Genomic DNA, 243,793 nt, shown 5'->3' with positions numbered 1-243,793 from the left:
AGTGTCTTTCATAACTCCCGCATTCACTAGACACTACTTTCTCGATCCTTCCTTACATTGTCAACATTCGTAATATAATTTTCCCGTTTCCTGTGTACACGACTCGCATTTCTTGCACTGGCACATGAAGCAGTTACGACAAATTGTCTCTCTCAATTCTCACTATCATACCACAATCCCCTTCATTCTGGGCATTGCATACACTACATCGTAATACAATAGATCCTTCATGTTAAACTCGCCCACTATTTTCCTTGTAAACATAGTTGCCATGTATTAAAAACGGTTTTAAAGCAATATCCCGTATTAAAATTCACACATACACAGAGAAAAAAGTTGCACTAACTCAGACCTGCCTGAAATCGTTCCTGCTTTTACCTTGATTTTGTGTAGTATCGAACAGAAAAACTGGATGTATCTAGTATCGACTGATAGTTCGATAGTTTCATAGTTCTTAACGTGTCTGACTGAAATTTTATTCCATCTTTTTGAACTGAATACTGCTGGTCAGACTATCAATTGTTCAGCTATCTCAAAGACAATGTCCCAGTCATAATAGGATTAGCTGCTACAGCAATGGCTAACACCTTCCCCTCTCCCAACTGCTGCCACTGGGAGGTACAAAGGACACAAGAAACAACCCTAATTCAATGGAAGCGTCACTTCTAGGAACAAGCAGGAAAACTGTAAGTATAATTTCTTAAACTTTGCATCTTAGAAAGCGTAGCAGTTCAATAGGAAAGCTATAACACACAGCTTTAAGTAACATTTAAGATGGCGGCACGGGACGAATTAGAGTTCGAAAAAGTCCTAGATCTGCTGCGTAATTGCCAAAGCGGCAATCTAAGAAATGATTTAAAAAAGGACATACTAACTTCAGTGAGCGAACTAACGAAGGTATTTAATAAAATGAAAAATGGAACTAAAGTATCGATAGAACAAAGATTACTACAAACAACCGGGGGCAGGCTAACTTAGCTCAGCCTACTCAACTATACTCGCAAGTCGTTAAAAACAACGCTAAAAACAAAGACGAATCCGAAAACAATCCTTGATATAAATTAATAGTAAAACCGATAGCCCAACTAAACAGCGAAAAAAACCAAAATCTTATAAAAGAAAAAATAGACCCAAGAAAAATAAAAATCGGAATCACAAAAATGAAAAGTATTAATAACGGAGGAGTGTTAATTGAATCCAAAGAAAAGATTGATATAGACGCTACATTGATTGCTACATTGATTGCTACATTATATAGACGCTATGATTGCTACATTGACGAAATATCTAAGGAATGCAAAGGCACATTAGTAGCAAGTCCCAGTAAGAAACATCTTCCAGAGCTGATAATATATGATATTCCTAGTGAAATTGATACGAATTCTTCATCGGTGACACAAAGATGATACAGAAATTTACCATGACAAATAAAAACGAACAAAAGAAACCTGATTATAGAAGTCGATCCAACGGTGAGGACCAAACTGCTGAACACCGATGTTAAAATGCTATGGAGAATTTGCCATTGTGCAGACTACATAAGCGTTCTGAGATGCTTTAAATGCAATAAATTTCACCATCGTACACGAGACTGCAGGGGAAAAACTACCTGTGCATTCTGCTCTACCTGTCCACTCGCTAAACTTATGCTCTAAAGAATATAAGTTTAGCGAGTGTCCACGAAATAACTCCGACATGAATTGCATAAATTGCCAAAATCACAAGCATGCCAAAACCAAAAACGACTGCAAACATATGCCATTAAGCAAAGACTGCCCGACATACAACTACTACAGAAAGTTCAAAATTCAAAACATGATTATGGAAAGCAATAATAAAGCTTGAAACAGCACTACTTCTCTGGCATGTCTTCAAATAAATCTACAACGCTTTATCAAGGCTGTCAATAACTTAACAGAACTAATAAATAGGGGGAAAAAATATAGAACTGGCATTAATACAAGAACTCTACAACATCAACAACAAAATATGCAGCTTTCCGAGTAATTATAAAATATTTTCCAAAGGATCTGAAAGAAAGCTGCAATACTGGTGGTCAACCCTGAAGTCGAGGCAATATTAATTTCTCAACACAACAACGAGGACTCGTTACTTATTGAAATTACGTACAGAGGAATTTAAACTTTTGCTGCAAGTATGTATCTAAACTATCACACTGACATAAAATACGATTGAGAAAAAATGGGCAACATCGTGGATTTTACCATCAACCACAGCCTAATTATGGGAATAGATAGCAACGCCCATTCGGTTTTATGGTTTAACAAAAGCAGAAACAATAGAGGTAAAAATTTGGAAGGGTTCATAGCATCGAACTCCCTACACACTACAAGGAAGCAGCTTCTTTGATCTGACACTGGCAAACAACGCTATTTTATCCCGGGTTTTTGAATGGAAATGCGACGAAGAGGAAAGCTGTTCTGATCATCGCATATGAAGTTTTAATATCAGTAACAAAAATATAAACGGAATAAACAACACAAACCATCGCATTAACATCAGGTACTTCACCAATAAAACCAATCGAGATATTTGCTAAATTATTAAAAAACGAATTTTCATGCCTAATCTCAGAACATCACTTTAATGGGATCAGCACAGCTCAGCTTAGACAGTATAGCCATCTGGGCATCAGAACAAGCCGATATAGACTTCCTTATGTGCTTTCATCAGGTCTGAAAAAATCCAGCAACCAAACATCGAAGAAAGAAAATGAGTACCTTGGTGAAACGCCGAATTAACAGTCCTAAGAAAACGTGTTAACGCATTCAGACGATTATATCAAAGAACATACAATAACCAAGATTTAAGAGAGAGCTGAAGACCGAACTACTACTATAAAGCCAAATACAGCTATCAGTCCAAAATTGCAAATGCAAAAACAGAATCATGGAAAAAATTCTGTATTGTTTCAACCGTATCGAATCCTTGGAATTGCATATATAAATTAGCAGCAAGCAAGAATAAGACATTTATATTATCAACTCTCAAGAAAACAGATGGCAACTACACTAAAAACTTAGAGAAACTGCAGCTATTATGATCAACAAGTTTATTGCCGATGAGATGAATCAGCAGACGAAGAAATCCACAAAACCTACAGACAAAGAATGAAAACACATAGATACTCCTAACGACGACTTGTTTACGACTAAAGAAATCGAGTCAGTATTGAGATCAATGGATCCAAGTAAAACTCCTAGAGAGGACGGAATAACCAGCGATATACTACTAAGAGCGTTTGTCGAATTCCCCGAATTCATAACAACAGTTTACAACGAATGCCTAAAAAGAGGGCGATTTCCATTCAAATGGAAACGTTCTAAAATTATACCCATGATAAAACCAGGAAAAGAAATATCCGACGAAATTAGCAAATACAAGCAAATCAGGCTCATAAAGGTTGCTGGTAAGCTGCTAGAAAAACTTCTGATAAACCGAATAATGCACTATGTCTACTCAAGAAACCTATTTAAGCAGCAATCAATACGCATTTCGAAATTTAGCACAGCAGACGCACTTATGGAGATAAGAGTTCACAGAAGACAGTTTACAGCAAAAAAAAAAAAAAAAGACTTACTACTGATCTCACTCGACATACAAGGCGCTTTCGATGCTGCGTGGTGGCCAGCAATAATCAATCAATTAAGAGATTTAAAATGTCCAAAAAACTTACTCGAGCTTACAAAAAATTATTTTACAGACAAAAGAGCAACCATGCTATTAAAAACCACAGCTCTAACGAAAGAAGTCAAATGAGTTGCTCTCAAGGCTCCTGCTGTGGACCAGGTTTCTGGAACATCCAGTACGACTCGCTATTAAGACTTCCTTTCACTAGTGAAACAAAAGTCATAGCTTTCGCCAATGATGCGATGATAATGATCCGGGGAAGCGACGGTTTACAACTAGAATTAATGGCAAACGAAGAACTTTAAAATTGTAGAGTGGGCACGCGAGAAGAACGTTACATCCAATAGCAGCAAGTCTAAAGTGCTTCATATCTCATGTAAAAATTCAAAACAACCTGCTACAGTCTTCCTAAACGGAGACGTTCGGTAGCCAGTGATCTAAAATACCCAGGGGTAATAATAGATGATAGATTTACTTTCAACAAGCACATCTCATATGCTGCCGAATAAAGCTTACAAATTGTAAACCTTCTAGCAATGTCGGCAAGCATTACGTGGGGATTAGGCCAACGAACGCTAAAAACAATATATAGCGGAACTATACTACCAGTAATATCTTATGCTGCACCTGCCTGGAAACATTCACTAAAATCAAAGAAAAATCGACAAAAGCCAAATAGAGTTCAACGCCTTATATCCATATGTGTAATTAAAGGGTACAGGACAATATCTTTCGAGGCACCTTGTGTTATTGCAGCTCTAACACCGATCTGCCTGAAAATAGAAGAATTATCTCTAATATACGAAGTTACTTCCGGAAGATATAACGAAAATTCTAACATTAATCCAAATTGTGACGAACGTCCGCTTCACTACAGCAAGTGGCCTCACCCAGTAAAGAAAACAAATATGAAGGAGAAGGAAAGCTCTGAAAGTGACGAATTCCATATATATACACACACTGACGGAAGCAAAACTGGAGGGAATGTTGGCTGTTCTTTCGTTGCATATAATAGGCAGTCCATTATACAAGAACGCTGCTCTAGACTGCTTCCTCTCTGTTCCAACAACCAAGCAGAACAACTTGCTGTAGTTCATTCACTTATATATATCTCCAGGAATTAGAAGTAAACACCTCTCATCAAAAGACGGCAACAATTTACAGTGACAAGAGAAGCACTATAGACGGCCTAAAAAACCAGAATAACCATATAGCTTTAATAGAACAGACAAGAAAGCTGGTATGGAATCTCACTCTATCGGGATGGGAAATCAAGTTCTGCTGGATGAACGCACATACTGGGGTTGCAGGAATCGAGAGAGCGGATCAATTGGCTAAAGAAGCGGCTAGAAACAAGTTACCAAAAGTACTCGAAATCTTTTATAAAACACTTGCAGAAGCCTAGATTTTTGGGAAGAAGAATGGAAAACATCAAAAAACGGATCATCAACAAAAGAATTTTTTCCTAGCATCAAAAGCAGACTCCGGCTGAAACAACACGCCATTTCTTCAGGTTTAACCACGCTACTAACGGCACATGGAAAACTAAGACACTACTTACATAGATTCCATATCCTGGAATCACCATCATGTATTTGTAGTTCATAACTTCAACAGATTGTTGACCACATACTTTACGACTGTCACTACTGGACTTCATACGGATGCCCCTAATGCAACACGTCATTGCTTCTGAAGACAAGTGGAATAAGGGCTAAAAACCGGTCTCACCTATTCCCTATATGGGAATAAAAAGGCGTTAGCGGAAGTCGGAATATGCACATATAGATGTAAAAATGTAAATATGAATATTATTACAAAATTGTAAATGTGAATGCTGATACAAAATTGGAAATGTAAATATGAATATTGACACACGCACGCACATTTTTTGAATGGTAGTTTTGTTGTATCCATTACATATCAGATTGTTTTTAATTTCATTCAGTCATTTAACAAAAAGGAATCAAAAGAGCAGATTGCATGAGCGTATGTATAACACTCTTGATAATGCCCATTTTTTTGTGATGAATCATGTATAGTATGATAGTATAGTATCAAAGAGTTATTTTTCTAGATGTTTCGTAAAATAATCTGTAAAGTTGTGCTATCTCACCAGCCTTAGGAGATTATTTTATGGAACATCTAGAACTCTTTGTTACTATATTCCCGCAGCCTCGTATATGGTTACGTTTTGTTGATTTATTCACAATCTGATCCCACACTGATTCAGATTTTATTTATTTATTTAGCATATAACATATTACACATCATAAAGTACATAAAATTTATGACAAAGAATAAAAAATTACAAGTTAACATCTAGATTACAAATAAAATCAATTGATTCTTTGTATAAGATGTCACACTGATTACATCTCATCCCCACGATCTCAGTTTGGGGAAACTGCATTGTCCCATTTCTGATAAGCGTCGGCCCATCTACCGTTCTGATCTACCATCTACCATTCTATCCTGTTCTGATTCTATTGAGGGATGACCAGATTCTATGCGGTAATTCAAAACCACAGTGATTCCTCCCTGGTTTTGAATTACATGGCATGGTATGGCACTGTGTTGCTGATTCTTCAAACCATCTTGCTGACCAGGCATCATTCATGCAAAAATTGTTTGCCAGAAGCACCTCTGCAGTTCTTACTGGAGGTTTTCTTGAACGAAGTCTGTTGATATTAAGGTCTTCAAGGTCAGAGTGGTTAGGAAGCTGTTGTTTGGACATGATCTTCTTGTATTCTTGAAGAAGTGCATTTGATCAGCGTAGGTTTGGTGGTGCGATATGGCTCAGAATTGAGAGCCAAAAAAAAAAGATATGAGTTGATTTAATCGTACTTGAGATCAGACGCACGATGTTATTCATTTGTGCATCTATAAGTTTCGCATAGGCATTATTCATTCAAACTGGAATGCAGTATTCTGCGGCAGTGTAGACAAGGCCAAGGGCTGAGTACCTCGTGTTAGCGGTAGCATCCCAAGAGGTGCCGCAGAGTTTTTATTATATTATTTCCCGTTTTCAGTTTTTCAGCTGTTTTAGATTAGGTGAGTTTTGTAAGACAACGTCTGTCAAAGATGATTCCAAGGTATTTAGGTAAGATCAAGAACTGCTTATATGCAAGAAGGTTATGCTCAAGATTTTTCGAGTAAAAAACTTCGAGTATGCTGATGACTGGTCTGTTCACCAATTTGTTGTTATGGTGAAAGCATGAGGTTTCTCGTTTGGTTACACTATGCTTGAGTATCCATTTGTGAAAATATTTTCCAAGGGAGTGCACATCGGTAGTCAGGATTTCTTCCGTCATTTCGACAGATTTATATCTAGCTGCTATAGCCCAGTCATCAGCATACTCGAAGTTTTGGAAGTGTGTATTGGACATATCGCTACACATAAGAAGAATAATAGCGATCCTTGTGGCAGGCAATTATTTAGTTTCTTTTGCTTGCTGGTAGAATTTCCCATTAAACTTGGAATGTTTTGATGTTTTCTATAAGGCCAGTAGTGATTCGACAGGGAATTTCACAAAGTTTGCAGATTAGTCCTTGCCTCCAGACTGTGTTGTATGCAGCAGTGAGGTCTATGAACACCATCAGTAGCGCACTCAGAGTTTAATCTGGAGGGGGAGGGGGGGTTGGTAGACGATTTGAGAATATACACTACGCATCGCATATGACCTATGACTGAGTATCTGCAATGATCACTAATTCATAAGTAGTATAGAAATAAAAGACACGACAGAACATAAATTTAAAAAAAAATTAATTTTAATTAGGAAAAGAACTTTGGAAAATTTTCTAGTGTTTTCCTTTTTCTTTGGGAGGGGTCAAGGCCCCTTGTCTCCCCCCCTCTGGGTGCGCCACTGAACACCACAGATTTTTTTTTTTTCTGCTTTTTTCTGCTGGAAGCCTGCCTCTATGTATGAAGTAAGAGAGAGAGGACTTGATCCAAGCAGCTCCGTTTAAGTCAAAAGCCAGGTTTTTCATGGGGGAATCTTCTCGAGTAGTGCAGGAGGCGCTCTAGTAACTTGTAGCTTGTGCTTAACAAGGCAATGGGTCGATAATTTTGTGGAAGGTGGTTTGATCTCCCAGGCTTTAGAATGACGATTATTTTAGTTCGTTTGTTCGGGTCTGTAGGATGTCAGTGAAAAATTGTGCCAGCCATCGTTTGGCATACTTTCTGGAGTGCACTAAGAACTGATTCAGAATTACTTTAGTTCCTAGAGAAAATAAACTCCTTGTACTTCTGTATATCATGGTCACTATTAAAAGCGAGTCTAGAAAGGTCATGTTGAATTTTTAGTTTATCTTAAGCCAAGCTTTACTGGCAGATACATTCAGTTATGTTCTTACCATTATTCATTTCTCTCTCTCTCTCTCTCTCTCTCTCTCTCTCTCTCTCTCACACACACACACACGCACACACAGGGTATTATTGAGAGAGTCATACAATCCACTTCTGATCCCCCTTTTGTTAGATGGAGATGGACTGAATAAAATTAAAAACAATCTGAGATATGTAAAGGATATAACAAAATTACTGTCTTCCTTTCTACCATCCAAGGGATGCATTACCACTTCTTTCCTTACCAGATGCATCAAGCACAGACTTTGCCATTCTCTGTTGATTAAAATTGAAGAACATCAAGATTATATTACATTTTTGGAATCTGACAAGTCTGGCCTTGCTTTTCATGCTATTGACACTAGGCACGGAATTCTTTGGAACTAGACTGAACTTCTTCGTTCTAGCAAGTTCAAATTCGCCCATCTTTTCCTAGAAACTCTATGAAATCACCCAAACCGATCAGAATGCATGTTGATATCAGAGTTTTGGGAAGTGATCACTATTAACTGTTCAAAAAAAAAAAACCAAAATTCTGCTAATGCCTTTTTGCTCTTGTATAGGGAGCAGGCGAGGCAGTTTTAGCTCTATCTAACTTTCAGAGACTGAGTGGGCAGTTCAATCTCCACTGGTAGCCAATCATAGATAGCTGTCCTAACACTATCACTAATTAATCGATACACAGTGAAGAAGGTGGCTAACAAGTGCCGCCATCTCGTGGTCCTTAACCCTAATACGGTGTTTCTCAACCTTTTTTGGATCGTGCCCACCTCAACGTCTCAAAGATTTTGATGCCCCCCCCCCTAGCATAATAGTCAACCAAGTTCTGAAAGAGCATAATATGAATAGGTACTTCAAATTAAAAAGGAACATAGGTAAAACTGCTTTTAATTTGACTTTCTTCAATGAATATAAATTTTATATTACACTTTGTATATTATAAACATAAATCGAACTCAACGCGGGAAAATAAAATCCAAGTTAATGTGATCCTTGAGCTTGATGTCTGCTGCAAAGAGTTTTTATTTGAGGTACTAATTTAGTCAATTTCACTCTCAAATCCCCACGATTTGTGATATCCAGACGATTTCTTTTTTTCAGTAACAAATCATTTACATCACTAAAGCCACATTCAACTAAATATGATGACGGGAAGGGCAACAGTAATTTTCTTGCAAAACTAGTTGAATTTGGATATTTCATTTCTGTCTCATCACAGAGCCACGCCATTGTTCCTTTTATGCTGAATAAAGTTCTAATAGACTCATCATTTCTGAGAGTTCTTCTTGATACTGCATGGCCACAACAGTTAGGTCCACTAGCATTTGCTGAGTTATCCAAGATGGAAAATAAATTTCTTTTAAATCAGAAAATCTGTCATTTAAATCACAGGCCATTTTGCTTAGGTGATCAAATAACAAGCACAGCAGTATCAGTTATCTCACACTTATTTAGCCAATAAAATTGGTCAGATTTTTTGGCTGAAACATTATTTTGACATAATTGCAGAAATGCAATGAAGCCCAATATTTTGGCGCCTTTGCATCAACAAGGGTCTTATTTGCTCCTTGTAGTTGCTTATTTAACATATTCAGTTTTTCAAAGATATCTGTCAAATAACTCACAAATGCACGACCATCAACTGTTTGTAAGAGTTTCATTTCAAATTTGTCATTCAAAAACTCACTAAAAATATCAAATAGTTCCATGAATCTTCTCAAGCAATTCCCTTGTGACAGCCACCTCACCTCGGTGTGAAGCAGTAGTCTTACATGGTCAGCAGTTTTATCCTCGCAAAATTGTTTGAAGAGATGCTCACATTTGGCATTAGCTTTGATAGTGTTGATACATTTTATAACTGAATTCAATATCTCATTTAGAACAGGTGAAAGTTTTTCGAAAACTAAATTTTTCTGTGAATAACACAATGCATAAGCAACATTTCAGGATTGTCATCCTTCATTAATTTTAAACATCCACGTTTCTTGCCCATCATAACAGGCATACCATCTGTAGTACAAGATATAATATTTTTCGTTGATATTTGAGCTTCATCTAAATAATTTTTGAGTTTATTGTACATATATATATATATATATATATATATATATATATATCAATGGCAGTAGTGGTGGTTTTTTTCAATGCTTCACAGAACAATATCTCCAGTAAATTCACCATTGTCAATATATCTTACATAGGCAATCAATACAGCCTCACTGTCTCTTACAGTTGATTCATCCAACTGTAATGAGTCCTTGATCTCAATTTTTCAATAAGTTGTGTTTCCACATCTTTAGCCATCTCATCTATTCTTTTGCTAACAGAAGAATAGATGAGATGGCTAAAGATGTGGAAAATTTATGTGTAAATAAACTTTCCACATCAAAAAAGGGAGATAAAGTTTGTGTCCCCTAAACTTTAGAGTTGACTTGGGAGTGTTCTATTAACACTCCCAAGTCTCTGGCTTCATCAGTTTCATTGAGTACAGTTCCACCAATGTGGTATACAACTGGTAATCTTTTCATCCCAAAATGCATAACCTTACACTTTGCAACATTAAACTGACATCCATTCTCTTTTGCCCAGACTGCAAATCTATCGAAGTCATCCTGCAAAATTTTAACATCATCTGTATTAACTATTGCTATACCCAACTTTGCATCATCGGGAAATAACTGAACAGTTCCTATCAGATCCTTTCCTATATTGTTAATGACCAAATCAAACAGTGGCATCCACTAGTCACAGGCCTTCTTTTGGATTTACTCCTGAATAAACTACTCTCTGATATCTCTCCATCAACTCCCCTCCTATCCATCTCACCAACCTTATATCCATCCTGATGTGTTGCAGTTTACTGATTAGAATTCCATGTGGTATCCTGTCAAAGGCCTTTGCAAAGTCTAGCAGTATCACTGTAAAGACATTACCTTTATCCAGCTCAGCTGGATAAAGGTAATGTCAGCTGTCACTGTATTATAAAATGTGAGCAAGTTACCGAGACATGACCTACCCTTCAGAAAGCCATGCTGCCCCCCCCCCCATAATTTCCATCTATTTATTCCTGTATTGACCAACCCTCTTGACCAACTTCTCCAATACTTTGACAACAACTCCTGATCAGTCGGTAATTTGCTACATCAGTCTTGCAGCCTCCTTTATGCAATGGAACTATTTTCCCCTCTTTCCATCCCTTTGTGACTAACCCAGAGCTGAGACTTAAATTAAACAATATGGTCAAGGGCACTGACAATTCCCTTGCCACTTCACGTAAAACTCAAGCTGGTATACCATCCAATCCCACTCTGAATTCACATTAAGGTTCTTGTAATATACTATGCATCTCCATTTCATTTACCTCAGTTTCCGTATAAGCCTTTGACTCTCTCATTCCTGCAATATCACCACCTGGATGATATACTCTTGCAAAGTGTTCACTTAGTAATTCTACTATTTTGAGTGATTCAGTTACCTCCCTACCATTGGTATTCCATAAAATCATTCTGCCATATACATTGTTCTTTCTTTTACTTGCAGCATATCGAAACAACTGTTTGTGATTTTCTTTAGCCTGTATTACTAGCTTCCTTTCATAAACTGCTTTTACCTTTCTTACCACAAAAGCAAATTATGAAGTTAAATCATCTGCTTTTGCCTTTTTTACCACACTAGTTACACTTCTGTCTTTGTGCCTGCAGGTCACCTTGCTCCTTAAATTCCCTCCACAATTGTTTCTTTTTCTGCAGCTTGATGATATTCATCCTTTTAACTCCCACTTGATTTATTATCCTGATTCTAGGTATGCTGTCACTATTATCTGCTTCAAACACTCCTTTACCACTTCCCATGGACTATCAACATCCAGCTCTTGCAGTTTTACATCAAGGCACTGATCCAAGCAATCTCTTAAGCTTGTTATATTTACCAGCCCTGTAATTCCACATATACCACGTCTTAATGTAATTCCACATATACCATGGCCAAATGTGTGAAAATTACACACATTTGGCCACCTCCCCAAGTCAGGACTATATGATCACTCTCACCAATTGGTAGCAACGTGGTCATATTTGTTATAGGCAAATTCTCAGATGCAATTATTATATCTAGCATGCGGTCTCAGGTAATTATACCTTAGGAACTGCATAAAATTCATTTCCTTCCACCCATGTATCCTCTCCTCCTCCTAATCTCTGTTCCCATAGTTGAAATTCCCCATAATAATTACCTGTCCTACACTCGAGTCTATTTGCCGATGCATACTATCTCCATCATCTTTTCCATCCCCTGGTCTATAGCAGCATCCAGCTGTATATTTTGTTCTGCTAATTGTGAATTGTTGCTGAGCGAAATCTATTCCCTGAGTGAGTTATGAATGCAGACACATTGAATAAAGTATGGTTTGATGAGCTTTGTATGTGATAGTATGTATCTCCTGTAATGAGTATAGCTCCATGGAAGTCTGATTTTTTTTTTAACTAGTTAAAAATTTATTCTTAGTATTTACATATACATGAGCACAAATGTGCATTTAGTTACATATACAGGGTGTTCGGGATAAATTTGACATATTTATAATTAATTATATTTTTCCGTAAGTTACATTTATTAACACACACTTCTCTTCATTTAAAAGTTTGGACCCTTCTTCATTCATATACAAGATGTCAGAAAGGATGGATAGCTGGAACCCACCTGAATCATGGAAGAGAATAACTTGTATCATGATGATTCGTGCCCGCCATCAAAATAAGGATATTACGACTGCTGCCCAATGCTCCCTGAATACAGTAAAAACAATCAGGCATGAACTAGAGACTTGCAATGGTGACTACGAGGATGTAGCAAGAAGAAAGATCCCTAGCAGACGATCTGATTGCGTTCGTACAGCAGAATTCCTCGCAAATCTGCAGGAACAGGTGTTGAAGAACCCTGGCATTGGAATTCGGGCTTTGTTCGTGGAGTTGCTAACTGTAGTCAAGCCCTGGATAACAAGGGTAGCCAATGGTAGGCCGTATGTATGGCAGCAGGATTCGGCCCCTTGCCACACCTCTGGGAAAAGTCAAAAATGGTTGTCTGAAAATTTCTACGACTTCACCAGTCCAAATGTTTGGCCTCCAAACTCCCCAGACCTTAACCCCATGGATTATTTTGTATGGGGCGCAGTTGAAAAAGACACCAATCGCACTTCCAGTAATACAAAAGCCCAGTTAATGGATAAAATTAAAACAGTTTTTGCGGCCCTTCCCAGGGAGACTGTAGCATCAGCTTGTTCGAGGTTCCGAAGCAGAATTGAAGCTGTGATCGATGCTAATGGTGGTTATTTTGAGTAAATCTTGTTGATAGTATTGTAATTAACTCTGCCTGTAATGTTTTTTTGTCAATTCATTAAATTTAATAGATACAAAGAAGATTTTCTTTTTCCTTACGAAACTGTCAAATTTATCCCGAACACCCTGTATATCTATGTGCATTTAGTTACATATATATCTATGTGCATTTAGTTACATATATATCTATGTGCATTTACATTACATATATATCTATGTGCATTTAGTTACATATATATCTATGTGCATTTAGTTACATATATATCTATGTGCATTTAGTTACATATATATCTATGTGCATTTACATTACATATATATCTATGTGCATTTACATTACATATATATCTATGTGCATTTACATTACATATATATCTATGTGCATTTACATTACATATACAGGGTGTTCGGGATAAATTTGACAGTTTCGTAAGGAAAAAGAAAATCTTCTTTGTATCTATTAAATTTAATGAATTGACAAAAAAACATTACAGGCAGAGTTAATTACAATACTATCAACAAGATTTACTCAAAATAACCACCATTAGCATCGATCACAGCTTCAATTCTGCTTCGGAACCTCGAACAAGCTGATGCTACAGTCTCCCTGGGAAGGGCCGCAAAAACTGTTTTAATTTTATCCATTAACTGGGCTTTTGTATTACTGGAAGTGCGATTGGTGTCTTTTTCAACTGCGCCCCATACAAAATAATCCATGGGGTTAAGGTCTGGGGAGTTTGGAGGCCAAACATTTGGACTGGTGAAGTCGTAGAAATTTTCAGACAACCATTTTTGACTTTTCCCAGAGGTGTGGCAAGGGGCCGAATCCTGCTGCCATACATACGGCCTACCATTGGCTACCCTTGTTATCCAGGGCTTGACTACAGTTAGCAACTCCACGAACAAAGCCCGAATTCCAATGCCAGGGTTCTTCAACACCTGTTCCTGCAGATTTGCGAGGAATTCTGCTGTACGAACGCAATCAGATCGTCTGCTAGGGATCTTTCTTCTTGCTACATCCTCGTAGTCACCATTACAAGTCTCTAGTTCATGCCTGATTGTTTTTACTGTATTCAGGGAGCATTGGGCAGCAGTCGTAATATCCTTATTTTGATGGCGGGCACGAATCATCATGATACAAGTTATTCTCTTCCATGATTCAGGTGGGTTCCAGCTATCCATCCTTTCTGACATCTTGTATATGAATGAAGAAGGGTCCAAACTTTTAAATGAAGAGAAGTGTGTGTTAATACATGTAACTTACGGAAAAATATAATTAATTATAAATATGTCAAATTTATCCCGAACACCCTGTATATCTATGTGCATTTACATTACATATACATTTCATATATGTATACATATATGAAATATTCATATATGCATAGTAAGTACAATAATCTTAGCAGCATACTGAGAAAAAAAGTCTTCCCCTTGTTACACAAACCACCCCTTTTTGTTCTAGATATTTATCAGAACCTTTCAGCCCCTCCCCTCATATTTTGTCCACATCTTTTGAACCCAACGTTTGGTTTATATGAAGATGTTTTAGGTACCATTCAAGTATATAATTAGATTACTGCTAATTTTTTTTTATTAGATACTCTTTAGATAATATGCTTAATACTATTAGTAATTATTGTTATCATGTATACGAAGTACTGATATATGTATAACTAGTGTATTATAATTATTACATTTCTGATACATTTATTGTACACATTGCTGATGGCATTCTTTTTTTAAATATATGTCATTATAATAATAATAGTAGTAGTAGCAGCAGTATAATCTTTCAAAGTCAATGTTTGCTTATATGTTTTAGATACCATTAGAGTACTAGTATTTTTTTTTTTTTAAGTTTATTTTACTACTACTAATAATGATAATGAAGCTTTCAACAGTATAAAATTAGTATTTTAATTATAATAGTGAAAAAAAATAAAAACACTGATTGTAAAGCTTATCAAAGATATTTATACAAATAATAAATGTGTAATTAGGTATTACAATAATGAACAAAAAAAAATGAAAATGAAAAGTGTTTCTGTGTCGTTAGAAAGTGTATTATATTTAATATGAAATCACATTCTTGCTTTAATCTTTTACTCAAGCATGTAAAGTATCTTCACAACTCGTCTACTTGTATATAGAGGCTGATGACTTCACACCAGTTGCCTCAATATTCCATAATGCAAAAATATTAGGAAGAATCATTATCAGGCCAGTTTTGACAACTTCATAAGTAATGGTAATGGGCATCCTTAAAAAAACTAGGTGGTCTTTCAGATCATTCTAACCTTTATGAGAGATTGAGACCTGAAGAATCATTCCAACTTATGGCTCTCAATCACTCCAGGATATTCAGTTTTGGTTCTTCCTGACAACACCTGCTAAACCCTAAGCTGCACTCAGTGACGAGCAAAAATCCACAGCTGAGAACACCAGCGTCCACAAGCAGCTAGCAAGAGTTGCTCATCTTCTTGGGCAAGCGCAACTGTAGAAGCTATGCTATAAGCAAGCAAGCATCCAATGAGATGCAGTGATCAAGACTACTTCAGTAGGAAACCACTTTGTAAGTAATGGGGGTCTCCTTTAAAAATTAGGTGATCCCTCAGATTATTCTAACCTCATTGAGTGACCTGACGGTTCATTCTAACTCATCACTCTTGATCACTCTGGGATACTCAGTGGTGGTCCCACCAGACAACATTTGTAAAAGCCTCAGCTACACCCAGTGACAAGCAAAAACCTACTGCTGAGCGAAGCACTACCCTCTTGAAGCAGCCAGTGAGAATTGCTCATCTCCTAAAGTAAGCACCACTGAAGCACACTGAGCAATGTTAAAGTGATCTGAAGGATCACCTAGTTTTTGGAGAATACTTCATTATCTACAAAATGGTTTTGAACACAGCCTTCCACTAGATGCTTCTAATAAAGTGAAAGGCAGTGATCAAGACCACTTTGTACATAATGAGGTCTCCCAAAACTAGGTAATCACGTTAACCTTAACTCATTTTCAATCACTGTAGGATATTCATTTGTAGCTCCACCAGACCACAGCTGCAAAAGCCTTGATTCCACCCAATGACAGGCCAAAAAAAAAAAAAAAAATCAATTAATTAATAGTCAGCGAAACACTAGCCTATGCAAGCGTTTCAGGCAAATGAAATTTCTGCATGTTTAAAGAAAACAACATGGATCAATATGAATTTCGATACTGAAAAATACAAGTATAAAAGTATATATATATATAAAAAGATCATGTAGAAAGTGTTTTTTCACTTGGTTAAACTATAAATTATAGATGCCATGAAATTATATTCTTTGTTTCATTCTTTATTATTATTATTATTATTATTATTATTAACCAAGACCTCATGGAGTCAAAGACTCATCTAGGAGGTCTTTTTATCTCACACACATCTCATCATACCGCGTCTTAAACACATTCAAACTCCTTGCAGACACCACACTCTCAGGCAAGGCATTCCAATCACTCACAACTCTGCACGAAAAAAACCTGCCTCTCGCTCCCCTACTCACACCCTCTTTATACAGTTTCCAGGGATGACCTCTGGTTCTCCTCTGATCTCCCACTTTTCTCTGTAGAACTTCTCCACCATTGATCCTATAACAACCGCTTACCAACTTGTAGGTCTCTATCATATCTACCCTCTTCCTTCTCTCCGCTAGACTCTGCAAATTACATCTTTTCAATCTTTCCTCATACTCGACATTCCAGAGGTCAGAAACTATCTTAGTCAGTCGCCTTGGGACGCTTTCCAACATCTCTTCATCCTTCTGAAAACTAGGTGACCAAATCTGGGCACAATAGTCCATGTGTGGCCTAATCAAAGCCTTATACAATGGAACAAGAATCTCCCTACTTCTACACGTCAGTGTCCTCCGCATCATTCCCAGAAGTCTTTGTGTTGTCTTCACAATTTTGGCGATGTGTCCCCTAAATTTTACATCCTTATCCACTATCACCCCCAGATCTCTTATTTCCTCTACTTCCAACAATATATTCTCACCAAGCATAAATTCTGCATCCAATCTTTGTTTTCCAAATTTTAAAATCTTACATTTTGCAACATTGAACTCACATCCCCATTTACTTGCCCAATCACTCAATTTATTCAAGTCTTCTTGCAAGGCCACAACATCTTCACTACTCTTTATGGTTCGTCCCAACTTTGCATCATCTGCAAACAACTGAATATCTCCATCCAAATTTTCGAAAATATCATTAATATACAAGTTAAATAGTAATGGCACTAAAACAGATCCCTGAGGCACTCCACTAGTGACTTTCCTTTTCCTGGATATTGCACCCCCATACACAACTTGTTGATACCTATCAGATAGCCAGTCTCCAATCCAATGCACTAATCTAATATCCAACCCCATCTGCTCTAGTTTGACTGTCAACTTATCATGAGGTACTCTATCAAAAGCCTTTGCAAAATCTAAGTATATTACCATGTATCCCTCTCCTCTGTCCAAGGAAGCAGTCACTTTATTGTAATAAGTAAGTAGATTACTAAAACACGACCTCCCTTTAGCAAATCCATGCTGTCCATCAAAGATTATACCATTGTTGTCAACCCAACTCTGGATCCTAGTTCTCACAAGCTTCTCCAACAACTTAACCACAACACCTGACACACAGATAGGCCTATAGTTTGATGCTTGAGTTCGATCACCTCCTTTATCCAAATGTTAGAAACCAAAGTTGTAGTATCTTCAAGACTGGACTCCTTGTACATAGAGGCTAATGACTTCACATCAATTGGTTTATTATATCATAATGCAAATTACACCCTTTTGGATGTGTATAATACTATGCATTATGAGAAGGGCCACTAGCCAGACTGGTTTAGACCGTTATTGGGGTCTCATCAGTGGGAGCCAAACCCAGAAGAGATACCAAGGTTGAAGTAATGCAGAAGTCGTATATTTTCCATATACATATTGCCAAAAGATGTCACACCTTATAAAAGTCAAAACCAGTTTGGGTAGTGACCCTTCCCACAATGGAATGCATTATACATGTCTGTAAGGATATTTGCCTTTCCATTATGAGATACTATTATGGAATACTAAGGTAATTTATGTGAAGTTATTAGCCTCAATATATACAAGTAGCCCAGTCATGAAGATATTTCCCTCCCATAGGAAATTTGTGGGAAAAACAATTTGATAAGATCAGAAATGTAGAAATATATAAAATGTGTGTCTTACAAATAGTAAACAAATATGAGAAGAAGTAATGGCGAATACATGTCAACAGACTACAAAAAGAAAGAATAATTAGATGAATAGAAAAATGGAAACCAAGTACCAGAAGACCACTGTTGGTTGATGAAAGTGGTGAAAAGATGAATTGCAATAAACACTGTCACAAGTCTATGACCTAAAGCAGGAAATGAAAAACAAGAAGAACTACCGTGCATCTTGGCGTGTATGGAGAGGTAGCCCCTTAGTATCAATGTCAGCCGCTGATCTTGCGGTCAGGATGTTGGGCTCTGGTCCTCACATACACTCAACTCTCACTTATGGCTCTTAGAAGTTGGTAGTGCACACCAGCGGCCATACCCCGGTAAACCGTTTTGGCTGGCAGACTAAACTAAGTGAGGGTATCAGCAATATAGAATGCTGTAAATAGGGAATGTCACCCCCTTATGTGCATGAAGTCTGGAATGGCCAAGATGGCAGAAGAATCAACACTGACTGATCAATGGCATCAAGGGCATGACAGCAAGATGTGCGGCACATCGAGGGCACACTCTTGACATCTAAGGGACTTGTGGCCAGCTGTTGTGGAAGAGATCGGAGCCTCACCACGTATTTATCCATTGTCAACCATGAAACGCACCATGTCACAATATAAAGTTAGAGATGTGGTTGAGACCCCTGCAACCATCAGCTCTTATAGCTACAGGGAAGAAGAGCTTGAAACTGGGAATTTTAAGACAAGAACTACTAAGGTAGTGTATGAAGATAATATCCTAAACCCTCCAGGGAGGATATTCTCAGATATCCCTTGTCTGAAAACCAGGAGCAATCTCTTGAAAATAGTAACATGAAACGTCAGAACACTCTGAGGCAGGCAAATTAGATAACCTACTCCAGGAATTAGAAGTGATGAAGGCCGATATTGCAGGTATCAGTGAAGTGAGGTGGACAGATACAGGCATAATAAGAAGAAAAAATCGCACTATAATCTACTCTGGCAGTGACTTACACCTTAATGGAGTAGCACTTGTTCTAAGTAATAGAATTGCAAAATCTCTACAGGGATATTGGCCCATAAATGACAGAATCATAAAAGCCAAAATAACTGCACAACCATTCAACCTGTATATTATCCAAGCATATCCACCAACCCAAGATCACCCAGACGAAGAGGTGGAACAATTTTATGAAGACATCCAAACTGCAATCGCCAGTGCTAAGTCAGATGATGTTATTATGCTGATGGGCAACCTAAATGCAAAAGTGGGCTCAGAAAAAATCTCATTTTGCATGGGAAACCAAGGGCTTGGAATCAGAAATGAAAGAGGTGAAAGATTAATTCAATTCTGTGAAACCAATGACCTAATAATTGCCAACACACTGTTTAAACATCCTCCAAGAAGACTATATACCTGGAAAAGCCCTGGGAACATCTATAGAAACCAAATTGACTATATAATAATAAGCAAAAGATTTCGAAATGCAATAACACAAACAAAAACATATCCTGGAGCAGACATAGGATCGGACCACAACCCACTGATTGCAAAAATCAAAATAACACTTAAGATACCAAGCCAACCATTCATAAGAGAAACTTATAATTCAGACTCACTTAACAACCAAGAAGTTGGGAATGGAAGGAAGGTAAGATAGTGCCATTGCATAAGGGTGGTAACAGACTGGAAGTGTCTAATTATAGGCCAGTCTGTGTGTCATCAGTAGTTGTTAAGATCTTGGAGAAAGTAGTGAGGGACCGTATACAGCATTGGGCAGATGAGGGTAATGTTATCTGTGAGAATCAACATGGATTTGTGAAAGGATGCTCTTGTTTTAGCAATATGCTAGCCTTTTATAATAAAGTTACAAGAACATTAGATGAGGGAAAGGCATATACTGGCATTTTCTTAGACTTATCGAAGGCATTTGACAGGGTACCACATGATAAGCTGATATTTAAGTTGCAGCACATGGGTCTGGATGTCAGATTGGTCAACTGGATTCAGGATTGGCTGTCTGATAGGTATCAGAGAGTTGTGTATGGTGGAGCAGTTTCCAGGAGGCAGAGGGTTACAAGTGGGGTCCCACAGGGCTCAGTACTAGGACCTATATTGTTTAACCTTTATATCAATGACATAGCCAGTGGATTGCAGGGGGTTATTCAGTTGTTTGCGGATGATGCGAAGCTGGGAAGGATTATTAGTAATAGTGCAGATGTGGTAGCCCTGCAAGAGGATTTAAATAAGCTAGATAGATGGGCATATGAATGGGGGGTGTCAGTTTAATGCAGCAAAATGTAAGGTCTTGAGGTTTGGGAAACATCGATGGGATGCTGCATACTCTATGGGAGGAGTTATACTTGAGGAAGTAGGGGAGACAAGAGATCTGGGGGTTGATGATTGATAGAAACCTGAAGTTTAGGGGACATATTGCAAAGGTAGTGACGGTAACACAGAGGATTGCTGCTATTATGAGAAGGACACTGACCTGCAGAGATAAGAGGGTTATCATTCCGTTGTATAAGTCTCTGATCAGACCACACTTGGACTATTGTTCTCAGATTTGGTCCCCAGGATTTGAAGGGGATAAATTAACTGTGGAAAGGATACAAAGACTGATGACAATGATGGTTTCAGGACTGTACAAGGATAGTTATGAGGATCGGCTGAGAGAATGTGGACTGCAGAGTTTGGTGGATAGAAGGAGAGGTGATATGATTGAGACTTTTAAACTGTTGAGAGGTGCTTACAGGGTTGACACTGGGGAGTTCTTTCGCTTGGTTGAACAGCGGGAAGGAGTGATGACAAGAGGCCATCCCTGGAAGTTACGAAAGGAAACTGTGAGCAAGAGGGTAAGGAGTGGTTTCTTTGTGTGGAGGGTGGTTGAGCCGTGGAATGCATTGCCTGATGGAGTGGTGGGAGCGAGAACGGTCAGTGAGTTTAAAGAGTGGTATGATAGACTTTGTGATTTTCGGGGGGGGGGAGCCTCCCCTCGATGAGTCTTGACAGACTTTGTCTTAGGAAGGACCTCCCTCGTTGAGTCTTTTGACTCCTTGGAGGCATGAATAATAATAATAATAATAAAAGTTAAAGACTGCTTTAAAATCCCTTAACAAGTCTGTCACCACAACTCACACAGAGAATAGAATGGCAATTGATGAAATTAACATGAACTGGCAAACATTCAAGAATAGCATCAATGATGCAGCCAAAAATACACTCCCACAATTAAAAAGGAAAAGGAATAAACCTTGGATGAATGAAAAAATACTGACGTTGATGGAACAAATAAAAAAGTTAAAGAACAAACCTGAATATAAAAGCATGAATAAAGAAATAAAAAAAGAATGCAGGAAAGCCAAAGAGGAATGGATTAAATATAAATGTATAGATATAGAAAACCTTGATAGAAAACACAGAAGCAGAGAAATGCATGAAAAGATCAGAGAAATGACAAGCAGGACAAATACTGCAAACCATACAAGTGTCATTAGAGACTCAAGAGACCATATTCTAATGGATAAAAAAGAAATCATGGAAAGATGGATTGAATACACAAGGAAATTATATGAACAACAAAGAAATGATATTCCTGAACAGACTGATTTAGAAGGACCATCCATTTTACTCTGTAAAGTTGAAAATGCCATCAGAAAACTAAAACCACATAAAGCTGCATGAATTAACATCTTGGCAGAATGGTTGAGGGCTCTTGATGAAGGAGGACTGAAATTTCTAACAAAATTATGCAGTAAAATATACGAGACTGGATTTCTACCCAAAGATATTAATCATCAAATTTCGTTCCAATTCCCAAAAAAAAACAAAAGCTACAAGATGTGAAGAGTTCAGGACAATCAGCCTCATCAGTCAAGCATCAAAAGTCCTCCTATACATTATTCTTGAAAGAAATAAAAGAAAAATAAACGTAGAAATAAATGATACAAAAAGTGGCTTCTAGGAAAATGTAGGTACAGGGGAAGGTATTTTCAACATCAGAACCATCATAGAAAGATATCTAGAAAAACAAAAAGATGTGTACCTCTGCTTCATTGATTGCAAAAAGGCATTCGAAAATGTCCAACATGAACAATTAATTGAAATCCTTTCAAAAATAGGCATGGATGGAAAAGACTGCATCTTTGAGAATAAATAGAGAGACCTCAGAAGAATTCCCAGTTCAGAAAGGTGTGAGACAAGGCTATGTCTTTTCTCCGATTCTCTTTAACCTATACACAGAAGAAATATTTAATAAAATTAGTAACCTCAAAGGAATTACTGTAGGGGGGCAGAAATATTAATAACCTAAGATATGCAGATGACATGGTTCTTCTAGCTGAAAACAAATATGACCTCAAAACTCTTATAGATGAAACCCTCAAGTATAGCGAACAGTATGACCTCAGCTTCAACTTTAAAAAGACAAAAATCATAATAATTTCAAGAGAAAAGAAAATACCAAAAATATGCATCGATATAAAAGGAAATAAATTAGAACAGGTGCAAAAATACATATACCTTGGACACTTGATCACAGAGAATGGCAGGACAGAAGATGAAATTAGAGAAAAGATTGAAATCGCAAGGTCAACTTTCAACAGTATGAAAAATATACTACCATCTAGAGAATTAAATCTGAAAAGAAGACTAAGAATCTCCAAATGCTACATATGGTCTACATTATTATATGGAGTAGAGGCATGGACACTCTCCAATCTGAGTATGAAAAAACTGGAAGCCTTTGAAATGTGGATGCTGCGAAGAATTATGAGAATATCATGGAAAGACAAAAGGACAAATTAAGAGGTACTAGAGATGGCAGGCGTAAACAGGAGCCTGATGAAAGAAATTAAAAAGAGAAAAGTCAGATATTTTGGACATATTCTGAGACATAACTGCCTACAAAGGACACTTCTCAAAGGAACTGTTGAGTGAAAGAGAGGAAGACAAAGACTGGAGTGGATGAAAAATATAGACGACCGGACCTATCTCTAATATGAGGAATGCCGCAGAGAGGCACAGAATAGGACATGGTGGAGACACATGGAAATCAATCTCCTGGAGGGAGAAGACACCTTACAGGAGACACTATAACTTCATACATTTAGGAGTCTGGGTATTAATCTGATACTTGAACTTCTAGAAACCTGAATATTGGGAACATATGCACTGTGATATACACAAACTTATATAATTTTTTCTTCTCAGGTAATGTAACTGGATTTAGTAAGCTGTTATAAACGCATGAATATAACTTTTACAGGCTTTAATACTCAAAAACGGATCAGAATCACTGGAAAGATGGATGAACCCTCCAGTTCCTATATTTGTGGAAGTTTATTTATTTAATGTAACAAATCCTCATGAGGTTACAGAAGGAAAAATACCCAAACTTCAAGAAGTAGGACCATGTGTTTATAGGTATGTTTAATAATGTTAAAATTTATTACATTTTGGCAGTTGAAATTACTAATTCACAAATAGATCGGAATCATTATTGCTACTTTATTGTGAAAGTGAAAAAATTCCAGTTTTACTGTTACTTTCAATAATTATGAAAAATATGACTTAAAATATTGGTATATGTACTTGTTTTTATCATCAATAAAAGAAAGGATTGCATTTTTTATGTGAATATTACCTCCCCCCCCCAAAAAAAAAGATTATAAACCCATAGTACATTAGCACTGTGATACTAATGGTGCTACTATGGTGCTGCTATAGGTAATTTTGTTTATTTTACTTTATTTTAATTTTTCTATTTTTTATTTATTTTTTACATAATCCAAAAATCCTGCTTTAGAGACCAATCATGGAACTTTTTAAAGCCTCAGGCCTCGAATAAGTTGGGTGATGTAGTGATAATGGTCTCACACCAGGTGATTAATCAAACCTAAAGAACATCACAAACATCCATGCCAAGGATGGAATTCAAACCACCTGCCAGTTGGTTGGAGAGCAGATATGCTAACCACTTAGCCAACTAGAAGTTAAAGATGCCAAGAAATTATATTATTATTATTATTATTATTATTATTATTACCCCAAGACCTCATGGAGTCAAAGACTCATCTGGGAGGTCCTTTTATCACACACACATCTCATCATACTGTGTCTTAAACACACTCAAACTCCTTGCAAATACCACACTCTCAGGCAAGGCATTCCAATCATTCACAACTCTGCACGAAAAAAAACCTGCCTCTCACTCCCCTACTCACACCCTCTTTATACAGTTTCCAGGGATGACCTCTGGTTCTCCCCTGATCTCCCACTATTCTCTGTAGAACTTCTCCAGTATTGATCCTATAACAACCACTTACCAACTTATAGGACTCTATCATATCTCTACACTTCCTCCTGTCCACCAGACTCTGTAAATTATCTTCTCAATCTTTCCTCATACTCGACATTCCAGAGATCAGAAACTACCTTAGTCAGTCACCTTTCGTCCTTTCCAACATCTCTTCATCCTTCTGAAAACCCGTTGACCAAATCTGGGCACAATAGTCCATGTGTGGCCTAATCAAAGCCTTATACAATGGAACAAGAATCTCCCTACTTCTACACGTCAGTGTCATCCGCATCATTCCCAGAAGTCTTTGTGTTGTCTTCACAATTTTGGCGATGTGTCCGCTAAATTTTACATCCTTATCCACTATCACCCCAGATTTCCTCTACTTCCAACAATATATTCTCATCAAGCATAAATTCTGCATCCCATCTTTGTTTTCCAAATTTTAAAATCTTACATTTTGCAACATTGAACTCGCATCCCCATTTGCGTGCCCAGTCACTCTATTTATTCAAGTTTTCTTGCAAGGCCACAACATCTTCACTACTCTTTATTGTTTGTCCCAACTTTGCATCATCTGCAAATAACTGAATATTTCCATCCAAATCTTCACCAATATCATTAATATACAAGTTAAACAGTAATGGCCCGAAAACAGACCCCCTGAGGCACTCCACTAGTGACATTCCTTTACCTGGATATCGCACCCCCATCCCCAACTTGTTGTACCTATCAGATAGCCAGTCTCCAATCCAATGCACTAATCTAATATCCAACTCCATCTGCTCTAGGTTGACTGTCAACTTATCAAAAGCCTTTGCGAAATCCAAGTATATTACTGTGTATCCTTCTCCTCTATCCAAGGAAGCAGTCACTTGATTGTAATAAGTAAGTAGATTACTAAAACATGACCTCCCTTTAGCAAATCGATGCTGTCCATCAAAGATTATACCATTGTTATCAACCCAACTCTGGATCCTAGTTCTCACAAGCTTCTCCAACAACTTAACCACAACACCTGACACACAGATAAGCCTATAGTTTGATGCTTGAGTTCTATCACCTCCTTTATGAAGTGGCACAATCTTGCCTCCTTCCACTCCTTGGTCAAATTCCTAAGTGCAAGACTTGTATTAAAAAAAAATGTGAATGCAGATGTCAATCCCTGGCACATTCCATCAGAATACACGGTGATATATTATAAAGTCCCACAGCCTTATTTACATCTAGTTTACTCAACTCCCCCAAACACCTCTTGCTCACTTACAGTTAGTCTCTCCTCCCCATTATCAACTGCTCTGAAATCTCTCGAAGTCACATTCACAAGATTGAAAGATCTTTATGAACTGCTCATTAAGTATCTCCACCATACATTCTACAACAGCTGTCTTTATACCATTTTCTCCAATCAATGTCATCCTTCCATAATCATTTTTCTTTTGCTGGCTACATATCAAAAGAACTCAATAGGATTCTTTTTGGCTTCATTAGCTAACTGCTGTTCATAGCTCTCTTTAGCTACTCTCACCAACCAAGTCACCCTTCTTGACTGGTCTTTGTAGACCTCATGAAATTGGTTATTCCTACTTCTCTTATGTTGCCTCCACAATACCCTTTTTCTCTGTATCGCATGCGTAATCTCTTTATTCATCCATCTCACACCTATCTTATTTAACCTTCTCACCCTTGGAATACATTGCATCTACTAGATAGTTTTTGAAAATCCCCCAAGCTGCATTGATCTCTTTTCCAGCTAACTCCTCATTCCACGCTACACCTGCAATGCAAGCTTTCTCCTGAGCTGTTCATAATCCCCCCCCCCTTGTAGTTCCACATATACCCTTTTCTTACAGGGGTCCTCGCACTGCTGGCAACCTCTCAGGTAATCACCTCATGGTCACTCTTACCAATTGGTGGATGATTTGACACCTCATTTATAATTACATCCTCTGATGAGATGACCAAATCCAAGACCCTTAATCCTCATGAGCCCTCTTTTACATACTCTCTGAGGTAGTTATCCCTCAAAATCTCAAGAAACTCATTTTCTTTACTTCCAGTTGCTATCTCATCATTCCAGTGTATATTGCCATAATTAAAATCACCCATAATGATCACCCTTTTCTTATTTGATGGCTAATTTGAGTATACATTTCACTATCACCACCATCCACATTACCTGGTCTATAACAACATCCCATCAAGTATTTGATTCCATTGACCTCTATCTCACACAATACTTCCTGAAAACCATTGGCACTATTTCCGTATTGCATGTCTACTTTGTATGGACATAACTCTTTCTTTATCATCAATAGCACTCTCCCTCCCTTTTTACCCCTTCTATCCTCGCAAAACACATCATACCCTTCTATGTCTATTCCTGTCAGGATGTCATCCTCTTCCAACCATGTCTCTCTTATATTCTTGGTTTCATCCTTTATCCAAGTGTAAGCATACAAAGTTTGTTTTTGAAATAACTTCACGACTGGGCTACTTGTATGTAGAGGCTAATAACTTCACATCAGTTGCTATAGTATCACATAATGTAAGGCACACAGCCTTGCAGACATGTATAATGCTATGCATTTGCAGAAGGATTGCTACCCAGACCAGTTTTGATCTTTATTGAAGTAAAAATTCAACATTGGAACATTTACCATCCACTCTGATGGCACATTCTATTTATTTACTATGCGCCATGCAAAATAATCTGCTTTTTGCTTCCATACTCACTGACCTTATACAGGAATGAATACTTGTTCATCGGCCACCAATTAACCTGTGCACCTTATATCTATCTGATATGATATGCTTTTCTCTCCTAGTCTCAATTTAATAATCTCTTCTCCTCCTACCTGACAAGATCTGCAGAGCACATTTCCTTAATCTCTTTTTGTACTTGCTCACTATTCTGGATCAGGAATGGTGAGTAGGTACAAAAATACCTCTGTACTCTCTCTCTTTCTTTTTGATGTTTCCATATCACTCACGTATCCAGCTGTTGCTTAATTAGCACCTTATACAACTGTCACCTTCTTATCCCTATTTGACAATGTCCTTCAATTATAGTTATGGCAGCAATTTTGTGGATAACCATTATAACGTACAAGGGCAGTAGCAGACTGGAAGTGTCTAATTATAGGCCTGTTTGTGTGTCATCAGTAGTTAAGGTCTTGGAGAAATTAGTGAGGGACTATATACAGTGTTGGGTAGATGAGGGTAATGTTATCTGTGAGAATCAACATGGATTTGTTAAGGGGCGCTCTTGCTTCAGTAATATGATTGTCTATTATAATAAAGTGACAAGAGCAGTCGATGAGGGAAAGGCATATACTGTCATTTTTTTGGATTTTGCTTAGGCGTTTGACAGGGTGACACATGATAAGCTGATATTTAAGTTGCAGCATGTAGATTTAAATGTCAGGTTACTCAAATGAATTCAGGATTGGTTGACTGATAGGTATCAGAGAGTTGTGTATGATGGAGCAATATCAAGGAAGCAGAAGGTTACAAGTGGGGTTCCACAGGGCTCAGTACTGGGACCTGTATTGTTCAATCTTTATATCAATGATATTGTCACTGGATTGCAAGGGGACACTCAGTTATTTGCAGATGATGTGAAGTTGGGAAGGGTTATCAGTAATAGTGCAGATCTGGCAGCCCTGCGAGAGGATTTGAATAAACTAGACAGATGGACAAATAAATGGGGATCTCGGTTCAATGCAGCAAAATGTAAAGTCTTGAGGTTTGGGATCCATCGATGGGAGGATGCGTACTCGATTGGAGGAGATAGGGGAGACAAGAGATCTGGGGATGATGATTGATAGAAAACTGAAATTCAGGGAGCATATTGCAAAGATGGTGAGGGTAACTTAGAGGATTGCTGCAATAGTGAGAAGGACACTGACCTGCAGAGATAAAAAGAGTTATTATTCCGTTGTATAAGGCCCTGATCAGACCACACTTAAACTATTGTCCTCAGATTTGGTCCCCAGGATTTGAAGGGGATAAACTGACTGTGGAAAGGGTACAGAGGCAGATATCAAAGATGGTATCAGGACTGTACAATATGAGTTTTGAGGATCAACTGAGGGAATGTGGACTGCAGAGTTTGGTGGATAGAAGAAGGAGAGGTGTGATGATCAAGACTTTTAAACTGTTGAGAGGCAGTTACGGGGTAGACATTGGAGAGTTCCTTCACTTGGTGGAATGGTGGGAAGGAGCGATGACAAGGGTCATCCCTGGAAGTTACAAAAGGAGGCCGTGCGCAAGAGGGTGAGGAGTGGTTTCTTTGCATGGAGGGTGGTTGAACCTTGGAATGCATTGCCTGAGAGAGTGGTTTTAGTGGGAACGGTCAATGGGTTCAAGGAGTGGTATGATAAACTTTGTAATTCCTGAAAATGACCTCCCATGATGAGTATTTTGACTCCATGGAGGCCTGGATAATAATAATAATAATTTTACAGTGTGTCCTCTGAATGTAAGCTCTCTGTCCATCAGTATCTCCAGATCTCTTACCTCCTCTGCCTTCTAGGATGATGTTCCTTTAGTACAATACACCTTGTTCCATCTTCTCTGAACAGACTGCATAATTTGACATTTAACAGTATTAAACTGAATCCTCATTCAGCTTCTCAAACCTCCTGTAATAACAACAACAACAACACATCAAAGTATTGTGACAATATCCTTCCCAGTTTAACAACATAGCAAACGACTGAGTATCTGCACTCTCAAATCTTGAATATATGCCAGTCCATGAAATGTCTTGAAAATGTCAAGCTCAACAGCACAGATTTCTCAAACCTTTTCATGGCATGTGTCCAAAACTGTGTAATAGAGGCGAGATCCGTAAATCTTTAGTAGCAAATCCCCATTAGTTGTTATTGATTAGCTGGCAGTTCTTCAGGTGATGAAGAAGTTAATCATTGATGATTTTCCATTACTTTAGAACTTAGACTCATCTTTGTCCATTTTTTTTTTTAATAGACTGAATATGAATTTGCTTCAATGATATGGGATGAATGCAAGCCATGCAGAGATGATAAAGGATGCATATTATATTTTAAATGTAAGTTTGGGAACAGATCTTTTAAGTACATTTGAGGGGTAGGATTGGATACTATTAGGACCAGAAGCCTTTATGGTATCCAGTTTGTTAATAATTCTTCTGATATTTTTCTGACAGAGATCTACAGTAGGCAAGATGTGTTGTTCTAGGTATACCTGAAGGTGATTTGTCTTGGTCATCTGTACAAGAATTGGAAAAGAATGATGCCAGGAAGTCATCTTTGTTTTTAGGTGTTGTTTTCCATTGGATTAGGGAGATTTGAGAGTACAGATATTATGTCCAGTGGCTTTTGCAAGGGACCACAAAGCACAGCTGCTATTCATGCAGAAGGAAAGTTTTCTGCATTTAACTTTTTCAGAGTCAGACTTAGACTTGTTAAAAGTTCTTTTGCATTTAACAAAGATGGTGATTTGTTAAATGAAACTGAGAACAAGGATGGTGATTTTGTCTCAAGCCATATGGGATATTTTATTTTTATTTTGTTATTTTTTTTCATGAACTACTTTGGCACTCTTCTTGGAAAACCATGATTTGGATATTGGGTGAGAATTTTGAATGGAGTACAGAATGAGGGCCCACCCTCATTCCAACATAGATAATTTCTGTAATGTGATCATGGAAAGTATCTGAAAGTGGAAAGGAAACAATTGGGCATTGTAATTCCAAAATTACACAAAGGAAATGGCTGAGGGAAGAGCATTTCAGTAGAGATGAAACTTGTATAAGATTATGATTGTCTGAGTTGCTGAGAGGAGGGTGACCTCAACCTTTGTTGTGGAGTTACTGAGCGCATACTTTGCAAAAGCATATCATCCAGGTCGTGACATTGAAAAAATGAAGGAACCATTAGTTTATATGGGAAAAGTGATGAATGAAGTGGAGGTGACTAGTCTATTACAGAACCTTAATGTGAACACATCTGTGGATTGGATGGTATACCGGCACGGGTCTTGTGTGAAGTGGCTAAGGAATTATCAGTGCCCTTGACCATGTTGTTTAATCTGAGTCTCAGGTCTGGTTTAGTCCCGAAGGTGTGGAAAGAGGGGAAAATAGTTTCACTGCATAAAGGAGGATCCAAGACTGCGGTTGAAAATTACCGACCGATTAGCATATCAGGAGTCGTTGTCAAGGTCTTGGAGAAAGTAGTCAAGGGAAAAATACAGGAATGGATTGATGAAAATGAGATACTGTACAGGGGACAGCATGGCTTTGTGAAGGGTAGATCATGCTTCAGTAACTTGCTCAAGTTTTATAACAAGGTGACGGCTGAACTGGATAAGGGAAATGGGTTTACAGTGATACTGCTGGACCTGGCAAAGGCGTTTGACAGGATACCACATGGAATACTAATCCGTAAACTACAACACATGGGAATGAGTAGAGTCCAAAAGACGGCCTGTGACAAGTGGTGTGCCGCAGGATTCTGTTCTTGGACCACTGCTGTTTAATCTGTTCATTAACGATATAGGGAAGGATCTAAGTGGAACAATTCATTTGTTCGCTGATGATGCAAAGTTGGGTAGGGCAATAGTGAATGAAGAAGATGTCAAAGTCTTGTAGGATGACTTAGATAGATTGGAGTTCTGGGCTAAGGAGAATGGATGTCAATTTAATGTGACAAAATGTAAGGTTATGCATTTTGGGGTGAAAAGATTAGCAGCAGTATACCACATTGGTGGAACTGTACTCCAAGAGATTGATGAGGCCAGGGACTCAGGAGTGTTGGTGGATAGGGAGATGAAGTTTAGAGGGCACATTGCAAAAGTAGCTAAATCAGCTCATCAACTCACTTGGTTGTTGAAAAATACCTTGACGAGCAGAGACAAGCAAGTTATTGTACCTCTGTACCGAGCTGATAAGACCTCATCTCCACTACTGTGCCCAGATTTGGTCTCGGTTCCTTCTTGATGGGGAGGAGGTGGAGAGGATCCAGAGGCGAGTGACTAAGATGATAACAGGTCTATGGAATGAACCATATGAGAACAGGTTGAAGATTTGTGGGTTGCAGAAACTAGTTGATAGGCGGAAAAGGGGAGATATGATTGAGACATTCAAATTGCTAAAGGGATTCTATAGGATTAATTCAGAGGATATTTTTGAGATCAGGACTGGTGGTGGGAGAACTAGGGGACACCTATGGAAGCTGGGCAAGAGTGTGGTTAGTAGGGGTGTTAGAGCTGGGTTCTTTACTTTTAGAGTGGTAAACGAGTGGAATAAGCTGCCAGAGTCTGTTGTGGGTGCTATGACGGTGAACGAGTTCAAGGCAAGGTATGATAGATACTGTAAGAATGTAATCGCACAGTTGTGTGGACATGATGTTTAGGGCCTCCCTCGATGAGTTTAAGGACTCCTGGAGTCGCCCGAAATAATAATAATAAACATTGTACCTGGCAGAATAATGGTTATTTGCCCAGTCCTATTCCATCAAGTTTGTTATCATGAGAGTTGATTGTATTACAGGACTGCCTAGTCACTTAACTCTCATGATAACAAACTCGATGGAACCTCAGGAATAGTTTGTTTGTTCTGGTAGATAGTTTGCTAATCAAGGCCTATTAAGCCTTGGCTAGAGAATTTTTAATAATTTGTGATAGTTCATGAGTTTGGTATAATGGTGTTTATTACAATGAAAGTTTATTGCATTCTACTATATCTGCTCCTGTTATTCAACTCAGTTATAATTTATCATAAAATTATTATTATTAGTAGTAGTATTGGTAATAATGATAATATAGTACATGCGGTAATTAAATATCCAGTAAGATTCCTGTTAAGAAATTTTGTGAGACTAGATATTTTTTGAATGACAGCCTACGTAATTCATTGATAATATATCTTAAAAGCAAGAAAGATTATATATACTCATTAATTTTTTATTATTGAAATGCAAAAGCAGCATTGGATAAAATGATGTGATTTGATCTTGTATAGGGAAAAAAGAATTAAAGAAATACTGGCATGGAATGAGAACAAAAATACTCTGGAATATAAAATAAAAAAACTTTATGTTTTTGATGAAGAGAGGTCTAATATCAAAGAAAATGATACTGTCTATACATTAAATGTGCCCCTTGCAGTAAGTATCACATAACGTTTTAGCTACCGTATAGGTGGCATTGCTTTTAAACCAAAAAAATATTTTAACCCATTTTCCTGTTTTTTTTTTAGCAGAATCATTCAAGGGCTACAGAATAATTCTGTTTCTGTTAAAAACAGAAATAAATTTCTATGAAAAATGATGACAAGAATTGAAAATGAAAGGATTAATAGTAATGTAGATTGTAAAAAAAAAAAAAAAAAAAAATCTCACAGCATTATTAATGTATATGTGCAGTCTTTGTTGAATAAGAAAAAGAATTAGGAAGTAATATTTATTAATTTAATCTTACAGCAGCATGATTCATTATGAAACCGTTCACTATGCAAAGATCTTGATTTTAAAGTAATCATAAACAAGAAATCATACAACAAATGAGAGATTTTAAATGTTTAAGAAAATACATTCTATTCAGGTATGAAAATATTTGGAAAATGAAAAAAACGAGTTTTCTTAAATTAAATGGAATTTTATATCGCTATTTCATTAGCTATAATTTATTAGATGTTTTCAGAAATTCTACAGAAAACTTTTAATAACTAACAAATTCCATTCACGAAAGGCTGTAAAGCTATAATATATTAGTACCATTGAATGGCTAGTTAGATCTGAGAACCCTGATGTAGAGACCAAACATGATACTTTTTTTTTATTTCAAACTACTTCAGACATCCAATGAAAGTGGTTGTTTCATACCTGACATTGAAAATCATAAGGACATTCACCACCATCCATGCTAGAATAGGATTTGAATCTGCATCTTATGGTTGGAAAATAGAGTTCTGTCTGCATGGTCAAGCAGGCCTTAGGATTACCTCTAAATACTTTACTAAATTTGTCAGTGAAACATGTAGATAAGGCAATTAGAGAAGAACTGTTGGCAGAATAACATTTTTCAGGTCATTGTCTAGATTATTATTATTCAGGCCTCCATGGAGTCAAAAGACTCATTGTGGTAGCCCCCCCCCCCCCCCTCTCTAAGAAACACAAAGTCTATCATACCACTCCTTAACACGGTCGCTGCCAACTACGAGTATACTCGTAGTGGGGAAACCTGCTTCACAAGCCAGCTATGAGTATACTTGTATGACGCTTACCGCCGGGAACGAGATTATTGTAGTGACCTTGAAGAAGTGAAAGTGCTTGGCTTGTGGGGCTAGCATCAAAACTGTGTATTCTCATAGACCGTATATGCTCTGTACAAGCCAACTACGAGTATACTCGTAGGACGTTTACCTCCGGTAACGAGATTATCGTACTGACCTTGAAGAAGTAAAACTGCTCGGCGTAGGGGAACAGACCATGCCAAAGTAGCGTGGCAGCGAACGTGTTAAACTCATTGACTGTTCTCACTCTCACCACTCCATCAGGCAATGCATTCCATGTTTCAACCATCCTCCATGCAAAGAAACCACTCCTCACCCTCTTGCTCACAGTTTCCTTTCATAACTTCCAGGGATGGCGCCTCTTGTCATCACTCCTTCCTGCTGTTCAATCAAGCAAAAGAACTCCCTAGTGTCAACCCTGTAACCACCTCTCAACAGTTTAAAAGTCTCGATCATATCACCTCTCCTTCTTTTATCCACCGAACTCTGCAGTCCACATTCCCTCAGCCGATCCTCATAACTATCATTGTACAGTCCTGAAACCATTTTTGTTATCCGCTGTTAGATCTTGAATGGGGGACTCTTTCAACAAAAGAGTCACTCATACAGGATCTAACAGGAAGCACAACACTAAATAAGAACATACTTGTGCTCCTAGCACTCAAGCTCATTTTATCAGAAAACATGTCATGTTTAACATAGAAAGGGTAAAATAGAAAACGAGATAATAAGTCTCAGATTTGAATCTGTCATCTGAAATGATGCTATTGAAATAATATGTTTGGATTATGTATAATATTTTCAACATTTGTATTAAAACTGTGTCCTATGCAAGAAAGTAAATGTACTGCCAACAAAAGTTCAAAGGTTGCGAGCTAACCACCATCGGTGACGTAATGCCAGAAGCTATATTATTCGTAGAAGGCGATCGGGGCACGCGTTCCCCGAAAGGAGCAGACACCGTAAGACAGCAGAGTGACATCACCTAGTCGGGACGAATAGGGAGGATCTGGTGAATAAGTTTCCGGCATGGATATAGGGCACTTAAAAGGGGGATAAATACGATTACACAGGTCTGGTATCCCCCCGTTTTTTCTGTTCCTGTTTCCCTTGTGCAGACCAGCGAAAACAATATCAACTCTCCTGTGGCTAACTATCAGGTTTCTATCAATCATCAACCCCAGATCTCTTGTCTCCCCTACTTCCTCCAGTATAACTCCTCCTATAGAGTATGCAGTGTCCCATCGATGTTTTCCAAACCTCAGGACCTTACATTTTGCTGCATTAAACCCTCCCTCCCCCATTCATTTGCCCATCTAATCTAGCTTATTCAAATACCTTTGCAGGGCTGCCGCATTTGCACTATTACTCATAATCCTTCCCAGCTTTGCATCATCTGCAAACAACTGAATATTCCCTTGCAATCCACTGTCAATGTCATTGATATAAAGGTTAAACAGTATAAGTCCAAGTACTGGTCCCTGTGGGATCCCACTTGTAACCCTCTGCTTCCTTAAAACTGCCTCACCATACACAACTCTCTGATATATATCGGACAGCCAATCCTGAATCCAGTTGACCAATCTGACATCCAGACCCATGTGCTGCAACTGGATTATCAGCTTATCATGTGGCACCCTGTAAAATGCCTTCGATAAGTCTAAGAAAATGGCAGTATATGCCTTTCCCTCATCTAAAGCTCTTGTAACTTTATTATAAAAGGCTAGCATATTGCTAAAACAAGAGCACCCCTTCACAAATCCATGTTGACTCTCACAGATAACATTACCCTCATCTCCCCAATGCTGTATACGGTCCTTCACTACTTTCTCAAAGATCTTACTAACTACTGATGACACACAAACTGGCCTATAATTAGACACTTCCAGTCTGCTACCGCCCTTGTGTAATGGCACTATCTTACCTTCCTTCCATTCCATGGGCACCTTTCCCGCAGCAAGACTTTCATTGAAAAGCCAGGTCAAAGGCACTGTTTAGTTCCTTAGCACATTCTCTCAAAACTTGTGGTGAAATACCATCCAGTCCCACAGCTTTACTGACATCCAGAGTACTCAGTATTTAAAACACACTCTCCTCCTGTACCTCTAAACCTCGAACCTGCACCTATCCCTCTAGCATTAAAACTGACTCCTCTAGGATGAAATACTTCAATAAAGTGTTTATTGAACATTTCCACTATGTCCTCTGCATAGGTCACTGTATTCCCATTTTTATCCCACAATATCATTCTTCGACAGTCATTTCTCTTCCTACTGGCCACATATCTAAAAAAATTCCCTAGGATTTTCTTTGGATCTTAGGGTCAATCTCCTCTCATATCAGTTTTGTCTTCCTTACCATACTAGTCACTCTTCTGTCCTGTGTCTTATACTCTTTATGCATCTTCTCTTCACCTGTCTCCTTATATCTCTTCCATAGCCTCTTTTTCGCATGCAATTCCTGTTTAATATTGTTTGTCTCCACTTTACTCCAAATTGTATCCTCTTCTTCACTCGAGGTATACAACTTACCATTGCTGCTAACAAATATTCTTTCACAATTTCACAATTTCCCGTCTTCTCGGTAACCAAAATACGCAATATCGCAACAACAACTAACTTCAAAAACCAGCCACTGAAGTACACTCGTATTCCAGAGAAACAATTTAGCATCAAAAACGGACTATTCACCGATTAAAAATCACATTCTTCAGCACAGCTCAAATTCACATGTTAAAGATCAGATTGAAAAAAATGGAATAGTGATATTTACAGATAAACTAGAAATAAATATTATTAATTAAGGTAAATAAAATGTTAATCAAAGTTTTTTAAGGAACCACTTCGTTGAAGAAAATAAGCACAACCAGTAATAACCTTCTCTCAGTGAGACAAAAGCATTCTAAACACTGTGCTTATAAAATTCGCAATTTTTATTATAAGTGCAAAATCATTTTTTCACTGGGTGGCACGCTAGCCACTTAGTGAAAGGGGTGAAAGTTGCTGTTGAAAAGATCAGTTTTATTTTTGTAGTATAGTAGCGATTGGGATTTGAGTTTTTGTGTAACTTATTTTTTATAGCTTAGCATAACTGAGTAATTGTGGAGATTTGTGTGTTTGAAACACGGTTTTATTCTCTATATTTTAAGCTTGTAGTGAATGACGACAAATCATTTGTGCCAATAAAATGGCGGTACAAACCAGATCAGGAAATCAGGCAGCTGAAAAATCAAACATAATTAATCAGAAGCAATGGCATGAGTGAATGATTGTGTAAATCATGAAACAGAAGCAAGCAGAACTACAGAAGTGAATGAAAGTATAGCTGAAAAAATGAAAGTGAATGGCACTATGGAAGCAAAGTAAAATTGGAATGAGGAACTGAAATAAACAAATGATAAACTAACAGTTAGTGTAATTGCAAGGAAACAGGATTTGAAAAATAAGTTGATCAGAATGAGAAGTGAGATATAAAATATGAATAGTGAGATTCTCATTTCACTTCACATATCTTTCAAAATGGATGAGTACAAAAGGTTAGAACAAAGGAAAGCAGAGAAAGAAAGGTGACTAATGACTCAAGAATAGTGATGTATGGAGATTCCGTTATTAGAGATGCAGTGAATAAGAAATTTCACAAGGTGTGTTTTCCAGGATAATTGATGATAAGTGATAATTGAAGTAGGATAATTAATGCATTAGATAAGAGAAGTAGATGAGCAAGCAAGCTGGTGGTGATTATTGGAACATAGCATGTAAGAATAGATGTCTGTGGATTGCTGAGGAAAGTGAAAGATAACAGTGTGGTTGGAAGGGTGGTCAGCATAGCCTAGATATGATAAAGTTGAGACAAAGAGCAGGGAATCATGAATGATTTGGCAGAGCTGTGTGAGGAGAAGAGAGTAGAGTGGAGTTTGTGAATGTGTGTGTGTGTGTGTGTGTGTGATGCATTTGAAGGAAAGATGGAAATGTGCAAAAGTAACGGGTTGCATTTGAATGGATTTGCTGTGAGTCAGTCAGTCATAGAGACTATTGCTGCAAGGAAGAATGAGGGATGGTAGCAAGAAAGCAGAAGAAATAAGATGTGAAGCTAGGGATCAGGAGAGAGACAGAGAGAGGAACTGATGAAACTGAAGTTATTGTAAATGAGAATAACAGTACTGTGAGTGATAATGATAGAAAAAGAATGCAAGATGAACAGGAAAATGGTGTGTGTGGGGGGTCAGGGTGGACAGGAAGTCATAGCATAAGGGAAAGAGTGGATGTTGGAGGTAGGTAGTGATGAATGTTTGGGAATTGGATAGCTTGGGATGTAGTTGAGTCTGAAGAGACAGAGAGGTTAAGTGGGAATGGTTAGGTGTGGGGAAATCACTACCTACAAATGGCATTGTCAGGACCAGTTAACACCTAAAAGCGAATTGCAGTGTTTATTTACAAATGCCAGGAGCATCACAAATAAGGGAGATGAAATGGTTTAGTTGAATGAGTTTACTTGCCCAGAAATTGTTGGAATAAGCGACACGGTTGAATAAGGATGATATTATTATTTTTATTATTATTAACAGAGACCTCCAGGAAGTCAGGGATTCATCGAGGGAGGCCACATACTACACACACACACACCAGCTGTCATACTTGTTCTTGAATTCATTTACACTGCTTACACACACAACATCCAATGACAATCTATTCCAATCACGTACCACCCTGAGAGAAAAATCTAGCCCTTAGCTGCTTCTTAGCAGTATTCATTGTCAGCTTCCAATGATGTCCTCTTGTCCTTTCCATAGGTCCCCTCTTCATGTCCTTTCAGAAATTTGTGTCTCAATCATATCACCTCCCTCTTTCTCCTGTTTGTTAGTGTCTGCAGTCTACAAATTCTCAATCTGTCTTCGTATCAGTATTCCACAATCTGATATAATTTTTTAGACTCTCCTTTGCACTCTCTCCACTGTATCATAATCACAATGAAATCACATGTAAGGCCTTACATGTAAACATTTGCTTCAACATTGCAATTATCTTTTGAGTTGTATTTGCAATCTTTGCCACATGGCCCCAGAACTTCAACTTCCTATCTACTAACACTCCAAGATCCCTAGCCTGATCAGGTTCTTCTAGAATAATCTCACCAATATAATACGACATTGGATATCTAATCATGCCAAAGTGCATGACTTTGCAAGTACTGGCATTGAACTGACATCCATTTTCCCATGCCCACAATTCCAGCCTATTCAAATCATTTTGCAAGTACTGCATATCAGCAGCATTCCTAATTACTCTACTTATCTTTGCATCATCAGCAAATAGCTGTATGTCGACATCACATCCTTCCCAATATCATTAATGTATAGATTGAATAACAGTGGACCAAGGACTGATCCTTGTGGTACACCACTAGTTACCTTAAATCACGCAGACTCGCATCCCTCATATACCACTTTTTGATATCTGTCAGCCAGCCATCCTCTTATCTAGGCTAATATTCTATAATCCACACCCATATTCTCCAGTTTATGCAATGGTCTTCCATGCTGTATTCTGTCAAAAGCCTTAGCAAAATCCAAAAGTATCATGGTATATCCATTCTCATTGTCTAGTTCAATGGTAACATTGTTATAGCATGTGAGCAAGTTGCTAAAACTTGACCTTCCCATAGTAAACCCATATTGTTCATTGCAAAGTACAGCTTTACTGTCAACCCATTTCTGAATGAGAGCCCTAAATGTGATCATGGTAAGTATCTGAAACTGGAAAGCAAAAAACTTGCCATTGTAATTCCAAAATTACACAAAGGAAATTCTAATTTTTCTAAAATCTTCACCACCACTCCTGAGATACTAATTGGTTGACAGTTGAATACACAACTGTCAACCTTGCACAACCCTTGTGCAATGGAATTACCATACATTCTTTCCATTCCTGCAGAATATTCCCTGTTCTGAGACTCATATTAACCATTCTGGTCAAAGGAATGGCCAGTTCAGCTGAACACTCTTTTAGCACACGTGATGATATCCCATCAGTCCCTATTGCCGAATTCTTATTCAGTTTGTGCAACAGCACTAATACTTCATCCTCATACACCTGTGTTTCTTCATCCAGTGAAGAGGTAGTAGTGAGCTCAATGTTGCGTACACCAGGTTGATAGCTTTTAACAAACTGGGCACTCATTAGCTGAACAACCTTTTCTGCATCTGTAACCCTCACGCCATCTGGATTTATAAGAGTTATTTTTTCATATCATTCTTTCTTTTACTTGCAGCATATTGATAGAATTCTTGTGGGTTGTCTTTAGCATGCAGAGCAGTTTCTTTTCATACTCAGACTTGCTTTCCATACAACAGGTGTGACTATTCTAGCATGTTGCTTATAGCATTCATAATGGACGTCATTCTTATGACCATGGTATTCCACATTGTCCTTTTCTTATGAATCCCTTGCTTAATATTATTACACATCCATTTGACTCCTACCCTATTTAGTCTTCAAACTCTCGGGACACATTCTGATATTCCATCATTTATGTTTTGTTTACATGCTTCCTATGCATTGTTAATATTCTTTCCATCCAGCAGCTGATCCCATTCCACTGAACTCAGTATACTCCTTAGTTGGTCATAATTTCCTGCATTGTAGTTCAGCATGTAACCTATTCTGAGCAGAACGTTCATAAACTTAATCACTTCCCAAGTGAGTACCGCATGATCACTGTCACTAATCGGAGGCAGAATAGTTATGTTTTTAACTGAACCCCCCCTCTGACACTATAATCACATTTAACACTCTTTGACCTCATGTTCCTTCTGTCACATGCTGCTTGAGGAAGTTGTCTCGCACCAGCTCAATAAATACATTTTCATTCTTATCATGAGATTCTACTGCTACCCAATCATTATTTGGATAATGGTGGTGGCTCTAAAACTGCGGTATTGAATTACAGACCAATCACCATCTCAGGAGTAGTGGTAAAAGTATTGGAAAAGTTGGTTAAAGACAAAATTCAAGAATGGGTGGATCAGGATATGATACTCTATAGAGGCCAACATGGTTTTGTTAAAGGTAGATCCTGCCTTAGCAATCTATTAACTATTCATAATAGAATAACATCTGAGTTGGACAAAGGAACTGGCTACACAGTGGTACTTCTGGATTTTGCTAAGGCTTTTGACAGGATACCCCATAGAACACTGTTATGCAAATTGGAGCAGATGGGAATGGATATTAAATTGGTGATATGGATAGGAGAATGGCTCAGGGAGAGATACCATAAGGTGGTGTATGGAGGAGCCGAGTCCAGAATGAGGCAGGTGACCAGTGGTGTGCCTCAGGGCTCTGTGCTTGGGCCAATGTTGTTTAATTTGTATATAAATGATATAGGAAACGGCTTAAAGGGAGATATTCAGTTGTTTGCTGATGATGCAAAGTTGTGTAGTGCAATAAAAAATCAAGCTGATGTTGAAAGTTTGCAGGAGGATTTAAATAAGCTGGTAAAATGGGCAAAAGAAAATGGATGTCAGTTCAATGTGGAAAAGTGTAAAGTCCTGCATTTTGGGATTAAAAGATTACCAGCTGTGTACTACATCGATGGAAAGGTACTCCAAGAGATTGATGAGGCTAGGGACTTAGGGGTATTGGTAGATAGGGAGATGAAGTTCAGAGGACACATTGCTAAGGTGTCCAAGATTGCACATAGGATTACTTGGTTGTTGAGGAACACACTGACATCCAGAGATAAAGAGGTTATTATTCCCCTTTATAAAGCATTGATACTTCCACATTTGGATTACTGTGCTCAGGTCTGGTCACCTGGATTCCTTGGAGATGAGGAGGCTGTGGAGAGGGTTCAGAGAAGAGTGACCAAGTTGGTGAGTGATATAAAAAATGCTCCCTACATTGATAGATTGAGAGCTTGTGGATTGCAGAGATTGGTTGATAGGCGAAGAAGAGGGGATATGATAGAAACATTCAAATTACTAAAAGGTTTTTATAGGATTGATGCAGGGGAAATGTTTCAGCCGTGTGAAAGTGATGGAAGAACAAGAGGTCATCTCTGGAAATTAAAGAAGAGTGTGGTTAACAAAGGTGTCAGAAAAAGGTTTTTTGCCTGGAGGGTGGTGAATGAGTGGAATTCATTGCCTGACTTAGTTGTGAGCTCTTCGTCTGTAAATGAATTCAAGAAGAGATATGACAGATATTGTTTTGCTAGTTTGGGTCTCCCGCGATGAGTCTACTGACTCCATGGAGATACCCGTAATAATAATAAAGTCTCCCATTCTGAATACTCTTTTCGTGCTCATCTTTTCTATGTGATGCATTTCTTCATCACTAGCAACTAATTCACCAGGTCTGTAACAACACTACACTATGTAATTGATGTTGTTAGATTCAACCTCACACCAGATGGCTTCAAACTCACTGCCACATGAAATATTGTTAGTAGCAGTAGTAGTGGTAGTAGTACTACTACTACTACAATCATAGGTCTCAAATGAACTGGATTCAAGTCATCTGATATCATTAGCAGAAAACCCCTCCTCTCTATCCTTCCTAAAAATACTGTACCTTTGACTTGATACCAGTTAGTAGGTTTGATTCTGATATCCAGGTTTCACTAATACCTACAAACTGAGGTAGCAACATTATTGACTAAGGCAACAAACTCTACCACTTTGTTTCTGATACTCCTAGCATTCATGTATAGACATAATAATCTACTTGTTTGTTCTCTTGTATAGTCTTGTCTGTAGTCTGTCCGACACAGTTGGACAACTTGCAGATCTCTATTCTTCTCTAATGCCTTATACATGTTGACATCTTTACACACGTTTGATGGGTCCAAAAAAGACGAACACAAAGATGAAATCGTTCTCTCCTCATCAGCATTTCCATGGCAAAGCCCATTCTCATCATTAACAAGGTTATATAACATTGTTGCTCTCACATTCACATCATTCCTTTTATAATTTAGTTTCTCTGTCTCTCTGTTTTAGGTCTCATATTAGTTTTTATGGACTCCTGATACCAAATGCATTCAGGTGTAGGCCGTCCCTCTTATACAAACTCAATCTTCCTTCAAACTGAACTACACATCCAAAAATTCATATCCATTTCTTCTGCACATCAAATCATTTGCCATCATATCCCTTCTTCTTAATTCATTATCATAGTGAGGTAAGATACTGATGATTTTCACTTTCTCACTTTTCACTCTCGCCTTTTCCAGCAACACTTTCATGAATTTATTGCCAGTTGTTAGTACCTAATACAACTACAATTTCGCTTACTTTTCTTTTCTGTTTTTGAATTGCTTCCTTTATATTCTTCATTTTTGCTATTTTGGAGATTAGTTCATTTTCATTAACTTCCTTCATATCTCTAATAACCTTGTTAGCAGGGCTAATCTTCTTGTTCTTCTCCGCGGTGCTTTTTTTTAGCATTACATTTCTTGCCCTTTTTTGGCACCATTTTAAACTTATATTATTTATTCAAATATCTTATTATTATTACTATTATTATTATGGGCAACTCCAAGGAATCCTTAGACTCATTGAGGGAGGCCCTAACATCATGTTTATAATAAGTTTAGTTTAATCCTTTATCCAAGTGAAAGCAAACAAAGTTTGCACCTGAAAATATCTTCAGGACTGAGGTAAGGTGGTACATCCCTTGGCAACTCGTAGCAAAGGTGGGGTGGACCAAGCTCTCATCACTCCTTGTCTCAGTATCTCCCATAATGCAAAGCACATCTGCTTACAGACATGTATACTGCTGCTATGCATTAAGGGAAGGGCCACTACCCAGACCGGTTTCGACCTTTATTGAGGTCTCGTCAGTGGGAGGCAGACCAAGAGTGGTGATACTAAGGCAGAAGCAATGGAGAGTTCATATTTACCTATACGAATTGTCAACCGGTGTACCACTTTATTATTAAATTACTCTGGATTTAGAGAAAGATCATCATCATCATCTTGCGTATCAAGGATTTAGGCCTAGTATGGCCTGTTCCGGCCTTAGAAGTCATTGTTGAATCGTTTAAGAGGACGTCCTGGTTTTCTTTTTCCTAATGGCTTGTACTTTAAGGCTTGTTTTGGTAATCTTTCTGTTTTCATTCTTTGAATGTGTTCCATCCATCTATGTTTATATTTTTTAATTTTTTCAATTACTGGTTCTTGGTTTTAGTTCTTTCATAATATCTTCGTTTCTTTTGTGATCAAATAGGGTATACTTTGCAGTTTTTCTCATAAACTTCATTTCTGCTGTTGTTAATCTTTGTTTGTCTTTTTGTTTTATTGTCCAGATTTCGCTTCCATACATTAAGACTGGTAGGGCTAATGTATTGTATACTTTTAGCCTGGTTTGTTTTTGAACTAGGTTTGGTTTAAATATAGAGTTAATTACTCCTGTTATTTTTAAATATTTTGCAATTTTTATATTTATATCTTTTTCATTTTCATAAGTGATCATACATCCTAGGTAGTTAAATGAATTCACCTGTTCTAAGATCTTGTTATCTAATACTATTTTAGTTCTTGCTGGATCTTGTCCTTTAAAGGCCATAGTTTTTGATTTTTTCGTTGATATTATCATACCATAATCTTTGGATGTCTCATTTAGATTTAAAATAGCTTTCTGTAAGTTATCTTCAGAATTTGTAATTATTATTTGGTCGTCTGCAAAGAGGAGAGTGTTTAAGTTAACTGTAGGTGAAAGTTTAATTCCTTCATGTAAATTTTTACTCCATTTTATTATTATTTCATTTAAGTAGATATTAAAAAGAGTTGCTGAGAGGGGACATCCCTGTCAGATCCCTTGGTTTATCTCTCTTGTATATGATAGCTTGATTTAATCTTTTTTGTATTTGATTATTTTCATATATACTTGTGACAGCTTTTAGGATATTATTTGGTATTTGTCTTTCTTTTAATATGTTTTAGAGAAAGATGTTGGAAGTTTATTTTGCACTTGGTTAGACTATAATAAGTTTAGTTTAATCCTTTATCCAAGTGTAAGCAAACAAAGTTTGCGCCTGAAAATATCTTCAGGACTGAGGTAAACTTCCAACTAAACATCATGTCAAGAACAACTATTCAACATCCAAACAGTATCTATCATACTTTGCCTTGAACTCATTCACAGTCATGGCACCCACAACAGACTCTGGAGCTTTTTCCACTCATTCACCATTCTCCCAGTAAAAAACCTAGTTCTTGACACCCTTGCTAACCACACTCTTGCCTAGTTTCCATGGATGGCCCCTAGTCCTCCCACCACCAGTCCTGTTCTCAAAAATATCCTCTGAATTAATCTTATAGAGACACTTCAGTAATTTGAATGTCTCAATCATATCACCCCTTTTCTGCCAATCAACCAATTTCTGCAATCCACAAATCTTCAACCTGTTCTCATAAGGTTCATTCCATAGACCTGCTATCATTCTTGGTCACTCGCCTCTGGATCCTCTTCACCTCCTCCCCATCAAGAAGAAACCCTGGCTCCCAGATCTGGGCACAGTAGTCAAGTGGGGTTTTATCAAGGCTCGATACAGAGGAACAATAACTTGCTTGTGTCTGCTTGTCAAAGTATTCTTCAGTAACCAAGTGATTTGATAAGCTGATTTAGCCACTTTTGCAATGTGCCCCCCCCAAAACTTCAACTCCCTATCCACCAAATCCCCAGAGTGCAGTTCCACCAATGTGTTATACTGCTGCTAATTTTTTCAGCCCAAAATGCATAACCTTACACTTTGTCACATTAAATTGAGATCCATTCTCCTTAGCCCAGTCCTCCAATCTATCCAAATCATCTTGAAAAATTTTGACATCATGTGTATTCACTATTGATCTACCCAACTTTGCATCATCAGCAAACAGATGAACGGTTCCTCTGAGATCCTTTCTTATATCGTTAATGAACAAATTAAATAGTAGTGGTCCAAGAACAGAACCCTGCGGCAGACCACTAGTCACAAGCTGTCTTTTGGACTCTACTCCTGAATAAACTACTCTCTGATATCTCTCCATCAATCACCCTCTTATCCAATCTCACCAACCCTATATCCATCCCCATATGCTGCAGTTTACTGATTAGAATTCCATGTGGTATCCTGCCAAAGCCTTAGCAAGGTCCAGCAGTATCACTGTAAACCCATTACCCTTATCCAGTTCAGCCGTCACTGTGTTATAAAACGTGAGCAAGTTACTGAGGCATGATCTACCCTTCACAAAACCATGCTCTCCCCCATACAGTATCCCATTTTCATCTATCCATTCCTGTATTTTTTCTTGACCACTTTCCCCAAAACCTTGACAACGACTCCTGATATGCTGATCAGTCGGTAATTTGCAACAGCAGTCTTGGAACCTCCTTTATGCAGTGGAACTATTTTCTCCTCTTCCCCTTGAGACTAAACCAGACCCGAGACTCAAATTAAACAAAATGGTCAAGGGCACTGACAATTCTTTAGCTGCTTCACGTAAGACCTGAGCTGTTATACCATCCAATCCCACAGATGTTTTCACATTAAGGTTTTGTAATATACTATCCACCTCCATTTCATTCACCTCAATTCCCATATAAGCTATTGGTTCCTTTATTCCTGCAATATCACCACCTGGATGGTATACTCTTGCAAAGTGCTCGCTCAGTAATTCCACTATATCAACTGATTCAGTTACCTCCCTACCATCGGCATTCCTTAAAATCATTCTGCCATACATTTTTTCTTTTACTTGCAGCATATCGAAAAAACTGTTTGGGATTCTCTACTTGCGTGGCTAATTTCCATTCATAATCCACTTTTTCTTTTCTTACCGCACTCTTACCCTTCTGGCCTGTGCTTTATACTGTTCGTGTGCCTGCAGGTCACCTTTCTCCTTAAATTCCCTCCACAGTTGTTTCTTTTTTTGCAGCTGAAGCTTAATGGTGTTATTCATCCATTTAACCTCTACTTGATTTACTATCTGGACTCTAGGTATACAGTCAGCCATTATCTCCTTCAAACGCTCCTTTACTGCTTCCCATGCACTATCAACCTCCAACCCTTGCAGTTTTACATACCATGGCAGTGAACCAAGTAATCTCCTAAGCTTGTCATACTTACTAGCCTGGTAATTCCACATGTATTCTGTTTTAATTGAAAATTCCATGCATTTAGCCACCTCCCAGGTCAAGACCTTATGATACTCTCATAAATTGGTGGCAACGTGGTCATTTTCAATACAGTTAAATTCTCAGATGCAATTACTGGGTCAAGCACTCTTGAACTCCTAGTATATTCTATTACATGCTATCTCAAGTAGTTATCCCTTAATAACTGCATAAAATCCAATTCCTTCCTCCCATATATCCTCTCCTCCTTCCAATCAATGTTACCATAGTTAAAATCCCCCCATAATAATTACCCTCCTTCCACTCATTTCTTCTATTTGCTTATGCATACTATCTCCACTATCTATTCCATCACCTGATCTATAGCATCACCCTAACTGTATATTTTGTTCTGATAGTCTCAATCTCATACCAAATAGCCTCAAATGTGCTCTTTACACTATCCTGCAGTTCAAGTTCTATTCTCCTTGGCTGCAGTTCATCAGCTATCATCAATAACACTCCTCCCTCCATTTTTTCCCTCTCTGTCCCTCCTGAACACACTATACCCTTCACATTCTGTCCCACTAGCTATATCATCTTCTGTCAGCCATGTCTCACTAATGCCAATAATCTGTGGCCAGGAAAAGCCAACCAAGGCCAAAAATTCTTCCTTCTTGTTCCTAATACTCCTGGCATTAGTATACATGAAGTGCAGAAGCTCTTTAGTCCCACCCCTATCTTGATGCCTTATATCTTAATAAAAATGTGATTAAATTCACTAAAAAAACTACACTAGTATACTATAAAATACTAATTTTCTAAGGGAAAAACACAGGGTGTAGTCCTAAAAGAAATAGTGCCAGGGCTCTGCCGTGGAAACAAAAATCCAGAGCATGAAGAGCAGCATTATTATTATTATTGTGACGGTTGAGAGGTGGTTACAGGGTTGACACTGGGAATTTCTTTTGCTTGGTTGAACAGCAGGAAGGAATGATGACAAGAGGCCATCCCTGGAAGTTACGAAAGGAAACTGTGAGAAAGAGGGTGAGGAGTGATTTCTTTGCACGGAGGGTGGTTGAACCATGGAATGCATTGCCTGATGGAGTGGTGAGAGCGAAAATGGTCAATGAGTTCAAGGAGTCGTATGATAGACTTTGTGTTTCTTAGGGGGGGTACCTCCCACGTTGAGTCTTTTGACTCCATGGAGGCCTGAATAATAATAATAATAATATAGCAGAGTGGTGGGCATGGTTCTGAAGGAGAAGAAGGCTTGTGGTATGCCCTACAAGATGAGAGAGATTGAGTGGTTAAGGCCATGCCCAACTGGGTGGGATAATCTGGCAAAAAAATAACAGTGGGCAAAGGATTACCCTAAACACATCGTTAATCCAAGAACCCAGACAGTACCACACATAAACAAAAATTATTATCATTATTATTATGCAAAATTACGCCATTCCATTATGTAATTCTTTCATTGTTTTCAATGGAATAATTTTAATCATCCAGCAGCATACATTGATGGTCATTTAGGTGTTACCTCAATTAAACGTTTTTAAAATTATAAATAATACACTATTAACATTTAGGCCTACCATCTAAAAATAATTTCCAAATTTTTCTGCTCTCGTCTTTCTTCTCTGCTACATGTCCCAATTGTCCATCAGAAACGTTCTTCAGCTGAGCGGTGATGCACTAGCCATGACATAAGGAAGCGCATTCCATGTGGAAAGTGGTGGTTCATTAAGCTTGATGAACATCACATCAGAAACGTTTTTCATTAAGATTTTGTGCGTAACTTTGTAATTATAATGTTCATAGCGCTAATTCCTCATTCACACTCAGCCATGCTGTATGGTATAGTTGTAACTGCATTTGACCAAAGTAATGGGCATCTTCTTCCCTACTTCTTCCAGCATTGAAATATTCTCGAAATCCATTTAAAATGGATCGCACATATTCAAGGTGGAATCTTGTGCACATTCTTCTAATATTTTCTTCACCATATCATAAGTTTTCTTTTTCATCTTCAGGCCATCTCTCAGGATTTAAAATTTCAAAGTCAGCCAACATTTGGTTATAACTTTCAGTTTCATGATCGCCATCTTTACTTTTTTGATGTGATGCAACAGTGGTAAAGCAACGTCTTTCAAGATTATTAATAATGCTTGTAAGGAACTGAAGTCTATCAATACTTATTATTCTTTCATTATTTGTCAAAGAGATCCCAAGATAATTCATGCTCTCTGATGCTTTCTTGGCTTCTGTTTCCTTTTCTCCTAGCTTTTCCTTCAGTGATACTATACATACTGAATTATTCTTTTGATCAATTTGTCTGCACAACTCACGGTGCAAGTTCTCCCTTCAAGCTGCAGAGACAAGTTTTTCAGTTCTTCCAAAACATCATGCATTAATGCTAAGTCCTTCAGGAACTCAATAGACTCCATGCGTTTATGTAGCCCAGTGAATTTCTTTCATTGACTGTTCGTTTAGAATCAGAAGCTGTTTCTTTGAAATAAGCAATTAATGTTATATATGCATTCCATACTGCTGACACAGATCTGAAACTGCTAGCAACCCAACGACAATCTAGGACTCTTCCAATTTTAGTTAATTGGAAACTCAAGCTTGAGGCTATTGTTTGCAAGTCTGTCATAATTTTTGGTGATTGACTAAATAAGGTATAAATAGTGTCAATGAAACTTCTGAAATGATTATGGCATTCATGTCAGCAATACAGTCAAGAACAGCCAACTCCAAACAATGATTAAGACAGTGCCAAATAATAAATTGTTTTTATTACCAAATAATAAAATTTGTTTCAGCATTTTGATTTGCAAGAGTAATTAAGTCAAGAAATATAATTTCATCTTTGCCATGTATGAAAGTTTTAATATAGATTAAAGCAGATTGCTTGCCTTAATGTTGTTGACAACATCTATTAAAATGGAAATTTTATGATCAGCACCTGTAAGTTCTGATGTCAGTCTCTTTTTAAATTCTGATGCAATATGTTTGATTATTTTTTCGGCTGCACTATAACGTGAATAAAGAGTTATCCCACCATCAACATATTGCTGATGCACTGTGATGCACTATTACACTTTTCTTCTTAAAATAATTTCTCCAACACTATAGTCAGGACATAGTTTCACAGAGCACACTATACGTTTTAACTTGTCAGGTCCATTGAACTTGTTAGGGGTGTATGGATGACAAATGACTAACTGCGATGTAGCATTGGGTGTGTGTGGGGGGTGCAGTATTGTCAGTTTTCTTTGGTTTTGAAACTTGACACCGAACATAAATGCAGATCATTGCCTTGTTTTCTGAAATGAAAATGACAAGTGCGACAAGCTGCTATTTTTTGACCAAAAGCTGGAAATGCTTTATAAGTCTCATTATTATAATTATTATAATTTATTATAATGAATTTAAAAATTTTGATAGTTTTAAAAAAAGTACCAGGTGCACTAAATTCACCGACCAACCACAATGTATCCTCGAACCAAAATATAAAATACAAAATATCCTCAAATCAATATTGTTGGAGGTGATGGAAATAATTGGAGTGCTGATGGATAAGGATCTAAAATTTAGAGGACATATTGCAAAATTGTTAGGACAGCAAAATGAATTCTGGCAGTGATGCAGAGGATACTGATTTGTATAAGTAAGGAGATTCTGGTTCTATTGTAGAAGGCTCTGATTAGATCTCATATGGAATGTTGTGCCAGATTTGATCACTTGGTTTTCAAAAGGATGAGGAGATGTTGGAAAGGAAGAACTGAAAAACTACAGTATGAGCAATCAGTCCAAGAACAACCCAAGAGTGTTTTTCAGATATGTTGTAAGTAGAAGGAAAAATTATTATGGTAAGATCATGTTAATGGATGAAAATGGTAGAATAGTAACTACCAGAAAATATTGTTGAGGTATTCAGTTAACAATTTATAAATGTGTTTCTTCCCTCATCAAGGTGAAATCATGAAAATCTCAATTGTAGAGGACATAGGAGAGGATGGCTTAATTGTGAGTGAGCATTTCATATGCACAGGTGTATGAGGAAATAAATAAGCTTGATGTCAATAAGTTGCTGGGATTTGATGACATATTACCATGTCTCTTAAGGTAATGCTCCAACGAAATGACAGTAGCATTGACATGTCAATGCTATATGACATCTAAGAGAGTGGAAAGAAAATAAAATTGTTTCACTGTATAGGTGAAAGGCTGTGGCTACAAATTATAGGCTAATCTGTATATCTGGAGTGGTGGTTAAGGTACTGGAGAAATTAGCTAGAACTAGGATACAGAAATCAGTTAATAAGTGCAGTATTCTCTGTGGTTGTCAGCATGAATTTGTTAAAGAGAGAGCGAGATCGTGTTTTACTGACTTTTACTCATTTATCACTTGTAACATAACAAGTGATAAATGTCTTGGACAAGGGAGATGTATATACAGTATACTTAGATTTTGCAAAAGCTTTTGATAGACTGCCACACGACAAGCTGGTAAATAAATTGAAACAGATTGGATTGGATAATGGACTTTTGAGGTGGATCAGTGACTGGTTGTTGGATAGGTATCAGAAAGTTCTATATGGGGGTACAGTTGTCCTGAAGGAGGAGAGTTATTAGTCATGTGCTATAGGGGTCTGTATTGGAGCCATTGGAAATATTATTATTATTATTACGGGTGACTCCAGGGAGTCCTTAGACTCATCGAGGGAGGTCCTAAACATCATGTCCACACAACTATACGCTGATATAAGATCTGATAATGTTGGAGTCTTGACAGATAAATTAATTTGGGGGAAAACTGTTGATCAGGAGTTAGTAATGATGTAACTTTTCATGCAGTACTATTATATCCTGTACACCTCCTAATGGTACATACATATCAAGAATTTGATGAATGGAAGCACTTATGATATTACAGAAATTCAAATATGGCCATAGGATTAGATGTCATGTCAGCCCACATATTATAATAATGAGCAAAAAGTACTGGCATTGCCTCTGGCCAGGCTATTTTATTGAAGCCTCAGCTTTATTAAAGTCCTAAGGGAGTGGAAGGAGGGCAAAATAGCCCAACTGCACAAAGGTTCCAAGAATGGTAAGTTATAGACTAATCAGTATTTCGGTAGTAGTGGTGGTGGTGATAACTGGAAAAAGAAGAGACAAAATTCAGAACCAAGTGGATAACAATGATGCTATACTCAAGATGCTATATACAAGTTGTTCAATTTGTATATTTATGATATTGGGATGGGCTTAACTGGTGTTATGCAGCTGTTTGCAGATGATTCAAAACTGGGGAGAGCAAGACAGAGTCAAGCAGATGGTATGGCCTTACAGGAGGGCTTGAATAGATTGTATGAGTGGGCAGGTAAGTAAAACTTCATTTCACCGTTGCAAAGTGTAAGGTTTTGAAATTTGGTAAGCAACACTGGGATGCAAAGTATACACTTGGTGGAGAAATTTTAAAGGAGGCATAGGAGATGAGAGATTTGGGTGTGGTGGTGGTGGATAAGGACCTGAAATTCAAGTGCCATTTTGCATAAGTTGTGAAGTTATCACATTGGATAATGGGAGTGATTCAGAAGACCTTGACGTGCATAAATAGAGGTTATGATTCAATCGTACAAGGCTTGGATCGGATCTCGTTTAGATTATTGTGCACAGATTTAGTCACCATGTTTTCATGCTGATGAAGATTATTATTATTATTCAGGCCTCCATGGAGTCAAAAGACTCATCGTGGGAGGTCCCCCCCCCCAAGAAACACAAAGTCTATCATACCACTCCATAAACTCATTGACCGTACTCACTCCCACCACTCCATCAAGCAATGCATTCCACGGTTCAACCACCCTCCACGCAAAGAAACCACTCCTCACCCTCTTGCTCACAGTTTCCTTTCGTAACTTCCAGGGATGGCCTCTTGTCATCACTCCTTCCTGCTATTCAACCAAGCGAAAGAACTCCCGGGTGTCAACCCTGTAACCACCTCTCAACAGTTTAAAAGTCTTAATCATATCACCTCTCCTATCCACCAAACTCTGCAGTCCACATGCCCTCAGTCGATCCTCATAACTATCCTTGTACAGTCCTGAAACCATCTTTGTCATCCGTCTTTGTATCCTTTCCACAGTTAATTTATCCCTTTCAAATCCTGGGGACCAAATTTGAGAATAATAGTCCAAGTGTGGTCTGATCACAGACTTATACAACGGAATGATAACCCTCTTATCTCTGCAGGTCAGTGTCCTTCTCATAATTGCAGCAATCCTCTGTGTTACCTTCACCACCTTTGCAATATGTCCCCTAAACTTCAGGTTTCTATCAATCATCAACCCCCAGATCTTTTGTCTCCCCTACTTCCTCCAGTATAACTCCTCCCATAGAGTATGCAGCATCCCATCGATGGTTCCCTAACCTCAAGACCTTACATTTTGCTGCATTAAACTGACACCCCCCATTCATATGCCCATCTATCTAGCTTATTTAAATCCTCTTGCAGGGCTACCACATCTGCACTATTACTAATAATCCTTCCCAGCTTCGCATTATCCGCAAACAACTGAATATCTCCTTGCAATCCACTGACAATGTCATTGATATAAAGGTTAAACAATATAGTTCCTAGTACTGGGCCCTGTGGGACCCCACTTGTAACCCTCTGCCTCCTTGAAACTGCTCCACCATACACAACTCTCTGATGCCTATCAGACAGCCAATCCTGAATCCAGTTGACCAATCTGACATCCAAACTCATGTGTTGCAACTAAAATATCAGCTTATCATGTGGCATCCTGTCAAATGCCTTCGATAAGTCTAAGAAAATTGCAGTATATGCCTTTCCCTCATCTAATGTTCTTATAACTTTATTATAAAAGGTTAGCATATTGCTAAAACAAGAGCGCTCTTTCACAAATCCATGTTGACTCTCACAGATAACATTACTCTCATCTGCCCAATGCTGTATACGGTCCCTCACTACTTTCTCCAAGATTTTAACAACTACTGATGACACACAGACTGGCCTATAATTAGACACTTCCAGTCTGTTACCACCCTTATGCAATGGCACTATCTTACCTTCCTTCCATTCCCTGGGCACCTTTGCCGAAGCCAGACTTTCATTGAAAAGCCAGGTTAAAGGCACTATCAGTTCCCTAGCACATTCTCTCCAAACTCGTGGTGAAATACCATCCAGTCCCACAGCTTTACTGACATCCAGAGTACTCACTATCTGAAACACTCTCCTCCTGTACCTCTAAACCTCGAACCAGCCCTATCCCTCTAGCATTAAAACTGACTCCTCTAGGATGAAATACTCCAATAAAGTGTTCATTGAACAATTCCACTATGTCCTCTGCATCAGTCACTCTATTCCCATTTTTATCCCACAATATCATTCTTCCTCAGTCATTTCCCCTCCTACTGGCCACATAGCTAAAAAATTCCCTAGGATTTTCTTTGGATCTTAGGGCCAATCTCCTCTCATATTCCAGTTTTGCTTTCCTTACCACACTAGTCACTCTTCTGGCCTGTGTCTTATATTCTTCATGCATCTTCTCTTTACCTGTCTCCTTATATCTCTTCCATAGCCTCTTTTTCGCATGCAATTCCTGTTTAATATTCTTTGTCATCCACTTTACTCCAAATTGTGTTCTCTTCTTCACTCGTAGTATACAACTTACCATTGCTGCTAACAAATATTCTTTCGCAATTTCCCATGCATTAATGATATCCTGGCCTTCCAATTCCTCTCTCCATGAAACTTCCCCAAGTTGACTTCTTAGACCATTATAATCACCTGCATTATAATTCCACATAAGTTCCCGTCTCTTTGATACTCCTGCATGTCTATTCATTTTTCAAGTCAAAACCATGTGGTCACTCTCTCCAACTGGTGGGAGAGATGTCAAATCAGTTATTATCGACTCTTCTGATGCTATAACCAAATCCAAAACTCTTGAACCTCTTGTTCCCTCTGTTACATGTTGCCTAAGACATCTAGAAATTCCATTCCCCTATTGCTACATGCATCTTCCTCTCTCCAATTTATACTATTGTAGTTAAAATCTCACATAACAATCATTCTCCTTGCACCTGCCAAACTTAGCTGTCTAAACATCTCCTGGTCCCCATCCTCTGTGCTCCTGGGTCTGTAGCAACACCCCACTAAATATCCTGTCTTGCCTACCTCTACCCAGTGGCGCACCCAGAGGGGGGACAAGGGGCCCGAGAACCCCCCAAAGAAAAGGAAGAAACCCTAGAAAAATTTCCAAAAATCTTTCCTAATTAAAATTCATTTTTTTAAATTTATGTTGTGTTGTGTCTTCTATTTCTATACTACTTATGAATTAGCGATCACTGCAGATACTCAGTCATAGGTCGTATGCAATGTGTAGTGTGTATTTGCAAATCGTCTTACCAACCCCCCCAGGTTAAATCCTGAGTGTCCGGCCCCCTCCAAGATTAAATCCTGAGTGCGCCACTGCCTCTACCTCACACCATACGCTCTCAAAATCATTTGTCTCACTTCCTTCCAAAAGCTTCTACTCTTAGAGGACATAGGTCATCACTTATCATAAGCAGTATACGTTGGTTAGAGGTTTTTACCAGGTTAATGTGGAAGAGATTTTTCTTAGAATGGGCAGAGAACTTGAGACAACCCTGGAAGCTGTATAAGAAGTAGAACTGTGGAGCAGGGGAGTGAGGAGCTGGCTTTTTGCATGGAAAATGATGGGTAATTGGAATTATCCATCAAAGGAAGTTTTGATGAATTTTGTGTATGATAATGGGTCCTCCCATGATAAATCACTTTTTTCTGTGGAAGTCTGATGATGATAATAATATGAAAAAATTCTGGCTTTTAGCACATTGCTTTCCTTTACCTGAAATACAGTGTAATTGCAAATTTGGTTATTGCAACTTTTTTTTTTTTTTTTTTTGAAACAGAATCCTTGCAAAAAATTATAATTTTGTTTTTTAATTTATGAAAGTTAACTGCTTAATTAAGTAACCAAATTAATTTATAAACAGTTATAATTAGTTTATTAATCTTACAAGTAATTAATTAATTAAAATTAAAATCAATCAATGAAAATAAAGTGATTGTTTTAATTTTTTTATGATATGAGTGTCCCAAACACAAGAGGCTGCAAACAACCATATAGCCGATCAGTGCCATGTGTAATCAAGAGAAAAGTAATCTGTTGATATTCTTTTTAAAGAAGTGGTATCTGCTGTGGTTTTTGGAAAATACATTGTAGATAAGCCCGTTCTACAGAACTGAGGTAGATGGAATGAAACACAAATGGGAGTAGCAGATTTAGGGACTCAGCTGTTCAAGTGTAAAGGGATGGTAGCAGCTGTTGTTTGTGTTATTGTAAGTATAGCAGAAAAATGGGTGACCTGATGAATGCCAGTTCTGCTCAGCAGCACCCATGGAAACACAATGAAGAAATTGTTTATAAGACATATAGATTTGATGAGAGAGAGAAATCACTGATCAGCTGATCTGCCCGTTTCTAAACAGCATAAAGAATTTTTAGAGAGCTCCTAGATGCACCACCAAAAATGAGAGAATTATTCCTGGGTGGATTTGTGATCTATATAGAGCTAGTAGCTGGAGGGATGTAAAGTAATTTCTTCAACAGTTTGAAAAAGTAATGTAATGAAAACAGAATATTTTTGATATACAGGTATATCTACCTATCCTTATGCAGATATGCATAATCTGCATAAGATAAGCTTATTAGGATTATGCTTTTATTCTAATACAGAATAGGACAAATTATGAGATACAATTTTAAACTTTATATCTTACAATTTTGTTTCATTTTGTTTTGTTTTTTTTTAGGCTCTGATAACATGTACTTTTCCTCCAATATATTAATAATCTTATTATTACTATTATTATTATTGTTTATATGGGAATATTAACCATTAACACAATCAGTACAGTAACGAGGGTATGAAGCTCCTGTGGCAAGTGTCTAACTTGCGCCCCCTAACCCAAAAATGACAAAAAGTTTGAAAAATTTAATGTAACAAGTTAAATTTTACTAAATGCAATATGTTAAATGCTTACTATTAATCCCATCAAAATGAGTTGCAGTGTGTTGCAGAATTTGTGCATCTAAAGCGGCTTATTGCTGAAATTTAAAAATACAATGTAAAATAGCAGACTTTTATATCTATTTATTTATTTTTATTTTTTACGTTTTATGCCTCAAAACCTAGTTGAGCCCGTGGCAGGTGCCTCTTTTTCCATGCCCTCGTTACGGCACTGAACACAATACCTGTCATATATCTCCATAAACTTGTTCACTGTTGGGGTGCTCACAACCACCTCTGGCAATCCATTCCACTCATTCTCCACTCTTCCAGTAAAGAACTTAGTCCACATTCCACACACCCTTACTAACCACACTCTTAGGCAATTTCCAAGTGTGACACCTGTTTTTTCCCCCTTCTCCCTATGTATTGAAAATTTTTTCCGTGTCAATCTTATAGTATTCCTTTAGTAATTTGTAAGTTTCTATAATATCCTCTCTCCTCTGCCTGTCAGCTAAACTCTGCAACCTACAATCCTCAATCTGTTCCTCATATGGAACATTCCACAGACCTGTCACCAGCTTGGTTGCTCATCTCTGAATCCTTTCCACCACCTCCTGGTCTCCAAGTAATGCATAATAAGTTTAGTTTAATCCTTTATCCAAGTGTGAGCAAACAAAGTTTGCGCCTGACAGTATCTTCAGGACTGGGGTAAGGTAGTGCAACACCAGGCAACTTGTTGCAAAGGTGGAGAACTCTCATTACTTCTATCTCAGTATCTCCCATAATGCAAAGCACATCTTCTTGTGGATATGTGTAATGCTATGCATTAAAGCAAGGGCCACTACCCATACCGGTTTCGACCTTTATTGAAGTCTCGTCAGTGGGAGCCAGGCCCAGTAGTTGAGATACAAAGGCAGAAGCAATTAGAAGTCATCCTAACCTATAGGCGTTGCCAAAGGGTGTGCAACTATTATTAAATTACTCCGGATTCAGAGAAAGACGTTGAGAGTTTATTTTTCGCTTGGTTAGACTATAATAAGTTTAGTTTAATCCTTTATCCAAGTGTGAGCAAACAAAATTTGCGCCTGAAAGTATCTTCAGGACTGGGGTAAGGTAGTGCAATACAAGGCAACTCGTTGCAAAGGTGGAGAAAGCTCTCATTACTCCTATCTCAGTATCTCCCATAATGCAAAGCACATCTCCTTGCTGATATGTGTAATGCTATGCATTAAGGCAAAGTTAGGATCACCTTTCATTGCTTCTGCCTTTGTATCTCAACTACTGGGCCTGGCTCCCACTGATGAGACCTCAATAAAGGTCGAAACCAGTATGGGTAGTGGCCCTTGCCTTAATGCATAGCATTACACATATCCGCAAGGAGATGTGGTTTGCATTATGGAAGATACTGAGATAGGATAAGGAGAGCTTTCTCCGCCTTTGCAACGAGTTGCCTGGTGTTGCACTACCTTACCGCAGTCCTGAAGATACTTTCAGGCGCAAACTTTGTTTGCTCACACTTGGATAGAGGATTAAACTAAACTTATTATAGTCTAACCAAGTGAAAAATACTCTCTCTCCAAGTAATGCAGATGACCAAATCTGTGCACAGTAGTTAACATTTAGCCAAATCATAGCCTTATAAAGTGTGATAATAATCTCCCTATCTTTACTTGTCAGTGTTTTCTTCAGAATCCAAGTAACCTTATGAGCTATTTTGCCAACTCTTGTAATATACCCTCTGATTTTCAAATTTCTATCCACCATCACCCCCAGATCCCTAGCCTCATCAGTTTCCTTTAAACTAATATCATCAATATGATATGAAGTGTGTAATCTTTTCATCTCAAAGTGCATTAACTTACATTTTACAACATTCAATTAACAACCATTGTCCTTTGCCCACACTGTCAATTTAAGTAAATCATCTTAAAGATACCTACATCATCTTTATCAACTATTGCCCTCCCTAGTTTTGCATCAACACAAACAACTGAATGTCCCCCCCCCCCCTTCAAATCTTTTGCTATATCATTAATATACAAATCAAAGAGTAGTGGTCCTAGTACAGAGCCATGGGACACTCCACTAGTCACCCTCATTCACCAGGATTCCATTCCACCCTCTTATGTCTGTTTATCAGCCCCCCCCCCATCAACGCAATTAGCCTCATATTCATTCCCATTTGCTCCAACTTATGTAATGTAATAGTTTTCCATCGACATAAACATGTCTCTGCTGTCACCTTATTACAGAATGTGAATACATTACTGAGGCAGGATCTACCTTTTACAAAGCCATGCTGTCTCCTATAAAGTATAAAGTGTCTCATATTTTTATCCACCCATTTCTGAATTTTACTTTTAACCAACTTTTCCAATACTTTAGCCCCCTGGGAAACTTCACTCAGCTCTTTGCAATCATTCTGCACTCATACTTATCCATCCCAGGGATGGCTAGACATATGCTTGCGTGCTTCCCCCAGTACCCCCCCCCCAACCATTTAAGTGCAGTCTATCAGGCATATACAGGTCCTTACATCCATCAAATTCACTCCACACATTTATAAACTGCACACCATTCCTTCTGCACAATCTTCTCATTGACAATCATAACCTTTCTTCTCAATTCTGTCCTATCATACTAAAGCAGCAGACTCACAATCTTTACTTTCTCACTCTTCATTTTTTTCTTCTTCTAACAACTCTTTCATATCTTCTCTTATTGCATATTTCTCACCTTTCAAATCATTTGTGCCTGTGCCTGTCAAAACAATTATTTGTTAACTTCTTTCTTTTGCAACTTAAAGCTTCACTAACATCCATTCTTCACATCTGGAAAACATGCTTTCATCCCTTTCTCATTAATTATATGTACCTCTTATTATCCAATCTCCATACAATACTATCTCTTTTCTCCCAGCTTCTTGTACTTTTATGCTTTTCCCCTTCACTCTTTCTTTCATTCTATCTTTCTGTTCCACTTGGCAATCGTTTCTCTCAAGCTCACATTTTGCCCTGTGAAGGAGTTTGCATAAGTATGCAGTTTCTTTCTTACTGACATCTCATCATCCATATTATTACTTTCAACTACTGCCTTCAACCTCTCATTTGTGTTTTGTGCACTATCATTCACTACTTCCACTACATTCTCCATAATACTTTGACAATTCTACCTTATATCCATAATATCCACTTCATTCTTTCGCTCCCAACATGACTCACTTTTCTTAGACTCACTTGCAAAACATTTCTAACAAATATTTTCTTCATTCTCGCTCTCATAACACAAACCATTCACTTTCAGTATTTGAGAGTGAATATACCTGAGTATGTGTTTAATGTATAACAAATACATTAAACACATACTCAGGGCTGCATTTATACTTTTGGAGGCCCGAGGCGCAACATCATTATGAGCCCTCAAAAAAAAGCATATTTTTTTTTAGTTTATTGAAAATAAAAGTCAACATTTCCATAATAACTCATTTTAATAACACAATACAACATTGGTATACATATATTTGCATTTTAAAAAAAAGTATTAAAATAAATCAGTTCAAATTTAAATAAAAAATGAATAACTAAAAGTTTTTTTTTTACCTGGCATTGGTTTTAGCAAATATATCTATATGTTATCATAATTAATCGAGTCCATTACATCTGATTCAATGCATAATGACGACAGGTCACTTGTTTTATTTTGGTGCAAGTTGCTTCTTAAATAATTTTTTATTTGTTTCAACACTGAAAATGAGTATTCAGTACTTGAATTTGAAATAGGCATCGTCATCAAAATATTTTTAAAATTGTTTCTACGTTCAGAAAAGTAGACCTTAGCCCATCGTTTATAAATTTGTACATATTTTTAATTGAAGAATTTTCTTCCTTTATCATTATTAAAAATTGCTGAACTTCCTCAGTAAATTTTTCTGAATCGATATCGGTCCCATAAGTTTGTAAAATTTTATTAATACTAGTCTTGTACTTTATATCTTTCTTCGAAAAAATGTCAAACATATCTAATATGTTGAAATAGCTTTTTGTTCTTTCATTAATTTCCAAAATTAACTTATTGCAATGACATTAAAAGTGTTCACAGCGAAATTTTCTTTCCCATGCAATATAATCTCATTGTTAGATGGTGAAACTTTGTCACACATTTTTTTTTCATTTTTTTAACTCTTATCTTTTCATCTTTAAATTTTGTCTCATCTGTTAATAAATTTGCTTCTTCATTTACAGCAGCAAAACTATTTCTTATATCTAAATTAAAACCAACTAAAGACTGTAACAAATTATTAGCTAAAAACAAATCCATATAAAATAAAAATAAACAATTACTTTAAATGCTAAAAAAAAAATTTATGCCAGGAGAAGCCAGAGGTAAATGTCAGTCCAAAGAGTAAGAGTAGGTGAGCTGCTGAGACCCCATTTTTGAGGGGAGGAAGGCAACACTCCATTTTAATATCATTAAAAGTGACTAAATTATCTTTGCTCTGTTAAAAGGTAACATGGTAATCAGTGTTTAAGCCACTGGTCTTAGGGTATATAATAGAACAGAGCCCTAAGCCATTCCTGCAGTAGTGGAGAAGCTTGAAGAGATACAGCCATTCACCATGACATAAAGCAAACGACCATAGAGCAAAGCTGGCTACCCAAATACAGTAGATGCCAGGAAGACTGAAGAATGGAAATTTACTGAGCAGGTTGAAATGCTAGGCACAATGAAATGCTCTAGAAGCGTAAAGAGCAACAGCATGTTTCTCCAAGCCTTTCATGGTACGTGTCCAGTGGTAGGTGATGTAGGCTAAGAGATCAGCAATGAATTTAGTGTGTCAGAATCTATGCTTGTGAAAGTCAAATCTATAGGCACTGCTAGGTAGTGCAGAAGTGACCATTGATGATTTCTTTTTTGGAATAGATTGGATGAATGCTCTGCTTGCTTCAAGCATTGGGATAGATGCCAACTGAGTATATAAAATATTGTAGTGATAATATAGAACAAGTGTTAATTCTAGAGCACAACATTTGAATACAATTGGAGAGATGCCTTCAAAACTGAAAGACATCTCTCATATTTATTTAGTATTCTTCTTATGTTTATTCTGTCAAAAAACTACAATGGTATGATGGAGGTGATTTGTCTTGGTCATCTGTGTAAGAATTGGAAGAGAAGAATGAAGCCAGTAGGTCAGCTTTATCTTTAGGTGTAAAAGTAATCTAGATGGCATCTATAGTAATGCCAGCCAGAAAAGAGAGAAAGAGATGGGAGCATAGAAGTTGCATTTGGCTTTACAAGAGACCAGAAGACTTGATCTCTGGGCACAGGAAGTGAGGTTCTGATGTTGACTTGTATGAATACAATAGTGGTATTATCACAAATTGATATCATTCTTTGATCTGAAAATAACATCCAAGGTCTAACCAGCAGAACCTTTTCAAATCTGCTGTACATTACAAGCTTTTTCTCATCTTGCTCTCCTTTTGTAGGAATAATGATCTTCAAATTTGGGATCTTATGTAAAAGTAATGTTATTATGCAACTATGCATTGTACAAGGGTGGTCTGAAAGTTCTCAGCCTAACAATGAAAAAACGAATTTATAATTTCAAAATTCTTTTAATTTTTCAACATAATCTCTTGCAATTTACAGACAAAAAATGCTAGCTGTGGTGGTGGAGGTGGCCAGTAGATGGCATTGATGGAGATGATTCATAGTAGAGGTTCGGTGTAGTGGTTGAGACAGTTGTAGGTGTCCTCCCACAATGCGTCTTCGGACTCCTTGGAGGTATCAGGAATAATAATAATAAAATACAAAAATAGAAACAGTAGTATCTTGGTTTTGTTAAAATAAAGGAGTAACAGTAAAATAAGAAATAAATTAATTGAAAAATATATTCTGACTGACTGCGACAACTACTTTAACCATATAATTAGGCATATACACTTGTATACTGCTTTACAAATATTAGCCATATAATGGTAATTAAACTATCAGTTAAATTACCATTATTTGGAATTTCCTTTGCTGTTCTACGATATTTGATCCTTTTTTTGGTGCACAATTTATTTATTGTGTCCCCTTCACAAAAATAAAAACGAATTTCACATGTAAACAATAAATATTCATATTAAAAAAATCTTGGCAATATTAAACCAGCAACATTGTAAGTCATTTCAACGTTGAAGTCATTATATAAATAAATGACTAACTTATATCGATGGATTATAAATAATTATACAACTTCTATGATACTTTATATTTAATATTAAATTTTCTAAATAGTTTAAAATCTTTTAATGTAATTCTAAATATATATACAGTGGTATCTCGCTAATCCGGCCCTCTTTAGTCCGAACCCTCCAGTAATCCGAACTGCAATTTAATAATTATTATTAACTGTTATTATTTATTTTATTATTATTAAAGTACAGTATTTTTTTTCCATTATGTCGATTCTACGGTCTTACTGTAGATTACAGGTAGAACCGAAAGTGAATTCGAAATCAAATCAGATGCTGAAATTATAAATATGACACTACAGAATGAATTAGAAGATAATGATGATGACGATAAAGAACTCGAAGAAAAAAAAATAAAATATGAAGAGGCAGTTGACAGTTTCCACAATTTCATCTAATGCAGCTCTGAGAAGAAGCATTCGAAAAACGTTTAGCGTCTAAGAAGCAAAAGAAAATCGGTGACTTTTTTAAAAAGAAATAAAAAAACTTTTTTTTGTGTGTTGTGTACAAGAAAGTGATATTTTTACGCAAATTAAGTTATGTACTGAACTATGCAATTTTAATAAATCGGAATCCTCAACAATACAGTACATACGAATTAAATTTTTTACTAAAATAAACTTGTGTACTGCATTTTTTTTATGTTTTAAATTACAGTACAGTAGATTTTTTTCTATCAGTTACTTCATTTATTTACAGAAGTAAATTGATGTACCATTAGAATCTGATTATTTTTGTCTTAAATGCTAGTTATTGTTGTCTCTTAGGGGAAATTTGCTAATCCGAACGAGCACGGTTTTTATTAGTTCGGATTAGCGAGATACCACTGTATATATATATATATATATATATATATATATTATTTACACTTTTAAATATTTCATGTAATTGAATCATAATTAATTTAAAGAAAGATGTAATTAAAATCTTTCTGTGAAAGATTTCAATTGCAGTATTGATTGTTGATTTTGAGAACGTTGATTTTGTTTGACAAGCATCGTAGTTTACAAACTCCATGCAAAGGTGGAGCAAGCTCCGTCACTAACTTTAATATTCTCTCATAATGTAAAACCCAGCTCCTAAGAGATGTATATATATTGTTTTATATTATGAGAGGAGGTCACTACCCAGACCGGTTTCAACCTTTTTTGAGGTCTCATCAGTGAGTAGGTAGACCTGGAAATCAAGGTTTTTAAGTGAACACGAACTTGCATACCTCTACTATTGAATTGCCGAAGTGGTGCATTCCTATATTGTTAATTACTAAGATAATAAGCCGAAAGGCTATTTTACCGGCGAATTCGTTAATTGAAAGGGAGATGGTAAATCCTGTTTCATTTTATAGCCATATAAAATAAAACGGGATTAAAATCCATATATATATCTTTTTTATAAAAAGATATATCTTTATAGCGTTCATAATTAAAAGGACTATAATAATAATAATAATAATAATAGATTTCTACAGATGTCTCATCTTGTTTTGGTATTATCAAAATTATCAAGTTATTCTGAAGCATTAAGAATTTTGCTATTTTATTATTATGCCGCTAATATTTCTTCAAATGCAGCACTTTTTGCAACAAAACTGGCAAGTTATGTTGAATATATCTGTTTGCAAATATACTCAAAATCCCTTTGACCTAATATTTAAAAATAGAATGCTGATGTAACTTCATCAGCATTCTGTGTGTTAAAATGCAATTATTCCCCCACCCCTTACCACGGTTAACGGATTATTGTTTTTACGTGCCCTGTATTACTTGGAATTTCCTTTACTGTCCTGTGATATTTGACCCTTTTTTGCTGCACAATTTATTTATTGTGTCTCTTCCCAAAATAAAAACGAATTTCACATGTGCGAAAATAAATTATCAAAATGTTTGTTTGCACTGGAAATACTATGTCAAATATTTATATTTTTAAATAACATTTATTGAAATAAATATGACATTTTTCCTTCCTTCCTTGCAAAATAAGATCATATGGGTTGCACGTTTCAATTTTAGGAAGGATTTTTTTTTTTATGAACAACAAATGATGTTAAACTGCATTACTCAGGGTTTCTGATTGTGAGTGACTGATGACTGATGTGGCATGATGGATATCAGTCCCATGGACTCCGATCCCTTCGTCGCTATGAAATAATCTTGTATTAAAGATTAGCGAGCACCCGGCTCACCCTGTTTAGGGCTGTATGGAGGCACCTGAACCGATAAGCAGAGCTGCTTTCGAGCGCTTATGTTTCCACCTGTCTTGTTCGTCATAGTTAGATGACTCTTGAATGAGTTGATTTGGATGAACAGCTGCTTTGGCAAAATAAGCAGCAGCACTGTTATGGAGGAACATGGGAATATCAGGAATATCGGCATCACGGTGTAAGAGAGCATTTCTGACAAACCACGGAGCGTTAAAAATCATATGGAGGCATTTGTTTTGAATAACTTGTAGCTTTTTGATGTTGGTGAGGGAAGTGTGACCCCATGCCAGTGATCCGTAAGTTAACGATGGTCTGATAATTGTTTTATAGATCCGTAGTTTGTTTTCAGTGCTGACTTGACTTCTTCGATTGAGGAGAGAATAGAGTTGCACAATTGCAGAGTTTGGTTTTTTTGCATGCATAAACTATGTGGGAGTTAAAGTTTAAATGATTATCAAGTTGAATGCCTAGATATTTGGTGCTAGTTCTCCATGGGATAGCTATGTTAAAAAGTTTAACTTCTCCAAAATGAGATGCTTGTCTTCTTGTGAAGAGAATGGCAGTGCTTTTATCAGCATTTACAGATATTCTCCATTTTCTGAACCAGTCCTCCAAATTTATTGCTGCAGGTTGTAAGCGCTGTGTAGCTATATGTGGCCTGAGAGATCTGCTAAGAATTGCCATATCATCCACACTAGCTATAGTGGTTAGTGATGTGCTAGGAACATCAGAAACAAAGATGTTAAAAAGCAGCGGTGAGAGCAGCGAGCCTTGAGGGACGCCAGCAGTGATTTTTTTCAATGAGGATCGAATTCCACGCAACTTGATCTGGATTTTACGGTCTTGTAGAAAGGAGTCAATAATTTTAGTAAGGTAAAGAGGTATGTTGGCTGAAATTAATTTATCGATGAGACCTTTGTGCCACACCTTATCAAATGCTTTTGCAACATCTAAAAAGATAGCTCCTGTGTGCTGTTTCCAGTTAAAGCCTGTAGTGATGAATTCAGTCAGTCTGTGAATTTGCTGTGTAGTGCTATGTCCGGTACGAAAACCAAATTGTTCTTTAGGAATTATGTTATCACAGTGACAGCAAAAACCTGACTCTCGAAATTTTCCTGATTGTGATTCTTTTTAATATCAAAGATTTATATCCAGTGGTATTTTATCAGAGAACTCTTTGCCTTTGTCTTTTGCTTAAAACTGCAACAGTATAGTTCGCCCACCATTTATAGGTCTCTGCTTGGCGTCTTGCCAACAATAGTCGATTCATGCTGAAGGGGAGAAAGAAATGAAGGACATACGAATTGGTTTCCAACATGCGAAATCACATGCTTTATAGTAAAATTTTCAAACTGTTATACAAACAACATAGTAACTACAATAATCATAAAAGAGAAGTTAATTTTCCACCGTGTAATAATAAGCAACTCATCCCACAATACGGACTGATTACCCTATTATCAGAATGGATTCTCCTTTTTTCTGACATGCGCAGAAGTGTCGAAGGATCTTTAATTGGTGGGTGAACTATACAATTACTTTGGAAAAATAACGAATTCAAACAAAAAGAAAGTGCACATATGTTATCTAGCAGTATTTTTTCTCTCTCTCTTTCTCTCTCTGTGTGTGTGGTGATAAATTTGGGGGGGGGGATGGAGTTAGCCATTAAAGGCGAATTAATTCTGTTATGAAAATTTTGGAAATAAAATTTCATTTTGACGAATGCACCTTTACATGTTTTGAAAGATAAACTGAAGGAAAAATATCGCAACTTCAAAACTGCTGCATAATATCGAAATTAGCTGAAAATATGTACATAACAGTTGACTTCATAACTGCCGTTTATTTCGATTTGTTGTGAGTGAGTAGGGGGAAACCAAGAAAGTTGAAATGCAAAAACCTACAGATTACGTTATAAAAATTATGCATCAGATGATATAATTCAAGATTTCCGTATGATTCTCTATAAAGCAAAATTTAAAAGTGCGAACCTTCGCGCAATCTGTGAACTAGTAACCTTCAAACTAAGATTATGAATAAAAAATAAAACTTAATTTGGAACAGATGGAGGCTGTATTCATTTTTAGATTCGGATTTTCATGAATTTATAAAATAATTGTTTGACAAAAATAATTCTCTTCAATGAAGTTCTGGGAGAATTTTAAAATGTATTGGCGATTAAAATGATTAGCATAAAAATTGAAAGTGACATTGATCTTTCAAAGTGATACAATATGAAGTGAAGAAAGTATGAAAGGATTTCTTATTTTGCGCTGGCATTAAAAACCATAATTATACGATAAAAGCAAGCAGCAAAAAATGAATATAACTGGTAGGTATTTGGTCTGAAATAACTTGGATTCTGGTTACTGAGCAAACGGCAAGCAACTGTGTTTCTTGCTGTAGGCAACTGAACTTAGCTACTACGTACGCCAAGTAATCTAGTTAAGTGTTCTTTTCAGCATGAAGGATTATTGCCCCTTCTAATGGACATGACAGTCAAATTGCACTTATCCATGTTCTTTCAACAGGTGGACAGAATATTATCCAGGTTTGCTGGACGTGTATATACTATTATTATTATTATTATCCAAGCCTCCATGGAGTCAAAAGACTCATTGCGGGAGGATTCAACATTCTGCATATAAGTTCAAAAGAATATTTTAAATTGAAAAATAAAATAAAATAAGCGATATTTAGCATGCAGCACATGTGTCACTCAGTACTATTCAATTTTTTTTTCAGATTATTCCTGCAGTCATAAACAGAAGAAATATTCCTTCAAAGCAAGCAGTTAAACTATGCTTCCTTCAAAGTTTGAAAACACAAGACTTAATTGTAGAATATACAATCAAATATTTAATATTTCATGGGAAATCAGATGAAATAAAACCAGCTGATGACTTTTTCTGCCTTTTAGTTACTTCTTATATTAAAAGAAAATTGTCAAAACTGAAATTTCTGGTAAGTTTGAATTTATGTAATAATGTAGATATTGTTTCATCATTTCAATTTCATTATTATTATTACATGACATTTCCTAGGAGTCCAAAGACTCATTGAGGGAGGGCACCTACTTTACAACTCTCTGCCTCCATCACTCAATCCACCAACTACAGTTTTATTTATTTATTCGTATGGAGTTTCCTCCCTTTTTCTCCCTCGTCCCTATTGGGGCTCAACTTGCCCCAATAGGGGGCTCATGGGGGGGTTAAGTATTTATAGCTCTAGATCCGTGTGCGTGTTCATGGGGCTGGTTTGCTCACTTGCGGGATGAAAAACGCCAGATAAACTGGTGGAAAAAACCCTACTGCCCACACCCAAGACCAGCTAACTTGGCTATGGCTGAGGAAGATCCTCAAATTCCTCATATCTTCAACAGGAATCGAACCTGGGACACTCCTTCCCCAGTCATATGGTTGCGAAGTGCACAGCCACTAGGCTAACCATGCGGACACCAACTACAGTAAACCACAGTTACCACTACACCAGTCCCACCTAATGGCCACCTGCACCCTAGTATTTTCACAAACATCCATGGCAGGATTCAAACCTGCAGCCTTTTGCCTGGAGAGCAGATATGCTAACCACTTGGCCAACCAGTCCAACATTTCATATACCAATTTCATAGACAAACTGTATAGCGTGATTATGCAAACTAAGGTGGGGGAAGGCAAATACAAGCAGATATATACACTAATGAATTGGCATATTATGGCATGTTGAGTAATGGCTACTCACAATGCTGTTAAATCAGTTGTGTTTTGTGTGGAGTGATTTGTATTTGTCAGCAGTAACGTTTCGGTCTGCTTATATTTTATTGTTATTTAAAGGTTATTGTATAACTTTATTCTTAATGGTAAATAAGAATACAGATGTATTCATACTATTTCTCCGTCCTCAATCCAGTCTCGTCTAATTTCATTTTTGCCTTCCTCAGGATCTTTTTCCAGTCATCCTGCTGACAGCAGACTTTTGCTAATCTTTCTTTCCCATTCTGTTTAGGTGATCGTACTACTTTAAATTATCTCTATTCACACGGTCTAATGTTAATAATGTGAACTTCTTTTCTAATATCATTTTTAATATTATTCTGTCATTGATGCCATCTGTTTACCCTTCTAAATTTATCATAAAAATATGCAAGTTCTGAGAGAATTTAGAAAAATTTACTTATATTCATGGAATTTTCATGGAATAACAGGGACATTCCATGAAAATTTATTCAGCTGATTTCCCATCATACTAGCTTTGCTTAGTCTATTATCAATTTTCATATTTAATTTGCTGTTTTCATTAAAAACCGTTCCTGGGTAGCCGAGATATTTTACTTCCTTTATTGGTTTAGACTTTTTTTTTATCGTGCTGTTTTTTATTATTATTATTATTATTTGACACCTCCAGGGAGTCCAAAGACTCATCAGGGGAGGGCCTACTCTACAACTCTCCGTCCCCACCACTCACCTTCATCCACCTGCCATCCACCAACCACATCATCTATACCAATGCCATCTACTGTCCACCACCACTAGTATTTTCACAGACAATCAGAAACATCCATGGCAGGATTTGAACCTGCAGCCTTCTGGCTGCAGAGTGGATACACCAACTACCTCGTAAACCAGGCCTTTTTATATACAAAAAAAAAAAAAAAAAAAAACCAGCACCAATTTTACAACATTGTATTTTTAATGTGTGCTGTTTTTTTTTTTTCCTTTGTAAAACAAAAGATATACTTGAATTTGGCAAAGATAAAATTTAAATTAACAGTGAAAAATGCAACTTACTCAAATCTTGATAAAATTCATTTTCTTCATATGGAGAAAATATAATTTTTGACAAGTCAAAGTTAAAATATTAAATTATGTTTTCATTTCTTCATTGTAGATAAATGATACTTTTGAGGATAGGTATTCAGTGCATACTGGACTTACAGACATAAGTCGTTTGAATAGTATTAATTCTTGGAATGGTCAAGAGTAAGTACATATAAAAGTTATTTTGTTATAATAATATTAAAACTTGAAATAAAAAAGATATTCTGAGCTTATAAAAACCTGCTGCTTGATCAGAATAAATCAATAGCTCTAAAATATGCTACAGTGAAAAGAGTGATATTATTATTTAGCATTAGATCTCCATGAAGTCAAAGGACTCATTGACAGGAGATCCCCACTGTCACACACAGAGATCATTAAACCATGCCTTAAACTCATTAACTGTTTCCCCACTCACCACAGTCTCAAGCAATGCATTCCACTTGCAAAACCGCACTCCATGCAGAGAATCTATTCCTTCCTCCCACCCTTGCTCACATACTCTCCTTATATAGCTCTCAGAGATAACCTCTTGTTCTACCATGTCTCACTCCATTTTACGAAAAATTTCCTCTGCATTATTCTGGTAACAACTGTAAACCACCTTATATGTCTCAATCATATCCCCCCCCCCCCTCTGCCATTATTTACAAGACTCTCTCTTTATCCTACATTCCAGAGGTCTAGTATCTCCTTAGTCAATCTTCTACCAAGAGATTCTCATTCCCTTGAAAATCAGTTGATCAAATTTATGTACAATAGTCCATATGTAGTATGATGAGGACCTTAGACAATGGAACCATAATCTCTTGGATTCTACATATCAGAGTTCTGTCATTGTTGCCATAATCTATTATGATGTCCTCTTTAAAACTTTGGTTGTGACCCCTAAATTGCAGGCAGGTGCCCCTGCCCACTACCAATTCCAGATCTCTCATCTCCTCTGCTGTCTTCAGAATTTCCTCACTAATTGTGTACTTGCATTCCATCCTTGTATACCAAATTTCAGAACTTTATACTTTGCATCATTGATCTGGCAGCTTCACTTATACAGTCTAGTCAGATCCTCTTGTAAGCTAAATTTCAACACAATTCTGTCGTCAGCAACAAGAGAGAGAGAGAGAGAGGGGGGGGGGTTCTCTTGTGTAAATCCTAATCCTTTAATATACTTTCAGTACCATGAAAAAGAGAGCAAAATAAATTAATTCCAAACTAAACAAACAGAAAACACATGAAGCACCAAAGCTGGAGACTGAAAATTTCTGCTTAGCCAAGCAGATGTCTTCAGGAAAATTTTCTGGATCACTTATTCCTTAAGAATTTCAGAACTTTATACTTTGCATCATTGATCTGGCAGCTTCACTTATATATTCTATTCAGATCCTCTTGTAAGCCCACAACATCTTTTCTTCTCCTTATGGTTCTCAAACTTTGCAATGCCTGCAAACAGCTTAGATCTAAAGACAAACTTGTGCCTGTCTGATATCATTTACATACAAGTTCAATAGTAATGGTCAAAACAGATTCTTGCAGCATACTTTCCCATACATAACTTGCTGAAACCTGTCTGACATCCAATCACATGTCCAACTCACAAATCTATTATTTAATCCCATCAATTCTAATTTAGTTCCACTTTAAATATGTAAGGTTTTACAATGGAATATTCTTTTAATCTGGCCATGCATACTATGCATTCTTGTAATGAAGGCAAATTAACTCGAAGCCATTTACATAGCTGTTGTAATATTGAGCTGATTTTTTTTATCGAATATTACATTTAATTATCTTCTAAAATTATTATTATTATTATTATCATTTAGTAACCTCCATGGAGTCAACAGCCTCATCGTGGGAGACCCACTCAACCAGCAACATGTCTATCATAATAAGCTTTGAAGTTATTTACACTACCTGCACTCACAACGCACACAGGCAATGCATTCTACTCATCAACAACTCTCCATGTAAAAAAATCTACTCCTCACACCCTTCTTCGCTATATCTTTATACAACTTACAGGGATGACCTTTCATGCTTCCCATCTTAACATCTGCTCTTTTTATAATTTCTTCTGTATTAATCTGAGAGATTCCTTAACTAACATGAAAGTCTTTGTCATGTTTGACACACATTTACTTTGCTACTGCTGATGTCTATCATACATATAGATTGGGCTTAGATGTTGAGTGTTATTCATAACAGTGATTCATAGTATAAACAAAACCAAGAGAAAAAAAGATAATTAATTTATTGAACTTGCCAATATGTTGCTGATTTTTCTGACCAGTATCATCTGAGCACAGATTATAACTATGTTAAGCCCATAGCACTCAACTAGTTGTTGAAACAATTCAGATTGTTACTGGATAAGAACTAGTGGCCTAGAGGTCTGCCATATTTTTTCCAGTTGTGGATTCCTGTATGAAGGAATCCACAACCTACTACTACACACTACTTTTTTCCATCTCAAGCTACCTATACTCATGTCTAAACAAGACTGATATTAGCCTTGGTCAAGATTCACTTTGATGTTAAATAAACCCAAAGGACTATATGTTTACCTTTTTATTAGCACATTTTATTATTATTATTATTACCTAAGACCCCATAGAATCAAAGACTCATCTAGGAGGTCCTTTTATCATACACACAGCTCATCATACTGTGTCTTAAACACTCAAATTCTCTGCAGACACCACACTCTCAGGCAAGGCATTCCAATCATTCACAACTCTGCATGCAAAAAAAAACCTTCTCACTCTCCTGCTCACATCCTCTTTATACAGTTTCCAGAGATGACCTCTGGTTCTCCCCTGATCTCCCACTGTTTTCTGTAGAACGTCTCCAACACTGATCGTATAACAACCCCTTGCTAACTTGTAGTTCTGTATCATATTTTCCCTCTTCCTCCTATCCACTAGACTCTGCAAATTGCACCTTCTCAATCTTTCCTCATATTCAACATTCCAGAGGTCAGAAATTACCTTAGTCAGTCGCCTCTGGACCCTTTTCCAACATCTCTTTGCCCTTTTGAAAACCAGGTGACCAAATTTGGGCACAGTAGTCCATGTGTGGCCTCAAAGCCTTATACAATGGAACAAGAATCTCCCTACTTCTACAAGTTAGTGTCCTTCGCATCATTCCCAGAAGTCTTTGTGTTGTCTTCCCAATTTTGGCAATGTATCCTCTAAATTTCAGATCCTTATCAACTATCACATGGGGCTTGCGACTTGCAGGCATGGACATGGCTAACCTAGAGTCCCAGAGTTAAGTATGATCTATTTCAAAGCTTTTAGTCATACTTTTCTCTAACTCTTCCACTTCCTGCTTCTACCCTCATACTAACATTCTTCCTAATGAGGATTCGTTACTTAAAACTGTCTGTCTGTCTCTTCTTATTTACTAACCCCAGGAGGAGGTCCTCCATTCTCCCTGAAGCTATTAGAGTACTCGAGTGCTAGGGGTGTTTCCTCCTCTTTCAACTAACAACTAATAGTTATAGTAGTGGGCAGCAGCGCAACTTATATTAACCTCCTGTAGCATACATGTTACAATACTGCAATGTGGAAGGCAAGGGGAAACCACCACATTACATTCCCAAGTAAAAGCAGCAATGGAAGTTAAAAATGAAATCAAGATTGGTGATGGAGCCTTCACTGAAGGAGTCATGCCCGGCAGGAGAAGTAACCAGGCTTCTCAGGTCGACAGCCAACGAAATCCTGGTACTTCTTCAAAAATGAAGACAAGAAATAAGCTGAATATTGGAACATGGAATGCAAGAACACTGCTAGAACCAGGTAAAAAAGAAATGGAAAGACTTGAAATAGACATTCTGGGCATTAGTGAGACGAGATGGGAGGGACAGGGTGATTTCTGGAGTGGAGAATTTCGGATAATATATTCAGGACAAAAGAAGGGGAGTCAGGTGTTGCAATAATGCTTCATAAAAAAAAAAAGTTGGAAAGTTAATCACTACAATAATTAACTATAGTGACAGAATCATGGCGATAAGCATTCAAAATGAACCAGTAAGCCTCAATATTATAATGGTCTACATGCCAACATCACAACATAGCAATGAAGAAATAGAAGAAATCTGGAGCAGCTTTAAAGACAGAGACAATACAATAATAATGGGAGATTGGAATGCTATAGTGGGAGAAGAGAGCAATGATAATGTTTCAGGAAGATTTGGTCTTGGACGTAGGAATGAAAGAGGAAAGCAATTAATAGAATTTTGTACACAAAAACAGTTAGTTATAGCAAATACACTATTTCAAGTTCCAAAAAGAAGAAGATACACATGGAAAGCACCTGGGGATTCAAATAGATATCAAATAGATTATATATTGGTCAAGAAAAGATACAGAAACCAAATAAAAAATTGCAAAAGCTATCCAAGTGCTGACATTAGTAGTGACCTTGTCTTAATGAAAACAGAACTGAAACATAGGAAACAAATCAATAAGATGGAACCTTGAAAAATTAAAGAGTAAAGAAGTAAAGAGAGGATACCAAGAGGCAACTGATCATAACATTCCAGAAAACATAAACAGTCAGAATAATATTGAAAACCAATGGAATATGATTAAAGAGTTAATTACAAATTTATCAAATCAATTATTGAAAAATGCAGAAAAAGAAAAAAGAAAACATTGGATAACAGATGAAATACTTGGCCTTATGGATGAAAGAAGAAAATATAAAAATGCTGTTAAAGAAGATGTGGCCAAATACAAATATCTTAAAAATCAAATTACAAGAAAATGTAGACAAGCCAAAAAAGAATACCTGGAAGAACAGTGTAATAACATAGATGAATTATTTAAAAAAGAAAACATAGAGAAAGTCTATAAAGAAATTAACAAACTAACTTTCAAATTTAATAAGAACAGCAAAAATAATGCCATCAAAGATGAAAATGGAAAATTACTAATAGAATCTGAGGATATATTAATGGAATGGAAGAATTATCTTGAAAATCTCTATAATGGCAACAAGCTTGATGCTGATATCAGCATAGAAAATCAAAATGAAGATGATCTAGGACCCACAATAATGCGAGAAGAATTTGATAAAGCACTGTCCGAAATGAGTAAGGGAAAAAGTCCAGGTGTAGACAATATTCCTATAGAACTGCTACAAAATCTATGTGATGAGACAGAAACCTTACTCTATCAATTAATAGCTCAAACCTATGATAGAGGAGAAATACCAAAGAAGTTTATGAAATCAACCATAATACCAATACCAAAAAAGAATAATGCAAACAAATGCAGCCAATTTAGAACAATAGCTTTAATCCCACATGTTAGCAAAATTCTGCTAAAAATTATTCAAAATAGAATTTATTCAAAAATAGATTGTCTATTGGATGAAGACCAATTTGGATTCAGAAAAAATAAAGGAACAAGAGAGGCAATACTCTGTTTAAGAACAATAATAGAGAGAAGATTAGACCTTAGTCAGAATACTTACATTTGCTTCCTTGATTTAGAGAAAGCGTTTGATGAAGTAAACCAGCAAATACTCCTAAATTGTCTAACTAATATCGGCATAGATTTGAGGGATAGGAAAATAATTTATTAAATTTACAAAAATCAAAATGGACAGATTAAAATCAATGATAAGGAGAAAATAATAAATATAAGGAGTGGAGTAAGACAAGGATGTATACTTTCACCACTTTTATTTAATTTATATATTGAAAAGGCCATTCAGGAAACTAAAGATAAAATAAATAGTGGCATAAAGATAAATGGTGAGCAAGTCATGTGTATAAGATTTGCTGATGACATAGCCCTTGTAGCAGAAAACAGAAGAACGTTAAAAACAATGCTAGAATTACTAAATAATAACCTTGAAAAATATAAAATGAAAATCAACACAGATAAGACTAAAATCATTGTTACAGGCAAAATTCCTATCAATATAGAGCATATAGACATCAGCGGCGAACAAATAAAACAAGTGAAAAGCTTTAAATATTTAGGAAACCTAATAACAGAAGATGGCAGAACAAGAGAAGACATAAGATCAAGAATAAACAATGCAAAAGCCCAATTCTCTAAGATGAAAAGCATTTTAACAGGAAAACTCAACCTACAATTGAAAAAAAAAATTAGTAAAGACATTGATATGGAGCATTGCACTGTATGGATGTGAAACCGGGATTCTAGGCAGAGAAGATGTAAGAAGATTGGAGGCTTTTGAAATGTGGTGCTGGCGCCACATGAACAAAATAAAATGGACAGAAAAAAAATCAAACCAACAAGTCCTGAGAGAGATAAATGAAACAAGAACTCTAATTAAATCAATCAAAATTAGAAGGGATAGGTGGTTTGGACATATACTTCGACATGATGGATTTGTGAAAAGAATAACTGAAGGCAAAATAGAGGAGAAAAGAAGAAGAGGCAGACCAAGGAAAAGCTTTCTTGACCAAGTCAAAGACAGTATGGGTTTGAGGAGTTACCAGGAGGTTAAGAAGAAAGCCAATGACAGAGCAGAATGGAGGAAATTGCTGCTGAGCTACCAGTCCCAAGACTGATGCAACTGATGAAGAAGAAGAATCAACTATCACCGCAAGATCTCTTATTTCCTCCACCTCCAACAGTATATCCCCATCAAGCATAAATTCTACATCCCATCTTTGTTTCCCAAATTTTAAAACTTTACATTTTGCAACATTGAACTCTCCTCCCCATTCCCAATCACTCAAGTCAATGTCTATTCAAGCCTATGAGATTCTTGATAAGAATCTCATAGGCTTCCTTAAATTTACATTCATACCGTGTTTTGGTGTGATGTAGACAACAGGTGCTTTTCCAGACCAGCTTGACCATAGTTATTATATTTAATGTGTCATTTATGTTCCTTTTTTCTGATTGGAAATTGCTATCAGGAAAAAAAAAAAAAGGAACATAAACGACACATTAAATATAATAACTATGGTCAAGCTGGTCTTTCTGATCATGCCCTGAACACTTTACATAGAATTGACTGGAAAAGCATGCCCACCTGTTGTTTACATCAGGTGGACATGGTATGGATGTAAATTTAAGGAGGCCTATGAGATTCTTATCAATCACCCTAATCTTAACAATAACGATGGTCTAAAAATCCCAAATGTATGGAAGGCACATATTCTATTCTACCCACTTACCCTTTCTCCCTAAGAGTTAATTATAAATAGGACCATGGGTAATCTAGGATCCTAAATCTAATACAACAATTGTCATGTTAAATTAGGACATCATTTTTACTGTAACAAAACTATCTATATGAGAGAACGTTTCTCTGATGTTGTCTGAAATAGAATATAGCTTGATGTAGTTAATTTATTTTATTTCATTTATTTATTATAATTTTATTTTATTTTCACTAGAGGTCAGGCCAGTAGAATAACCGTTGATCAAATTATTGTCTCTTCAGCACACTATATGATATGTAATTTAGCTTGTCTCTGTATATATATATGTGTATACTCCAGATGATGACCTTAATATGAAGGTCAAAAAGTCGGGAAATTAAAATAATTATTTATAACATGGTTGTAGAGTCCATAATTTGTGTAAAGTAAATACTACTTCATCCCAAGAAATGTCAGTGATAAATAAAGATTCTGCACCGATATACTACAATTAATGTTTATTGTAATGAATTTTTATTCAATGCTATTTAGATCAGATTTTGACAGAATCCATTTAGAAATTTAGAGCTTGATACCCAGATCACTAATGGATAAATAAACATGACCTTCAATGAAGTTCACTTTATAATCTAGAGGACATATAAAAATGGAATTAAGTTTTTCTTAACTAAAGTTTATTTCATATGGTTCATCAAGAATTATATTGGTTTCAATGAACATTTATTAAGGTCATGCTAAACAGTTATGAATTCATAGTCATTACGAAGATTAATAAGTATGTTTATTTTCAGGAAGCTCTCATTTTGGAACGGTGATTACTGCAATAGTATTAATGGAACAGGTTAGTTGGAAAAATTATTTTAATAAATATTTTAGTTAGTAAACCCACACACACACACACTTGCACATGCACTCCTGCAGGGCATCTCAGAATTAGGTTGCAATTTTAAACAATCATATTGCCACAGCTAGAAGTATGAAACAAATTAATGTGCATGAGATGACAATAAAAGTTTTCTGTTTGCAAAGCAAGTTCTCCTGTTGATATATATATATAACACTGAAAATGGTCGCATTGTCTCAATGGCAAATTTCCTAGGAAGTGAACATGCGACATGTATGTTATAGTTTAATAAAAAGAAGTCTGAAATGATCATTGAGCATAATCAGTTTTCACAGCAGTATGGAGAAGTATTTCTGTTACTGGAAGTTTTTCCCCACTTGGTTAGACTATAATAAATTTAGTTTAATCCTTTATCCAAGTGTAAGCAAACAAAGTTTGCACCTGAAGTATCTTCAGGACTGAGGCAACTTGTGGTAAAGGTGGACCAAGAACTCATCACTACTTGTCTTAGTATCTCCTGTAACACAAAGTACATCTCCTTGCAGACATGTATAATGCTATGTATTAAGGGAAGGGCACTACCCACACCGGTTTCGACCTTTATTGAGGTCTCGTCAGTGGGAGCCAGAACCCCAGAGGTGGTGATACTAAGGTGGAAACAATGGAAAAGTCATATTTACCTGTACGAGTTGCCAAAAGGTGTCTCCCACTGATGAGACTGAGTCCCGCTGACGTGACCTCAGTGGGGTCGAAACTGGTTGGAAGCTTCATGGGCTACAGCATTGTCATGCTGTAGCCCATGAAGTTTACTGCGCCACAGCTGTTGCTGTTACCCCTCAGATGACATATGAGCGGCTCTACTCAGTAATGGGGTGAGCCTGCCACATGGTAGAGCCAATGCTGAGAGTTCTTCTCAGTGGCAAGGTGAGCCTGTTACTGAGGGGTACAATGCTGAGTTTTTGAAGTTTGACCTACGTGTGTAGAGGCTTAAGTGCTGTGAGGACATCATGTTGGAGGCTTAATGGATATTTTTACAACACTTAAAAAGAATTAAAATAGACTTTAATGCTTCCTATATTTCGTCCTAGTCACTAGGACATCTACGGGGATTACAAAAAATTAATGTAACATATGCACAAATAACAAACAATACTAAGCCCAACCACGTGGGTGACACTAAAGTCCTATCTAGGTAGAGCGCCCTCTAAGGGCAGTAGTAGATGGCCTGGAATGTAAGGTGGGAACTTTGGTGATGAGTGTTTCCCAAATCTTCGGAAGCTTAATGCACCCATATTTATTGAGATTTGGTTGGTTTTTGAGAGCTGCTGCTGCTTCTAAGAAAAGTCTCTCTTTCTTGAATTTGCTGTGGTGGAGCATGGTGGTTTTCTTCCATGATACTCTGTGGGTGGTGTCCAAAACATGGTCAGCCAAGCCTGAATGGCCATAGTTGTGTTTGAAGATGTAAGACTTGTGTTCCTCTAGACAGATGGATGCTGATCTGCCTGTCTGTCCAAAGTACGCCAGCTTACAGGAACAGGGTACTTTGTAAACTCCAGGCAGAGAGAGAGGAGGGAGTTGATCTTTCGTAGAATGGATAAGGGTAGCCAGTTTGCGGTGGGGCTTGTATGCTGTGTGTAGATTGTATTGTTTTAGTATCTTGGCTATTTTTTCAGATGTGCCACGGATGTAGGGTATGGTGATGGCATTTTTAAAATCTTGTTGACGAGAAGGAAGGGGAATGGGGGAGGAGTTGATTATTTTTTTGATACTGTGATCGCTGTAGCCATTGGAGAGGAAAGTGCTGTGTATGTGGTTAAGCTCATTAGTGAGGGCGGTTCCACTGGAACAAAGATTGTGGGCTCTCTTGGTAAGAGTTTTAATAATGCCATATTGTTGAGAGGGGTGGTGGTGGGAGAGTTTGTGAATGTATCTGCCTGTGTGTGTGGGTTTTCTGTATACGGTGAAGGTAAGTGTATCATTAGGCAGGCGTGTGACTAAGGTGTCTAGGAAGGGTAAACAATTGTTCTTTTCCTTTTCCATAGTGAACTGGATTTTTGGATGTAGACTATTGAGATGACTGAGGAAGGAGTCTAACGTGTCTGGGCCATGAGGCCAAATAGAGAACACGTGTTCTCTATTTGGCCTCATGGCCCAGATATACACTATTGTTTGTTATTTGTGCATATGTTACATTAATTTTTTTGTAATCCCCGTAGATGTCCTAGTGACTAGGACGAAATATAGGAAGCATTAAAGTCTATTTTAATTCTTTTTAAGTGTTGTAAAAATATCCATTAAGCCTCCAACATGAAGTTTGACCTGTACTTGAACATTCAATAAAAAGCGAAACCGGTCTGGGTAGTGGCCCTTCCCTTAATGGATAGCATTATATTTGTCCACAAGGAGATGTGCTTTGCATTATGGGAAATATTAAGACAAGTAGTGATGAGAGCTTGGTCCACCTTTACCACAAGTTGCCTCACTCCTGAAGTTACTTCATGCGCAAACTTTGTTTTCTTACACTTGGATAAAGGATTAAACTAAATTTATTATTTCTGTTACATTTGATACAAAATTGGCATGCATTGCAACATATGGCTCTGCAATGCATTGGAAGCCAGGACAAAGACAACTGTATGCTTCAGAGTGACAGCAGAACGTCTGGACATCGAAACTATGAGCCAGTCATGTCAAAACTTGACATTTGACACTATGAAAACAATTAATGCTCAAGCTATATGAATTCTACTTTCTGTGGGCCGATAGAGTGCAGCAGGACAGTATGACCATGTAATCAGATGCCTCAGTATTTAGAAGGGGGAGATGACTTCACTAATGCATACAGGCAAATCAGCCTTGAAAATGCACACAATTTACCGGCAAAAAATATTAGTGGTGGTGGTGGTGGTAGATATTAGATTGCATTGTGTGTAGATGATGGTAGTAGTAGTTCTATGTAGATGGTGGATTAAATGGTGGAGATAGAGTTGTAGAGTGTCCTCTCTTGATAAGTCATTGGACTCCTTGTAGGTGTTATGTAATAATAATGACTTCACTACCTGAACTCTCATCAATAAGGCCAGGATGCATTTTGTTGGCAAAGAGAATGAACACAATTTTCAGATATGGGAACAAGAAAATCCACGTGTTTACATGCAACACAAACAAAGGAGCATAATATCTCCAGGCTCTTACATCATCCACCAAAACCTCCACATCTTCCCACGAAAAACCAGTTGTTTATGAGATTCATTGCTCTTGTGTCATTTTCTATGTATGTATTTTATGTATTCAAGATTTCCATCTTGAATACATAAAAGATGTTGAAAAAAAGAAGACAGCATAAATCAAGTTTGGAATTCCATAAAGCTAACATAAGCCATCAAGTAGTTTGGCAACAAACAAAAATGTGATCATAATTGATTTACAACAAATTTCATGGAAGCCTTTGAAATGCTAGGATCCCCACACAATGTAACAAAAATCAAGGCTTAATTTTACACAAAGTGTGGTCTACTTTCATTAAAAATCTAACTACTGCAGACCTAGGACATGATATGCGTGATGCTTCAGAATGTGACAGCAACAACTAATATTGTTCCAACATGTATGCAGTAATTAATTTAATATTTTTGTATTCTGGTTACTTATTTGTATGTACCAGTTATAATTTTCAGATAACATCTAATATGGCCAGTTAATTGTTTCTAGTCTGTTTCTTTCTTTTTTTGTGTGTATAACTTATGATGACACTCCTGACAATGTAAGTCTGATGGCTTTGAAACTTGTAGGGGTATATTGTATATTTTATTAAACTCATTATTTATCTAGAAACATGCGGTCTCAATACCAGAAGCTTTCTACAAAATAAATATATATAAAGCTAAATTTATATAAATATGATATTACTTATTGGTAGTTATTAGTGAATTTCTCTAATTAATTTTGTTTTTTTCTCAAGATGGAAGTCAGATGTCTCCAGATAATGACAAGAATAGATATCTCTATGTCTTCGTTCGTTCCATTTGCAGGTGAATCATTGTTTTATTTATGCAAAACAAATTTTGTTAATTAGCTCTCTTTCAAAGTTTTGCTTTAATCATGAATCTTTCAGTCATATAGACAAATGTATTTCTTGGTATGCACTTGTTTACATCTCATGTTTTAGTGCATATCTGCAAGACAGCAGATATCCTAGACTGCTTCTAAATGGAAATATATTGCTATAAAGCATTTTCTAAGCATTATTATTATGAAGTTCCTGACTTCCAGGGAGTCAGGAACTCATCATAGAGGCCACAGATAGGATTATACTGATGTACTACTTGCACCAGCTATTATAACTGTTCTTGAATCCATTCACATTACTTGTACACACACAACATCCAATGGCAATCCATTCCAACCATGCCCCACTCTATGGGAGAAAAATCTAGCTCCCAGTCCCTTGTTGATGGCATTCATTCTCAACTTCTAAGGATGCCCTCTGGTCCTTTTCCCACTCTCCATAAAATGAAAAATTCCATCTACTAATATCCTTTATAATCCTTTCAGAAGTTTATAACTCTCAATCATATCATGCCTCTTTCTCCTGTTGTAAGTGTCTGCAGTCTACAAATTCTCAATCTGTCTTCAGTAATGCACATTCCTATATCATTTTTAATCTCTCCTTTTCACTCCCTCTCTCTTCAAAACCCAAGTTTTCAGGTGAAAACCCCCCTATCTCCATATGAGACCAGCTAACTCACCTTTCGTCGAAAGAGACCAGATAAAGGTTCCTCACATCACTGACAGGAATCGAACCAAGGTATTTCTGACTAAAAGGCTTTATCTATAACAAGTGAGCTATGGAGGATCAATCATACATCTATGGATGTTAAATGTGACATTTTGCAGCATTGAACTGGCATCCCTACTCCTGAGCTCATTCACTTAGTCTATTCAAGTATTCTTGTAACACAACATCTGCTCTACTCCTCATAATTCATCCTATCTTTGCATCATCTGCAAACAACTGAATATCTTCATCCAAATCTTCGCCGATATCATTAACATACATGTTAAACAGCAATGGCCTAAAATGGATCCCTGAGGCACATCACTAGGGAATTTCCTCTTCTGGGATATTGGTCTACCCTACACAACTTGTTGATACCTACACTTAATGAACAAAATATTAGAAATACCTATCTAATAGTGTGTCGGTCCTCCTCTAGCATGAATAACATCACGTACTCTCCGAGGTATTGACTCCACCAGATCTTGGAGAGTTGCTGGAGGTTATTCCAACTATGCCTGTTGCAGCATTGTCGATGGATTCACCTTAGATGTCAGTCCTGGATATACAAAAATACCAACTTTTTGTATATGTATTATTAATATATTTATTTTTTATAATAAGGTTTCTTGCACTTACACTTCATAGTTCCTTAGCTACCTTTAATTTCTCCTCACATTAAAATTCCACAGAGATCACCATCAAATATAGTGGGTCAGATACAGTTGTATTAATATCATGTAAATTTAAAGAACTGGTATGGAAGGGGTTTACGGAAATTGTAACACTGTACACTGGACAAAGAAAGGTGGAAGAAAATAGTGAAGAAGGTATTGAACACCAACGGGCAATGTGCCCATGATTCGTGATGATGATGATAAAATTTAGAGGCACAGTGATTTCCATATCCTTCTCAGTAATCTATTAACTTCTGTGTTGCTTTTAATTCCTTTTACATTATGGTCCCTGACCTTCACCTTCCCCTATACCATTGCTATAGGATTCTTGGCATCGTTACTTTCTTGGGACTGTCTTATCAGTATAATATGCCACTAGAATCTCTTCAATCCAAAATTCACATTTAGTTAGTTCCATTGCACTCGTATCCATTATCATTTGACCTTATTACTGGTCTATTCAAATCTTCTTACATGAAATCTGTATAAAAATTGCTCTTTATCATCCTGTCCAACATCCTCCCTTTCCTCAATGCATTTACACCACTCTGAAGTCCATATTTCCTTAGTCAATCCATATTCAGTGTCCTAGAGTATCCTGACAATTATCTTAGTTTCACATCACTGAACCCTGATGTTTCTTCATTCCTCACATAATCCAGGTGACCCATCTGAGAAAAACTGTCTATATGTGTCCTTGTAAATAGAAAGAATGACTGTTATTATTATTATCCAAGACCCCCATGGAGTCAAAGACTCATTAGGAGGGCCTTCTATCAAACACAGCTCATCATACTGCACTTTAAACATACTCAAATTCTCTGCAGACACCACACTCTCAGGCAAGGCATTCCTATCATTCACAACTCTGCATTGAAAAACACCTGCTTCTCACACCCTCTTTATACAGTTTCCAGGGATGACCTCTGGTTCTCCCCTAATCTCCCACCATTTTCTGTAGAATCTCTCCAGCATTGATCCTATAACAACCCATTAATAGCTTGTAGGACTCTATCATAACTCCCCACTTCCTCCTGTCCAACAGACTCTGCAAGTTGTATCTTCTCAATCTTTCCTCATACTCGACATTCTGGAGGTTAGAAACTACCTTAGTCAGTCGCCTTTGGACCCTTTCCAACATCTCTTCATCCTTCTGAAAACCAGGTGACCAAATCTGGGCACAGTAGTCCATGTGTGGCCTAATCAAAGCCTTATACAATGGAACAAGAGAATCTACCTACTTCTACAAATCAGTGTCCTTTGCATCATTCCCAGATGCCTTTGTGTTGTCTTCACAATTTTGGCAATATGTCCCCTAAATTTCAGATCCTTATCCACTATTACCCCCTACCCCAGAGCTCTTATTTCCTCCACCTCTGACAATATATCCTCACCAAGCATAAATTCTGCATCCCATTTTTGTTTCCCAAATTTTAAAACCTCGCATTTTGCACCATTGTACTTGCATCCCCATTCCCATGCCCAATCACTGAATTTATTCAAGTCTTCTTGTAAGACTACGACACCTTCCCTACTGTTCATAGTTTGTCCCACCTTTGCATCATCTGCAAACATCTGAATATCTCCATCCAAATCTTCAGCAATATAATTAATATCCAAGTTAAACAGTAGTGTCCCTAAAACAGACTCCTGAGGCACACCACCATGACTTTCCTTTTCCTGGATATTGCTCCCCCATACACAACTTGCTGATACTTATCAGATAGCTAGTCTCCAATCCAAAGCACTAATCTAATATTCAATCCCATCCACTCTAGTTTGACTATCAACTTATCATGCGGTAATCTATCAAAAGCCTTTGTGAAATCTAAGTATTTTACTGTGTATCCCTCTCCTCTGTCCAAGGAAGCAGTCACCTTATTGTAATAAGTAAGTAGATTAAAACATGACCTCCCTTTAGTAAATCCATGCTGTCCATCAAAGATAACACCATTGTTGTCAACCTAATTCTGGATCCTAGTTCTCACAAACTTCTCCAACAATTTAACCCCAACACCTGACACATAAGATAGGCCTATAATTTGATGCTTGATTTCTATCATCTCCCTTATGAAGCAACACAATCTTGCCTTCCTTCCACTCCTTAGGAACTTGACCCAGTGCAAGACTCGTATTAAAAAAATATCTCAAGGTAGGTGTCAACTCCCTGGCACATTCCTCCAGAATACGTGGTGATATATTATCAAGTCCCACAGCCTTATTTACATCTAGTTTGCTTAGCTCCCCATACACCTCTTGCTCACTTACAGTCAGTCTGTCTTCCACATTATCAACTGCTTTCAATCTCTCCATGAAATCATATTCACAAGAATGAAAGACCTTTATGAACTGCCCATTAAGTATCTCCACTATATTTTCCACAACAGTTGTATTTATACCATATTCTCCAATCAATGCCTACCTTCCATAATCATTCTTTCTTTTGCTGGCTACATATCAAAATAACTCCTTAGGATTTTTTTTGGCTTCATTAGCTAACTGCTGTTCATACCTCTCTTTAGCTACCCTCACCAACCAATTCACCCTCCTTGCCTGGTCTTTGTAGACCTCATGGAATTGGTTATAATCCACTTCTCTTATGCTGCCTCCACAATGCCCTCTTTCTCTGTATCGCATGCTTATCTATTTATTCATCCATTTCACACCTACCTTATTTAACCTTCTCACCTTTGGAATACACTTAGACAATGCATCTACTAGATAGTTTTTGAAAATCCCCCAAGCTGCATTGATCTCTTTTCCAGCCAACTCCTCATTCCATGCTACACCCACAAGCTGTCTCCTGAGCTCTTCATAATCGCCCCCCCCCCTTGTAGTTCCACTTATACCATTTTCTTACAGGTCCTCACACTGCTGGCAACCGCTCAGGTAATCACCTCATGGTCACTTTCACCAATTGGTGGGTGATTTGATGCTTCATTTATAATTACATCCTCTGATGAGATGACCAAATCCAAGACCCTTAATCCTTGTGTGCCCTCTGTTACATACTATCTGTGGTAGTTAGCCCTCAAAAACTCAAGAAACTCATTTTCTTTACTTCCATCCTTATGTTGATCATATCTGTAGATCAATATTTCATACTATTATATCAGTTTAGCGTAATTTTATCAGTTTATGTTAATTCTTAAATTTTTATTTCCTTGTGAAAATCTTGTGTGCTGTCCACAATTTTAATTTTTGGTATGTTTATTTAGATCTGTATATCTAGAATACAAACATGATACAAAAGTAGAAGATATTCCAGCTTATCATTTTATTGTTCCGGAGAAAGTATTTGCTGATCCCAGCAGAGAGCCAAGTAATGCATGCTTTTGTCCCAAGAATAATAATAATAATAGTGATTGTTCAACAAGTAGTGGGTTACTGAATTTGTCATCATGTTATTCTGGTAAGTTTCATAACCTGTGTACATTGACTAGGATCTGTACATCCATGTAAATAATGATTTACATGGATACAAAATTTTGATTGTATATTGAAGGTGATTATTATTACAGCAATTAGCAATTACCTATTACATATATTACATGCTATTGAGAAGAGTGAAAAATAACAGTGTACTGCCGGGTATGACGATGATGAGTTGTGATGGAGACCAAAATCATGAATGGTATGCTAGCAGAGCTGTGTGAGGAGAAGGGAGTGCAGTTTGTGGATGTAGGGCATGTGTTTGAGGGAAGAATGAAATCATGCAGGTGTGATAGGTTACTTTTGAATAACTGTGGAGTGAGTGTACTGGAGAAAGTGTTGCTGGATGGAAGTACAGGGTGCGATGCATGCAAGAGATCAGAAGAAAGAGATGAAGGGAAAAATCAGGAGAGTGGTATTGAAGAGACAGAAGTGCTTGGCAGTGAAAACAATAGTTGTGTGAGAGATGAAGAGAGAATGGGAATGCAAGAGGAACAGGGGGAGCTCAGGTGGACAAGGTCACATGGCATAGGGAGATTGGATGTTGAAAGTGAAAGTGTGGGTGGGGGAAATTGAAACTGAGCAGATATATGTGGTAAGAGGTGATAAAGGTGATTGGGCAGTGTGGTGGAGAAATTACAACCAACAATGGCTTGGATAGAACTTGCTATAGATCTAAAAATGAACTGCTGTGTTTGTTTATAAATGCTAGAAGTATCAGAAATAAGGGGAGAAAAATGGTTTTAGGGATTGAGTTCATTCACCCCAAAATCATTGGAATAAGTGAAACATGGTTGCATGAAGATGATATCATAATGGGAATAGAAATGGAAAGATAGAATATTTTTTGCAAGGATAGAAAGGACAAGAAAGGAGGGGGGGGGTGCTGCTAATGATAACAGGAGAATTATGTCTACCTAAGGTAGACATGAAAGAGGGGAAATAGTGGCAATGGTTATGAGGCAGTATGATGTAACATGGAGGTTGAGAGGAAGACATATTTAGTTGGATGTTGCTTGGGAATATGGAGGGTGGCAATGAAGAAACATATAAACAACTTGGATTAGTGAACAAATGAAGGGTAATTATTAAGGGTGATTTTAATTATGGCAGTATAGATTGGAATGAAGAGATAGCATTCGAAAATAAGGAAAACGAATTTCTAGAATTCTTGAGATAACTATCTCAAGCAGCATGTAAAAGAGGGCATGTGAGGATCGAGATTTCTAGATTTGATAATTTCATTAGAGGATGTAATTGTGATATGGGATTTCATACTTTCCTCCAGTTGGTGATCATGAAGTAATCACCTGTATTATGGCTAGTCATATGCAGACTTTTGTGAGGAAAGGATATATGTGTAATTATAAGGCTGGTGATTATTACAAGCTTAGGAGACAGCTTGGAGCTATAATGTGGAACAAAGAGTTGAGCGGTAAGGAAATAAATGCCACATAGGAACTGACAAAGAAATACATAACAGCATTAATGTAAATGTATTCTGAAGGCAAAAAAGCTGAATAAGGTAGATGTAAAATGGATGAATGTGGAGCTTAAGCATGAAATCTGGAAAAAGAAGGTATTTTGGAGGACGTACAAGATGAATAATGGTAATAATCAGTTACATGAAGCATATAAAGTACAAGCCAGGAGAGTGACTCAGTAAGGAAAACAAAAGTAGAGTATGAGCAGAAATTGCCAAATCAGTCAAAGAAAAACACTAAAGAGTTTTTTAGATATGTGATAAGTAGGAGGAAGAATGATCATGGTAATATGATGTTAATGGATGAAAGTGGTAGAATAGTAACTGTTGCAGAATACATTGTTGAGATATTCAGTGATCAATTTATAAGGGCATTTCATCCTGATCAGGGTGGAATCTTGTAGAACTTAAGTGTAGAGGACATAGGAGAAGATGGCTTAATTGTGAGTATTTGAGGAAATAAATAAACTTGATATCAATTAGGTGATAGGATTTGATGACATATCACCATGCATCTTGAGGGCAGTAGCATTGGCATGCCTGTTTAATAAAAGTCTTGCACCAGCACAGGTTCCAAGGTGTAAGGAGGGTAAAATTGTTCCGCTGCATAAAGCGTTGATAAGGCTGTAGTGTCGAACTATAGGCCATCTGTATATCTGGAGTTGTAGTTAAGGTACTGGAGAGATTGGTGAGAAGTAGGATATAGACTTGGGTTGATAACAGCAGTATTCTCTGTGGTTATCAGCATGGGTTTGTTAAGGGGAGATCATGTTTCACTAATTTACTTATGTACTATAACAAGGTGACAAATTCTTGGACAGGGGAGATTCATATACAGTGGTGTACTTGAATTTTGCAAAAGCTTTTGATAGATCGCCACACAACAAGCTGGTCAATAAATTGAAACAGATGGGATTGGATAACAGACTTCTGAGTTGGATCAGTGACTGGCTGTAAGATAGGTATCAGAAAGTTGTATATGGGGGTGGTATCCTGAAAGAGAAATGTCAGTGGTATACCTCAGGGATCAGTTTTGGGACCATTGTTGTTCAATTTGTATGTTAATGATATTTGGATGGGTTTAACTAGTGATATGCAGCTGTTTGCATGTTATGCAAAACTGGGGGATAACAATGCAGAGTCAAGCAGATGTTATGTCCATACAAGAGGACTTGTGGGTAGGTAAGTGGAACTATGGGTTCAATGTTGCAAAGTGTAAAGTTTTGAGATTTGGTAAGCAACAATAGGATGCAAAGTATACGCTTGGTGGGGAAACTTAAAAGGAAGTAGAGTAGAAGACAGATCTAGGAGTGATGGTAGACAAAGACCTGAAATTCAGGGGCCACATTGCAGAAGTTGTGAAGACATCGCATCTGATAATGGCAATGATGTGAAGAGGAATCTTACATGTAGAAATAAAGAAGTTATGAATGTATTGTATAAGGCATTGATCAGGCCTCATATGGATTATTGTACAGATTTGGTTGCTGGGTTTTCATGGTGATGAGGATAGGTTACAAAGGGTCCAGAGAAGATTCACAAAGGTGGTCAGTGGTCTTTGGAATGTGGATTATGAGGATAGATTGAGAGAATGTACATAAATTGCATGACCTTGTGAATAGGAGGAAGGGGGGGGTATGATTGAGACATATAAGATGGTCAGGGGTTGTTATCAGTTTGACATGGAAGAAATTTTTCATAGAATGGGAGAGGGGGATAGAACAAGAGGCCACTGCTGGAAACTGTATAAGGAGGGTGTGAGCAAAGGAGTGAGGAGAAGGTTCTTTGCATGGAGAGTGGTTGGTGAGTGGAATGCATTGCCTGAGTGTTGTGATTGCAGACACATTGAATCAGTTTAAGGCACTGTTAGATGAGCATTGTATGCAATAGTGTATACCTCCTATGATGAGTCTGACTCCATGGAGGTCAGATGTTAATAATAATAATAATCCAATAATAATAATAATAATAAAAAAAGCGGCCTGGTTGGCTGAATGGTTAGTGTATCCGCTCTCCAGCCAAAAGGCTGCGGGTTCGAATCCCGCCATGGGCATCGATGTTTGTGATTGTCTGTGAAAACACTAGTGGTGGTAGTCAGCGGTAGATGGGATTAGTGTTAGATGATGAAGGTTGGTGAAGTAGTGAGACAAAGAGTTGTAGAGTTGATGCCCTCCCTCGATGAGTCTTTGGACTCCCCGGAGCTGTGATATAATAATAATAACCTTCATGCAGTTGGCTTATTCACTGTGGGAGGTCCACTTTATCCATAATATTGAACCAGAAACTCATTTATGCAACCACCATGTACAGTGCATTTTACTCGCCCACTGCCTCTCTATATGAAACATCTGATCCTCACACATCACATTACCACACCTTCACTTAAACTTCCAGGAAATGGACTTTTTTCATCCCTTCACACCTTCCACTCTTTTTACAGTTCCTTCTGTATTAATCTGGTAAAATTTCCTCACTAACTTAAACATGTATATTTCATTTGGCCTGGTTGGCTGAGTCATTAGCATATCTGATCTCTGACCAACAGGCAGAATGTTTGAATCCCATTATGGGGTTGGATGCTTGTGATTGTCCTTGGTTGGGAAATGAATTTCATCATCCAGTGTAAGGCTACTACTCTACTTGTTGGAGGTCTGAAACGGTCTTGAAAAAGTTCTATTTTTGGTTTTTAGGAGCAAGATTTCTTGACCTTTTGATAAAAAAAGAATGATTATGGAAGGATGACATCAATTGGAGAAAATGATACAAGAACAATTGCTGCTGAGGATATGGTTGAGATACTTACTGAGCAGCTCATAAAGGTCTTTCATTGTTGTGAATGTGACATCATGGACAGTTTCAGAGCAGTTGATGATGAGGAGGAGGGACTATACGTGAGCAAGAAGTATATGGGGAATCAAGCAGACTTGGTATCACTAAGGCTGTGGGATTCGATAATAGATCACCATGTATTTCGAAGGAATGTGCCAGGGAGTTGGCATCTGCCTTGACATATTTGTTTTATGAGTCCTACACTAAGTCAAGTCCAAAGGAGTGGAAAGAAGGAAAGAATGTGCCATTTCATAAGGGAGGTGGTAGAACTCAAGCATCAAATTATAGGCCTATCTGTGTGTCATGTATTGTGGTTAAAGGGAGCTCGTGCTTAATCTACTTATTACAATATGGATTTTGCAAAGGCTTTTGATAGATGACCACATGATAAGTTGATAGTCAAACTAGAGTAGATGAGGTTGGATATTAGATTAGTGCATTGGATCAGAGATTGGCTATCTGATAGGTACCAGCAAGTTGTGTATGGGGGAGCAATATCCCAGAAGAGGAATATCACTAGTGTGCACAGATTTGGTCACCTGGTTTTCAAAAGGATGAAGAGATGTTGGAAAGTGTTCAGAGGGACTGATTAAGGTAGTTTCTAATCTCTGGAATGTCGAATATAAAGAAAGGTTGAGATGATGCAGTCTACAGAGTCTAGTAGATAGGAGGAAGAGGGATGATATCATAGAGACCTACAAGTTAATAAGGGGTTGTTATAGGATAAATGGCAAAGAGGTTTCTTCATACAGTGGTGGGAGATCAGTAAAGAACAAGATATCATCTTTGGATGGTTTATAATGAGGTTGTGAGCAAGTGTGTCACAGGCTTTTTTGCATGCAGAATTGTGAATGCTTGGAATGCCTTGTCTGAAGGTGTGGTGTCTGCAGAGAATTTGAGTGTGTTTAATGCATGGTATGATGATCTGTGTGTATTACAAAAGGACCTCCTAGATGAGTCTTTGACTCCATGGGGGGGGGGGTCTTAGGGTAATAATAATCTTTCTCCTGTCCTTCTACAACCTGCTTTTCAATTTATCTCTGATCTTTAGACATGACAACACTTTATGGTGATTCTGTTCACATTCAACAGTTGCTCCAAATGTCCAATATCAAGTCTATTGAAATGCAATTCATCACCTTAAATCCATTCCAACATACCTTCAATTTCACTACATATATTCACAAACCATATCATCTGCTTTACACATCAGCCATTTTGTCATTCATTATCTCTGCTCACCTTGTCAGCTCATCATTATATCATTGTTTATTCTTCTTTGCCACTAAGAAGTTCCTCTAATCCTTTTCCACATTCATTTTTTCATCATCCAAGTTTTTTGTACTTGCAACTACCACTAATTCCATTGCTTCCTTTTCCTTCCTTCCATGCAGATCCACAGTTATTTGTCTCAATCCCCACATGTTATTCGCCATACCTGTAATGATTGAATCCCCATCTAATGTCCAATGATCATTGAGTCTTCATTTTCTTCAACTCTTGCCTAAGACTAAGGTAATATCTTTGGGTGATGATTAAATTTGCCCATATAGAGGGTTATGATCCTCTATAGAGGACAGTATGGTTTTGTTTTGGTTAACTCTTGTTTTAACAGTCTGCTTTTTGAGATACAGAGTTAGAGAAGTGGATTGGATATTATTATTATCAGAACTGCATGGAATTAAGACTCACTCTGAAAGATTCTCATTGTCACTCTCACACACACACACACACACACACACACACACACACACACACACACACACACACATGCAAAGATCACTGAACTGAACCATGTCTTAAAGCCATTCACTGTTTCCATACTCAACATTCTCAGGGCATTGCAATTCCAATCACAATCCATTCTCCCTGCAAAGAACCTGCCTGTATCCCATACTTATGGCCTCTTTATACAGTATCTGGGAATATCTTCTTGTTCTACCCTAATCTTCTTCTATTCCATGAAAAATTTCTCTCTCTCATTAATCTGGTAACAACCCCTTACCAACTTATATAACTTATACAACTTATATAAAGTTAATCATATTTCCCCACTTCCTATTCACTAGACTCTACAAATGACACACTCCACACATCAAAAACCACCTTAGTCAATCACTGTACACTCTTTCTAATATATCCTTATTATTATTATTATTATTATTATTATTATTATTATTATTATTAAACAAGACCTCATGGAGTCAAAGACTCATCTAGGAGGTCCTTTTATCTCACACACATCTCATCATACCATGTCTTAAACACATTCAAACTCCTTGCAGACACTATGCTCTCAGGCAAGGCATTCCAATCACTCACAACTCTGCACGAAAAAAACCTGCCTCTCACTCCCCTACTCACACCCTCTTTATACAGTTTCCAGGGATGACCTCTGGTTCTCCCCTGATCTCCCACTATTCTCTGTAGAACTTCTCCACCATTGATCCTATAACAACCCCTTACCAACTTGTAGGTCTCTATCATATCTCCCCTCTTCCTTCTCTCCACTAGACTCTGCAAATTACATCTTTTCAATCTTTCCTCATACTCAACATTCCAGAGGTCAGAAACTACCTTGGTCAGTTGCCTTTGGACCCTTTCCACCATCTCTTCATCCTTCTGAAAACCAGGTGACCAAATCTGGGAACAATAGTCCATGTGTGGCCTAATCAAAGCCTTATACAATGGAACAAGAATCTCCCTACTTCTACACGTCACTGTCCACTGCATCATTCCCGGAAGTCTTTGTGTTGTCTTCACAATTTTGGCGATGTGTCCCCTAAATTTTAGATCTTTATCCACTATCACCTCCAGATCTCTTATTTCCTCTACTTCCAACAATATATTCTCACCAAGCATAAATTCTGCATCCCATCTTTGTTTTCCAAATTTTAAAACCTTACATTTTGCAACATTGAACTCACATCCCCATTTGCTTGCCCAATCACTCAATTTATTCAAGTCTTCTTGCAAGGCCACAACATCTTCACTACTCTTTATGGTTCGTCCCAACTTTGCATCATCTGCAAACAACTGAATATCTCCATCCAAATCTTTGCCAATATCATTAATATACAAGTTAAATAGTAATGGACCTAAAACAGACCCCTGAGGCACTCCACTAGTGACTTTCCTTTTCTTGGATATTGCACCCCCATACACAACTTGTTCATACCTATCAGATAGCCAGTCTCCAATCCAATGCACTAATCTAATATCCAACCCCATCTGCTCTAGTTTGACTGTCAACTTATCATGAGGTACTCTATCAAAAGCTTTTGCAAAAACCAAGTATATTACTGTGTATCCTTGTCCTCTCTGTCCAAGGAAGCAGTCACTTTATTGTAAGAAGTAAGTAGATTACTAAAACATGACCTCCCTTTAGCAAATCCAGGCTGTCCATCAAAGATAATACCATTGTTATCAACCCAATTCTGGATCCTAGTTCTCACAAGCTTCTCCAACAACTTAACCACTACACCTGATACACAGATAGGCCTATAGTTTGATGCTTGAGTTCAATCACCTCCTTTATGACGTGGCACAATCTTGCCTTCCTTCCACTCCTTAGGAACTTGATAGAGTGCAAGACATATTAAAAAAATATGTCAAGGCAGGTGTCAACTCCCTGGCACATTCTTTCAGAATACGTGGTGATATATTATCACGTCCCACAGCCTTATTAACATCTAGTTTACTCAACTTCCCATACAACTGTTGCTCACCTACAGTCAGTCTCTCCTCCCCCATCATCAACAGCTCCCAATTCATCCATGAAGTCACATTCACAAGATTGAAAGATCTTTATGAACTGCTCATTAAGTATCTCCACTACACATTCTGCAACAGCCGTCTTTATGCCATTTCCTCCAATCAATGTCATCCTTCCATAATCATTCTTTCTTTAGCTGGCTACATATCGAAAGTACTCCCTAGGATACTTTTTGGATTCATTAGCTAACTGCTGTTCATATCTCTCTTTAGCTACTCTCACCAACCAAGTCACCCTCCTTGCCTGGTCTTTGTAGACCTCATGAAATTGGTTACTTCCACTTCTCTTATGCTGCCTCCACAATGCCCTTTTTCTCTATATTGCATGCTTAATCTCTTTATTCATCCATCTCACACCTACCTTATTTAACCTTCTCACCCATGGTATACATTTAGACGTTGCATCTACTAAATAGTTTTTGAAAATCCCCCAAGCTGCATTGATCTCTTTTCCAGCTAACTCCTCATTCCATGCTATACCCGCAAGCTGTCTCCTGAGCTCTTCATAATCACCCCCCCTTGTAGTTCCACATATACCCTTTTTTCACAGGGGGTCCTTGCACTGCTGGCAACCACCCAGGTAATCACTTCATGGTCACTCTCACCAATTGTTGGATGATTTGACACCTCATTTATAATTACATCCTCTGATGAGATGACCAAATCCAAGACCCTTAATCCTCGTGTGCCCTCTGTTACATACTGCCTGAGGTAGTTATCCCTCAAAAACTCAAGAAACTCATTTTTTTTTCCGGTTGCTATCTCTTCATTCCAGTCTATATTGCCATAATTAAAATCACCCATAATGATCACCCTTTTCTTATTTGCTTGGCTTATTTGACTATACATTTCACTATCACCACCATCCACATTACCAGGTCTATAATGACATCCCACCAAGCATTTTATTCTATTCATTTCTATCTCACCCCATACTGCCTCAAAACAACTGGCCCTATTTCCCTCTTGCATCTTTACCTTGTATGGACATAACTCTTTCTCTATCATCAACAGCACCCCCCCTCCCTTTTTACCCCTTTTATCCTCACGAAACACATCATACCTTTACTTCTCTATTCCTCTCAGGATGTCGTCCTCATCTAACCATGTCTCACTTATTCCGACAATCTCTGGGTGCACAGACGCAATTAGTGCAACTATTTCATCCACCTTGTTTCTTATACTTCTAGCATTGGTATACAAACACAACTCATTTCTGGATCTACAGCTAGTTCCACTGAAACCACTCACTCGATGTGATCTCTCAATGCTGGACTGGGGCTATTTCCCTTTCTGCTTCTTCATTTTAGAACCCTTTGCAATTCCATCTGTTTCCTCTTGATCCCCTGGTCATCCCATTACTTTCCTGCCTACACATGCTCTCACCTCCTCTTGGAGCATCCACCTTTCTCACGCTGTGTACCCCTGTCCACCCTGAGCCTCCCCGTTTCCCTGCTCCTCTTGCACACCCATTCGCTCATTTTCTATTCTCATACCACTCACTTCCCCATTCATTTCCACTTCTTCAACCTCTTCTGTCTTACTCTCCTGCTCTTCCACATCACTCCCCTCTCGATCTGATTCATTCTCTCTATTCACTTCTCTACTTTCCAGCAGCAGTCTCTCCAAGCGACTCACAACATAACCACTCAAATGCAGTCCATCGCTCCCATACAGCTCACTTCGTCCCTCAAACTCATTCCACACATTAACAAACTGTACTTCCTTCTCCTCACACATTTCAGCCAGGATATCATTCATAATCCTTGCTCTCCGCCTCATTTCACCACAGTCATACCTAGGCAACACACTGACTGCCCTTCCTGTCACACTATTCTCTTTTATCTTTCCAAGCAGTCTCCTGACATTCATTTTGACATGCTCTTTGTTCTCTCTCAAATCATTTGTACCAATTAATACAATTAACTCTTTTGCTCGTTCCCGCCTCATATTCAATGCCTCAATCACTCTACTCATTTTACCGCCTGGAAAACATACCTTGTGCATTTCATCCTCTAGCACATCTTTAATAATGGAGTCACCATACAACACCACTCGCTCGTCTTTCGTTAACTCTTTCATGCCATCATGATTTATTTTAATAGTTTCGACCTGAATTCTCTTAATTTCATTCCACATCCATTTCATTTCTTGCTTCATCCAATCCAATTCACCTTCCGAACCTCGCGACACATTCTTTCTATCATTGAATCTTTCTAACTTTCTCACTCTCGACCCACTCTTCTCACTTTCCCTCTCATTCATTCTTCTCTGTTTCCGTACTTTCGGTCCAACATACGTCCAACTTTCACTATCATTCTTCTCACTTTAACTCTCATTTATCTTTCTTTGTTTCCGTACTTTCGGACTAACATGCATCCAACTTTCTCTATCATTCTTCTCACTTTTACTGTCATTCATCTTTCTTTGGTTCAGTACTTTCGTTCCAACATGCGTCCAACTTTTGCCATCATTCATTCTTTTTTCATATCATTTATTCTTGTGATTTCTGCATCACGCCATTTCTACTTTCATTTGTTCTCTCAATGTCGTTTCTTTCCGCCTCACTTTCGTCCCTTTTAACATCCGTTACGGTTGTCAAATCACTCTTTTTCTTTTTTCCTGATTTTTTAACATTTTTTCGCCTCTCTTTCAAACGTGCACTCGCGACACAATCGGTACTAGCACTTTCTGTCATCAATTTCATATTCGCATTCATCAGTTCCTCGTTCAGGTCACACTTTGCACACACCCTTCTTCCATCCGCACTAAACATCCACAAATCATTTACGTAATCAAAGGAATACATATAACAGACCTCACACTTAACGAAACGACTGAAATCTAAATTAAAATCATGGAATGACAATGCCGCCGCCATTTTTTTTTTTTTTTCTCTGCAGGTTACTAGGTCTAATAATAACGATTTTGTAATTTAGTTTAGGGAAAAAAAAATCCCACACTAATAATATCGGTAGCGTACAACGTTTACAGCCGCTCTTACTTAAACAATTACGCATATATACTTAATTATTCCTAGTAAAACTTATCTGAATCAGGAGCTCTTCAAATCGCGTCTGCAGCGCTTGGCCCACTAGCACCCTCTATTCAAAGAACTATATCTATAGAACTATATCTGTTCCAGAACTGTGCACAATAATTTATATGTAACCTGATTAAGATCTTATGCATTGGAACCATATCCTCCTTACTTTTGAATGTTAAGATTCTTTTCATAATCTGATGTGATGACCACCACTACCACTTCCAGATTTCTCATCTCCTATTCCTCCTTCAAAATTTCTCCACCAGTTGTATACTGTGCATCCCATCTTGCTGGCCAAATTTCAGAACCTTACACTTTGGAACATTAAACTAATAGCTCCACTTACTTCTCCATTCAGTTGTTCAAGTTCTCCTATAAGACCACAACATCTGTTTGAATCCTCGGTGTTCTACCTATTGGTGTACCATCCAGTTAAATATCCCAGAGGTCATTAATATATAAGATAAACAATAATGGTCCAAAACAGACCTCTGTATACACCATTAGTGACTTTCCTCTTTCAAGATACCCCCCCTGCACGCCCACACACACGCGTGCACACACACACATAACATGTTGATATATAACAGTCAGTCACCTGTTCAGATCACTAATCTTGTATCTAACTTCATTTGTTCTAATTTAGTTATAACTTGCTATGTGGCAGTCTGTCAAAGGCTTTGCGAAATCTAAACATGCCACTGTATATGCATCTCCCTGGTCTAGTGCACTTAGCACCTTGTTGTATTATATAAGTAAACTAGCATAACATCACAACATGATCTCTCTTTAGCAACCCATGCATCATCACAGAGAACAATCACTGCTGTTATCAAACCATTTCTGCATCTTAGCTCTCACCAACCTCTCCAATGCCTTAACCACAACTCCAGATTAACAGATTGGTCTATAGTTTGAAGCTTTGGTATTATCACCAACCCTGGGAAGTGGAACAGTTTTACCTCTTACCACTCCCTTGATATCTCTTCATTTATCTATTTTACAGCTACATTATTTAGCCTTTTGATCTTTGAATACATTCAGACACCACTGCTGTTCTTGATAGTCTGATATATACCATGATATTACTGGACTTTTCATTTGACAGAATACCTCATGGTATTTTGTCAAATAGTTATACAAATTTAAACAGATGGTGTTGCAAAATAGGCTTATATTTCAAAAGTGAGTGCCTATTAGGTGATGAGAATGTAGCAAATGTTAGTAAAGCAGACAGTACTGATGGCAGGATGAAAAATGATTATATTAATGTCGAACATACGGACAAGAAAATAGAGGAGAAAGAAATGGACATTAATAAAGAAATAGCACACTTGAATGTTGTCCTTCACAGGACAAAGCACAAATTGAAAAATTGCAGAAACAGAAAGAGCTTAGCAGGGCTGAGAAGAGATAGAAGCAGGCAATACAAAGTAGTAATAAAGACCAAGCAAACAAAAAAGAAAAACAAGTTAAGGAGAAAATTATTTAGGAACTCAATGATCAGGGGAGTTCTTAATGAAAGTATGGCAAAATTGTGTTTCCCTGGTGCAAAAATTCATGATATTAGTCAATCCAGATGCAAAAAGGTAAGTTGAGGAAGTTATTATCTTGGTTGGCACAAATCATTTGAGAGCAAGAAATATTCTGAGGGAGGATGTAAAGCAGTTGTTAGAAGAAGCAAAACTGAAGAGTGAGAAGGTGAAGATTGTAAGTCGACTACCCCAGTATGATAGAGGCAAATGGAGGAGCAAGAGGGCATTGCTAGCTAATGAATCTAAATGTAGGTTGTGCTGAAAGAATGATGTAGGATTTGTGGATCTGTGGTCTGTATTTGACGGAAAGAAGAATTTGTACAAAGCTAATGGACTGCACTAAATGGTTTTGATGTTAGATGTATATATAGAGAGAGCTTTGTTCACCAAGCATGCTGAAGTGCAAATTCAAGGAAACTTAAGCAATTAGGGTGGAATCAGGTGAGTTTGTGTGAAGTTACCCATGAGGCAAGTGAGTGCAAGAATGACCAAGTGCAGAATCTGGTCTTTCAAGCAAAATTATTGAATACAATAGTCAATTCAGGAAGTAAAGGTGGGTGGAGGCCTAAAGGGATGCTGCAGTTTCTATATACCAATGCAAGAAGTATCAGGAACAAGAGGGGAAAAGTTTTTGGCATTGGTTAGTGCAACCTCACCAAAAGTTATAGACATTACTAAGACTTGGAGAACAGCAGATGATGTAGTTGCAGGAATAGAATGTGTATGCCTTCAAGTTATTCACTTTTTCTGCACTCACCACATTCTTAGACATCATATTCCACCACCTACCACTTCACATGCAAAAAGATTGATCACAGAAGCCTCCCCCCCCCATTTTGATATGTTAAGCTCAATGGCCTGTCACAGCCAAGTAACTGTAGAAACCTAATTTATGCTGTAATGGGACAGTTGATCACATGTGCATAATCTGTTGTTTCTTGTCAAAGTGTGCATTTTTGATTTATTTGTCTGTTTTGCAAGACATAATAAAAAAAATCAAGTCTCTATTCAGAAAAATCCTACCAACTCTATATATGAGACTGGCTGACTCATCCTCAGTTGAAAGTCTCTTAGGAAGGTTTTTTACATAGGAGGCAGGATTCAAACCCAGATCTTTTCAATCCAGGCATTGTTGATACTGACTGAGCTACAGAGGCTCTATGATAAATACAGTAACTCTATAGCATTATAGCATAAAGAAAAAATAATAAAGTATCATGAGCTATGAAACACATACTTGGAAATGCTTTATGTCAAGATATTTCAAACAGCACTATATAAGTTCAGTACATAAATCCACAGAGCCTTTGTAGCTCAGTCAGTATATCTGAAGTCCTTTGGTGAGAAAGACCTGAGTTCAATTGCTGTCTATGATATGAGGAACCTTTATCTGGTTTCTTTCCACTGAAGGTGAGTTAACTGGTCTTATATGGAGGTGGAGGGTTTTTTTCTCCCAGTAACTTGAGTTTTTCATCCCTCAAAACAGGCAAACCGGTCCCGTGAACACACACACACACACAGCTACAGTCATAAAATATACTTACGGCAAGGAAGGTAACAGGAAACCACCTTGCTCATAATCATTTCCTGGTTTGTAGCATATGCTTTTCCAACAGCCACAAGGTTGAAGGGAAATTACAAAAATACATAAATCCACAAACATTGCTAGATGTTGACTGTTATGAATAAACAACTGAGGGATCAACTGATGTCTCTAATATCCATTGACAGTTAGCAGGTGAACCAGTGAATAGTTGTCCATGATCCATTTATGGATCATGCTGTTGATCTTAAAATCTGGAAGAGATGGATCAAGACTGCATAATACAATGGCTTATAGTTTGTTAGCTAATAATAATAATATTATTATTATTATTATGTGATCCCTCTAGAGAGTCCAAAGACTCATCGAGAGAGGACACTTACTCTACAGCTCTTTGTCTCCACCACTCAATCCATCAACCACAACGAACCGCAATTACCATCATCATCATCATCTACCGCCCACCACCACTAGTATTTTCACAGACAATCGCAAACATCCATGCCCACAGCAGGATTCAAACCCACAGCTGAACCTGCTAATTTTCTATACATTAGCAGATGATACTTGAAAAAGAGTTACATTTTGTATAATAATTTTTTCATGAGTATAGAATAATGTCTAATGTTGCGCTAAACAGAAAGTATTCAATAATATATTTCAATATAACTATCAAATTCTTGAAACAACACTTGTTTTAATTTTTATTTATTAATAGGTGCTCCTTTATTTGCATCTGCACCACACTTTTATAATGGTCATAAAAAATATGTGAATGGAGTACACAAACTTGAGCCCAATGCAGAAAAGCATCAGTCTTATATTAATGTAGAGCCTGTAAGTAGAACTTTTTAAATTTAATTTTGAACTGTACATATACTGCACTATATTTATCTAAGTATCACATGCTTTTTTTAACAAGAATATCAAAAATCTTAGTGTACATTAAGCTTATTCAGGTTTAATGCACTTATGCTTTTTATTAATTAATTTATTTATTTTTCCATCAGCATTGGCATACTGTTCTGAAACAATAGCATATTGGTGCTTATAGTGAAAAGATTTTAGAAGAATGTAAATGACATCACAACTTTTGAGTATATGAATCAAAATCAACTATTTAAAGCTATAAAAAGAAATGATATTCTGAAATCATTGATGTGAAGCAAATTTAAAAAGAACAAGAGTAGAATAGAGTTCATGATTAAATTACTTAAACCTATAATAAATTTAGTTAATCCTTTATCCAAGTGTAAGCAAACAAAGTTTGCATCTGAAGTATCTTCAGGACTGAGGCAACTCATGGTAAAGGTGGACCAAGCTCTCATCACTCCTTATCTTCATATCTCCCATAATGCAAAGCACATCTCCTTGTGGACATGTATAATGCTATGCATTAAGGGAAGGGCCACTACCCAGATAAGGAGTGATGAGAGCTTAGTCCACCTTTACCACGAGTTGCCTCAGTCCTCAAGATACTTCAGGTGCAAACTTTGTTTGCTTACACTTGGATAAAGGATTAAACTAAATTTATTATAGTCTAACCAAGTGGAAAAAAATTCCAACATCTTTCTCTAAATCCAGAGTAATTTAATAATAAGGTGAGACACCTTTTGGCAACTCGTATAGGTAAATATGACTTCTCCATTGCTTCCAGCTTAGCTATCACCACCTCTGGGTCTGGCTCCCACTGACAAGACCTCAATAAAGGTTAAAACTGGTCTGGGTAGTGGCTCTTCCCTTAATGCATAGCATTATACATGTCTGCAAGGAGATGTGCTTTGCATTATGGGAGATACTAACATAAGGGGTGATGAGAGCTTGGTCCACCTTTACCACCAGTTGCCTCAGTCCTGAAGATACTTCAGTTTCAAACTTTGTTTGCTTACACTTGGATAAAGGATTAAACTAAATTTATTATAGTCTAACCAAGTGGGAAAAAACTTCCAGCTCAAACCTATAAACTTACTTGTGAATATAAAGTGGAAGGAAAATAAGATAAGATTATACTGCTTCATAACAGAGGTGACAGAACTCAAGCTTTAAATTATAGGCCAACCTGTGTGCCAGGTGTTGTGGTTAAAGTGTTGGAGAGGTAAGTAACAGGATCCAGAAATGAATTAACAATGGATCTCTTTGACGGATAGCATGGATTTACTTAAGGAAGATTGTGTTTTAGTAATCTTCTTATTAAAATAAGGTGACAGGGTGCATTGGACATGGGAGATGGATATACACTGATATGCTTACATTTTACACTGGCTTTGGATTGATTGCCACAGGATAAGTTGATAGTTAAACTAGAACAGATGGGGTTGGATATTACATTAGTGCACTGGTTTGGAGATTGGCTCTCTAATGGGTATCAGCAAGAGGAAATTCACTAGTGGTGTGCCTCAAGGATCTGTTTTAGGGCCATTGCTTTTTAATTTATATCTTAATAATATTGGAGAAGGCTTAAATGGGTTCATTCAATTGTTTGCAGATGATGCAAAGTTGGGAAGAACTTTGAAAAGTAAAGTAAATGTGGCTTTACAAGAGAATTTGAATAGAATGAGTGAATGGGCATGTACAGGAGTGGGATTGGTGGTTCAATGTTGCAAAATGTAAGGTTTCACAATTTGGAAACCACAAAGATGGGATGTAGAGTATACATTTGGAGGGAATGGAGGAAATTAGAGATTTGGATGGGATGGTGGTTAGGAATCTAAAATTTAGAGGATACATTGCTAAAACTGTGAAGATAACACAATGAATTTTGGTAACGAAGTAGAGAACACTGATTTGTAGCATTAAGGAGATTATGGTTCCATTGTATAAGCTTTGATTAGATTGCATATGGACTACTGTGCACAGATTTGATCACCGGGTTTTCAAAACAATGAAGAGGTATCGAAAAGGGTTTAGAGGTGATTGACTAAGATGGTTTCTGGTCTCTGGAATGTTGAGTATGAAAAAAGGTTGAGAAGATGCAGTTTCCAGAGTCTCTTGGATAGGAGGAGAGGCGATATGATAGGAACATATGAGTTAGTGGGGGGGGGGTGTTCTTATCAAATTCATGTTGAAGATGTTTTTCATAGAATGTTAGGCCAGAGGAAGAGAACAAGAGGCCATTCCTGGAAGCTGTATAAGGAGGGTGTGATCAAAGGTGTGAGAAGCATGTTTTTTGTATGAAGAGTGGTGAATTATTGGATTTCAGACTCATTGTTGGACATCCCACAATGAGTCATTGACTCCATGGAGGTCTGGGAATTATCATTCCCAGACCTCCATGATATATATATAATGATAATGATATATTTACTAAGAGGAGGAGAGACAATACGATAGGGACATATGAGTTGGTGATGGGGGTTCTTATCAAATTAATGTTGAAGATGTTTTTCATAGAATGTTGGGACAGAGGAAGAGAACAAGAGATCATTCCTGGAAGCGCACCTCTCCGACACTTCGAGTTCCTTAGTACTGAATGAGAGTTTTTGCTCTCTTAAGGTTTCTGTCTAATCTCTGAGGAAAACCAACCTGTTCGAAACAGCTGTCAGGCCAGTGAACCCTTATCAAATTGACCAATAAAAGGATGCAGTTTAATATGGTCCACACTAGGGCAACTCGTAAATGTCGGTGAGTGTATTCCCATAAGCTCGCTGGTCAAATTTCATACGAAACTTTCATAGTTTCTACATTTGGCTTTGAAATAATGCTGGATTTAATATCCACTTGATTTATATAATAATGATATAGTTTAAAGTTTAATATGCAGAATTTTCAATTAATTTTCATGACATCTTAAATGTACATAGACAAATAGCTCAAAAGATAGAACAAGCACTAAAATATAATAAATAGAGCAATTAATTAACAATGGATGATATCACATAGTAGTTAGCAATGTAGAACAGACTGGTCTTTACTATTATTTACTAATTATAATATAAATTATAATTTGTATTATAATTTACTATTATTAAAAGAGTCTATTAGAGAGCTACTACTACAAAAAAAAGTTTAAAAGTTTTAATCGCAATTAGATATCTAACTTCTGGCTCTCTAACCAACAGACAGTAGATTCAGATCTCACCATAGGTATAGATATATCAAGTGAATTTCTTTAGGTGGCAGATGAACTTTCTCATCCAGTGTGAGATCATAATTCTGCTAATTAGAGGCTTGGAAAGTTCCATGTTTGGTAGAGCATGGTTCCTAGATTTTCTAATCCTTAGCCAGCTCATACTTACTAATACTATAATGTAGTAATCGTATACTACCATTTGTGGCTGGGACCTACTTAAAAACAGTACAATAACAACATTAATAACAACAAAAACACATGTAATGTTAATAATGATGTTGATATTTCGGTAAATGATTTGAGATAACCAGTTAAAATACAATTTGTGTAGCAAACTTCATACCTATAGTGTCTCTGCATTAGGAAATCATGAATCAAAACTCCAACTATGTAATTCGGAGGTGGTGGTGTGACTGTATGGTTCTGATTTTCCTGGTTTGGCCTCAGATTTCTCTTGTGGTGCCATGATCACTGAACTCTGAGCAAGACAATTTTCTCTTTCAGCAAGACAATGTACCATATCATAAGGCTGCTACTGAAACTGTGTGGTTTGTGGATATTAGTGTGACGATGCTGGACTGGCCTCCACAGAGTCCTGATCCCAACAGAATTGAGATCAGGAACGTATCCCTTTAGGATTGCTGCAGTCGTTGCAGTGAAAGGAGGTCCTGCATCTTATTAAGGTAGGTGCCATGGCTGTTTGTTCCTCACATTATGGAATTCGTTGACTTCTTTCTAAGCAGAATGTGTGTGCGTGTGTGTGTGTGCGCGCGCGCACGCGCATATATACACAGCCTCACATTGATTGAAAACTGATTAGCAATTTCCTAGTAGGTGTGAATATGATTTTTAGAAAGTTTGGCTCCTTGGGTCCCTTACAATGAATTCTCATGACTTCATTGAAGTCCAATAATAATAATACAAAACAAAAAGCACTAATAAAAGGTGAAAATATGAATTCTTTGATAGTTGTAACTTTTTGAAGTATTCATTATTAAGGTAAATTTGTCAAGATGTATGTAAGTTTCATGTATTATTAATTACTTTATTTGAACTTCTTGTCATTGGTGTAGCTAGAGCTTTTGCCAGGCCAGTCCCTGAGTTTGCTGCCCCTCTCAATACACACCAAAAATACTACAAAAAGTCAAAATGGCATGTAGGGAAATAAATTAAAAAATATGTTTATTTTTGAAGTAAAACTTTAGCTCAGTGGATGTGGCATTTGCACACCACAGCGCTTAACTGCACGAAGGAAGACTTTGTTTCGAATTTAGTCGTCGAAGGGAAGGAAGTTTTTCTAAGCCTTTTTTTGACCAGTTCCCGAGTTAGTCGATCTCTGGCCCGGGCAAGCGGGTTTTTTCTCATGGAAACTCGGGGATTTTCGTCCCGTGAACTCAAGAAAATCGACTGTAGAACCCACATTATTTCGGACATTAAATATATTGTGTTAGAGTTAGGGACCACGAGATGGACGCACTTGTTGAGTCGTCTCTCTTCACTGCGTGCCGTTTAGTTAGTGATAGCCTTGGACCAGCTATCTCTGATTGGCTGCAGTGGAGATTCAACTGCCCACTCAGTCTCCAAAAAGTTAGATAGGGCTAAACGGCCTCGCCTACTCCCTATACGGGAATAAAAAGGCGTTAGCTGATTTTTTTTTTTTTAGCTGAACTTTAATTTCAACATTCTAAAATGTTATTTTTCTTGCTTTTCTGTTAGCAAAATCGTCGATGACATTGTCGAAGTCTATTTCATAGTAATGTAGGTAATTCTTAATCAATTTTATTTATAAAAACTCCTCTCACAACTAGAAACACTTACAGCAATTGTGAGGAAAATTCGCTGTAGTATTAGAATAGTTGGAACTGAGTTCTCAAGACTGTATTTTAGAATTAACTGCAAAAGTTCAAAAATGTTCAAGGTGCTGCCTGGGGCGGACCCCCCCTCCCCTCTAGCTACGCCACTATTTCTTGTGAAGAAGTTTCAGTAACAGAAAATTTGTTTACCTTATTTGGTTCTAAATTTGGAATAATGTTATCCTTTCTTTAATGAGTTTTAATGAAAATAAAGATTTCTAAATTTTTATTCTTTAGAGATATAGATTATTATTACATTATACTGTAAGTAGCATACTTTTTAGTTGACAGGTAGTGTGATGAGTGCTTCACATAAACTGCAGATTAACATTTACCTACAACCTATTAGTGATGTTGGGTAAGTAGATTTGTGTATATAATGATTTCTATATGACATTTTAATAATGTTTGTATTCTGTTCAAAATATATATATGCACATAATACTGTGTTACAAAAATTATATAAGCCCTCCATATTTTCTTAAATACTGCATACTACCAGTGGTAAACCAAATGTCACCACAAGCTGCAGTCAGTACTTCTTATTATTCCTTCCCTCCTCTTTTACCTTGAGGTGTCCAGGATTTTTCTTCATTTAACCGCTACTGTATTGAGGATAATGTGGTTATCCCTATGCCTCCTGCTGTGTCTTATGTCTGTAGATGTGTGTGTGTTCATGGGCCAGTTTGCCTGTTCTGGAGGATGAAAAACCAGAGTTTCCAGGTGGAAAAAAAAAAAAAAACCTACCTTTGTATGAAAGTTTATTTTTCACTTGGTTAGAGTATAATAAATTTAGTTTAATCCTTTATCCAAGTGTGAGCAAACAAAGTTTGCGCCTGAAAGTATCTTCAGGACTGGGGTAAGGTGGTACAACACCAGGTCAACTCGTTGCAAAGGTGGAGCAAGCTACCGACACTCCTGTCTCAGTATCCCCTATAGTGCAAAACACATCTCCTTGTGGATATGTCCAATGTTATGCATTAAGGGAAGGGCCACTCCCCAGACTAGTTTCGACCTTTATTGAGGTCTCTTCAGTGGGAGCCAGGCCCAAGCTGGCTCCCACTGAAGAGACCTCAATAAAGGTCGAAACTAGTCTGGGGAGTGGCCCTTCCCTTAATGCATAACATTGGACATATCCACAAGGAGATGTGTTTTGCACTATAGGGGATACTGAGACAGGAGTGTCGGTAGCTTGCTCCACCTTTGCAACGAGTTGCCTGGTGTTGTACCACCTTACCCCAGTCCTGAAGATACTTTCAGGCGCAAACTTTGTTTGCTCACACTTGGATAAAGGATTAAGCTAAATTTATTATACTCTAACCAAGTGAAAAATAAACTTTCAACATCTTTCTCTAAATCCAGAGTAACTTATTAAAAAAGGGTGGCACACCATTTGGCAACTCCGATAGGTAGAGATGACCTGCGAATGCTTCTGCCTGGTATCTCAGCTTGGGCCTGGCTCCCACTGAAGAGACCTCAATAAAGGTCGAAACTAGTCTGGGGAGTGGCCCTTCCCTTAATGCGTAACATTAGACATATCTGCAAGGAGATGTGTTTTGCATTATAGGAGATACTGAGACAGGAGTGTTGGTAGCTTGCTCTACCTTTGCAACGAGTTGTCCTGTTGTTGTACCACCTTACCCCAGTCCTGAAGATACTTTCAGGCGCAAACTTTGTTTGCTCACACTTGGATAAAGGATTAAACTAAATTTATTATCCTACATTTGTATGAGAATGGCTAACTCACCTTTTGTCAAAAGAGACCAGATAAAGGTCTCTTTTGATTCCCGTGTCACTGATGGTAATCAGACTAAGTTCTTTCTGACCAAAGGGCTTCGTCTATACTGACTTAGCTACAGAGGCTCTGCAGTCAATACTACACATGCTAAAAGCTTAGTTGTATAAGTAATGGGCATGAGGCATGATTTTAGAGTTTCCAGTGTGCTATTATCATAAGCATCATGAAAGTACTTAATGGTATAAACAGCACCAAAGAATGAAGAATTCCCAGATGAGTCTGACTCCATGAGATCTTGTGGTGGTAATAATAATTAATTTATTTATTAATCTTGCTAATATTTCACTGGTTTTCTAATCAGCATCATCAAAGGACAATTGTAATTTGTGCTCAATAAGAATGTTATGTAAAAAACTTGAACTGCACTCAATTAGAAACAGCAGTCAATCTGAATGTCATAGAAACAATTCAGATTGTAACTGAAAAGGACCTAACAATGCCCTAACAAAGTGTCCTCTAGGGGATGGATAATAGCAACATTAATTTGGAGAAGTTCATGCTAAATGTGGTCTTAGAACAGCTATTTCTCCAGATCTTTAGCAAATTAATACAGCCATCTTTGTTGAAGTTAAGGGAGTGCTTCATATCTGATGCTGATTCTAAAACTGGTTAGTAAATTTCACACAGGATTAAATCTTAGATTTAATCCTGTGTGAAGGAATATCCAGAGCATGGTCTGCCATTGTCTGATTGTGGTTGTAGTTCTGTGTTCTTCAAAGCAGATAATAATAATAAAAATAAGAAAATAATAATAATAATAATTATTATTATTATCATCATACAGATATCTCAGAAGAGATATCTTCTGAGATATCTGTATGAGTAAGAAGACGCATTACAGTAGACTTGTTATTTGTGATACTTATCATATCTCTCCTTAAACTCATTTACTGACAAAGCATTCACAACCATCTCTGGCAACCCATTTCACCCATTCACCATCCTCTGAGCAAAAAATCTAGCTTAAACACCCTTGCAAACCACGCTCTTACACAGTTTTCAGGGATATGACTCGATCCCTTGTTCTCTCTCATCCTGCCATGTACTGACAAAAGTTTTCAGTGTCAATCCTATAAACCCCTTCAATAACTTATACAAGGGTGGTCTGAAAAGTTCTCAGCCTAACAATGAAAAAGCAAATTTATAATTTCAAATTTATATTTTTATTTTTCAACATAATCTCCTTTAAGACTATTACATTTATTCCAGCGATGCTCCAGCACTATTATCCCGTCCCTGTAGTGGTACTCGGTAAGATCTGCAAAATACTCCTCTACAGCTGCAATCATCTCTTGATTCAAAGAAAACTGACCAGTGAGGAAGAGATAGAAGTCATAGGGAGCCAAATCTGGGGAATATGGTGGATGTTCCAACAATTCTTTGTGCAGATCCCTTAATTTTCCCATTGCCAAAACACCTTTGTGGGTAGTGCATTGTTCTGATGAAAGATGATTTTTTTCTTCTTCAAACCAGGTCTTTTCTCATGAATTTTTTCATCTAGTCTAGTTTAAAGATCAGAATAATATTTCCCGGTTATTGTTTTACCCTTTTCAAGATAATTAATAAATAAAATGCCTTTAGCATCCCAAAACACTAATGCCATGACCTTTCCTGCTGATGGAACTGACTTTGTCTTCTTTGGCGCTGAACAACTGGCTTCTGTCCACTGTTTTGACTGCTGTTTGGATTCTGGTGTATAATGGCGAATCCAAGTCTCATCCATAGTAACAAATCGACATGCAAAATCAGTTTTATTTTTGTTAAAACGCTCCAAGCACTGTTCAGAGATTTTCATGCGAGTGCGTTTTTGATCTGCTGTGAGCAAGCCTTTCACCCATTTTTGTAATTCTTCATACAAAATATATTCTACACATTCTTTTGAAATGCCTATAGTCTCAACGATTTCATGCACTTTGACTTGCCGGTCACCCGGCAAGTCAAAGTGCGTGAAATCGTTGAGATTTCACGCACTTTGATCATGCACTATCATGCACTTGATCAATGATTTCTGGTGTTTTACACTTTTTGGGTGTCCTTCAAGTAGATCATCTTCAAGGCTGGTATGGCCTGTTTAAACTCGGCAGCCCATTTCTTAATTGTCGAAAATGAAGAAGAGTGTCCTTAAGCTTTTATGAACTTCGAATGAATTTCTTTTGACATTAAACCTTCTTTTACAAAGAATTTTATAATCGCACAGTACTCAATTTTATCCATTTCATGGGATACAGACAACACTTTTGCTTCAGACAGCTGTATAAAACAAACTACTTGATAGAATGACTTGTAATTTAACATGAATGCTTATGACAGATGTACTAACTTAGAAAAAAAAAATCTTGCCAATTATGTTGCCATCCATGATCAAGGCTGAGAACTTTTCAGACCACCCTCGTATGCTTCTATCATGTATCATCTTTTTCACTTATCAGCTAGTTTTTGAAACCCAGTTCCTGGTGACCAGATATGCATGCAGTAGTCTACATGTAACCTTATTAAAATCTTATAAAGGGGAACAATAACCTCCCTATCCCTGCTTGTCAGTGTGTTCTTTAACATCCATGTAATCTCACATGCTGTTTTGGTCACTTTGCAATGTGTCCTCTAAACTTCAACTCCCTGTCCACATTTACCCTCAAGTTTCAGGCCTTACCAATTTCCTGCAGTTCAGTTCCATCAGTATAGTACATAGTTTGTAATCCCGTCTTCCCAAATTCGTTACACTTGGCCATGTTAAACTGGCAGCTATTTACCTTTGCCCACACTACCAGTCTATTTAAGTCATCCTGTAGGATCTCTGCATCACCTTCATTGACTATTGCTCCTCATAGTTTTATATTACCAGCAAATAACTGAGTATTTCCCATCAGATTCCTTTATCATTGGCATACAAATTAAACAACAGAGGACTAAGTACTGAGTCCTGCAATACGCCACTAGTCACCCTGCCATCTCCAGTACTCAACTTCTACATAACCATTCTTTGATATCTGTCCATCAGCCATCCTCTAATCCAAATCACCAGATTCATATCCATCCCCATTTGCTCCAGTTTATGCAGTAGAATTCCTTATTGATTTCTATCAAATAACTTTGCATTGTCCAACAGTAGCACAGATATTGCTGGACTTTGCAAAAACATTTCACAACTTTCCATCTCCATTGTTAATTTATTATAAAAAGTAAGCTAATTACTAAGGCTAGACCTACCCTTCACAAAACCATGTTGTCCCTTATGACGTATAATAATCCTATCCACATAGTCTTGAATTCTGTCTTTTACCAATTACTCCAATACTTTAACCACAGTTCCAGAGAGCTTCTTTCTACTCCATTGGCACCTGCCTGTACTGAGGCTTAAATTAAACAGCTTGATCAGAGGAGGTGCTAACTGTGCTAATTCTCTTGAACATTTTAATAACATATAGGCCAGTTGCCATCCTTACTCTATGGCAGTGTTTGCATTAAGGTTCTGCAATATACTAAGTAACTCTATTTCTTCCATCGCTAGTCTTATCAGTCAGTGACACATTGCAGTATCACAACCAAGATGGTAATTACACCTTTGCAAAATGATCACTTAGTAACTCAACTGTTTGATTTGCTTCTGTTACTTTCCTACCATCTACACTTTTTAAAGTCATCCTTCCATAGTTATTTTTCCTTTTACTTGCCACATAGTAAAAGAACTGCTTAGGATTTCTTTTGGACTCATCATGTAAGGGCATCCTTGAATGCCCTTACATCCTTTCCCCAACCTCCATAAAATGAAAAATTCCATCTACTGAAATGCTGTATGAACCTTTCAGAGGTTTGTAAGTCTCAATCATATCACCCTCTTTCTCCTGTTTGCTAGTGTCTGCAGATTATCAGTCTGTCTTCATAATCAGTATTCCACAATCCTTGTATGATTTTTAACACTCTCCTTTGTACTCTTTCACTGTAGCAGAATCACCACAGAAACCAGACCTGCACAGTGGTCTAAGTAAGGTTTTATTAAGGCTTTGTGAAAAGGCAAAATTACTTCCTTATCTTTATATGTCAAAGTTTGTTTCAGCATTGCAGTTATCGTCTTAGTTGTATTTGCAATCTTTGCTATATAGTGCTTGAACTTCAACTACTAAAACTCCAAGATCCCTAACCCAATAATCAGTTTCTTCTAGCTTAATCCCACCATGTGACATTGGATATCTAATCACACCAAAGTGCATAACTTTATTAACTAACATTGAACTGGCAGCCATTTTCACATGCTCACAATTCAGCCTATTCAAATCATTCTGTAAGTACTGCATAGTAGCTGCACCCCTATCTTTGCATCTTCAGCAAATTGTTGTATATCATATGTCAAATCCTTCCCAATGTTATTAATGTATAGATTGAATAACAATGGACCACGGACTGATCCTTGTGCCACACCAGTGGTTACCTTAAATCTTGCAGACTCACATCTCCCACATACCATGTTTTGATATCTGTCAGTTAGTTATCCTCTTATCTATGCCAATATTTTATAATCCAATTCCAAAATTCTCATTTTATGCAACAGTTTTCCATGCTGTATTCTGTGAAAAAAGCCTTAGCAAAATCCAAAAGTATCATGGTGTATCCATCCCCCCCTTGTCTAATTCAATGGTAACATTATTACAGAATGTGAAAAATTGCCCAAACATGACCTTTCCTTAGTAAATCCATTTTCATTGTAAAATGTAATTTCTCTGTCAACCCATTTCTGTCTGTGAGCCATAACCAACTTTCCAAAAATCTTTACTACCACCGCAAACATAATGATAAGTCAGTAGTTGGATATATCAGTCTTTGCACCACCTTTGTGCAATGGGATTACCATACATTATTTCCAGTCATGTGGAATCTTCCCTGTTCTGAGACTCAAATTATATAGCCTGGTCAAAGGAAGCCGCTTCAACTGTGAACACCTTTTTAGCATTTGTGCTGATGTCCCAATTCAGTTCCTATTGCACAATTCTCATTCAGTTTGTGGAACAACTCTAGTACTACCTCCTCATACTTCTGAGTTTCTTCATTCAGTGTAGCAGTGAGCTCAGTATTGCATATACCAGGGTGATAGCTTTTAGCAAAATGGCCTCTCATTAGTTGAACAATTTTTTGTGCATCTGTCACCCACATACCATCTGTGTTAGTAGAGTTATTCTTTCATGTTCCATCTTTCATTTATAAATTCAGATTCTTTTAATATTCAGACAGCTTTCCATACAACAGGTGTGACTCTCTTCTGGCCTGCTGCTTATAATTTTCATAACTGACACAGATTTCTTATGCATACGGTATTCCTTCCACACCTTTTTCTTATGAATCTCTTGTTTAATTAGATTATACATCCATTTTACTCCTACTGTATTTATTCTTCAAATTCTAGGGACACATTCTGATATTGCATCATTTAAGTATTCAACAAACTGACACTATGACAAAGAACACAGCATACTCCTCAGATGATCATAATTTCCTGCTTTGTAGTTCAGCAAGTAGCCTTTTCTAAATGGAACATTCATAAATTTAGCCACTTCCCAAGTGAGTACATGATCAGTGTCACGAACCAGAGGGAGAATGGTTACTTCTTTAACTAAATTCTTATTATTGAAAATTATGGAAACAACTACCTTGTTATAGTAAAACTTCAGTTTAATATAGACCAAAATGAAGATTATTATGGTGTGAGTCATTTGGAGAGACTGTTGCTGGAAGTTAGAAAAGTGAGTATAGAGAATGAATCAGATCAAGTGGGAAGTGATGTGGACGAGCAGGAGAGTATGACAGGAGAGATTGAAGAGGTGGTTATAAATGAGGAGGTAAGTGAGTATGGAAAATGAGAAATTGGGTGTGCAAGATGAACAGGGAAACGGGGAGGCTCAGGGTGGACGGGTACACAGCGTGAGGAAAGGTGGATGCTCCAAGAGTAGGTGAGAGCATGTGTAGACAGGAAAGGAATGGAATGACCTGGGATCAAAAGGAAACAGTTGGAATTGAAGAGGGTTCTAAAATGAATAAGCAGAAAGGGAAATGGCCCCAGTTGAGCATGGAGAGTTCACATCGAATGAGTAATATCAGTGGAACTAGTTGTAGATCCAGAAATGAGCTGTTGTATTTATATATAAATACTAGAAGTGTAAGAAACAAGGCAGATGAAATGGTTGCACTAATTGAATCTGTTCACCTAAAAATTGTTGGAATAAGTGAGAACATGGTTAGATGAGGACTACATCCTGACAGGAATAGAGATAGAAGGGTATGATGTGTTTCGTGAGGATAGAAGGGGTAAAAAGGGAGGGGGAGTGCTATTGTTGATACAGAAAGAGTTATGTCCATACAAAGTAGAGATGCAAGAGGGAAATAGGGCCAGTGGTTTTGAGGCAGTATGGTGTGAGATAGAGGTGAATGGAATAAAATACTTAGTTGGATGTTGTTATAGACCAGGAAATGTGGATGGTAGTGACTATGAAATGTATAATCAAATTAGCCAAGCAAATAAAAAAACAGTGCTCATTTTGAGCGATTTTAATTATGGCAATATAGATTGGAATGAAGAGATAGCAACTGGAAGTAAAGAAAATGAGTTTCTTGAGTTTTTGAGGGATAACTACCTCAGGCAGTATGTAACAGAGGGCACACTAGGATTGAGGGTCTTGGATTTGATCATCTCATCAGAGGATGTAATTATATCATCTGATGGATATAATTACTGGCTATATGAAGTGTCAAATTACCCACCAATTGGTGAGAGTGACCATGAGGTGATTACCTGGGTGGTTGCCAGCAGTGTGAGGACTTCTGTAAGAAAAGGATATATGTGGAACTACAAAGGATGGGGTTGGATATTAGATTGGTGCATTGGATTGGAGACTGGCTATCTGATAGGTATCAACAAGTTGTGTATGGGGGAGTGATATCCAGGAAAAGGAAAGTTGCTGGTGGTGTGCCTCAGAGATCTGTTTTAGGGCCGTTACTGTTTAACTTGTGTGTTAATGATATTGGCGAAGATTTGGATGGAGATATTCAGTTGTTTGCAGATGATGCAAAGTTGGGACGAACCATGAAGTAAGTTTTTTTCCACTAGAGGTCAGGCCAGTAGTTTTAATGGCTGATCAAATTAATGTAACCTTAACATGCCATGTAGATTGTAATGTAGCTTGTTTCTTTGTATATGTGTGTATACTCCCTATGATGACCTTGATATGAAAGTCAAAATGTCAAGTGATTATTTTATTATTATTATTATTATTATCCAAGATCCCATGGAGTCAAAGACTCATCTAGGAGATCCTTTTATCAATGTTATTATTGTCTATTTGGCTACAAATCATTAAGAGATATATTAAGCTATGGGACAACATGCTCCCACATAATTACTCATATAAATTAGAACAAAACAGTATATATGGTAGCCAATAAGAAATGGATAATAATTTTTAATAATGAATGCTGATAACTGTATAACCATGAAGAAAAGGATTAACTAAAATTTCCTCTGAATTTATATTCAGATCTAACACTCTTTGACATCAAGTTCCTTCTGTCATATGCTGCTTGAGGACGTTTTCTTGCAACAGCTGAATAAATTAGTTTCATTCTTCTCATGAGATTTCACAGCTACCCTATCAGTGCTTGGATAATTAAAGCTCCTTATTATGATTACTTGTTTCTCGCCCATTATCTTTATTTGGTAATGCATTTCTTTGTTGCTGGCAACCGATCCACTAGGTCTGTAACAATGCTCTACTGTGTATTTGGTCTTGTTAGAGTCTGCCTTACATCTGATAGCTTCAAACTCTATGCTACACGAAAAACTGTTACTTGTATTATAGTTATAGGTCTCAACTCTAACTGGATTTAAATAATCTAATATGATTAGTAGGAGGGATAGACTATCTTATCTGACCTTTTTAAAAATACTGTACTCTTTGCACTTGATACCAGTCCTCTGAGAGCCAGGTCTCACTAATGCCTATAATCTGAGGTCTCAACATATTGACCAAAGCAACAAACTCTACTCCTTTGTTTCTTATACTCCTAGCTTCCATGTACCAACATAATAAGTTACCTGCATGTTTTTTTGTATGCTCTTCCCTGTAATTTTCATAACACAGTGCCACAACTTGCAGATGCCTGTTCTTATCTAGTGCCTTACTTATGCAGATATCCTTTGCACATTCTTGATAAATCTGAACTAGATGAACACAGTCATTCTTTCCTCATAATCATTTCCATGATAATGCCTATTCCCATCATTAACACAGCTACATAACATTGTTGCTTATAAACACAGATTCTTATCATTTCTCCCATCATAATTTCCTTTCCCTGACTCTCTGTATTAGGTCTCATACCAATTAATAATTTTTCAAAACTCTGATAACAAATCTGTTCCATCCCTCTTATACAAATCCATTATTCCCTCAAACCCACTGCACACATCCAAAAACTTGCATCCATTCCTTCTACACAGCGTATGCATTGAATCATTTCTATCCTCTTTCATCTTCTCTTCTTATAATTAATTATTGCAGTTCGCTGCCACACCTCTCATTATAATCTCCCTTGTATTCTCTGCTCATTCAACTTTCTCTTTCTCACTTTGTCTTTTTTTCTGTCGATCCACAACCATATTCTCATCCTTATATCCTACCTTTCTGTTATCCTTCTAATCTCTTTCTCATGCCTCTTGGTTTCTTTCTCTTTCATACTCTACATGCACTTTCTCATTTAACAACAACTGCTATTGCACTCACACCAAACTTATCCAATCCAGAGCATCTCTCTCTCTCTCTCTCTCTCTTAAACTACAACATATTATTTTCCACTTACTTCAGTCAATCTAGTCTCTCTCTCTATATATCTATCTCCTTCCCTAAATTCATTTGTTCAAACTGCTGGGGAGTGATTCAAAGAATCGCTCCCAATACTTTTCTTTATACAAACTACACGCCCAGTGTCTTAAATGAAAACTCCATGCACTTCTTAGTTATTATTATTATTATTACTACCCAAGACTCCATGGTGTCAAAGATTCATCTAGGAGGTCCTTTTATCATACACACAGCTCATCATACCACTTTAAACATAGCACTTTAAACGCACTCAAATTCTCTGCAGATACAATGCTCTGAGGCAAGGTATTCCAATCATTTCACAACTCTGGACGAAAAAAACATGCTTCTTACTCCCTGCTCACACCCTCTTTATACTGTTTCCAGGGATGATCTCTGGTTCTCCCTTGATCTCCCACTGTTTTTCTGTAGAACCTCTCCAACACTGATCCTATTACAACCCTCTTGCTAACTTGTAGGTCTCTATCATATTTCCCTTCTTCCTCCTATCCAATAGACTCTGTAAATCACTTCTTCTCAATCTTTTCTCATATTCAACATTCCAGAGGACAGAAACCTTAGTTAGTCACCTCCTGGACCCTTTCCAACATCTCTTTATCCTTTTGGAAACCAGGTGACCAAATCTGGGCACAGTAGTCCATGTGTGGCCTAATCAAAGCCTTATACAATGGAACAAGAGAATCTCCCTACTTCTACAAATCAGTGTCCTCTGCATCATTCCCAGAAGTCTTTGTGTTGTCTTCACAATTTTGGCAATGTGTCCCCTAAATTTCAGATCCTTATCCACTATCACCTCAAGATCTCTTATTTCCTCCACCTCCAACAATATATCCTCACTAAGCATAAATTCTGCATCCCATCTTTGTTTCCCAAATTTTAAAACCTTACATTTTGCAACATTGAACTCGCATCCCAATTGCTGTGCCCAATCACTCGATTTATTCAAGTCTTCTTGTAAGGACATGACATCTTCTTTACTCTTCATGATTCGTCCCAACTTTGCATCATCTGCAAACAACTGAATATCTCCCTCCAAATCTTCGCCAATATCATTAACACACAAGTTAAACAGATATGGCCCTAAAACAGACCACTGAGGCACACCAATATTGACTTTCCTTTTCCTCGATATTGCTACCTACCCCCCTTACACAACTTGCTGATACCTATCAGATCATTAGTCTCCAATCCAATGCACTAATCTAATATTCAACCCCATCCGCTCTAGTTTTACTATCAACTTATCATGCAGTAATCTATCAAAAGACTTTGTGAAATCTAAGTATATTACTGTGTATCCTTCTCCTCTGTCCAAGGAGCGATCACCTTATTGTAATAAGTAAGTAGATTATTAAAACAGGACCTCCCTTTAGCAAATCCATGCTGTCCATCAAAGATAATATCATTGTTGTCAATCCAATCCTAGTTCTCACAAGCTTTGCTAACAACTTAACCACAACACCTGACAAACAGATAGGCCTATAATTTGATGCTTTAGTTCTATGATTTCCATTATGAAGCAGCACAATCTTGACCTCCTTCCACTCCTTAGGAACTTGATCCAGTGCAAGACTCATATTAAAAAAATATGTCAAGGCCGGCATCAACTCCCTGCACATTCCATCAGAATATGTGGTGATATATTATCAAGTCCCATAGCCTTATTAACATCTAGTTTGCTCAACTCCCTATACACCTCTTGTTCACTTATAGCCAGTGTCTCCTCTCCATCATCAAATGCTCTCAATCCCCTCCATGAAGTCACATTAACAAGATTGAAAGACCTTTATGAACTGCTCATTAAGTATCTCCACTATATCTGCCACAACAGCTGTCTTATACCATTTTCTCCAATCAATGTCATCCTTCCATAATCATTCTTTTTTTTTGCTGGCTACATGTCGAAAGAACTCCTTAGGATTCTTTTTGGCTTCATTAGCTAACTGCTACTCCTACATCACTTTTGTTACCCTTACCAACCAAGTCATGGCAAGGTAGGTGACTTTGTAATCCTCATGGAATTGGTTATTTCCACTTCTCTTATGCTGCCTCCATAATGCCCTTTTTCTCTGTATCTCATGCTTAATCTCTTTATTCATCCATTTCACACCTATCCTGTTTAACCTTCTGACCCTTGGAATACATTTAGACATTGCTTCTGCAAGCTAGTTCTTGAAAATCCCCCGAGCTGCATTGATCTCTTTCCAGCTACCTCCTCATTCCATGCTACACCCACAAGCTGTCTCCTGAGCTCTTCATAATAGAAAAAAATATGATATAATCACCATTGCTCAAACTATGACAGTTCGTTCCATGGCTCGTAGGTTAGAAGGGACAGTGAAAGAAATTCTTGGAACTTGCCAATCTGTTCGCTGTTGGTTTAGATGGATGCCATCCACATGATGTAATAGATAAAATTATTGATGGAGAACTAGAAGTTCCAGATGAATGAAGATACTGAAATAAAATTCAGTGATTTAATTTTGTGTTTTTTGTTTTTCACTTCATACAAAATCACAAATGCAGTTTGAATTTACTGCAAATTAGCTGTAATTTACTCCCACACTAATAATAAGCAGTAGTAATTCCTCTGAATTGAGGATCAAATTGTAATAACTTGTCTTGATAAATTACAGTAGTTAAAAAAAAAAAATAAAAACGTACTGTACCATGTTAGTTATGAGGATCGGCTGAGGGAATGTGGACTTCAGAGTTTGGTGGATAGAAAAAGAGGTGATATGATTGAGACTTTCAAACTGTTGAGAGGTGGTTACAGGGTTGACACTGGGGAGTTCTTCTGCTTGGTTGAACAGCGGGAATCAGTGATGACAAGAGGCCATCCCTGGAAGTTACAAAAGGAAACTGTTTGCAAGAGAGTGAGGAGTGGTTTTTTGCATGGAGGGTTGCATGGGTTGAACCATGGAATGCATTGCCTGATGGAGTGGTGAGAGCGAGAACGGTCAATGAGTTTAAGGAGTGGTATGATAGACTTTGTGTTTCTCAGGGAGGGTCTTCCCCTTGATGAGTCTTGATAGCCTTTGTGTTTCTTAGGAAGGACCGCCCACGATGAGTCGCTTGACTCCATGGAGGCCTGAATAATGATAATAATAATAATAATTCTCCCCCCCCTGTAGTTCCACATATAACCTTTTCTCACAGACGTCCTCACACTGCTGGCAACCACCCAGGTAATCACCTCATGGGTCACTCTCACCAATCGATGGGTGATTGGACACCTCATTTATAATTACATCCTCTGATAAGATGATCAAATCCAAGACCCTCTGTTACAAAATGTAATGATTTTCACACTTGGATAAAGGATTAAACTAAATTTATTATAGTCTAACCAAGTGAAAAATAACCTTTCAACATCTTTCTCTAAATCCAGAGCAATTTAATAAAAAGGTGGCACACCGTTTGGCAACTCCTATAGGTAGAGATGATCTTGCTAATGCTTCTGCCTGGTATCTCCACTTGGGTCTGGCCCCCACTCAAGAGACCTCTAAAAAGGTCGAAACTAGTCTGGGTAGTGGCACTTCCCTTAATGCATAACATTATACATATCTGCAAGGAGTTGTGTTTTGCATTATGGGAGATACTGAGATAGGAGCGATGTTAGCTTGTTCCACCTTTGCAACGAGTTGCCCAGTGTTGTCTCACCCCAGTCCTGAAGATACTTTCAGGCACAAACTTTGTTTGCTCACACTTGGATAAAGGATTAAACTAAATTTATTATAGTCTAACCAAGTGAAAAATAAACTTTCAATATCCTCATCACCTTGAAAACCAGGTGACCAAATCTGTGCACAATAATCCATATGATACCTGATCAAGGCCTTACAATAGCATCATAACCTCTCTATTTTTGCCTGTCAGGGTCCTCTGCATCATTGCCATTGTCTGATGTGATGCTTCACAACTTGTGCAGTATGGCCCCTGAATTTCAGGTCCTTGTCCCCCATCACTCCTAGATCTCTCATCTCCTCTACTTCATTTAAAGTTTCCCTACCAAGTGTATACTTTGCATTCCATCATTGCTTACCAAATTTCAAAACCTTACACTTTGCAACTTTGAACTGATAGTTCCGCTTACTGATAGTTCCCCCATTCATGCAATCTATTCAAGCTCTCTTGCAAAGCCATAAACTCTGCAGTTTTGCACCATCTGCAAACAGCTACATAATCACTAGTTAAACTCATCCCAATATACTTACCAAGCAAGAAAGAAAGAAAATACTATCAATCAAAAATCAAGATTAAAAAGCATCATTCACACCATATTTAAAATGCATACTTGAGGAATGTTGCAAAAACATAAGAATAGGATGTCATTATTAGTGTTCATATTGTAGAGCAGCATTGTGCTTGGTTTCAAAAAATCTCACATGAAGTTGCATTTTGTTTTTTATAAAGTTATGTTTATTATATTTTTTTATATAAACTAAATTCCAGAATTACCATATGCTTAATTCAAATAAAATTTGGCAGAGTTCTTTTCATAGGAGCAAAAAATATGAAAGTAAATCGGTTAAGTATGTTTTCACTTAGCAAACCAAAATTTTTAAGTATGCATATATGTTAATTTGCAAATGTTTTAGGCTGCATAACTGTGGACTTTTAAGTTTCCATCTAGCAGAAGCAATGTCTAAATATATTCCAAGGATCAGAAGGTAGGTGGGAAGTGGATGAACGAAAAGATTAAGCATTCAGTCTGGAGGAAGAAGGGATTATGGAGGTAGCATAAAATGAGTGGTGATCTGTTACATAGGAGCACAAAGAACAGGCCAGAAGGGTTGACTCAGTTGATAAGGGGAGCAAAAGTGTATGACCATCAGTTAATTAATAAAGCAAAAAAAAAAAACCTCTAGGGAGTTCTTTTGGTATGTAGCCAGCAAAAGCAAAAAATGATGATGTTGGTTCTTGAAAAAGGTAAAAGGATAACCACCATGGAGGATATTGTTGAGATATTAAATTAGGTATTCATAAAGGTATTTCATCCTTGTAAAATATTTTTGTTTTTTACTTTTACTTTTTTTATATTTTTCTCATTCGTGAGTTAGAAGAATCTATAGATCATCACTGCCGTGAATGGATACCATAGAGGATTGGAAAGAAGTTTATTGACATTTTTCTTGAAGAGTTGAATATTGTAATTAATCCTGAGGACAGAGGTAGATGAAATAAAAGAGAAGCAAAAGAAGCAAGTTTGGTGTTGCACTGAAAAGGGGATGTTAATCAACTACTGCTCTTGTTTTGAAAGTGTGGGATTGATGGCCGTCAGTTCATTGGATAGTGACTACTTGGAAGTACCTGTAGAGTTGAAACAGAGTTGATGCATCTGTGAAATAGAAGTTAAAGTGAATCTCTGTCTGAATTAGAGAATGAAGTGAATACCAAAGAGAACTGAATTTCTTTCCTTTGGACAACACTGAAACTTTTTAGGGAGGTTTAATATGTATCACCTCAAACATGGGAATAGCATTCATATATTTAAGGATGAATAGATAAGAATGCCTATTTTCTTAAAGGATGAAGGACTATTCATGTGACTTATGTCAGTACAGATGCTAGAGGAAAATGTCACTTCAGAGAGAGACTTATCCAGTCTAGTAATTTGTGTATTACTGAGGGTAAGGGTAGATGAGCTGAGATTCCTTTTGTGAGAGAAAAAGCAAGACTGAATTTAAGTGGCATTGAAGTTGACTAGGTTATCATTGCCCCCATTGAAAGGTGGTATGATTATGGAGATCAGTGTTTAAAGCACTGGTTTCTGATGATCTTGTAGCTTGGGATGTTTTAGCACTGCATGGTTTGTCAAATGAGTAGCAGCAGAGTTGTGAATATTATTAAAGGTAGGTCAATTTTATGTATAGGAGAAAGGGGATATGTGATAGAACAGAACTCTTAGACACTCTAGCATTGTGGTGAAGCTTGAAGAGATGGGAGCCATCCACCATAACATGCAGTGAAAACCAGAGGAAAAAAAGCTTGCAGGAGAAGAGTGATGCCACAGGAGGTGAGCTTTATCTTTATGCTGTATGGTGGTGCCATCTAGATGAGAGAGAGAGCGAGAGAGATGGAAGCACAGGTGAGCAGAAATTGTATTCAGTGGTCTTTGCAAGGAACCAGAAGGCATGGCTTCCATTTGGATAGGAAGTCAGATTTGGATTTGCTGATGTTTTGCATTTAATGTGTACTTCAGCATAAGCTAATATGAAGCTGGGGTTCTTGTTGCAAGCTACTTGCAGTAAGCTGAATTTTTTCTTCTACTGCTTTGATACACCTTTTGTTAAACGAAGGCTTGAACAGTGGATGAGAATTTTGGGTAGAGCGGAGAATGAAGGCTTTCATGCTGCTGGAAATACTTTCTGTGACCTGCTCAGAGCAGGTAGATCAGAAGAACAGACGTTCCAGAGGTAATCTGGATGTGCAGAATCAGGGAAATTAAAGTGGATGTGCAGAATCAGTCCTCAAGGGCTCACTTTAGTGAGTACGGGTATGGCAAACCAGAGGTACCTGATGCTGGACCATGCCTTACTTCATGTAATATACATCTGTTATATTATCTGTAGACTGGTCCCTCCCCTTTTTTCTGTCCTTCTTTCTTTTCTTCTTGTTACCTTCTCCCCAATGCTATTAGAGTATTCAAGGGCTAGGGGTGAATCTTTCCTATTTTGCTATTTCATCTTATGTGGAAAGGGCCTCTGCAACCCTACCACTTTCTTCTTGCAGTGACTTCACTCCAAAATGCTACTATGATTGTGCCTAATAATGCATCTCATGCTGCATGGGCTGTCGTGCAGAATAATCAGAGTTGCGTTCTGGGCTTAGGCAGAGGGTCCTGTTCGAGAAGTATATTACAGTCTCCATCAAAAGTCAGTGATACTGTGAATGAGCAACACAGAATGTATAAGATTAATCTTAGAAAGGAATTTTACATAGGCACATGGAATGTCTGGGATTTACAGATGGGTACTCTTGAGATTGTCTGTAAAGAGATGGATAGGTATAAAATTGACATCTTGGGAATTACAGAGACCAGATGGAATGGAGAAGGTCACTTCAAAAGACAGGATGGTAAGCTAGTTATTTACTCAGGTGGTGACTCAAAACATCATGGGGTAGCTGTGATACTGAAGACAGCTCAGGCAAGAAGCCTTCTTGGTTATAACCCCATTAATGATAGGATACTCTCCATTAGACTTAAGGCTCAGCCTACCAATCTATCAATTGTGGTAGTTTATGCATGGTTAGGCCTGAAGAAGAGAGTGAAGAATTCTATGAAAACTTACAAACTGTTTTGGACTCCCTACCAAGGAGAGACATACTGTACATCTTAGGAGACTTAAATGCAAAAGTAGGAAAGAGTATGAGAGTCAGGCCGGAGTGTGGCATGTTTGGTCTGGGTGAACGTAACACCCATGGTGAAAGATTGTTGGAATTTGCCCGTGCTAACAGATTAGTTATTACCAATACCTGCTTCCAGAAACATCCACGACGGACCTATACTTGGACATCTAACATTGATAGGTCAAGGAACCAGATTGATTACATCCTGGCTCTCGAGTGGTGGAAGACAAGCATCTCTGATGTGCATACTTGTCCTGGAGCAGATTGTGGCACAGACCATCAGCTGGTAAGAGCCAAAGTAAGACTAAGACCCCGAAAACTTCCAGGTCAGGCACATTCCACTAGATTGGATGTTAGAGTAATTCCTGGTGGATTCACAGGAGAAACATCAACTCGGCTGGATGATTTTTGGAGACCAATGAGGAAATCTCACCAGAAATGCTTTGGGAAGGAGTCAAGATGATAATACAGGATACAGCGAAGACATATCTCGGCCCAATAAGAAAACCAAGAGACCCGTGGATATCAGATTCAACATGGGAACTAATCAAAAGAAGGGAGTTGGAAAAACAAAGAGACACAGGGACCGAAGAATACAAGAGATTACATAGAGAAATCAGAAGAGCCATCAAGCAGGACAAGGAAAAGTTCTGTACTAATAAATGTGAAGAAATAGAGTTCCAGATGAGAAGGCATAATTATAAAAGGATATTTTATTTAGTTCGTGACTTAAAGCACAAGTTTAAGCCTAAATTGAATGTCATCAAAGACAGGAATGGATCATTACTAACAGAAGAGTTGGAAATCAAAAACAGATGGAAAGAATACTGTGAGGAACTGTACAGCAGAGTGGATAAAGAAATTGTGGAGTCCTCCCACCAAGAAAATTTTGATTTGGAACCTCCTCCACTTAGGCACGAGGTTGAAAGAGTAGTTAAGCAGCTCAACAGCAATAAGGCCCCAGGTGCAGATGAAATCCCAGCAATGTTAATTAAGGCCACAGGGGATGGAGGGATAAGAGTGTTTCATAGATTGATTACAAGGATATGGGAGACAGGATCATGGCCTAGAGACTGGAAGAAGTCAGTTTTCATACCACTATACAAGAAAGGTGATATGAAGGCATGCAAGAATTATAGTACTATTAGTTTGATATCTCATGCAAACAAAATTTTATTAAAGATCATGCTAAATAGGATTGAGGCCAAAGTTGAGGCAGAGATGCCTGAGGAACAAGCAGGTTTTAGGAAAGGTAGGGGCACCAGAGATCAGATCCTTTGCCTTAGACAGATCATAGAAAAATATAAAGAATTCAGACTCCCTCTAGTAATGTTTCTTACTCTCTAAAGCTTTTGACTGTGTTGAGCATGTGAAACTGTGGGAAGTAATGAAAAGAATGGGTTTTCCTCAATACACTATCAGGTTGATAGCCAACTTGTATAAGGAACAAGAAGCCACAGTAAGAACAGGTGTTGGATTGACTGACTGGCTTCAAGTTGGAAAATGAGTTAGACAAGGATGTTTACTTTCTCCTCACTTGTTTAGTATATATGCAGAGGACATCATGTGTGAAGCATTGGTGGATGAGCTCAGGACAGGAATTAGGATAGGAGGTAGATTGATCAGTAATCTGAGGTACGCTAATGATACAGTACTCCTTTGTAATGACATGGAAGAACTAGGACTAATTCTTGACGAAGTTAACAAGATCAGTAATAACAGAGGACTTCAACTCAATTCTAGCAAGACAAAGATCATGGTTCTCAAAGGAAAAATAAATAGAGAAGCTCTTGAGAAACAAGTGAATCTTAATGGAGAAAGAATTGAGGAAGTCAGCAAGTTTGAGTACCTGGGATCCATTATTAATGTGAAGAATTGCTGTTCAGAAGATGTCGAAAAAAGGTTAGGAATGGCTAAAACAACAGTCAAAGACCTGTCTAAAATCTGGAAGGAAGGATGGATCTATCTCCATGGGAACAAAGTTGAGGATTTTAGATGCAGTTGTTTTTCCAACAGCGACTTATGGATGTGAGACTTGGAACCTAAAGAAGTCAGATAAGAAATGGATATCTGCTTTTGAGATGTGGTGTTACAGAAGGCTGTTGGGAATATCATATACTGAAAGGGCATACAAATGAATGGGTGTTAGAAAAGATTAGTAGAACTTTAAGGCTCCTTAAGGATATTGACAGAAGAAAGTTAAAATATTTTGGACACATAGAAAGGATGGAAGGATGACTTCTCAGAACAGTAATATTAGGTAAAGTTCCTGGAAAAAGAGGCAGGGGTAGACCATCAATGAGATGGATGGATGGCATGTGTGGAGTGACTGATCTTCAGAGAGTTGAGGCTGCCAGAAAAGCAAACAACAGGACTACGTGGCGAGGCCTGATGTGGAACATCACCGAGCATCGGAGTGACCATACGGCATCTGTAGATGCTCAGTAAACATAAAGAGTGCAGAATCAGGGAAAGAAGATTTATTAAGGGTGGGGGGAGTAGATATGCAGACCTTAGGGAGGCAGTTGAGTGTATGAATGAGTATAATATGCCCGAGTGAATAAGGACAACAAATCAGAATGAGATAGTTAGTATAAGGCATCAAGGTAGGGATGGGGTTAACGGGGTCTGCAATTCATGTACACTAATGCTAGGAGTATTAGGAACAAGAAGGAAGAATTTTTGGCCTTGGTTGCCACTTCCAGACCACAGGTTATTGGCATTAGTGAAACATGGCTGACTGTAGATGATATAGCTAGTGGGATTGAATGTGATGGGTATAGTGTGTTCAGGAATGACAGGGAGAATAAAATGGGGGGAGAAGTATTGTTGCTGATAGCTGATGAGCTGCAGTCAAGGAGAATAGAAGTTGAATTGCAGGATAGAGAAAAGAGTACATTTGAGGCCATTTGTTGTGAGATTGTGGCTAGCAGAACAAAATATACAATTGGGTGCTGCTACAGACTAGGTGATGAAAAAGATGGTGGAGATAGTATTCACAAGCAAATAGAAGAAATGAGTGGAAGGAGAGTACTTATTATGGGAGATTTCAACTATGGTAGCATTAATTGGAGTGAGGAGAGGACACACGATAGGAAGGAATTGGATTTTATGCGGTTATTAAGGGATAACTATCTGCGACAGCATGTAATGGAAAATACTAGGGGTGAGAGAGTGCTTGACCTAGTAATTGCATCTGAGGATTTGGCTGTAACTAATATGACCACATTGCCACCAATTGGTGAGAGTGATCATAGGGTCTTGACTTGGAAGGTGGCTAAAGGTGTGAAATTTACAATTAAGACAGGGTACATGTGGAATTATCGGGCTGGTAAGTATGACAAGCTTAGGAATTTGATTGGTTCAGTGCCATGGCATGTACAACTGCAAGGGCTAGAAGTTGATAGTGCATGGGAGACGATTAAGAAGTGTTTGCATGAAGCAATGGCTGACTGTATACCTAAAGTCCGAATAATAAATCAAGTAGGGGTTAAATGGATGAATAACACCATTAAGCTTGAGCTGCAAAAAAAGAAACAACTATGGATGGAATTTAAGGAGAAAGGTGACCGGCAGGCACATGAATGGTATAAAGTGCAGGCCAGAAGAGTAACGAGTGTGGTAAGAAAAACAAAAAAGGATTATGAAACAGCATTGGCCATTCAGGCTAAAGAGAATCCTAAACAGTTTTTTAGATATGTTGCAAGTAAAAGAAAAAATGTATATGGCAGAATGATTTTAAAGAATGCTGATGGTAGGGAGGTAACCGACTCAGTTGATATAGTTGAGTTACTGAGCGAGCACTTTGCAAGAATATATCATCTAGGTGGTGACATTGCAGAAATGAATGAACCAATAGATCATACGGGAATTGTGGTGAATGAAGTGGAGGTGAGTATATTGCAAAACCTCAATGTCAATAAATCTGTGGGATTGGATGGTATACTAGCTCGTGTCGTACGTGAAGAGGCTAAAGAATTGTCAATACCCTTGACCATTTTGTTTAATTTGAGTCTTGGGTCTGGTTTAGTCCCGAAGGGGTGAAAAGAGGGGAAAATAGTTCCATTGCATAAAGGAGGATCCAAGACTACTGTTGCAACTTACTGACCGATCAGCATATCAGGAGTCGGTGTCAAGGTCTTGGAGAAAGTAGTCAAGGGAAAAATACAGGAATCGATTAATGAAAATGAGATATTGTATGGGAGATAGCATGGTTTTTTGAAGGGTAGATCATGCTCAGTAACTTGCACAGTGACAGCTGAACTGGATAAGGGTGATCAGGGATGCCTCAGTAGTGTCCAGCACCTGTGTGTAAAACTTTACTTGACACCCTATACCCCTCCCCCCAATAATAAAAACACTTTACAAAAATTATTTTTAATATTCGATGCCAATAAAATGAGTATTTCATTTTGAATTTTATCTCCTAAATAAGAGAGTATATTTTTAAAGTCAGGATCATTAGCTATATGCCGCATGTCTTCCTATATAAAAGGATCAAACTTTTCTAACATCTCAATGCATTTTAAAAAATTGCCATTGTTGCGATCGTAAAGTTTACTTTTACCACGAAGAACTAGATTTTGTTTGCCTAAAAACTGTACCACAAAAATTATTTCTTTTTATAACTTCATACCAATGTTTCCTTTCATTATTTAAAACTGTTTGCTGCAAATGATCAATACAAGTTTTATTTTTTAAGGATGTAATTAATTCTGTCCATTTTTTGTAATTGTTCAATTGATTTAAATTTTTCTCATGACGATTTAGGTACATTGCGAAATGATGCTTATATTCTGATGATAACAGCAGAATATAGAATAAAGTTAAAAACTGCAGCAGATTTTCTTATATATGTTTAGAGCAAATGCGAGTGTGAATAAGATTAAACAAATTCAAACACGCGTCATCCTGTAAACAGTAAACTCACGCAAGTTCAAGTTTTTACTTGTTTACTCTAAACTACTTGTTAGAACTAGGATCAGAATAAAATAAGATCTTAAGGAATAATAACAAATAAGTGATTATAAATAATTTGTTTAAGACAAATGTGTAAAATATAATTAAAATTTAAACAAAAATGTAATTTGTTTTGATATAATTAATGAATAATATTTTTTTAAGTATTCCCTCCTCACCTGAAATCTTTGGCGCCTTTACTATCCTGACACCTGTGTGTGTGTGTGTGTGTGTGTGTGTCGCGCACATTGCACATATTGGTGGCGTGCCCCTAAGAATAATGGGTTTACAGTGATACTGCTGGACCTGGCTAAGGCCTTTGACAGAATACCACATGGAATTCTAATCCGTAAACTGCAACATATGGGAATGGATATAGAGTTGGTGAGATGGATAGGTGGGTGGTTGATGGAGAGATATCAGAGTATTTTACTCAGGAGTAGAGTCCACAAGATGGCCTATGACTAGTGGTGTGCCGCAGGGTTCTGTTCTTGGACCACTGCTGTTTAATTTGTTCATTAACGATATAGGGAAGAATCTGAAAGGAATGGTTCATTTGTTCACTGATGATGCAAATTTGGGTAGGGCAATAGGGAATGCAGATGTCAAAACTTTGCAGGATGATTTGGATAGATTGGAGGGCTGGGCAAAGGAGAATGGGTGTCAATTTAATGTGGCAAAATGTAAGGTTATGAATTTTGGGGTGAAAAGCTTAGCAGCAGTATATCACATTGGTGGAACCGTACTCCAGGAGATTGATTAGGCCAGGGACTTGGGAGTGTTGGTGGATAGGGAGTTGAAATTTAGGGGGCACATCAAAAGTGGCTAAATCAGCTAATCAAATCACGGTATCCGGAGATTTCATCGAAAAACAGTTTACCGAAAGACAATTCATTGAAAAAGCAATTCACTGAATAAACAATTCATCGAAAATCAGTTTATCGAACAACAATTCATCGAAAATCAGTTTATCGAACAACAATTAATCGAAAAAGCAATTCATCGAAAGAGAATTCCCCGAAAAAGCAAATTCACCGATGAGCAGTTAATCGAAAAGACAATTCATCGAAACGCAATTGATCGAAAAACAACAATTCATCGAAACGCAATTGATCGAAAAACAACAATTCATCGAAACGCAATTGATCGAAAAACAACAATTCATCGAAAAATCACAATTCATCAAATACAGTTCACCAAAAAATGAATTATAAGGGGGTGTGGGGGCGAAGATGTGTGTGCAATTTTTTTTTTTTTTGGTTTGTTTTGGATTATTTTGAGAGGTATATATCTTTTTATTATCCTACTATTTATAACTACCATTTATCCTACTTAGTTGGGAAAGTGATTTTTTTGCGGGGCATACTGGTTGCAGTGAATGATATCCACTGAGGCTGGTATAGTTGAGATGTTAACGTTGGTGAGACGTTGGTGAATATGGTGTTTGAGGTAGATATTGAAATCCCAATTCGTATATTGTATGTTGGATTTCATAAGCAGGTGCATTGTCCTGCAAAAGCAACACACCTCTGCTTAGTTTCTCAAACCGATTTTCCTTCAGTACCTCCTTCAATTCCTTCAGAGCTGCTGTAACAGTTTCACCTTTCTTGAGGTAAGGTAAGGATTACACCATCCATATCCACCTCAAACACCATATTCACCAGGACTGGCCCCAGGGCCGGTCCTAGAAATTTTGTCGCCACGTGCAGTAGCATATTTTTCAGCCCCTTCCCCTTAAAAAAACTCTTTTACTTAATTATTTATACACAAATATAAATATACGCAAAAGAAGAAATCCATCGGAATCAAATCGGGACTGCGCAGTGGCCACAAGCAGTGGGATACGCGCAGTTGCCATAATGTGGAGTTGCTCCATAATGTTGGAAATTGAGGCCCTACACATTCTCAATCTGGGGAAACCCAAATTTCTCTAGCATATTTAGGTATGCCACTCTCATAATCGTCTCCTCGTGGAAAAAATGGCTCAACAATGAGATCATGCATGATCGCATTGTTGAGCCATATTTTCGAACCAACTCAAATTCCTAAACAGAAAAATCAACTTTAAGAAACATCTCATCTCTGGAAAATGGAAGACTACAAAAAAAACTTGGCATGAATGTATAAAAAAAATCCACATCATGGATTTTTTTATAAATAAAAAATAAAACAATAAAAAGAATCCACATCATTTCAGACATTAAATATATTGTGATAGGGTTAGGGACCACGAGATGGCAGCACTTGTTGAGCCATCTTCCTTCGCTGTGTGCCACTTAATTAGTGGTAGCCTTGGGCCATCTATCTCTGATTGGTACCAATGGAGATTGAACTGCCCACTCAGTCTCCAAAAGTTAGATAGGGTGAAATGGCCTCGTCTACTCCCCGTATACGGGAATAAAAAGGCGTTAGCTGATTTTTTTTTTTTTGTTATTATTCGTGACACCTTCAAGGAGTCTGAAGACTCATCGCAGGAGGACACCTACTGTACAACTCTTCGTCTCCACCACTACACCTAACCTCTACTACCAATTATCTACATCAACGCCATCTACCGCCTCCACCATGACTAGTATTTTTTGTCTGTAAAATTGCGTGTGTTCTGAAGGGCCGATTTGTATGTATGCAGGAATGGATGTATGCATTTTTTCTCCTGGAAACCTCAAAAAACTTGCTACCTCCATATGAGATCGACTAACTCACCTTCAATTGAGAAAGCCCATATAAAGATTCCTGCTGTCATGATGGGAATTGAACTAAGGTCTTTTCTAATCGAAGGGCGCAACGTACTGTTGTTCTTCTAATTAAGAAGAGAACACTGACAAATCAAAACACTCTGAAGTTACTGCATTGTAAATTTATATTATATGATAGGAAGAGATATTATTCATTGAATTTGTGGAGGACTGTTGTTAAGATGTGTAAACATTGAAATTCATAAAATAAAAATTCAATTTAAAAAAAAACTTTAACATCATGGAGTTTCTGATGTAAACAGTACTCTTTTGATTTACCATTCTCATATTTTCTCAAACCCTAACCACATCATTTTATACATATCAAAGCTAAAAATTTGTGGAATCAAGGAACAGTCATAAATCTTTTTATCAAAACATCTTAAAATCATTAAGGTACTAGGAGTGGTTTATAATGATAGTATAAGCAGCTTTTGTTACAAATTTAAAATAATTATCAGTATTAAGGGGATAAACATCCTTTGTTGTTTTATAGCCAGTAAGTGAAACTAAAGATCAATAACTACGATCTATGAGTTTCATGCCGAAAAACTATTGACGAAGGCAATTCGAAGTAAAGGTGGAGCAAGCTCCCTCACTATTCTTGATATTTTCTCATAATGTAAAACACAGCTCCTAGAAGATGTAATACTGTTATTACATTATGAGGAGAGGTCACTACCCAGACCGGTTTCAACCTTTTTTGAGGTCTCATCAGTGAGTAGGTAGACCTGGAAGATATCAAAGCTTAGTGAAAAGAACTTACATACCTTCACTATACGAATGCCATAAAGGTGTAATTATATTTTATAGTTAAAATAAAAAGCCAAATGGCTAGTTTTCTGGCACCTTAATAGAAATTAAGGGGATAAACATCCTTTGTTGTTTTTTCGGCATGAAACTCATAGATCGTAGTTATTGATCTTTAGGTTCACTTATTGGCTATAAAACAACAAAGGATGTTAATCCCCTTAATTTCTATTAAGGTGCCAGAAAACTAGCCATTTGGCTTTTTATTTTAACTATAAAATTATCAGTATTATTAAGTAAAGAAGGAAAAGTGTGATTTAGATGTATATGTTATCACTTTAGTTTCTAGTAACTTAAAAAGCTATTTTTAGTTTCAAAAAATATATTTGGGATTATAAATTTTTGAAATTACTAATCATAAAATTGACAGCTTTAGCCATTTTTATTTTTATAACAAGTTAATATGATTGACACTTACAAACTTCTAAAAGGGCCATACAGGATGTTGAAAGTTTATTTTTCACTTAGTTAGAATATAATAAATTTAGTTTAATCCTTTATCCAAGTGTGAGCAAACAAAGTTTGCACCTGAAAGTATACCTTCAGGCCATACAGGATATCAGTAGATGGAATTTTTCATTTTATGGATGGCAGGGAAGAGATGAAATGAGAAGGCATCTGTTAACGTTGAGAATGAATGCCACCAAGAAGGAATGAGAGCTAGATTTTTCTCTGATTATACATTGGCTTGTGATTGGAATGGATTGCCATTGGCAGTTGTGAGTGCAGGTAGTCTGAATGAATTCAAGAATAGATATGGACAGTTGGTTCAGGTCACATGTAGCCTCTCTCGAAGAATCCCTGACTATGAGGTGACTCTTAATAATAATAACATCTTTTTATATAATCATAGTGATGAAATACTTTTTTATTTTATTTTATTATTTTTTTTCATACAGACCCTTAAAACGCGTGCGGTCAACTGTATTTCCAGTTATGTGGATAAACGAGGTAAGACTTTATTTTATTTTTTTATCTGAACTCACTCACAAAAGATTGTGAAGTTCAGTACTACAGTACTTTAGTACTGTAGTACTAAATTTCACAAAACTTTAGTATTACAGTACTTTAATACTTTAGTACACAAAAACTTTAGTACTACAGTACTAAAGTACTGTGGGCTTGTCCAGAAGACCTTCTCAAGAGATTAAACACGGAACTTTTTCAGGCCACGTTATGCCTCTAATAAGCAGGGCAGTGGTCTTACATCAGGCAGTGAAATTTATCTACCACCAAAAAACAGTCATAAGCATCCATGCCCAAAGATTGAATCCACAACCTGTTGATTAGAAAACAGATATGCTAATAACTTTGCCAACCAGGCCAGCATTTTTTTTTTTTTGGTTGTTATATGATTCACTCCATCTTTGATTCATATTTAACTTTTTGACTTGGGTTGTCACCTAATAGTATAAAATGATTGCAGTTACATTGACATATTATTAACATTATCACCAGGCTCATCATCATCACTTTTGAACACCATGGAGTTCAAAGGCTCAGCATGGTGTTCATTACTGTCAAACACTATGCACATCATATTGTGCCTTAAACTCATTTATGGTTTTCACACTCCACTTTTTCTCTCTCTCTTTTTCTCTCTGACAATGAATTTCACTCATCTGCCACTCTTTAAGGGGGAAAAAAAACACGTTCCTTACTTTTTGCACATATCTAATATGAACAGAAAGTAAGGAGCAGCAATAATAACAATAATATATTATATAATAATAATATTAGTTAAAATAATCTAATATCTTCCTTCCACTCTCCTTGCACTCTGAATAATGTCTTTTATATCAATTTGGTGCAAATTCATTAATTAATTAATGAATTGTGTGTATATATATATATATATCCTTAATATATCCTCCTCTTGTCCACCAGGCTCTGTCTCTATATGCAGCATTCCAGAGATACAACATTACCTTAATCATATCTCTGAACGCTTCCTAAAATCTTTTAATTCCCCCAAAAACCAAGCAAAAAAATCATGGAGCAGTTCAAATACAGCTTGATCAAAGGTTGTATTTGGACTGCTGTATATGGAACTGTAGCCATTGTCCTGCTTATCATAGCCACAATACACCTCATTGGCCTTACAATTCCCTAAATTTCAGGTCTTTGTTCATGATCGCTCCCATTTACACACTCTTAGTGATAGTCTGGTTTGGAAAAGTTAAAATGGCAGCTCAACTTCTTAATCTGCAGGCTGTGTTTGAACCTCACTGTGGCATGGATGTTTATGAATGTCTTTAGGTAACAGACAGTTTTCTTTTCTCATTATGAATCGGCCACCATGCTTATTAAAGACCCAAAGCGGCTTGAAAATGTACCGTGTTTGATCTCTAAAACTGCGTTAACACATTAGCTAATTGTTAGCTCTCACAGAACTAATGCACAATAGGTTCATAACTTTTCATGTTGGAACTCACATTAAAAAAAAAATTGAAAAGATAGCATTTTATCCTTACTTTCTAAATTTTAAAATCTCATACTATGCAAACTGAATCAGTAGTGCTGTCATATAACTACACAGATAGCCTATTAAAATCCTTACAAAAAGTTACACAATCAGATTCACTTCTCATCCTTTTCCCCTTTTCCCAACTTTGCAAATCCTCTCCCCCCATTAAACCTTTTCAGTAACATTAACATATAAGATAAAGAGTAATGGTCATTAACACTGTGGTACTCTTACTAGCTACTTTTGTCTTCCAGAACAACTCATCCCCATAAATAACTTGCTGATACTTATCAGACAGGTAATTCTATTCAACTCACTAATCTAGCTTCTGGCTTACTTCCTCATAGTGCACCCTGGGTAATGATTAATAAGCTAGAGCAAAAGGTGGTTGCCAGTCTATCCACAGATCTGGTTATAATCATTCAGCTTCAAGAGATTAAAGATCATCTCTCTGAAGACTACCCAACCAAAAAAAAAAATATGGACACCCTTTCCAAATTTGCGAATTAAATATTGAATGTACCAGCAGGACAAAATGCAACTATCTCTCAAGATTTCTTTCTGATAGGGACGTTGATGTACAGGAAACCCATGCAGTTTCAGAGGAAGAATGCTGAAGAAGGAGCATAATTCCTAGCTTCTACTTCATTGGAACAACATATCACAGTGCACATGGAATAGTGACATACATTTGAAATGTCATTGAGCATGTGCATTTTTTAAATCAAATACAGAAATATAGTATAGTATACAGCTTTGTATCTTGCAATAATGAAGGTTAGTGTTTTCCAATTACAAGGAAAGTCTTAGGAAACTTCCTGCATAGTCACAACACAGATTGATACTGGATACTGACATTCATATTAATTTGATTAAGTTCATTCCTCTTGCCAGATGGAACTTTAAGAAAGCCAAATGGGAAAACTTTATCAGAGACCTAGAAAAATGCATCTGCTTCATACTTCCTATTCACAAAACCTACAATTATTTTGTCAGAGTAGTTATATTGACAGCCAAAAAATACATCCATACAGGATACTGTAAAGACTATATTCCTGACTGGAATGAACATAGTGACTTGCTAGATGATTATTGCTTACAAGCAGTGACCCTGAGATGCCATAGACTTTCTCAACAGTTTGAACACTACAAGAAGGCATAGATGGCTGGAGACTAAAAAGCCTCGATTTCAAGCACTCAAGTTAGAAAAACATGGAGCCTTTTACTCAAGTTGAGTGAGACCACAGGCAGATTCCAGAAACAACCTGAAGTCACACCAAGTGTGATCGCAATCATAATCTAAATATTTTAAGATATATGAATGATAAAAAAAACATACAAAACTTATTAAAAGTAAACTTTTCCATTTTAAATTAATTTGTCCATTCCATGAAAGATCCAGATTTTGATGGCATCCACACAGAATTTTTCCTCAACATGGAACCAAATGCCCAAAAAAGGTGCTTTCATATTCTTTTCAGATATTCTGAAAATTGGAATTTTACCAAAACAGCATAGGAAGACAAAAGTCATTGCTCTACAGAGGATCAACCCCCAGAGCTACAAACCCATAGCACTACTTAGCTGCACAAATAAACTCCAAGAAAGGCCTTCAGTAGAATTAACCACATCATCATCATGGATCAAGTACAGTAATCTACCCTTCAATTATCAGAATGGCGAGTTCGGATAACTAAAGTGTCAGATAATTGAAGTACTATTAAATAGAAGTTGGTTGATGTTCAATTTTCTCCAAGCTATACCCATCAGCACTAAACTGGATAACAAACTTAGACTTGCAATTATGGTTTTATACTCAAGTTTATGTTTATTTTATTCTATTTACTTGTACTACATATGCAAAATGGTTGTTGAAAAATACCTTGATGAGCAGAGACAAGCAAGTTATTGTACCTCTGTACCGAGCCTTGATTAGACCTCATCTCGACTACTGTGCCCAGATTTGGTCACCTCGGTTCCTTCTTGATGGGGAGGAGGTGGAGAGGATCCAGAGGCGAGTGACTAAGATGATAACAGGTCTATGGAATGAACCATATGAGAACAGGTTGAAGATTTGTGGGTTGCAGAAACTAGTTGATAGGCAGAAAAGGGGAGATATGATTGAGACATTCAAATTGCTAAAGGGATTCTATAGGATTAATTCAGAGGATATTTTTGAGATCAGGACTGGTGGTGGGAGAACTAGGGGACACCTATGGAAGCTGGGCAAGAGTGTGGTTAGTAGGGGTGTTAGAGCTGGGTTCTTTACTTTTAGAGTGGTAAATGAGTGGAATAAGCTGCCAGAGTCTGTTGTGGGTGCTATGACGGTGAACGAGTTCAAGGCAAGGTATGATAGATACTGTGAGAATGTAATCGCATAGTTGTGTGAACATGATGTTTAGGGCCTCCCTCGATGAGTCTAAGGACTCCTGGAGTTGCCCGAAATAATAATAATAATAATAATAAAAAAATGCTAAATAGATCAAAATACAGTGTTCCCTCGACATTTGCGGGTATGTGTTCCAAGGCTTACCATGAAAATAGTGAAAATCCACAAATAATTGATGCTCTCTGCCCTGTTACTCCCCCTCTCAGAAAAAAAATTTTTTTTTAAAGTAAATGTATCCAACTGTCAGTGTTTAATGTTTAACAGAAGTTCAATGGCTTGTTTCTTCTGCATCTTTTTTTATTGAAGGAATATTTTCCTTCTTGTAAATGTTAATAAAATAAAAATAAGCGAAATCGATAAAATGAATTATTATTAAATTGTCAACACATTTAACCACCTTACCGGCCATTAATGATCAAATATGCATCCTCAAAAGCTTCGTATCCATCATCAATTTCAATGTAATATCAATGGCATTACAATTTTAATAGGCACTTCGCATCCATGGAAATGTGGACGTATATATACATCCTGGCCGATAGCGTGGTTAAACGAAAACTAAACATTTTTTTTTTTATTTTATATATGCGAATGCACATCTTATTAGTTAACATAAGGGAAAAATATTAATCTATTTTATAAACAGTATTATATAGGGAGCCACTTTTTTTTTCTTCATTTTGTTGTATAGCATGCTGTATGGCACAAATGCCTATTCCATTTCTTAAGCAATTTTCACACTCCTCTCCATTAAAGGATCTAATTCATAGATTTTGTGCTTTACATTTCTAAAGTCTTTAAATAGATCCACGAAAGACTCTAGTGTCCATTGGTTCACAATCATTTCTTCTTGTTCTTCATCAGTTGAACTTAGTATGAGCTCATCAAGATCCTTTTGTGTTAACTCATAATTAGGCTCCTGTAAGAGTTATTCTACCTTTCCAGGTAACAAGTCAAACAATCCCTACTCTTCAATACAGTGTGGTATGGTAACAATTTCTTGTATTTCCTGGTCAGCAGAAGAGATTTTCATGGAATTTTACACAGCTCCCAGCCATAACCTTTTCCAGCGTGCATCGATTGAGTCCTGTTTTAGTTCCCTCAGTTCTTCTTTAATTGTGACAGTGTGATCTGCAATATTGAATTGTTTCCTGCTCTGCATAACTCCAACATTTAAATTTTCTTCCATTGAACTGAAATTTTGACGAAAAGACAATTTTGTGTAATAAGGTTTGAACATCTGAATATACCTTGATCTAATGGTTGAATGAAAGAAGTCGTGTTAGATGGCAGAAAGATGACTTCTATATTTTTATTTAGATGCTTTAATTCCTCTGGATCTCCTGGTACATTGTCCAGAATAAGTATAACTGAACAAAAGATTTTTCAACCTCAGGTATTTCTTTGCTTCAGGTACAAAGCAATGCTTAAACCAATCCAGGCACAATTCTCATTTTACCCATGCCTTTTGTTACTTTGCCAGTAGAGAGGAGTTCATTTTTGTTTTTTTCTTTAAAGCTTTCCAGTTTTGGGAATGGTAAAGCATAGCTGGTTTGATCATATCATTTATTTTGTGCTGCATATGCACAAAATAAAAGTGACACCCTATCTTTACTTGCTTTAGATCCTGGTACCCATGTTTCTTTTTTCCTCTTCGGTAACATAGGACCTCTTAGGCATTACCTTCCAGTAAAGCTCAAAGTCATCTGCATTAAAGACTTGTTCTGGCATGCTTCTTCTCAATTATTTTGCAAAATTCTTCAGGGAAAAATCTGCTACTGCTTTGCCACTTATCTTTAAATTTCTTAAAGAAAATCTTTTAAATCCTTTCACCCAACCTTTACTGGCAGTGAAGGTTTGTTAGAACTTTCAGAAGATAATTTCAGTAGCATCTCCATAGTGCATTTGTAAGAATGACAGTACATTGCACTCTTCAATTGGAAAAGGTCTAAGTTCGATTCTCGTGATGATGAGAGGAATCTTTATATGGGTTTTTTCAATTGAAGGTAAGTTAGCCAATCTCATATGAAGATAGCAGGGTTTTTTTCTTCCTGAAACTCTGGTTTTTCACCCTGCATACAGACAAATTGGCCTTGAAAAAACATGCAATTTACAGACAAAAAATATTAGTGGTGATGGTGGTGGGCAGTAGATGTGTTGGTGTAGGTGACAATGGTAGTCGAGGTTTGCTGTAGGTGATGATGGTAGTTGAGGTTTGCTGTAGTTGGTGAATTAAGTGGTGGAGATGGAGAGTTGTAGGGAAGGTGCCCTCCCTCGATGAGTCTTTGGACTCCTTGGAGGTGTCATGCTGGTATGACACCTCCTCTGCCTTGTTATTCATGACAGTGGCTATAAAGAGATTTTGTTGTTTCTCTTAAAATTGTCAAATCAATTGATAATGTGAGAATTTTTTTTTTTCTTATTTTGGTTTCACAAAAATCATCACATTTAGGTCCTGTTTTTAGTAGATTAAGGTAAAAAAAGAAGTGCTTGTAGAAGACAGCATGCAAACGTGAACATCAAAGTAAGAATCTTGAACCACTCACAAGTGATGCTAGCACAATGTGTACACAGCAAACAGACTAATTGCATGGCTCATGTAAGCTTGATCCTGAGCAGACACGCATGGGTGGCAGAGCTTCTGCAAATAATTCAAACCATGAAAAAGCAAGGGATCGCTATAAATATTCCCCATCTATCCTGATTTAATTATCAGCTTATAGCAATCAAAGGCCTTTGCAAAATCTGAATATATCACTATACATTATGCATCTCCCTAGTCAAACATGTCGCTCATCCTGTTGTGATATGTAAATAAACTGCTAAAACATACCCCCCCCAACAACAAACCTCATACTCAATATCTTTTTGTTATATAGGTATGACTGGTGAGATGAGGCGGAGAGCAAGGATTACGAATGATATGTTGGCTGAAATGTGTGAGAAGAGGGAGTACAATTTGTTAATGTGTGGAATGAGTTTGAAGGACGAAGTGAACTATATAAGAGAGATGGACTGCATTTGAGTGGTTATGGTGTGAGTCGATTGGAGAGACTGCTGCTGGAAGGTAGAGAAATGAGTACAGAGAATGAATTAAATCAAGTGGGAAGTGATGTGGAAGAGTAGGAGAGTAAGACAGGAGAGATTGAATAGGTGGTTATGAATGAAGAAGTTAGTGGCATGAGTGTGGAAAATGAGAGAATCGGTGTGCAAGGGAAACAGGGAGGAGAGGAGTACACAGCATGAGAAAGGTGGATGCTCCAAGAGGATGTGAGAGCATGTGTAGACAGGAAAGGAAAGTGATTACCTGGGGTCAAGAGGAAAAAAAAGTTGGAATTGAAGAAGGTTCTAAAATTAATAAGCAGAAAGGGAAATGGCCACAGTCCAGCATGGAGAGATCACATTGAATGAGTGGTATCAATGGAACTAGCTGTAGATCCAGGAAAGAGCTGTTGTGTTTGATACAAATGCTGGAAGTGTAAGAAATAAGGCAGATGAAATGGTTGCACTAATTGAGTCTATTCACCCAAAAATTGTTGAATAAGTGAGACATGGTTGGAAGAGGATGACATCCTGACAGGAATAGAGATGGAAGGGTATGATGTGTTTCTTGAGGATAGAAGGGGTAAAAAGGGAGGGAGCGTGCTATTGATGATAGAGAAAGAGTTATGTCCATACAAAGTAGAGATGCAAGAGGGAAATTGTGCCAGTGGTTTTGAGGCAGTATGGTGTGAGATAGAGGTGAATGGAATGAAATACTTGGTTGGATGTTGTTTTAGACCAAGTAATGTGGATGGTAGTGACTATGAAATGTATAATCAAATTAGCCAAGCAAATAAGAAAAGAGTGATCATTATGGGCAATTTTAATTATGGCAATATAGACTGGAATGATGAGATAGCAACTGGAAGTAAAGAAAATGAGTTTTTGAGGGATAACCACCTCAGACAGTATGTAACAGAGGGCACACGAGGATTGGGGGGGGATCTTGGATTTGGTCATCTCATCAGAGGATTTAATTATAAATGAGGTGTAAAATCACCCACCAATTGGTGAGAGTGACCATGAGGTGATTACCTGGGTGGTTGCCAGCAGTGTGAAGACCTCTATAAGAAAAGGATATATGTGTGGAACTACAAGGGGAGTGATTATGAAGAGTTCAGGAGACGGCTTGCAGGTGTAGCATGGAATGAGGAGTTAGCTGGAAAAGAGACCAGTGCAGCTTGGGGGATTTTCAAAAACTATCTAGTAGATGCAAAGGCTAAGTATATTCCAAGGGTGAGAAGGTTAAATTAGATGATGAGGGACTGATGATGTTAAATGAGGGACTGAGAGCATTTGATGATGGGGAGGAGACACTGGCTGTAAGGTAGGTGTGAAATGGATGAATAAAGAGCTTATGCATGTGATACAGAGAAAAAGAGCATTATGGAGGCAGCATAAGAGAAGTGGTAATAACTAATTCCATAAGGATTACAGAGACCAGGCAAGGCACGTGACTTGGTTGGTTACAGTAGCAAAAGTGATGTAGGAGTAGCAGTTAGCTAATGAAGCCAAAAAGAATCCTAAGGAGTCCTTTCGATGTGTAGCCAGCAAATAAAAGAATGATTATGAGAGGATGACATTGATTGGGGAAAATGGTATAAAGACAGCTGTTTGGAAGATATAGTGGAGATAGTAAATGAGCAGTTCATAAAGGTCTTTCAATCTTGTGAATGTAACTTCATGGAGGGACTAAGAGCATTTGATGATGGGGAGGAGACACTAGCTGTAAGTGAACAAGAGGTGTATGGGGAGTTGAGAAAACTAGATGTAAATAAGGCTGTGGGACTTGATAATATATCACCATGTATTCTGAAGGAATGTGCAAGGGAGTTGACGCTGGCCTTGACATATTTTTTTAATGAGTCTTGCACTGGGTCAATTTCCTAAGGAGTGGAAGAAGGGCAAGATTGTGCCACTTCATAAAGGAGGTGATAGATCTCAAGCATCAAACTATAGTCCTGTCTGTGTGTCAGGTGTTGTAGTTAAGTTGTTGTAGAAGCTTGTGAGAACTAAGATCTAGAATTTGGTTGACAACAATGGTATTATCTTTGATGGACAGCATAGATTTGCTAAAAGGTCATGTTTTAGTAATCTACTTATTTATTACAATATGGTAACAGCTTCCTTGGACAGAGGAGAAGGATACACAGTAATATACTTAGATTTTGCAAAAGCTTTTGATAAGTTGATAGTCAAACTAGAGTAGATGGGATTGGATATTAGATTGCTGATCGGTTATCTGATAGGTATCAGCAAGTTGTGTATTGGGAGAGCAATATCACTGAAGAGAAAATTAACTAGTGATGTGTGTCAGGAGTCTGTTTTAGGGCCATTACTGTTTAACTTGTATATTAATAATATTGATGAAGATTTGGATGGAGATATTCAGTTTTTTTGCAGATGATGCAAATTGAGATGAACCATGAAGAGTAGAGAAGATGTTGTGGCCTTACAAGAAGACTTGAATAAATGGAGTGATTGGGCACGGGAATGGGGATGTGAGTTCAATGTTGCAAAATGTCAAGTTTTAAAATTTGGAAAAGAAAAATGGGATGGAAAATTTATGCTTGATAAGGATATATTGTCCGAGGTGGAGGAAATAAGATATCTGAAGGTTATAATGGATAAGGATCTCATACTTAGGGGACACGTAGCCATAATTGTGAAGACAACACAATGACTTCTGGGAATGATTCAGAGGATACTGACTTATAGAAGTAGTAAGATTTTTGTTCCATTGTATAAGGCTTTGATTAGGCCACACATGGACAACTGTGCCCAGATTTGGTCACCTGGTTTTCAAAAGGATAATGAGATGTTGGAAAGGGTGCAGTGGTGACTGACTAAGGTTTCTGACCTCTGGAATGTTGAATATGAGGAATGATTGAGAAGATGCAATTTACAGAGTCTGGTGGATAGAAGAAAGAGGGGGAGATATGATAGAGACCTACAAGTTAGTAATTGCATTATAGAATACAGAAAACAGTGGGAGATCAGGGGAGAACCAGAGATCATTCCTGGAAACTGTATAAAGAGGGTGTTAGTACTGGAGTGAGAAACAGGTTATTTTCATGTAGAGTTTGAATGATTGGAATGCCTTGCCTGAGAGGGTGATGTCTGCTGAGAATTTGAGTGTGTGTTTAAAGCATGGTATGTTGAGCTGTGTGTATGAAAAAAGAACCTCCCATATGAGTCTTTGACACCATTCGGGTCTTGGGTAATAATAATAAAAATAATAATATTTAATTCTGAATTTTAGCCTTGATGGGATCACTAATCTAGATATTCAAATTGGTTTGTAATTTGAAACTTCAGTTTTACTACTCTTTTATGAACCGATACTAATTTACTTTTCCTTCCCTGTTGCAATGCATAATTAAAAAGGCATACCAAAAGTACCATTAACTTTATATAATATTCACTTTAGATGAAGACTAATATGTCATCAGGCCTCTCTTGTTACTTTTGAGTTTGTTAACACCTCAAAAATTTCTACTCACTCACTTCTAGGCCCTTCTACCATTTTCATCAACTAATATCCTCCAAAATAATTCTTCCTTCTACTGTTGTATTTCTGCTTCCTGGCTAAGCATTTCTTTAACCTTTCTAGGTGTGCTCTTTATACTCCTAAGGTAGCATATAGTTGAAATTATTTTCATTTGGTTATAAATTGAATTAAAGATGACAAATTATATTCTTGTTTAATCCATTATCCATGTCTAAGCAAACAAAGTTTGCACATGTCCTATTTTCATGAGTAGGCTACTTGTATATAGAGGCTAATGACTTGATATCAGGTGTGTATAATGCTATGCATTATGGGAAGGGCCATTACCCAGACTTGACTTTTATGGAGGTACTATTAAGGTTCCTGGGGTGACTCTCTCCAAAAACTCTTGAGTAATCTTCAAGATCACTCCAAATCTCACTGAGTGACCCTAAAGGGTCACTGCTAAACTCATCACTCCTTACCTGAATTATTTCAGGACAGGAAACTTAGCAGTGGTGTCCCTCAGTTACAGCCACAAACCTGCCAGCAAGCAGAACTGCTGTACTCCCCAGATCAGTGGAATCTAGAATCAGAATTGATACCAAGATTTAAGAAATGAAGAAATCATATATTTCTTATATACGAGTAGTGATAAGGTGTAACATCTTATTAAAATACTATGGATTAGAGCTAGTTGTTGAAAGCTTTTACACTTGGTTGTAAATTAAATTAAAGATTCCAAAACATTATATTCTTGTTTAATCCTTTATCCAAATGTAAGCAAACAAAGTTTGTGTGCGAAGCATTTTCACGACTAGGCTACTTGTGTATAGAGGCTTATCACTTCACTGCATATATTTTTCATATACAAGTAGAGAAAAGGTGTAACATCTTAATTGTTAAAATAATCTGGATAAGAGGTAGCTTTTTTTTCACTTAGTTGTACATTACAGTCATGAGAACACTTCACTCACAAAATTTGTTTGCTTACACATGAATAAAGAATTAAACAATATAATTTCTTGGCACCTTTAATTTAATTTACAACAAAGTGAAAAAAACTTCCAGTAACTAGCTCTAATCCTGATTATTTTAATAATAAAGTGTTAGACCTTTGCACTTTTTTTTTATGCGGTTACCACCCACAAAAGGTTATTTATTGTTAAACCTATAGTACATTTGTGCCTTGGGTGGGCAAATTTTGTTTTTTCTATTTTTGTCAATTTTATATATTTTTCAATTTTTAATTTTTATTTTTACATGGTCATGAAATCTTGCTCTAGAGACCAAACATGAAACTTTTTCAGTCACTTAAGGCCTCCAAGAAGTGGGGAGGTGGTCTCACACCAAATGATGCAGTTCATCTTCCACCTAAAGACAATCAATCACAAACATCCATGCTCACAACAGGATTCAAACCCGTGATCTGTTGGATGGAGAGCAGATATACTAACCACTCGGCCAACCAGGCTGGCTCTATTTGTATATGGAAAATATATGACTTCTACATTACTCCTACCTTGTTATCTTTTCTGGGTCTGGCTCCCACTGATCCCACTAATGTGTCCGTGCACTCTGGTGGTTTGTCTGTTGCTTCACTCAGTGATTGCCTGGCATGGTAGTGGACTTGCCTTTGGTTGTGCTGAGCTCAGGTTCATTGGTTGTCAGGTGGAGTTTGAAAGATTCCAGACTGTGACTCTTTTGGACACTGATTAGTTGTCAGCTACTTGGACAATAATCCCTTTGGAGGCAATGGGTTTGCTGATACTGAACATTGGCCTTTTAAAGGACACCCATTCCAATTGTGTGGAACGTGGCCAATTTGAACATGTTCCTGGAGAGTAGAGAGGTTCTGCTCGGCAGTAGGTTTTTGTCCATCACTGAGTAGAGCCACCAATGAATTTCTTGTCTTGTAAAGATTCATATCAGGAGTGATGAGCTTAGTAGTAATCTCTTTGGGTCAATGAGTGGGATTCAGAGTGATCTTGTGGATCACTCAAGGTTTTTGGAGAGGCTCCCCTGCACTTCAACAGTATCTTAATAAAGGTTGAAACTAGTCTGAATAGTGGCCCCTCCCATAATGAATAGTATTAATCACAACTGAGAGGATGTGTTCTCTGCATTATGGAATTCTAAGGCAATTAATGTGAAGACAGCCTCTATATACAAGTAGCCTAGTCATGAAAATACCACAAAACCTCAATTTTATTATAACTTGGTTAAAGGATTAAACAAGAAATATAGTAATATATGGTTGTTTCCCATGTTATGCTATTTTTCATAATATCTTCTTTCAGATTGTGGATCTTCATCTTGCTTAATATCATCTTTCATTCATTTTATGCCTTCTGTATCCTCCTGACCATTGGTATATATCTATCTATATACAGGTAGTCCTCGACTTGCGACGGGGATCCGTTCCAACGTCTTCATCGTAAGTCGATTCTGACGTAAGTCGAGGACTTTTTTAAATTCTTGATTTGTTTGATTTCTGTTATAATATTTTCATAAATTAGGTTTCTATTTAACTTAAAATGGTTAAAAATGTATAAACTTATATAAACATTTATAAATTATTTATTAGCACATATACATATAAATACATAAATACAAAATTAAGAAAGAAAATTTAAGGAAAAAATACATAAACACATATCAAAAATGGTGCACTTACTTTAATTTGAAATTCCTTTAAATATTAGTTAACATAAATATTAAACAAAAAAAACTTATGGATGATATGGTTATACTTAGCAATCGGGAGTAGCTTTTTTAATCAGAAAATTGGTTAATGTTGTCTGTTGGATTTTTTTTCTTTTTTTGTTCATATATTTCGCGATAACATCTGACTGCTTCTCAAAATTGCTTTTCAACTTTGGCAAAGCGATCAGTGTCATGATCCATATTTTCGAGTAGCTGAAGTCCTTGATTTAGTTTGGAAAATACTTCAGCTAATCCTTTTACAGTAAAGTTTTTAATGATTTCTCTTCATCTTTCTCATTATTCCTTTCTTCTTCTACAACTCTTTCATTTTGGAAAATCAAGTCTTGATCAGTCCGTTCACCTTCTTTGTGATCTGCTAATCTTCTATATAGGTAATATTGATTTCTAGATCCAGGTTTCTTGCAATTTCAACGTTTCTTTACCAATTTGTTCTAACATACTATGCTCGTTGTACTCTTCGAGTGTCTCCTGCGGTAGAAACTTCTTCCAAATTCCTTGCATACATTGTTTTGATACTTCCATCCATGAAGTTCCAATGTTATAGATACATTGGTTAATATCGTAATTTTTCCAAAACTCGCGTAATGTTATAGCATCGTTGTCCATTGCTGTTATTGAGAATCATAGCAGTGGCTGTTACGTATTGGTGATAGGCTTTGCTTGTCACCTAATGATGACACTTCGATGCATATACGAAAGCAATGTGATATATGTATGTATATGCTGGCAGCAAAGTTAAATTAGAGAATTTTTAATAATAATTTTTGGCCATCGTAAGTCGGGTCATCGTAAGTCAAGGACTACCTGTATATAGATATATATAGATGAAGATAGATAGATTTTGAATGTGTGTGTGTGTGTGTGTGTGTGTGCAAACACACACACAGATATTTTTAGCTTTTCCTTGACTAGCTCTCACAGCACAGATCAATTTTTCTCCCAATTTTTCAATTCATGCTATTGCTCCAGTATTTTCATATTCCATGTGTTTAAGCAAATCAAAGTCTATGAAATTGAAAGAATAGTCTGAATACTTCCATAGTGCAGATGGATAGGCATAACACAAATATCATCAGGATGTCTGAGAGCCTTTTCTAGTTCTTTATAATGAGGTGGATGTATCTGTTTTAGAATAGCAGCTTTTTGTGGGTGTATGAATATTTGGAAACTAAACTAATTTGGAAACTTCTTCATCTTGCCATTGCCATTTCTTGTGTATGGAATTAATAGTAAAAAAAGTAATAAATAAATTAATTAAATTAAAACTGTCACAGAAGAACTTGCATGATCCCTGTAATACACAGTCTCAGGGCCTTAGTTTGTCTCATCCATAACAACTAGAATGGTCTTCAAAAATTAAATATTTTTGATTAAAAATAACAAATATGTTCTAGCTCTGTAATTTGTTGATGGCTTAATTATGTACACATAATAATATTCATCGGAATCTGCCTGTTCACTTCATCATTTTTTGAAGCATGTGTTTTAATGGCTATGTAAATATTTTAAATGTGAGAAAAAATGTATCATTGATTAAAGCATTCAGATCTTTTAAATTCATTAAAGTATTCAATTCCTTTAAAATATCTACATAGTGTGTTTGTTAAGGTAATGACATTGATTTTTTACAGGACAGTCCTTTGAATAAAAGTAACAAATGTGTTTATAGTTTTGACCACTGGAGTGTGTTGTAATCACATGTGCAACTTTCGAGTCAGGTGACAAAGCCGTTTTCGTTGACAACCATTGAGTTTAGAGTGTGTCAGTGGAACATGTCAGAAGTTGCATCATGGAGCAAAGAGTTGTGATAAAATTTTACTGTAAATTAGGAAAAACTGCTACAGAAGTGTACCAGGACCTAAAAAAAGTTTATACCGATGACAATCTGAGCCGTGCACAAGTGTTCCACTGGTTTTCAACGTTTAAAGTGGGGAGAGAGTCCCTGGAGGATGATCCATACTGTGGATTGCCAGTTTCTGCATGGAACAAATGAAAATGTGTTGAAAGCTAGGAAAATTGTTGCCCATGACAGGCGAATAACCACTAGGCTACTCACCGTACAGTTTGATGTTGGTAAGGAAATGGCCAGATTAATCTTTAAAAGAGATTTGCACAGGGGGATATTTGTTCAAAGGTTTGTGCCACACATAGATTGACACATGAACAGAGAAAGCACTGGGTTGCATGTTATCAACATTTCATCAATACAGTTGATTAAGATCATGATGTGTTTCAAAGAATTGTCACCGGTGATGAAAGTTGGTGTTTCAAATTTGATCTGGAAATGAAGACCCAGAACATGGAATGGTATGGAACATCTTCTCCCCCACCAGAAGAAAGTCAGGTTGCAAAAAATCATGTGTCATGAAAATAGCCATTTTTTTTTTATGATGTTTGCTGGAATTATCCACGGTGAATTTGTTCCTGAGGGCATCACAGTGAACAGTCAGTATTATTAGGAGTAATGCAATGTCTGTACATCCACATGTGACATCAGGAAAGAACTGTTTCACAACAATTAGATTCTGTTGCACGACAACATGCCTGCACACTGTGCACTGCCTGTGAAGCAGTTTCTGGCTTCGAAGTTGATCTCTCTGCGATTGAAACCCCCCCCCCCCCCTATTCATTGGATTTGACTCCCAGAGACTTTTCTCTTCCTAAAGATGAAGCATACACTGAAAGGGAAGCACTTCAATGACATTGAAGACATCCAACACCATATGACCCACAGATTGAAAGAGATTCCCATAGATAGAGTTACAACATTTTCAGTACATTAGAATAATGAGTGAAGAACTACACTACCTGAGGCATTTTCTTGCTGTCAATGAGTATGAACTGAAGAAGATTAACAAAAAAATTCTTGCTACACCTCCAACAATTCCTTTAAATAAACAATATTTTAAAAATATAATCACTTTACACTACATCAAGAATGTTATAAACAAAATTGTAACATTGCTTCATTAATACAATCTTACAGTGTTTGCCAATGTATAAGTTCTTACATCCATCAAAATCCCCACATCCTCCCTTCATAAAATCAGGAGTTTACATAATCTGCTACCCTTTTGGCATTTTCTATATAGACCAGATGGGACAGTCTAAAGAGATATGCGTGTCTGAACACATAAAAGACAGATTAGCCTTCCACAAAACAAACACAGGCCCCAAGTAGTTTCGGAAGAAACAGAAATGCCATATATTATTATCCTAATTCTAAGACCCCACGAAATCAAATACTCATCTTAGAGTTCCTTTTGTCATACACACAGCTTATCATAGCCTTACATACATTAAAATTCTCCGCAAACACCACACTCTCGGGTAAGGCATTCTAATCATTCACAGCTCTGCATGCAAAAAAAACCTGCTTCTCACGTCCTTGTTCACAACCTCCTTATACAGCCTCCAGGGATGACCTCTTGTTCTCCCCATGATCTCCCACCATTTTATGGAAAATCTCTTTGACACTGATCCTATAACAACCCCTTACCAACTTGCACGTCTCTATCATATCATCCCTCTTCTTCCTATCCACCAGACTCTGTAAACTGCATCTTCTCAACCTTTCCTCATATTCAACATTCCAGAGATCAGAAATTACCTTGGCCAATCACATCTGGATCCATTCCAACATCTCTGGAATGTTGGAATGGATCCAGATGTGATTGGCCTAATCAAAGCCTTATACAATGGAACAAGAATCTCCTACTTCTACAAATCAGTGTCCTCTGCATCATTCCCAGAATTCACTGCGTTGTCTTCACAATTTTGGTGACATATCCTCTAAATTTTAGATCCTTATCCACTATCACCCCAAGATCTCTTATTTCCTCTGCCTCCAACAATACATCCCCACTAAGTGTAAATTCTTCATTGCATCTTTGTTTTCCAAATTTTAGAACCTTACATTTTGAAACATTGAACTGGGATCCCTGCTCCTGTGCCCATTAACTCAATCTGTCCAAGTTTTCTTGCAAGGCCAGAACATCTGCTCTACTCCTCATAGTTCATCCTAACTTTGCATCATCTGGAAACAACTGAATATTCCCATCCAAATCCTCTCCAATATCATTAACATACAGGTTAAACAGCAATGGCCCTAAAACAGGTCCCTCAGACACTCCACTAGTGACTTTTTCTCTTCTGGGATATTGCTACCCCATACACAACTTGCTGATACCTATCAGATAACCAATCTCCAATCCAATGCACTAGTCTTCTAATATCCAATCCCATCTGCTCTAGTTTGTCAACTTAAAATGCGGTAATCTATCAAAAGCCTTTGCAAAATCTGAATATACTACTGTGTATCCATCTCCTTTTCCCCAATGAAGCCGTCACCTTGTTATAATAAGAAAGTAGATTACTAAAACATGACCTCTCTTTATGAAATCCATGCTGTTCATCAAAGATAATACAACTGTTGTCAACTCAATTTTGGATCCTAGTTCTCATCAGCCTCTCCAACACTTTAACCACAACAACTGATATAGAAGCCTCAGAAATGGTCCATATCCCCACATAGTAATAAAAACTGAAGTACAGTTGTATCGAGTTTGGTTTTCTTTCATCAATATTCTGACAACTGCAGACCTTGTATTTGACACATGTCATGCTACAGAACATGACAGCAACAGCACAGTTCCAAGATGCACATAGTAATTAATACAATGTTATTTTTCTGGTCATTTTGTTTGTGTGTACCAGTTTTGAAGTTCAAATAAATCTGCTATATGTAATTAATTTTTTCTAGTCTTTTATATAAGTTTTGTATCCCAATCATCTAAATATGATGACTTATGAAACTTGTTGCATTATACTGTTTATTTTAATAAATTGGTTTTATGTTTGAAAACATGTGGTTTCAGTACCATAAATTGAATGGAAAAAAAACAACTAGATCTTCTCTATATCATTAATATACAAATTAAATAGAAACAGCCCAAGTACAGAGCTGTATTACTCTTTGACATCTGTTCATCACTCACTCTTTTTTATCCATGTTACTGGCTTGATATCTATCCCTATAAGAGGGTTATCATTCCGTTGTATAAGTCTCTGATCAGACCACACTTAGACTATTGTTCTCAGATTTGGTCTCCAGGATTTGAAGGGGATAAGATGGTTTCAGGACTGTACCATGTTAGTTAGGAGGATCGGCTGAGGGAATGTGGACTGCAGAGTTTGGTGGATAGAAGATGGAGACTTTTAAACTGTTGAGAAGTGCTTACAGGGTTGACACTGGAGGTCTTTCACTTGGTTGAACAGCGGGAAGGAGTGATGACAAGAGGCCATCCCTGCAAGTTACGAAAGGAAACTGTTTGCAAGAGGGTGATGAGTGGTTTCTTTGCATGGAGGGTGTTTGAACCATGGAATGCATTGCCTGATGGAGTGGTGAGAGCAAGAACGGTCAATGAGTTTAAGGAGTGGTATGATAGACTTTGTGTTTCTCAGGGGGACCTCCCCTCGATGAGTCTTGATAGACTTTGTGTTTCTTAGGAAGGAGACCTCCCACGATGAGTCTTTTGACTCCATGGAGACCTGAATAATAATAATAATTTGTTTCAGTGTACAGAACAAAGTTCCTTGAAGCATCCTTGGATGCTTTTTTTGCAATGTCCAGCAGAATTATGGTGTAGCAATTTCCTTTATCCAATTCAAACCTTTTTATTTACGAAAGTAAGAAAATTAAAGGGAAGACCTACACTTAACAATCCATGTCCCTTACCCCCCCCCCTGTAATGAGTAGCATAATGAGTAGCCCACGTACACATTCATTAATTCCATACTTAACAACTTTCCAATACTTTAACTACCATACTTCAGATACTGATCACTTGGAACTGCCTATATGTAATGTAATTATTTTACCCTCTTTTTGTTTTGTTGGATCCTGCCAAAGCTGAGATGTAAATTAAACAGCCTAATCGGAGGCAATACCAATTTTCTTATACCATCCTGCAGCACATAGGTTGAAGTCCAATCCATCCTATAGCAGCATTCATTGCACTTTTTTACTATTGTAAGCATTCCAGTTCATCTACATCTGTTCTTACATCAATCTTTGTCATTAAGGAGTGGAAAGAAGACAAAATAGTATGAAAGAAGGAAAGAAGGTATGGGAAAGGATGGTTAGAAATAGAATACAGGTTTCTTTTGACGGACATAGGATTTTTTATGATGGTCAGCATGGATTTATAAACGATATGTCTTGTTTTAGCAATATGCTTGCATTTTGCATCAGATGAATGTGTTAGATAAGGGAGATTCATTACAATATTGTTGGATGTTACAAAGGCATTTGATAGCTTACCTCATGACAGGTTGGTGTATATGCTGCAGAGAATGGGAATGGATAATAGATTAGAGATTAGGTTTTTAAACAGAACCAACAAATTGTGTAGAATGGAGCAGTATCTAAAAAAAAAAAAAAAAAAAAAAGAAAGTAAACAGTGGTATGCCCAGGGATCTATTCTTGAGTCCATGCTATTTAATTTATTTGTTAATGATATTTCATGTGGATTCACTATCTTCAGTTGTTTACTGATGTTAATTCCCTTCAGGAATATTTGAATAGACTTTTCACTTGGACAAATGAATGGGGTTGTAGTTAAATATTGATAAGTGTAAAGTGTACTTGGGAGTGCAGAGTTTTAAGGCTGTGTATTGGTATTATTATTATTATTATTATTATTACCACGGGCTACTCCAGGAGTCCTTAGACTCATCGAGGGAGGCCCTAAACATCATGTTCACACAGCTGTTCAACATTCTCACAGTATCTATCATACCTTGCCTTGAACTCGCTCACTGTCATAGCACCCACAACAGACTCTGGCAGCTTATTCCACTCATTTACCACTCTAAAAGTAAAGAACCCAGCTCTAACACCCCTGCTAACCACGCTCTTGCCCAGCTTCCATGGGTGTCCCCTAGTTCTCCCACCACCAGTCCTGATCTCAAAAATATCATCTGAATTAATCCTATAGAATCCTTTTAGCAATTTGAATGTCTCAATCATATCTCCCCTTTTTCGCCTATCAACTAGTTTCTGCAACCCACAAATCTTCAACCTGTTCTCATATGGTTCATTCCATAGACCTGCTATCATCTTAGTCACTCGCCTCTGGATCCTCTCAACCTCCTCCCCATCAAGAAGGAACCGAGGTGACCAAATCTGGGCACAGTAGTCGAGATGAGGTCTTATCAGGGCTCGGTACAGAGGTACAATAACTTGTTTTTCTCTGCTCGTCAAGGTATTTTTCAACAACCAAGTGAGTTGATGAGCTGATTTAGCTACTTTCGCAATGTGCCCCCTAAACTTCATCTTCCTATCCACCAACACTCCCAAGTCCCTGGCCTCATCAATCTCTTGGAGTACAGTTCCATCAATGTGGAACTGTACTCCAAGTATATTGATATTGTATATTGATATATGTGAACTGTATATTGATAGTGCTGTAGTGTATTGATAGAACAGTGCTGCAGGAAGGAGTTGACATTTGAGATTTGGGAGTGATGGTGGAGAGATTACAAGTGTTACAAGTTCACATCATATTGCTGCTATGATAAGGAGTATTTTAATGAGTAAGGATAACAAGGTTGTGGTGCTACTATATAAGGTGTTGGTCAGACCACACTTGGACTGTTGTGCTCAGATTTGACCACCCAATTTTCATTGTGTTGTGGAAATGCTGGAAAAGACCATTTCAGGATTCTGAAATGTTCTTATGAAGAGAGGTTAATGTAATTGCTATAAGCAGTTGTAATTGCTATAAGTATTGCTATAATTGCTATAAGCAGCACAATCCTGCCCTCCTTTCCACTCTAAAGGAGTGGAAAGGAGTGCAGGATTGTGCTGCTTCATAAGGGAAGTGGTAGAACTCAAGCATCAAATTGTGTGTGTATGTGTGTGTCAAATGTTATGGTTAAGGAGTTGGAGAAGCTTGTGAGAACTAGGATCCAAAATTGGGTTGACAACAATGGTATTATCTTTGATGGACAGCATGGATTTGCTAAAGAGAGGTCATGATTTAGTAATCTACTTACTTATTACAATAAAGTGATAGCTTCATTGCACAGTAGTATACTTAGATTTTTCAGTCTCAGATTACTGCATTATAAGTTGATAGTCAAACTAGAGCGGATGGGGTTGCATATTAGATTAGTGCATTGGATCGGAGACTGGCTATCTGATAGGTATCAGCAAGTGGTGTATAGGGGAGCAATATCCTGGAAGAGGAAAGTCACTAGTGGTGTGCCTCAGGGGTCTGTTTCATTGCTGTTTAACTTGTATATTAATGATATTGGTGAAGATTTGGATGATGCAAAGTTGGTACGAACTAAGAAGAATAGAGAAGATCTGTGTGGGTGGGTGTGTATCCTTACAAGAAGACTTAAATAGATTGGATGAATGGCTACAGGAATTGGGATATCAGTTCAGTGTTGCAAAATGTAAGGTTCTAAAATTTGGGAAACAAAGATGCAATGTAGAATTTACATTTGATGGGGGATATATTGTTGAAGGTGGAGGAAATAAGAGATCTTGGGGTGATAGTGGATAAGGATCTGAAATTTAGGGGAGGACACTTCGCCAAAATTGAGATGACAATACAACGAATTCTGGGAATGATTCAGAGGACACACTTGTAGAAGTAAGGAGATTATTGTTTCATTGATTAAGGCTCTGATTAGGTCACACATAGACTACTGTACACAGATTTGGTCACCTGATTTTGAAAGGTACGAAGAGATGTTGGAATGGGTCCAGAGGTGACTGAGTAAGTTAGTTTCTGATCTCTGGAATGTCGAATAAAGGAAAGATTGAGAAGATGCAATTATGGATAGAGGACGGGTGGGAGAGGGGTGATATGATAGAGACCTACAAGTCTCTATCATATCTCTTCAACATTGATGCTATAAGGATCAATGTTGAAGAGATTTAACAGAAAAGTGAGAGAGATCAGGAGAGAACCAGAGGTCATCCATGGAAGTTGTATAATGAGGGTTTGAGAAGAGGAGTGAGAAGAAGGTTTTTTTGCATGCAGAGTTGTGAATGATTGGAATGCCTTGCCTGAGAGGGAGATGTATGCAGAGAATTTGAATTTGTTTAAGGTGCAGTATAATGAACTGTGCATATTACAAAAGAACCTTCTAGATGTGTGTCTTTGACTTCATGGGGTCTTAGGATAATAATAATAATATAATTTACTTTGTAACTAACTGAAAATATTTTTCATCATATTTACTATGAAGAGTAGAGAAGATCTGTGTGGGTGAGTGTGTATCCTTATAAGAAGACTTAAATAGATTGGCTGAATGGCTACAGGAATGGGGATACCAGTTCAGTGTTGCAAATTGTAAGGTTCTAAAATTTGGGAAACAAAGATGTATATCATCACCCAGTTCTCACTAAAATTTATAATTTTTTTTAGAACTAACCATCATTATTTCTTATTCTTCTGGCATCAATGTACACAGATTGCAATATCATCCTGTGGCAACATCTGTCCTACATCTTGTAATGATTGTCCCATTTAAATTTGAAACCCAAAAAACTATATTCAGCATTTTTTTATCATTCCTGTTTTCATATAGATTCTCACCTAAGAGATGATTGCACACATGCTCTGTATCCACCATAATATCCAATCTCTCAGATTTTGTAGTGTTGTTCTCACTGAACCACAGTTTTTCTAGATAATGGGAGGATAGTGTGTGTGTGTGTGTGTGTGTGTGTGTGTGTGTGTGTGTGTGCGTGCATGCTGCCTCGTTTTGACAATTATGAGTTAAATAGATGAGCGATGATAATGAATAATATGATTGCAAGGATGTACAAAAAAAAGAGGTCTGGAATTTGTTGATGTCTGGAGTATGTTTGAAGGAAAAAGACAGCTGTATGCAAAAGATGGGTTGCATCTGAACATGGAAGGTTATAAGCGATTGAAGAAGTTACTATTTTCTGAACAAGTTGAAGTAATTGGGCAGGGAAACTAAAATTGAAAAGGTTGAGTGTAAGAGGGAGAAACTTAAGCAGTGATTGTACAATTGTTGATCCTTATTCGCAGAGTAAATTGCAGAATAGAGGAGATTAAAAATTGGCAAGGAACTTCTGAAATTAGTGACATGTATATCAGTTCTAAAGCTGGTACAAGAACTAAAGGGAATTTGCAATTTTTGTATGCCAATGCAAGAAGCATTCAAAATAAGAGGAAAGAATTTTTGGCATTAGTCAGTGCAATCTCACCAAAAGTTGTAGGCATTAGTGAAACTTGGCTGTCAGCAGAAGATGTGGCCACTGGAATTGAATGTGATGGGTACAGTATTTTCAGGGAGGAGAAGATAGAATGAGGGGGGGGGAGGAGTACTGTTGATGATAGCTGATGAGTTGCAGCGAAAGAAAGTAGTATATAAAGATGATAGACATGTAAATGATAGTACATTTGAGGCAGTCTGGTGTGAAATAGTGACCATTGCATCAAATATATAGTTGGTTGCTGCTATAGGCAAGGGGGTATGGGGGGGGTGATATTGAATTCATGCATCAGCAAATTAGTGCAATGAGTGCAGGGTTAGTGATTATAGTGATTATTATGGGGGATTTTAATTATGGTGATATCAGTTGGAAGGAGGAAATATCACGTGGCAAAAAGGAAATGGAATTCATACATCTTCTATGAGATAATTACTTGAAACAGCACATAACTAAAAGGACACATGGTGTGAGAGTATTGGACCTAGTCATTGGTTCAGAAGATATGTACATAAGTAAGGTGTCCTCGTTACCTCCAATTGGTGAGAGCGATCATGTGGTATTGACTTGGGAAGGTTACAAAATTTGTGGATGTCTCTCTTAAGAAGGGGTATATATGGAACTACAGGTTAGGCAATTATAACAAGCTTCGAAGTGAGCTTGCAGCAGTCCCATGGCAGAACATATTGCAGGGGAAAGATGTTAGCAGTGCATGGGATAAAATCAGTGGGTATCTGAGGAAGGCAATATCAGATTGTGTCCTCATGGTCAGGAAGACAAACAAGGTAGGCATTAGATGGATGAGTAGTAGTATCAGCTTGATCTGCAAAAAAAGAAAATGTTATAGAGAATTTACAAGGAGAAAGGTGACCAGTACACCCATGAGAAGTACAAGGCTCAAGCTAGGAAGGTTACCAGCATAGTAAGAAAAGCTAAATCAGATTATGAGGAAGAACTTAGCCAAGGAGATCAAGGGTAATCCCAAAGTAGAAGGAAGAATGACTTCGGAAGGATAACCTTAGCAGGTGCTGATGGTATCGAGGTGACCAATTCAGATGTAATAGTAGAGTTACTGAGTGATCACTTTTCAATAGTCTATCACCCAAGTGAGAATATCTCTGTACCTGTAGCAATAACTAATGTGAGAATTTAAGTTAAGAAATCAGAGGTACTTAGGATGTTGCAAAATTTAAATGCGAATCTGCTTTGGATTTAGATGGAATATCAGCTCGGGTGTTGCGTAAATGTGCAAAGGAATTGTCAACGCCTCTTACTTGGTTATTTAACTTAAGTTTGAATTCAGGTATGGTCCCTAGGAAGTGGAAGGAAGGCAAAGTAGTTCCTTTGCATAAAGGTGGCTCTAAAATTGCTGTAGTTAATTACAGACCAATCACCATCTCAGGAGTGGTGGTAAAAGTATTGGAAAAGTTGGTTAAAGACAAAATTCAAGAATGGGTGGATCAGGATATGATACTCTATAGGGGCCAACATGGTTTTGTTAAAGGCTGATCCTGCCTTAGCAATTTATTAGCTTTTTATAATAGAATGACATCTGAGTTGGATATAGGAAATGGCTACACAGTGGTACTTCTGGATTTTGCTAAGGCTTTTGACAGGATACCCCATGGAATACTGTTTCGCAAATTTGAGCAGATGGGGATGGATACTAAACTGGTGATATGGATAGGAGAATGGCTCAGGGAGAGATACCAGAACGTAGTGTGTGGAGGAGTAGAGTCCAGGATGAGGCAGGTGACCAGTGGTATACCTCAGGACTCTGTGATTGGGCCATTGTTGTTTAATTTGTACATAAATGATATAGGAAATGGCTTAGAGGGAGATATTCAGTAATTTGCTGATGATGCAAAGTTGGGTAGTGCAATAAAAAATCAAGCTGATGTTGAGAGTTTGCAGGATGATTTAAATAAGCTGGTAAAATGGGCAAAAGGAAATGGACGTCAGTTCAGTGTGGAAAAGTGTAAAGTTATGCATTTTGGGATTAAAAGATTACCAGCTGTATTATACTACATTGATGGAATGGTACTCCAAGAGATTGATGAGGCTAGGGACTTAGGGGTGTTGGTAGATAAGGAGATGAAGTTCAGGGGCACATTACTAAGGTGTCCAAGATTGCACGTAGGATTATTTGGCTATTGAGGAACACACTAACATCCAGAGATAAAGAGGTTATTATTCTCCTTTATAAAGCATTGATACTTCCACATTTGGATTACTGTGCTCAGGTCTAGTCACCTGGATTCCTTGGAGATGAGGAGGTTGTGGAAAGGGTTCAGAGGAGAGTGACTAAGTTGGTGAGTGATGTAAAAAATGCTCCCTACATTGATAGATTGAGAGCTTGTGGATTGTAGAGGTTGGAGGTGGAGAAGAAGGGATATGATAGAAACATTTAAATTACTGAAAGGTTTTTTATAAGATTGATGCAGGGGAAATGTTTCAGCTGTGTGATAGTAATTGAAGAACAAGAGGTTATCCCTGGAAATTAAGGAAAAGTGTGGTTAACAAAGGTGTGAGAACGAGGTTTTTGCCTGGAGGGTGGTGAATGATTGGAATGCATTGCCTGTCTCAGTTGTGGATTCTTCGTCTGTAAATGAATTCAAGAACAGATATGATAGATATTGTTTTGATAATTTGGGTCTCCTGCAATGAGTCTACTGACTCCATGGAGCTACCCGTAATAATAATAAATACCTGACTCCAAATCCATCCAAAAATATATGGCCTTTCTTCCATTTAATTTACTTGATACTTTAAAATTGCACACTATTCTTTCTGCCCAGTGTACTCATTAACTTATTTGTAATCAATACTCCTCTTCTCAGTTCACTCTTATCATACCATGGTAACAAACTCAGTCTTCACTCTCTTGCTCTTCTTTTCATAACTCCTTCAATGTTCTCTCATTGTGTTATTTTTTGCCTTTCAAATTGTTCATATCTGCCAAAAAATCAGCTCTTCCACTTTCACTCATCATTCTGACAGTGTTCATTAACATCTACAATCTTGACACCTGTTATCTAACTCTAAGCATGCTCATGGAGGGAGTGAGTGGGTGGAAATTTCCATATTTTCATGTACTTGATTCATCTTAAGATCTCAACATTTAGTGCATTTCAGCAAAGTTTGATCTTGTCTTCTGCTATGTTTGGTCCTTAATCAGACCACCACAAGTGTATATTTGCTAGATTTGGCTCTGTACAACTATTTTTGTTCCAGAAGGCTAAAAAATTCCACTAGGTAAATTTCATTACATTGGGATCATTAAACAATATTTGATGTAGGCACTATTTTGGAAATCTTAAATGGATTTTGGTATATGTGTCAACAATGGCAGAAACAGTGGACCAGGTGTACAAAGAAGCAGAAGAAGAGGCTTTATTTATTTTTATGTGTGAAACAGATATATTTGGCATATTATTCAACTTCATATATACTAGACAATATGTATTATGCTTTGCAAAACAAAACAATAGAACAACAAAAAAAAAACTTATTTGGATTTACTGTAGAACAACAGCACTTCATCTCTTGTAAATAAACTTCTACTTATTATTATTCTTTGCTGGTTGATTTATAAAATATAGAATAATTTTAAAATTTATTTTGAAAGAGCCAAACAAGTTATTTTTAATAATTCATTTGCACACAATTTTATGTGAGCTTGTTTCTGTTTTATGCCAACCCTTATGCATCATGGTATAGTGTTTTGATGGCTTTGGTTTTTTCAGAATGTCAGAATAAATAAAGAAGCTGCTAATATTCTCAAAGAAAAGGTTTTCACAACTATTTTACTTTCGAAAATATTGTTCATCAGTGCTGCTCTTTTTGGAATACTTCTGACTACCTCTGCAATGTTAATGCACAAAATGATATACAAAAAACAGGTAAGTAAATGTATTGCATTTAGACTATGCTTTAAATTATTCATTAATATTCCATTTATGCTGATAAAAGTGATATTATTTATGTTATTAGCAACATCAAACTATCAGATTAGTATTTTTATGAAGGAGGTAACATAGATGATCTAATGACTAAAATAATCTGACTATTACTATTTTCGCTATTTCACTATAGTCAAATTGACATCAAGGAACAATGCACAGGTAAGGATACAAGTATGCAGATGCAGAATATAATGAAAATAATGAACATATGAGTAAATCAGAGTGAAGTGAAGAAACAATGCAAAAGTCTTATACTACACCACCTTAGTGGCCTTGATTGGGTGCTATTGTTTGGGATGATGAAGCAATGATGCCATATTTCCAGATATGAGGCAGTTTTAACATCTCAATTAGAATCGATAACACTTGATCTGGCATGAAAGTGGTACTGCTTACCATCATGAGAATGTTCTTGAAAGGGATAGATATGGCAGTGCTGGGGGTTTGGTGGGGGGGAATCATGGTGTGGGGAGGCTTTATGCTTAATGGACAAACTGAGCTACAAGTGCTGGAAAAAGGGACTATGACTGGTGAACAACATTGCAATGAAGTTCTTCAACGTCATGTTCGACTGTTCCATGGTGTTGTAAATTAAGAATTTATGTTTATGGATAACAATGCCACACTACATCAAACATGGGGCAGTGGAGATACTTCTGGAGACCAAGGATATTAATTGAATCAAGCAGCCAGTATGCTCCCCATATCTCAGTCCCATAGAACACTATGGGACTGAGATATGAGAACTTGTGGTCGCTAGGTGTCGCACGGATTAGATCGTCGGCTTGTCGAGAGCTCCTGAAAAGATCAGTATTATTTTGTGTTAACATTAGATATTTTACCAGAATTTTAAGTAGTATTGTTTGCTTTTTGTTTCTTGGTGTGTCTGTGCAATTTTTGCGTGTTTTCTGTTATTTTAACTATTATTTTTAAGAAAAGATAGCGTACACATGGCACCGATAAAGAAAAAAATGGCGGCCAGGTCGCCATGCTTGCTTAAGAGTTTTGATGTAAAAGAATTTATGCAATGTGCTGTCTGTGAGATGTATGCCTTGCGAAGAGCGGTAGGAGTCTGGTTAGAAAGTGATAGTGGAGTTAATATGTGTAGAAAGTGTAAAGAGAATGAGGACTTCAAGCGTGTTTCGTGTATCGAGACTGATATCGTTAACGGTAGTCAGAATGCAGAAAATGGCGGTGTACTAGAGAATTGCGTGGTAGTGCCAGATATGTGTGAGAGCGTCGCTGAAAGTGTAAATGAAGGTAGAAACACCGAAGGAATGGATGATTTGATCGATAATGAAAATGGTGAGATAAATGCGAGTAGCGAAATTGCCCGTTTAAATGGCGCGATACACAGAGCCAAACGACAACTGGAGCGTATGCAAAAATGTGTGTTGAACGTACCGACAAATAACCGGCGGAAGTCTGTGACGGCAAACAATAGAATGTACATAAACGTCAATAAAATGAAGGAGCGAGTGCTGTATGGGGATTCGCTATTAAGAGGCGTAATAATTGAGAGTTTAACGAAGTCGTACCAGCCGGGTGCGAACATAAAGGACGTCAGCGAATCTATTCGACTGCAAAAACAGAGGGTGAAAGAGATGATAATAGTGGCAGGAACGAATGATTTGAAAGAGGACAAAATGGAAATGATAGAGGATGTGAGAGAGTTGTTTGAGGTAGCAAAAGAGAAGAGTGAGAGAGTTAGGATGGTGAGTATCTTACCGCGGTATGACAGCGAAGTGTTTAGAAGGAGGGCCATAATTGCCAATGACTTTATGCGTGGGTTATGCATGGAGAGTGGTGTGGAATTTGTGGATGTGTGGAATGAGTTCGATGGGCGAAAGGACTTATATAAGATGGATGGGTTACATTTGAATGGAGTTGGTGTACGGAGACTTGAAAGAGTGTTGATGAATGATGTGGAAGTGGATGTACAGACTCAGGGAAACTAGATTTATTAAGAGGGGGGGGGGAGTAGATATGCAGACTTTAGGGGGGGCAGTTAAGTGTATGAATGAGTATATTATGCCCGGGCGAGTACGACGGACAACAAATCAGAATGGGATAATTAGTATAAGGAATCAAAGTAGGGATGGGACAAATGGGCTTCTGCGATTCATGTACACTAATGCCAGGAGTATTAGGAACAAGAAGGAAGAGTTTTTGGCCATGGTTGGCACTTCCAGGCCACAGGTTGTCGGTATTAGTGAAACATGGCTGACAGAAGATGATAAAGCTAGTGGGATTGAATGCGATGGGTATAGCGTGTTCAGGAGTGACAGGGTGAATAAAAAGGGGGGAGGAGTGTTATTGATGATAGCTGATGAGCTTCAGCCAAGGAGTATAGAAGTTGAACTGCAGGATGGGGAAAAAAGCACATTTGAGGCTGTTTGGTGTGAGATACAATCTAGCAGAACAAAATATACAATTGGGTGCTGCTATAGACCGGGTGATGGAGTGGATGGTGGGAATAGTATGCATAAGCAAATAGAAGAAATGAATGGAAAGAGGATAATTATTATGGGTGATTTCAATTATGGTAATATTGACTGGAAAGAGGAGAGGGCACATGGGAGGAAGGAATTGGATTTTATGCAGTTATTAAGGGACAACTATCTACGGCAACATGTATTGGAAAATACCAGGGGGCAGAGAGTGCTGGACCTAGTAATTGCAACTGAGAATGTGGCTGTAACGAACATGACCTTGTTGCCACCAATTGGTGAGAGTGACCATAAGGTCATGACTTGGGAGGTGGCTAAAGGAGTCTAATTTACAATTAAGACAGGGTATATGTGGAATTATCGGGCTGGTAAGTATGACAAGCTTAGGTGTGTGCTTGGCTCAATGCCATGGCATGTAAAACTGCAAGGGCTGGATGTTGATGGTGCATGGGAGGTGGTCAAGAACTGTTTGCAGGAGGCAATGGTTGACTGTATACCAAGAGTCCGAATAATAAATCAGGTAGGGGTTAAATGGATAAATAACACTATTAAGCTTGAGCTGCAAAAAAAGAAACAATTGTGGAGGGAATTTAAGGAGAAGGGTGACCATCAGGTGCATGAACAGTATAAAGCTCAGGCCAGGATGGTAACAAGGGTGGTAAGAAAAGCAAAAGCAGATTACGAAAGGAAATTGGCCATGCAGGCTAAAGAGAATCCCAAACAGTTTTTTCAATATGTTGCAAGTAAAAGGAAAAATGCTCATGGTAGAATGATCTTAAAAAATGCTGAGGGTAGGGAGGTAACTGAATCAGTCGATGTTGTGGAATTACTGAGCGAGCACTTTGCAAGAGTATATCATCCAGGTGGTGGCTTTGCGGAAATGGAGGAACCAACAGCTTATACTGGAATTGTGATGAATGAGGTAGAGGTAACTAGTCTGTTACAGAACCTCAATGTCAATACATCTGTGGGATTGGATGGTATACCAGCTCGTGTCGTACGTGAAGCGGCAAAAGAATTGTCAGTGCCCTTGACCATTATGTTTAATTTGAGCCTCAGGACTGGGTCAGTCCCAAGGGGGTGGAAAGAGGGGAAAATAGTTCCACTGCACAAAGGTGGTTCCAAGGCTGCTGTTGAAAATTACCGGCCAATCAGCATAACAGGAATCATTATCAAGGTCTTAGAGAAAATAGTCAAGAGGAAAATACAAGATTGGATAGAAGAAAATGGGATACTGTATCGGGGACAGCATGGTTTTGTGAACGGTAGGTCATGCCTCAGTAACTTGCTCACGTATTATAACACAGTGACGGCTGAACTGGATAAGGGTAATGGGTTTACAGTGATTCTGCTGGACCTTGCTAAGGCCTTTGACAGGATACCACATGGAATTCTAATCAGTAAATTGCAACATATGGGAATGGACATAGGGTTGGTGAGATGGATAGGAGGGTGGTTGACGGAGAGATATCAGAGAGTGGTTTACTCAGGAGTAGAGTCCACAAGACGGCCTGTGACTAGTGGTGTACCACAAGGATCTGTTCTTGGACCACTGCTGTTTAATTTGTTCATAAATGATATAGGAAAGGATCTGAGAGGAACAGTTCATTTGTTTGCGGATGATGCAAAGTTGGGTAGGGCAATAGTGAATGCAGATGACGTCAAAATTTTGCAGGATGATTTGGATAGATTGGAGGTCTGGGCTAGGGAGAATGGATGTCAATTTAATGTGGCAAAATGTAAGGTTATGCATTTTGGGGTGAAAAGATGGGAGGCAGTTTACTGCATTGGTGGAACCGTGCTCCAGGAAATTGATGAGGCACGAGATTTAGGAGTGTTGGTGGATAAGGAATTGAAATTTAGGGGACACATTGCAAAAGTGGCCAAATCAGCTCATCAAATCACTTGGTTGCTGAAGAATACGTTGACAAGCAGAGACAAGCAGGTTATTGTTCCTCTGTATCGAGCCTTGATAAGACCTCATCTTGACTACTGTGCTCAGATTTGGTCACCTAGGTTTCTTCTTGATGGGGAGGAGGTGGAGAGGATCCAGAGGCGAGTGACCAAGATGATAGCAGGTCTGTGGAATGAACCGTATGAGAACAGGTTGAGGATTTGTGGGTTGCAAAAATTGGTTGATAGGCGGAGGAGGGGAGATATGATTGAGACATTCAAATTACTGAAGGGTTTCTATAAAATTAATTCAGAAGATATTTTTGAGAACAGGGCTGGTTGTGGGAGGACTAGGGGACATCCATGGAAACTGGGCAAAAGTGTGGTTAGTAAAGGTGTTAGAGCTGGGTTCTTTACTTTTAGAGTAGTGAATGAGTGGAATGCGCTCCCTGAGTCTGTGGTGGATGCTGTGACAGTGAATGAGTTTAAGGCGAGGTATGATAGATACTGTATGAATGTCGAATAGTTGTGATGAAAATGATTTGGGGCCTCCCTCGATGAGTCTAATGACTCCCTGGAGTTGCCCGTAATAATAATAATAGAACACGTTTGGGATGTAATAGAAAGATGTATTGCTGCTCAAATTTCCCTCCAGAAAACAAACAAGGTTTTGTTTGGCCGAGTGGTTAACATATCCACTCTCTATACAAAAGGCTCAGACAGGTTCAAATCCTACCATGGGCATGGATGTTTGTGATTGTCTGTGAAAATACTAGTAGTAGTGGTGGTTGGCAGTAGATGGCGCTGGTGTAGATGATGATGATGGCAGTTGAGTGGTGGAGGTGGAGAGCTGTAGAGTAGATGCCCTCCCTCAATGAGCCTTTGGACTCCTTGGAGGTGTCTAATAATAATAATTGTTATTATTATTATTTTTTTTATTATACTTTGAAAGAGAAGTGAGCCAGTCTACCTCAAAAACTCCTGAATCACTTGGTGCTAAGCATAGTACGACATTGTGAGAGCTGCATCTCAGTTCAGGGTTGACATACTTTATACTGAAATGTCTCTCCACATAGTTTTCTGTAAGCACCATACATTAATTCCTTAATTATGTCCATAGGAAATTTGTAACTTTGGCCAAAAACATATTGCAATTGAATTTGTCTGAAATCTATAACAAGTTTTGTGTAATATAATTTATTAATATGCTGGCAATAAATATATGTCCACATTTGGCTGTAATCATGAAAATTTTTCATATACAGGTAGGAATATAGTTCACCCTTAGCTTTTGGACACCAGTGTATATATGTATTTCTTCCACACATGAAAGGCAGAAGAGCCTACAGCAAACAAATGCTGTGTGTGTGGGGAGGGGGGTCAGGAGTAGAGTAATCTGGTATGCTGATATTATTATTATTATTATTATTATTATTATTACCCCAAGACCTAATGGAGTCAAAGACTCATGTGGGAGGTCCTTTTATCACACACACACAGCTAATCATACCATGTCTTAAACACACTCAAACTCCTTACAGACACCACACTCTCAGGAAAGGCATTCCAATCATTTACAACTCTGCATGAAAGAAACCTGCTTCTTACTCCCCTACTCACACCCTCTTTATACAGTTTCCAGGGGTGACCTCTGGTTCTCTCCCCCCCCCAATCTCCCACTTTTTTCTGTAGAACTTCTCCAGCATTGATCCTATAACAACCCCTTACTAAATTGTAGGTCTCTATCATATCTCCCCTCTTCCTCCTGTCCACCAGACACTGCAAATTACATCTTCTCAATCTTTCCTCATACTCAACATTCCAGAGGTTAGAAACTACCTTAGTCAGTCGCCTTTGGACCCTTTCCAATATCTCTTCGTCCTTCTGAAAACCAGGTGACCAAATCTGGGCACAATAATCCATATGAAGCCTAATCAAAGTCTTATACAACGGAACAAGAATCTCCCAACTTCTACAAGTCAGTGTTCCTCTGCATCATTCCAAGAAGCCTTTGTGTTGTTATTATTATTATTATTCGACACCTCCAGGGAGTCCAAAGACATAGCGAGGGAGAGTGTGCCAACAGCATCGAACGATTGAAATCCCCTTCCAACTACTAACCGCACTCAAACTTGCTTAACTTTTTCCGTGAGCTATTAGTAGCAGAGGCTCTACCAATCAATTAACCTTTGCTGGCGTCACAATTTTGGCTATATGTCCCCTAAATTTCAGATCCTTATCCACTATCACCCTCAGATCTCTTATTTCCCCCAACTCCAACAATATATCTTCACCAAGCATAAATTCTGCATCCCATCTTTGTTTTCCAAATTTTAAAATCTTACATTTTGCAACATTGAACTTGCATCCCCATTTCCGTGCCCAATCACTCAATTTATTCAAGTCTTCTTGTAAGGCCACACTATCTTCCCTACTCTTCATGGTTCGTCCCAACTTTGCATCATCTGCAAACAACTGAATATCTCCATCCAAATCTTCACCAATATCATTAATGTATAAGTTAAACAGTGATGGCCCTAAAACAGACCTCTGATGTACTCCATTAGTGACTTTCCTTTTCCTGGATATCGCTCCCCCACTAAACAACTTGTTGATACCTATCAGATAGCCATTCTCCAGTCCAATGCACTAATCTAACATCCAACCCCATCTGCTCTAGTTTAACTGTCAACTTATCATGAGGTAATCTATCAAAAGCCTTTGTGAAATCCAAGTATATTACTGTGTAACCTTCTCCTCTGTTCAAGGAAGCAGACACCTTATTGTAATAAGTAAGTACATTACTTAAACATGACCTCCCTTTAGCAAATCCATGCTGTCCATCAAAGATAATACCATTGTTGTCAACCCAATTCTGGATCCTACTTCTCACAAGCTTCTCCAACAACTTAACCACAACACCTGACACACAAATAAGCCTATAGTTTGATGCTCGAGTTCGATCACCTCCTTTATGAGGTGGCACAATCTTGCCCTCCTTCCACTCTTTAGGAACTTGACCGAGTGCTAGACGCATATTAAAAGAATATGTCAAAGCAGGTGTCAACTCCCTGGCACATACCTTCAGAATACGTGGTGACATATTATCCAGTCCCACAGCCTTATTAACATCTAGTTTGCTCAACTCCCCCATACACCTCTTGCTCACTTACAGTCAGCCTCTCCTCCCCATCATCAACTGCTCTCAATCTCTCCATGAAGTCACATTCACAAGATTGAAAGACCTTTATGAACTGCTCATTTACTTTCTCCACCACACATTCCACAACAGCTGTCTTTATACCATTTTCTACAATCAATATCATCCTTCCATATTCTTCCTGAACTGTTGGAATTTGTAGTCCTTTGGAAATGCCTCATGGAGGAGGCCATTCTACAGAATTGAAGTGGATGAAATGAAAGATGGCTGGGAGTAGCAGGTTCAGTGAGTATGTAGTTCGACTGTCAAGGGATGTTGTGCAGCTATTGCTCTAGTTCCTGTAGATCTGGTAGAAATGGGAGGCATAATGGATGCTAGTCATCTGTAGAAGAGACACAATGCAGACACTGATCTTCTTTAGGAAAGTGGCTGAAGAGAGTCCATAAGAGAAGTGTCATTATTCAACAGGACTGCCCTTTTCTGAACAGCATCAAGAATTTTTAGGGAGGTCTTGGGTGCACCATCCCAAAATGAGAGCAATATTGTAATGGTAACCTAGATGAGATTGTGGTCTGAATAACAAGATGACAGTCACCCGATCAGTGTATCTGGAAGGAGAACTAGTTAAGATGAGATCCAGAGTGTTGAGTGAATGAAGAAGATTACTGGGAATTCAGGTAGGAAGATGAATGATCTGTTTTAATTCATCGCTTACAGTGATGTTGGATGAATTTGGGATTTATAATTTATACAGAGTAATTGTTCAGCATAGAAGTAACATCTTAAGTGGAAAAGGATACAAAGTTTTTTGGAAGCTGATGATGCTAGAGAAGTGATATGATTGTTTCAGGAAAGGTTTGGAGTAAAAGTCAGTCTGGTTATCAAAAGTAAGTGGACAAGATCTGAGGACTTTATTATGAGAAAACAAGCAAAACTGCATTTTGGAAGCATTAAAGTTGACTAGGTTGCTTTCACTCCAATCAGGGGCACTATGGAAATCAGTGTTCAGGGCACTTATTACAGATGAATCCTGAAGATTTGAGATATCTGAGCACTACAAGTTTGCACCTGAACTATTTTCAGGAATGGGACAACTCGTAGTAGAAACTTATGATTTCACATAGCTTGTCTTAGTATCCCATAATGCAAAGCACATATCCTTATGGGTATGTATGCATTATGGGAAAGGTCACTACCCAGACCAGTTTTCCTGTTTAAGTGTGGGGTTATCTCTCCAAAAAAACATGCGATCAACCAACACTGAGCAACCTGCCTGATCATTTAATTCAGCGGTGGCTCTGCTCAGTGACAGGCTCCTCTACCACCAAGCAGAACCGCTCATATTCTCATAGGAAAAGCATCATCCAAGGAAGCTCTAATACAGACCACCCCCAATGGATCCAAATCCCTGGATGTTCAAAACCTCCCTAAGACAAAAACTTTAAGGGAGTAAAAGCTCTGCTCCCCCAGAATCAAACCACCAACTGGTTTCCCTGTTTAAGTGCTGGGTTGCCTCTCCAAAATACTTGTGAGATCTCCCAACAATGAGTGACCCAAAGGATCGTTTAACTCAGTGGTTGTTCCCCTCAGGCTCACCCCATCACCGAGAAGAACTCTCAGCTTTTGGCTCTACCCAGTGGCAGGCCCACCCCACCATCGAGCAGCAACAGCCATGCCTCAGTTAACTTAATGGGCTACAGCATTGCTATCCATCACCCAAGCTTCCAACCAGTTTCAACCTTTATTGAGGTCTCATCAGTGGGAGCCAAACCCAGAAGTGAAGTACTGCAGAAGTCATATTTCATATACGAGTTGCCAAAAGGTGTCACAACTTATTATTAAAATACTCTGGATTAGAGATAGATGTTGGAAGTTCTTTCACTTGGCTATACTATAAATTATTATTATTATTATTATTCAGCCTTCCAAGGAGTCAAAAGACTCATCGAGGGAGGTCCTTCTTAAGACATAAAGTCTGTCAAGACTCATCGAGGGGAGGCCCCCCCCTGAGAAACACAAAGTCTATCATACCACTCTTTAAACTCACTGACCGTTCTCACTCCCATCACTCCATCAGGCAGTGCATTCCACGGCTCAACCACCCTCCACACAAAGAAACCACTCCTTATCCTCTTGCTCACAGTTTCCTTTCGTAACTTCCAGGGATGGCCTCTTGTCATCACTCCTTCCCGCTGTTCAACCAAGCAAAAGAACTCCCCAGTGTCAACCCTGTAACCACCTCTCAATAGTTTAAAAGTCTCAATCATATCACCTCTCCTTCTTCTATCCACCAAACTCTGCAGTCCACATTCTCTCAGCCGATCCTCATAACTATCCTTGTACAGTCCTGAAACCATCTTTGTCATCCGTCTTTGCATCCTTTCCACAGTTAATTTATCCCCTTCAAATCCTGGGGACCAAATCTGAGAACAATAGTCCAAGTGTGGTCTGATCAGAGACTTATACAACAGAATGATAACCCTCTTATCTCTGCAGGTCAGTGTCCTTCTCATAATAGCAGCAATCCTCTGTGTTACCTTCACCACCTTTGCAATATGTCCCCTAAACTTCAGGTTTCTATCAATCATCAACCCCAGATCTCTTGTCTCCCCTACTTCCTCCAGTATAACTCCTCCCATAGAGTATGCAGCATCCCATTGATGTTTCCCAAACCTCAAGACCTTACATTTTGCTGCATTAAACCAACATCCCCCATTCATTTGCCCATCTATCTAGCTTATTTAAATCCTCTTGCAGATACCAAAAAATTATATACTTGCTTTGTAAATCAAATAGCATTTATTTCCTTACTGCTCAACTCCTCTTTCCATGCTACATGTACACAGCTCCAAGCTGTCTCCTAAGCTTGTCATAATCATCAGCCTTGTACTTCTGCATATATCCTTTCCTCACGGATGTCTGCATATGGCTAGCCACAATCCATGTGATCAGCTCATGATTGTCCTCACCAACTGGAGGAAAGTGCAAAACCCCACTTAGAGTTATATCCTTTGATGAAATGATCTGATCTAAAATTCTTTATCCTCATGCCCTCCTTTACATGCTGCTTGAGATTGTTGTCTATCAGAAACTTAAGAAATTATTTTTCCTTATTCCAAAACGATGTCTCTTCATTTCAATCTATACTGCAATAATTGAAATTTGCCCATAATAATCACCCCTTCCTTTGTTTACTTACCCATGTTAATACAATTCTTTATCACCACCCTCCACATTCCCTGGCCTATAGCAATATCCAACTAAATATCGCTTCCTTTTAACTTCCATCACACTGCCTCAAAATCATTGCCACTATTTCCCCTTGCTATCATCAGTAGCATTCTCCCCCTCCCTTCTTGTCCTTTCTATCCTCACAAAAAACACTGTACTCTTCCATTTCTATTCTCATTAAGATATCATCTTTATTCAACAATGTTTTACTTATTCCAACAATTTTGGGGAAAATTAACTCAATCAGAGAAACAGTTTCATCTCCCTTATTTCTGATACTCCTCACATTTTTAAATAAATACAGCAGTTCACTTTTAGATCTATAACCACTCCTAACCAAGGCACTTGTTGGCTGTGATTTCCCTGTCACACCTGCTCTATCACCTTTATCACTGCTTACCACATATATTTGCTCAGTCTCAACTTCCCCACTCACATCCTGATCTATTCCATTTCTATACTGATCATCCTCATACATACATTCACTACTACTTCTAACATCCACTTTCCCTATGCCATGTCTCCCTGTCCACCCAAGCTCCCCCGTTTCCCTGTTCTACTTGCATTCCTGTTCTCTCTTCATCTCTCACACTACTGCTGTTTCCATTGCCAAACACTTCTGTCTCTTAATACCACTCTACTGATCACTTCTAACATCCACTTTCCCTATGCCATGTCTCCCTGTCCACCCAAGCTCCCCCGTTTCCCTGTTCTACTTGCATTCCTGTTCTCTCTTCATCTCTCACACTACTGCTGTTTCCATTGCCAAACACTTCTGTCTCTTAATACCACTCTACTGATCTTTCACTTCATCTCTTACTTCTGATCTCTTGCTTGCATCACACACTGCCCTTCCATCTAGAAACAGTTTTCCAATGCACTCACTCCAAAGCTGTTCAAATGTAGTCCATCACATCTGTATAATTCCATTCTTTCCTGAAATATAAGCCACAGCTCCAGTAGCATACCATTCATGATTCTTTCTCTTCATCTCAACTCATCTTTGTCATACCTTGGCAACACACTGGCAAGGTATGACAAAGATGAGTTGACCTTTTCCAGATTACTGTTATCTTTCACTCTTCTCAGTAACCTCCTGATATTTGTACTTACATTCTTCTTATGTCCCCTTAATTTATTTATCCCCACAACAACCACTAATCAATATATGATCAATATCTTATACATTGGAACAACCCACCTTTTATCTATTTGTCAGTTTGCTCCTTATTGCAGCAGCAATTATATTCCTAACTAGTGTATAACTGGAAACATCTGTCATATCACAGTTCTTGTGCACTGGCACGAATCTGCTTCTTTCCTTATCGTGCTTGTCACTTTTGAGCCTGCATTTTATATTCCTCATTTAATCACTACTAACCCAACTGTCTTATATTCTCTCCATAATAACTTTTCCTCCTCACATTTTTGTGATTGCCTTATCCATCCATTTCACATCTCTATTTATTTGTCTATATCTTGGTATACAGTAAAACATGGCTTGTGTCGAACATATCCTAGGCATTTTCTGCATTGTCATCTCATGTTAGTGATATTAACTGACTACACCAATTCAGATAATCATCCACCTTATAGTTCCATATATATCCTCTTTCTCTTTCTGTGGCAACTTTCCTCTGATTGAACACCTCCTATATCAGTACCTTATATTCACTCTCACAAACAGATGGCAGTGTTGATACCACATTTGCAACCACATCTTGTGAGAGTATAGGTTGTCACCAAATCCAGCACTGAACTTTCTGTTGCTTCCATCATAATCTCTGCCTATTGCAACCAGACCACCATGAAGTCAGAAGACTCATCAGGAGAAGTCCCCACTGTCACACACAGAGTTCATCAAACTGTGCCTTCAACCCATTCAATATTTCTGAATTTTGAATCTCAATATTCCCTTTGCTTACACTCTCCTTAAACAGTTTTCAGGAATGACTTCTTGTTCTACGCCTGTCTCTTTCAACTCTAAGAAAAATCTCTTCCACATTAACCTAGTAAATAACCTATATTCCTCAATCATATCCCTCCCCCCCCCCTTCTTCTCCTATTCATGAAGCTCTGCAAATGACACTCCCTCAGTTTGTCTTCATACCCCATATTTCAACTGGAAATGTCCTTAGTCATCTTCTTTGAACCCTTTTTAATATATCTTCATTCCCCATGGAAACCAGGTAACCAAATTTGCACATAATAATCCATATAAAGTCTTAATCAAGCCTCAATATCATCATCATCATCAATTCTTTCCATGCCTTCTGACACATAAGACTGCTAAATTTTTGTGGTTTCATAAGCGACTCTTTCAACACCGAGAGTTCCAAAAGGCTTCCCCCCTTGCTGTATCATTATTATTATTATTATTATTACGGGCAACTCCAGGGAGTCCTTAGACTCATCCAGGGAGGCCCCAAATCATGTTCACAACAACTATTTGACATTCACACAGTATCTATCATACCTCGCCTTAAACTCATTCACTGTCACAGCTCCCACCACAGACTCTGGCAGCCCATTCCACTCATTCACCACTCTAAAAGTAAAGAACCCAGCTCTAACACCCATACTAATTACACTCTTGCCCAGCTTCCATGGATGTCCCCCTAGTCCTCCCACAACCAGCTCTGTTCTCAAAAATATCTTCTGAATTAATTTTATAGAAACCCTTCAGTAATTTGAATGTCTCAATCATATCTCCCCTCCTCTGCCTATCAACCTATTTCTGCAACCCACAAATCCTCAAACTGTTCTCATAAGGTTCATTCCACAGACCTGTTATCATCTTGGTCACTCGCCTCTGGATCCTCTCCACCTCCTCCCCATCAAGAAGAAACCTAGGTGACCAAATCTGGGCACAGTAGTCGAGGTGGGGTCTTATCAAGGCTCAATACAGGGGAACAATAACATGCTTGTCTCTGTTCGTCAACGTATTCTTCAGCAACCAAGTGATTTGATGAGCTGATTTCGCCACTTTTGCAATGTGCCCCACCCCCTAAACTTTAACTCCTTATCCACCAACACTCCTAAATCTCTTGCCTCATCAATTTCCTGGAGTACAGTTCCACTAATGTAGTAAATTACTGCTAATCTTTTCACCCCAAAATGTATAACCTTACATTTTGCCACATTAAATTGACATCCATTCTCCTTAGCCCAGACCTCCAGTCTATCCAAATCATCCTGCAAAATTTTGACCTCATCTGCATTCACTATTGCCCTACCCAACTTTGCATCATCCACAAACAAATGAACTGTTCCTCTCAGATCCGTTCCTATATCATTAATGAACAAATTAAACAGTAGTGGTCCAAGAACAGATCCTTGTGGCACACCACTAGTCATAGGCCGTCTTTTGGACAAAAGACAGCCTGTGACTAGTTATATATGTTATCCACATCAGACCAGGCTAGAGAACTGTCTTCTGGGGATCTCACAAGTCATGTCTGTCACTAGGAGCATTTGTTCATCCAGATTTGCAGTTTCCATAGTCAAATAATTTTTTACAGAGAGAGGTGACTACCCCTTCACATAATCCCCAAAAGGGACCCATCTATATCCCCTGGAGAGGTCTCCTTTTATCACCTCTTACTGTATGCAGGAGTGTGGTTGGGGTATTCCCAACACGGAAAAGGCCTCGATATGGATCATTATTATTATCTGACCCCCATGGAGTCAAAGGACTCATCGTGGAAGCTATACTGTCTCGTGCCATGTCTTGAACCTATTCACAGTTTCAGACACTGCATTCTACTTACTAATCCCTCTATATGTAAAGAACCTGCTTCTCCCCCTGCTCAGACCCTCCTTATACAGCTTTGGATGGCCTCTAGTTCTAATATTGCTGCCCTCTACTTTATGAAATATCTTCTCTACATTAATCTGGTAACAACCCCTCGCTAACTTATATGTGTCTCAATCACATCTCCCTTCTTCTTGTATTCACAAGGCTCTGTGAATTGCATTCCCTCAATCTCTCATCGTATCTGACATTCTAATACATCCTCATCCCCCTGAAAACCAGGCAATGAAATATGTGCACATTAGTCCATATGTGGACTACTGTGCACAGTAGTCCATATGTGGTCTGATCAAAGCCTTAATCAGAGGAACCATAACTTCTTTGCCTCTGCATCTCAATGTCCTCCTCATTATTGCCATAATCTATTAGGATGTTCTTACAATTTTAGCAGCGTGATCCCTGAACTACCAAAGAAATTTAGAATTGTCCTTAATTACTGTTTTCTAATATATCCTGAAATACACACATTCCTTTCCCCCACCCCTTCATGCAGATTTGGTTATAATCAAAGAACCCCATCACAATGCATAGAGCATCTGCTGAAACACAAACAGGAAGGCCAAGAGGATTATTTTCACCTGCACATCAATGTGTTAAGAAGTCTGTAATCTTCATTATCCAGTTTCTTGAGATCATAAAGATATTGCAGGAGACCAGAATAAGATGATCATTCCTTTATATGAGCTATCAGTCTTTAAGTTCCAAAAAAAAAAAAAAATTGTTAGTTCACTGAGCATAAAATTTAACATTATGTCAGGTAAAAAATTCACAATATCATGCTTCTGCAGTAACTTTTATCCACTGCTAATACTGGATGAGAAAGCAAGTCAAGTTCATTATCTTTAAAGTTGATATCTGATTTCAAATCTCTGAGACTCTTTCTGAGAGTTTTTAAGCATTGAAAAGCTTTCCAGATTAGCGAGTAAATTATTATGGCCTGGTTGGCTGAGTAGTTAGTGTATCTTCTCTCTCTAGATAAAATGCTGCGGGTTTGAATCTTGCATGGGCATGGATGTTTGTGATTGTCTGTGAAAATATTAGTGGTGGTGGACAGTAGATGGCATTGGTGTAGATGATGCGGTTCACTGTAGTTGAAGATGGAGAGTTGTAGAGTAGATTCTCTCCCTCGATGAATCTTTGGACTCCTTGGAGGTGTCACGTAATAATAATAATATTATTATTATTATCGTTAGCATCTGACCTCCAAGGAGGTCAGAGACTCATTGTGGAGGTACACACAATGCTCATCCAATCAATGATTCAATTGTGTCTATATTCATAACACATTCAGGCAATGCATTTTACTCACCAACCACTCTCCATGTAAACAACCTTCTCCTCACGCCTCTACTCGCATCCTCTTTATATAGATGTCCCACTTTACATTCCAGGCCACCTAGAGCCGCCCTTAGAGGACGCTCCACCTAGATAGGACTTTAGTGTCACCCACGTGGTTGGGTTTAGTATTATTTGTTTTTATGTTACATTAGTTTATTTGTAATCTCTGAAGTTCCACATTTGGATTACTGTGCTCACGTCTGGTCACCTGGATTCTTTGGAGATGGGGGAAGCTGTGGAGAGGGTTCAGAGAAGAGTGACTAAGTTGGTGAGGGATGTAAAAAATGCTCCCTACATTGCAATCACAAGCTCTCAATCTATCAGAGGTTGGTTGATAGGCAGAGAAGAGGGATATGATAGAAACATTTAAATTACTGAAAGGTTTTTTATAGCATTGAATGCAGGGGAAATGTTTCAGCTATGTGATAGTGATGGAAGATCATGAGGTCATCCCTGGAAATTAAAGAAGAGTGTGGTTAACAAGGGTGTCAGAACAAGGTTTTTTGCCTGGAGGGTGGTGAATGAGTGGAATTCATTGCCTGACTTAGTTGTGAGCTCTTCGTCTGTAAATGAATTCAAGAAGAGATATGACAGATATTGTTTTGCTAGTTTGGGTCTCCCACGATGAGTTTACTGACTCCATGGAGATATCCGTAATAATAATAATATAGTTTCCAGCAATGGCCTCTTGTTCTATCTCCCCGCCTCTCCTTTTTAACCCCTGACTAGCTTATATGTCTCAATCATATCCCCCCCCCTCTTCCTCCTATTTATGAGGCTTTGCAGTTTACATTCTCTCAATCTCTCTTCATATTCCACATTCCAAAGACCACTGACAACCTTTATGAATCTTTTTTGGACCCTTTCCAGCATATCCTCATCACCATAAATTACACCAACAACAAATTCTGGAATCCAATATTAATGAAAGTCCATTATCAAATTCTTCCTTTATATATTTTAGTGTATATCATCATTTTTCACTGGTGATCTGAGGAATGTTTTGACTACCATTTATATCTTTGCTATCAGAGAACTGTTGTATATTTTGTACAGAATTTAACTGAGAATCAACAAATGTGTCATGTAACATCTCTGATGTATCAAGATCATGAATATCTTCTTTGATGCCAATGAATCTCTGATTAGAACTAATTTGTGGTGGCATGACCGTTTAAACAGAATGAAAGAGAAAAGATGAGTAAAACAGGCATTTGACAGGATGGCATGAAAAAGACCTAGAGAAAGATTGAGATCTAGGCGGATTGATACAGTTAGTAGTTCTCTAAAAAACCTAATTATTTTATTTTATTTATTTATTTTTTATATTTATCAAACACATGAGAGGTACAGGAACCTATAGTACATCAATGCCATGTGTGAAGTGCACATAAGGGTTGAGAAAGAAGAAATCTGTTGATATTTTTCTTAAAGAGCTAGAGGTTGAAGTTGTTGGGATACACATTATGAGGAAGGCTATTCCAGTGGTCAGATGTTGGTGGAATAAATGAGGAAGAGAAGAAGCGTAGGAATGATGATTGCCAATTCACTGGAGCAGTAACCATGGAAGTACCTGTGTGTACCTTTATCACACAGATGCAATGTTTCAGTACGAGTGCTGAAATATTGCATCTGTGTGATAGAGGTTGAAGTGAGCCTGTGAGGGAAGAGTCATCTATAAACCAAATTGCTCCATTCTGGACAGCATCAAGAATTTTTAAGGAAGTTTTCAATATTCAAAGTATGGACAGATTTGGAATTTGTATAGGTTAGTAGCTGGGTGGGTATAAAATAGCTTCTTGAGTGGAAAAGAATTCCTAGTTTTTTAGAGGTTGAAGTTATCGATGTGATGTTTGTGACAAGACAGGCTGGAGGTAAATGTCAGTCCAAGAAGAGATAGCTGATCCTGCCTGGTGATGTGTGTATTACTGAGGTTACGTTACTGATATATTATATTAGATTAGATTAGATTAGATTATAAGGGAAGGCGAGTTGAGATCCTTTTTGAGAGAAAAGGTAAGACTGTGTTTTGGCAGCATTGAAGCTGATCAGGTTATCCTTGCCATATTGGGGCAAGGATGGTATCGGGATCAGTGTTTTATGTGCTGTCAGATCATGATGTTAGGGATGCCTAAGAACTACACGATTTATTAAAGGAATAAGATAAATTGAAAGTGCTATCATTGGTAAAGCTGCAAATAGATTGGTGGTGAATGAAAGCAGGTTATTTATGTAGAAAGAAGGTCAATAATAGAACAGGGCCCTGAGGCACTCCTGCAATGGTAGCAAAGCTCAAAAAGAGGGTGTCATCCAGCATTACACACAGTGAACGACCAGAGAGAAAGCTGGCTATCCATTTATAGATGGTAGCAGATAGACCAAAGGAAGGCAGTTTGCAAAGCAGGCCGTGATGTCCAACACAATCGATAACCCTGGAAAGGTCAAGGGTAACAGTGCACATTTCTCTGAGTATTTCCATGGCACATGTCCAGTGGTGGGTGATGTAAGCCACGAGATCAGCCATGGATCTTGATGGCAGAGTCCATACTGGTGGTTGCTGATTAACTGGTGAGCTTCTAGGTAGTTGACTATTGATAACATTCTCTGCTGTTCTGAAGAGGATTAAGGTGATGGCAATTAGTTGGTAGTTGGATGGTAGGCTTTTCTCCCCATATATTTTGGGAGACAAAATTATATAGGAGATTGAAGAGGAGATAGGGGACAGGTGTTAGCTCTGGAGCACAATATTTGAGTACAATCGGAGAAATTCTATCAGGACTAGAAACTTTGCAGTGTCTAGGTTGTCTAATTTTCTTCTTATGTGTTTTTGCCAAAAGATCACAGGAGGCATACAGTCAGAAGCATAGCTAGAGGGGAATGGAGGGGGGCAGTCCATCCTGGGCGACACTTTGAATATTTTTGAACTTTTGCAGTTAATTCTAAAATACAGTCTTGAGAACTCAGTTCCAAATATTGTAATACTACTGCAAATTTTCCTCACAGTTACTGTAAGTGTTGCTAGTTGTGAGAGGAGTTTTTCTAAATAAAATTGATTAAGAATTACCTACATTACCATGAAATAGATTTCGACAATCTCATTGACGATTTTGCTAACAGAAAAGCAAGAAAAATAACATTTTAGAATTTTGAAATTAAAGTTTTACTTCAAAAATAAATATAGTGATTTAATTTATTTCCCTATACGTCATTTTGACTTTTTGTAGTATTTTTGGTGTGTATTGAGAGGGGGGCGGCAAATTCAGAGACCACCCCGGCCACAAAAGCTCTAGCTACACCACTGCATACAGTGCTTGAATTTTTGGCATGGAAAGAGGTGATTTGTCTTTGTCATCTATGCAGGGAGTAGAGGAAAAACGTGATGCCAGGAGATTAGATTTATCTTTGGGAAATGTAGCAGTGGTGCCATCTGGATGAGAGAGGTGGAAGTGCAGGTGAGCAGAAGACAACATTACTGGAGTCTTGACAAATAACAGATTAATTTTGAGAAAACATGCTGATGGTAGTTAATTCATAGGTAATAACTGATGGATAGTAAATCCACAATCTTTTTCCTTTGATGACAAAGAAAAATAAACTTGTTTAACAATCAAGATCCATGTTCTCTTAGCACTGGTGTTATATCCATACTTCATTAGAGGGATGATGGCTGCACTAGAGGAACATTGAGAATATTCTATCACATTCGAAGCCTTTGTATGATGCAGCGTTGGTGAGAAAGCTGCAGTATTTCATTTTTTTTTTAAGATCAACTGGTGGATCATCTTAAAATCGAGCAGTACCATTACATATTTTAGCTTACACAGAAAAGGTGTTCCATACTTTGTCATAAAACTGAATGTGAATGGTGTGCATAATTAAACTTTCCTTATTCAGTGAGTTTGAACACAAAAAAAGTCAGAAAACAAAGTTTGCATTTTCATCACTAGAGTAAAAGTAATGCTTTTAATTTATTTATCATTGGTTAATGGGATAACTGCTCTCTAAATGCTGTTTAATAATAACTGATTGTGCTTTCAATTACAGAATGGATTATATCACCTATTCGATAGAAATATTCCGGTTTTGTGACCACATGTTTATTAGAGAACTGTTTTTAAAATACTAAACAAGTATTATAAATAACCCAAGTTTTGTTAGTCGTAAAACTAACATCGGTATTATGCTATTTGTTGTCGCATTCTGTGGTTCATGCTCACTCAGAATATTTCTATTGAACTTCTTAACCACAGAAACCCATGTATGAATATATCCTCTATTATTGGAGGTTTTTTCCCACTTGGTTAGACTATAATAAATTTAGTTTAATCCTTTATTCATGAACAAACAAAGTTCATGCCTGAAGTATCTTCAGGACTGAGGCAACTCGTGGTAAAGGTGGACTAAGCTCTCATCACTTGTCTTAGTATCTCCAATAATGCAAAGCACATCTCCTTGCAAAATGTATAATGCTGTGCATTTAGGGAAAGGCCACTACCCAGACCGGTTTCGAACCTTTATTGAGGTTTCATCAGTGGGAGCCAGACCCAGAGGTAGTGATACTAAGGTGGAAGTAATGGAGAAGTCATATTTACCTATACGAGTTGTCAAAAGGTGTCTCACCGTATTATTAAATTACTCTGGATTTAGAGAAAGATGTTGGAAGTTTTTATCCACTTGGTTAGACTATAATAAATTAATCCTTTATCCAAGTGTAAGCAAACAAAGTTTGTGTCAGAAGTATCTTCAAGACTGAGGCAACTCGTGGTAAAGGTGGACTAAGCCCTCATCACCGCTCTGGGTAGTGGCTCTTCCCTTAATGCACAGCATTATACATGTCTGCAAAGAGATGTGCTTTGCATTATGGAAGATACTAAGACAAGTGATGAGAGCTTAGTCCACCTTTAACATGAGTTGTGTCAGTCCTGAAGATACTTCAGGCACAAACTTTGTTTGCTTACACTTGGATTAAGGATTAAACTGAATTTATTATATCATCCATTATGTTGAGTGGTAGTTACAAGGTTGACACTGGGGAGTTCTTTCGCTTAGTGGAACAGCAGGAAGGAGACGAGAGGTACTTTCGTCCCATAAACTCAAGAAAATCGACCATAGAACCCACACTTTTTTTGCAGTATTGTGTTTTTTAAGTATTGTGTTCGGATTAGAGTCTGCGAAATGGTGGCACTTGTCAGCCACATCTCTTCACTGTTCTGTGTATAATTAGTGATAGTCTTGGGCAGTAGCGCATGCAGGATTTAATCTTGGGGGAGGGGGCAGTTAAGAATACCCACTACACATGGCATACGCCCTATGACTGAGCATCTGCAATGATCTCTAATTCATAAGTAGTATAGAAATAGAAGACACGACACAACATAAATAAAAAAATGAATTTTAATTAGGAAAAGATTTTTGGAAAATTTTTTCATATTTTTTTCTTTAGGGGATATCCCCCACCATGGTGCGCCACTGGTCTTGGGCCAGTTGCCCCTGATCGGCTACCTGGGATATATATATATACATATAGAGAGAGAGAGAGAGAAAAACATTGACAGTTTTGAAAACTGACTGAGAGCTTATGAGAATACAGTCTTTGGCATCGGAGTTGGATTAGTCTTAGTTTTATATAAACATGAGATCTGTTTATGATAAACAGACCATATTTCATGCACTGCTCAAGAAACTTTGACAGTTTTTTAAGTATTGCAAGCTAATGTAACTCCAATGTCGAGGATTGTATTCTCATAAGCTCTCTCTTCTTTATTCGAAACTCTCCATATATATGTATATTCGATTACGAAATAAGCACGTATCTTTAATATCGCCTCATCTATTTCTGTTCATTTTACATTATATATGCTGACTATATTTCCTTGAGACCAAAATGGGACATTGGGATGGCAGAAACAGGACAGGGATTGTTCCGGACGCTAAATTGTTTACAAGATTTTCAATGTTCATGGCTACTTTTGTAGCTATAATATTATCTTTTTCAATTAAGCTAATGTATGTTTGGAACGTAGACACTTGATCTCTTGCAAATGACAACCACAATTTCAAACAGTGATCTTCAAATAATTATCGCAACATAACAGGGCATTTTTCTTGAGAAAGAAAATAAGAACGAAGCCTATCAAACTTGCTTAAAATTCTGTCAATTGATGGACTCAAGGACAAAAATTTTGTATTTACATGCTCTAGCAATTTAGTCTAATTGTTTCCTGCAAAGTCATAAAAGTTTTTCAGTTCTTCATCTCTGACTGTGTATATATTGGTAAACAGTCGACAGCACACTGGAGACGATCATGTATAATGTGTGCCTTACAACCAATACCAATAATCTGCCTCTTCGGTTCAGTTTCAAGTTTTTGCCACACTTTATTTTTGCAAGTCTTTTCCAACCACTAAGATTGGTGTTATTATCTGCACACAAAGCAACAATTTTGTTTTGTAAGGCAAATTTCGCACTTACTTCCTGCAACACTGTAGGTCAAATGTTTTACCAGGTATGGAAATAAAGTATAATTTTGTCTTGAACACCACGATTTGGCAAAAAGTACCGCACTACGATTGGAAAAAGTTTGATGTCTTTTTTGTTTGATGCATCTAAACTGACTATAATGCTTTGTTTTATTCAAATCCTCCATTACTTCACCCAATATGTATGGTGATAAAACGTTGATAATTATTGCTTCTGATTTGGTATGCACTGAAGAAAATTTTAGTTCATAAATTTTATCAATGTCTACAAGCAATCATTTGCGCAAAAACATTGCCCGCAACACACAGTATGATAAGCAAAAGAGCTTAACTTGCTGCAATTTTATCACTTTCACTCTAATGTCTCATCCAATGGTGGCCCATACATAAGCACTGTGACACTGCAGCACTCCCAAGGTAAAAATGAAAAATGTTTAATTTGTTTGTGTTTATAACAATGCTTACAACGTTATATAAATGCAATACAACATGTTAAAGCTTACAGCTTATGTTTTGACATTGATTGAGTAGTTAATAATTGGAATTGTTCGATTAACGCTATAGATTATGAAACAAATGCACTGAGATCTAACGACGATATTCGTTTGCGCCTGTCATTGCATGTTACGTCATTCCCACACTGCCCAAACGGCAGTGTATCTTTAGTGTGCTTACGCACGTTATTTCTGTGAGATATTCTTCTTATTATTTTTTATTATTACCACTCCAAGACCTCAGGAGTCAAAGATTCATCTGGGAGGTCCTTTTATCACACACACACACACACACACACACACAGCTCATCATACTGTGTTTTAAACACATTCAAACTCTTTGCAGACACCACATTCTCAGGCAAGGCATTCCAACCATTCACAACTCTGCATGAAAAAAACCTGCCTCTCACTCCCCTACTCACACCCTCTTTATACAGCTTCCAGGGATGACCACTGGTTCTCCCACTATTCTCTGGAAAACTTCTCCATCATTGATCCCATAACAACCCCTTACTAACTTGTAGGTCTCTATCATATCTCCCCTCTTCCTCCTGTCCACCAGACTCTGCAAATTACATCTTCTCAATCTTTCCTCATACTCGACATTCCAGAGGTCAGAAGCTACCTTAGTCATTCTCCTTTGGACCCTTTCCAACATCTCTTCATCCTTCTGAAAACCTAGTGACCAAATCTGGGCACAATAGTCTGTGTGGCCTAATCAAAGCCTTATACAACGGAACAAGAATCTCCCTACTTTTCATATATGAAACGTTTATTATTGGTGCGTGTGCGTGGTGAACTATTTTTTTTTTTTTTTGTCAATCTTATTTTATTTTGTTAAAATAACATAATTATTTATTTATTATAGATACAACTCGGAATTATGACGAGTGTCACTGTTGAAAATATGAAAAGAATTATATATTTTCAGTTATTGTTACACAAACAAATGCACTGCGATCTAATGTCCATATTCGTTTGCGCTTGTCATTGCTATTGATACGAAACTTTTATTATTGGTGTTTGTTCGTGGTGAGGATGAAAAATTTTTAATAAAGCGATTTTTAATATGTAAATTTATTCATTAATAAATTCGTTACGGATTAGGAAAAAATAGTTTTGTATATGCAGCACCCCCACTTAAAATTTTCACCTGCTGCCACTGGTCTCACAATAAATGAGCTGATGTTTTTAACTGAAGCTAGTCTTTTCAGCATCCTTATGTTTCTGGCTACGTGAATATTGTTTGATGTTGCTTCTGCCTCCATGAGCAACGGGAAAATGGACATTACAATGTTGGCATACCGCTTTTGTTCCATCACTACACAGCTTGTCCAGTTTAATAAATTTGAATTCTTTCTGAAGATCGTCTTTAAAACTGCAGTTTCGCCTCTTTGACATTGCAAGGAGAGACTTAGTTTTAAAAAATAAGATTAAAACTTTAAAAAAATATGAAATTTAAACCACCAGCATTGAATAACAAAGCCACCGGTTAGCATACAAGCAAAACAAATACTACGCTACGGCAGAACAAACCCCGCGTCTGAGACGTGCTGCTACTCCATGGTTATACAAATTACTGGTATCCCTGATATTGATATACGATTATAGGTTATGAATAATAATTTATGATTGACCAATATTAAAGTATATTTATAGTTTTTATTAAAAACGGGATAAAATTGACATTTTTGTTAAAACGACGGGACGGCCGGGAAATAAGAAATAAACGGTACTGGCCCTTTCAAAACGGTACGTATGGTCACCTTATAATGGAGGATATTATTAATATTATGTCACCTCCAAGGAGTCCAAAGACTCATCGAGGGAGAGTGTGCCAACAGAATCGAACGATTTCTCCCCTCAACCACACCCGCGCTCAAACTTGCTTTAACTTTTTTGCGAGCCATTAGTAGCAGATGCTCTACCAATCGACAAATCTTTGCTGGCCTCCATCTATATTTTATAGGCAAATGTAGTCAAAAAAATTTAAAACTTTCGAAAATTTACCAGAAAGTTTGTAAGATCATGACCTTCTCTTATGCTTTCAAGTAAATTTTCGAAAGTAAGAAAAATTTTCCATATTTCTTACTTTTGTTTGTTTCCACATTTTGCTACAAAATATAGATGAATCTGTAATATTGTCTGTTATAGTATCTATGTAAGACGAATAATAGCTTCTGTGGTCCATAGTTTTTAATATTTTATCATGCACCGTTCCAGCGATCACTTATGATGAATTTATTTTCTGACATAGCTTATTACAACGTTTCTATATGAATTTGTTCACCATGCTCCTGCCATTGACTCGAAGGAAAAAATCGATGAATCAATTCCGAGTCTAGAAAAGCAGATAACAAATGAATTAACAGCTGCTGCTGCGGATGTGCCACGCAAAAACTCTGGCCGACTTCCGAATGAAATTAAAAACCTGATCCGTGAAAAGAACGGAGCCAGACGCCACTACCACAGTTTCGATATGCTCTTAAAAACTATTGAAATCAAACGTGCTAGACAAAACTTCAGTTCTTGCTCTACTCACAGAGCGTAAACCTCTCCCATCAATCCATTGTGAACGTGGTCTGGTTTACCGTGATGTTGACAAAGTTGAGGCCTTTGCCGACATCCTAAATCTAGACTTCATCAGTAGAGTATACACGTCGGTACGTTATACGCTAAAAGGCACAATAAATCCCATCCAACTGGCATCATCTGCTGAGGTACGAGAAATCATCAAGCTTAAGAATAGAAAAGTACCAGGTCTAGATTGGATTTCTAACAAAATCATCAAATGCCTGCCACATAAAGCCGTAATTTGCATTGTTGATATTATTAATGCAATATTAAGATATCACTACTTCCCTGCACGATGGAAAGTAGCAGATGCGATCTTAATCCCAAAACCAGGAATAGCAACACACCTTCCCCAAAACTATCATCCAATCAGCCTGCTTTCCTGCCTAGAAAAAATAGCTGAGAGAATAATAAAAAGACTGCAGAAAGTCACTAAAGAATTAAATCTCTTCCCTGATGAGTAATTTGAATTCCGAGAGAACCACTATACATTACAAGTTCTGAGTCGAAGAAAACATCAGCGAAGGGTTCATCTAGAATCAGCACAGGGACGATCTTCCTGGATATTGCCAAAGCATTCGACAATGGGGTGGCTTATTTTCAAACTCTTGCAGGCCAAATTTTCACTAGGACTGGTCGATTTTACCAAATCATACCTCAGCGATGGCAAATTCCGAGTGAAGCGCTAAAGGGAGTTAGATCATCTGAACGCAACATCATTGCAGGCGTACCCCAGGGCTCCCTGCTATCACCTCTGCTCTTTGCTATCTATGTAGCTGACATCCCACGCACATTTACCACCACAGTGTGTATACACAAATGATGCGGCAATAACGCTCTGCTCCTTGCATCTGACAAACTAAAACGAAGTCGCAGTACTAGAACAATGGTTCAAAAATTAGTGCCTTGATGTTAGTGCAGACAAGCACACTGCAATGCTGTTCACAAGAAGACGAATATCCCCGCAAGGCGAAGCTGTCATGTTTTGCACCCCATTCCATGGCAACCAGTTTCCAAATACTTAGAGGTATACATAGATAAAGGGCCCTCGCTTTACAACACATTAATCCTGTCTGCACAAATGTAAATAGGGTAGCTATACCCATTGCTGAATCTTCATAGCTGGCTAAGCACAGAACTCAAACTGCTGCTATACAAGATGCTGATCAGTTCAGTCCTATGTATTGTTCACCTGCATGGAATCACACAGCAGATTCAAACGTTAGCAAACTACAGACAATTCAAATTTTACCAATAACGTTTAACGCACCATGGTTCATAAGAAGCATACACTTTCACCACTAAGAAGCCCATATACTAAGATCAAAGCCGAAAGGCTACAAAATTCTTTGCAAATGCTAACCAACTAATTCGCCAAGCGGTAGCCTACAGTGAGCATGACCCTGTTGACAGTGAGTTTGTGTGAAGGCACCCATGAAATGTATCTTTTCTCTCAAGCAGAAATATTGAATAGGGTAGTCAGTTCAGAAAGTCAAGGTGGGCGATGGACACTATAGGAATACTACAGTTTCTATATACTAATGCCAGAAGTATCAGGAAAAAGAGGAAGGAATTTTTGGCATTGTTTAGTGCAACCTCGACAAAAGATACATGCATTAGTGAGACTTGGCTAACAGCAGATGATGTAGTTACAGGGATAGAATATGAAGATGGGGTTAGTATTTTCTGGGAGGATACAGAAGATAAGATGGTGGGGGGGAGGTAGTACTGCTGATGATAGCAGATAAATTGCAACCAAAAAAGATTAGGAGACAGGCGAGAGGGTGGTTGTTTATTTGAAGTAATCTGGTGTGAGATTAAGACCAATAAGACAAAATATACAGTTTGTTGTTGCTATAGGCCAGAGAGGTCTACAAATGATCTTGAAAACACTCGTCGTCAAATTAGTACAATGAGTAGAAGTCAACTGATTATTATGGGGGACTTCAACGATGGAGATAGAGACTAGAAGAAAGAAAAATCACACGGCAGGAAGGAAATAGAATTTATGCACCAGCTGAAAGATAATTATTTAAAGCAGCATGTGATGGAGGGGACTAGGGGAGGGAGAGTATTAGACATGGTCGTAGGATCGGAAAAGCTATTCATAACCAAGGTGACAACATTGCCTTCAATTGGTGAAAGTAACCATGCAGTCGACTTGTGAGATTGTAAAATATGAGGAATATTCTGTCAAGAAGGGGTATATGTGAGACTACAAGGCAGGTGATTATGACAAGCTTAGGAAGAAACTTAAATCTGCTATGGCAAAAACACTGCAGGGTAAGGATGTTAGTTGTTTATGGAATATAGTTAAGGGTCATCTAGAGGAAGCAGTATTAAATTGCATACCGAGGGTAAAGAGGGTTAATCGGGTAGGATTTTGATGGATGAGTAATATCAGTAGGCATGAGCTGCAGAAGAAGAAAATACTGTGGAAGGTATGTAAAGAGAATGGTGACACCAGCAAACTCATGAACAGTACAAAGCTCAGGAAAGAAAGGTGACCAGCATGGCAAGGAATCAGATTATGAGAAGAATCTAGCCGAGCAGGCCAAAGGAAATCCCAGTGAGTGCTTTCGTTATGTGGCAAGTAATAGGAAGAATGACTATGGAAGATTAACCTTAATGAGCGATAATGGACACGAGTTGACAGAAACAGATGAAATCATTGAGATACTGAGCGACCGCTTTGCTAGGGTATACCATCCTAGTGAGATTACTGCTTTAACATATGCGACACACACTGATGTGGGAACAGAGACGGATAAATTTGAGGTTCTCAGGATATTGCAGAATGTCAATGTAAATATAACTGTGGGATTAGATGGGGTCTCAGCTAGGGTTTTGCGAGAATGTGCAAGAAAATTGGCAATGCCACTAGTCTGTTTAATTTTTTAAGACTGCAGTAGCAAATTATAGACCAATCAGTATCTCAGGCGTGATGATAAAAAAAATACTAGAAAAATTGGTAAAAAAGAGAATTTAGGAATGGGTAGATAAAAATATGATACTGTATGAAGGTCAACACGGCTTTGTGAAGTGTCGATTATGCCTTAGTAATTTACTAACTCTTTATAATAGAGTAACTGCTCTGTCGGATAAAGGAAACGACTGCACGATGATTTTATCACATTGCCCCTCAGGGGCTCACTTTAGTGAGTACGGGAGTGGCGAACCCGAGGTACCTGATGCTGGACCATACCTTATTTCATGTAATATACATATGTTATATTATCTATAGGATGGCCCCTACTCTTATTTCTTGTCCTCCCCCCCCCCCAATGCTATTAAAGTAATCGAGGGCTAGGGGTGATTCTTTCAGTTTCTACTTTTTTCATCTCTTCATGCATAGAAGGCAACGGGAAACCACTATGCTTCTACTTTTTCCCTGACAAGGGAAAGTTGAGGGGAAGAGAAGACGTGGAAGACCAACTAGAGAGTGGTTTAATGACATCGTGGAATGGACTGGTTTAAGAATGATGGAAGCGACAGACAGAGAGAAATGGAGAAGAGCTGCTCATCTGCTGCAACCCTCTTGCTAGAGGATGCTACCGGACGACGACGTATCACATTGATGGCAATGTACTCCAGGGAATAGATGAAGATAGAGATTTAATGATGGTGATGGTAGACAGAGAGTTAAGGTTTCTAGGTCATGTTGCTAAGGTAGCTTGTAAGATTACTTGGCTACTCAAGAACAAATTAACAAGTAGAGATAAGGAAGTTGATATTCCTCTTTATACAGCCTTGATACGCCCACATATGGATTACTGTGCTCAAGTCTGGTGCCCTGAGTTTCTTTTGGATGAGGAAGCAGTGGAGCAGATTCAGAGGTGACTGACCACGATTGTGAGTGGCCTCTGGAATGTTCCCTATGAGGACAAATTGCAGAAGTTGGGTGATAGGAGAAAAAGAGGGGAATATGATAGAAACATTTGAGTTGTTTAAAGGGGAAATGATGCAGCACTTGGCTAGAGGGACCAGAACAGAGGGGTCATCTCTGGAAGTTGAATAAAGGTGTGGTTAGTAGAGGTGTGAGCACTAGATTTTTTGCTTGGAGAGTTGTGAATGAGTGGAATGGCTGCCAGAGTCAGTTGTGAGTGCTTTATCTGTTAATGGGTTCAAGGAGAGATATGATAGATGATATGGATTGATTGGTTCTCCTCTGATGAGCCTTTGGACTCCATGGAGGTGCTCATACAATAATTTATTAAAATTATGATTACATAGGTGTTTTGCAGTTAGTATTTTGTGTTCTGACATTGCAATGTATATAAAGCCGATATTGTCTCTTTGTTTCCAAAAGATCAATTTTATAATGTTGTACTGTAATGACATTAATCTATTTAGTTTGTAGTTGCAAAGAATGCATACGTTGTTATATTTTGACATAGTGCTTTGTATATTATGTTTTCAGGCGTGTGGGAACTATGTCTTTTAACCTGTAAAGTTTGCCAGTTATTGTTCGGAGTTTGTTTTGTAGATGGTTTATATGGCTATTCCAGTTCACATCTGCATCGAAGTAAATTCCAAGGTATCGTATTATTTCAACCCTGAGTAATGGTAGTGTTTTTACTGTTCTGTGTGTCTTTTATGTTGGAGAGTAGATGTTGGCTGGTTATATATATATATTATCAACTGGTCGAATCAGTCGTTTTCTGAATATTATTAATTTTGTCTTATCTGAGTTTAGGCGTATGGAGTTTTTGGTAAGCCAGTCAATGAGCAGATTTGTCATGCTGCATATTTGTTTGGGCTATGTTTGCATTATTATGGATGAATATTATAGCTGTATCGTCTGTGTATTGAAAGATCTTGCCTTTGACAGGTAGCTGGTTAATATCGTGCATATAAATGTTGAATAGAGTTGGGGAGAGAACATCTCCCTGTAGCATTCCACAGGTACTGGTAGCTCTCTACTTCGGTTTGACGATACGTGTGATATGTTTTCTATTTTTAAAGATAGTATGTAAACCACCTGTGCAGAGGTCCATCTATTCCAACATGTCTCAGCTTTTCTAGTGAGGTCTGATGTGAGTGTCAAATGCTTTAGTCAAATCGATAAAAGCTACCATGGCAATTTTGTTTTTATCTAAGGCGATATTAATTACGTTATTAAAGTTTTCCAAGAGAGATGTTGTTCCCTTATTTTTCTGAAAACCGTATGTGTTTTGGGAATAATATGAAAATTGTCTGTATATATTGCGAGTTTCCTTAGTAGGATCTGCTCCATAATTTGATTGATAATTGGTAGTGTTGCTATGAGTGTAATTCCTGATTAAATTTCTTTTTGCATGTTGGAAGTCTTTAATATACTTGGTATTTGTCCGGTTTTAAATATTTTATTTATTAATTTTAGTAGGATAGGGCCTAGGCTAGTTGCGTGTTGCTTGATACCCTTAGGTCTTATACCATCAATTCCTTGGCTTTGTTTGGTTTGATTTGATGTATTATAGAGAGAAGTTCTGCTTCTTTTATGGTTGGGAACCATAACGTCTGTTTTGATTGTGGTCCAAGAGGGGGATCTTGTTTTGTGATTGGAGGGATATTTCTGTGTAGTTCTTGGATGGAATCTACAAAGTATTGGTAAAGTCATTTGCTAGTAGTTGGATAGATTTTGCGTCCTTCATGAAGGATGCAAAATACATGTTTTATGGTTTCAGAGGCGGTGGTATTGGAAACACAATATAGCATCTCGTTGATCAGATGCTAGGTTTGTTTCATGTTGTTTTGTCAGAGGGTCATTTGTCACTGTAGTAGTTTCTTTTTGCATTTCTTATTGCGTTGTAAGGCGATTCCTTGTTATCTTATATTCGGTTTTTAAAGCTGCATTATTTGGATATTGCTTTAATTGTCTCCATAGAATGCTATTGTATATCTAGATTAAGTTTTGCGTTATCCAAGGATTTTCGCTTGTTTTTGAACGAATTCTGACTTTCTTTGCTGCTTTCTTATATATTTCTTCCAGTGAGTTTAATGTTGTTGTATAAAGTATCTGTTGAATCTGGTGACGCCATGTGTTCCCAGTCAATTTTTCTTATTTCATGGTTGACTATTTCTTCGTTTATTATTGTTTTGTGTTGCTTTTCCTATGTTGAGCATTGCATGGATATTGTCTTATTGTGCAGGTTTAGAGCCGTGAAGTAATGGTTTGCTACTTTGCACTTTATGACTGCTGCAGTGTAACTATTTGGTGGTGCCCGAATGTTTATGATCTAGGTAGGAAGCAGCGATAATATTTCTGACTATTTCTTCTCTATCCATGTATAACCTAATTGGTAATCGGTTATACATGGATAGTGTATCTAGGTATTGAACAGTGTTGTACTGGTTTTCGTTTGCAATATTTATATTTATATCGCCGATTATTATTAGGTATTCGGTTGAGCAAAATTCTTGGCGTGAAAGCCAGCTATTGAGTTGGCGCAAGAATTTTATCACGTTTAAATTTGGTGGCCTGTAAATAGCATTTAGTATTAAGGGATGCTGTCGATTGGTGGTATTAATGATTTCGATGCAAAGGTTTCAGCATGCTCATACTGATACAGTTTCTTTTACTATCAATTTTTGTTCGGTAAATATTAATAGTCCATCACGTCTTTTTGTTTGGCGGCATGATCTATGTTGTTGAGAACCTGGAATTTGGAAAGCAGTCGCTTCGTTATTAGTAACGGATACTTCTGTAACAATCAATATATCAAGAACACCGGTGTAATTCTTCAGATAAGCTTGTAGCATTAACCAATGTTTTCTAATTCTTCTGATATTAATATGTAGGATCTAGAGACCTCTCGTTTGTACTGTATGTTGTTTCCATGCATCGAGTGAGCCAAAAGTACATTTGCTGATGTGTTCTGTTGGTTCACATTATTTTTTGTTGTGTTGACGACTTCTTTTTGATCTGATAGGAGTCTTTTGTTTCACTGTGGCAGCCTATCTATGTCTTCCGAGCTTTTGATTTGTATTAGCTTTGAAGTTTGTGACTTCCTCAAGAATATCTTGCTGTCTCTGATCCACAAAAATTGATAATTTTTTTCTGTTTTTGCTTTTCTTGCTTGGTACAATAGATTCTGGTTGAATGGTGTTAAATACTCAGAAAGATTGGTGTATTGTCTTGCGATGCGTTTAAGTCCTTGACAACTGTTTTTTGTTTTCAGTCTGCTGGCTTTTTTGAGATTGTGGATTTGCTTGTAATGCGAACTATGACTGGTGCGCGTCGTGACAAGCTTTATTATTATTTTTTTTGGGGGGGGAATCCGATTTACGGTCTGAGTGTCATTATGCTGTAAAGGGATGTCAATTGCATGGCCTAACTTTAAAACTACGCCTCTGAGATTTTGTGAATGCAGTTTCAGGAAGACCGTTTATGACGAGTTCTTTATGTTGTTGCTGATTTAAAAATTAGGTTTAGGGCATTAAATTCTTGACGAAGTTCAAATAATAATAATAATTTGAAACCTGTTGTTTAGGCTAGTGAAATATGCACCAATAAAAGGCAAATATACAGATTGTAGGTAGAGCACCTGTTGTTTAAGTAGTGCAGCCAAGGCCACTCGGATTCCGGGCTTTTTCTCATAATCTTGCTGGTCAATTTTCGAAACTTGACATTCTTTCTACATTTGGCATTAAAATATAGATGAATCCATAATATCCTCCCTCATTTAATTAAACTATCATTTAACTTCTTAGGGAACATTGCATTAAAAATAGTACAGTATAAAATAAAAAAAAAAAAAAAAAAAAAAAAAAAAACGTTGCACTTATTTCTTCAAGTAACAAAAATATTAACGGAACTTACTTTAAGTTATGAAATGTCGAAAATAATTATCGAAAAAAATATAACTAGCTATAAATTCAGTGTGGGAGAGAATATGAAAATAAATATCGTTAGTATATTACCTAGATATTATTATTTATTATATTACCTAGATATGAGAGAGAAATCCATTATGAAGAAGAGCAATGATGGCAAACAATTCTGGAAATACTAGGGAAGTGGATATAACAATTAATGTTCCATTCAAAAAAGGTTACATGCTAAACGAAAAGGCAGGAAATTATGACTACCTGAGGTGAATGTTGGGTTCTGCACTCTAATATCAATAGTTAGATTGGAAGGATATCGACAATGCGTAGAAGTATTTAAAAAAAAAAAAAATTAAATGATGTCATATAAAAAATTAAATGATGTCATATCAGAATGTGTCCCTAGAGTTCGAAGAATAAATAGGGGGAGGACGGAAACACGTGTTATTTTATCAAGCGAGAAAAAGATGATGTGGAAGGAATACTCTGTATATAAGGATGATGTCACTTATTGTAACCAGCCGGCCACAAGAGTTACAAGTCTTGTACGGAAAGCTAAGTCTGAGTATGAAAAGAAACTGGCTCTGCATGCTAAAGACAACCCGAAAAGAATTTCATCGTTATGCTGCAAATAAGAAAAAGAATGAATTAGAAAGAATAAATTTAAAATTCAGATGGTATGCAGATGACTAATGCAGAAGAAATTGTTCAACTAATGAGAAGCCATTTCGCTAAAAGCCATCAACCTGGTATATGCAATACTGAACTCGCCCTACTTTATTGTATTTAGAATTCATTGTTTTGAAGCGGAAGTTCTAGAGCAGTTGCACCACCTGAATAAGAATTCAGCAAAAGTGACTGATGGGGGTATCAGCATGGATGCTAAAGGATTGTTCAGCTGACTTGGTATTCCACTGACTAGGCTGTATAAGTTGAGTCTAAGAACTGGGAAGATTCCACAGAAGTAGAAAGAATGTATGATAATCCAATTGTATAAAGGCGGTACAAAGACAGAGGTATCCAACTATCAACCTATATATTAGTATTTCAGGAGTGGTGGTGGAGATTTTGGAAAAGTTGGTCAGGGCTCGAATTCATACATCAGTTGACAGAACATATCCACTTGGCATCGAATCGCTTGGTTTTACTAAGGGAAGGTAACTTTCTCATATTCTATTTGAGCAACTTTCTCATATTCTATAATAATGTTACCAATGAGTTGGACATGAGGAATGAATAGACAATCATTATTTTGGATTTTGCTTAGGCTTTTGACATAATAAATCATGGAAGACTGTTGCATAAATTCAAGAATATTTGACTAGATTGTAAAATATTAGGTGGATAAGAGGATGACTGACTGACGGATATCAAAACGAGATATACGGACGATGTGCCCGCAAGATTTAAGGTAGCCAGTGGCGTACCACAAGGATCAGTGTTATTTAATCTGTGCATTAATGATATTGGGAAGGAATTGACAAACGACATACAACTATTTGCTAATGATGCAAAGATAGGTAGGGTAATAAGGAGTGCTGATATGCAGTACTTGCAGATTTGAATAGGCTGGAATTGTTGCCATGTGAAAATGGATGTCAGTTCAATGTTAGTAAATATAAAGTTATGCACTTTGGCATGACTAGATATCTGGTGTCGATTATATTGATGGGATTATGGTAGAAAAATTCATCAGGATAGGGATCTTGGGGTTTTAATTGACAGGAATTTGAACTTCAGGGGTCATATAGCAAAGATTGCAAATACAACTTATAATTGCAATGCTGAAACGAACCTTGATATGCAAAGATAAGGAAGTGATTTTGTCTCTTTACAAGGTATAGATAAGTCCTCACTTGGACTATTGTGCTTGGCTCTGGTTTCCGTGGGATTGATACAGTAGAGAGAGACTATCGATACAAAATTAATAACGGAAATAACTCACATACAAAGGTTATTTAATAGTATAATTTTCGCCTGTGTGTCACAGGCATCTTCAGTACATTAAGCTCAAATTAAACAATAACTGACAATTCCAAAAAGCGCCACCTAAGTAGCTGGTGTAAGATAACTAAAAAGGTCAATAACTTTCCTAAAAATAAATAAAATAAAATAATAATAATAAAAAATCAATACAATAAAAAGTTAGGAAAGATTAGCTGATTTGTAAAGTACTATCTCCCATAAAGGGGATAGACGTAAGCCGTCGCATCTGTTTAAGTTAGGAGAATGAAGTAGAGTTTCACATGTTTCTTTATAAAGGTGCTCCATGAGAAACTGACTTTTGTGAAGAATTCTTGTCTTTCTCCAATGAACTCTGTGTCTAGTGAAGATGGCATGTTCTGCATGTCCAGACTTTTCAGGTTTAAAGTATTCAATATAAGATTGGTGTTCTTCTAGCCGAATAGAGGCAGATCTTCCCGTTTGTCCGAAATAAGATAATCGACAAGAGCACGGAATCTGGTAGACACCTGGATGATTAAGATGTGGAAGCTTGTCCTTAGGAGAAGTGAGAAAGGTGGAGATTTTTCTAAACGGTAGAAAGGCAACAAAAATATTCAATGATTTTAAAACGTTTGCTATACGTTCACTAATGCCTTGTACATAAGGGATAGTAATGCGCGTTATTTCTTCTGTGTTTGAAGAGGAAGACATTAAAACTACTCAAAGCTCTTTTAATGAAGCAATTCTTATAACCATTAGATAGAAAGGAAGAACTTATATATTATAGTTCTTTCTGTAAAAGATCGTCTGAAGAACAAAAGGAGTGGGCCCGATGAACCAGTGTTTTAATAGTTCCTGCCTTTTGACTGGAATGGTGATGAGATTCCGCATGGATATAATGGCATGTATGAGTCTTCTTTCTATAAACTGAGAAATGTAGGTTACCATCTGGTTGGCGAAGAATTAGAAGATCTAAAAAGGCTAACTGCTTATTTGATTCTACTTCTAGGGTAAACTTGATCCTAGGATGAAATGCGTTTAACTTAGTGAAAATTGTTGAAGTTCATCCGAAGAGCCATTCCATACAGCAAAAATGTCATCGACATATCTGAACCAATGAGTAGGTCTGGGAGAAATGTCAGAGATACGTTGTTCAAAATGTTCCATAAAGAAATTGGAGATAGCAGGAGAAAGAGGATTACCGATTGTTGTTCCTTCAATTTGTTGATACAACTTATTTTTAGAGGAAAAATAACCAGAATTTATTACAAAATCAAATACGTTTACAATGTCTGAAGGAAATTCCTGTTGTTGTAATTCAATACTTTCCGAAAGAGGCACATTTGTAAATAAAGAAACAACATCTAAACTGATCATGATATCAGAAACATTCAAATGAAGATCTGAAATTTTATTTTGAAATCCAAAGTATTTTTTATATAAGTATCAGTTCTTCTAATTGAAGAGGAGAGTAAATTTGATAAAAATTTTGAGATTTTGTAAATGGGGCAACTTATACAATCTACGACTGGTCTTAACGGAATGCCTGGTTTATGAACTTTTGGAAGACCATACAATCTAGGTGGACGACCGAAGAAGGTTTTAAGTTTTTTCTTTTGATCTTCATTCCATGTAGATACATTATCTATAAGAGAATTAAGTCTCTTCAATTGACTCCTGGTAGGATCCGATGTAAGAGGCATATAAGTTGAATAGTCGCGAAGTAAAAGAGACATTTTTCTCTCATATTCCTTCCTATCTTGAATCACTACAGCCTTCCCCTTATCAGCTTATATAGATATAAATAGATGTTTTAAAACTTATTTCTCCATGTAATCTTCAAGGTCGATTTACAATCGTTAATGAGCCGTAGGTTGGCCATCCGAGTTATTCGCCGTTAGCACACAGAAATGAAGCAGTGTTATGATTCAGCCATATAAATTTAACGAAGCGTTTGTATTTGGAGCAAAAATCAAATACATGTTCTCTGGAAGTTATATAGAATACTTAGTGAATAAATGTGACGGCTATTGCGAATTATTTCAGATGTAGTGAATTCGAAGGGGAGAGACATGATAATTAGAACAAATAAAACTTAATTTTTATTAGTTATCCAGTTAATTGTTTTTGTGCAGACCAGCGGTTGTCATCCTATGGCACATTCGATGATTAGAAGTGGCGCATTAAACCCAATGAAAATAATAAAGTAAGCCTATTTATGCAAAAGGTATTAACCAAAAACCGATTTCTAGAAATAGACTTAGGTGTGTAGAAAAGATGTGCATAAAACAATAATAGCTAAAACATAGTGATTATTTTCAGTGAATTTGCTTAGTGCACATTTTTTGCCTATTCAATTGTATGATCCTGAGGTACCAAGCGTTACCAACAGGAGTGCATCTCAGGTTTTTGTCAGTCAGTTTACAGTTGATACTCGTGCGCTACGGAGTTGTACTTTGTTCGTCCTTATTATTATTATTCGTGACACCTCCAAGGAGTCCGAAGACTCATCGCGGGAGGACACCTACAACTGTCTCAACCACTATACCGAAACTCTACTACGAATCATTCCATCAACGCCATCTACCGCCCACCTCCACCACTACCACAACTAGTATTTTTTGTCTGTAAATTGCGTGTATTCTGAAGGGCCGATTTGTCTGTATGCGGGATGAAAAACCCTGCTACCTCCGTATGAGATCGGCTAACTCACCTTCGATTGAAATCGTCCAGATAATCGTCCTTTGTGAACATTTGCAATTTTGTAGTTTTTCGAAAATTAAGGTTTGCTTTTAAAATCAGTTACCCATCACAGTGTAAACGAAAAATACAAAGCGATAGTAAGCGTGAATTCAATGCACAGTGGGAAAATTATTATTTATAGCGAATCCGTCTGGAAAGCTGTTGTGCATTGTTTGTGAGAACACTTTCTCACATAATAAAAGATATGATCTTAATAGACACTATAAAACACATCAGATTGAAATAAAAGGAAAATTGAAGCTAGTGCTTGGGTTTGAGTTACGGAGAAAGAATCTTGTTTTTATATTAAATCAGTTATATGGCGCATCTGAACTCGTGCGTGAAAAAAATTAGCGCATGGAACGTAAAAGATTGGCAATCCCGTAGACCTTCACGATTACATTCTCCTGAAGAATATTATCATTACCAAAACTAAGGTATCACTTATTGCCTTGTGGAAGGGGAGTTAAGTTTTTCTTGATAATTCATTATTATATCAATGCTGTGTTTATTTTGTAGACGGCGCCGCTATTGATTTTCAGATGTGATTCTTATTTCCAAAGAGCGACAAAATTTAAAATTGTTCTTAAGTAGCGGTGTGTTTTATTTGTCGGCTTCACTCGGATCATTAAAAAAAAAAAGTTTCATCATTGCTTAATGTAGCAAATAAAAAGCTAATGTAATTGTGCGTATGTATATATTTTCATTTTAAATATTCAAAAATGTGCACATTTCATTTTAAGTGATTAGCAATATACATTTATATTTTAATAACACGCAAGCAGTTAGCAATTTAATACATTAGGTTCGAAGAAGCATTTTCGGGACAGCATACGTACCGGCTTTGTTGCCTTTTCATCTATCCTCTATCTTTTCATCATGCTTATTATCTGTATCTCTACCAATCGACGAATCTTTGCCTGTGAAGGTTGGTCAATTGGTAGAGCCTCTGCTACTAATGGATCACTCAAAAAGTTAAGCAAGTTTGCGCTCGGTTAGTAATTGGAAGGGATTCAATCGTTCGATGCTGTTGGCACACTCTCCCTCGATGAGTCTTTGGACTCCCTGGAGGTGTAACATAATAATAAACTTATTATTGAATTTGTATAGTGCGATTCATTTTGATCAAAATCCACCTGAATCTTCCATGTGTGAACCACTCTCTTCCAAATGTATTCCCAACAGCAGGGAGTTCCACAGGGTTCAGTTTTAATTGTCACACTTTATTATTATCCTGAGACCTCATGAAGTGAAAGACTCATCTAGGCGGTCCCTTTGTCATACACACAGTTCATCATACTTTGATTTAAAAACATTCAAATTCACTGCAAATACTACACTCTCAGGCAGTGCATTCCAACCATTCAGAACTCTCCATGCAAGAAACTTGCTTCTCACACCCTGCTTATACAGCTTCCAGGGATGACTTCTTGTTCTTTCCTGAAGAAACTGCTTCAGCATTAATCCTGTAGCAACCCCTTACCAACTTGTACGTCTCTATCATATCACCCTTCTTCCTCCTATCCTATTCTACTTTGTAAATTACATCTCAGCCTTTCTTCTTATTCAACATTCCAGAAATCAGACACTTAGTCCAATGTCTGTGAACCCTTTCCAACATCTCTTCGTTCTTATGAAAAGCAGGTGACCAAATCTATACACAGTAGTCCTATGTGGTCTAATCAAGGCTTTATACAATGTAACAAGAATCTCCTTACCTCTACAAGTCAGTGTCCTCTGAATCATTCATTGTTGGCCTCACAATTTTGGCAGTCAGTCCTCTAAATTTTAGATCCTTATCCACTATCACCCCAAGATCCTCATTTCCTGCAATAATACATTCCCACTAAGTGTAAATTCTACATCGCATCTTTGTTTCCCAAATTTTAGAACCTTGCATTTTGCAACATTGAACTGGTATCCCAATTCCCCTGCCCATTAACTCAATCTATTCAAGTCTTTTGCAAGGCAAGGACATCTTCTCTACTCCTCATAATTCGTTCCAACTTTGCATCATCTAAAAACAACTGAATATCCCATCACTCTGTAAATTGTGGGAACGTGCAACTTTCCTCTTCTGGGATATTGCTCCCCCCATACACAACTTGTTGATGCCTATCAGACAGCCAGTCTCCAATCCAATGCATTAGTCTAATATCCAATCCCATCCACTCTAGTTTGAACTATCAACTTATGTGGTAATCTCTCAAAAACCTTGGCAAAATCTCAGTATACTACTGTGTTTGGGGGGGGGGACCAGGGCCACTGGTCCCCCCCCAAAGAAAAAGAAAATTAGAAAAAAGGAAACACTAGAAAATTTTCCAAAAATCTTTTCCTAATTAAAATTCATTTTTTTAAAAATTTATCTTGTGTCATGTCTTCTATTTCTATACAACTTATGAATTAGCGATCATTGCAGATGCTCAGTCATAGGGCATATGTGATGCGTAGTGTGTATTCTCAAATTGTCTACTTAACCCCCCCCCCAAGTATAAATCCTGGGAGTGCTACTGTGTATCCACTACTTTGTCTAATGATGCTGTCACTTTATTGTAATAAGTAAGTAGATTACTGAAACATGACATCCTTTCACAAATCCATACAGTCCATCAAAGATAATATCACTGTTGCCAGCCTAATTCTGGAGATCCTGGTTTTCACCAACCTCTCCAACATTTTAATCACAAGAAGTGGCACACAGATAGTCCTACGATTTGAATGTTTGAGTTTTGTCACCTCCCTTATGAAGCAGCACAATCCTGCCTTCCTCCACTCCTTTGGAACATGACCAAATGTAAGACTCATATTAAACAAATATGTTAAGGCAGATGTCAACCCCTTGTCTTTCATTCCTTCAAAATATATGGTGATATTTCATGAAGTCTCACAACCTTATTTACATCAAGTTTGCTTAATTTTCCATATGCCTCTTCCTGACTCATAGTCAATCTCTCCTCCTCGTCATCCACTGCTCTCAAACTCTCCATTATGTCACATTCACAAGGATGAACTGCTCATTATATATCTCAAATATATCCTCTACAGCAGTTGTTCTTATACCATTTTCTCCAAGTAATGTCCTTCCATAATCATTCTTTTTTTTTTTTTTTTTTTGCTGAATACATATCAAGAGAACTCCCTAGGATTTTTTTTTTTTTTTGGCTTCATTAGCTAACTGCCGCTCATGCTTTTCATACTAACATATCATTCACTTTTGCTATCATTACCAAACGAGTTCACTCTCCTTGCTGGTTCTTTCTAATCCTTATGGAATCAATTATTACCACTCATCTTATGTTGCCTCCATGATGCATTTTTCCTCTGTATTGTATCTCTTCATTCATGCATTTCACACCTACCTTATTTAACCTTCTGACCCTTGGAATGCATTTAGACATTGCTTCTACTAGATAGTTCTTGAATACCATCCAAGCAGCATTGATCTCCTTTCCACCCAACTCCTTATTCCATGCTACACCTGCAAGCTGCCTTCTAAGCTTCTCTTAATCACTAGCCTTGTAGTTCCACATATACCCTTTCCTCATAGAAATCCTCACACTGCTGGCAACCACCCAGGTAGTTACTTCATGGTCATTCACACCAATTGGAGGGTGATTTGGCACCTCATTTATAGTAGCATCATCTGATGAGATGATCATATCCAAGATCCTCAATCCTTGTATGTTATTTCTTCTTGTTACATACTGCCTAAGGAAGTTGTCCCTCAAAACCTCAAGAAACTTGTTTTCTTTACTTCCAGTTGCTATCTCATCATCCCAGTCTCTATTGCCATAATTAAAATCACCCATAATGATTGCTTTTTCTTATTTGCTTGGCTAATTTGATTATACATATGATGGTCTCTACCATCCACATTACCAGATCTATAACAACATCCAATGAAGTATTTCATTCTATTCACCAGAATACTGTCTCAAAACCACTGGTCCTATTTCCCTCTTGCATCTCTACTTTGTATGGACATAACTCTTTTTCTATCATCAATAGCACTCCACCTCCCTTTTTAATCTTTCTATCTTCAAGAAATACATTATATCCTTCCATCTCTATTCATGTCAGGATGTCATCCTCCTCCAAATATGTTTCGTTTCTTCCAACAATTTTTGGGTGAAAGAACTCTATCAATGCAACCATTTTATTTTCCTTGTTTCTGATACTTCTAGCATTTGTATACAAACATAACAGCTCATTCCTGGGTGTATAAGAAATTTCAGTGATACCACTTATTAGATGTTACTTCTCCATAGTTCCCTTGAGCCATTTCTGTTTCTTCTTATTCGTCCCAGAACCTTTTTCAAATCCACCTGTTTTCCCTAGATTCCAGGTCAGCTCCTTCCCTTATTGTCTACACATGCATTATGCATTCGATTCTCTTGGAGCATCGGTCTTTCTTACACTGCATTTCCCTGTCCACCCTGAGTCTCCCTGTTTGTCTTGCACACTTCAGTCTCTCCTTTCTTACTCTCCTGGTCTTTAACATCACTTCTCACTTGATCAGATTCATTCTCTAAATTCATTACTCTCCCTTCCAAGAGCAGCAGTCTCTCCAAATGACTCACACCAAAACCATTCAAATGCAGTCCATGACTCTTGTCCTTCAAACTCATTCCACACATTAACAAACTGAACTCCCTTTTCTTCACACATTTCTGCTAACATATCATTCATAATCTTTGCTCTCCATCTTGTCTCGTCACTGTCATACCTGGCAACACACTTGACTACCTTTCCTATCACACTATTATCTTTTATTCTTCTTACAACCTTCTGATAAGAAGGTTGTAAGAAGAATAAAAGATAATAGTGTTCCCAGTCATGTCATTTTCCCCAATACCACTACCAACCCCTTCACTCACTTACTCCACATATTTAACGGCTCAGTCAGAATGCATTTTTACCTCCAGGAAAACAAATCTTGTGCATCTTCTCGTTTACCACACCTCTAATAATCGAATCCACATACAATGGCACTTGGGGTCTTTTGTCACCTCTTTCATACCGACATCATTCATTTTTGTTTTCTTCACTCTTCCATATCTACAGTTCTGTTCATTTCACTCCACATCTGTTTCATCTCTTGGCTCATCTTCACCAACTCAGTTTTCAAATTTTGCATCATTTTATTGTTATCATTCTCTCTCTATTTTATTGCCAGTCATATATGCTTGTTTGCTGTGAATGGCACAAACTACCTTACCATTAATTGCATTCTGTTTTTTCAACACTTCCAGTACGTTCGTATTGCGTTTTTCATTCTTACTATCATCGATTGCTTTGTTCAGTAGATTACTTGTTTGCTTTTTTTTTTTAAACTTTTTTTTTTTTTACCAGTATATTGCTGCACTTTTATAGTGCCTCTCTTTGCTTTCAGATGAACACTCATCCAAGAATGCCACTTCTTGGGGTATTCTCACTACTAGCACTTTCAATTACTGATACATTACTGCCCAGTGGTGAACCGTTAACTTTGGGGGCCCTGGACTAACGCTCTTTGGGGGCCTATAAAACTAACCAAAATTAACCCAAGTTTGGGTTAGTTGTGGTGACTCATTTGCCATTTTGTCAAAAAACTGTTTTTTTTATCCTTTTTTAATAGAAAAAATTATAGGCAACAGACATTGAAGAACTTTTTTATTTTATTTGATGCACTTGGATATACAAATTTTTATATACAGTTATAATGAAAAAAGGTTTTGTATACATAACAAACATCGAACATAAATAAAAAATAAAATATATTACGTATTACTTTTAGTAACAAACAAAAAAACAAAACAAATTCTCACGTCAAGAATAAAGCCTAAGAAAAAAATAATAATACTTATTCTTAAAAATAAAATAAATAAAACATTCCAGGAGTTATATAATGTAAGTTTTTTTAATACATTAAAGAGACATTTAAAGAATAACTCTTCTGCATTTTTGCACTGCAAATTCTTTTATTTGATCATCACATTGTAATTCTTTGGTTAAATCACAGTTTATGGAAAGAATTGATAAATAATTTAATCTTTCATTCATCATTGTTGTCCTATATTTGTTTTCTATATAGGACATCCTGGAGAAGGATCACTTTGCCTCACAGCTGGTGATTGGCAAGGCGAAAAAAATTTTAAGATTGTATAGCAATTCGGAAAAACATTGACTAGTTTCTTTTCATAAATTAGCTTGAATATATCACTGCATGAGTCATGTGAGTCTGGCTTAGTGTGTAAGTAGGATTTTAATTGAATGCATTCATTGACTAAATGTTCGTCTATATCATCCGAATAATAATCAATAACATTACGTGCACTTTCCAAGTCAATATTTTCGATATTAATGATTTGCAAATCCATTAAAAATTTGAATCTTTTGCTAAATTCTTTGTAGACATGGCCTCTTCTGTTTAAATTCATAATCAACTTATCTAATGCAACGTATAGCTTATCCCATTTAAATTTTTCTGCTTCATTTAGTGAAACTTTCTCTGTAGATTTTTCCGAAAATTTTGAAGTAATACGTCTCTTTTTTAAATCGCTGTATTCTTTTTCCACACTAGTACTTAATTTTTTGGCTGTCTCCTCGTATTCATTTAGTTTCTGATCTGATTGTTCTCGTAAGTTGATCACGAATACTTCCAATGACGTAATCAATTTCTCACCTTCACATATGTCTAAGCCTGGGGTTTGAACTTTTTTGTTAACTAAATTGAATCTCTCTAAAATTTCTTCCCAAAAAACAGTTAAAATAGCAGTTTCAAGTTTTGCCAAATCATTATGTAATTTCTGTGCCTCTCTTTCAAGTTTCTCATCTATATTGTCACTAAACTTTTTTAATATGTTCATGATATCACTGTAACTATTTTTTAAAGCTCTAACAGCATCATCGTGACAAGACCATCTAGTCTGGCTTAAACCTTTTATCGAAAATTTTAGTTTTGTTTCACAATTTAGAAGCTCCCACCTATGGGTAGATGCAGAAAAGAAAACATATATTTGTTGCACTATTCCAAAAAAAGTTCAAAATTTGAGTTGCAACTTGAATCGCTTCTCCTCCAACTAGATTTAGGGAATGTGCAGCACACGGCACATAATCAGCGTATTTATTTTTTTTGTTTGAGATGTGCTTGCACACCATTGTATAAGCCGGACATATTTGCCACATTGTCAAAAGACTGTCCTCGACAATTATCCAATGGCAGTCCATTTTTTCTAGAAATTCTTGTAAGGAATTGAATAAAGATAGGCCAATGTGACTACAAATTTTGATGAAAGATACACATCTTTCATACACTTTTCCCTCAAAACAATATTGTACTATAATAGCTAGTTGGTCATTGCGGGACAAATCTTGTGTCGAGTCCATCACAATTGAGTAGTACTTTGCATTGTCACTATTTATTTCAGCTATCATTCTTTTTATTACTTGTTTTCCCATAATCTCTATTATTTGTTCATAAACTGTTTTTGATAAATACGAAGTGAAAGGCTTTGGTCGCAGTTCTCGTTGTTGGATATGTTTGCACATGAATGGATCGAACTCTGCTAGTAATTCCAGAGCCCCCATAAAATTACCATTGTGCGGAGAGCCAAATATTTCCTCATGACCTCTGAATGCTAAGCCTCTTACACTTAAATATTTCACAAATGCAATAACACGTTTTAGGACATTGTGGTAATATTCTGTATCTTTTCTTAGTTGCTCCTGCAACTGTGTGCCAATAACAGACTTATTTTCTTTATGTGTTAACCATACTAACAATGATTTCCTATGTTCATTAGAATTTTCGTGACTTTCTAAACATGGTCCTATATTTTTCCAGTCAGAGAATCCAGTTGTGTATTGAGAAGGGATTTCAGAGAAACGTTTGCACACTAGACAAAAAACACTTCCCATACTGGTAGAATAGCACAACCAAGACCTTTCCAATAATTGACCATTTTTAATTTTTTTCGCAAAGAACTTATTTGAAAATGATCTGTTTTGTTCTTTGTAATACCTTGTTGAAACTGGATATATATTTTTTGGATCTTTATTTTGGAAATAAGTCCTTTCATGTGAGAGACAGTGATTAAGACAATTATCATTTAGCTGTGTAGGCCACACACCTACGTCAACATATTTAGCAAGCAACTCTGCATTTTTTAAAGCCCCTTCTGCCTCTTTATCACTATCTTCTTACAAAACAGCAACAGAGACTTCAGAGAGCTGGTCATCATCTAGGTCTTGTATATTTTTATCTGATACTGAATGTCTGTCAAAGTCAACATTGTTTTTAGAGGTTCTCGCGTGTGATTTTAGTCCTAGTAATTCGTTATTGTTATATACATTTTGTTGTTTTTTCTGTTTCTCTTTGGTTAAGTTCTTCTCTCTTTCGCTTATTACTGCACCTATATCGTTTAGATTTTCATTTTTATTTTCCAATACAAAAAAATTTGAAATTTTGGCATTTACTTCTTTCTTTCTTTTTCTTTATTTAATTGTATTTTTCGATTTTCAGCTCCGCTTTTATATTTTCTACCAAATATTTTTTAGGTATTTATTTAATCTGAAAAGAAATAAAAAAAAAAACTAAAAAAAATCCACCACCATATTAGGTTGTTTAACGTTTAATGTATATTTATTTAGTAAACTTTGCTGATACTTACCAGTGAAGAAACGAAACACCTGAACAGTACACTTCACCAAACAAATAACTATTTAATATTCAACTATACTGTGCTATACATAACCTAAAATGTCAAACAGTGAGAGCAGAAAGTATATGTGAGAGCTAAGCTAACAAGCTTTAGATGAGCTGGATGAGCTAGACTTGCACTCCCATTCCAACGTTGTTATATTATTTGCATAATTGACAAATGACAAAGTATATTTTGATTTTACCGACTAACGACAGAGGCGATAGAAGACAGAGCCGTATTTACTATTTTCTGTCATTTAAAATATTGATATTTGATATTTAATCCAAATCCAATAATGTTGCAAATTAACGATTTTAACGTTACCTAGGTACGAAAAAATTTTGTATAATTTATTTTTTCTTAAATTTGTAATTTAAATTATTTTTATTTTTTTGACCGTGAAGGGGGCCCTTTGATTGAACGTGGCCCTGGGCTGAAGCCCATGCCTAAGTCCGCCCCTGTTACTGCCCATCAAGTCTGCATTTAGAAGACACTTTGAGGACACCCTGCTTCCATAAATATCGATAATTTTTATATATATATATATAGCACACCTCACCTTTCACGACATGACTAAAATCAAAATTAAACTCTTGTAAAAACAAAGCTGCCACCATTCTTTTCTTTGCTGTTTACTATACTCCACTCTAAGTTAAATGATTTTGTAAACACAAACAAACAAGCCCAAACACTACAAATGCTGCAAGCACTCAACTTCAACTCTTACACAAAAACACGCACTTATTTACAATTAATTAGTCAAAAAACTTATCTGAACTGCGAACCTTCTTTACACAAACCTCCCAGCGAAATGCCATCCGGTAATGATTTTTTTTTTAATGCAATCGAGGTTAATTCAGCTAATCAACTTCATCCAGTTGTAATTTATGTGGATGGTAGTCATCCAATTAGGGCAGTGTTTCTCAAACTTCAGATATCCTTATACCCCTTCTTAAATTTTCATTATTACCAAGTACCCCCTAATTAATTAAAAAATAAATTTATTAATTAAAAATAAATTAATTAAAATTAATACATTAATTTAAAATACAATAAATAATACATTAATTTAATTTTCAGCTGTAAGCTGAAAATTAAATTGTTCGTATGATATTGCCTGTGATATGTGTAACTGTGTTGATTGCCACCTAATATTCAGCAAAATAATCTTTTTATTTCTGTATTTAACAGATCCCAAGAACCAAGATGAAACGTGTTCAGTTAAGTGGTGCACAAAAGCGAAAACTATCAAAAAAGAAACAAGAGGAGACTTTGGAATTAGATTCCAAGACTGCAAAGCTGACCGATTTCTTCACACAAGTTCCACAACATTATGTACCAATTCCTGATAAGAGCCAATCTCCGTCATCAGAAGTGGACCTAAATACCACTTTGATCACTTCAAAATCAAAATATGATGATGTTGGAATCATCAAGGTGTCACAAGCAGGTTCATCTAGCACATGTCTCACTACTGACCTCACTTTGTCTGTAAATTCACTTGATATCTCTACTGCAAATGTTGATGCAAGTTGCTTTACAAAACATTCTGAGGTTGAAATAATTGCTGAAAATGCAAGTTTAGTGGGCCACGGTGATGGTGATGAAATGATTCAGTCTGCAAAAGATGAAGTAAATATAGCAAAAGATCCAGGGTTGTGGCTTGATTTCTCTGCTGATAATGTGGCTTATTGGACTATTTGTGGACCCAGTGACTGTCAACACCACAATGGGCCATTTGACAAGTCTTACCGACATTTCAGTAGTGGCAAACCAGTAAGATACTGTTTGCAGAAACTTTTTTTGTTGGGACAAAAGCTAATGGTGAGGAATACAAGAGAGAGTGGTTATTGTATTCACCATCAACGGGATCAGTTTATTGTTTTGTTTGTAAACCGTTTGCTCCTAAAAATTTCTCACATTTTGTTACAAGAGAAGGGTTCAGTGACTGGCGAAATACTATTGTAATTGATCAACATGAAAAAAGCACTACTCACCGAGACTCTATGCTAACATACTTAACTCACAGACAAAGTGTAGGGTTGGGACAATAGTTGGAAAAACAAATTCAGAAAGAGTGCAATTACTGGGAACATGTCCTGAGGCGTGTCATAGCTGTTAATTGTACGTTAGCTGAACGTGGCTTGGCTTTTCGAGGAACAGAAGAAAGATTTAGATCATTGCAAAATGGGAACTTTTTAGGGCTGCTTGAACTCATAAGTCAGTTTGATCTGTTTTTAGCAGGTCACATTGCGAAATATGGAAATTGTGGCAAAGGAAATCCTTCTTATCTGTCCAAAGCCACTTGTGAGGAACTCATTCAAATGATGGCTCATAAGGTCCACGTGCTTATTGTTGATGAAGTAAAATCTTCTGGTTATTTTAGTTTGTCAGTTGATTCAACACCAGATCTGTCACATATCGACCAGTTAAGTGTTGTACTTAAAAGATGGACAGCCTATTGATCGCTTTTTAATCTTTCTGGAAATGAAAAGCCATACCGGTGAGGAAATAGCAAATCAGATGTTGCAGTACTTACATAAAGTTTGTCAGCTAAACTTTTCAAAATGTAGGGGTCAGTCTTATGACAATGCTGCTAACATGTCTGGGCATTATAAGGGAATGCAGCAAAAAATTTTAGAAACAAACAAGTTTGTTATATATATGCCCTGTGCAGCTCATTCACTAAATTCGGTAGGCCGAAGTGCTGTTGACTGCTGTCAAGAGGCGGTTAATTTCTTCTCTACAGTGCAGTTGCTCTATACCTTTTTTTCAGCCTCAACCAGCCGGTGGACAGTTCTTAAAGGTTGTATTGAAAAGGTCTTAAAATATCCCTCTCTGATACCAGATGGGAGGCACATGGTATGGCAACAGCAGCAATTTTGAAATCTTTCCTTCAAATTTTAGAAGCGTTAGACTGTATAGCCGAAGGCCAGTCACAAAAGGGAGATACTAGAAGAGAAGCAGATAAGATGCAAGAGCTAGAATTCGTTTTTATGTTGAACTTTTGGGATGAGATTTTGTAAAATTTTCATAGAGTAAGCCAAGTTCTACAGAATGAGGATGTGAACTTAAAAACATGTGCAGATCTGTATGGATCATTAGCTGACCAATTGTGCACTTCACGAAATGAATTTGAAAGATATGAAGCAGCTACAAAGGAAGTGCTACCAGATGTTGATTACAAGGCAGCTCAAACTCGCAAACATATCAGAAAGAAGGTACCCAAGGAGATGCTCCAGAAGTATATCTGAATGCCAGAGATAAATTTCGTATCACCACCTTTTACACAATTGTTGACAAACTTGAAACTGAGATGAGAAGAAGAGGAGAGATATACAAAGAAATATCAGAGAGATTTTCTTTTCTAAGTGATGTGCCACATAATGCTACTTCAGTGACTTCATTATCTACTGAAATCGAAGGGTTTGTCAAAAGCGGATTGATGCTTACCCAGAGGACCTGAACACTAATTTCTCAGCTGAGCTTCAGCAGTTTCACTCATATGTGCGCCATAAGTTCAGTGCAACAAAAAATGTAAAAACAAGATTCAGTCATGCTGAACTTTATAAAATAATTGTAGAAGACAATATTGAGTGTGCCTTTCCAAATGTAGACATTGCCTTTTGTATATTTTTAACATTAATGGTCACAAATTGCTCAGCTGAGCGTTCATTTTCTCAGTTGAAGTATATTAAAAATTTCATCAGAACAACTATGCAACAAGGCAGGTTGAATGCCTTATCTCTACTAAATATAGAATCAGATGTGTTATATAAGATTAATTTTGCAGATCTGATCAAAGACATTGAAATTAAAAAAAGTAGGACAAAACTTTTCAAATCTAAATAAAGTTGAAGTATACAAAAATAACCATTATTTCCCATCTTACTATAAGGTTTGTTTCATTTTGAAAAATAAAAATTTATTTTATGGTTTATTATTGTTTATATTTTGAATTACATATATATGGGGCACCAAAATCATTTAAGTGCTTAGGGCCTCTATGGATCTTAATCCGTCCCTGGCTACCACCCTCCCTTAACCTCACAAGTATGGCTACATTACTTTGCCAAAGATCTGGGAGACACCCATTGTAAGACCAAATAGTCTGACTTCTCTTATGGGTATCTAGCTCCTGGGGGGGGGGGGGGCATATGTAATGATATTACTTGTTTTTTCAGTTAAAATTTCAATTACTTGTACAATGATTTATTTGAGTGCTGTGTACACAGTTGTAATTTGTGCTCTGAAGACACTGGGTAGAAAACCAGCAAAATATTAGTAAGGTCAGTAAATTATATTTTTTTCTCTCTTGCTGTTGTTTATCTAGTGAAGCACTACTATGTCAGTTCCAAGAGTAGAAATCTGGTCCTGTGTGGTGAGCATATAAGTATTATCAAGATAAGGGAAGATGGACTGAGTTCTTTTTTATGAGTTTAAAAAAAAAAAAAAAGACAACTGTATTTTGCTTGCATTGAAAGTGACAGTTATGATCCCATCACTAAAGGATGTTTAGTGCTCTAGCACTAGAAAATCTTGAAACTTGGGATGTTTGAGTACTGTTATTTGAGGTTTGTTATATAAGCAGGAGGAATGATGTATCATCAGCAAAGCTACTGCACTTGCGGCCAGTTAGTGAAGGTTATTTGTGTTTATGAGGAAGAGGACAATGATATAACAGAGCCTGAGAAAACACTGTTATAGACAGTAACAACCATAGAAAAAATTGGCTAATCATTTTTTTTCTTCCAGATAAATAAGGCACAAACTAAATGAGTTCATGTTAGGTTCTCAGAATGTTAATTGATTTTTTATATCTGATTTACATACAAAAGGCCACAAGACCTATAGCACATTAGTGCCATGTGTGTATGGGCAAGAGGAATAGAAGAAAGGAGGAATCTATTCACATTTTATTTGAACAGCTGAAAGTTGTGATCTTTAATGAAGGCAGAGTGAAGGAGACTTCTAAAGAACAGGAGCAGATAGAATGAAAGAGGAGGCAGTGAGGTTGGTTCAGTGAGTTTCAAGATGAACTGTAAAAGAGTGTTGGTTAGCAGTGGCTCTTGTTCTAATAATTTTGGAGGAGAGTGGAGGAATAATAGTAGCCAGTTCAGCAAAACACTGTCCATGAAGGTATCTGTAGAAGAGGCATAAGGTAGAAACTGAACATCTGTGAGAGAGGGATCATTAATTAGTTGGATTGCTCTCTTCTGGATAGAACTGAGCAAGCTTAGAGAGGATTTTATTGCACCACCCCAAATATGGGAGCTTTATTCCATGGTTGGGCAGATATGGGATTCGTATAAAGTTAGCAGCTGTGAAGGTGTGAAGTAGCATCTTGTGTGAAAAAGTACACCAATTTTTTTGGCAGCTGTAGAAGCTCTAGTTGACATCTGGTTATACCAGAAAGATTGGAGGTGCAGGTCAGTCCAAGAAGAGAAATTTGATTGTGTTTGGATATCTCAGTATTATTGAAGGTAAGGGGGAGGAATATGGGCTCTTTCTTGCAAGAGATCAAACAGGACTGAGTTTTGGTGGTATTGAAGTCTACACAGTTGTCCTTGTCCCATTGGGATATAGCTAGGAGATCGGAGTTCAGGTCACTGGTCGTGGTGGTTGAGAATTCTAATACTTGAGCATTGCAAGGTTTGTTAAATGAAAAGGAGGAATGGAGTGTACTGTCATCAGTGAAGTTATGGATAGGATTGGAAGTCTGAGAGCAATATTCATTTATATTCACTTATATTCTATGTGTCATGGCAGAAACCATCCACCATGACACATAGTGAGCAACCATTGAAAAAGTTTGCACTCAGTTGCAGAGTATGGAAGGCAGACCATAGGATGGCAGTTTAAGTAGACTCCTGTACCAAACCCAATCAGATGCCTTTGAAATGTTTATGGCAACCACATAAGATGATTATCAGTAAGATGATAATAAAATGATTTCCTAATTTTGAAAATAATTGCTAATTTTCTAAAATAAAATTGTTTGGTAGTAATTTTGACAAAGTTTGATTTAAAAAAAAATTCTTTCCAATGAGCCTGGATATTGATTACTGGAAACTGTGAACGGACACACTCAGCATGGGCACCTAGTACCAGGATAAACTGGATCTGGTTATAAACCATGATCATGGTTGAGCTAGGGGGTATATAATCCAAAAATCCTGTCCTAGAGACAAAAAATGGTACTCACTTTTTCAAGCCACTTTAAGTCTCCATTAAGTAGAGTGGTGGTTTCACGGGACACTGAAAATTACCACCTATAAAGACATTCACAAATGTCCATGCCACAGTGGGATCCAAATTCATGGCATATTTTTTGGAGAGTAGGGACAGTACCTATTTGGTTAACTAGGATAGCATAAATGGCAACTGAAATGAAATCTTTTGCAAACAGTATTTTATGTTCAAAAGATTAATAAAATCCAGCATTATAACCAAAATTTGGTTTCAATTTCCCTAGAACTGGTAGGAAATTCAGTTTTTTTACCTTGTTGCGGCTCAGTCCATTTCATTTCATCAAAAGCACATATTTTAATGGAAGGGAAGAAATACTTTTCAGTTTGTTACCAACCAGTGCCAACACAAAATACAATAAGTTTGAAACACAATTTTCTAGTTTTAGACAGTTTTGCTTGATCAAAAAACATAATTTATACTTTACAAGAAATTATGTTCTTTTTATCCTTTACTGATGTGTGCCAACACACAAATTTGCACATCTTCACAACTAGGTTATATGCATATAGAGGTTGTTGCCTGCACATCAATTACATCATTAAGGGAGTCCTCAATAAACACCTTTTTTGTAATGACAGTTGTTGCTTGGGCATTGATTAGAAGATATATAACAACAGCAGTGTCTGAGCATATTCAAAGGTGAAATGGCAAAATAAAGTAGGAGTAAAATGGATAAAGAAGTGATTAAACATGCAGTCTGGAAAAAGAAAGCTTAATGGAGGTAGCAAGATGAAGGTTAATAATCAGTTACAATAGGAGTATAAAGAGAAAGCCAACAAGGTGACCTGGTTGGTAAGGACAGCAAAAGTGCACTATGAGCAGAAACTAGCAGATCGAGCCAAGAAAAATCCTAGAGTTATTATTATTATTATTACATGACACTTCCAGGGAGTCCAAAGACCCATCGAGGGAGGGCTCCTACTTTACTACTCTCTGTCTCCACCACTCAATCTACAATTACTTTCATCATCTACACCACTAGTATTTTCACAGACAAGTACAAACATCCATGCCCATGGCAGGATTCGAACCCCCCCCCCCCCTCAGCCTTTTGACTGGATACGCTCATCACTCGGCCAACCAGGCCAGCTCTTTCAACATGTAGCAAGTAGAAGAAAGAAAGAATGATTGTGAGAGGATGATGTTTGTGGATGAAAATAGTACATTGGACTACTGCAGAGGAAATAGCTGCAGCATTAAAAGAGCAGTTTATCAGGGTATTACATCCTCAAGCATGTGACATCACGGGAGCTTGATAGGCTGGACAGCGGATACTCTAACCATGCCGGCCTGACTGGCCGAATGGTTAGCGTATCCGCTCTCCAGCCAAAAGGCTGCAGGTTCGAATCCTGCCGTGGGCATGGATGTTTGTGGTTGGCGGTGGATGGCGTTGGGGTAGATAAAGGTAGTTGCGGTTGGTGGAGCCTGAGAGTTGTAGAGTAGGTGCCCTCCCTCAATGAGTCTGGAATCCCTGGAGGTGTTATGTAATAATAATAGAGGGTATGGTGGAAGAGAGATTAATAGTGAGTGAGATGGAAACGGTAGTTTTTCCTGTCACTATGGAATATGAGCATGAGGAATTAAGTTAACTTGAGGTTAAAAAGACAATAGCACTTGACTACATATCACCATGTATTTTGAAATGATGCTACAGGAAGTTAACAAAACACTTGGTATACCATATACCTGTACAATATGAGTTTTGCAATAGGGCATGTTTCAAAGGAGTGGAAAGAGATAAAACTGGTCCACTTAATAATTGGAGATAAGACTGAGGCCACAAATTATAGGCTAATCTGTATATCTGGGATTGTTGTTAAGGTGTTAGAGAGGATGTTAAGAGCTAGTATTGAATCAGAATGGGTTAATAATAGTAATGTTCTCTGTGATGGTTTGTATGTTTGTTAAAAGGTCATGTTTTATCATTTTGCTTATATGTATTACAATAAAGTGATCAATTCACTAAATACAGTGGTTTACATGGATTTTTCAAAAGCCTTTGATAGATTGCTAAATGACAAGTAACTAAATTGGAATGGATGAGACTGGTGAGTTGGATAGATGATTGGTTGTCAAATAGGTATCGCCAAGTTGTGTTTGAGGAGCAGTATCCCACAAGAGAAAGGTTACTGATGGTGTTCCACAGGGGGTCTGTTTTGAAGCTACTGTTGTTTATCTTCTATATTAATGATATTGGGAGAGGTTTAACTGGGTATATTCAGCTGTTTGCACATGTTGCTAAGTTTGAACAGGAGTCAGGCAGATGCTGTGGTCTTACAAGGGTGGGGGAATCTGAATAGACTGTATGAGTTGCCAGATGGGTGGATCCACCAATTTGTTTTTGCAGAGTATATAAGGATTTGAAATTTGGTAGGCAAGGATGTGATGCAAAGTATAAAATTAACTAGTGGAGAAATTTTGAAGGCGGTGAAAGGTCTGGGAGTGATGGCAGATAGAGATAGAGGCTGCACATGGATTACTGTGTGCAGATATAGTTGCCTGGTTTTGAAGGGAATTAAGATATCTTAAAGAGGGTCCTGAAAAGATTTGCTAAGTTGATGTGGGATATGAAGATGAATTAAGAGATTGCAATTTGCAGAACCTTATGAATAGGAGAGGGAATATGATTGAGATGTATAAGTTAGTGAGGGCTATTGTCAGATTATTGTGGAGATTTTTCAGAGTAAAGGGAGACAAGGGTAGAACAAGAGGCCCTCTCTGGACTATATAAGGAGAATTCCTGTGATGAGTCTTGACTCCATGGAGATCAGTTAATAATAATGCATGGCAACATGCACACACAAAAGCAGGTGTGCTATGAATTATGTGATAATGAAGCAATTCGATGTGAAGTCAACAGCTTATATATATATAACCGGGCCTAATCATGAAGATATTTCACAAAGATACTTTTTTTGTCCATGTTGCTTGGGTAAAGAGTAAACCTTGTTACAACTATCTTTCATCCAGAATATTTTTAATAAGGTGACATACAATTTTGCTACTTGTACACAGAAGATGTGACTTCTGTGCATTGATTTTTTTGTCTAGGCTCTCCATCGGTTTATCTCCCACTGATGAAACCTCAATGATTAAAATCAGTCTGAGTAATGATCCCTCACATAATGCATGACAATATACAGATCTGAAAACTGTGCATGATGGAATACCAAGACAATTTAAGTTAACTGACTATATACAAGTAGTTGCCTAGTCTTGAAAATACTTCACATCCTCAGCTTCCAAAAAACTAGGTTTTATCTTTCGCTCAAGACGTTAATTCAGTTCTAAACAGCTGTTAACCTTATATAAATCACAAATCTTCCCAGCTATTGAATATTGATCTCACATTTGGAGTGGGGCTCCTAAAAGCTCTCTCTCAAAATGCTTGACTACAGAGGAGAGCAATTAGACTGATAAATGACCCATCTCTTACCAACTTGCTCCCCTCACTCTCGCATAGATGTTTGGTCTCTGCAATTTGTATATTCTATAAATATTTCCATGGGAAATGTTCATCTGAAATAGCATCAATAATTTCCCCACTCTGTACTAAGCACATTGGAACACGTACAGCTGCTGCTGCCCAACATCCTTTCACAGTACACCCTGAAATCCACAGAACAAGTTTCTTTTCCTCATCCTTCATCCCTGCACTGCTGTACTGTCTTCCCCTGACATATTTCCCAGGGAATACAACATACATGCTTTTAAATCAAATGTAAACAAGTTTTTCCTTTCCCAACCCACTACCCATATACAGCACTAACATACTATAGGTTGATCAGTCAACCTCTTGTATATGAGCCCCACATAAAAAAAAAAAAATTAAAAAAAAAACATACAAAAGCAAAACAAGAGTATAATCTTGTCAAATATAATTTGGCAAGATGTGTTTCGATGCATGAGCGTTGTACAGGCAGAATGATAAAATGAGTTTATTATTATTATTCCTCCTATATAACACCAAAGCAGTTCAGTTTATTTCAGATTGTCATAATAAAAATTAAGTTTTACTGACATGTCTTGGCAATAAAAAAGTCTAAACCTGGAATACTAGTACCATAGGTGGACTAAGATTAGATAATTCAGAAAATCTACTCTGGCAACTAAATGTGCGGTATGTTTTAAGCTACTTCTGATCTCCAGTAAGTAATGCCCATATGTTAGGTGCAAGCCATACGCCACCATCTACAAATATTAACAAACATTCTGCGCTACAGTGGGGATTTAAATGTATATCCTGTATTTGAAGAGGAGAGATGCTATTCTTTGACAAATCTAGCTGGTAAAATATTTTCAATAATTTTCCATAAAAACCTTTAGATCCTGATAAATAGGCATGCCAACTCCTGTAATAAAGGAAAATCAGAAAGAATAACTAAAGACACAGAAGATGTAATCTAGAAACCACTTTTGTACTAGTGAGAAAAATTTCTTCATTCCTGAGTATCATATGCCCTTTTTCTTTGGTTTTTGTTCTGGTCAGGTTTGTTGAGAAGACTCGACAAACCTGACCAGTTTGGAAGAAACTGACCGTATGCCTTTGATTCTAGAAATTGTTGTTCACAACTGTCAGTTAACACTTGGTTTACTTATGCAATCATTTTTCTGTGATCCACATAAGTGGAACTGTGAGAATAATGTATGGCGACTCAGTGATCCGTGGTGTTCAAGATAGGATGCGTGAGGAGTGTTTGCCAGGAGGAACAATAGAAAGGGTGGCTATGGCAATTAAGAGAGGTGAAAGGGTGGATGAGATGATTGTGATGGTAGGAACGAATGACTTGAGTGGTAATGTAAGCCGGGCAGCGAGAGAGATGAGATTTTTGCTTGAGACTGTACGGAAGAAGACAGAGAGAGGAAAAATAGTGTGTGTGTTGCCTAGGTATGATAATGATGAGCTGAGCAGAAGAGCAGTGATATTGAATGGCATAATAGCGAGAATGTGTGACAAGAGAGGACTGGTATATGTAGATGCTTGGAGTGCGTTTGAGGAAAGAGAGGAATTGTATGCGAGAGACCATTTACATTTGAATGAGGAAGGATGTAGGCATCTGGAGAGATTGCTGTTCTGAACGAGTCAGTGTGTCCCAGGGAGGATGATAGCAGGGGTGGCCTCTTGTGGGAATGGATACTTGGGAGAAGGGAGACAATGTCAGGTAACACTGAGCCCAGTGGAGTCTAGAAGGGATAATGGTGGGTATAGAAACAATGGCATTAATATGCTTTATACTAATGCCAGGAGTATCCGGAATAAGGGAGAGGAATTGGTGGCGCAGATAGCATCAGCCTGGCCAAAAATTATTGCGATCACTGAGACGTGGTTGACAGAAGGGGATATAACAACAGGAATAGAAGTCGCTGGGTATAGCATTTTTCATCAGGATAGGAGGGGAAAGCGTGGTGGTGGGGTACTGCTTATGATAAGTGATGACCTATGTCCTCTAAGAGTGGAGAATTTGGAAGGAAGTGAGACAATTGATTTTGAGAGCATATGGTGTGAGGTAGAGGTAGGCAAGACAGGATATTTAGTGGGGTGTTGCTACAGACCCAGGAGCACAGAGGATGGGGACCAGGAGATGTTTAGACAGCTAAGTTTGGCAAGTGGGAGATTTTATCTTCAGTAGTATAAATTGGAGAGAGGAAGATGCATGTAGCAATAGGGGAATGGAATTTCTAGAATTCTTGAGGGACAAATGTCTTAAGCAACATGTAACAGAGGGAACAAGAGGTTCAAAAGTTTTGGATTTGGTTATAGCATCAGAAGAGTTGATAATAACTGAGTTGACGTCTCTCCCACCAGTTGGAGAGAGTGACCATATGGTGTTGACTTGGAAAATGAATAGACATGCAGGAGTATCAAAGAGGCAGGAACTTATGTGGAATTATAAGGCAGGTGATTATAATAGTCTTAGACGTCAACTTCGGGAAGTTTCATGGAGGGAGGAATTGGAAGGCAGGGATATCACTAGTGCATGGGAAATTGTGAAAGAATGTTTGTTATCAGCAATGGTAAGTTGTATACCACGAGTGAAGAAGAGGATGCAATTTGGAGTAAAGTTGATGACAAACAATATTAAACAGGAATTGCATGCGAAAAAGAGGCTATGGAAGAGATATAAGGAGACAGGTGAAGAGATGCATGAGGAATATAAGACACAGGCCAGAAGAGTGACTAGTGTAGTAAGGAAAGCGAAACTGGAATATGAGAGGAGATTGGCCCTAAGATCCAAAGAAAATCCTAGGGAATTTTTTTAGCTATGTGGTCAGTAGGAGGAGGAATGACTGTGGAAGAATGATATTGTGGGATAAAAATGGGAATAGTGACTGATGCAGAGGACATAGTGGAATTGTTCAATGAACACTTTATTGGAGTATTTCATCCTAGAGGAGTCAGTTTTAATGCTAGAGGGATAGGACTGGTTCGAGGTCTGGAGGTACAGGAGGAGAGTGTGTTTCAGATACTGAGTACTCTGGATGTCAGTAAAGCTGTGGGACTGGATGGTATTTCACCACGAGTTTTGAGAGAATGTGCTAGGGAATTGACAGTGCCTTTAACCTGGCTTTTCAATGAAAGTCTGGCTTTGGCAAAGGTGCCCAGGGAATGGAAAGAAGGTAAAGTGCCATTGCATAAGGGTGGTGGTAACAGACTGGAAGTGTCTAATTATAGGCCAGTCTGTGTGTCATCAGTAGTTGTTAAGATCTTGGAGAAAGTAGTGAGGGACCATATACAGCATTGGGCAGATGAGGGTAATGTTATCTGTGAGAATCAACATGGATTTGTGAAAGGACGCTCTTGTTTTAGCAATATGCTAGCCTTTTATAATAAAGTTAAAAGAACATTAGATGAGGGAAAGGCATATACTGCAATTTTCTTAGACTTGGCGAAGGCATTTGACAGGGTGCCACATGATAAGCTGATATTTAAGTTACAGCACATGGGTCTGGATGTCAGATTGGTCAACTGGATTCAGGATTGGCTGTCTGATAGGTATCAGAGAGTTGTGTATGGTGGTGCAGTTTCCAGGAGGCAGAGGGTTACAAGTGGGGTCCCACAGGGCTCAGTACTAGGACCTATATTGTTTAACCTTTATATCAATAACATAGCCAGTGGATTGCAGGGGGATATTCAGTTGTTTGCGGATGATGCGAAGCTGGGAAGGATTATTAGTAATACTGTGGTAGCCCTGCAAGAGGATTTAAATAAGCTAGATAGATGGGCAAATGAATGGGGGATGTCGGTTTAATGCAGCAAAATGTAAGGTCTTGAGGTTTGGGAAACATCGATGGGATGCTGCTTACTCTATGGGAGGAGTTATACTGGAGGAAGTAGGGGAGACAAGAGATCTGGGGTTGATGATTGATAGAAACCTGAAGTTTAGGGGACATATTGCAAAGGTGTTGAAGGTAACACAGGATTGCTGCTATTATGAGAAGGACACTGACCTGCAGAGATAAGAGGGTTATCATTCCGTTGTATAAGTCTCTGATCAGACCACACTTGAACTATTGTTCTCAGATTTCGTCCCCAGGATTTGAAGGGGATAAATTAACTCTGGAAAGGATACAAAGACGGATGACAAAGATGGTTTCAGGACTGTACAAGGATAGTTATGAGGATCGGCTGAGAGAATGTGGACTGCAGAGTTTGGTGGATAGAAGGAGAGGTGATATGATTGAGACTTTTAAACTGTTGAGAGGTGGTTACAGGGTTGACACTAGGGAGTTCTTTCGCTTGGTTGAACAGCGGGAAGGAGTGATGACAAGAGGCCATCCCTGGAAGTTACGAAAGGAAACTGTGAGCAAGAGGGTAAGGAGTGGTTTCTTTGTGTGGAGGGTGGTTGAGCCGTGGAATTCATTGCCTGATGGAGTGGTGGGAGCAAGAATGGTCAGTGAGTTTAAAGAGTGGTATGATAGACTTTGTGTTTCTCGGGGGGGGACCTCCCCTCGATGAGGCTTGACAGACTGTATGTCTTAGGAAGGACCTCCCTCGATGAGTCTTTTGACTCCTTGGAGGCCTGAATAATAATAATAATAATAACATAATTTCTTCTAAACAAGCAACCATATTGGTAACATAATACTGAATAGATAATTTCCATATGGTCACTTTTTTGGTTATTCTCATTTTATTTTTCAAATGCTAGCATGGTTGGCCAAGTGGGTAGTGTATTCACTATCCAACCAGCATAATGTAGGCTCAAATCCCACTGTGGGCATGGATGCTTGTGTGTAATGTCTTTAGGTGGTAGGTGAAATTCCATGTTTGGTCTGAGCAGAGTTTCTTTCTTATCTAATTATCAGCACACCTACAGTAACAATACTATTAGATGTGCAACCTGTTATTGATGGGATCCACATATTAAAGCTGAGAGTTAGAAACCTGTTTATAGTTTGTTTAATGTAGTATTTAGTTGATGCAGGACTTAATTTGGGATCAGTGTAGAAAAAACTTGTGTAAAGATTTTATCTGAAATATTTCCATTCTTGTATGTTTGCTATAATAATTTGCATTGAACTTCTTAAAATTTTTATCTCTTTGATAAATTAGCAAATGGAAGAAAATTTAATATTCTTTAAAAATGGATGCTGGAAATCAGTCGAATGAGAATCGTACAGAAGGTATGCTTGTTGCTCCTGCAATTTTCAGTGAAATGAATAAACAAACTTACCAGAAGAAAAATGAACAACCTCGAAGAATTGAAGCTGCTCTGGATGAAGAAAAGGAAAATGAAACGAAGTGTTTATGCTGTAATTGTTTATAAAGAGGTAATGGATTGCAATTGAGAAGTACAGGCAGAAAAAGTATATGTATTGCCTTTTCTCAAAATCTGGGCACAAAGGGCTAACAAATTTTAACTACATATGCCAATTCCTTTTGTTATAAAAACTGAGATATCAAATTGTACTTAAATGGCAAAAAAAAAAAAAAAAAAAAAAAACCTGGCTGCAGAAAAATGAGGTAAGTCTTCATGAATGACTAATTTTTTCTACTAATTTTCATTAAAAAAAAAGGAACTACTTAATAACACGTACAAAGACAGATGTATAGGTTATGCAGGGTACTCTGTTTACTTCTCAAAAGTAAACATAGCTGGTGTTAACTGAATGCAGTTAATCTGGTATGGATACTTTGCTGCAGATTATCACTCATATTTTTGTTTCAAGGAAGAAACAAATGTCCAAGGATAATAAATAACTTTTTTTTATTAAATTATTAATGGATTTTCTTTGCCTTGATCACCAAGGCAATTTCACTGCACAAGGATATAATATGATATCAATTTGTGCAACCACAACTGAAGAAAAGTAACATAGACTAGATTCAAAAATGGTATAATTCTAATGTCCTAATTGTATTGGCACAGTGAAGAGATCTTAATTCTTCGGTATCTTGTGATAATTTGCCCAGTTGGTAGAGTGAGGCAGCCAGATTGATTTAGATTTGGCAAGTGTTGTAAAAACTTATCTATTATATATATATATATACAGGGTGTTCGGGATAAATTTGACATATTTATAATTAATTATATTTTTCCGTAAGTTACATGTATTAACACACACTTCTCTTCATTTAAAAGTTTGGACCCTTCTTCATTCATATACAAGATGTCAGAAAGGATGGATAGCTGGAACCCACCTGAATCATGGAAGAGAATAACTTGTATCATGATGATTCGTGCCCGCCATCAAAATAAGGATATTACGACTGCTGCCCAATGCTCCCTGAATACAGTAAAAACAATCAGGCATGAACTAGAGACTTGCAATGGTGACTACAAGGATGTAGCAAGAAGAAAGATCCCTAGCAGACGATCTGATTGCGTTCGTACAGCAGAATTCCTCGCAAATCTGCAGGAACAGGTGTTGAAGAACCCTGGCATTGGAATTCGGGCTTTGTTCGTGGAGTTGCTAACTGTAGTCAAGCCCTGGATAACAAGGGTAGCCAATGGTAGGCCGTATGTATGGCAGCAGGATTCGGCCCCTTGCCACACCTCTGGGAAAAGTCAAAAATGGTTGTCTGAAAATTTCTACGACTTCACCAGTCCAAATGTTTGGCCTCCAAACTCCCCAGACCTTAACCCCATGGATTATTTTGTATGGGGCGCAGTTGAAAAAGACACCAATCGCACTTCCAGTAATACAAAAGCCCAGTTAATGGATAAAATTAAAACAGTTTTTGCGGCCCTTCCCAGGGAGACTGTAGCATCAGCTTGTTCGAGGTTCCGAAGCAGAATTGAAGCTGTGATCGATGCTAATGGTGGTTATTTTGAGTAAATCTTGTTGATAGTATTGTAATTAACTCTGCCTGTAATGTTTTTTTGTCAATTCATTAAATTTAATAGATACAAAGAAGATTTTCTTTTTCCTTACGAAACTGTCAAATTTATCCCGAACACCCTGTATATATATATTTAAAAAAGATTAAATGACTGAAAGCTGAGAGATAAAGTAAAAAATACTGTTTAATTAAGTATGACTAGTTTTGTCTTCATAGAAGACTTCTTCAGGTTGCACAATAAGAGGGAACTACTGCTAAAGAATAAAAAATCTATACATTAAAGCATTAGTATATTGACATTTGAAGCTGTTCTGTGTATCTCAATGTTGGAGCATGTTCATGCACTCAACATCTCGTGAACGGCAAATATGGATGACAGCGCAATGGCAGTCTGAGAGATTATAACTGAGGTTGTTAAGATATATTTGATTGAGAATGATTTCTTTGGATTCCACAATTCTTCTTTCTAGTTCATCATAGCTGCGAACGATATTTTCAGATTTGTACCATAAGACTGGATAAATGAGGTTTTCCTCATTAGCATCAACAGAATTCAGGACATGGTTCAACAGAGCAGTAGTTTCTGTTCTGCTGTATGTGACGTCTCTTTTATGTTCTTCAAGACATAATTCAAGGAATTTTTCCATCTGGCCAAAATAAGGTTTATTGCAGTTGCACCAAATTAAGTAAACACCGGGATATTCCAGGTTGTCATGTTTTTGTTTGGGCCTACTAGCAAGGAACGGAGTTTCAGAAGAGGAGTGAAAGAAGTCCAGATGTTGTATATTTTAAAATCTTTGGACAATATTGGTGAAATGGAGCTGATATATGGTAGGGATATGTAGCCTTTTTCAATTTTTGTGTCTTCAGTATGGCGAGGAAGAAGGTGGATTGAAAAGTAACAAAGATATAATAATCCTTCCTGCTGATGAAGGTAACGCCACTGTCATGAATGCTGAAGATTATAACAACAAAATGTTCCAATTATTACAAACAGATACTTACTCGATTCTTGACAGAGATCCAACTCGTGAACAAACAACCTTCTTAGAACCACTACAGAGTTTCCCAGAAATATTCCATTATTTCTTCGTTCACTTCATCGTTTAATCCCTTGATTATATGGATTACCAAAAATCCACTAAGACCAATTGTAGAAGGCATTGATTCACCTACTTATAAACTCTCAAAGTATTTAGCAAAATCACTGAAGTGCTTATTTGGCTTGACATCTTCTTTTATCAAAAATTCTGTTGATGTTGTTTCAAGTGTAAAAAAAACATAAATATTCAAAAAGAAGAAATTAAGGCTAGTTTTGATGTCTCCCTGTTCACAAATGTACCTACAGAAGTTCTTATTCTGCTAAAAGATAAATTATCAAAAAAGTTATGTTTTTATTAACTCATTATATTAATTCTGGCTATTTCCAGTTTAAAGACATTATTTACAAACAAAAATCTGGTTTAACCATGGATAACCTGTTATCGCCCATACTGGCTAATCTATATTTGGAAATCTTTTGAAAAAAAAAAGCTATCTCCTTTTTTCCTTTGAAACCAAAATTGTTGAAGAAACCAAAATATGTCAATGACACCCTCTTAATCTGGAGCCACGGTCCTAATCTCCAAAGAATTTCCTTGACCACCTCAACAGGCAACACCCAGAAATAAAATTTGCTGCAGAATTGGAGACTGATTCCTGGATGTCAGACTCGTATTCCTGAGAAATTAAAAATCTCAATTTACAGGAAACCAACTCACACTAACAGATATCTCCATGCACAGTCCCATCACTATCCACCTCAAAAATTTGGTAGTATCTCTACAGTAGGCAAATATGCTCGCTTACTCCTGTGTGAAAAAGAAGATATTAACAAACAGCTTCAGTTTCTTCTTACTGCTTTCAGCAAAATGGTTATCTGAAACAAACAGTTAATAAGTTACTTTTCAATCTACATCCTTGCCATACTGAAGATAAAAATAGTGAAAAGGGCTACATATCCCTTCCATAATATCAGCTCCATTTTGCCAAAATTGACCCAAGTTTTTAAAAAATACAACATCTGGTATTTCACTCCTCTTCTGAAACTCTGTTCCTTGCTAAGTAGGCCCAAGCAAAAACATGACAACCTGAATCCTGGCATTTATCCAGTGGTGGACTACGGAAGTTTTAACAAAGGGCTCGCATCGTCGAGCAAAAAAAAAAAAAAAGTAGTCTAACTTAGCCGTCTAATACTTCTAATGCAACTTTGTAGCGCTTCTGACAGATATGATAATTCCTGTAGGATATCAATCATTAACGCTAGATCTTTTAAAAATTCCAAATTGAGAAGTAGGTTTAAAAAGCCTTTATATTTATCGTTCGATGCAAAATGTTTGCATAAAGCTGGGTAATTTCTCCACAAAGCAAGAGCCATTCGTAAACTGCAAGCTGTCGTGGTCCAAACACACAGCCGATCTTTAAAATTCCGATACCAAGGTCTTTTGCAATCGTAGTTAATTCTTGTTGATTTTTTGGTGATTGATGATAAAAAGCATATAATTTATCCATAAATATTTCAAAATGATTTATTTCTTTAATGTTTTTTTTTATCAAATCGTCTAATGCAAATTGTAAACGATGAGCTACGCAATGCCAAATCATAATGTTGGGAAATCTTTGTAGACGGTTGATTGCAACACCTGATGTTTCCTAACATTACACTACTAGCGTCATCAGAACAAAATGCAATGAGATGATTTTTTAAATAGTTATCAAAAAATCCATATGAATTTAAAGTAGCAATTATGTATTCCATGTATTCTGCGGCGGTATTTTCTAGTTCTACAAGATTATTAAACAAGAAGAACAAGGGGCTCGCAAATTTGAGAAAAATTTAACAAAGGGCTCACACGAGTCCCTTATAGCTTATCACTGCATTTACCGAATTTGGTACAACTGCAATAAACATTATTTTGGCCAGACAGAAAAATCCATCGAATTACGTCTTGAAAAACATAAAAGAGGTGTCACATATGGCAGAACAAGAGCTAGTGCTCTGTTGAACCATGTCCTGAATTCTGCTGACACTAATGAAGAAAACCTCATTCATCCAGTCTTAGGGGACAAATCCGAAAATATCTTTTGCTGCTATGATGAACTAGAAAGAAGAATTGTGGAATCCAAAGAAATCATCCTCAATCAAATACATCTTAACAGCAACCTCAGTTATAATCTCTCAGACTGCCATTTTTGCATTGCCATCCAACTTTGGCGTTCATAAGATGTTGAACGCATGTGCACGCCTAACAACGAAGAGATACACAGAACAGTTTCAAATGTCAATACACTAATGCTTTAATTAGTATAGATTTTTTATTCTTTTGCAATTTTTGTTGATTGTTCCCTCTTATTGTGCACCCAAAGATGTCTTCTATGAATACAAAACTAGTCATGCTTAATTAAACAGTATTTTTTACTTTTTATCTCTTGGCTTTTAGTCATTTAATCTTTTTTTAAAAAATATGTCTCTCAGCCAAGTAAATCTGTTATGCCATATAAGCCTTTTACTATACCAGATGTAAATACAAATTTGAGAGAATGTTTATGGAATTATAATAACATGAGTTGTATATGTTGAACCATTCTTCCTTCAACATGACCACTTCATGTACCCTGTTGAATATACATGCATACAGGTCTGGCTTGCTGCTATTGTTTTACTTTGTTCCATAGGTATTCTACTGAGTTGAGATGAGAACTGTGGGTGGTCACTAAGTTTTCCCATTTTCCTGATGTGACAGTAGCACCTATAGTACTACATAGTGTCGTTATACTGAAAGAGATATGAATTCTTCCACAAACCTGCATTAGATTATCCAGTAGACATTGCATGTTTTTTGGTGTTCATCCTTCCAGACTACAACCAAATATCCATGTTAGGAAAAACAGCTTCAGACCCTTGCACGTAAGATCTGTCACCAAACTTCACCTTGGATGATGAACAGGCTTGCCTGTCATGTCAGAAAAGGGTGTGGCATGATTTCATCATCACGAACCATGGGCTCACTGCCCACTGGTGTCCGATGCCTCCTTCACTATCTTCTTTCACCTTTCTTTGTCCAGTGCACAGTGTTGCAGTTTCTGTACATCCATTCCACACCAGTCCTTTACATCCTCTATCCATTCTCTGTATGGTCTACCTCTTCTGTTTACACCATCCATAATACCAAACATCAATGCCTTTATCTTCTGGTTCTCACCCATTCTGCAGATGTGTCCAAATAATTGCAGCTTCCATTTTATAATCTTCTGCATTAGATTCTCCTTTGATTGTATCTTCTGACAGAGCTCTTCATTTGTGATTTTCTGTAGCCATCCTATTCTTTGAATATTCCTGTAATCAGCTCTTTCAAATGCCAAAATTCTTTGTCTTGATTCCTTATTTATTACCCACGTTTCAGATCCATACAGTACACCACTAAAGATGCATATTTCCAGCACTCTTAGTTTTGCTTGCATAATTACTTTACTTTTCCAGATATTATCCATGACCTTCAGATTTGTTGTTCCCTCGGCAATCCTGATCTTTATTTCTTTTTTACAGTCCAAATCATATGTCATTTTACTTCCCAATTATGTGAACTATTCTACAATTTCTATATCAATTCCATCCACTTGTACCTTTTGTTTCATGTTCTTATCACCAAATACCATTGCCTTTGTATTTTCCAAGTTCATAACAAGTCCAAATCTCTTTCCTTCCTCATTTAACAGTTTCAATGTTTTTTTGTAGTTCCCTTTCTTCTTCTTTCATAATAACAGTGTCATCTGCAAATCTCGGATTGTTAATTCTCATCCCATGTACTGATATTCCTTTTGCACCTTCCTTCATTTTATCCATTGCTCTTTCCAAATGTGCAATGAAAATGTTTGGCGATATTGGGTCTGCCTGTCTGGTACCTCTGCTTGTTCTAAACCATTTCCCCAAATCTTCACTTATTCTAACTGCTGCAGCTGCATTCTTGTAAACGTCTCTTAATATAACTATTACTTAGTTTTCTATCAATTCCATAGGATTCTAGCACTGCTAATGTCACTTTCTGGTCGATACTTCAAATGCCTTTTGAAAATCTTCTTGAGTCTTCGGACTCCTTGGAGGTGTCACGAATAATAATAATAATAATAATAAAAATCAACAAAGCAGGTATATATATTTTGCCTTTTTCATCTTTAATTGTGGTCTGTTTTGGTTGCCACTTCCTATTAATGGTTTTAATCATTTTGTATACCTCTCTAGTTTTATGCTTTCCATAGTGCTGTTCTATATTATTGCATTGGGCTTCGAACCATTTCATGTTATCCATTCTGACTGCTTTTTTGACCTCATTACACTTTCTTCTATACTGCTCCTCTATTTGTTCTGATATATCTCTTCTTCTTTTCTTTAACATTCTCTTCTCGTGTACTAACTCAGTGTAATCCACTTCTTCTTAATCTTCTCTTCTTCTGATACTGTTTCTTCAACTGCATCTTCTATTGCCTTCATTATTTGAATTCTCTTCTTTGTCCACACTTTAAAGATAATCTTCTAACACTGTTCTGTACCTTCTTCCTATTTCTGCTTCACTTATTCTTGCTGTGTCTCTTCGTTTCTGATGATGGGGTTTATAATTTCTTTTTAATTTCAACTTCATGTTTGCAATCACTAAACCATGATCCGAGTCTGTATCCACTCCTCGAAAAGTTCGACACTGCTGTACTGATGTTATCCATCTTCTTTTAATCATATCAATCATGTTCTTAGTTTTCCCATCATTTGATCACCATGTCCATTTTCTACACTCCTTTTTCTGGAATCTTGTGTTACAGATCATCTCGTGGTTCACAGCAAATTCTAACATTTTTTCCACCTCATTAATTTCTTTCTCCAAAACCATATTTTCCCATGACACTCCCAACCATCATTATCTATTCCAACTTTGGCATTCCAATCTTCTTCAATAATTAGTACATCTTGCTTTGGTATTGTTTCTATTGTCTCTGTCAGATCTTTGTAGAATAAGTCAATATCTTCATCTGTGCTGTCAGATGTGGGTGCATATATCTGGACTATTGATATATTAAATGATTTTACTTGAAATCTTGCTACTATGATTCATTCATTGACTGGTTTGTAACCTAACAGTGCCTCTCTAGCTCTTTTGCTAAGAAGGAAACCAACTCTTGCTTTGTGCCATGCCCTGACCAATATGACTTCACATCCATTTATCTCTCTTGATGATGTCCATCGCATCTCCGCCAGTCCTAGTATATCACATCGATATCTCTTCATTTCCTCGCAAAGTAATTCTAGTTTTCTGACATCCAAAGTGTCCATACATTCCATGTTCCTACTGATAACAGTTCTGTTAGTTTGTTTCCTTTCGGTATTCCACTTTTTGGTCCAACACCAATCGCTTGATTTGTATCGCTGACCTTGTTCATCTAGGCGATGTCCGAGCTGGCATGTTTTATCTTTGTTCATATAAACATCAGATAACAAGCCTGTTTTTTCTTTATGGCTAGAGCATCGACACTCATCTGACAAACCCTCCTCCTTTATCTAGGCTTGGGACTGTCATGAGATCCCTAAGGATCCTATGATGGAGCTGTGGCATGATTTGCTGACTTTGTTCAACAGATCAGTTATGTTCTTTATTCTGTAGAGTGTGTTATTCATTGCCACAGTTAATATTTAGCAAATGTGGAGGTGCCCTTTTATAGAAACCAAGATTCTGAACTTCTAAGATTTCCATATCACCTTTTTTTGAGCATTGTGGTACTATATTAACTTCCTTAGTCTTCCTCTGCATTTCGTGTTGAGATGACATCCTCACATTTCCATCAACTAATATGTTACCTATAGTTGATTGTGAGTGATGTAGTCTTGTACTAGATGTCATAAAGCGATAGATCGCTGAGATGTATTCCATGATAGCACTCTTTTGAAGTCCATAGTTATTTTCCTTGTGCTGTTTATCGTATATAAATGTATGTGGTCTTCTTTAGGGCATATGTTTGATTTATATTTTTATGTACATTCTGACAGTGAAACATCATAAATAAGCCTATCATATATTATGCCATGATTGGGCTAAGGGTTAGATAATCTTGCTCTACGTACCAAACTCAGAACTCTTTCACGCCACTTCGGACCTTCAATAAACAGGTTGGTAGGTTGTCTTGCTCTGGATGATTTTGTTCTGTGAAACCTACCAATGTGTAAACTTATTGGTATTAAGTACCATGAGTGGACTAAGGTTAGATAATTCAGTTTTCCTACTCTAGAGACCAAACATGATACCTGTTTCAAGACACTTCAGGTCTCCACTAAACAGGGTTGTAGATGCATGCTGAGCAGTGAAAATTGTCAGCAGCTTCGAGTATTTATTTCAACATAGTACATAGTGGTAACTGAAATCTCAAGTACAAACCATATAATTTGATTCCTAAAATTGTCATAAAGCAAAATGTTATGAATGGTGGCCTTTTCCATATACTTAAATATCAATCATTATGTCACCATTATTTAACATAATGGATTTAACATTATTTAATATTGCATGGTAAAAATTTATTCCAGTCTTCTTCTTCTTCCTAGCATTATGTCCCGCTTGGTGCAGGGTCTGCTGTTTTGCATTTGGTGTTCCATTTCATTCGGTTTGCAGCATCTATAGGTCTGACACCCATGGCCCGCATATCTTCTTTTAGACTGTCCATCCATCACTTTTTTGGGCATCCTTTAAGTTGTCGGCCATCTGGGCTAAGTGTAAGGGGGGGGCATCCTGTAACAGATTCCTTGTCAGCCCATATCATTGTAGGTATGCTTCCCTCATCTTCTCTGGAATTGGGGCAACACCAAGGGTTTTCTGGATGTCATTCATCATTTGTAATATGGTCTAGTCGAGTATATCCTAGTGTCCATCGGAGCATCCGCATCCCCATAACATGTAGTGCCTGTTCATGCTGTTTTATTACAGGCCAGCATTCTGCTCCATAAAATGCAACTGGTTGGATGACTGTAATAGATTTTGAATTTGAGATGCCAGGATATTTTCTTGTGGCGCAGGACTCCAGTGACCTGATGCCATTTCAGCCAAGCAACATTAATGTATGTTCTGGAGGATACTACTGTCAGACATCACATGGGATCCAAGGTACTCAAAGTTAGAAGTCTTAGTAAGTTCAGTACCATTGACTAGAATTGTGCCATCTGTTTGGGTGCTACATTTTAAATATTTAGGTATAATTTCTGGGGTCTGCATGGTTAGTCTAGTGGCTTTGCGCATTGCAGCCACATGCCTGGGTTGCAATGCATGTCCTAGGTTCGATTCCCGTCGACGTTATAAGGAGCTTAAGGATCTTCTTCAGCCATAGCCAAGTTAGCCGGTCTTGGGCAGCAGGGTTTTTTCCACCAGTTTATCTACTGTTTTTCATCCCTTAGGGGATGCAGCAAGGAGTGATGAACTGGCTGCATTAATTTTGTTGTGAACTCCCCTCATTAGGGGACTCTACCCATCCTAAAGGGATGGATGAGATCAATCAATAATTTCTGGGAAAATTCCCATGTTACTCCTCTAAGTAAATATTAATTTTATGGCTATTTAGCATATTTTTGTTTAGGAGTGCCCCTGTTTATAATGTCATTGGCTTTTTACTCAATTTTAGGGCATTACTGAAGTTTTACATAGATATATGAAGAACATACCTTTGCAGGATGTTGCTGGTCATCTTCTTATTCAGTGGCGTGTGGTGATATATATTCATCTGCTGTTAAAGGGAGGAATTATGATTGAAAGGAAGGGGGTTTGGAAAAAGTGGGATAGAACAATGTGGAAGAATTATTGGTGAGGCAAATTATTAAGGGTGGGTAGAGAATACTTTGGGAGGGGGGGTGAGAATAGAAGCTATTTTCTGGAGAAGGATATGATGGAATAAGATCAGGGGTGGGAGTAACAGGGTGTGTGAGCTGTTTCGATAGTGTGTCATCTTCGGAGCTTGTGGGGCAAGTGGAGGCTATGTCATGTCAGCTTGGTGTATCTGTGTTATTTCCTATTGGTCAGAGTCGTGACCTAATTTTTATGTTATGCAGCTTCCAACACTCAGATATTATGTAGGGTCGGTGGACGTTTATTGAGTTTTTGTCACATTTTATAGCTATGGTTTCCGATATTCTGAGCATTGTTTTGTTATCTTGTATGTTATGGCCTTGTTGATTTGTGGGTTATATTTCTTTTCAAGGTCGTGGACTGCTGTTTCTGTTTTCCCTGTACTTTGTATTCTGTTTTTCTTTTAGTTGTTGCATTTTTTTTTTAAATTGTTTAAATGTTCTGGAATAAGGATGTAACAGTCACAGAAGTGTTCTTGTAGTCTTGCCCATAAAGACCTGATAGTAGAATCTGTGTAGGTGACATTACAGTCTTTTTGGCAAGGAAATTTGTAAACATTGTGGTATTCTAATATTTCTTTGTGTGTGTGAACCTGCAAAACTACAAAATCTCACATGCACAAAGAAATATTAGAACACCACAATGCTTACAAATTTCTTTGTGAAAAAGCCACATTGATTTGGTGATATAGTAACGATGTCTCTTAAATGGGCATCAATTATACATTCAAAAATCTTCATGGTGTGGCAGAGGAGGCAAATGGGGTGGTAGTTAGTGTAGACAATGTCACCTTTGCCTTTCCAAATAGATATTGTAGTGCTAGTCTGACAATCAGATGGGATCTTGTTTTCCTTGATGTTTTCTGGCTTCTATAGGGATATCATCAGGCCTGGTCGCCTTGTGGTTTTTCACAGCACGGATGGCATTTGCAACCTCTGTGGGTGTGATAAGTGGTACAGTCCCAAGAATAGGATCAGCAGTGGGAATTGGTGGATGCAGATGCACTTTGTTACATATTGCATAGTCTGCTGGTTTTTGCAGCAGCTGTTCTTCTGCATCTTTGATATGTATATGGCTGATGTCTGTTGCGGCATGTTTGAATTTGGCTAATCTGTATATGTTATTAGCTCTTTTAGGTTTGTCCAGGCAAACGTACAAGTTGTGGTAGTACTCAGCTTTTGCTGCTGCTACTTCTCGTTTAGCAGTTGTCTTGAGTTGGCAGTATTGAGTGAGGTTATCATCAGTTCTAGATTATATATAGCCAATTCTAGTATGTGTCTTTCTTGGCCTTCACTATGTGCTGGGCATTTTCATAACACCACCAAACTTGTTTGTCTATGAATCTGCAGCCTGATTTAGTTGCAACTAGAATTTTCTCAGTGCTTGCCTGGATTTTCTTGATAGTCTCATTCCATATTTCTCTGGCTGTGTGGCCAGTTTCTATTTTGAAACATCAGCATCTATAAGTTGCAAATGGTTAGCAAGTTTCCACCATTTAATTCGTTCAGTAGATGTTATTAGTTGCCTAGGTGGTCGATGCTGGCGAGCAATATTGTCAAATAGAATGACCTTCGAGTCTATCACTAATTTCAGGTCTCTTCTCCATATAATCCAGTAATCAATTTGTGTTTCATGGCCATCATTGTAATAAGTGATGAGGTGAGATGGTGTTTCCTAAAAAATGTTCCAGATCACATGCTTCCGTGCATTTCAAGATGCATTCACCTAAATTATTGCATGTCATATCCACAACTGCCATGTATACAGTCAAAACCATCTCAAGAATGACCAACATAGCCATTTAAGTCTCCACCAATAATTAGTTGTTCATCAGATTTGGCATTGATGGTGTGGATGTATGTTTCCAAGTCCATCCAAAATCTGTCATGCTCTTCAGCTGGGCATCCTGGCTAAGGTGTGGTCTCTGTGGCAATCCAGATGCTCCTATGATCAGAGATACGGCCAACTTCAGTAATGCAGTCCCATAGGTGTATATAAACTGCAATGGTTACTCCATTTCGACCAGTTGTTCCATAGTATAAGATCTTATATCCTTTGCCAATATCACAGGTTTTTTTTTTTTTTGCCCCTTTCCATTTTGTTTCTTGGATGCAATGATGTCAACATGTCTGTGCTTGAGTATATCAGCCAATTTGCAGCTTTGTCTGGTTAGTGTTTATTGTTGCAAATAGAGAGATATGGCCTAGCTTCTTTGGCTTGCAGGAAAAATTTACTTCAGTAAGTTTTAAATATTGTAATTAGTATTTAAATGGAATAATAGAATGAGAAAATTCAAACTTTCAGTGCTACACTTTATATATAAATATCATAACAGCAAGAAGTCAGCTAATATTTTGATGGCTAAAACAACAGTAAACCACAATAGGTGCAGCTAACATTCACTTGAAGTAATATAGGTCCATATCTAATCTGTGCATATGAATAAAGATAACTTATAAAAGAGCTTTATAAAAAGAAAAGCAATATTTTATTTTAAACATATATATATACATTTATAGGTGTTTTTGTGTGTGTGAGAAAGAAAGAAAAAAAAGATTATGCATGATTGTCAGTCCTGGTACCATCACGCATCTTTGCATGCATGTAACAGAGCTCTTGGAATATCATTTTTACAGATTAAAAAAAAATGCCATAGACAAAGTATTTCATTTATTTTTCTGTGTGTGCATCTTTCTTCAAATGATTGCTTCAAGATTAATGTCAAATGAGGAAAAAAAAATTGTATTGTAACATAAGCATGTGTATACACAATTCAGGAAGTCTTATCAGGGTGCTTAAATTATAGAAAATGCAAAATTTACATTGATTCCTTTTGTTCTAGTAAGAAAGGAAAATGACTATTCTCTATTTGGTTATTTTCACTTTTTAATATATTGCTTTTATTCGGCTGAAGCAGTCTTAATTGGCGTATTTCCAACAAGCACCCATTCAGAAATACGTTGATAATCATCAAACGTGTGGACAGACTTATGTGTTCGTCGAACATGTTGTTTATTTTTTAACGGTATATATTAGAACACAGAAACTAAGTAAATAATTAATTTATTAACTTATTGCTGATATTTCGCTGGTGTTATAACCAGCATCTTCAGAGCACAAAAACACAGTTTGTCACAATACGGCGGACTATAACAACATGGTGTAATCAACGGACTAGTTAAACAAAATTGTAGCAGCAACACAAAGACTAGAGTCCTGATTTTTGGCGCCCTCTATCTGAAAAAAAAAAATAGTTTTTTCTTAAGATGACTGTCTCCCAGATCTTAGGCAAGTTAATACAGCCATATTTGTTGAGATTTAGAGTGTGTTTCAGGGCTTCTGTCGCCTCTAAGAACAATCTCTCCGACTTGTAAGAGCTTCTGTGTAGTACTTTTGTGTTTTTCCAGTTGATCCTGTGTGCAGGGGTATCGAGAGCATGGTCTGCTAGGCCCGACTTGCCATAGTGATAATTCCGGACTATCTTTTGTGTTCGCTGATGTGGATGTTCACAGTTATTCCTGTTTGACCGTAGTAGGCTTGATTACATGAGCAGGGTACTTGGTAGACTCCTGGATGTGATAAAGGGGGAATGCTGTCCTTGGGTGAGCGGATAAGGGTTGCTAATTCGCTACATGGTCTGAATGTAGTGCGTAGTTTATGTTTATTAAGAATTCTTGAAATCTTATTGGATGTGCCTTTAATGTATGGGATGGTGACTGTTTTGTTGTAGTTCTCTGTGGTGGATGGTGGGAGGGGTTTCTTAGGAGCGTTTAGTATTTTGTTTATCTTATGTGGATTATAGCCATTGGCCAGTAAGGTATGGCGTAAGTGAGCCAGTTCAGCAGCAAGAGCATTGTTATTGGAACAGATTGCTCTTGCTCTATGGGTTAGCGTTTTTAAAATGCCATATTGTTGAGAAGGATGATGGTGTGATTGTTTGTGTAAGTGTCTCCCTGTATGTGTGGGTTTTCTAAAAACTGAAAATGATAAGGAACCATCTGGAAGACATGATAAGTGTATCCAGAAAGGGCAGACAGTTGATAATCATCCATAATATGTGAAGTCCTAGAGGCAGCAAGACATAATTCTGAAGTGGAGAGGGAAATTTTTTTTTCAACCTGGATAGACATAACTAGGCTAACATTCATAATGAGGGAATCCCAAGACCTCCAACATTGACATGGAAAATTACTAATCGCATGTTTTGTGAGGGAGACGTAGCCGAACAGACTATTATGTGTTACTGCATCAAATACAATCATGACACTTTTTTTTTTTTTGGAATCAGCAGCATATTTAAAAACTAACCAAATCTCATTAAATATGGTTGTGTGCAACTCTCCAATTCCCTTTATTAGTTCCTCAAATTCTTGAATAACAATATAAGAATTTTAGTTCCTTTCTAATAGTTATAACTCTAAATAATTATTTTGAAAATTTCAAAGTTATTATTTTATTAATCATACTTTGTTTCCTTTGCTGTTTTATCAGAGAAATAATTAGAAGGTATTTATAATTTAAATGAAAAAAAAATTCAGCAGTTCTAGTATATGAGCTCTTCTTTTTTATAATTAGCAGCTAGAAGCAACATATTAGATGGCATAAATTCAGATGAAGACAATTACTACAGATAACAAAGCTTCATATTGGACCAGGTTTTAGTGGAGGTAAGACTGTTCATAATCCACAAAAAAATGTCTGAAAAAATTACAAAGTTTATATGATGATGGTGAAGAAAAAGACACCAGATTTTGCATCTGCTGCTGCATTCTTTAAGGATGCATAAATTATTTCTTGATATATACCTTTATGATCTATAATGTTTAAAATATATTGTATACTCATTTTATATTTTGATATGTAACGATTAAGATTAAAATATTTATTTTTTAAGTCTTAGAAATTGCTCTTCCTAGATTTAGCAGAAAATCCAATTTTAAGTATCATGTAGATTCAAAGCAAAAGTTTACTAAAACATGAAATCAAAGATTTTCTTTCATCTGGAAGTACAAGATCTTATTTTGTATTATTTAGATGGCTTCTTATATTGCTACAACTTTAGCAGTATTATCTCAATAATAGAGCAAGTATGTATTATATATATATATATGAAAAAATTAATCATGCCTGAATGAGTGCATGTGTGTGCATAGGGGGGGGTTGGGAATTGATGATACTGATGTTTTGCATATTAGCAACACCCACTATGTTTGTCACATCACACACAAAGTAGGTAATTCAGCTGTTGAACTCATCAGTACTGTAAATACAAGTTCCATAACATGCTGATAGCTATGTGGTTCCCATAGTACTACAAAAAAAAACTGTCCAGTTTTTCCACCTGCACACTACGAGGGTGGTCTGAAAAGTTCTCGGCCTCAACCATAGATGGCAACACTATCGGGAAGTTTTTTTTTTTCTAAGTTGGTACATCTGTCATAAGCATCCATGTGAAATTACAAATCATTCTATCAAGTAGTTTGTTTTATACAGCTGTCTGAAGCAAAAATGTTGTCTGCATCCCTTGAAATGGATAAAATTGAGTATCGTGCAGTTATGAAATTCTTTGTAAAAGTTTAACGCCAAAAGAAATTCATTTGATGTTCATAAAAATTTATGGACACTCTTCTCCTTCATCTTCGACAATTAAGAAATGGGCTGCCGAGTTTAAACTGGGCTGTACCAGCCTTGAAGATGATCCACGTGAAGGATGTCAAAAAGTGTAACAACACCAGAAATCATCGATCGAGTGCATGATATGGTACTGGATGACTGGCGAGGCAAAGTGCATGAAATTTCTGAGACTATAGGCATTTCAAAAGAACATGGAAGATATAATTTGCATGAAGAATTGCAAATGAAAAAGCTTTGCGCAAGATGGGTGCCACGCTTGCTCACAGCAGATCAAAAACGCATTCACATGAAAATCTCTGAACAGTGCTTGGAGCATTTTAACAAGAATAAAACTGATATAGTGCATTGATTTATTACTATGGATGAGACTTGGATTCACCATTACACACCAAAATCCAAACAGCAGTCAAAACAGTGGACAGAAGTTGGTTGTTCAGCGTCAAAGAAGACAAAGTCGGTTCCATCGGCAGGAAAGGTCATGACATCGGTGTTTTGGGATGCTAAAGGCCTTTTGTTTATTAATTATCTGGAAAGGGGTAAAACAATAACCGGGGAATATATTCCGATCTTTTAACCAGACTAGACAAAAAAATTCGTGAGGAAAGATCCAGTTTGCAGAAGAAAAAAAATCGTCTTTCATCAGGACAATGCACCTGCCCACAAAGGTGTTTTGGCAATGGGAAAATTAAGAGATCTGCATTATGAATTGTTGGAACATCCACCCTATTCCCCAGATTTGGCTCCCTCTTCTGTCTCTTCTCAAAACTAAAACATTATCCTGTCCCTGTAGTGGTTCTCAGATCTTACTGAGAACCACTACAGGGACAGGATAATGGCACTGGAGCATTACTGGAATAAATGTATCAGTCTTAAGGGAGATTATGTTGAAAAATAAAAATAATTTTTAAATTATAAATTCGTTTTTTCATTGTTAGGCCGAGAACTTTTTCAGGTCACCCTCGTATATCCATGTTTGTAGCTGTCAAACAATATATCTAAGGATTCATTCAGAACCTTATATTTTTTATTCTTATGACCAATAGTTTAAGGATATAGCCTGATTAGCTTACCAGTTGTCTTCCTGGTTTGATTGTTAACAACAACAAAAAAAAACCCCAATCCTTAAATTGACATTTTCATCAGATCTAGTTGATATATATTTTTGTCTTATACTTAGCTGTCAGAAGATGAGATTCCATATAAAAATTTGTAATAGTTAGTCCAAAGTACTACAGATAACAAGCTTTATACTGGATGAGGTGTTAGTGAAACTAAGACTGTGAAACTTAATCCAAAAACAAGATGTCAGAAAAAAAAAAATACAAAGTTTATAGACGATGGTGAAGAGCACCAGATATCTTAAACCGAAATTAATTGCAGTTAATTAAACATCTTTCCACTGTGTTCGTGTGTGTATTTTGTTTTTCTGTACAAAAAAAAACTATCCAGTTCCATCTTTAGGCCCAAATCAAATAATGCATTTAAGGATGTAACCAGATTTAATCCTGGTTTAATTCTTAAAAAAAAAATTACTCTGTTATAGCACAACTACATTTCAGTTTTAAATTGCTGATAACAAGCCCCAGTACTATCTTTCCCCTTCCCCATTTACAAAATTAAGTTTCATGTTCATTCCCACAATATTTTGAAAATGATAGCATCTGTAGCTTGGTTCATCTTTGCTGAATGTTATTGTTGTATTACTGAAACAAAATTGCAATTTTTATTACTCTTTTATTAGTTTTTATTTTGAGAGGGAAGAAGGTGGTTATTGGCCTGATGAGATTCCATATAAAAATTTGTAATAGTTAGTCCAAAGTTACATAAACATAATGTATTATGTGGGTAACATGCCAAGACTACAACAGATTTTCAAACACTCGAATGTTATACTGGCATCGCTTGGCCCTGATCATACTTTCTGATAATCTGATGATGAGTAATGATGCAAAATACCAGAATTACTAGCATGATGTTATGGTTGAATGCACTGGTCTGGCCTGCAACTTGTGTATTCTAGTTTTGTCCCCAAGGTGTGCTATTAGATTGAGATCAGGATTTTGTGCAAGCCACTCAAGTTTTTCCCATCATGTCACATTGCCATCTGCAGTATGGCATGAGTTCTTTTCCAAAAAACTGCTACATGTCAAATGGTTTTATCCTTAAAGATGCAACTAAACAAGTCCAGTTAAGAAAAAGACCTATTCCAGATCATAACTTCACAGATAGGATGACACACTCAAGCATAAGCCAGTGCCCAGACATTAACTATACTTAGGCTTCTCATCAGGTGAGAGAAAAGGATACAGTGTGAGCTCAATCTGTACCACAGACTTTCAACATTCTGTGGACCAGCCTGTAGTGTTCTTTATACTAATTGCATCTGTAGTGTGGATTACCTGGGTTGATTATTTTGACATTGGACTACTCATATTTTTGTATCTCCCCTGGTATTAGCCTCCTGTGTTTCTTAGCTTAGGCAACATGCATTTCTATCAATTGATATTGTCCACAGTTGATTTTTGAGTGATGTAGACTTTTACCAATATCACATGAATAAGCCGCTAATAAAGCATCCTCTGATAATGTTTTCTCAAAATCATAACGGAAAAGCACTTAAGGAGAAAGAAAGAACAGTTGGGGATTTTAGTCTTTGGAGAAAACAGTGAGAAGCTATTAAAAAATGGATGGAATGAAAGAGTAAGATGAGAAGTTGATAGTTTAAAGCTGAACTGCTCATGATGGTAGCAGCTATTCATGTTCTGAAGGAAAGTGAATAAAAATTATAGCATTGAAAATGTCTATGAAACAAGTGACTGGGGAAGAGAAAGAGAGAATTATCTCTTCAAGTGGATTATCCTCTTTTGGATAGTATCACATTTTTAAGCTGTATTTCAATTTCCAAATGTGAGAACAATATTCTGAAATTACATAAATTTTGGATTTATATAATGTTAGTAGTTGCATTAGTGAGAATTGGCATCTTGAATGGAAGGAGACACCAAGCTTTTTGGAGGCTGTGGATGTGATATGTTTGTGCAAGGAAAGGCTAGCAGTGCAAGTTAGACCAAGAATTAACCTGATTTTGACTGGAGATATGAGTATTTCATAACAGGCCATGTGGATAATAATGAATTAGTATATTTCATTCTAAAGTAGGAAGTGCCCAATATTAATCTCAGCATAACACATTCCCTGTTCCATTAGAAAACTGTATAGGTCCACTCATTTGTCTCAAATAATGCATACAAGTGACAAATTGTGTGACAGAGCAAGATACAAAGGCAGGGAATGCATGCTAAATGACTAGTTGCATACAGACAATGCGAAAATCCGGCAGGTTAGAATTAACCACCTTCAAGCAAGGTGTTAAACATCTGAGGTTGCTACATGAGTTATTGCTTTCTGCAGATACAGCATGCTGAGACTTATGAAACAACTGTGTTCAATGTTGTGAAAGAAAACTGTTAGGAAGAAAGCCAAGGAAGCAGATTGTGCATTCCTCCAGTAATGTGTGTGTGTGTGTTCTCTTAACTAGAGATTCAGAGTATCCATAACTAGAATGATTTGTGCCAACTGTTCTTCTGTTGAAGAATAGTTAAACATTTACCAGTTATGGATTATCCAGTCTGGTAGTATCAATAG

General features: G+C 37.3%; 2 protein-coding genes across 2 annotated transcripts; one reads left to right on the top strand and one right to left on the bottom strand.

The window, feature by feature from the left end:
• Positions 1-774: 774 nt before the first annotated feature.
• Positions 775-187,866, top strand: LOC150100323 (lysosome membrane protein 2-like). Its single transcript, XM_090402637.1, has 8 exons — positions 775-897; positions 23,836-23,993; positions 32,873-33,017; positions 68,503-68,721; positions 70,645-70,736; positions 87,247-87,440; positions 102,389-102,507; positions 187,573-187,866. Exons 1-8 carry the CDS (start codon positions 775-777, stop codon positions 187,864-187,866), a joined length of 1,344 nt encoding a protein of 447 aa, XP_090258763.1.
• Positions 187,867-206,449: 18,583 nt separating this feature from the next.
• LOC150100322 (uncharacterized) lies at positions 206,450-208,283 on the bottom strand. Its single transcript, XM_090402636.1, has 2 exons — positions 207,547-208,283; positions 206,450-207,350 (listed from the first exon to the last, which is right to left on the bottom strand). Exons 1-2 carry the CDS (start codon positions 208,281-208,283, stop codon positions 206,450-206,452), a joined length of 1,638 nt encoding a protein of 545 aa, XP_090258762.1.
• Between the last annotated feature and the right edge of the window lie 35,510 nt (positions 208,284-243,793).

The sequence above is a fragment of the Typopeltis vanoorti genome, chromosome 13, assembly GCF_054136105.1.
Source record: "Typopeltis vanoorti isolate ZY-2024b chromosome 13, IOZ_Tvanoo_1.0, whole genome shotgun sequence".
Classification (NCBI taxonomy): Eukaryota; Metazoa; Arthropoda; class Arachnida; order Uropygi; family Thelyphonidae; genus Typopeltis; species Typopeltis vanoorti.
This window is presented reverse-complemented; position numbering and strand designations above follow the sequence as displayed.

Excerpts from the sequence above, each read along its gene's own strand:
- LOC150100323 (XM_090402637.1), top strand. The coding sequence starts at position 775 with ATGGCGGCACGGGACGAATTAGAGTTCGAAAAAGTCCTAGATCTGCTG. Across the intron at positions 23,994-32,872 it reads GTAGGACCATGTGTTTATAG|GGAAAAAAGAATTAAAGAAA; the intron begins GTATGTTTAATA and ends GATCTTGTATAG. Across the intron at positions 102,508-187,572 it reads CTTATATTAATGTAGAGCCT|CTTATTACAACGTTTCTATA; the intron begins GTAAGTAGAACT and ends TTTCTGACATAG.
- LOC150100322 (XM_090402636.1), bottom strand. The coding sequence starts at position 208,283 with ATGGGAAGTGTTTTTTGTCTAGTGTGCAAACGTTTCTCTGAAATCCCT. Across the intron at positions 207,351-207,546 it reads GACAGTCTTTTGACAATGTG|GTGGGAGCTTCTAAATTGTG; the intron begins GCAAATATGTCC and ends ATCTACCCATAG.